The sequence below is a fragment of the Pinus tabuliformis genome, chromosome 2_1 (genome assembly GCF_031772625.1).
Source record: "Pinus tabuliformis cultivar Carrire ecotype Pingquan chromosome 2_1, CPIR1, whole genome shotgun sequence".
Lineage (NCBI taxonomy): Eukaryota > Viridiplantae > Streptophyta > Pinopsida > Pinales > Pinaceae > Pinus > Pinus tabuliformis.
The window spans coordinates 774139932-774428289 of record NC_142299.1 but is presented as its reverse complement, the minus strand read 5'-3'; the positions used below and the strand labels follow the sequence as shown (position 1 = coordinate 774428289).

Below are 288358 nucleotides of genomic sequence, written 5' to 3'. Positions count from 1 at the left end.
CATCCTAGTGTGGGTGTTCATTGGTTTATTATGGCTAAGGAAAATGGCAAAGGCAAAGGCTAAGGAATTTGGAAAGGCAAAGTGGCATTAATTTTCATTTTATTTATGAAAATACTGGAAATTAGGAGAAAAGGAAGGTGAAATTTCACAGGTTGCATGTGAGGAGGAAAATAAAGGAAATAATGGAAAATGAAGAAAATAAGGGCATAATTGACAAAAAGGCTTCTAAGGATCAGTTGGTACCTTTTGAAAGTTTAGTTTTGGAGGCTCTCTTATTATTTCTCTCTCTCACACACACTCTTGGACACTTAGAGATTTGTTGGAGCACTTTGGCATTAGATCAAGAAAGTCAAAGGAGGCAAGAGGAAGGAAGGAGTAGGCAAGGAAGAGCAGGATCAAGAAGCTACAACAAGATTCTTTGTAGGTATCGATTTGCATGTGTGTTTTTCTTGCTATATTTGGCATACATGGTATTGCATGTGGTTCTTTGTTGTTATGGCATGGGTTTTTCCAGGTGTGACAATGTTTTCATCTTAGCCTTGCCATTTTCGGATAGCCATGATCTGATGGGGTTCTCATGTTTTGGTTGAGTTGGATTGCTGAATGGATTCAAAGCTTAGTGAGGTGGATCTATGAATAAAACAGCATGTCCTACTAACCCCTAAACCAGACTGTAGATTGTAGTAAAGCCGGATTTTGTGTTGCCTCAGTGGGCTTAAGAATCCTCGACCGATGAATGAAGAGATATACGGTAAAGCCTAGAGGTGGGTGCTCTCCATCAAGCCTAGTAATTCTAGGGATGGGATATACGGTAAAGACTAAAGAGTGGAGTCTTGGTTTAGGGCCTAGTGATCCGGTGTGGATTGCTGTAAAGCCTGAGAGACTAGGAAACAAGAAAATTCCTCATGGTGTTGGTGGAGATATCCGGTGGAATCCATGCTTGTTTTGGCCTAGTGATCTTGTGGATATCATGGTAAATCTTGTTAATACATGTTTATTGTGTTGGGCTAGTGATCTTGTGTGGATTGTGGTAAAGCCTGGTTTCTATTGATGAGGGTGAGGTGGTTTAGCCTTGGGATGTCCTGGTTGGTTCTTTTGGTTTGGGTCCCACATTCATGCTTGGAATATGGCACGGGGGTGATTAGTTGAAGAGATATTTGGCTCAGCAATCTATGGCCGGGTGGAACATGGTAGTCCCATACTAGGTTGGCTTTTTCATTCATTAATAAGAGGTTATTTCCTTGACATCTTATTTGTAAATGTACTTGTTTATATGTGGATTCTATGGTTGATGTATCCTTGATATTTTTATTGTTATTATGTTTGTTATAGGCATGTATTGTGACAGTAATGATATATGTCTCTCCTCATGTTTTGATTCGTAAATGAATGAACAATGTATCTATGACCTAATAGATGATAATGCAGCTAATGATATAAGGGAGCAATGCTTCTTAGCGATTCTCAGATAAATATGAAACCCCTATTCTCAGATCTATTGTTTAAACCTATAGATTACATATTTGTGACATGTTTGATGTAATACTTGTTATGGCTAGTAGGGGTCCAGTCAAGTCCTTGTTCAAGAAATTGCATTTGTATCATTATTCTGTAGTTATCTTTCAGTTCTGAAAGTGTCATTGAGTTATGGGTAGTGACCTAGGCTCTGGGCCTGAAAAAGTGGCACAAATCTCGGAGTCCCAGGCACAGGTCTGAGGAGAAAATCCCCAGAAACATGTATACCCATGCTGTGCGAGTTTTCGGAGCCTCCCAGATGCACCCTTGCCCATATCAAGGGAGCATCCAGGGGTTTAATGGTCTAAAAACTCAGTGGGACCCAGGGGTTGGTTACCTGAGGGGTTGGAATGGCTCCTATGAGTTCTGTTGTTGATGAAGAAGGTCTGTGTGATGTGTTTTCATCGATTCCACTTCCTTAAGGTCACATAGGAGGTTGAATCCCATCATAGTGGACTCTCCTCACATGTTTATCCTGGTTGATTGGTTACTTGGGTAGATGTGGCATGAGTGTGTTACAGAATTTTCCATCTTTATTTTTGTTGCAATTGATCATGGTTTTCTATATATCCATAAGCGTCCTTGAGATTAAAGATCCCAACCAATTTTTTCCCCCATTACAACTTGTCTTCCCCTTGGTCAACCTGAATTTTCCACTCCTAGAGGAGTTGATCTTCCCAAAAGAGCGCATTTTCCCCATTGCGAGTTTCCCAGGAGATGTGTTCTTGAATTATTATTTTTATTTTTCCATGTTTGGTTCCATATCATTGAACCCTAGGTTTGACCTAAAAGTCTAATGAGGTCCCCATTGGAGTGATTGGGAGCATACTTTGCTCCCCAGAGCTGGCCCCAAGGTGCATCTGGGTTGTCCAAGCATCTCCACTAGGTTTTAGCCCCTAGGGTTTTTCCAATAAGGTTTGGATCCATGAGGCCACACCCTCCAGTGTTCTTAGGCTTGCAGAGTTGATCCCATCCCACTAGGGCCCATTTATTTTTTGTGTCTATGCCCCTCTAGAGGAAACTTATGTGGATAATGTGAATGGAATTTGTGACTTGTTTTGGAGTGGCTAGAGTAGAGAAAAGATAAAGGGGCATGGCTTGAAGGACGGATTTGACAAGGATGAGCCTTCCAACTAGGTTGAGGGCTCAAAAGGTCCAATTGGAAATTTTATTGTGTAATTTGTTCAAAAGGTCCTCCCAGTTTTATTTTCTATATGATTTTTCAGTGAGGAGAACCCCCAGGTATTTGGAAGGAAGACAGTAGATCTAAAAACCTATAATTCTAATGATGTTTCTATGAATGGCCAGGGAGGTGTGGAAGAAGAAAATTTTAGATTTTTTAAGGTTAATTGAGGTTCCAAATGCATCAGAGAAAGGGTGAGGATACGTTTAAAGGATGCAACGTCATCAATGGTTGGGATATCCACCAATAGGGTGTCATCAACAAATTACTAGTGAGTAGAGGTTGCGGCCGAGTCATGAAACTTGAGAGTGGTGAGACTGTTATTGATACTAGAAACTTGGAGAGATCTTCTTAATCCTTCGGCCGCGATGACAAAGAGGAAGGGGGACAGTGGGTCTCCCTACCTGATACCTCTTTAGGGGGAAAAGGGCTGGGAGAGGGAGCCATTGACCAGAATGGAGAAGAAGGCGCTTGAGACCAAGGCCATGATTTAGTCAATACAATCCTTGTGGAATCCATAGGCCTTGAGGACTTCACACATGTACTCCAAGATAATTTTGTCGAAGACTTTTGACATGTCCAATTGTGTCATCATTCCCAGCTTTTTATAGGTCTTGAGTGAATGAATGGTTTCATGAGAGAGGATAATATTGTCTAGAATTTGTCTCCCTTCCACATACCCTTCTTGGTTGGCTGAAATTAGAAGGGGTAAAATAACCTTAAGCATGTTTGCTTACACTTTCGAGATGATCTTGTAGACAAGATTACAGAGGGTTATTGGACAGAACCGGTCTGGCAAATCAGCCCCTTCCTCCTTGGGGATTAAATTAAGGAACGTGGAATTCAAAGCCCCAAGAGCTATTTTGTGGATTCGAGAGTCCTCCACCAGGGTATGGACCTCTTCTTTGATGAAGGACCAACTAGTTTTAAATAAATAAATGGTGAATCCGTCAAGTCCTAGATCATTGACAGAGGGCATGGCCATCACTTTTTCTTTCACCTCTTGCAGGGAAACGTCTTTGAGAAGCATTTTGTTGTGATCCTAGTTGAGGATGGTGGGGATATTACTGGTGATTTCTCTAATGGCCTAGGTTCGATCTACATCAAGCTCTTCAAGGAGATTGTTGTAGTAGTTGTTCAATTCCTCCAATATATCCTCATGAGTGTTGATTGTTCTCAGGTTTATAATTTTATTGGTTTCCCTATGTTGGATCATGGAGCGATGGAAGAAGGTGGTATTCCTTTCGCCACATTTGAGCCAGTGAATCCTGGATTTTTACTGCCAAAATTTTTCCTCTTGCTTATCCCTTTTTTCCCACCTTTTTTGAAGATATTTTTCCTCCTCCCTCATATGATCTGTGATACCTTGTTGGATGATTCTTTTTTGGAGCTCTTCCATGAACTGTTCCAATTCCTTTTTGTTCGTGAAGATGTTGTTGAAGACCTCGTTGTTCTACTATTTGATTTTTATTTTTTTATATACTTTAACTTTTGTTGGAATTGGTACATTTGTGTAACATTTTGTTGTGGAGAGTTGGGCCACCATTTTTTTAGGTTACTTAAGAAGTTTGGTTGCTCCAACCAAAAAGCCTCAAATCTGAAGGGGCAATTTTTGGGGGTTGTTGAAATGTGATTTTTCAGAGCAACTGGTCAATGGTCGCATACTTGTTGTGGGAGTATTTTTCATTTAGTCTCCCACGCGACCATATAGATTGCTTTCGATATGAGGAGTCTATAGAGCTTGGAGGTGATCTTCCTATCTCCTCCCCTTCAATTATTCCATGTATAGATGCCATTGGAAGTCTGCATATCCCCCAATTTCACTATGTCCGTGGTTTCTTGGAAGGTTTCAACATACCTGTCTAGTTTTCTGAGACCACCTTTCTTTTTTGACAGATTGAGAATCATGTTATACTACCCTCCTACTATTTTATGTGGATGGGGTATGCTTTCTTGGATTTTCATGACTGAAGATAACATTTGAATCCGTTCTTCCACCCTATGAGGTCCATATATATTGGTTACACTAATGGTTTCGATGGTGCCTGTAATTTTTAGGATAACATTGATAGAATTCCTAGTTGCTATTGAGGAGGTTAATTCATATGTCAACCTCTTCCACATAATCAACTGCCCTATAGTTTTCCCCCATGTTGAATTGTCAAGGCAATTGTATCCTTTGAAACATTCCTTTTGCAGGGATGGTAGGTTATCCATAGCAAGCTTTGTCTCTTGGAGGAGCACTATCTCTGGTTTAATGTTCATTATTCTCAGTTTTAAGAGTCTTTTTTTCCCAGGTTCGTTTAAGCCTCTGATGTTCCATGAGATGCAATTCATTGAGAAAGATGGTGAGTTAGGGTGAGAGCTCTTACTTTTCCCTCATTAATTATTCTTGTGCCTAGTTCCTGGAGGAGTTGGCTTGTCGTATTTCATCCTCGCATTTGACTTGGATCTTTAGGGTTGTATTGATCTGTTGGGATGTTGGAAAGGATCCCTCTATGGGTGTAATCCTTCGCATGTTTCCTTGTTGTAATTTTTTTTAGTTCCTCTTGTATTAGGTATTCCCCTTCTATTTTTTTGGAGGTATTCCTCAAGTATTGCAGCCATACCTTTTATTCCCAAACTTCTGTTATCTAGTTGAGATCAAATCCTATGAGAGATTCTTCTATGACTTGGTCCTCTTCTTAGTTTTCTCTAGGCTCAAGATCCATGTCTATGTCTTCGGATGGCTAGATGTTCTTAGTGTGGGTTTTTTTTGGGGTATCTCCCCTATTCTCCTCCTGTAGCATAGGTATTTGATTTGACATTTCCCCTACCTCCTCAACACTTCCTTCTGAGGTTTTCTCGTCTAGTTCCTCTTGCAAGGCTTCAGATTTGTTTTTATTGGATAGATGTTGCTGACCCGACTTTCCTTGAGTTTTCTTGTTGTTCCTACTCCTGGGGGTTGCTTTGGAGAAGACTTGTTCATCTGCATTCCTTTGTGTTTGGGTGTTGGTGTGCCGAGGGACATTTTGTGGGTAGTCTCTGAAGAGATGTTTGTGCTCGTGACATTTTCTACATCTGAAAAGTATGTTCTCATAATCTATGTTTTGGATCCATACCTTGTCTCTAAAGATATGTTTGATGGCCTATGCGAGCCCCCCTAAGACATCCATATGGACACAAATTTTGGTGTATGAGATATAGTAGTCATTCCTAGTACCCTCTGACATTTTGATGTATTCTCTTAACTCGTCGCCTATTTCTTTCAACACTGAGGGTGACCAATAGTCTATGGAGAGTGAATACAGTCTCACCCAGATAAGGACCCTAGTGAAGTCTTCCTTTTCTAGCATGAATTTTTCCTTCTAGTACTGCATGTATAACCCCACAGAGTTAAAGAAATATGGCCCACCTTCAAATATGTGGTTGCGGTCCTCCAAGAGATTAAAAAAAAAAACAGTAAAGAAGCCTTTGGAGCCGGGTTGCAATCTTATTTCTCCTTTTGGGTGCCATCTGGTTTGAATCCACCAATTTAGGGAATTTTTTAAAGGCCATAGGCCCATGAATTTATAGATGGTGGCGTGTTCCTGCATAAATTCTTTGTATGCAGCCACGTCATGGTCTTGAATCTCTAGAACTGGATTTTTTTTCGCCTTTGGTTTGCAGTTGTTGCTCGTCTATGTCTGAGGTCAAGACTTTTTTTTTGCCCCTGCCTGTCTCGAGCTTCTCGCATTATTCGACTGCGAGGTTGTGAGTTTGCTAGCACCCTTCTCCATTCCTCTTTCCCTTGAGTGACCATCGCTTGTTTTCTTGCATGAGTTGAACGCATTGTAAGACATTGTTTTGTGAAGAATGAAGCTTCGAGCCACTTACCCTTTCCCGAAACAACATCCCTAAAGGAGGGGGGCTCTGAGCACCCCCCCTGGATCTCTCATGGCGGCGATCAAAGCAGCGCGAACTAGGAAACCCTAAGGAACCAGTCGTTCCCCTGAATTCATTTACATCCAAATTTCATAGAGCTTTCTCACAAGTATGTTAATTCATAAATATAATTTGTTGCAACACTATATCATGGGCCAATATCATGACTTAACAATACCACATACCAGAAAAACCATGACTCTTGTTCATATGACATTTTTTTAATTAAAGGAAAGAAAAGACATAAAAGCTTTTGAGATAAATCTTAAACTTTAATTTATATGACTACTATTAAGAATATTCTACAATATTTTGTGGAGGTTAAATTCCTACCATCCATCTAATAATTATTTATAATTAGATTATAATTATAAAAACCTTATTGCAAAATAAGCATACCTATTAACATAATTAAACTACATTACCAACCTAGATACATCTTAACTTCAAATCTACCAAGCATTGAGAGGGATCAAATCTCTTGAGGTGCAAACCTTGTTTTGGAGTGAAAAGATATTTGATCTTTCTTTACATTTTGTAGATCTGGAGCTAAGATGGATCTAGATTGGTATTATATAAATTTCACATCTCTATATATAAAAATATCCTCATTTTCCATTCTATTAAAACTTGATTTAATCTCTGTGGAATATCCACAAAATATTTTTAGTAATAGTGAGGGTAGATGGTTTAGATATATATCAAAAGTATAACATTTTTTCTTTTAGATTTAATTAAAAAAATGTTCTAAAATTAAATATTTATAAAATATTTTGATTGTGAAATGAGTTATGGTTTTTGGGCATGTGGTATTGATAAGTCATGGTATTGGCTCATGGTATTGTAACAAAGCATGTTTACAAGTTATAAATGTCCATGATAACGTAGAGGTGAATATGCATGGTTGAGAATCTTGTTATATTGCAATTTTATTATAAGTATTAAGTTTTGGCATAGTCTAACTTATAGACAAAATATATTTTTTCACCAGAATTCGAGGATACAATTTCAAGGAAGAATGTGATTTTTTTATTAGAATACATTTTTGAATGCATAAATAGATTTAGCACACTAAAAACCCTTGGAACACTTGAATTCTACACATTAAACAACAAGAATGTGATTTTTTTTTATTAGAATACGTTTTTGAATGCATAAAGAGATTTAGCACCCTAAAAAGCCCTTGGTACACTTGAATTCTACACATAAAACAACTTAAACTCAAGCTTTTAAAAACCTTTGTCAAATTTTGGTTAAAATTAACGAGAAAAAATGTTGTGAAAATGGTCATTTCGTCTATAAGTTAGACTACACGTTAAATTTGTATATGCTTATTAATTAATTTTAAATATTGTTACAAAATCATTATTAGTCCCTGTTAAGAAATGGCTCTAGCAATCAATTTGCTCATTGACCATTATTAGTTTAGCATTAACCAACATAGCTTATAATCTTTAATTTTGAAAATTAAATATTTTTTCCAATATTATTAAAAAAAAATTCAAACATTTGAGTGGACCAAGGTCCTATTATAGCCTTTGCATAATATAATGCCATGTGGATAACTGCATCACATATTGTATGCCATAATTTATTGATATGATTCTAAGATTCATGCATGATTTTTAGATATTTGTATACTTATTTTCGAGTAGTCTTTAAGTGTGACTTTTTGGAAAGTTTTTCGATATATTTTCATGTCTAATTTGTCTAGAATCCGGTAGGGATTCACTGAAGTCACAAGTTTGACAGGTGAACTCTTTACAATTGAAGTGCCCAGGGGGTTTTTGATGGTGTTGAATCCATATATGCAGTCAAAAAACATGTTTAAACAATATGAATCAAGATTTGACCACATTTTTTCTCATTGTATTTCGACCAGAAATCCGCTAGGAAGTTAAAAAAGGCGCACTTAAAGACTACTCCCTTTTTTTAGTCCAAAAATAAAATTCTTGAAAATAACTCATATTCATGTAGATATCATATTTACCAATAGTTACTTCCAACCATAATTTAAGTCTTTACATAATAAATGGATAGAAATAGCATGTAAATAAATATAAATTCAACATATTGAGTGGACATTTAAAAAATGTTGACATACTTTCTTTCTTACATTGCACCTAATGTCTACACATTTCACCTATATTGTATTGTAGTGTGCCTCTCAACGTAATAAAAACCTATGACCCACCTTTGTGTTTTCAATTCTCGTGAGTGAAATTGCCCTCCCCTCCATGAGGAAGGTGGGTTCATACTATTCTTTTCCAAACTTTTCTCTCTTTTGTCCATTTTTGTTCCATTGAGAACGACTCAATATCTCATTTGACATATTTCCCCAAAAGGAAACCATGTGTATGGCCATGGACGATCAACACTAGGAAGCTTATGTCTAATGTTTCATGGCATTTACAAACATTTATGCCCACATTTAAACCTTGTTTTCTCATATGTTACAATACTATGTATGGCCATGGACGATCAACACTAGGAAGCTTATGTCTAATGTTTCGTGGCATTTACAAACATTTATGCCCACATTTAAACCTTGTTTTCTCATATGTTACAATATTATGTACTGTAATCAGATTATCTTATATTTTGAATTTTAGAGTTTTTTTATCGTAATTAGATTATTTTATATTTTTTTTTTATATTTCTATACCTGTCAAAGGCAGGTTATTTTATTTTTTAATTTGGTAAAAAAGATTTGACATTAGTTTTGAAATTTTTAAACAAATGCTATGAAGTTTATTAAAATTTTGAAAAAAATAAATATTACACTGAATATTTTAAAAAATAATAATAATAATAAAAATAAAATGTAAATGTAAATTGCTTGGTTGGTGGTTATTTCTATTTGGTTTTAAATTGAATTTATCACATATATAAATTATATTAAAAACAAAAAAATCCAAAAAAAATGTTTCTAGTCGCCAAGTGTCATAATTATTTAGGCTTTGTTGCAATAACATGGCTTATCAACACCACATGCCTGATTTTAATTTAAACTTGTAACATTGTTTAAATTAAAACTTAGTATTTACAACATAATCATGGAAATTTAGCCCCATTTTATCATGGATATTATTAACTTGTAAATACGCTTTGTTACAATACCATGAGTCAGTGCCATGGCCTATCAATATCAACATAAAGGGATCACATCAAGGATAATTGAACCTATGACCTCTAATAGAAAAATACTTTAACTACAAAACCTCAACTTCAACCGGTTAAACTAACTCTAAAAAATAAACAATAAACTTTATCTATATTTAATAATTACAAATTTATCTTTATATTTTTATATATTTAAAAAAGAAATCGCAGTACCTTGCCGACGCAATTGGCGAGCGTTTACCATGCAAAAACAAAAGCATCCCTCCTCAATTCTGGATTTAATATTCAATTGATAAGCATTTATATTTTTCCAAGTTCTTGATATCATTCCATTGTCGATTTAATATTTCGCTCAAAAATATTTATATTTATATAAGTTCTTAATGTTTATTAGAGAAAACAAGTTAGGATGGTTTCATCACAATGTTGAATTGGATTTTTTTGCAAATTGCATGCAACGTTTCACTCCATGAAACCCAATATCAATTTACTTGTTTTTTAAATTTGTTTGTCATATGTATGGATATGTACTATTATAATTACATTGATATTGATAAAGGTGGTTAATATATTTTGATTCATCAATTTTAAAAGGTGGAAAATAGTGTTATTTTTTGTAAATCAATTATTTCTATTAATATGTTAATGTTAGTTGATAACCAATAATCAATATGTGTGGGACAACAATTAATATGTGTAGAGATAATTAGTAGATTTGTGAATTAAAATATTAATATAATTAATTACGAAATATGTATAAATGGATGGCTATGGTTAACTAATCATTGACCACAAAAATCATAGTTGATCATGCTCTCAACACCATTTTGTCCATAATTGACCATGACCATATCAACATAACTAATATTGAAATATATATGATTTGGTTGACCATGTATAACCACATTAAACAATGGTTTTCCATGGATGAGTATGGTTGACTATGGATGGTTATGTTTCACCATAGTTGAATTTTGTTAGCTATGGTTAAGTGTGTGTGACTATGTTTAACTATGATAGATTTTGGAAAACTGCAATCTTCAAAGATTGAATTTAGTTGACTATGTTTGATTGTAATTTATTATTAATTATTGGTCACGGTTGAAGTATGTTGATCTCATTTAACTTTAGTTGACTATGGTTGACCATGGATGAACACACTCACTATAGATAACGATGTTGATTGTGGTTAACTATGGTTGACTTGGTTGACCACGTTTTACCATGGTAGCCTTTGGTTGACCATATTTCACCATGAAAACCTTTAGCTGACCATGGAGATATATGGTTGAACATGGTAGACCACATTTGAGAATGATGAACTTTGGTTGACCTTTGTTGACTATGGTTGAGCATATTTAAGCAAGACTATATCCATGGTCAACCATGACACGCTTAGAAACAAGACCATGGTTGATCTAGTTCACTATGACCACGGTTGATTGACTGTGAGCATGATAGACTATGACCAAGGTTGTCCATGATTTTTTGTGGTTGACCATGGTTGTATATGGATGAGCATGGTTGAACATGAACATGGTTGAGTATGGTTGAGCATGTTAAACTATAGTTTGCCATGGTTGAGTATGGTTGACCATGTATGCTTATGTATGACCATAGTTGAAGTTTGTTAGCCATGGTTGATTATGTTTGATTTTACTTGATTTTAGCAAATCACATTTGTCAAAGGTTAAATTTGGTGGACCATGGTTGACTTTTAATTATTAGCCATGGATGAAGTTTGTTACTTCATTCGACTTTGATAAAATATGGTGGATAACAGAACTTAACTTGATTGTATATTTTGGGAATATTCTAAAATTTAATGGACAAGAGTGAAATCGACCGATTGACCTTGCTCTTGTCTATTAGATTCTAGAATATTCCTGAAATCTACAATTAAGATAAGGATGGCCATGGTGGACCATGGGTGAACATATCGATTATAGGTGACCATGTTGATAGTGATTAACCATGGTTGAATATGGTTGACCATGTTTTACCATGACAACTTTTTGTTGACCATGGAAATTTATAGTTGAACATGGTAGACTACATTTGACCATGACGAACTTTCATTGACATTTATTAACTATAGTTTACTTTGGTTGAGCATGTTTGAACATGACCATGACCATGGTTGACCATGCCTATGACCATGGTTGACTATGGTTGATAATAGTTAATCGAGACCATGACCATAAACAAGATCTTTGTTGATTGTAGTTGACCATGATTGTAAGCATGGGTAGAGTATGGTTGACCATGGTTGTATATGAATGAGCATGGGTGAACATGAACATGGTTGACTATGCTTAATATTGATTAAGCATGGTTTGAATACAATTGACATTGGTGAACGTGACCATGATTGATGTTGACCGTGTAGTTGAATATCCTTGAAAATTTCTATGGATGAATGTGGTTGACCATGACCATATTTGAATGTTGTTGACCATGGTTTCTTACAGTAGAATAGATTTGACTATGGTTGTTAATAGTTTACTATAATTGACCAAGGATGATGATGACCTTGTTTAATTATGGTAGACCATAGCCATGGTTGACTGTGTTTGGCCATAGATGACTATGGTTGAAGAAAAATATGTCAATGGTTGACCATGATCATGACCATGGTTGATTATGATTAATCATGGTTGTCTTTGACCTTAGTTTAACCTTCATTGACTATTTTGAGCTACCTATGGTTTAGCATGTTGATTATGTATAACCATGGTAAAGTCACATTGTGATTTTCATCATGGTTAACATGTGTTGAATTGATGCATTCTCAAGTATTGACCATGAGCATGATTGACTATGTTTTACCATGGTTGACTATGGTCAACCATGACCATGACCATGATGATGGTTAACCATGTACATGGTCGATTATGATTTACCATGGTTGTCCTTGCCCATTGTCCAACCTTGGTTAACTATCATGTCAGGTTGGGTATTGTTAAATATAATGTTTCAGTGGTTATTTCACATATCAATGTTTATATTGGTTGACTTATGTAAATCATGGTTGCCTCTAAATGGCTATGGTTTTATGTGTACATAGTTTACTATAGTTGTTTATGGTTGAATTTTGTCACATTATGTCATTCAACAAGTGTTTTATTGGATAATGACATTAGCTTATATTCATCGTAGTGTGACACCATTTTATGTTCATCACACTATGATATTGGGATATATTTATGACATTATGATGTTGATACATATTTGTTACATTATAACATTTATGTTTGCCCGAGATATGTTTTTCATATTGTAATATTAAAATATGACATAATATCTTTGTAACATTATAATGTTCGGCTATCACCTTCATATTGTTGACCTAGGTTGTCATTGATGTCAATATGGAAATATTCTAGATACTAGATGATGATATGAAGCCAAGGGGAGGCAAAACAGATCCATGAAAAGATAGGAGCAAGGCCATCAAGATAGCCAAGCCATAAGCAAGAGTCTGTTAACGGAGGAGTCAAAAAGAGAGGCATATTGCAGAATATCAGAGCAAGAGAGGCATATCGGAAAAGGCAGAAACCATCAAGGTATGAAGGTATCAGAGGAGGACTTTGAAAGACATTGCCAAGCCAGAGGAGCCACATTGGAGCAAGAGGAGCCATATCGGAGGAGCATTGCATGTAATACATGCCCAAGAAGAACTAAGAGGAGCTACAGAACGAGCCATATATATATATATATATGTGTGTGTGTGTGTGTGTGTGTGTGTGTGTGTGCCAAAACAGAACTATCAGAGCTACAGGAGGAGCCATATATATATATATATATATATATATATATATATATAGATATATGCCAAAACAGAACTATCAGAGCTACAGAGGAGCCATATATATATGCCAAAGAAGAACAGAGCAAACAGAGGAGCAAACAGAGCAAATAGAGGAGCAAACAGAGCAAACAGAGCTATCAAAGGAAGCAAAGAGCAAAACAGAGCTATTGGGAGCTAATTAGTGTATATGCATGCAAATGCACTATCAGAGGCACAGACTCATATATATATATATATATATATATATATATATATATATATAGATATATATATATATATATATATATATATAGATATGTGTGTGTGTGCATTTACACTATCGGAGGCGTATATATATATATATGTGTGTGTGCATTTACACTATCGGAGGCGCAGACTCATATATATATATATATATATATGCATTTACAATATCGTATAGGATATATACACTATCGGTGGCAAAAACCATACATATATGCAAATACACTATCGGAGGCGAAACTCACATATATATTGCAAAGACACTATCAGACGCAGAAGACTAAGTTGCATTGGAATACACTATCAGAGCAGGTATATATATATATATATATATATATATATATATATCGGCGACAGCGAAATCAGTGGTTCGGCTATGTGCCATCACCCAATACCCTCGATTGCGATACATATATGTGGACCCGATGACATATATGTCCGGAGATATAAACAGGTGAAGTCCGGGTAGTATTCCATATATATCGTAATGTATGCGGGCCTTAAGCCTCGCCACGTCAAACACTTGAAAATTACAACATATATATATATATATATATATATATATATATATATATATATATATATATATTATGTAACGGACCCGCTACACATTATAAAACTTTTTATGATATATCGCATCCGCCCATCGCAATGATACACAAAGAGTTGTCCTCCCGCAAGCGCCGATTTTGATTGCAAAACCGGACCCGATGAAACATTGCAATTTGGCTTAATGTCATATCGCATCCATCAGCCATCGACCATCGGCATTGGAAATTAGCGATCAACCATTGGCAACTGCCGATTGCGATTAAAAGGTGGACCTGAAGCAGTTATAGATGCGAGAATAATACTTTTGAAGTCCGCCTTTAGCGCTTTGCTCATGGTTTTTTCTCATATTTCTTGTGTATTTGAATATTGGTCTTGCGCACGGTTTGTAGGAAAAAATGCTTTAAGAAATGCTCCCGATAGTTCAGGAGGCTGAACTAAAGTCGATTGCGATTGCGATTGGGACGTGGCATGTCCGCTGAACAAAACTGTCTATGTGTATGCCTATTATAATTGAAAAACAGGGCTCTGTTACAATTTGAATAGGCAGCAGTTTTGCTCTATGTATTTGGTCCTCTCTTATGAATGAACGTCTCGTGTGAGCACGAAGAGACAGAGGAAGCTACAACGACCGAGAAGCCAGGAAGCCGAAGGGTAAGCCAGCGCAGAGGGAGCTGAAGCGAGCATTGAGGAAGCCAAAGAGCTAGTGAAAAGAGGAAACCGACAGTCGGAGGTATCAGGAGCGCATACAACAATAAAAACTGAGAACGGGGTGTAAAAAGTGTTGTTGTTGTGGGGTTGAACGTTGTTGATACAGTTGGAAGAAACAGAGGCAGTGAAAGGGTCTCGTAAAACAAAAAAAGGGTCGAAGCACCAACAAGACAGGAGATAGTCGAAGGGCAGAAGTAGCCAGTAGAGAAGCAGTCATGCTGAAGCATTCACTGTGACATTAGAACAGATGTTTGAACAGAAAGTTGTTATTTATGTAGAGCTTAGTGAAACTAACAATATACTGACTAAAGCTGTGTGAAGACATTATCAGAGAGCACAAAGGCTATTGTAGACTCTGTATGGACAGTATGAAGAGTTGTAAAGACTCCTTCATAAGAAGATTGGTTGTCATTGATGTTGTAGCATGGAGACTACAGTGAAGCTGTAAACAGACAGAACTCAGTAATGAAGAGTTCTGAGAGCAGAACATTACTATCAAATGTGCCTTGACAAGATTGGGTCGAAACCCTTGGGGCTAGTGCCTCAGAAGTAAGAAGGATTGGAGTCCTTGGGGTTGATGCCTCAAAAGTAAGAAGGATTGAAGTTGTTAGGCCCCTATACTACTAGTGTAACCCCTTATTTTTATTAGTATAACCCACTTATTATATTGATGTACCCATGTAGTGCCCATATTGTTACTATTGTGCCCCATAGAAGCCCACTATTGTTATTATTGTGCCCTTACATTATTATTGTTATGTCGGCTCTGATTATGTTATAACCCCTTAGACTCATATATATAGAAAGGAGATCTTTTCATTTGTATCATCCAAAAATTGTTCATTTATGTAATGTAAAGGAGGTTGCCCCCTCGAAGAGGCTGAATTCTAAGGCGTTGATCTATCTTTTCTATCTTTTCTTGAGCTGGTTTCATAACATTTGGTATCAGAGCTTTGGATTCTAGGGTTTCTCTGCTCCAAACAGGTCATCGTGGCATTTTCGCTATAACTTTTTTTCTGTGACGTTTCAGAAGTCACAAAAAAAACCCATTTGAGAAGAATTGGCGCTGAACCTTAGGTCCAAATTTCAGAGCCTTTCGCGCGATATTTTCAGAGATATGATCTGAGGAAGTTGGTCTTTTTGCAGACTCCTGAATTACATTAAAAACAGGTGACCTAGGGAAAATCGTCATAACTTTCTCTCTGAAGATCGGATTGAAATTTCGTAAAAAGTTACAGAAAGAGGACGGACTTTAGTTTCTTGTATGCATTTTTTCAGATCCACAGGTTGAAACAGTGACTCGTGGCACGTAGTACAAGTTCGCTCTACTGAACTAGTCTATAATAAGGTCATTTTGGAAGATTGTGCATAACTCTTTCTTGGAGAATCCAATTTGGATCAGACTGGTGGCATTGGAAAGAGGACACAGAGGGCTACTACAGGTCATAATTTCAGAACTTAAAGATCTGAAAGTACAGAGTTACAGTCGTTTCAAGGTAGAGCTCCTAAAATCAAGAAAAAGCAAGATGAGGAAGTTTGATGGCAAGGATCCGGTAAATTGGATACTTCAGATGGAGCAATATTTTGATATACATGGTGTACAACTGTTACAAAAGGTATGTATTGCATCTTCATATTTAGAACCAGATCAATTTTTATGGTACAAAGGGCTTTGTTCGCGTAAAAAACTTGTTACGTGGTCAATTTTCACGAAGGAAATGATAGCACATTATGAGGATACAAAGAGCAACACCTTCTTTAGAGCAACACCACAACAATTGGAAAGAGTAAATGGGCTTTGTGACATAGTGGAAAGAAAAATTATGGAAACCAGGAAGTGTACCCCTCACAACTATAAAGATGGAAGTGTTGTTTCTCCTAGCCTTCCACAACCTACAAGGGTTACACCACAACAATTGGAAGAAAAAAGAGAAAAAGGGCTTTGTTACAATTGTGATAGTAAATGCACTAAAGGTCATAAGTGTGCTAAGAAGAAATTATTTTACATAGAATATGAAGAGGAGGAAGAAAAGGATCAAGAAACAACAAAAGAAGAAGATATATGCCAGGACCCCACCCCAGAGAAAGAAGAAATGAATCAGACCATATCTTGTAAAACATTGGCAAGAATTACCACTCCTCAAACTCTCAAGATAGAAGGACATATCAAGAAGAAAAAGGTGCAAGAAGTGAAAGATCACATCGAGAAAGAAGAAATGAATCCAACCATATCTTGTAATTCATTATTCGAAATTACCACTCCTCAAACTATCAAGATAGAAGGACATATAAAGAAGAAAAATGTTCAAGAAGTGAAAGATCACATCGAGCATCAAGAAATAAATCCGACCATATCTTGTAAAGGATTGAAAGAAATTACCACTCCTCAAACTCTAGAGATAGAAGGACATATCAAGAAGAAAAAGGTTCAAGCAGTGAAAGATCACATCGAGCATCAACAACAACTTCTCCAACTTTTAAAGGATAACGCCACTTCGGTGCAAAATCAAACGAAACAACAGGCACTTAAAAAATGGCGACCTTACCAAATGGGAAGACTCTTCAAGGATGAGGATGTGGAAGCATTGTTTTGTGCTATTTATATTATCCAACCAAATTGGATAAACGAAGCAAGGGATGAATGGAAGAAGGACGAAGAAGTATGGCCACTTATTCAAATGTTGCAAAAGATCCCAATTCAAACAATATTGCCAGAAATTAAAGAGGAAGGAAAAATCATATTGGAACCTGGAGCAGTCACAAAAACAAGAACCCGACAGCTACGAAATCGATCAATTTCAGAGTATCTCATCAAGTGGAAGAACTTACCCGCTGAATATTCCACATGGGAGGACAAGAATTTTATACAGAAGCATCAAGAACTACTCAAGCGTTGAGGACAACGCTTTTTTAAGGAGAGGGGCATGTTAGGCCCCTATACTACTAGTGTAACCCCTTATTTTTATTAGTATAACCCACTTATTATATTGATGTACCCATGTAGTGCCCATATTGTTACTATTGTGCCCCATCGAAGCCCACTATTATTATTATTGTGCCCTTACATTATTATTGTTATGTCGGCTCTGATTATGTTATAACCCCTTAGACTCCTATATATAGAAATGAGGTATTTTCATTTGTATCATCCAAGAATTGTTCATTTATGTAATGTAAAGGAGGTTGCCCCCTCGAAGAGGCTGAATTCTAAGGCGTTGATCTATCTTTTCTATCTTTTCTTGAGCTGGTTTCATAACAGAAGTCCTCAGGGTTGATGCCTCAGAAGTAAGAAGGACTGGAGTCCTTTGGATTGGTGCCTTACAAGTAAGAAGGATTAGTGTCCTTGGGACTGGTGTCTCAAGAACTGGAAGGATTGAAGTCCTTGGGAGTTGGCGCTCCTAAGTCCAAGATTGTTTCCTTGGTGAAATAGAGTTGGAGCTCTGGAGGTTGGAGCCTCACAAAAGTCCAAGTTGGTGCTTGGCAACTGATTGCAACCACTTATATATTGTATCTATTTTACTGCAAAGATTATATTAATAAAAGCATTTATTCTTGTTGTTCATCTTGTGTTCTAAATATAAATGTTTTAACTGGTAAAACACTAGTCGAAAAAAGAAATACTGATTCACCCCCCCTCTCAGTATTTCCAACAATTGGTATCAGAGTCAGTACCTTCATTCAAAGCCTAACAGCTTGAAGGTTGATCTTTAGAACACAAATGGCGAAGCTACTGCTAAAATAGAAGACAATCAATTTGAGGAGGCTCCAAGGCTCAATGGGAACTTTAATATATGGGAAGCAAGAATGAGGAATTTCTTACAGACTCAGGGCATTGAAATCTGGAAATCAGTGATTGTTGATAGCAGGATGGATGAAGAATCCAAGGAGTACAATGCAAAAGCAATAAAGGAAATCTTGAATGGGCTACCTGATTCTGTAAAGAACAATCTAGGAAAATATTCATCAGCAAAGGGTATATGGGACAAACTTCATGACCTACACTAAAAATGAGCATTGACCATGACCATCAGTCACGAAGATGATGGAAATCTAGAAGGAAATCCAGAACCCATCATAGAAGCTGAAAATAAGAATGATAACATCAAGGCTAAAGTAGACCTAGAAGATGAAGAGAATGAAAAAGATTTTGTAGAAGAACTCCTCGCTCAACTTATGACTGCCATGGAAGAGATTAACAATTTGAAAAAGGAAAATGAGGAACTTAAGAAGATAGCATTGGTTGGTGACCAAGATCAAACAAGGAAGAAAGTTGATCTCATCAAGCTTCAAGTACAAGAAAGGGATGAAGAGCTTGCCAAGCTTAAGAAGGAATTTCATCAAAGCAAAAGAAAGCATCATGAAGAAGTCATATCCATGACAAATCAGTTGAATAAAGCAAAGAATCAAGAAGATACCTTGTCAAGTCAACTTGAACAAAGGCACAAGAGCTTGAACAAACTTGAAGAAGAGATTGGTCAGTACAAGGTAGAGGCCTCCTCTCTCAAGTCTCAACTACAAGAAGCGAGGAAACAAGCACAAGGAGCTGAAAAGACCATGGAAGCATTGGAAGTCACAGAAGGATAGGTTGATGAAGCAGGAAAGGAAAGAAACACCATGATTTGTCAACTGAAAGCAAAGAATGAGGAAATCTTCAAAATGAAGTCAGATATCATCTCCCTTAAACTAGAAGTAGATGAAGCTACTCGTATCAAGGAAGAAACTAAGAAACAACTTGCTAAGAAGAATAATGAGTGTGAAAGATTGGAAGAAGATATTGTCTCCCTCCGAACAAAGGTTGAAGGGATGAACAAAATCTTAAAGAGCTCTCAAGCCTTGGATGACATGCTCAGCTATCACAGATGTCCATTTGATAAATCAGGTCTCGGGTATGCAGGTGAATCCTAAAACAAGAATGAAAATGCCTTAAACAAAAGGGATGTGAAGAAGCCAGAAAGAAATGGTGATTCTCCCAGTTCCAGCAAAGGCAAGGAGAAAAATTAAGGCTACAATAGAAGAAATCCTGCTCTAAGAAGAAATCTTGCTCCAAGAAGAAATGCAGATGATGTCAAAGATGCAAGAGGCAATGGTTATCATCAAAGGATCCCAAGGCAAAAAGGCTTCAGAAGTACATCAAGGAAATATCCATCTCCTAGGTACCAAAGTTCATTTTTTGGTTATTGTTATTCTTGTACAAACTTTGGTCACATGGAAAAAGACTATAAAGCATATCATAAAGATAAATGTTATGGTCCCCAACCATCTCATAGAGATAGATATTATAGTCCCCAACAACCTCCAAGAAACAATTTTGCAAGAAGAAATCATGAATTCTTATTCATGAACAATGTAGAATGCTTCAACTGTCATAACATTGGTCGTATGGCACGTGACTGTAACCTAACTTGGGCTCTTACACAAGCTAGAACCATGCAAAAGAAGAAAGTTACAAAAGTATGGAGAAGAAAGCAAATACAATCCGAAAGTCCCTTGAGCTCTCCAGCCAATAGCATATGTCATTGGCCTGAATTTTGACAATCTAAGCATTTGATGGGAAGACTCTGCCAAAAGAGATGATGCATACAATTAGGGGGAGCCTATGATTCTTGATCATTATTGCAGAAGCTGTTAGTGAAAAGGGTCCTGATGAAATCCTTGTTGAGCTATATTAACAATCATTCTTTGATGAAGATCATTTCTCAGGAGTACTCCACTGAAGAACATGATCATGTAACCATTATCTGGACTGTTGTTAAAGATGTTTTCCACTTAATCTCTAAGTAGTATTTGGAACAACAGAGAATGACATCTAATACTAAAGAAATAGAGCAAACAACTATGGTGTTGATATTACAGATGCTAAATGTCTTGACTCAGGGATTTGATGTGAGAACAAAAATTATGGACACTAATAGAGGCAATCTTCAAACAAACAGATACATCTGGAATGGAGTCTGAAGTAAGAGTAGTTGGCAGCATATAAAAAACTAAATCATTGCAAAAAGATGCAAATCAACAGAATGATTTTGAAAAGACAGTCACAGATTGGATATCTAAATTTGCTAGGGAAATAGCTTCCTGAGATATGTACAAGAACACAAGGAAAAGATGGCTCATAGAAAGGAGAATGTGGTGCAGTCAAATATAACTTATGCTAAGACTGGTCACTGAGAAAATATAGCAACAGTAAGGCACAACCTCTCACCATTTCATCCAAATGCAGTGATGTTGAATACTGGATGGCAGTGACTCAAGGAGAAGCACAGAGACACAAAGGAACTCGGATCTGAAGAAAGATAACAAGAAAGAAAATTTTAGTGGAATTTTCTCTTGATTCAGACCATGAAGGCCTCTCAATTCTGACTATGGAGATAACAACATGGATTGAAGCATAAAAACCTGGACTTGGACACTTGGTGTATGGCTATTTGCAATCTGATTGAAAGCATTGAAGTAGAGCATCTTTAAGCATTGTTGAAGCCATGATAAAGTAGTTCTGAGACATGAAGAGGGAATAATGTGCTAATTGATGATAAAGCATCAATCCTTCTATCTTGAGTAAAAATAAGAAGAGCACTATGACAGGGGGAGTCACAGACCCATGAAGATCTACCATTCATGAAGAACAGAAGCAGTTTGATAGGGGGAGTCCCAGAGCACTCCTTTTCCATTGATGTCAAAGGGGGAGAGAAGAAGAATATTGCCATCAATAACAAAGGGGGAGATTGTTGACCTAGGTTGTCATTGATGTCAATATGGCAATATTCTAGATACGAGATGATGGTATGAAGCCAAGGGGAGGTAGAGCAGATCCATGAAAAGACAGGAGCAAGGCCATCATGATAGCCAAGCCATAAGCAAGAGTTTGTTAACGGAGGAGTCAACAAGAGAGTCATACTGCAGAGTATCAGAGCAATAGAGACATATCGGAAAAGGAAAAAGCCATCAAGGTATGAAGGTATCAAAGGAGGACTTTGAAAGACATTGCCAAGCCAGAGGAGCCACATTGTAGCAAGAGGAGCCATATCGGAGGAGCATTGCATGTAATACATGCCCAAGAAGAACCAAGAGGAGCTACAAGAGGAGCCATATATATATATATATATATCATATATATATGCCAAAATAGAGCTATCGGAGCTACAGGAGGAGCCATATATATATGCCAAAGAAGAATAGAGCAAACAGAGGAGAAAACAGAGCAAATAGAGGAGCAAACGGAGCAAATAGAGCTATCGAAGGAAGCAGAGAGCAAAATAGAGCTATCGGGAGCTATATAGTGTATATGCATGCAAATGCACTATCGGAGGCCCAGACTCATATATATATATATATATATATATATATATATATATATATATATATAGATATATATATATCTGTGTGTGTGTGTGCATTTACACTATCGGAGGCGCAGACTCATATATATATATATATATATATATATAGATATATATATATATATATATGCATTTACACTATCGTATAGGCTATATACACTATCGGCGGAAAAAACCATACATATATGCAAATACACTATCGGAGCGGAAAAGGCAGAGTTTATATAAGTATGCGCAGAATACACTATCGAAGGTGAAACTCACATATATATTGCAAAGACACTATCGGAGGCGGAAGACTGAGTTGCATTGGAATACACTATCAGAGCACGCATATATATATATATATATATATATATATATATATATATATATATATATATATATATATATATATATATATATATATATATATATATATAATCGGCGGTTCGGCTATGTGCCATCACCCCAAACCCCCGATTGCGATACATATATGCGGACCCGACGACATATATGTCCGGAGATATAAACAGGTGAAGTCTGGGTAGTATTCCATATATATCGTTATGTATGCGGGCCTTAAGCCTCGCCACGTTAAACACTTGCAAATTACAACATATATATATATATATATTATGTAACGGACCCGCTACACATTATGAAACGTTTTATGATATATCGCATCCACCCATCGCAATGATACACAAAGGGTTGTCCTCCCGCAAGCACCGATTGCGATTGCAAGACAAGACCCGATGCAACATTGCAATTTGGCTTAATGTCATATCACATCCAACGGCCATCGACCATTGGCGGCTGCCGATTGCGATTACAAGGTGGACCCAAAGCAGTTATAGATACGAGAATAATACTTTTGAAGTCCGCCCTTAGCACTTCGCTCGTGGTTTTTTCTCATATTTCCTGTGTATTTGAATATTGGCCTTGTGCATGGTTTGTAGGCAAAAATGCTTTAAGAAATGCTCCCAATAGTTCAGGAGGCTAAACTAAAGCTGATTGCGATTGCGATTGGAACGTGGCATGTGCGTTGAACAAAACTGTCTCTGTGTATTCCTATTATCATTGAAAAACGGGGCTCTGTTACAATTTGAACAGGCAGCAGTTTTGCTCTGTGTATTTGGTCCTCTCTTATGAATGAACGTGTCCTGTGAGCACGAAGAGACAGAGAAAGCTACAACGACTAAGAAGCCAGGAATCCGAAGGGTAAGCCAGCGCAGAGGGAGCTGAAGCGAGTGTTGAGGAAGCCAAAGAGCCAGTGAAAAGAGGAAACCGATAATCGAAGGTATCAGGGGCGCATACAACAATAAAAACTGAGAACAAGGTGTAAAAAGTGTTGTTGTTGTGGGGTTGAATGTTGTTGATACAGTTGGAAGAAACAGAGGCAGCGAGAGGGTCCAACAGAACAAAAAAAGGGCCGAAGGACCAACAGGACAAGAGATAGTCGAAGGGCAGAAGTAGCCAGCAGAGAAGCAGTCATGCTGAAGCATTCACTGTGACATCAGAACAGATGTTTGAACAGAAAGTTGTTCTTTATGCAGAGCTTAGTGCAGCTAACAGTAGACTGACTAAAACTATGTGAAGTCATTATCAGAGAGCACAAAGGCTATTGGAGACTCTGTATGGACAGTATGAAGAGTTGTAAAGACTCCTTCATAAGAAGATTGGTTGTCATTGATGTTGTAGCATGGAGACTACAGTGAAGTTGTAAACAGACAGAACTCAGTAATGAAGAGTTCTGAGAGCATAACATTACTATCAAATGTGCCTTGACAAGATTGGGTCAAAACCCTTGGGGTTGGTGCCTCAAAAGTAAGAAGGATTGGAGTCCTTGGGGTTGATGCCTCAGAAGTAAGAAGGATTGGAGTCCTTGGGATTGGTGCCTCAGAAGTAAGAAGGATTGGAGTCCTTTGGATTGGTGCCTTAGAAGTAAGAAGGATTGGTGTCCTTGGGACTAGTGTTTCAGGAACTGGAAGGATTGAAGTCCTTGGGAGTTGATGCTCCTAAATCCAAGATTGTTGCCTTGGCGAAATAGAGATGGAGCTCTGGAGGTTGGAGCCTCACAAAAGTCCAAGTTGGTGCTTGGCAATTGATTGTAGCCACTTATATATTGTATCTATTTTACTGCAAAGATTATATTAATAAAAGCATTTATTCTTGTTGTTCATCTTGTGTTCTGAATATAAATGTTTTAACTGGTAAAACACTAGTCGAAAAAAGAAACATTGATTCACCCCCTCAGTATTTCCAACACATATAGCTATATTCATGTAAAAATATGTTGAATTTAATCACATTACAACCTAACATCACACAATGATGTTAAAAAAAATTACTTTAAATGTTATGTTTATGTGAAAAGCTCCTGTATGATTATATTACATTTTCATGTAATTTGAGTTATAAAGAAATGTTACATTTCTCAATGATTATGTTAAAGTTATTGAAAGTCAAAGTTAAACCGGCATGGTATTGCATTTCTGCTTAAAACAAATATAGAGTGGTGAGGTGTGGATGGCTACTAGCGGGTTAAAGTAAACTCTAATACTTTAATCGAACTTGGTATGAGGACTAGGCCTGTATTGGTTGTTGCGTCCTATGGGAAACTGTGACTAGATCCTGACACGTTTCAGTGATTTTTCGGCAGTTCTCTCTTGTCCTATAGCATACCTGCTCCATTGACACAGTGAATGTCCCCTATGATTTCTTAGCCATTCCTTTCCACCACCGCCTTTATTGATGCTCTGTAAGACAGTTCAGATGTCAGTTTCACACACAAATTAGAGTTGCAGGGAGAGTGAGTTGAGGCGTATGGATCATATTTGTTTACACATTCTGCCAAACATATAGAGATCGGGGGTATGAAGGCGATGGCCCATATGGTTGAAAAGGGATCGGGATTTCAATGTCGTTTATGAAACAATGTTTTCAATTTCACTTTTAAATCAATGTGGGTGATAAGGTTCATATCAGAGTCAAAGTTTAAATGAATTTATCTTTATTTTCTAGGCTCTTCGGATAAATTTAGATAGATTCGAAAAGTTGGAAATGTGACAGAAAAGTTTACCCCACCTCGTCATGGGGACGAAAAGTTCATCAAAAACCCCACGGCAGCATACAGTTCCCACTCACACCCTTTTCTTCACCCGATCTGTGGACCGCCTCCCCGTTTCTTCATTCATGGCTCAGATTTCGTTGGGAGTCAACGTTTTTATTTAGTCTACACCAGCTGTCAGGAAATGATTAAAATTGACTAGCGCAAAAGAATCACGATGACACAGAATGTTTTGACAGCTCCCACCTGATTGTGTTGTGGGACATGAGCAGGTTCGTCAAAAGGTGACACGTAAAAGAAGGTTTAAAACGTAGATTTGAAATGTGGAGATTTAAGTTAACCGGCCCAAATTTTAATAGTTAATTGTAAATATGTAAATTCAATGGTTGATTTTGGATCAAATAATTTTTTCTAGCTAGTGTTTTGTTTTTTTTTTCTAACAGGGTGGGACAACCTCTCATAACTGAGTTGTCAAACAAGCACGACAACCATCTTTGGCTGCTATTCGCAAATGCAGGCTTACTCATAACCCTTATTCAAGGAAAACCACGCCACCTGGAATAACCTGTTGGTGGTCCGTAAGGGGGCATGCTTTCACTCGTGCCAGATACCTCTGTGTCTTGGGCCTTAACGTGTTTCAGTCGGAGAAAAACTAATTCTTAACCAAGCAGAAGCAGTTTTAGGGCATACTCAAGGCCCAACTAGTGTTTAAAAGGATTTTTTGTTTTAAATTAAAAATAATTTTTTATTTTTTATTTTTAAATTTCTAATTGTTGGACACTTAACTATATTGAATTACTTGTATATGCTCTCATAGTTTGAAGATTTCTTGAGCATGAAACCCGCTTGAATATAAAGTTTTCTTTCTCTTCATTTTGTTTTTTATATAAAATATATTTTGATACAATTATGAAGACTGAGCTTCGCTACATTCTCCAACACTCCCTCTTAACTAGTGAGGTATTCATAATTGTACACCTAGTACATCGATACTCTCAAACTAAAATATGCTTATAAGAAGAGTCAAATCGATAAGTTATTTTTTAAGCGTCAATATCATAACAGCGTTGTCAACATAGTAAGGCCTTATCTGGCAAGCTCTACTTATATCAGAGTATAATGTTGGGAGGCTTTATGTGAGACACCACACCACCTCTTAAAGCACATACCCCATTCGTATGTTCACTAGGTATGGCCTTCTAGGATTATTCTTGTCTTGGACTAACACATCCTCAAAGAATATCCTCTTCGACCACTCTTATCTTGGATACCCTGTCCAATCTAGTGTCGGTCCATGAGACTACTACCTATCTTGGATTCCCAATCCTCAAGGAGTACCAATCCCATATGCTTATCCAATCCTCCATTCTCCCTCTTAGTGCCTTCACTAGACTTACGGTTGTTAGTCTTTGCCTAGTGCATTACACATGGCGAATATGGTGTCCATCATCACTCCCTCTCAACCAGGGAGGAGATCCATACTCCTTCTCGAACATAGAGGATATTTCTTTCTCCCTCTCAATCAGGGAAACATCATCACAATCCATAGTTGGTCTCATACATCAACAAAACATCAACTACTTGTCCTTCTGTGGAGATGTAGTTGTAGCTACATTATGTTATATTAGGGCTTCGACCTTTCTGGGTGCCAAACATTTTATGAACCCAAAATATTTCATATTCTATAGTCATGATAGGGATTTGCGACTCCTCAAAGCAACATAACATATTAGACTTTAATCTTTTCTAGATCTAGTCATCATTAATCAATTTTATCATCATCTAGTATGTTTGTCCTCTTCAAGGAGCCAAACCTTCCCCATAGTTGCTAGCATGACTTATATAGATTTTTGCCTCATATTCTTCAAAGAATCATATCAGCTTTCCAATAACAAGCCATCAAAAGTGGTATCCACACAATCCATGTGTTCCATGATCAAACCACGCAGTTGTAGGTACAACATGATCCAACAAACTCTCCTTCCGGCCTCTTCACATGTTTTTTCAATATGTCATACCAAGGAGCCAAGTCATATCTCAAGCAAATCATCATTATCAGATTTTCCAAGTTATAACATCATCTAGTCAGAGTGTCATGTCAAATTTTTGGTACTTTATCCCTCTGAAGTTGGCATTCTTTTACATGTTTTATGTTCATATTAAACAAGGTTCTACTTCAGCTTTCAATCATCAATGTGTTCCTAGAATGAACTCATCAACTGGAAGCTTCAATATCATCAGGGTCCTTACAGCTCCCTCTTTCCATCATGCTCATCATTATCAAGGAGTCATCATCAAGCACAAGTCTTGCCTTTTCCATACTTATCATCTTGCTTTCATAATTTTGAGAACCTTCATTATGTGTCCGGTATTTAAATCAACATGACGTAGTTCCTGCCATGCTTAAGAACTAGGTCATTTTTCCTTTCACAATGGAAACAATCAGTTAGTGTTTCCATCTCTAGGGTTTGTCCTTTTATTCCACACTTTGCTAGGGTTTTCAAACCCTAGATGCCAAGACTTATCACTTACAAATTGTAAAGTTCTACAACCACACACAAGAAGGTTAGTTGCAAAACCATAAATTTTAAGGTCTTCAAGATATGTCACACATCCTATACAAGCCCTAAAAACCCTATTGATATCATTAGATTACAAGACCTAGCATATCATTAGAATCTTTTTTGTCATTGTCTCTAATATTTATGCAAATCCTTTATCATGAAATGCATGCAACAATTATACAAACCTCTACAATTTTTACCTTATCTCCTTCTTTATCAGTGTCCAAACATCCTTTAGCAAATGCATATCTTTCAACACAAGTACCTTAGTTCATCGTCCTTCAAGCTGAGATATTTTTGCAGAGCCCTTTATAGCTTTTCACGACCTCAGCTTTCAGGTCCCTTCTTCAAACAAGTTATTTGTAATCAAATGAAACCACACACATCCTCCATTGTGAGTCAAAATCATATATGAGTTCTGTAGACTATCCATCATAAACATTATTGTAGCCAAAAGGTGTTTTTCATGATCTAGTTGTCATGGCCAAATAATTTGATGCAATAGAACAATGCTCCAGACCATATAACAATGTCATCATTTTGAGTGTTACCACTATTCATTCTGATCCCACATAGAAATAAATTCGAGTCTTAGAACTGTGAATGAATTGATGCTACGATGCCACTGTAGTTACAAGCCTTTGAAACTAAATGATCTTTCAAGGAAATCCAAGATCATTTCTTTACGTCAACTTTGTTTACACATACTATCATATATTTGTAACTATAGAGTGTCACTTTATCTCAACGATCACAACCATACAGTTGCAACAGTGCCACTATATCGAATTGCTGTGTTGTCATTGTATCTATGCCATGCGAGACAGAGCATAATTTTCTCAAAGCGCGTGTATCATGAATTAATATATATAATTCATCATTAACTAATGTGTGGCACAGAACTGAAATACAAGTTATTATAACAATTGTAATGCTTATGGGATACAACCTGAGCCATATAATAAGAGTGATGTCACTTTGCAAACCACTGAGAGGAGTCGAATCACTATAATGTGATTTCGAACCATAGACCATATGAATAATTGTTAAATCATTGAGTCAACATCGTGTCACTAAAACGAGTCATGTAAAATATGATCCTTTGAGCTATGAACTTCTGAACGAGCCGAACAGATCGAACCATCGTAATGTGTATAACAATGCTACCACAAGTGAGCCTCAGAACACATTGTAACGACTGAATCGAAGTCATTGCACACGATGCTTAAGTGCAAGAGATGGTTTCTATATCACATAATGATCCACAACGAGTCACAAATATGCATCTAGCCACAAACTATAGAAACGAAAATATTTGTTACCAAGCATAGATCATGTCACTTCAACATTTTGTTTTTTTAGATGTGGGTCCCAAATTTACACTAAGTCGAACTGATGTGTTATCATAGAAGATCATAGATGTCATTCTAATGATCTCATAGTAGTGAGATATATATGTGAGTTCATCTATTCTCTATATTCCTATGATCTCATATGTGAATCATGAACTGAGCCAAAACTTACTATAATGTGAGTCATTGCCATAAATGTGAGCCTAGGAAAATAGAGAATAGATGAATTTTCTTAGAAACCTGAGATCCATCATTATTTGAATGCCAACAGAGTGATCTTCGGGCCTCCTTCCAACCTCGCTCTGATACCATGTTGGAGAAATGGGAGGCTTGCAAGTTAAAATTGAATTTTCCGTCTTTGATAATTACTCGTGAAGTTTGTTGGCATTTCATTAATCTTTATTATATTCTTTCATGAAACAATTACCAAAATGTAAACATGGAGATCACAAGAAAACAGAGAACACAAGATATAGGCTCCAAGCCCGGGTAAAACCCCTCCAAGGGGAAAACCCAGAAAATTCTCTTCTTATAGAATTAGATCAAATGAGATATCCAAGACCCCTAACCAGCCCTCTAGATGCCAATTCAAACCTTCCTTCTCTACAACAAATCTATCAAAAAGAGACCAACAAAATATCTTCAACAAGAGCTATAATAAGGCATGACTTCCATACACTTCACTTCAAGAGAAAAACTCTTTTTCATCTTCAAACTTTGGCTCTTTACTTCTATGAAATTTCGGATCATATCCAGTGAAATTGTGTGCAAATGAGGTCTAGCTTGCCTCTATTTATACTTGTCCATAGGGGTCTAAACAGACTGGCCCTTTGGGGTAGGGCCGACTTGATAGGTAGGCTAACTTGGCATTTAGAGGCATCGTTTACCAAAATTACATATTAAAAATTCATTTTTCCTTTTACCTTTTCAAGAGGTCCAAATAGGACTTTGACTCTTTGACTCAACAAATCCTAAAAGCATGAAGAACATGCTTAACTAATAAAATAATAATTTCTTGAGCATGAAAGCCATGCTTGAACATAAATTTTTATTTTTCTTCTTTTTATGTTTTACATCAAATACATTTTGATACAATTATGAAGACCGAACTTAGTCACATTCTCCAACACTTAGAGCCATTGGAGATACTATTGATGATTCAGAACTTGTTACAGTGACTCTAAATGGTTTTCCATCCTCATGGGAGCCATTTATTCAAGGAATTTGTGCACGAGAAAATTTTCCCAAGTTTGATAAGTTATGGAATGATTGTGTCCAAGAGGAGGCAAGATTATTGTCCAAGAAAAACTTGCAAAGTCCACAAGTTGAAGAAACTCAAGCCCTTGCAGCACATACAAGGGAAGGAAAAGGAAGGAACTTTGGAAATTTTGATAAGAAGAATACGAGTAGAAGAATTGCTCCAGTTCCAGATCAGCGAAAGAAGAATATGTCAAAAATCAAGTTCTTCAATTAAAATGATTTTCGACATTATGCATCCTAGTGTCCTCATAGGAAAAAGAAGGGAAAGTAGCATGCATCAAAAGTCGATGTTGATGATGATGATGAACATCAACCTCAAAAGCAGACAAAGGAATATAAGCTTGATAAGATTATATATGGACTTAGAAAGATTACTTCTTTTGACACTCATTAATGATTTTTTTCATGAAGGCCATGGATGAGGTCTTCAATAGGATCTAGAAATTCATGGATTAGGTAGAAATATGGACAGGGAAGATGATCAAGTTTTTGAGGTCAAATAATGGAGGAGAGTATATTTCCATGGACTTCAATTATTTTCTGCTAGGAGGAAAGGATCAAGATGGAGTTGATAGTTCCTTATAACCCTCAACAATTTCTTCCTTGATCAAGAGATAAATACTTCCAATCATATTTTTTCACCTTTTCGATTTTTTGGTCAACCTCTTATCCTTCTATTTTGTATGTTTTGGATATCAAAAAATGATTGATTAGTTATGATTTTTTCCTTTTCCCATGGCCTCTTGAATGGGGTTTGCAAAAAGGAAGAATAGGTCCATTGTGGAGGCTTCCAAAGTGATCATTCATGCAACAAATGACAGCATCAAGAAGTACCAAGCAAGGTTTGTGGCAAGTGGGTTCTCCCAGAAAGCGGGAGTGTACTACGAGGAGATTTTTTCTCTAGCCACTGGATGGTCAGCGTCTTGTATGGCATAAGGGCTCGAGCATAGACTCAATAGGAGTGATTGGGGTTTGAGAGGAAGGATTGTACAGATTGTTAGGGCATCCTGGACTGTGCCAAGTGACTGGAAGAGCTTCCAGTTCAGAGAGAGAAGATAGTTAGGCAGAGTGGAATGGGCAGCCTTCCAAGAGGATGTCATGGGTTGAGATTGTTAGACTATATGCTTAGAGACGAGAGGTCTGTATGAGGGGACTATGCGAGACAATTGGGTATGCTTCAGCGATAGAGGGAGCGGCAGTGACAGGAGGATTTGCTTCTATCACAAAGGGAGCAAACAGGATTTCCAAAGGAGGATCTGCTTCAGTGTCAGAGGGAGCACCTAGTCAGGGTGACCAAAAAAGAGTTGTGGTAATGGATTCAGTGAAGGACGCTAGCCAGTTTATGGTTAAGTCGAGGCATGTGGCAAAGCATGTGTTGAGGTACTTACGTGATACAATTGGATATGGTCAGAGACATGGTGGAGCAGTGAAGCTCAAGTACATATCCTCAAACAAGCAGATTGCAAACATTCTCACCAAGCCTCTATCTAGAGCAAAGTTTGTATACTTCAGGGACAAGCTTGCCATGATGCAGAATGTCTCCCACATTGAAAGGGAGTGTTGATGTTTATGCACCTTGCAGAATAGGGCAAACATTCTCCCACGAGGTCATGCTAATTTGACTAGGAGAGAATGATACATTCACCCATTGGGCCATGCTGATTTGGCTAAGGTCATGTTGATTTAACTAGGGTAGATTGATACATTTACCCTTGAATCCATGTTGATTTGGCTAGGGGTGGATAACCCAGGGCAACTGCAGCATATGGCATACATTCTTCCATTAGAGCCATGTTGATTTTGCATCCATAGGGTCATGCTAATTTGTTAAAATTGGCAACTAAGGCAAAACTTCATGTGAGTCATCTTATTCATGGCTGATAATATTTTTATTAGATTCCTCTCATCGAGAGATATAGGAATGATATAAAGATCATCCGATTCCGATAAGTATTCATGGAGATATGAATTTATTTTGATTATGGAATTATTATCAAGCCGACCTACAACTCATGTAGGCTCAGAAGCCCAACAGTCGCATCTATTCAAACACCAACATTGTGTATAAATACAGGAGGACTTTTCCTCATTTGGACTCACTCATATCATCACATCTCTCTCTCTCTACTGCACAGAAAAGAGTCTCTTCTCTACTGCGCAAAAAAGGGTCTCTCCCTCACACATGTGAAGCCAGAAGCTGCTGAAACTGAAGCTGCAACTGCAAAAGTAAAGATTGACCTGCGTGGACTAGAAGATCTCCTCATCTAAACTGCGTTGTAGGTTCATCTGAACCTCCTCTAAAAGCCGCAACTTTTGGTGGTGGAATCAAGTCAATCCGACGGACGGTTTGCAAGATATTGACTGCCCTAGTTTGAAGCTGCTGAAACTAAAGCTGCAACTACAGAAGTAAATTTTGACCTGCGTGGACTAGAATATCTCCTCATCTGAACCTCCTCTAAAAGCCGCAACTTTTGGTGGTGGAATCAAGTCAATCTGACGGACGATTTGCAAGATATCGACTACCCTAGTTTGGAGCCGAAAGCTGTTGAAACTAAAGCTGCAACTGCAGAAGTAAAGTTTGACCTGCGTGGACTAGAAGATATCCTCATCTGAACTGCGTTGTAGGTTCATCTAAACCTCCTCTGGAAGCCGCAACTTTTGGTGGTGGAATCAAGCCGATCCAACAGTCGGTTTGTAAGATATCGTCTGCCCTAGTTTGATGATGAAGCCGCTAATGCTGATGCTGCTGATCTAGGGTTTGCCACTGCTGATATGAATCAGATTTATCGTACTATTTCTCTCTGCTGAATTATTGAAGATAAAAGAAGATTTGATCAAAGGGTTTCCCCACACATTGTGGGGTCTGTCCCTGGCTAGCTGCCACATCTTGTGTCTCTTGTCTTGGCTTGTTTTCTGTCAATCGTTTAATGTTCTATTTACACTTTACTTTATGTACATCTGATTGCTGATCTGTGGAATATAATAAGGAAAAGAAATAAATTGTTATAAGCATAGAACATACCATAACTTAACATGGTATTAGAGCTGAGGTGAAGACAAAGCCCGAGCAAGAGCAAGAGCAATCACCGAAGAGAAGATTGGCAAGGCTATCCTAAAAGAACGATGGGGTCCTCAACACTCTTTCCTGTCGAAGACAAGCTCCGTGAGAAAGCTGACTATCACGGATGGAAGATGTCTATCGATCTAACCCTTGAGGATCAAGGAGTGTTGGATCATGTGAGAGGCAATATTATTGAGCCTCCATCAAATGCATCCACTGCTGCCTAGAACAAATGGAAAAACAAAGAAGTCAAAACAAAGAAGATCATTCGGGACTCTATCGACAAGCACTTGGTGGCCTACATCTCTAAACTGGACACCTCCAAGTAAATCTACGATAGACTGGTGAGTTTATTTAAAGTTAATGATGCAAATCAAGTTTTGTTTCTTAGAAATAAGCCGAGGGAAATCAAGAAGGGTAAAGATGAGAGTATGCAAGCATACTTCTTAAGAATCACCGAGATCAAGAATGATCTCCTATCTATTGGGGAGACTATTACTGACAGAGAAATGGCACTCACGACTCTTGGAGGATTACCATCCGAATGGTACGTGTTCAAGACTACTCTTCTGAACAATAATGTAATTCCTAGTTTCGAAGAAATAATGGCTAGATGCATTCAAGAAGAAACAAGGGTAGAAGAGCAAGAAATGTCGTTGCCTAAAGGTCCTCCTGTTGCCTTTTCTTCTCATGCTAAGAAAAGAAATAATTCTGGGACTACATCAAAAGGATAGGTTGGACCTAAGGGTGGAAGAAAAGGACGATGTTACATTTGCAATAAAGCAGGTCACTATGCAAGGGAGTGCCCTGATAGAAAGGACTCACACTGGGACGATGATCAAAATCCCTTTGATGGCAATCAAAGGAATGACAAATTCAATAGCAAAGGTAAGAGGAGAGCTGGGAATCAAGGAAGAGGACAACCATTCAAGAAGGCTAGAAATTCCAGCATGTATTAAATGCACCTGACCTCAAAAAGAACCTGGTGTCCATCTCGACAATGGAAGACAAAGGCTACAAGGTAACCTTCAGCGATGGCAAGGTACGTATATGGAAAAATAATGTTAAAGATGCCTTTACTCTTGGGTTTCGTGTTGATTCATTATATCAGGTCGATGGAAGTCCGCTAGGTGTCATATCTTATGACACATCTCTTCAGTCCGAACTTTTGCATTAGAGGTTTGCCCACCTTCATTATAAAGCTCTACCCGGTGTAAGACAAATGGTGACAAGGATGCCCGAATTCCAAGTAGAGAAAGAAGGTGTATGTCCAGGATGTGCCAAAGGAAAGCTCAAAAGGGGACCATTCCCCTCAAGCCAAAGCAAGACCTCTGATATATTACAGTTGGTTCACACAGGCATATCTGAGGCTGGAACTAAGAGGGATACTACCACACCACATACTCCTTAGCAAAATGGTGTGGCGGAAAGGAATAACCGTACGATTGTGGAAGATGTTTCTATGTGTAGATGATGTAACAATGCCTGATGTGGAGGAACCCATGGATCTTATTTATCCACCTGAGCCTCCCTCTTCTAGGAAGAGGCCTTCATGGCTTAGGGGGATACTTGATGATGCTGAAGGACATGCTGCACCCCGAGGAACCTTCCGTGAAAGTAAGAAACCTAACAGGTATCAGGGATACCTGACCATCATGAGCACGATCATACAAAATGAGCCTCCATCATTCTCAGATGTCGTCAAGCATCAAGTATGGAAGGATGCTATGACCAAAGAATATGAGTCTATTATGGAGAATGATGTCTGGGAAGTAGTTCCCAGACCCTAGGACAAGACAATTGTCACTTCTAAATGGCTTTACAAGATAAAGCATGCAACAGATGAAAGTACGGAAAAGTATAAGGCTCGTTTTGTTGCTCGTGGTTTCTCCCAGAAGGAAGGTATAAACTATGATGTGATATTTTCACCTGTTGCCAGATATACGACCATCCACTTGATCATAGCCCTTGTAGCTTCACAAGGATGGAACCTACATCAAATGGATGTCAAGACCGCGTTCTTGCACGGTTCGATCAAAGAAGAGGTCTACGTGGAGCAACCCAAAGGATTTGAGATTTATGATCGAAAATCTCATGTATGCAAGCTGAAGAAGGCTCTCTATGGGCTGAAGCAAGCACCCTGAGCATGGTATGAGAGGATCGATAGCTACTTGATGAAGCTGGGATTCACTAGGAGTGAAGCCAATCCTAACCTTTACTTTAAGGTTGAAGATGACAAGCCTCTCATACTGGTGCTATATGTGGATGATCTCTTTCTAACAAGTGCAGACCCTCTCATTCACAGATGTAAGAGGGAGTTGGCTTCTGAATTTGAAATGAAGGACCAAGGACTTGAAGTGTGGCAGAAGCCAAGGGAAATTTTCCTATCTCAAGGAAAATATGTGGTAAATATATTGGAAAGATTCGGTATGATGGACTGCAAGCCTATGACTACCTCGAGGATCTTAACTTTTAGAAGTTATATGGTAGTGATGTCGAACCAGATTTGGGAAATGCCTCTGAGTTTCATAAACTCATTCGCATTGATGTTCTTGGTGAACCTCCTTCCCAACATATGTTTTGCAGTTAGCATTGTGAGCTCATATTTGGTTGAGCCTCACTAGATTGGTGCCAAGAATCTTTTGAGATGTCTTCAGGACACAATCTCTCATGGATTGAGATACGATGCCGGAAATATGACCGCATGATTATTCGAATGCTGATTAGGCAGGTAGTGTGGAGAATCACTGGAGCACTTTTAGTGTTGTTTCTCTTTGGATTGTACTTCGATATAATGGATGAGCAGGAAGCAAAAGTCGGTTGCCATAAGCACCACCGAGATCGGATACATATCTACGAGTATGATCTCGTATGAAGCTGCCTGGTTGGGGAAGCTCTTCAATGAGCTGTTTGATCACATACCACTATGATTCTCTGTAACAACCAGAGGTGGGATTTGATTATTGAGAAATCCCATATTCGTCGATTGCTCCAGCAGATAGACATCATCTGGGATATGGTAAGTCGATGAGCAAGGAGGCTCCATCGCATTAAGATGATGTACAGGTCGATACACCTTGTCAAAGCCCGAGGAAAGATCTAATCTGTGATTTTCCCAAACGACTTGGAGTCGTCAAGAAACCCTTGTACAAGGGTCTTGCATGTTGCATACATTGAGCTCTGGGAGCTTTGAGGGCTTGCAGTTCTTATTGGAGCAACATACGACCACAAGGTGACTCACCCTCCCCTAGTGGTGCGCACTGAAACAAGATGATTTACTCTCTTGTGGGACAAGATGATTCGCTCTCTTGTGGAACAGGATGATTCGCTCTCCTATGTATCAAGATGATTAGTTCTCCTGTGAGGCCTAGATTTATGTGTTCTCCATGGCGATTGTAACAGGATTGATGTGTACTCCTGTGAGGCCTGGATTGATGTGTTCTCCATGGCAATTGTAGCAGGATTGATGTGTTCTCCTGTGAGGCCTGGATTGATGTGTTCTCCATGGCAATTGTAGCAGGATTGATGTGTTCTCCTGTGAGTCCTGGATTGATTTGTTCTCCATGGCGATTGTAGCAGGATTGATGTGTTCTCCTGTGAGGACAAGATTGATTAGTTCTCCTGTTGAGGCATCCTACCCATGTAGTCTGGGACTCATGGGAAGTACCTCTCATCTGATCAATGAGTAGGGAAATGAAGTTAGGGACCATAGTAGTACCGATGGACGCATTGTTGTATCTACCGTACTCCCTACGCTAGGATGACCTCCATTGATCTGGGATCAATGATACTGGTCTAGGACCAGTGGTAGGAGTTGTAACATACTATGACGCTAACTTCGGGTCGGTTGTGACTGGTCTGGGACCAGTGGTACATACTTCGATACTGACTTTGTGTCAGTGCAGTACTAGTCTGGGACCAGTGAGAGTGGTACATTTTATGACGCTAACTTCGGGTTGGTTGAGACTGGTCTGGGACCAGTGGTACACTCTTTAAGACTGCAATATTGGTTTGGGACCAGTGGTAGGAGTGGTACTTACTATGAAACTGACTTCGGGTCAGTTGAGACTGGTCTGGGACCAGTAGTACGCACTCTGAGATTGAGATCTGGGACCAGTGGAGTTGTACTCACTATGACGCTGACTTCAAGTTGGTTGAGACTGGCCTAGGACCAGTGGTACATACACTGAGACTAACTTTGAGTCAGTATGATACATCCTCGATCATTTCTTCTTCTTCATAATTTGGACAAAAGCAGAGCAGAACAGAACAAAGCAGAGCAACGCATAACAGAGCAGAGCCGTACAGATCAGTACAGGGCAGAACAAGACAAAGCAGAATAGGCAGAATAGAGCAGAGTAGGGCAAGGGTCAGGCTGTACAAGGCAGTGCATTTGATGGATGAATAGTAACGACTGATAGACAGATTGCAGATGAAGTTCTCCCTAGTTGAGAGGGAGTGTTAAAATTGGCAACTAGGGAAAAACTTCATGTGGGTCATCTTATTCATGGCTGATAATATTTTTATTAGATTCCTCTCATTGAGAGGTGTAGGATTGATATAAAGATCATCTGATTCCGATAAGTATTCATGGAGATATGAATTTATTTTGATTATGGAATTATTATCAAGCCGACCTACAACTCATGTAGGCTCAGAAGCCCAACAGTCGCATCTATTCAAACACCAACATTGTGTATAAATACAGGAGGACTTTTCCTCATTTGGACTCACTCATCTCATCACATCTCTCTCTCTCTACTGCGCAGAAAAGAGTCTCTTCTCTACTGTGCAGAAAAGGGTCTCTCCCTCACACATGTGAAGCCGAAAGTTGTTGAAACTGAAGCTGCAACTGCAGAAGTAAAGATTGACCTGCGTGGACTAGAAGATCTCCTCATCTGAATTGTGCTATAGGTTCATCTGAACCTCCTCTGAAAGCTGCAACTTTTGGTGGTGGAATCAAGTCAATCCGACGGACGGTTTGCAAGATATCGACTGCCCTAGTTTGAAGTCGGAAGCTGCCGAAACTGAAGCTGCAACTGCAGAAGTAAAGTTTGACCTGCGTGGACTAGAAGATCTCCTCATATGAACTGCGTTGTAGGTTCATCTGAACCTCCTCTGAAAGCCACAACTTTTGGTGGTGGAATCAAGTCAATCCGACGGACGGTTTGCAAGATATCGGTTGCCCTAGTTTGAAGCTGGATGCTGCTGAAACTAAAGTTGCAACTGCAGAAGTAAAGTTTGACCTGCGTGGACTAGAAGATCTTCTCATCTGAACTGCGATGTAGATTCATCTGAACCTCCTCTGGAAGCTACAACTATTGGTGGTGGAATCAAGCCGATCCGACGATCGATTTGTGAGATATCCTCTGCCCTAGTTTGATGATAACGCCGCTAATGTTGATGTTGTTGATCTAGGGTTTGCTACTGCTGATATGAATCAGATTTATTGTATTATTTCTCTCTGCTGAATTATTGAAGATAAAAGAAGCTTTGATCAAAGGGTTTCCCCACACATTGTGGGGTTCGTCCCTGGCTAGCTGCCACATCTTGTGTCTCTTGTCTTGGCTTGTTTTCTGTCAATCGTTTAATGTTCTATCTACACTTTACTTTATGTACATGTGATTGCTAATATGTGGAATATAATAAGGAAAAGAAGTAAACTGTTATAAGCATAGAACATACCATAACTTAACATAATTTGACCAAAGAAGAATGATGCATTCACCTAAGAAGCCATGTTGATTTGGCTAGGTCATGTTGATTTGGTTAGGGGTGAATGGCCCAAGGGAAGACCTCCTAAGAAGCCATGTTGATTTGGCTAGGCAATGTTGATTTGGCCATGGATAAATGGCTTGTGCTACTCACATTGTCTGCTCCAAGATGGAGTGATCTATATCTATAGACATAGATGTGAGGAGATAATACATCAACATAGAAAGCTCATGAACTCAACTAAGGGGAAATATGATTTAAGCTAAGGAGAATACCTTCCTCGCTAAGAGGGATTGTTGATTTTTGTATAGCAAAGAGGGTTCGTTCTTCATAATGACATATGTAATCGTGATTTTATGTATTTAATGAAAATAGAAAAATAAATTTATTATTTGTGTTCATGAAGCATGGGTTTCATGCTCAAGAGAAATTTATTTTTAGGTTAAGCACCCATTGAGTGCTTCGAGGTTTGTCATAAAGTCAATTGAATCATTGTCATGTATTGAAGACACATTTGGGCATGTTACATATTGTAAAGAAAAAATTGTTAAGTCAAAATAGAGTCAAAAGACCCTCAAATACCTTGTCATGTCACAAAGATCAAGTCGGCCTACATGAAGGGACAAGTTGGCCTCAAGATAGCAATTTGTACTCCTCACAAGCCTATAAATAAGAAGGAATTCGACCTCATTTGGACACTTGCTCAAGTAAGTTCAATCTCCACAAGATAGAAGTTGGAAAAGGACGAAGAAGGAAAACAAGAACAAGTTCAAAGTTTTGGGCCTCTCTCTCTCTATTTTGTAAGGGTTTCTATAATTACTCGGTAAGACAAAATTTAGAGGTTGCATCGAAGTTGTGAAGCTGCAAGGTCAAAGTTGTGAAGTTACATCGAAGCTGTGAAGTTGCATCGAAGTTGTGACACTCCAAGGTCGAAGTTGTGACATTGCAAGTTCAAAGCTATGAAGTTGCCTCTAGACCGAAGTTGTGAAGTTGCTCCTAGGTCAAAGTTGTGAAGCTTCTAGGTTGAAGCTATTGACGCTACATCAAGGTCAAAGTTGTAGAAATTGTTGTTGGGATCAAAGTTGTTGGAGAAGTTGTTGGTTGGAAGGCCGAAGTTTGCTGTTGGAAGTCGTTCAAGAAGGAAAAAATTGACTTGGTCTTGGAGGGTCTTGGTCAAGGGTTATAAGTCTTGGAATTCGTCAATTGAAGTTCTATAGGAAGAGAAAAATTCTGATGGGTTTTCCTCTCAGTTGGAGAGGTTTTGGCTCTGGTTGATCGCCTGCATCTTGTGTCCTATTGTCTCACTATTATTTATGATATGGTAGTTGTTTGATGATAAAGAACATTAATAATAATAAAAGAAATAAGAAGTTAACCAAGTAAAGTAAAAATACATCACAAGCAGTTATCAAAGTAAGAGAAATCAGCTAATCTAGTTGCCCTAGATTTCTCAATATGGTATCGGAGCTAAGGTGACTTCATCAAGGAAGAGCAGCACAAAGAAGGATACTCAAGGGATGAAGTATGAAGAAATCATCTTCGAAACATCAAGAGCATCAATCATCAAGAAGAGTTCGATCAAAGGAGAAAGGAATCTAATACCTAGCAAAGGAAGAATAAAGAAGAGCGAAGCATTTTCTGATCTGTTTTGGGCTAATTCTCCTCCACTCGTGTGAAGGTTAGGGCATCATTTGCAGCAGTGAAAGTCGAAAATTGCAGTCACTCAAAGGAGCCAAAGTTTGGGTCAAAGAACTATTTAGCAAGTCGAATTGTCAAGAGGAGTCAAGGTCAAGCGAAGTCAAAAGGAGGCAAATCTATCCATATTCCAGCCACACGTGTGACCTAGGGTTTCTGCAAAAAAGGCTGAAATTGCAAACCTCCTACAACAAGTTGAAATTCTGAAGAAGGGTCGAAAATTTGAGGTTGTGAAACAAGTTTGACTAGCATTGACTTGAAGGAAGAAAAATAGGAAAAAGCATTGTCATCATCAAGGAATCAATGTGATCTCCCTTTAAGCCAAGGATCACTTTTGAAGAAAGACATCTTCACCAAGAAGACATCTTCTATTATCTATATCATCATCAAAATCAACAAGGCATCAAGTTGAAGATTTCATCATCCAGGAGTATCTTCACTTGACGAGTAAGTATTTTTATATCTATATTTGAATATGTCAAAATGACTTCATATTGCAAGAAGAGCAACAAATTGGTTGGGTCGTCATTCTTACATGGAAGAAGAGAAAAGATTTGATCCTCATAGAGAATGAAGTCGTTGGTCATGTTAAGGGTTTAATTGTTGAACCGCCAAAAGAAGAAGTTCAAGCTCTACAAGATGAAGATATCAAAAGAAAAAGGAATAGCCTCATACTTTATGAGGGTGTCATAAATAAGAGACCAACTCCAAGAGTTGGGAGAAATAATGTTTGACAAGGAAATGACTACCATAGTGCTCAATGCACTACTAGAGGAATGGGGCATCTTCAAATGAAGCACCTATGAAAAGAAGGAAGCTACTCCATTCAATGAACTATGGTCATTGTGCAAAATCAAAGAAACCAGGTTGAAGGCAAAAATCAATGTAGGATCAAGCGAGCAAGCTCAATCTTTTTCTACCATGGCTAGAAGAAAAAGGGAAGTTTGGGAAGCTTGGTCCTTAGAAAAAATAAGAAGAACATGTCGAAGGTTCAATGTTATGGCTATCATGAATATGGGCACTACAAGAGAGATTGTCCAAAGCTCAATAAGGACAACAACAAAAGAGGAAGGGAAGAATCCCATATCACTAAAGAAGTGGAAGAAGCTGAAAAGAAGAAATCCAAGGAGGAGGTAAAAGGTCTCTACTATGATTGAGATAGTCTTCCTCACCTAGTTCTTTTCAAGTTTTTGTTTCAGGTTTTTTGTTGTAAAGTATAACTATCATGAGAAGCATGATAGGATGCATCATGTTAGGAGATGGCATCATAGAAGCATATGATTGAAAGCAAGAGCTCGTGACATCATCATAATCAAGCATGAAAGATTGTTGAAATAGAAGTCCATGGTTATCACCTGTAGAAGGTTGTAGCTCTTGGTAACCTCATTATAAGCATAAGTAGTACTTATGGGAAAAATAAATTCATCTAGTATAGATCTCATCATTCAAAAGAAGCATCTGCAGGATGAGGATGATTAAGATCCTCCGTAATCTTCATTGAAAGGTTCATCTATTGGAAGAAGCAAGTGTCTCGCCAGGAATTCCAACTTGTATGGGATTCATGGGGGATGGTATGATGTCAAAAGAAGTGAAGTGGGTCAAGGGATTCAAGTTCTTTCAATCAAGGAAGTTGTTGAAGGATGTCTGGATCACCAAAAGAAAGAGATGAGGTACGTATGTTTGTACTTGATAAAATAGAGTCATGTCATATGGTTTCAGATATCATAAATGAGTGCTCTACCTCAAGAGCATGATCAAAAGAAAGGATATCCTCCTGTGAAAGGATGCATGAAGGCATGGTTCACACATTGACTAGATGAAATCAACATAATATGTCCCCATATGAAATATGAGGTGGTTGACAAAGTTGAAGGAACTATGATTAAAAGTTCCTTGGAGGAAATATGTGAATAAACAAAGGAAGAGATCATGAAAATTGTAACTATGGAGAAGGCAATCAACATCCAAGGACTAGAATATTTGACTATGATATCTCCATGGGAAAGATATGAAGATCTTGATAAAGTCTGAAAAAGAAAGAGACCCTTGACGTTGTATATCTTTTTGGAGATGTGTCAATATGTATGCAGGATGTTGATGTGACAACAAGTAAATGTCATGATGAAAAGACCATCACAAAGGTAAGTTTGATTTAATGTTCATTCTTGATTTTTGAACAATATTTAGATGGGCTAATGCAAGCCTACCAAAGGAAGAATTGTAGATGTCATCTACAATTGAGACTCATGTGGTAGGATAAAAGATATTGAAGGAATTATGATGTGAAGAAGGTAGAAAGGTATGAAGGAAAGGCCAAATATGGACTAATGGATCACTTTCTGATGAAAGAAAGGATGACATGACTGACATGATTCATGAATGAAAGTGATGGATGGTTGATGCCCTACGAAGAAGTCCCAAAATATGTAGGCTCCATAACAAAGAAGAAACTCATGACATCGAAAGAGGGAGTCCTACAAGCAGTTGGTTGTCCCATGATCTCCACCTAGAGAGCTGCTGGAAGCAAGTCCCTGATTAAGAGGGAGCTTGGGTACATTCCTTTTATGGAATGGGTTGGTCATCCCTGGATAAGAGGGAGTGACAGATATGGTTCTATACTTCATGTGTCATGCACTAGACCAGGACTAACAACCGTAAGTCTTAGTGAAGGCCATGAGGAGAGATGGACACATCATTCTTGTCTTCACTTGGGAAGATAGAATGGAGGATTGGGTAAGCATCTGGCATTCAATGTGGTAGGGAATCCAAGATAAGAGTAGTCATAGAGGACCAATATTCTTTGAGGATTGGGAATCCAAGATAAGAATAGTCCTGGTCAAGCATACTTTGAGAGAACCCGAGTGGGGTATGTTCCAAGAGAGATAATGATGAGAGTGTCTATAAATAATTGGTCTCGCCAGCACTGTGCTTTGATCTTGTGGAGAGATAGAGATGTTAGTCAAGGCTTTGCTATGTGAAAATGTTTGATGTTATGATGCTATACAGATGGGTTACCAATCTGACTCTTCTTATGAGAATTCTTCAGATTGAGAATGTCCAAGTACCTTGTATGAATTATGAATACCTCCCTAGTTAAGAGGGAGTGCTGAAATATGTTGAAAAATGTGTAACTAGGTTCGGTCTTCATAAGTATGAAATGTATTTTTTATTCTTGTAAATTATGAAATAAAAGAAAATTATTATTATTGTTTTTGGAGCATGGGTTTCATGCTCAAAGTCTTTTATTTTATAGGTCAAGCACCCATTGAGTGCTTCTAGGGTTTTTCCTAGGCCAAGAAGTCAAAAGAGTCATTACCATAAGTTGAAGACTCCACTAGGCACATTGTAACTTGTAAAGAAAAATATTTGTGTCTTTAAAAGTGTCAGAATACCCTCCAAGGCCAAGTCGGCCTAGAAGATGGCAAGTCAGCCTAAAGAAAGAGCCACGTCCACCCTTGAAGAAGCCTATATATAGAAGAGGACTCATCCTCCTTGAAGACACTCACTCATCTCTCATTCTAGCAAAGGAAGAAGAAGGAAAAGGCAGCGAAGGAGAAGAAGGACAAAGAAGTTTTTGTTTGGGCTATCTTTCTCTCTCACACGTGCTAGAGAAGACTAGGGTTTCTACATTGACCTAGGGCATCCTTCCACAAGTTCGATCTTGGAGGAAAGGAGGCAAGGAGGTCAAGCGAAGGCTACAAAGGGTCTCTCTCAAGCTCCACAAGTCAGGGAAAGGCAAGCAAAGGTCAAAGGAGGGATTTATAAGAAGATCGAAGTTCCCACGTGTGGCAACAGCAGTTACTGGGCGCTGAAATTTCATATATGCAATAGGAGGCCGAAAATCTTGCAGTAGAAGGTCAAGAAGGTGCCACTGGAAGAGATTTGACTGGGTTTGACTAGATCGAAGTTGGAACATCACTCAAAGAGGTTGGTCTTGGTCTTGGAGGGTATTGGTCTCAGTCTTAAGGTCTTGGAATTCGTCAATTGAAGAATCTATAAGGAAGAGAAGAGATTTAAGGGTTTTCCTCTCAAGAGGAGAGGTTTTTCCCTAGCTTGCAGCCTATATATTGTGTCACTGTTCTTTTTGTTTTGGTATTTGTTTGATGCTTCACACATATAATAATAAGGAACAAAGTTAATAAGTAAACAAGGAATCACAAGAATTTATCAAGTAAAGAGAATTAATCATATGCATTGCCCTATTATATTCTCAACATGGTTTTAGAGCTAAGGTTGGTTAAGGGCATCATGAAGATCTCCAATACGTTGATGAAATTCATCAAGGAGTGTTCAAATGTAGCAAGTTATCTCAAGAAAAACATCAAGGAAGCATGGAGTGTCTTATTCTCTACAAATAAGGAAGTAATCGAAGAAAAAGATGAAGGTCTCTTCTCGGCATCCACTGGCACATTCCAAGACGAGAGCATTTGGGTAAGACTTTAAGCTCCTGTGGTTGTTATTTTGTGTAGTATTTATCGAATTATCCACAGTATCATATTCATAATGTCGATGTTTCGAACCCCAAAGGGGATCCATCATTGGGACCAAAAAATGGTAGATATTGTTCTTTTTTGGTCCTAATGATGGATCCCCTTTGGGGTTTGAAACGTCAACATGATGAATATGATACTATGGATAATCCAGTAAATACTACACAAAAAAAAGCATTTGGGTAATTGATAGTGGTGCATCTAGGCACCTGACAGTTCATCACAAACAATTGAAGACCTTATCAAAAGGAAAGTCCTCTTATTCAGTGGAACTTGGGGATAACAAAAGCTATCCCATGAGAGGCATTGGATCAACCTTTATAGAGCTGGAGAATGGAAGCAGCGTTTATCTCAACAGCATCCTATTTGTTCCAGGTTTGCGTAAGAACTTACTTTCTATTTCAAGTCTAGAATACAAGGGTGATAGAGTAGCTTTCATTGATGAGAAAGTTGTTGTATGGAGTAAAAACTCAAGCATAGAAAATGCTAGAGTAATTGGTATTCGAGAAGGAAGAACCATGACAACGCAGAACCATCGACTTTTAAGAAGTTGACAGCCATAAGGAATGGAAGGATGCCATGAATGAAGAGTATCAAACTATAATGAAGAATGGAGTTTGGGAAATTGTGCCTAGGCCCAAAGACAAATTTGTGGTAACTTCCAAGTGGATCTACAAGATCAAACATGCAGCAGATGGAAGTAGAGATAAGTATAAGGTAAGATTTGTGACTAGGGGCTTCTCCCAACAAGAAGGCATCGACTATAAAGAGATGTTTGCTCTGACAGCAAGGTATACGACGATTTGTTCATTGGTCTCTCTAGCAGCATTGATGGGATGGAACATCCATCAAATGGATGTAAGACTGCATTTCTAAATGGCACAATTGATGAGGAATTCTATATAGAGCAACCCTCAAGATTTGAAGTTAAGGACATAAAAAACATATGTTTGCACATTGCAGAAAGCATTATATGGCCTCAAGCAAGCACCAAGGGCATGGTATGCTAGAATGGATGCATATCTTCAAAGAATAGGCTTCACAAAAAGTTATGTTGATCTGAACCTTTACATCAAGGTTATAGGAACATGTAATTGTTCTTTTGTATGTAGATGATCTTCTCTTGATAGATGTAGAAGGCTGATTGAAGAATGTAAGAAGCAACTAGCAGCAAAATTGACATGAAGGATCTAGGGTTGATGCATTACTATTTGGGACTAAAAATATGGCAAGGACCTAATGAAGTTTATTTGGGTCAAGGAAAGTATGTGATCAATATGTTGAAGAGGTTTGACATGATGGATTGCAAACCTATGACCACTGATGATCACAAACTTGAAAAGACTAAGGAGTTCTTAATCAAGCCCTGTGGATCCTTCCAAGTATAGGCAACTGGTTGGCTCACTGATGTACTTGGTGAACACTCGACCTGACATATGTTTTGCAGTAAACATTCTCAGTCAATTCCAAGTGGAGCCAAAGCATGATCATTGGATAGCAGCAAAACATATACTGAGATATTTGCGAAGGAACTATCCACTACTGCCTAAAATATGATAAAGGAATGATGTCCACTTGATTGGATATACAAATTCCGATTGGGGAGGCAGTGAACGGGACGAAAGAAGCACCATGGGAGGATGTTCAGTTTGGGATCCTCTATGATCTCATGGATGAGAAGAAAGCAAGACACAGTTGCTTTGAGTATGTTGTAGCGTGTGAAGTAAGTAGAGAAGCGGTATGGTTGAGGAAGTTGTTATCTGACCTATTCAAAGGACTGATGGACCCTACAGTGATACATTGTGATAACACCAGTTGTATACGTTTGTCTGAGGACCCAGTATTTCATGGAAAGACAAAGCATATAAACAACAAGTATCACTATATTCGAGAGCTAGTACAAAATGGTGTGTTGCAGCTACAATATATCTCCACTGATGAGCAGGTAGCTGACATATTGATGAAATCTCTTCCTAACAAGAAGCTTGTGTACTTGAGAGACAAGCTTGGCTTGGTTGATATATCCTCCCTAATTGAGAGGGAGAGATAGGCACGTCATTCTTGTCTTCACTTGGGAAGACAGAATGGAGGATTGGGTAACCATTTGGCATTTGATACTCTTTGAGGATGTGGTAGGGCATCCAAAATAAGAGTAGTCATGGACCAATATTCTTTGAGGACTAGTTATCCAAGACAAGAATAGTCCAAAGAAGGTCATACTCGGTGAACACTCGAGTGGAGTATGTACCTTGAGAGACAATGATGATGGTGTCTATAAATCATTTGTCTCGCCAACATTGTGCTCTAATCTTGTGGAGAGATAGATTTGTTATTCAAGGCCTTGCTATGTGACAATGCTGGTTGATATGATGCTAGACAAGGTTACCAATCTGACTCTTCTTATGAGATCTCTTCAAATTGAGAATGTCCATGTACCTCTTATGAATACCTCCCTAGTTAAGAGGGAGTGTTGAAAAATGTGTAACTAGGTTCAGTCTTCATAAGTATGAAATGTATTTTTTATTCTTATAAATTATGAAATAAAAGAAAATTATTATTATTGTTTTTGGAACATGGGTTTCATGCTCAAAGTCTTTTATTTTATAGATCAAGCACCCATTAAGTGCTTCTAGGGTTTTTCCTGGGTCAAAAAGTCAAAAGAGTCATTGTCATAAGTTGAAGACCCCGTTAGGCACATTGTAACTTGTAAAGAAAAATATTTTTGTCTTTAAAAGTGTCGGAATACCCTCCAAGACCAAGTCGGTCTAGCAGTTGGCAAGTCGGCCTAAAGAAAGAGTCATGTCCACCCTTGAAGAAGCCTATATATAGAAGAGGACTCGTCCTCCTTAAAGACAGTCACTCATCTCTCATTCTAGCGAAGGAAGAAGAAGGAAGAGGCAGTGAAGGAGAAGAAGGACGAAGAAGTTTTTGTTTGGGCTATCTTTATCTCACACACATGCTAGAGAAGACTAGGGTTTCTACATTGACCTACAGCATCCTTCCATAAGTTCGATCTTGGAGGAAAGGAGGCAAAGAGGTCAAGCGAAGGCTACCAAGGGTCTCTCTCAAGCTCCAAAGGTCAGGGAAAGGAAAGTATAGGTCAAAGAAGGGATCTACAAGAAGATTGAAGTTCCCACATGTGGCAGCAGCAGTTACTCGAGGCCAAAATTTTAGATTTGTAGTATAAGGCAGAAAATTTTGCAACAAAAGGTTGAGAAGGTGTTACTGGAAGAGATTTGACTCAGTTTAACTAGATCAAAGTTGGCACATCACTCAAAGAGGTTGGTCTTGGTCTTGGAGGGTATTGGTCTCAGTCTTAAGGTCTTGGAATTCGTCAATTGAAGAATCTGTAAGGAAGAGAAGAGATTTAAGGGTTTTCCTCTCAACAGGAGAGCTTTTGCCCTAGCTTACAGCATATATACTGTGTCACTATGCTTTTTGTTTTAATAGTTGTTTGATGCTTCACACATATAATAGTAAGGAACAAAGTTAATAAGTAAAAAAACAACCACAAGCAATTATCAAGTACAGAGAATTAATCATAATCATCGCCCTATTAAATTCTTAACAAAATATGTAACTAGGCTTGGTCTTCCTAATGACATATGTAATCATGATTTTATGTAGTTAATGAAAAGAGAAAAATAAATTTATTGTTTATGTTCTTGGGGCATGGGTTTCATGCTCAATAGAAATTTATTTTTAGGTCAAGCACCCATTGAGTGCTTCTAGGTTTGTCATAAAATCAATTGAGTCATTGTCATGTATTAAAGACCCATTTGGGCATGTTACATATTGTAAAGAAAAAATTATTGAGTCAAAATAAAGTCAAAAGACCCTCCAAGACCTCGTCATGGCACAAATATCAAGTCGACCTCATGAAGGGACAAGTCAGCCTCAAGATAGCAATGCGTACTCCTCACAAGCCTATAAATAAGAACGAATTTGACCTCATTTGGATACTCACCCAAGAAAGTTTGATCTCCACAAGATAGAAGTTGGAAAAGGACGAAGAAGGAAAAGAAGAACAAGTTCGATGTTTTGGGCCTCTCTCTCTCTCTCTCTCTCTCTCTCTTGTTAGGGCTTCTACAATTACTGGGCAAGACAAAATTTTGAAGTTGCATCTAAGTTGTGAAGTTGCAAGGTCGAGGTTGTGAAGTTGCAAGGTCGAAGCTATGAAGCTGCCTCTAGGTCGCAGTTGTGAAGTTGCTTCTAGGTCGAAGTTGTGAAGTTGTTAGGTCAAAGCTACATCAAGGTTGAAGTTACAGAGATTGTTGCTAGGCTCGAAGTTATTGGAGAAGTTGTTGGAAGGTCGAAGTTTATCGCTGGAAGTCGTTCAAGAAGGAAAAAGTCGACTTGGTCTTGGAGGGTCTTGGTCAAGGGTTATGTGTCTTGGAATTCGTCAATTGAAGTTCTATAAGAAGAGAAAAATTATGATGGATTTTTCTCTCAGTTGGAGAGGTTTTGGCCCTGGCTGGTCGCCTACATCTTGTGTCCTATCATTTCATTGTTCTTTATGATTTGGTAGTTGTTTGATGATAAAAAACACTAATAATAATAAAGAAAAGAAGAAGTTAATCAAGTAAAGTAAAAATACATCACAAGCAGTTAACAAAGTAAGAGAAATCACCTAATGTAGTTGCCCTAGATTTCTCAACAAGAGACACTACATCAACATAGAAAGCTCATGAACTTTTATTGGGGAGGAGAAATTTCAAATAAGGGGAAATATGATTTTAGCTAAGGAGAATACCTCCCTCGCTAAGAGGGATTGTTGATTTTTTCATAGCATCGAGAGGATTTACTGTATGGTTAAATGTTTTTCAAGTCGGCCTAAAAGAATTTTGAAAATTTTAATTTTTGAAGTGACAAGTTAGCGCAAAAAATTCAGGTCAGCCAAGCCTATCAAGTGGTGTGTCCCTTGGGTTATTTCGCCTCACTCAACAAGTATAAATAGAGGTGTGATGTCTCATTTTTCTCCATCAAGCAAGAGCAAGTTTCTTCACTCTATTCATTAGTTCACGTATCCCTCTTGGACAACTTCACGTGTGGAGCAGGAAGGTCGCATGAGCTATAGGTAGGCCACAGGCGCTGCAAGAAGGCTACAGGAGCCGCAGAATGGTCGTAAGAGCCACAGGAAGGCCACTAGTTGTAGGTAAAAAGGGGCTAAAGGGGTTGACCTCAAAGGACAACAAGTTGGCCAAGTTTGACTAGCATTTTGACTTGGATATTGACATAGATTTCTAGACAAATCTCTGATTTGTAAACCTTGCGGAAGATAATTTCTCAAAAACAAAAGTTGGCAAGTTCTCTCCCAAGGTTGGGTTTCCCAACATTAAATTATTGTCTCTATTTTGCATGGTTTTATTTCTATGATCTTTATTCTTTCCACTGCATTTATTGTTGAGGTTTTCTTAAGTGTATTATTCAATGATAGTAGTGGCATAAAATATTGGTTGAAGATCATTATGAAATAATTATATGGCAAAATATTGTATCTACTGCACTCTTACATCAAAAATTCAACAATTTTGCCACTATGAATTATGTAGCTTATTGTGTCACTACAAAATTGATTTTATAGCTCCAAGAGACAAACAGGATTCAATTTCATGATGGTAAAGCCTGAATCAAGTTTTCGCCTTTACAATTTGAATGACATCATTTTTCAAAATTCGAACCTCTTTCGCTTAGTTTGCATTCTAACTGTTTTACAAGCTCGTTGGACTTTTCCTATAGCGATAAAAAGAATCATGTAGCAACCTTTAAATAGTCCCCTTTTCTTGCCCAACTTAGCAATAAACATTTGGTTTAACCTCCTTAATGCATTACAACACCTCTAGGATGTTGGTGGTGGAATGTAGAAGTATAGAGAGACCTCATAAAGTTGCTCTTAGATGTCTTTATCAATTACTTTCTGGGTATTGTTTTATGCATCCTAGGGTTTAGATTTTCAATCATTTATTTTCACAAAGTGTGCTTTTTCATTCATTGGCATTAGCACAGATGTGTGTTCCATTTCATTTTTTGCAATTCATTTATGCAAATATACTTTCCTGTAGTTCAGCAACTTAACATGGTCTATGCTCATCTAACCCTCACTCCAATGTCTCCCACCTATAATTGAAACAAGAAGATAGTGCATGTTGCACATACAGTGCCAACCCCTCTTATGTTTGCACGAACCCTGAGTAGATAATTAAATCTGAGACCCCTGGAAGTTGCACATTATTGTGGCAATACTAAGAGCCATCAACTTGTGATCTTTTAACCAAGTTAATATTAATAAAATTATGCTTGCAACTAGGGTTAATAAGAAAAGTGATCTTTTTTAGTTGAATACACATGTAAACCTGTAACATGGAGTTGCCATGTGAAAATAAACTCCTAGTGCTCTTTTTATCCTTCTTCACAACTTGACACCACTAGTCTAGAAATATTTTTTCATATGCATTGTGTGAAAGTGTCATCATCTTATCATGGTTAAGCAAACTCCACCACATGGTTGCATCATCTTTTAAATACATATAAAGGCACCCTCTCCAAAGATGTGTCTTTGTGAACTTTGTCTCTTTTATATATTCTTTAAGTCTAGATCATCATCTTTTCTTTTGAAATGCATCTTACTTGGAATAATCCAAAAATAAAAATAGGGTTTACATAAATAACTTACTTTGCAAAGGAGCTCCTTGTGACAAGTAAATTAAAGTTATCATAACATCCACTACACTTCTCCAACTTGCTACTATGACCACAATTATGAAATTCCATGGCTAATCTATACATTTAATGGCATTGATTACATCTAAGCACTCTATCAAAAGACATATGAACTGCAAATTGAGTAGCCATCCCTAGGAAAAGGCCCTAAAATAGCAGATTTTAAATCAATGATATCGCCACTTACTGGACTCTATTTCATACGACATTTCTAATAGTTCTTTTATCAAGAGGAACTCAAATATCCAACTAACTTCTTCAAATTATATTCAGAAATTTTTAGAAATTAATCTAAAGTCCGCCACCTTGTTTGTTTCCCTTGAAGAATTTAAAATTAAAACCTTAAAAGAAAAAGAAAAAATCATCCATTTTTTTGGTTTGAAGAAAGAGCACTACTACCAAATGTTATGTGATATATATATATATATATATATATATATATATATATATATATATATATATATATATAAGGTGACAATAAATAACAAAAGGAATAAACACTCAAGAATTAGAGAAACCCTTTGAGGTATAGTAACACCATATATTATTATTTAAAGAAAACATTCCACAAGCAATGTTTGCTTGCTACAATTACAATAACTCATGACACCTCATTATCTTGTTTATACTTTTTTATATAATACTATCTACCTCCTAGAAAGATTCTAGAGAAAGAAATTTTCTAATAGAAGGAACTTTCTAGTAACCCTTCTTGCATTTATTGTTTTCACATTACCACATGGACCTCATCTACTAGAAATTGCCTCCATATGTAACAATACATAAGCACCTAACTATTATTATTCCCCATGGGTACCTCCCTAGATATCCTATATTAACCTTCTAGATACATTATGATTTCAACTAGCAATATAAGAACAATTGAGGTTGGTATCTAGCTGAGCTTCAAATCGTCCCTCAAAGAGAATCCTTGACAATTCCATGTCACAATCCTAAGTTTTCTTCGTCCTTGTTTGTTAGTTTTGAAATAATCCTTTACTACCCTTATGTTCCTTACTATTGCCCATTTGCCTTATTTCTTAGCATTTTGACAAGTTCTTAAATTTGATTTTGGTCTTGTTGGATAAGGCCTTCATTCATTTTTGTACCCTCTTTTTTTAAGTTTGGAATTTTTTTTTACAATGTTTAATCTTTGTGATTGATTCTACGCTTATTCATATAATATAAGCTTGTTTAATGTGCTTGAGTTCAAGAAGATTGTACATTTTGCCTCCAATTCGTGAGATATCAATGTATGGCTTCAAAACTGGTTGGGTACAAATTATATCCTCAATTTCCTTAAGTTTGAGGCCTATAGCGCCTTCTGTGATGGTGGTATGATTGGGCTAGAACATTGATTTTTTGCTTCTTCCAAGTCTTGCTCTAATTTTCGTACCCTATTTTTAATTTATTCTTGTTTATCAATTTGTTGGTTTAATTTTATTTCTACTTTTACAAATTTGAATTGAAGTTTTGATTCTACAGTGTCCATGCAAATTTGGATGTTAAATATTCAACTCAACACATCCGTTTGAAATCTATTATGCTTCCTCTATAATTTTGTGTTTACGATTGTGTAAATATTTGAATCTAAATAGTCACAAAGAAATTCAATGGTTAGTATGGAACGTCTCCCTTTAAGTTCTAGTCCCAACTTCTTGTGAGTTCTCTCCATTTCCTTGAAAACTTGAAAAAAAAAAAAAAAGGTCTAGCAAGACAAAGATATATATAGATGCATTGTGCACCTAGGTGATGGAATCATTGCAAGGACTCTGAAGTCCAATGGCACCTAAAACCATAAGGTGGAGAATGTTCAAGCATTGATAGTTCCAATTAGTGTCTCAATTTCAAGTAAAATAAAGCCATTGAAATATGAAGAATCCTTTTTGGAATATTTTGTGTCTCAACTAATTCGATTTAATGCACGAGGTTGGGAGGCTATTAAATTTCCATGTCGTTTGGTACGTGTTTATGTATCCGAAACGTCGAACGACATTTCACTTTTTCTAGAAAATTTAGATACGTTTCCAAAAAAAATGGATGCATTTCTAGTAAATATGGATAGGTTTCCAAGTTTTCAAGTTTCCAATTTTCCAGGTTTCCAATGTTCTAGGTGCTTTATTGCAAGAATATATTCCAATTTTTTTTGTCCAGAGCATGTCAATGCAGCGGAATTCTTTGCAGACCTAACATCCACTGATTACAACTCATCTGAAAGCAAACATTTATCTTGAAAACAAGATTCATGACATGATAGAGGTATCTACAAACAATTTTTCAATAATGCCATATCTAAATGATGGAAACCTGAAATTTGGAATGGAAACTCATAAGGTATCTATGAAATCAAGAAGGAAAGTTGTTACCCACAAAGTTGGCTGGTGGAAGCAGTTTCTTTGCAATAGGCTAAATTTCTCACCATTTCTTTACTAATATCATACTTCACACTACTTTATTGCATAAATTGTGGCAACTTGGTTCTTGGTCATATGATCTTAGGTTGTGAATAAATAAGTCCTGCTTACTTCTTTCTATGAATTTCATAGCATCTCCTATTGATGCTACTGGAATACAATCCAATTTATAATGTTAGACATTGTTATTTACAATTATAAAATTTACATGATATTCGGTGATACTAAACAATATTTCTATGTCATGACTCCTTTAGAGTCTAGACAAAGATACTGTGCAACATACTATTTACAAAGTCAAATTCACTATGTTGCCTCTGTGTTAGTGTTGTCAAATTCATTAGAAAAATATATAATTCATGAAGTATGATGTGACTCTGAAAACAATCTCATATTCCTTTAAACTATGAGTGGATATTGACATTTTAATCAAAGGTGCTAACTTGAATGTTATAATAATCATTGATGATGATGATGATTTGTTTATGTTGAATTCATGATGATGATTATGTATTTTTGAATATAGAATCTAGATTCTAAAGACTAAAAGATGAATGATAATATGAATTTTTTATTTTATCTCATATATATATATATGTTGTTTCATTGTCGTATCGTATCCAGATTTTTTTTAAATTTGCCATATTCGTTTCAGTGCAACTTAGCTTTCTGGGAGATCATTGTGGCACAACCCAATAGGAATTTGACTCATGAATCATAACCTCAAAGTTTCTAAATGAAAAGCCCATAAGGAGCAATTTGACATTCCCATAGCCTTAGCTGATGTGATCGATCAGCAACTAAAAGGGTACCTTGTTTTGGGGAACAAATCCATTTTAAGATCATATAAGTGCAACAGTTATAACCTCATATTCTCCTTTCACAAGCAAGACAAATGGATAATGATCTGTGAGGATTTTTGGAAGGTCTCAAGGGAGATGTATAAATCATTACATTGACCAAGGTGTCATTGATCCAAAGAACTTTAATTTTTCTGAATATACAAGAATTTCTTCAAATAACCTGAAGATCTCTTTACACTATATTCCTATTGCTTATTGTTCAGCCCAATAGAAAGCTTATTTCCACCGCTAGTAGTTGATTGTTGTTTGAGAGAATTCAAGACAGGGGATGAAGGTGAAGGTAATCTGCAGTCAGGCCAATACCCAGGAATTGTAGAAGAGGTGGACGATGACCACGCTTACCATGTTCTTGTCCCTTAGAGGATCTTTCCAATATTGATATTATCAAGAACAATGTCGATGATGCCTAGTGTAAGGTGACTGATTTGTAACAGTAGTTGCTCCATACACAGTTAAATTGTTGTGAAATTAGGAAGGATGCCTTGGTCTTCTCACACAACTTGGTACCAGACAACAAATACTAAAGCCAATGTTATAGTCAACAATCGCAATGTTGGAAGCAAATATATTGTTTTTTTCTCATATTTGCCACATGAAAACCAAGCCATATCATCTATGTATTGTTGGAGGATTCTTTGAGAATAAATGTCATGGAGTCTCATTTGGATGCTAGCACCAACATCAATGACTTAACTGTTATCTAACATCAATGACGGAACAATATCTTCATGTCAGTTCTCATCATTTTCTAACGCAAAAATTCTGGGTCCTTAGCACTCTTGCCACCGTGCCCTGAGAATTTATGATGAGAATCACCTGGAGGAAAATTCTCATCTTCTAAAAGTTTTTGAAAATAATGACTATGGCGGAACTCAAGGCCTCGAGGCTTTTCAAAGAGCCTGTAAAGAATCAAGGGTGCAGCTTCCGTTCAAAAACTCAAGGCCTGCTCATGATGATCATATCTCTAAGGGACCACTGACAATATTATTCATATTCTTAAAAAGAATAGAGTTTTTGTTTTGTTCAAACCCCTTAATACCATTAGAAATTGGTGGCAATCCCGAGGAGGGACACGTAGCAACAACTGTTTAACTCTTGTCGATTTTTCGAATAAACAATAGCAGGGTTTTGGTGTGAGGTTTTAATGCACTTTATGTTTCGGCTTGCCCTTTGTACTGGCCTTGGTTTTGCAAACACGGTCATTTCACACCTGTCGAGGGAAATTTGGAGTTCATTCTTGTATTCGTCGTGGTCTGGTTCGGCTTTGTGGGTGCGTTGTGCCTTCGCTTGTTTCTTGTGGTGGTTTGTTAGCGTTGTGCCTTCGCTTGTTCCGTGTGGTGGTTTGTTAGTGTTGTGCCTTCGTTTGTTCCTTGTGGTGGTTTACTTTGTTGGTTCTCGGAGGTTTCAAGTCGACTTTCAACCTGCAAGTTGTTTCATCTCTGTTACCCAGCTCATGCTTTGTCTCTACTCTGCTCGTGATGATTTTTTTTCTTGGTGTTGGTTCTGGTGATGATCTGGCTCTGTGTAACCACAGGTTCTTTCCTTGCTACTGCGGTGGACAGCTCAGCGAACTCTACTTCAGGTAATTTCTTGTTCCAATTTCATTTCCGCATTTCGTTTTTATGTCTCTAACCCTCTGGCTCCTTGGTGAGCAGGTAAATTTCTCCTATGGCATTCCTGTTGGGAGAAACCCTCTGGTGAGAGACTCGGTTCTCGTCCTCTGGTGCGGAGTCAGGCCTTTTCCAGGTAAATTCCCGCTCCTTTCTTCGTTTGTCTGCTCACTGTCCTTTTGTTTTGTTGGCCCTACTGTTTTCTTGACTGCCACCTTGTTTTTGTGGTGGTGTGCAGGTCATTCCTGGGGAACACTGCTCCATGACCTCGTCCTTGGGAGTCTTCGCAAGCTTAGGGAAAAACTGGGTAGGATCTCTCCGTGGCTGTATCTTTTCTTTACTTGCGTTGTCTTTGGTTGGGTATTTCCCTTGGGGTTTCGCTTTCTCCGTGTGTTTGTATGGTTTCGTGGGTTTTCATACCCTCGTTGTTTGACTAGTCTGGGCCTGCAAATCGTTGTTTTCGGTGTTCGTGGGTTTCGAAACCCTCTACTATTTTTGGGTTATATAAATGTATAATGAACTGTTAAATTTGGAAATGTAACGAATGCACAGGTGTGCTTGAATATTGAATGTAAATGTACCTAGTTTTTTTGTTGAGAAAAGTTGTATTGTCTTTGCTAGCTTTGCCTTGTCTGGTTCCTGGTCTGAGATGCCTTCAGTCACAAGATTTTGTCGATGTCATTCAGCTTCTTAATGAATTATTTCACTATTTTGCTTTTAACACAATGTCTGAAACATTAATGCACAGGAAAAGAAAAATTGTCTTGCTTCCTTAATGACAGGTTCTAGATTCATTTGCTTTCATAGATATTTCAAGAAAAATTGTAATTTCAAACTCTATGTCCTTTCTTCTCTCTAGATGGCAGCCCCTTCCATGAGGCTCTGGTTTTTCTTTTTCAATGCCTTACTAGCAGTTTCTTACAGTTGAGGAATTGTTCCTCAGTTACCTTTCAATTATCTAATAGTTTCTTTAAACATGCTCTTAGCTAATCCTATTTTTACTTGCTTAATTTTTAAAGAACAATGCCTATGTCAGCCTTAATTTAAATAAAACAAAAACAAAACAGAATTCGAAATGTTTTTCTTTCTTTCCAGCGAAAATAAAAAACCATTTCCCACCTGTCGCCTTTTCAGTCGGATGCTCCTACATCAGAAATTCTCCTAGATCTGTTAAGGACCCTATAGACCCTAAAGACATGAAAGGGGTCTACTCGATCCCTTGTTCTTATGGGATCTCCTACATTGAAGAAATTGGTCGCTCCATTAACCAGAGAATCCAAAAGCATGCAACAAACATTAGGCACAATCATTCCCACTCATCAGCTCTAATTGAACATACGGAGAAATCCAAGCACCATGTGTGCATTGAGGATTCTAGAGTCATTTCTAGGGTTGATCACTTCCACCATAGGAAGCTAAGAGAGGCTATTGATATAGAGAAGCATGCAATCAATCTCAAAAGGGATGATGGTTGGAAATTAAGTAAGAGTTGGATTTCGGCCATCTCTTCTTGATTTCACCCCTTGTTCCCCCTCTTTTTTTTTGCATCATTAAATAGTATTAATTAAAAACTACATAAATTCTTAATATAATTTTAAATTTTAATTAATTGTTTTATTTTATTTTAATTCAATTTACTAAGAATATTAAGCTTATTTTAATCAATTTTCTCATTCTAAATACTTAAAATTCTTAATCTAATTTTTAAAATTATAATTTATTTATTTATTTATTTTAATATTAATATGAATATTAAACTTATTCTAATGAATATTCTTTTTCTGATTCCTTAATTCTAATACTTTAAATACAATTTAACCCCTTACAATATTATTAATTTTATTTAATTAATTCTTATAATATTATTATAAATTGATTATATATATATAACATGGCTAATTCCTAACGACTAATTTATAACTAAATATTAATTTAATAATTAATTCCTAACTACTAACTTTGGACCCTGATGCATCCTTGTTATTTATTGTTTAGGATTGATCGATTTTTTCACCTTTGTCCAGAGGATGAACCAGATTAGTTGGTTCAAAACGTTGACCAAATCCTAATGATGTGATTAATCCGAAAGACATTCTCATTTAAAATACAATACAGCAAAACATATATAACACAGCTAATTTATAACTAAATATTATTTTAATTAATTTAATAACTAATTCCTAACGGCTAACTCTGGACCCTAATGCATCCTTGTTATTTATTCTTTAGGATTGATTGACTTTTTCACCTTTGTCCTGAGTATAAACCAGATTAGTTGGTTCGAAACGTCGACCAAATCCTAATGATGTGATTAATCCGAAAGACATTCTCATTTAAAATACAATACAGCAAAATATGTGCTCTACAGCGCAACTCTAGCTTGAACAGTCGACTGCATTATAATTTATGTATTACCATTCAAATATAAATTTGCAAATTCATCAGCTCGACTCGCTTCGGCATGTGCCACATTTCATAAAACCTCCATGCCTTCTGCACTTACCCTTTAAGGCTTCAAGAGACCCTAGCAAATGGAGAGCTTCAATTTGCTCCATTTCCAAAACCGTACAAGTAACATTGGCCACAGGGTTATGTTCCCACTGATTGACAAAGGGTTAGAAGGTTTCTCCAAGCATCTGCAAAATGATATCCACGTGTGTTGAAGAGATTACAATTCAAAATAGAAAATAAGCAAAGAAACCAGAATAAGCATTAGCCTATTGAAATTTGATTTTGTGAAAATAATTCAAACATACTAAACGTTGACAGTGGCTCAGAATTCCATAAACTTATCAGAAAGCATACAGCTTTATGAAGCAAGATCATTAAGTAATGTCAGATAAATTTCATTCATTGTTGTTCCAGATTTGCACCTTCAACAGTTGAAACCAAAGCTCCGAGACGTACAGGCTGTAAGATGGTTGTCTCAACTGAAAATAAAGGAACGTTGCATGTGTCTAATGGTAAAGGATGCTTCCCTCCAGCAATTCCAAGCAAATCAATGTCATTCGCATCCCTTCCAGGAAGATAAAAACATACACATTACCCCGACGTAACATCTAGCAGAAATCAAAGGCATGATGATAAATTCCATGGCAAAAAAATGCATAGATGCACAATGAATCTTATCATCTAGAACAAAAGGTGAAACAACAGTATTGATATAAAGTTCCAGAAAATTAATTTTACATCGTGCTGTAAAAATGGCAGTTGTAGCTGAGGACGTTGCTGCTGTAGTATGAGTACTACTCCACCTTTCCTGTTGCCTGAACCTGGCTCTGCTGAGCCTGCACAGAGAGGAAGATAGGGATTTGGAAGAGATGCACTCACAGACATAACAGGGAATAAGTGTTGCTTATAAGCAAACCCAACAGCCTATGATGAAGGAAAAAGAAAAACCAAGATAGTGGCTGAAATAAAGTTTGAAGGCTGAATTTACTTACAAGATATCCAAATGAGACCATGTAATTTTCCTCTCTAAACATAATTTTGCCATATTGTACCGACTGGAAACACAAACCATCAGACAGAACCTTCTAAATTATTGAAAAGTGTAACTAGGTTCAGTCTTCACAATTTTTGTTGCACTTGTATCATTATGTATTTTATGTAAAAAGAAAAAAGAAGAAAAAGAGAAAAAAGGTTTTTTTATTATTATTAGATAAGCATGTTCTTCATGCTTCTAGGATTTGTTGAGTCAAAGACTCAAAAGTCATATTTGGGTTTCTTGTAAAGAAAAAAAGAAGGAAAAAGAAATTTTGAAAATATAATTTGGGATGACAAGTCGGCTCACCCAACAGTTGTCTTTTCGCATATGAGAACAGCTATATATAGGCGTGCGTCCTCCTCCAATTGGGCAAGTATTTTCGGGATTTCTGTGATGTGTTCTGAGACAGATATACAAAGTTCTGAAGTTATATCTTGAAGAAAAAGTGTGAGTTTCCTGGGCTACTGAAGATCTGAAATAAGTGCAAATTTTCTGGGCTATAGAAGATCTGGAACTTACGCGAGTTTCGTGTGGCTTATGAGTTTCTGTGGCTAAAATTGGTGTTGATGGATTCTATCATGATGAAACAGAATTTGGAGGGCTTGACTTGGCTTCTTGGAGGTCTTGGTCTTGGATTTTGATCTTGGATTTCTCATTTTGATCTAATTCTATAAGAAGAGAAGAGTTGACTGGGTTTTCCCCTTGGAAGGGTTTTTGCCCTGGCTTGGAGTCTATACCTTGTGTTCATTGTCTTATTGTGATCTTCATGTCTATGTTTTGGCAATTGTTTGATGAAAAAACACGATAAATGTAATAAGAATCTAACATATATTCACAAGAAATTATCAAGTAAGAAAAATCAAACCCTAATTGGTTGCCCTTGTGATTTCTCAACATGGTATCAGAGCTAAGGTTAATGGATGGCAGTTCCAAAGATCACTCTTGTTAGAGTTCGTTGTTCCTTTTGTGATGATTTCTAAGTAATGCGAGCTCCCTATGGTATTCTCAATTAATACAAATTTCTGGGGAGTCTATGATCTGAGTTAATTCACAAGTTTCTGTGGTTTCCTATTGATGAAGTCTGAACTATCCATCTGAGGTTATGAAACAGTCTGAATTGCCTCTTTATGTCTTCTACTATGAAGATCTGTTGACTTACAGTATGGTGTGGCTGTGGTATGGCTCACTACTCTTCTAAGGTGCCTCGGTTTTGTCCTTTTTATAGCCCGCACTCCTCTACAATGACTCGCACAACAATTTGTGGCTCGCATGCTCTGAACAATGGATCGTATTCTCTGTGCTCTCCTTCTCGCTATAACTCATCTCTGTGGCTCCGTATAACAAACAACTTCCTCTAAGAAACTCGCTCTCTTGGCTCATTTGAGATATAGAAGCATCAGATTACAGTGATATGTTCTGTGGCACAAATCACATTTGTGTTCTCAGTGGCTTGTATTAATGGTCTATGGCCTTTCAACATTACAGTGGTCTCACTCTGTCTACGGCATCAGCTCTAAATGACTCATATGACATTGCTCCGTGACCCATTATTTTCAATGGTTCACATTTGTAATGGCTCATTGACTTACCTCTGTGGCTCATTAGCTTGCATTCTGAAAATACTCATTGACAAATCTTTGTGGTTCACTCTATTCACCATGGCTTGTTATTCTCTGAAATTTGCATTCTACAACAAGTGTCCGAAGTTCGATTACTGAGGCTCATACCATCTTTCTATGGCTCATATCATGATGTTAGACATAACATGACTGTTGGTTGGCAAGTCAAGTATGACAAAGACTTTTATGATAATCAAGTTATATAGCTATGAGTGGTACCTATTACAGTATAACAGTGAGATTGTGACCTACATGACAGTGAGACAGTGAACTATGGCAGTTGTATGGTTGCGATCATAACAAGTGACCCGTAATACAGCAATATTTATGGAAGTAACACTGTACAGGACTTTTCACAGAAATATAGATATATGATCGAATGTCCTCATACCCTATATGACAGTGACCAGATGTGGTAGTGACCTTCATGTGATAATGTTGTGTGATTTGACAGTATTGCAAACAGTGATGCATGACTTGACAACATCTGATAATAATGTATGGCTCATCTCTATATACTTCTAAACAAAGCATCTTCCAAACCTATAACTATATGCAAAAACTTGAAGTTCAAGATCTCCTTTATATACCTAAGGGTCGATGGAAAGAAGTGTGGAGCATCTCTAAGTAGACGAGAAATCTAAGTATGATGACCTCGTTCATATCTTAGCTTGAAGATCGAAGCATTGAATCTCTATGGATGGATTAGCTTATCTCTGTAACATTAGTACTTGAGGTAGTCATGATATTCAGATCTCCTACCTATATATAATAGAAGAAAGAATGACATCAATGAAGCTGACCTAAAGTCTAGAAGAAATCATGTTGTCTCTTTTGAATGAAGTTGATAAATGTCAACTCAAGGAACAAGACCAGATCTCTCCAAAGGACAGGTAAAATTCAAAGAGGTACCTATAATTTTTGTACGTTCCATGACCTATATCAATGTCTTATGATGTTAAGTCCTTTAGGTCATGATGATGATCGTGAAAAGGGTCTGCATAAATATAGATTAGAGACAGTGAGTTTGATGTTATGTTGCTTATGAAGACTAGGTTTTGTAATCAAATGAAATAGATAAAAAGGCATGTCAAACAGTTCCATTAGGGTTTTTCAGCTTTTTGAATGCTTGGATGACAAGTCTTGATGACTATGAAGGATCTAGGGTTTGCATAGAATTTGCAATTTCTAATGTAACAAGATCTTGAAGACCTTAAAGTATCTAGGGTTTTGCAACTAACTCTCTAGTGTGGTTGTAGAACTTTACAGTTTGTAAGTGACAGGTCTTGGCATCTAGGGTTTGTAAACCCTAGCAAAGTATGGAATAAAAGGAGAAACCCTAGAAATAGAAACCCTAACTAATTGTTTCCATTGTGAAAGGAAAAGGAACCTAGTTCTTAAGAATGACAAGTATTATATCATGATGTGAAGACAATCTTTGATGGAAAAGGGTCCAAGATTAAGAGGGAGTCAACCTTCCTCCAGAGATAAGTATTTAACATCTTCTTGATTATTACTAATGTTATTGTCTTTATATTTTGTCTCCTTGTTCTTTCATAAGTCTTCTAACCAAGGTTACAAGTCAAGGCAAGTTCTATCTAAAGCTTGACTAAGCAAATGAAAGATTTGAAGGAACATGGCATAGCATGAAGACTGTGAAGGAAGGAGCAGTTTGATGTATGCATCAAAGAAGACTATTAGATGGATGGAAAGAGGGAGCTATAAAGACCTTGATGGATATTGAAGCTTGTTGATTGGTTCGTTCACATTGATTGATGATTGAAAGTTGAAGAACATGGAGCATAACTCTGTTGCAAAATGAAGATAGACCTGTTGAGAAATCCATTAGGGCAACATTTATTCTTAATTTCTCTTACTTGACATTTACTTGTGATATTATATTTGTCTTATGTTGATTATATTAGTGTTCTCATCATCAAATAAATGCCAAAAACATGAAGATCATACACAATGAACACCAGATGTAGGCACTCAGCCAGGGCAAAACCCCTATGTAGGGGAAAACCCAGTCAAACTCTTCCACTAGTAGAATCAGATCAAATTGAGACAACCAGGACGCAAGACAAATAACTTTCTTCACTCCACCAAGTTAGCCTTCCATAAATAAGTCAAACAACATCATTCCAATTAGGGTTTCGGTCCCTTTCTTCTTACTTCTGCAATTTCAGTCTCCTAACACAGTTCAACATTTTTGGTCTTGCAATACTTCAGTAAGCTCACACGAGTGATAGAGAATCACAATTTTAGACTTTCACTAGACTTATTTTCTTCTTGTCATAAGATAGACTTCTCCTTCTAGTATCTCACACTTCTTGTCCACTGCTTAGTTATAGATCGAATGCCTTGTCTCCATGCTTCAATAGGTCAAATACACTTGTATATATAGTAGTTTGATTCTCCATATTTAGGCCAACTTGTCAACTACTTTGAGTCTGACTTGGAGGATTAGGAAGTCGACTTGGTGGAGAATATACATAGAAAATATTTTTTCTTTCTTGACATAAAGATCCCAAGAAGGGTCTAGAATAAAATAATGATGACAATGACTCAAGACATAATCCTAGAAGCCTACAATGGAGGCTTGACCTATTGACCATTGACCCAAGCATGAAACTCATGCTTTAATAAGTCAATTTCTTTTAATAATATTTTTTTTTCTTTCTTTTGACAAATACAATTATGAAGACCAACACTAGTTACATTCTTGAACAAGACCATGCAAAGGAATGTTGACCTCAGAGGGAGCAAGTTACTAAGATCTGGCAACTCTGATAATGATGGAATATGGTTTGGCTTCCCAGAAAGACATTGCAGAAATTTGTAAAGAGGTTGGAAAGATAACAGTTGATATATCTTGTTTGATGACATTGGACTGACAGTTGTTTGTTTTGATTTGAAAGCACATGGATTGAGTGGATGGCACTGGTGATGACTTGGAAGAGCATGAAGACCAAATATTGTTATGAAAGGATGGAAGGCATCTGCTAGTAGCTGACGAAAGTTTGGTTCCTTGAAGATGACAAATGAATTAATTGATGACAAAATTGCATGAAGATTGTCAAAGATCCAGGAAGCTTGAATTTTGATCTGATGAGATGTTGTTAGGAGCCAAGAAACCCTATCTGGAAGTTAGAGTGTGAAAGAATTTGGCTCCATAAAATGTTTGACAACTAGAAAGGTTGAAGTTCAAGTATGATATGATTTGATGATGTGAGACAGGATCCCTACAGCTACAAGTATATATACACGGAAGAACAAGTAGATGATGTATTGATGAAGTATGAGACCAGCTAAGGATTGTGGTTACATCTCCCTGGTTGAGAGGGAGTAATGATGGGCACTATATTCTCCATGTGTCATGCACTAGGCCAGGACTAACAGTCGTATGTCTAGTGAAGGCACTAGTAGGGAGAATGGAGGATTGGATAAGCATCTGGGACCAATACTTCTTGAGGATTGGGAATCCAAGATAGAAGTAGTCCCATGGACCGACACTCTTTGAGGATTGGACAGGGTATCCAAGATAAGAGTGGTCGAAGAGGACTGATATTCTTTGAGGATTGGGAATCCAAGATAAGAATAGTCTTGTAAGGACATACCTGGTGAACATCCGAATGGGGTATGTGCCTTGAGAGGTTGTGGTGTTGGTGTCCATATGTATGCCTCCCAGCATTGTGCTCTAATCTAGTGGAGAGTTAGAGCTTGTTAGTCAAGGCCTTGCTATATTGCAATTTGACAATGTTGGTTATGATGTTGATGTTTGAAAATGGCTTATCAATCTGACTCTTCTTATAAGAATATTTCAATTTGAAAGTATCCTTGTACCTTGTTGTGTAATTATGAATACCTCCCTAGTTAAGACGGAGTGTTGAAAAGTGTAACTAGGTTCGGTCTTCATAATTTTCACTATACTTGTATCATTATGTATTTTATGTAAAAAGCAAGAAGAAGAAAAAAAGAAAAAGGAATTTTATTATTATTAGATAAGCATGTTCTTCATGCTTCTAGGATTTGTTGAGTCAAAGAGTCAAAATTCCTATTTGGACTTCTTGTAAAGAAAAAAAAAGGAAAAAGAATTTTTGAAAATATAATTTGGGTAAATTCACCTCAAGAAGCCAAGTGGGCTCACCCAACAATTGTGTCTTTTCGCATATGAGAACAACTATATATATGCATGCATCCCCCTCCAATTGGGCAAGTATTTTCGGGCTTTCTGTGATGTGTTCTGAGACAGATATATGAAGTTCTGAATTTATATCTTGAAGAAAAAGTGTGAGTTTCCTGGGCTATTGAAGATCTGAAATAAGTGTGAATTTTCTGGGCTATAGAAGATCTGAAACTTATGTTTGTTTCCTGTGGCTTATGAGTTTGTATGTCTAAGATTGGTGTTGATGGATTCTATCATGATGAAACAGAATTTGGAGGGCTTGACTTGGCTTCTTGGAGGTCTTGGTCTTGGATTTCTCACTTTGATCTGATTCTATAAGAAGAGAAGAGTTGACAGAGTTTTCCCCTTGGAATGGGTTTTGCCTTGGCTTGGAGCCTATATCTTGTGTTCATAACTTCATTGTCTTTTTGTGATCTTATTGTTTATGTTTTGATAATTGTTTGATGAAGAAAAGACAATAAATGTAATACGAATCTAACATATATTATCAAGTAAGAGAAATCAAACCCTAATTGGCTGTCCTAGTGATTTCTCAACATAAATTATTCCAAAAAGATTTGAGTATAGTAATTATTCCATTGTAAGCCACCATTGAAATGGTGATGAATGACCTTCCAAATAAAACCAAAGAAGTTCATAGCGCTATTTTTTATATAGCTGAGAACAGTAACATAATCCCCCAAAATAAATACCTAAAAGATTTAAGGAACATTAAGCTCATCGCATGTTAGAACATACTTTAATGTGAATCAAGCACTTTCATGCAGAAACATATAAAAATGATCAAACCTGTAGCTTGCATTTCCATAATCCAATGTATCCAAGTATTTGGAATAGTCCTTACAGACCATACAAGATAGTTTAGTAGAATACTAAAAGTGATATCACGGTTCTTTCTTATCTATAATCACAAAGAATATACAAGTCAGTTAGACAAAACAACAAACAAAAACAATATCTTTTACCTATTAGAGCATTTTACTCCTACAGATGCAGTACAAAGCCTATGCAAATAATTCCATGATGATATCGAGGGGAGGAAAGAGGTGGTAGTGGGTGAAGTGTAGACAAACAATAATTTGGTTTCCATGAGGAATGCGGGGACACATCATTTGCTGGTAGCAGAGATGGATCAGGATTAGCTAGACTTGGGTGCATTGAGGAAACAGACGTGAATTGTTTGGCATTAGATGGTCAAGTTCAGTTAGAAACTCTAAAATTCAAGGGAACCATACATGTCTGTATGTGTACAGACTGAGAGGGAAATATTCCAGGATGACTTAGCAGTATGAGACCATATCCTCTTTTGTTTCATATTTGTACATATGAAAGGAGAAAATTTATCATTAACTAAGAACGGAACATATTGTATGCAAATCTCCCATAGAATAAAATATCTAAAATATCAACCAATTATATAAAATGGAGAAGGTAAACTACTTTCATTAATGTCAGCAGGATCACTAGGTAAATCGTTGAATTGAGTTTAACAGCATAAACTCGATAGACATCAAAATATATCAATGCCAAACTGGATAAGGTAATTTACATTCATTCATGTCACAGGGAAAAACATTTGAACCAAGATTAGCGAGATTAAACTTAGTGCATTAAATTCAGTTAGACAATCTCAAAAGAAGACTCCCATGAAAGAGTCAACTTAGAATCAAACCTTCCTAAAAGTTTATCTATTTACTTGATGTGAGTTGAATGCAGGTGTCCATTGGCCATAAAATATCTGTGGGCTTAGTCCATGACCCCCAAGATGTTGGAATTTCTAAGTCTAACTGTTAGAAATCCTTCCTGTACTTTCTGATTTATTTCTTCCTACTTGTTATGTTAATTAACAAGTTATTTACCATGTAAATACTGAAAATAAATACAAGTACAGTCTCAACACATACAGATCATCAACTGAAGGAAAAAAACAAGCACACAAGTGACACCGTTATTTTTGGACTAATGTCCCCGGAAAAACCCAATGCGGGAAAACCGGTGCAGCTATCTGAGGGTTTTATTATTAAGCAGTTTCAGAATACAATCTGGGTGCCAGAAATGGCTCACCCAACAAAGAATGCCCTCAGCAGTAGTACCTCTCAGTCGGAGACAGATATCAGCCCCAATCTGCCCCACGAAATCTCCTAGCATCAACCTCTAGGGTCTGCGTCAGCCTCTCTGGCCCAACATCTGCCCAGTGTCAACCTCTCTGGCCTAGCGTCAGCCTCTCTGGGCTCTGCGTCAGCCTCTGGAGCCTTTGCGTCTCCCACGCTAGCCCTCAAGCTCTACGTAACTCCTAGCTGCCTCTGCGTGGCCTCTGGCTGCTTCTGCGTGGCCTCTAGCTAGCTCTGCGTCAACCCTCTCCCGGCATCTATGTTGATGCTCCTAGTACTATCTTTGCCTCTCTGCTACTGCATTCACTACCCCTTAGCTGCAACTCTGATCACTCCTTCGATTTCCTCAGCAAGCCCTGCCCCAAAAAATCGAATTCTTGATCAACTCGATGTGTTCTCCAAGTGACCCTCAAGCCTCCTCTTATACTTTTCTCGTTGACATTTCAACAGCCGAGATTAAGTCCCTAATCAACAGCTAAGATTAGATCTGGCTTGCTCCATGACTTTTGGACCATTCTAACTTAGTTTTATATTAATTCACATTAATATTTTATTTTCCCTAAGTTTAGACTTAGGGACTCCATTAAAAATATTAATTATTTTAATATCTCCCAAACTGGTTAGATTCTGCCCAAACTATTTCTGGGTATTGGAGATCTCATGTGCTTTAGCCTCTCCACCAATTTTCATGGCTAGAGCACATCCGATGCTACCCCAAATCAACACAAGATGATACATAGAAACTCAGGCAAAAATATTTTGTGCCATGCCAATTGCAATCTGCATCTGTAAGAACTGAGCCTGACTAAAGTCATTAACTTATAATTAATAATGAAAAAAAACAGCAGTTTCCATGCTATACTCAACATCAAACAAGAAAATCAATCATGGACCATGGCCTGTGGCCCTCCAAATCAGACTCTGACAACTACCCCAATTGACGTTTGTAGTGGTTCCAGCTAGGGTACTAGACTAGACTCTATATTTAATATCGACCGAGGTGCGTAAGCATAGAGGCGTGGTCTAAAATATATAGACATAAAGAATCTCTGGCCAAGTGATTATGATGTAGGTTACAAGGCTTCTTTACGGAAGACCGAAATATGTAGCCTATCATTCACACACCTAGATTACCCTACTGATATGCTTGATTACAGTGCTTGTTATGAGATGCATCTATCAAATCAAACCGTGAACCTAAGTACTCTGTATGACTGTAACAATGATTTTAACCTCCTTACAGAGATATCACCCAGAAAACCCTTGTTTGGTAAACACACACAGCATGCAAAGATATTTACACTATCAAACTATATAAAGAGAACATAAATGAACTGTGAAACAAAACAGAGTTTATGATAATGTCTCTATAAGTCACACAGGGATCGAATCCCTTACAAGACTCCCTTCCAGATCCTAGTGCTGACCATTCAACATAACCATAAACCATTCATAAGCGCACACCATATACATGCAATGAAAATCAAAGGCTATGGAAATCGAAAGCTATGTAACTGCTATGCAAACCATAGGCTGTGTAAATCGAAAGCTATGTAATCGTAACTGTGATGCAAACCATATGCTATATAAATCGAATCCAATATAAATACTGTGCGAACATGTGATAACCGAAATGTAACAAAACAAATGAACAGTATACCAATCAAAGAACGCAGGGCCCGTCCGCGTCCTAAGGGTACACTGGCTATAACCGATCAGCTATCAAATCAATGCAAGAGGTATACACACGTCGTGACTGTGAATAGGTCTTTGTATTAACTTAAAACTCTGTTCTGAGAAAACGATTCAACGATTAACCCTTCAAACATTAACCTGACTGTATTTACATATGCGTACGCACAGCCATGTCATCGATACAATGAATGTACATTCGGCTGTTGCCGCTTTTATTACATAAGCCTTTTCAAAATGTTTCCATGCTAAGTGTTTCAAAAAGAACAAAAACTAAAATGAAAATGGAACGATGTTGTTGCTGCTTTTATCTGCCAGAGTGCCCTGCTTTGACTTGAGTTGACCGCATACATAGGAGGTTCGATTTGGCTGGGAGATAGGTGTTTGTCCATGTTTGGACATTCTGCTTTTTGCCCATGCGTTTCGTTCTAGCTCATCTGCTGCGCCACATGTCAAACGATAAGCTCATTACAGGATGTGGGTACTTCCTGTAACCATGTCATCAAAAACTTCCAATTCTTGAACATAAAACCCCTAAATTAATTTCTATGCAATTTAATAACTATAAAACGATTAATAATCAATATTCAAGGATTTTGAGGGATATATGATGAAAATGTATGGATAAATGATATGTTTTTGGGAAGGAAAAAGGGTCTTGGGATAATACCAACATCTCTCCCCGACTTAAGGACTTAGCATGTCCTCATGCTACCCCAGAAGTACTCCCCTTGAACTCTGTCCCTGCATGGATCTCTGCTGCCTTGAGCAAGGTATCTACATTCTTCTTCACCTGGTGATCTTTCTGTCCCTTGAGCTCCTGCTTTAACTTTTTATATTTTTCTTTAAGAGCCTTCTTCTGATTGTACCACTTAGTGGCCCAGTTGGAAATCTCAGTTTGCTCAGTCTCCAACTCACTGATTCTTTCATTTAGCTTTTCATTTGTTTTCTGTGTTTCTTTGCTTTGCGCCCTGAGCATTTCATTTTCCCTTTTAATAACTTTTTCCAACATGTTAGCTTCCATGAGCTCTTCCTTCAATTCTTCAATTTGTTTTTCTAATTTCTTCTGTCTTTTGGTGGGAGGTGGTGAACATTTTTCCTGTTTGTTACGGCTCTCTACCTCCATGTCAACTTCTGGTGCTAGTAGTGAATGGTCACCACTCTCAACATCCATTTGTGCAGGTGCATGAGATTCAAACTGGTCTTCTTGCAACTGAGTTTTTGGTGTCCTCCTTGTTCTTCGTGAGTAGGTGGTAAAAATTTTGTCTTTCTCAGCCCTCTTGGCATCCTCTTTTTGCATGTTCCTGGCAATGTTTTACAACTCGGACTCGGACTCGGACTCGGCCGAGGATCGACTCCGACTCGGACTCCGACTCGGTAATGACTCGGCCGGCTCGATTTCAATGACTCGGTCGTTGTAAAAAATACATTAAATATTTATTTTTTTTATAAAAAAACATAATTTTAAATATTTTAAACATAATTTTAAAGATTTTCATTCAAGTTTCCAAACACACAACATTATAATATACATGGAAGACAACATATGATCAAAGTAGGCTCATGAACCAATCCATTAGATCAAAACTTGCCAAGTGTTGTTTCAGCCTATGAATCCCCCCAGGACCTGACTTAATTTTCCTATGGCAAAACTTGCAACACATCTCACTATCAACCATTTCAACATATGCCCAAGCAGGATCTTTTGCTCTAGGTGCCATTTTTTGACTAGGAAAACAATCTGAAAATGAAAAAAAAAAAAAAAATTGATTCAATGTTCATTTATTTGACTAAAAACACTCTCTAAGCTATCTTGATATGCACCTAAAATTTACTAAGTAAAAACAGATTTATAGAGGTGGAAAAAAATACCTCCAGGCACAAACTGCCTCCTCAAGCTTGCTCCAAGAATCAGCTCCTCAATGTTGCTCCAAATGGCTGCCCAAGAAGCTCCTCACTCCAGCTACAATGCTCCTCCAAGACTCCTCACTGCTGCTCCAAAACAAGCTCAAGAACTGCTCACTAACTCTCAAAGAAGACTCTCACTCAAATGCATAAGACTGCTGTGAGTGAAATGAGAGCATTTGGCTGTCTTAAATAGAGTTTGGGAGGGGGAAATGGACCCCAAAAGCATTTAACAATATTCCATTACCCTTTGGAATCCACAAACCCTACTTAACTTTACCAAATATCAGCAAAAAAATGATTTTTTTTATAAAAACCGCTGCCCAGCCGTCCTTTCCATGACTCGGCCGAGTCAATACGGACCCGGCCGGGTTGACCGAGTCAGCTATGACTCGGCCGAGTCATTGGATGACTCGGCCGAGTCATAGCTGACTCGGTCAGCCGAGCCGGGTCATGGGCCGGGTCATTGAGCTGGCTATTGAAACGGTCCGAAACGGCCGTTTCGGTTTCAACTCGGCCGTTTCGTAAAACAGTGGTTCCTGGTCCTTATGCTGCCCACAGGTAGAGGTGCTCTGCTGGCTTTGGACACTGGAATTTCCTCATCAATGTCCTTCATAAACCCTGAATCTTCTTGCACTTCCTCTTTTTCCTCCTCATCTCTGATTTGATTGACAGCTAAGAATTCTTTCCATGGCTTCCCTCGCTTCTGCAACTCATGTTCAATGAGGATTTTAATTAGGCCAAAATGGTACAGGCTTTTGTCTTCATTCCCCTTTTGCTTCTGGATAGTTTTGGCCATCTTTGTTAAACTTTGCAGCAGAAAATATGGCACACTGATTACACATTGTTTCTTTAAATGGAGGAGCAGCTTGATGTGGTATAGATAAACAATACTATACCTACCTTCACAGGTTATGAACTTTTGAAGAATGTAAACCATTTCATCCCAAGGATGAACTAACCAGCTTCTTGGAACACCCTTCTTCCAGTTTACTGAGGAAACTCTAGATCTGGACATGAACTGTGTCCATGATTTCTCCTTAAATTGTTTGGTTTTAAAGTACTTCTCTCCTTCAGGACTAATTCCAATTGCCTGAGCTATAGTATCCTCTGAGATTCTGAAGGAGAAGTTGCCTATTAGGGCCTTTTCTCCATTAAAGGTGAAGGCAAATTGCTTGGTGATTTCCTCATTACTCCCATGGAATTTTTCCAGAAAAGGTAACCACTGTGTTTCTCTAAGAATCTCAATGCAATCCTCATGGTATTGTGAGCTGTCGAATATACTGGGTTCGACCCTATTAGTCATGGTGATGGCAGAGGGTTAGAGGGAAATTGAAGTTGTGGTACATTTATTTGTGGAGGAGCAGGCAGTGTTTGTTGAGCAGGTTGGGGCTGATAAACAACTTGCTGAGGGTGCTGCTGATATGGCTGTGAATGTGATGGATATGGCTGTTGGTACTGCTGATATGACTGTGAGTAAGGTGGGTATGATTGAGGATATGGATGGTAGGATTGGGAATACTGTTGAGACGGTCTCCATTGATTTTGTTGTTGGTTTCCATGCTGCCATGGCATAGGTATATTCCATGAGTTTTGTGCATACATCTGATCATTCATAGGAAATTGCATATTTTGATTAGGAAACATACCTTGGGGTGCTTGCCTTGGCTGCCATGGTCGCTTTGCACCCATGTAGTACACGTTCTCCATCTCTGTGCTGGCTGCCATGTTACAGTTCTGCAAAATTTTAACTTTAGGACAGTTAAACATATCATGATGCTCAATACAGAAAGCACATACTTGGATATTCTCTAGAGGGCAGTCTTTTAATGCATGTTTCTTGCGACACTTGGGGCAGAAAATAGCCATGATATTGTCTTCTTCCTCCTGTTTCTTTTTGGCTTTTAAGGTATCAATTTGGTTTCCTAGAGTGCTCAACAAATCTGTTTTGAACTCTTCTAAAAGATTACCAATTTCAGCCCGGGTGACACTAGCAGAGGCAGTTTTTGTGACCCTAGATGACAAGGTTCTCTTTCCCATTTTGGCTTTACTTCCTGAATATTTTTCACACAGTTCAGCTATTTCTTCAAAGGGTAAGGCAGAGATGTCACCTTTGCCCATTAAGTTGAGATCATCCATGTATTCTTCCCGGATACCTTTCAAGAATATTGTGCGGACTAGATCAGGAGGCATTGTTCGGTGTTTAGATTTTTGCAAGTTATAGACAAACCGTTCTAGATATTCTTCTAAGGTTTCATCCTCCTGCTGACTCATTCTAAAGATGTCATCTTTAGAGTCTTTGGATCTGCAATAAGGCTGATATTTCCTCAGAAATATTCTCCTCATGCCATCCCAATCTACTATGGCACGCTCACCTAGCCCCATAAACCATTTCAAGGCTGCTGCCTTTAATGTGGCTGGAAACAATCTGAGTCTATGAGCATCATCCGTATAGCCATAAGTTCGACATACAATGTCAAACTCGAATAAGAATGAGTCCGGATCCTCTGAAGCCATACCATAGAAATTGGGTAGCACGGATGGGGGTATATTTTTCATTTTGATCTCCTCATCCTCCTGTGGTTCTTGTATAGGGAATTTAAAAGTTGATTCCTCCTCCTCTTAATGGGGAACTGATCCAGATCCCTCCTCAGCCATTCTAATTGGTCTCTTGGTGTCTCTTGGTGGAAAAGAGAGAAAGGAAGATTGCTTGGTAATGGTACTACTTTTCCCTTGTGTAGAAGATTTAGGAAAGGGTTGCTGCTGTGATTTATGTGCAAATAGAGTTTCCCTCTCAGCAAGAGTAATGTGCTGTCCTGAATAAAATCTTTCTGCCAATGTTTGAATATCCTCCTCAGATGGTGTTGTATTCCTTGGAGAGTCTGCTCCTGATGATGATGGGTTAGTTTTGAGATGGTGGGGGGTTCTTACAAATCTCCCTTGATTGTCCCTAAGTCTAGGCATAAATGAACATGATTTCTAACTGTGTTTTTGTTTGTTTTTGTGTATTGAAATTTTTTTCTTTTTGTTTGAATCCTTTACGTACGCCTCCCCGGCAACGGCGCCAAAATGTAGTGGTTCCAGCTAGGGTACTAGACTAGACTCTATATTTAATATCGACCGAGGTGCGTAAGCTTAGAGGCGTGGTCTAAAATATATAGACATAAAGAATCTCTAGCCAAGTGATTATGATGTAGGTTACAAGGCTTCTTTACGGAAGACCGGAATATGTAGCCTATCATTCACACACCTAGATTACCCTACTGATATGCTTGATTACAGTGCTTGTTATGAGATGCATCTATCAAATCAAACCGTGAACCTAAGTACTCTGTATGACTGTAACAATGATTTTAACCTCCTTACAGAGATATCACCCAGAAAACCCTTGTTTGGTAAACACACACAGCATGCAAAGATATTTACACTATCAAACTATATAAAGAGAACATAAATGAACTGTGAAACAAAACAGAGTTTATGATAATGTCTCTATAAGTCACACAGGGATCGAATCCCTTACAAGACTCCCTTCCAGATCCTAGTGCTGACCATTCAACATAACCATAAACCATTCATAAGCGCACACCATATACATGCAATGAAAATCAAAGGCTATGGAAATCGAAAGCTATGTAACTGCTATGCAAACCATAGGCTGTGTAAATCGAAAGCTATGTAATCGTAACTGTGATGCAAACCATATGCTATATAAATCGAATCCAATATAAATACTGTGCGAACATGTGATAACCGAAATGTAACAAAACAAATGAACAGTATACCAATCGAAGAACGCAGGGCCCGTCCGCGTCCTAAGGGTACACTGGCTATAACCGATCAGCTATCAAATCAATGCAAGAGGTATACACACATTGTGACTGTGAATAGGTCTTTGTATTAACTTAAAACTCTGTTCTGAGAAAACGATTCAACGATTAACCCTTCAAACATTAACCTAACTGTATTTACATATGCGTACGCACAGCCATGTCATTGATACAATGAATGTACATTCGGCTGTTGCCGCTTTTATTACATAAGCCTTTTCAAAATGTTTCCATGCTAAGTGTTTCAAAAAGAACAAAAACTAAAATGAAAATGGAACGATGCTGTTGCTGCTTTTATCTGCCAGAGTGCCCTGCTTTGACTTGAGTTGACCGCATACATAGGAGGTTCGATTTGGCTGGGAGATAGGTGTTTGTCCATGCTTGGACATTCTGCTTTTCGCCCATGCCTTTCGTTCTAGCTCATCTGCTGTGCCACATGTCAAATGATAAGCTCATTACAGGATGTGGGTACTTCCTGTAACCATGTCATCAAAAACTTCCAATTCTTGAACATAAAACCCCTAAATTAATTTCTATGCAATTTAATAACTATAAAACGATTAATAATCAATATTCAAGGATTTTGAGGGATATATGATGAAAATGTATGGATAAATGATATGTTTTTGGGAAGAAAAAAGGGTCTTGGGATGATACCAACAACGTTGTCAAGATGTGTTCAAGGATTTAAGAAAACAAGTAAATTTATAAATTTATTGTATTTAAGGGGTGGTATGTACATCTATTGTATTTAACGGGTAAACGAGATTTTAAGGAAACAAGAAAAACATAAAGAGGCTTGGTGACAACAATTTTCCCATTTGTTTCTCCAATCTCGAGTGTCACATAAACCTTCATAATAGTGCAGAAGGTAAATGAATCCATATTCATGTCTGTCCATTGCATTTCTTTGAAAATCTGAACAGCCTCTTCAGCATGCCTATTATGTGCATATCATGCAACCATTGCTATCCATGAAAATACATTTCTGAGTCATTATGTTGAAACATGCCATGCACCACATAGCTTTCTGCACTTGGAATACATATTAATTAATATAGATCCATCTTAACCCCAGATCTATTAAGCACTAGGAGGGATCAAAAATAACCCAAGTGCAAACCTCTTGGTACTTAAAAGATCAGGGTTAAGATGGATTTATAGTAGTTTATTTTTATTATTGATTTTCACATTAGATTAAACAAAATGTATTTGGATTTCAAATTTGTTTCATTTTATGTTATTAGCATTACAAGCGTACATGAGACATTTCTCCCACACAAGCTGTAAGAGCACCTCATTTCTTTCAGTCCAACGAGGTTTTTGCTATATATCTGCATACTTCAAGCCCACTTCTAATAATGAGAGAACGAATAGCAATCAGATCAAATTATAGTACACAATATAAATATATATATGCCCAATCTTGTTTCTTACAATTCCTTTGACAAGAAAACTCACAGAGCTCCTGCACCAGGGATAGTAGCCTTTTACAATCCCAGAAACATGCCAAATATACAAGTCTGTCCTTTGACTAAATACCTAGGGCTGAAGCCAATTCCCTTAGGTCCTCTTCTGCCCAAAATAAAACACCTCACTTAAATAACTTGTTGTAACAACCTTAGGCATTACCAGCCCACTTTAGATTACTCAAACACAAATCAGCTAAGCTGGGCATGATCCTTTAGCCCATAGTCCCCTTCTTGTATCTTTCTTGGGCCCTCTGCCAGCTTCTTTTAACCCTGTGGTCTGTCTCGGCCCTTCATTTACCTCTGCTGCCTTGTGGGCTGCTACAGCAGCATTAAAACACCCTTGTTTCAGCCCCAGCCTGCTGTTCAATCCTGTGGCACTGCTCATAGACCTGTGGCTGCCTAACCAGGCCTGCGGCCAGCTTCCTAGGTCTGCGGCCTCCTTCCTAGGTCTGCGGCCTCCTTTCTGATCTCCAAAACAGACCTTGGCTGCTCCTTTAGCCTATCAAAACCATAGAAAACTTGGGCTTTTAGCTGTCCTTTGCTGCCTTCTTTTAGACCCGCAGCTAGATCACTTTTAGCCTTCCATACAAGAAGAAAATCCTTTATCTCCCTGTATTTATACTTTTCCAAGGGGTGTGAAACCCCAGCGGTTGTGTCTCTTGGCCTTGCTGGCCAACCTGAGCCGACTTGACCCTTAAGCCGACTTATGTTAAAATTACAATTATAAATGTTTTCCTTGGCTTCATAGCCCACTCACCTTGGGTCCAAAACCCCAAACGTGAGCACAAATCCCATTAACCAAACCAAAAAGTCCCAAGGGCTTTTCCAACTGGAAATACCTTCTGAATTACCAAATTTTAACACTCCCTCTTAGTGAGGAAGGTACTTCCACCACCACCTGGAAGTGGCCCTACCTCTGAATCTGATCCACAACCAAATCCTTCTAGAAGACTTGGATCTTTGAAGACACCATGCTCCTAGAAGCCTCCTGCGTCAGAGCATCCTGCATGGCCATCCAAACCATGAATTTTCCTTGTTCCTACAAATCTACAGCTCCATGACTTTTCGTTGCATAGCCATGACATCCTTGCATGGCCATGACTTTCCTTGCATGATCATTGTTAAATTGAGTAGCTTCAGGATGAATTTCCCCAAAGGGGAAACCCTAACCCCCAAAAGCAGCCCATCTATCTCTAAGAGAATTCAATTTGGGCAAAGGAAAATATTATTATAATGTAAGTGAAAACCCTTCGGCAAGCAATTATTAAAAGGGAAATATATTCAAATATTTTTGGTGAACAAATTTTGAAATTAATTTAAATTTGAGAATCCCTCCATGAGATTTCATGTCGGCTCCTCAATCAAAGCTACCCATACGATTCACTTAAATGTAGATAAATAGTCAATCATTGTATGGCTCAGGAAGCACATGCTTTTGCGTTATTCGCATCTATTATTTTCTGAGGTTCGAATTTTCTCCTAAGGCCCACATCTGTGGACAATGATTCGCATAATATCTAAGCTCGGACTTCAGTGTGGTTCGAATCTCTCAATGATCCACAATTGCTCAATTATGTGACATCACATCATTGAAAATGTTGGTTTTCTGTTGTTCGTTATTTTATATTGGTTTGTTAACTTTGTTGCGGCTTCTGTATGGTTACTTAAGGCTCGGAGTGAATTGCATGTTGTAGTGGCTCGTGTGCTCAATTCTTATTTTTGTGGTACACATGCTTCAACCTGAGGCTAGCTCCATATTACTGTGGCTTGATCTGTCCATCGGTAGCACGCACTTATTCATATGGCCTCGTACTCATCATCTTGATGATCGCACATTCATCTAGCCCACATTGCTTGGCAGTGGCATGTATTATATTATCTCAGTGGCTCGTATATAGCTCACTGCAGCGGCTTTGTTTATATGTTGGCAGTAGTATCATTACAGTGGCATCGTTCTTACAAAACCATGACATTACTCTATGACAGTGACATGTGGCTATGTTGTTATGTTAGCATTATTCTAGGCAATGACTCATTCTTTTTTTTCACTTGCTTTGTGGTAGGGTTCGATATAATACAGTTGCATAAGCAGTGAATTTGATATTGCAATAATCCTAATGTGACAGTGACCCTGATATTGATATGACCCCTATATGGCAGACATGGCAACACTTGATATGACAAATGCTACAATGCTTAATGATGATATCCGTTCTTGCAACAGTGATATGGCAGAAGCTTTCTTGGACTCACTTGGTTATAGGAAGTCAATTCACAAGACGAAGTTGTGAAGTGACTTAGATTGACTCTAAAAGGCCTAATGTAATGGTGTATCTTAGTATAGATGTGCTTTGTATCTCAGTTGAACAAATGATGAATATCTAATAGAAGAAGAAGAATTGAATTCCGGGTTTTGCCCTGGTCTCCGACCAAATCCCGGTGTCTCTATTTGTGCATGTTTTTCTTTTGTTGTTCCCTTATGTTCTGTTGCAATGTGGATGCTATTATTCTTTCTACATAATTGCTAATGATGTAATGGGGTGAATGCATATGTAAATGATGAAAAGTTTAAAAATGCAATTATCAACAACAAAGAACAATATAGCCCTAAGAAAACTAACACTGTATCAGAGTTGGGCTGAAGGAAACATCATTGAGATCACCCTTGTGAAGACACCCGCATGGATTTCTGAATCAAGCAAAGAGATGTTGGAGACCTAAAGGAAAGTTAGGGTTTGAAGGAAACCCTAGGCAACCCTGTTCCAGCAAGAGAAGTTAGGATTTGGTGGATGACATGAGGTTAGAGTTTGAAGGAAACCCTTAAAATGTGTTTGAAAGAAGGGCCTAGATATGATAAAGGTTTGAGTTCTACAGTCTTGAAACTCTAGCATGATTAATGAGAAGTTATTTCAGCACCTATGAAAGATTCAGTGTAACCCTAGATGGGCTAGTTTCACTATAGGAGATGATTTGTTGCAATAATCATCTTATTGACAATTAGACCTGGTTGTTGATGTAGACGATTGAAAATATTGGGGTGTCTCCTCTTTTATTGATAGATGATTAATAACCTCATGGTAGGGATTCTACTGATGTTCAAAAGATTGCATTTCTTTTAAAGGCAACATTAAAATGTGGATGATGGACAGTAATGACTCTTGGAGGTTGGATCAAGAGGGAGTTGATCACTTCCTTCAATCCTTGTTAAAGATAAGTACCTTCTAGACTTATATTATTTCTTTATGGCATTGTCCTTATTTAGAGTTATCACTTCGATTATTGTCCTTCCTGCATGAATATTTGAGTATTTCTAACTTCCTAATGAAGGTGTAATTAGCAAATGCTTCTTGAGGATCATCTGGATGCTAAATGGTGCAGGAAAAGAAAAGTTGGTGCAAGAAGAGGAAAGCTAGAGTAGGAAGAGGAAACTAGAGCAAGAAAAGGAACCTCATCATTAGAGAAATTTTGAGGTCTAAAATGGACCTCAAAACAAAAATGTACAACCAAAATCAACCTTATAAGAACTAATAGGATTCAAGATGATGATGTGTTAAAATTGGCAACTAGGGCAAAACTCCACATGGGTCATCTTATTTATGACAGCTGGTATTTTTCTTCGATTCCTCTCTCTGAGAGGTGTAGGATTGATCTAACGATCATCTGATTCCGACATGTACAAATGAAGTTATGAATTAATTTTGATTATGGACAAATTGTCAAGGTTGGCCAGCAAACTTATGTATGCTCAGAAGCCCAACAGTCACGTCTATTCATCCTCAACATTTGCTATAAATAAATGATGTCTTAGTCTCTCTCTCTCTCCTCATTGATTGGGTATGGCTTTCTGGGCCTGTCTCTCTCCACATGTCCAAAATTTCAGGAGAGTGAAATTTCAAGAGAACAAAATTTCAGGAGGCCGAAATTTCAGGAGACCGAATTTCTAGACAGTTTGACCAAGCGTTGACTAGCATGCATTGACTTCCTTTGACTGTGTTTTTGTGAGGGCTATCTCTGTTTGGGTAGGCCGCATTTTTGGGCACAAAAATCGAGGCTAAACGGTGATTTTTGACTAGCATTGACAGCAGCTAGGGCTGACCGCTAGTGGGTTGTTTGTCCAAACTTTGACTAGGCTGAATTTGACTGTTTTGAGGGTTGTTTTATCTTGTTGTTTGGAGGCCGAAGTTGACTGAAGTTGATCGATTCACTGAGGGTCAAATCTGCCCTGTTGACCAACGTTGACTTTTCTGGTTAGGGCTCTTTTGTTGCTGTTATAAATTATCAGATTTGTAAATTGTACTATCTCTCTCTGCTAAACTATTGAAGACTATAAGAAGAATTGATCAAGGGTTTCCCCACATTGGGGTTTGTCCCTAGCTGGTGCCACATCTTGTGTCCTCTTGTCTTGGCTTGTCTTTCACTATTTATGTTTATGCTCTATCTGCATTTTACTATCATGTTGATGTGATTGCTAAACTAGATATTGATATTGGGCTAATAAAGAAATTGAAGTAAACTTGCTCTAACGCATAGAACATACCATTGTTGCCTAAAATTAGCAACGGTGGATGACATGAGGTTAGAGTTTGAAGGAAACCCTTAAAGTGTGTTTGAAAGAAGGGCCCAGATATGATAAAGGTTTGAGTTCTACAGTCTTGAAACCCTAGCATGATTAATGAGAAGTTATTTGAGCACCTATGAAAGATTTAGTGTAACCAGTGTTACTTGGGAGCAGGAGCGGGAGCGAGAGGCGGGAGCGAAAACGGGAGCGGGAGCGACCATTTTCAAAAGCTCCCGGTTTGGGAGCGAATCCAGGAGCGATTTTTTAAATATATATATATATATATATATATATATATTTTATATTTTTTAATTTTTGATACATATATGTCAACAAAAACATGTAGAATGATGAATTAGATATAAAAAACATAAAAAAAACATAGATTGATCATTGAACCATATCACATCAATCATCTAGATTCTAGAAATTATAATTTTCATCAACCATGTCCACAAGTTAGTAAAATACATATTACAACTGCAACATAATGAGTCTCGTGAATCATGATTCATCAAATTCAATCTTAAAGTTTCAACTTCAAGCTTTCAAAATTGAAAATTCAATATATAACATTTATCATCATTGATCACCAAAGTTGTACTTGTAAGCTAAGTTTAATGGTTAACCATTACAAGAAGTAATATCTTAGATATTTCTGAGTCCTAACTTCTAACTGTTAACATGAAATGAAATGTTATAAAATGAAACATCAATAATGAAATGAAATGAAACAACTTTAGTCTTCCACGAAGCATCATATTCATAATTCACAATCATTACCAATGAGTTATAATTGCCAACTTCAAACTTCAAATTTTCATTGTCACAGTCATATATTGTTTACAAATAATATCATTATCATATGAAAGAGTCAAGAGTCAAGAGTCAAGGACTCAAAACTCAACAGTTATGAAAACTAAAGTCTAATAGAAACTAGAAAAGACAAGTAAATTGTAAATCTACATGTGGCCCTTGCCACGAGAATCTCCAGGAGTATAAGCAGGTCGTGGTGGTCTTCTAGGAGTCTCCCGCACAAACCGACGACCAGAACTAGAACCTCCACGTGAGGGTGTAGATGGAGGTGGCGACAGCAAAGGAACAAGACTCGGACCTCGAGCACTGCTACTGGATGGTGGAGGTGGAGGTGGCATGGCTGCTGCAGCTGCTTCATCTTCATCCCTTATAAGTTCCTCTTCCAGTTCTTCAAGATGCACTATACCATCCTCCAAATTGTCATCCTCTGGGTGATTGTCCCAAATTCTATATGTGGGATCCTCATAAGCCCGATCACAATAATGACTCAACAACCTCAAGTTGTAGTGCACATAAACCAAGCTTTCTGCTCGGTTTTCATTAAGTCTGTTTCTTTTCACATTGTGTATGAAGCTGTAGGTGCTCCAACACCTCTCTGCAGAAGAAGTATTCACAACCTGTGATAGAACCTTTTTTGCCAATTTTGGCAAAAGTCCATGGCCGCCATATGTTTCCCACCATGTGAGAGCATCAAATCTGTCTCTGTCTTCCATTGCATGGAAGGTACCAAACAAACCAGTGCCACTGAAGTATCTGCCTATTTCAAGGCGCACAGCTGCACATTCCTCCCTGTCAGGTATCAACTTTTCCAATGCTTGCAAATATCCACTAGTTACCTCTGCATCTAAATGGGGTTTGGTCCTAATCCCACCCCCTGGTGCAGGTTGGCCCAACCAAGATGTAGAGTAGTATTTTGGCATAAGGATATACGCCAAGCAATGTAGTGGAAGATTAAGTTTATTCCACCGTACACACACAAAATCGTGAATCATTTTGTACAAGTCGGGATCTCTATTATGAACAATATCTTTTATTTTCCCCAACATGATATTCATCTGCTCATACACCTCGCCAATCACTGGTTTGTCTGTATCTGCAAACCGAATCATGTGATAAATGGGCTTGGTGAAATCCAACACTTGCCTCACACTTGTCCAAAACTGACCATCAAGAGCGGCCTCCTCCACCAGTTCAAAACCTTGCCTGTCAGCTGCATTTGTAGCCCTTTCCTTTAATACTTGCCAATGTGGACTTGATACCATGCTAGCCAATGACTCTCTTACCTTCAAAAGGCACCTGAAGGTGAGGTAATAGCTACCAAATCTGGTCTTTCCAATCTTCAACAACTCCAATCTCGAGTGACTGCGGAAAAGGCCATGTGTATTGCTATGATTTGTAATAAATTTTATCATTTGTTTGCCTTTCTTGTACAAATCACCAATCCATTGGTATTGTGCATTTTTGTTCTTGACAACATCATGCATCAGAAGGTTCAATGTGTGAACCAAACATCCAGACCAAAATATGTTGGGGTATTTATCCTCAATAATTGCTCCCGCTGCCTTACAATTAGGAGCATTATCAGTGATGACTTGGATGACATTGTATGGCCCAATACGGTCAATTGTTTCAAGTAATGCTTCTGCAATGTTGATGCCGGTCCTGAACTTGTCTGAGTAATCATGTGCAGTTAGAAAGATGGCACCACTAACAAACACAGCAAGAACACTTATCAATGGCTTGCCTTTTACATTTGTCCATCCATCAGATACAATGGACACCCCATGGTCAGTCCAAGAACTTGTCATTCTATTCAAAGAATGTGATATTTTTGCTTTTTCATTATCAAGTCCAACGGTTCTTGCCTTGTCATACCCAGGGCTCTTGTATCCTTTAGGGGCATCATTTATGGCAGAAATGATTTCGTGCCAATAAGGTGAGAGAAGAACATTGAATGGTATCCCGCATGCATAGAGAAACCTATAAACCTTAGAATCCACATCATTCCTACACCCCTCATCAAGGAAATCTGATATGGTTCTACGCCTTAAACCTGATGACCCTGTGCCTCCATATCCACTGCCTTGGGAGGATGCTGAAGGAGTTCTTTTTGCTTGTGATTGTGAGCTTGGTTCAAAGAAACCCCTTGATTTTTTTGATTTGTATTGGGCTTCCTCCTCTTCCCTTATGTATTTGGCTCTATCCACTGCTGACACCACTGGACAAGTTTTGATTCCTATTTGTTTGTCTCCATCCCATGGCCTTTTCCCGCAGAGGTGTTTTCTGGCACGGGTGTATGAACCTATGTAATCATTGTTGCAATGGGGGCAAAGAAATTTAGTGGTTCCACCCCCTTTCCCTGCTTCAGGCCTGTTAACATATTTCCACAATGGGATTTGGTCTTGTTTACTTTTTTGAGAGTCATGTTCACCCTCCTCCAGCTCCTCCTCACCGGGGTTTTCATCAAATCCACTTTCTCCAGCTTCTTCATCCCCCTCTTCATTTTGGCCCCTCCGTTTCCTACTCTCCAGCACCATAATAACCATAAAAGGGACCAAGAAGAGGAAAATCCCAAGAAATATAGCCAGGTCCATGATGTTTGATATTTGTAGGGTTTTGAATCTGCAAATTAATTTAATTTATTTAGATTAATTAATTTAATAATTTTAATCTATTAATTTAATTTAGATTCATAATTTTTTTACTAAATATAGTTAATAAACTAAATTAAACTACCTAAATTACTACCTAACTAAATTAAACTAACTAAATTACTAAGTTACTTACCTCTCTGCAGGCTTGCTCCTCGCTCCTCGGCACTTGCTCCTCGCTTCTCCTCGCTCCTTTGCTCTTGCTCTCCTTGCTCTGGCTCTCATACAAGTGATAATGAAATGTTTGTTTGCCCCATTGGGCTTTTAAAACAATTTTTTTTTTAAATTGGAAAAAAATTTCGCGTCCGCGGCTTTTTTTCCGCCCGGATCGCTCCCGGCGTCGGGCGATTCGCTCCCGGAGCGAATTTTTAACGCTCGGGAGCGATCGGGAGCATTCGCTCCCCGATCGCTCCCGAGCATTAAAATTCGCTCCGGGAGCGAACGCTCCCAATGTCGCTCCCTAAATTGGCAGGGAGCGCAAATTTTTTTATCGGGAGCCCGCTCCCACCCAGAGCGCGGATTGGGAGCGGGAGCGAGGGGGGGGGAGAGCTCCCCTGCAACACTGAGTGTAACCCTAGATGGGCTAGTTTCACTATAGGAGATGATATGTTGCAGTAATAATCTTATTGATAGTTGGGTTTGGTTGTTGATGTAGACGATTGAAAATATTGGGGCATCTCCTCTTTTGTTGATATATGATTAATAACCTCCTGGTAGGGAGTCTATTGATGTTCAAAAGATTGCATTTCTTCTAAAGGCAACATTAAAATGTGGATGATGGACAGTAATGACTCTTGGAGGTTGGATCAAGAGGGAGTTGATCACTTCCTTCAATCCTTGTTAAAGATAAGTACCTTCTAGACTTATATTATTTCTTTATGACACTATTCTTATTTAGATTTATCATTTAGATTATTGTCCTTCCTACATGAATATTTGAGTATTTCTAACTTCCTAATGAAGGTGTGATTATAAATGTTTCTTGAGGATCATTTGGATGCTAAATGGTGTAGGGAAAGAAAAGTTGGTGCAGGAAGAGGAAAGCTAGAGTAGGAAGAGGAAGCTAGATCAAGAAAAGGAACCTGATCATTAGAGAAATTTTGAGGTCTAAAATGGACCTCGAAACAAAAATGTACAACCAAAATCAGCTTTATAAGAACCAATAGGATTCAAGATGATGATGTGTTAAAATTGGCAACTAGGACCAAACTCCACATGGGTCATCTTATTTATGACAACTGATATTTTTCTTGGATTCCTCTCTCCGAGAGGTGTAGGATTGATCTAAAGATCATCTGATTCCGACATGTATAAATGAAGTTACGAATTTATTTTGATTATGGACAAATTGTCAAGGTCAGCCAGCAAACTTATGTAGACTCAGAAGCCCAAGAGTCACGTCTATTCATCCTCGACATTTGCTATAAATACATGATGCCTTAGCCTCATTTGGACACACTCATCTTCACACTTCTCTCTCTCTCTCCTCATTGATTGGGTATGGATTTCTAGGCCAATCTCTCTCCACACGTCCGAAATTTTAGGCGAGCGAAATTTGAAGAGGCCGAAATTTCAAGAGAACGAAATTTTAGGAGACTAAATTTCTAGATAGTTTGACCAGGGGTTGACCAGCATGCCTTGACCTCCTTTGACTGTGTTTTTGTGAGGGATATCTCTGTTTGGGCATACCGCATTTCTGGGCACAAAAATCGAGGCTAAACGTTGATTGTTGACCAACGTTGACTGCAGCTAAGGCTGACCGCAGGTGGGTTATTTGACCAAACTTTAACTGGGCTGAATTTCACTGTTTTTAGGGTTGTTATATCTTGTTGTTTGGAGGCCGAAGTTGACTGAAGTTGACTGATTCGCTGAGGGTCAAATCTACCATGTTGACCAGCGTTGACTTTTCTGGTTAGGGCTCTTTTGTTGTTGTTATAAATTATCAAATTTGTAAATTGTACTCTCTCTTTTCTAAACTATTAAAGACTATAAGAAGAATTGATTAAGGGTTTCCCCACATTGGGCTTTGTGCCTGGCTAGTACCACATCTTGTGTCCTCTTGTCTTGGCTTGTCTTTTACTGTTTATGTTTATGTTCTATCTGCATTTTACTATCATATTGATGTGATTACTAAACTGGATATTGATATTGGACTAATAAAGAAATTGAAGTAAACTTGCTCTAACGCATAGAACATACCATTGTTGCCTAAAATTAACAATGGTAGATGACATGAGGTTAGAGTTTGAAGGAAACCCTTAAACTGTGTTTGAAAGAAGGGTCTGGATATGATAAAGGTTTGAGTTCTACAATATTGAAACCCTAGCATGATTAATGAGAAGTTATTTCAACACCTATGAACGATTCAGTGTAACCCTATATGGGCTAGTTTCACTATAGGAGATGATATGTTGCAGTAATCATCTTATTGATAGTTGGGCCTGGTTGTTGATGTAGACGATTGAAAATATTGGGGCATCTCCTCTTTTGTTGATATATGATTAATAACCTCATGGTAGGGAGTCTATTGATGTTCAAAAGATTGCATTTCTTCTAAAGGCAGCATTAAAACGTGGATGATGGACAGTAATGACTCTTGGAGATTGGATCAAGAGGGAGTTGATCACTTCCTTCAATCTTTGTTAAAGATAAGTACCTTCTAGACTTATATTATTTCTTTATGACACTATCCTTATTTAGATTTATCATTTAGATTATTGTCCTTCCTGCATGAATATTTGAGTATTTCTAACTTCCTAATGAATGTGTGATTAGCAAATGCTTCTTGAGGACCATCTGGATGCTAAATGGTGCAAGAAAAGAAAAGTTGTTGGTGCAAGAAGAGGAAAGCTAGAGTAGGAAGAGGAAGCTAGAGCAAGAAAAGGAACCTAATCATTAGAGAAATTTTGAGGTCTAAAATGGGCCTCAAAACAAAAATGTACAACCAAAATCAACTTTATAAGAACCAATAGGATTCAAGATGATGATGTCAACCATGGGGGATGATTAACCATTTTTGGAGTAAAAAAGTTAAAAGATTTAAAAAAAAAAAAAAAACTACTTTTTCAACTTATCTCCCTACGGTTTTACTCAAATTTCGAGCAGGAGCACTCACTAGATGCATAATTTAGTTCCTCATCCAAAAGAGTACCCATGTTGCATACTTGTGATGGACCCTGCTACACGAAAAATGAGAAATACATGAAAAAACATGATTGCAATCATGTTTTTCATGTATTTCTCATTTTTCATGTAACATGGTCCATCAAAAGTATGCAACATGGGTACTCCTTGGATGACGAATTAAATTATGCATCTAATGAGTGCTCCCGCTCGAAATTTGAGTAAAACCATAGGGAGATGAGTTGAAAATACAAGTTGAAAAAGCAGTTTTTTTTCCCTCTAAAATTTGATTATGTAATCTACTTTTTATTTTATTATTTCTACTATTATTTTATTATATTCCCTAGGAGGCCCATTTTAGACCTCAAAATTTCTCTAATGTGCATGTAATCTAGGCATGTAACCTCAGACATGCAAATTCGCAAAGTAGCATAAAATCTGGAAGTTACAGTGTGTGAGTTCTACAACTGCCAATGACAGTGTATATGCTAACCAAGTGCTACATGTTGCTAAGGTATCTGAATATTACAAGGTATGTATAGTATAGCATAATTGTTACAATGTTATGTTTCGATTTAGCTGCAATATTTGGATGGAAAGTTAAGCCCTGAGGTATAACAATAATATCACCCTCAGAGAAGTCTTGATTCATACAGTACTCTTGAGTGATGTGTGTCAGCGACTTACATATGTGAATGAACTGGATTCTTGGTACATGTGATAAACTCGTGCACTTTATAGTAATAGTTAATATGACCTAAATCTCTTTGATATTTGGCAAGCATCTTATGTTGGAATACCAGTGATATTCTAGACAATACCAATCATGTGACCATGATGGATATCCTGATTTTGTCTAAAGATAAAACAAGGCCGAAAGCATTGACTTTGATGTATGATAACTTGATATTGTTGACAGTGCTTGTGACGAGTATGGTAACCCTTGATGAATGATTGATGACATTCACATATATGACACGTAATAGTTGATGATGACTTGTCATGACAATGATATATATATGAGAACTTGACATAGTTTGACCCCATGATCTGAAATATGACAGTCTTGTGTGAACAAATATGACTATGCCCTGAAGAAACAATGATCTTAATGCATAATGACCAGGTTGAAGTCTCCTTGATTGATAATGACTGAAGAGGCTTCCCATTTAGAGGGAGAGACCCTTGATGAGATCCCATCATATATTATTATTTGCGTAATGATTGTAAAATTGGGGCTACCTCAGGGGTTTAATAGAAGACCCATGATTGCAGATTGAAACAAGTCTTTGGGACTTGGATTGATGAATATCTAATGTTGTTAAAGGTATGTCTTTGTTAATAAATTTTATGTGCCAATAATTCATTGCTAACGGAACTGGTTTAACCCCAAGCAGTTTTAGAATCCACTTCTCATATAGAAATGTAGTAGAGGAATTCCTTACTAGAGGAAGTGTATTGTTAGAAACATGACTACCAGATTTGGTGGATCCCGTAATGAGCAATCAACCTGATGGATCCTTGTAATGCAAGAATGCACCCCAAGTTAGATAAAGTTTAGACATATATAGCTAGCTCAAAGACATCTTCATGGATTGAGATAATGTTGTTGTCTGAGACAAGCTTAGGCTTGTGGTTGTTGCCTCCGTGTGTGAAAGGGAGAAAGGATTAATAGGGTATTCTTTTCTTTATGTCATGCATTTGCTCCAACATAATATTTGATTTGATGTATTGTATGAACAAAAAACTGAGAATTGTTGCTCTAAAGTACTGCATAAGGCAGTGTGATTAAACTTTTCAGTGATTCGTTTGAGCCAGTGTCAGATATTAGCACTTTGATATGTTGCAGAGAGATGCAGTGATGTGCTCCATCATATTTTTGATCTTCAGAGAGTGGCTTGGATTGATGGATGTGACCCTCCAAGGTAAGGGTCCTAGTTGATCGAGAACACTGAACATAGCTCTTCCCCCTTTGTTTGAGCTCCCAAGGAGGGAATGGAGCATTAAGGGCTCTTGGGGTTGAGGTATCTCTAGATAATAGGATGGTTGTGATCATTACCCTTTATGGTAAGTAGTATCTCGCCTATTGTCACCACAGGGTGTGTGTGATCCTTGTCATTTATGACAAGTTGGGTATCTCCCCCTATCATGATTGGACTAGACAGAATATACCCCAGTATGCATCCTACCCACAAGTTGGGCTTGTTGGGATGGTTCCTCCTCATTTGGCCAATGGGTTGAGATAACTTGAGATGGTTGTGATCCTTACATGACAAGTGGTATCTCGCTCAAGTGATTAGGATGCAGGTGTTCTACCACTTGACTCTTGAGGGTCAACGTGGGAAGATCAGCAAACATTGGGATGGATGTGATCACTACCTTCTATGGCAAGTTGTATCTTGCCTGTTGATTAGACAACAAGATGGATGTGATCCTTGCTTGGTAGATGGATCTCGCCCATTGTCATTGGACAATAGGATGGATGTGATCATTACCTTCTATGCTAAGTTGTATCTCGCCTGTTGATCAGACAACAGGATGGATGTGATCCTTCCTTGGTAAATGGATCTTGCCTATTGTCATTAGAAAGGGTGGTAGCTTGAGAATCCCTATGATGATTCTTCTTTAGATTGAGACATCATTGTTCAGTTGATGATCAGAAGAAACAAGCTAGGATGAGAAGTGATGAGATGGATATCTTGTTGATATAGTTGAGATGAAAGTCATGAAATTTGACTTGGAGACTAGTAGGGTTTGAGGAGTGATTTCCCCTAACTTTGATTGAGCATTATTCTTCTTCTATGAGACAAGATGAGATGTAATGACGATACAGCTACTTGCCTTCTTATATTGAGATGAAACTTTTGATGTGAATGGAAATTCCTCCCTAGCTAAGAGGGAGTGTTAAAATTGGGCAACGTCATGATGAATTTCCTCAAAGGCAAAACACTAAGCCCCAATGAAGCCCATCTTCCTCTAAGAGAATTCAATTTGGGCAAAGGAAAAACTTGTTATAATGTAAGTCAAAACCTTTATGCAAGCAATTATTAAAAGGGAAAATTATACAAATATTTTTGATGAACAAATTTTGAAATTAGAATTTAAATTTCTGAATCCCTCCATGAGATTTCATGTTGGCTCCTTAATCAAAGCTACCCATATGATTCACTTAAATGTATATAAATAGCTAATCATTGTATGGCTCGGGACACACACACTTTTGTGTTATTCGCATCTATTATTTTATGAGGTTCAAATTTTCTCCTGAGGTCTGCATCCATAGACAATGATTCGCATAATATCTAAGGCTCGAACTTTTGTGTGGTTTGGATCTCTCAAGATTATGTGACATCGCGTCATTCAAAAAGGTGGTTTTCTGTGGTTCATTATTTTACATTGGTTCGTTGACTTTGTTGCGGCTTGTGTATGTTTATTTAAGGCTCGCAGTGAATCGCATGTTGTAGTATCTCGTGTGCTCAATCATTATTTTTGTGCTACGTATGATTCTTCCTATGCCTAGCTCCATATTACTATGGCTCAATCTGTCCATCTGTAGCACGCACTTATTCCCATGGCCTCGTACTCATCATCTCGCTAATCGCACATTCATCTGGCCCACATTGCTTGGCAATGGCACATATTATATTGTTTAAGTGGCTCGTATATGGCTCACTACAGCAGCTTTGTTTATATGTTGGCAGTAGTATCATTACAGTGGCATCATTCTTACTAAATTGTGACATTGCATTATGACAGTGACATCAATCTATGGCCATGGTTTTATGTTATACAATGGCATCTCTCTGTGGCTATAGCGTTATACTAGGCCGTGACTCGTTCTTTCTTTTTCACTTGCTCTGTGGTAGGGTTCGATATAATACAGTGGCTCAATTATGATTATGGCATCGCTCCTATGTTCTACAGCTATACTCCTATACAGTGGCATCGTTTATAAATTGCCTATGGCATCAGTTATATATATGTATTGGTAGTGTCTTCGTTTATGTATTGGCATGGGCATCCTCTCTCTCTCTCTCTCTCTCTCTCTCTCTCTCTCTATATATATATATATATATATATATATATATATAGTGGTCGCAACATTACTTATAGTGGCATCGCTTGATTCTTTTATGACATCATATATGATGACCATATGACTGAGAACACATAACAAAGTAACCTTTGATGAGGCATGATCTTATTGCATAGACAATGACTTTGATATTGTAGTAATCTTAATGTGATAGTGACCCTGATATTGATATGGCACCTATATGGCAGACATGGCAGTAATCTCGATATGGCAGCTCTTGATATGATAGAAGTTACAATGCTTAATGATGATATTGGTTTTTGCAATAGTGATATGGCAAAAGCTTTCTTAGACTCACTTGGTTATAGGAAGTCAATTCACAAGACGAAGTTGTGAACTGACTTGGATTGACTCTAGAAGTCTTGATGTAATGGTGTATCGCAGTATGTATGTACTTTGTATCTCAGCTCAACAATTGATGGATATCTTGGCCTTGGTCTCTGACTAAATCTTGGTGTCTCTATTTGTGCATGTTTTTCTTCTGTTGTTCCCTTATGTTCCGCTGCAATGTTGATGTTATTGTTCTTTCTACACGATTGCTAATGATGTTATGATGTAATGGGGTGAATGCATATGTAAATGATGAAAAGTTTAAAAATGTAATTATCAATAGCAAAGAACAATATAGTCCTAAGAAAATTAACAATCATGACTTTCCTTGCAAGGTCCATCACTTCCTTGCATGTACCATGACTTTCTTTGCATGCGCCATGACTTCCTTGCATGGTCTACGACTTTCCTTGCACGCACCACAACTTTCCTTGCACGTAACACAACTTTCCTTGCATGGTCCATGACTTTCCTTGCATGGCCTGGAAGACTCCACTCTCTCACTTGAACCTGAAGGTTAGACTTCCACTGGGTGACTAATTCTCCCTCTGAGCCCGTAATCTCCCTCTAAGGCCAGACTCCCTATGGGCCTACAAAACCTTCCCTTGGCTCATGTTGCTTCCCTTCCTAGGAAGTATCCTCAACCAATTGTATCCTGCAACATATCACCCAATGTATCCTCCTCAAGTAAGCATCCCACTCACCCAAGGTCACAATCATCCAATGATCATCCTGTAACTGAGCTTGTGTCTATTCAAGAACAGTCTCAAGTTGTGGTTGAACACTTGGCCTAGTCCACTCTAGACCACCACAACTCAACTTTGCAAGTGTCCTCATCCTCCTAGGTCAAACACCTCATATGCACATCGCTCCAATGCAAGATGTGCAACTCTGCAACCTGATGAATACTCCATCTTGCAATCAACCTGCCATCCACATGAAGCTACCTCGTCCATGCCAAGGCACCTAAGCTCTCGCAACTTACTATGACGAGTCAATGGAAGTCCATCGACATTATCGGCAACCTGACACTCAACATAATGTTGTGCACCGAGTTCTCCGCCAATCCACCAAAACTCCCATTCTGCCACCCTAAGGTGCAATAATCCACAACTCCTTGTCTGAGCATTCTACTCCATGTCTCACAAGGAATACCTAGCCAACTCTCTTGGCAACACTGCTACTTTTTGCAACATTCCTGCTACTCCCTCCCAAAGTTGCCACCTATGCACAAATCTGACCCAACTGCTCTTCAAAGTTGCTTTAATACAATGTTATAATTCCATGCACCACAGCTTTAGTCTATGCTCTTAGCTAGAAAACATAAACAAACTAGCAGTGCCTACCTTTAAAAAAATTGCACAACAAAAATTACACCAACAATCAGATCAAAGTATAGTACACAATATAATATATGCCCAATCTTGTTTCTTATAGTTCCTTTAATAAGAAAACTCATAGGGCTCCCATACCAAGGATAGTGGCCCTTTACAATCCTAGTACCATGCCAAATATGCAAGTCTTTCCTTTGACTAAATACCTAGGGCTGAGGCCTCTTTTGCCCAAAATACAACACATGCAGCTCACTTAAATAACTTGTTGTAAGTTGTAACAACCTAAGGAATTAACAACCCACTTTATATTACTCAAACACAAATCAGCGTACTTGGGCATGATCCTCTAGCCCATGGTCCTCTTGTTGTAGCTTTCATGGGCCCTCTGCCAACTCCTTTAGGACTCTGACCCCTTTACTAGCATGTTAGCTGCTCCTTTACCCTTCAACTAGCTTCTTTTACCCTTGCGATCTGTCTCGGTGCTTTTCTTACCTCTGTTGCCTTGCAAGTTGCTACAGCAACCCTAAACCACCTGTGTTTCAGCCTCATGCTATCGTTCACTTCTGCGGCTAGCCACCTATCAGTCTTGGCCCTCCTATTTAGATCTGTGACCCTGCTCCTAGACCTGCAGCTACCTAACCAGGTTGGTCGTCTGCGGGCTCCTTTCTGATCTCTAAAACAGACCTTGGTTGCTCCTTTAGCCTATCAAATGCACAAAAAACTTGGCCTTTAGATATCTTCTTTTAGACTTGTGGCTAGATCACTTTTAGCATTCCACACAAGAAGAAAATCCTTTATCTCCTTGTATTTATACTTTTCCATGGGGTTGTTGAAATTCTATGGCAAATGCAGTAGAATACAATTTTTTGCCTAATAATTACTTTCTAATGATGTTCAAACGGTAATTTTTATGCCATTGCTATCATTGAATAATTATACTCAGAAAATCTCAACAATAAATGCAGCATAAATAATAAAGATCATAGAAAGATAGCCATGCACAGTAGACACAAAAAAAATTCACCAAGAAAGCCCAACAATCTTTTCTTGAGTAGAAATCTTTTTAGTAAGGTTTCAAATCAGAAATTTTGTCTAGAAATTTGTGCCAATAATCCAAGTCAAGATACCAATCAAACTTGGTCAAAATAGTTGTTGGTCAAACCAATCAAACATCAAAAGTCAATGCTAGTCAACGACCTGTGGTCAAACTTCGACCCTACAGTCAACTCGGCCTACGGCTAGTCAAAGTCTGCAGTTAGCTTGCATTCAAATCTGGGTGTGCAGCAGTGGTCAAACTGGCATGTGCGGCCTCTAGAAATTCAATCAAACATATCAATTAACACTTGGTCAAACTGTCAATGCGGCCTCGTCAGACTCAATTATACAGCTGGTCAAATAGTGCTCACATTGTGGCCAAAACAAGAGATAGAAATAATGAAGATGATCTCCAGCAATAGTTTTCTCCTTGGACAAATTTCTCCTCCGCTAGAAAAGATTCAAGGAGCTTGCTACATTGATGATTTTGCCTCTCACATGTTTGTATATTTATGTAGAGCTCTAATGTTGAGTGGAGACCCATATGGGAGCATCTCATCACAAGAAAGCCCCTCACTTATGAAGCTTACATGTCAACTCAACATTAGACTAGAAACATTTACCCCACTGTTGGGTAAAAAACCCTAATCAATAAACAATTCAAACTCGCTCCATAAAAAATAGATCACTCCATCTTGGAGCACCATGTGAGCATCATGGGCCAATCTCCCTTAGCCAAATCAGCATGGCTATATGGGAGAAACACTACCCTTGTGCCATTCACCCCTAACCAAAACAGCATGGCCCTGCCAAATTAGCATGGTTGTATGGGTGAATGTATCATTCCCCAACTATTTAAATTAGCATGACACCATGGAAGAATGTTTGCTCGATGCTACAAAAAAAAACATCAACACTCTTAGCGAGGAGACATTCTGCATCACAACAAGCTTGTCTCAAAAGTATACAAACTTCCCCTTAGATAGAGGCTTGGTGAGAATGTTCGCAATCTGCTCATCTATGGATATGTACTGGAGATTCACTACTCCCTTCTGCACCATGTGTCAGATGAAGTGATAATTGATCTCAATATGCTTCAGCATGTCATGAAATACTAGATTCTTTGAAAGCCTAACACGGCTTTAGTTATCACAATATATCAAGGAAGTCTTTGCAGCACTAGCTACGATATACTCCGCCTCTTTTGTACTGAGTGCGACAAAGTTTGCTTCCTCCTAAGCCAGGATATCATATTTGATCCCAAACTGAAGCAGCACCTTGAGGTGCTCTTTATGTCCTCTGCACTCCCAGCCCAATTAGAATCAGTATATCCCTATAGCCTAACTTCACCACCTGAGACATATCTTAAAACATATCCAACTGTACCATGCAGGTACCTCAACACATGCTTCGCTGCAACCCAATGTACATGCCTCAGCTCGACGATAAACTAGCTCAGGATGTTCACTACAAACAAAATATTTTCCCTGGTGTTAACCAACTACATAAAGGATCCAATCAACTGTTTGTACATAATGGATACACCAAATCTGAATTTGAAGTGGAATCACTTAGCTTCTTCAAATTGGTCACCATAGGTGTAGCCATGGACTTGCAGTCCATCATACCAAATCTCCTCAAGATCTGAACTGTGTACTTCCCCTGTCTAAGGAAGATCTCACCTAATCTTTGCCACACCTCCAATCCCAAGAAATAATGCATCAAGCCAAGATCCTTCATCTCGAACTCTGAAGCCAACTCCCTCTTGCACCTAACAATGAGCCTCTCTACCCCAGTAAGGAACAAATCATCAACATACAGCACCAAGATCAAAGGATCACCATCAACAACCATGAAGTAAAGGTCAGGATCTGCATCACTCTTGGTGAAGCCCAAACTCATCAAGTATCCATTAATCCTGGAATACGATACCTTGGCTCCCTGCTTGAGTCCGTACAAAATTTTCTTCAACCTACAATTATGGGACTCCTTCCCATGTACCACAAAGACCTGAGGTTGCTCTATGTACACTTCCTCAGTCACACCATTGAGGAACGCAGTATTTACATCCATCTGATGTAACCTCCAACGCATAATTGAAGCAATAAAACAATAGTCCTAATAGAAGTGTACCTAACGACTAGAGCAAATGTCTCCTCATAGTCCACTCCCTCTTTCTGAGAGAACCCTCTCGCCACAAACCTCACTTTATACTTCTTGATGTTGCCATCTGCTGCATGCTTGATCTTATAGATCCACTTGGAAGTCACTACTGACTTCCCTTTTGGTCTCTCGATTATCTCCCACACATCATTCTTCATGATCAATAGATACTCCTCCATCATGGCATCCATCCAAACCTACCTTCTACCATTAGACTGGGCACCATCTTGACAAGAGAACTGAGACTTGTACAAGCTGCCTGAATACTGAATTTGAGGCTATTAAATGGTTGATCTTTCAACAATGCTTTGGTACCATGTTGAAATTCTATGGCAAATGCAATAGAATACAATTTTCTTCCTAATGATTTTCAAACAATAATTTTTATGTCACTACTATAATTGAATAATTACACTCAGGAAATATCAAAAGCAAATGCAGTGGAAATAGTAAAGATCATAGAAATATAGCCATGCACAGTAGACAAAAAAATTTCACCTAGGAAACCCAACCTAGGGAGAAAACCCAACAATCATTTCTTGATAAGAAACTATCTTTTTAGCAAGGTTACAAAACAAAAATTGTCAAGAAATTTGTGCCAATAATACAAGTCAAAATACCAATCAAACTTGGTCAAAACAGCGATTGGTCAAACCAATCAAACATCAAAAGTCAACACTGGTCAACAACCTAGTCAAATTGGCATGCAGTCAAACTTTGGCCCTACAGTTTGTTGAAGAATGTAACTAGGTTCGGTCTTCATAAATTGTATTTGAGTCACAATGAAATGTATTTATCAAAAGAATGAAAAAGAAATTATTATTATTATTATGACTTATTAAAACATGGGTTTCTTGCTTGGGTAATCATGTTTTAGATCAAAGTCCCCATTGAGGACTTTTAGGATTTATTCTAGGCCATTAGAATCATTGTCCATTAAAAGAGACCCTTCTTGGGCTTTTGAATCATGTAAAAAGATTTATTATTGAGTCAAATAAGTCATTTGTCACCTCCACACCAAGTCAACCTCAAGGAGATCAAGTCGGCCTCAAACAGGGTAATTCGACCTCACCAAAAGGGTATATATACAAGCAGTTCGAATTCATTTGGAACACTCACTCACACAAGTTCAATATCCAAGAAGAAGAGCAGAAAAAGTGTGAAATTCCAAGAGGAGGAGAATTGCTGGAAAGGACAAGATCGAAGTTTTCGGGTCATCTCTCTCTCACGCATGTGGATTTTCTAGTCTACTACTGGAAGGTCGAAGTTGTTGTTGGGCTAACTGTTGGGTCGAAGTTGTTGCTGGGCTAACTGTTGGGTCGAAGTTGTTGTTGGGCTAATTGTTGGGTCGAAGTTGTTGTTGCGCAAACTGTTGGGTCGAAGTTGTTGTTAGGCTAACTACTGGGTCGAAGTTGTTGTTAGGCTACTGCTATGTCAAAGTTCTACTAGATCGAAGTTTTGTTGCTACTACAAGTTATTGCTACCAGGTCCAAGTTATTATTGAAAGGGTTATCATCTACAAAAGGAAGAAAGGGTCGACTCATTGTGGAGGAAGTTTGCGTCTAGGCCAAGAGTCTTGGATCATCTTGTGAAATTATTAAGGAAGAGTTGTTGACTGGGTTTTCCCCTAGATAGGGGTTTTTCCCTGGCTGTCTGCCTACATCTGGTGTCTGTGATCTTTGTGCTATTGTTTTGGTAATTGCTTGATGAACTAAAAGATAAAAGAGGAACATAAGAAAACCATAAGAATATCACAAGTAATTATCTATATAAAGAAAATCTTTCTGCCTTTCTAATTTTCTAACATGGTATCAGAGCTAAGGTGAAGAAGGAGGAAAAAGGTAGCTCAAAGATCTATTAAAAGGAGAATAAGAAGTTTGAATAAGGGTCATCGAAAGGATCATATAAGAAGTCAAGTCTACCATCTTCAAGGACAATGTCTAACTCAATGAAGGGAGAAAACAAATTAGAAGGAGCATCCAACTACAGGGCATGGAAGAAGAGGATAGACCTCATCCTCGAGAAGAATAAAGTATTGGATTTAGTCAAAGGAAAAGTAAAGAAGCCTACTAATGAGTCAAGTGATGCAGAAAAGGCAAAGTTCAAGGAAATAGAAATATTGTCCATGACACTAATGGTGGATGGAATAAAGGATAACCTCATTCCATATATATCCAACATAGATTCTGCTCAAGAGATGTATGAGGCATTATCCAAATTATTCACTATCAAGAATCTTGGTCAAATAGCAAGTCTTAAGAATGAACTAAGATCTATAAAGATGACAAAGGAAGACATTGTGGCATCCTTCTTTGTGAGAATAGCTAGATTAAGAGATGAACTCCAAGCAATTGATGAGATAGTACCGGAAAAGGAGCTTGTAATCACTGCACTTCTAGGATTACCAACATCATGGAGTGCCTTCTCATCAAGTCTCAACAGTTGGAAGGAAACTCCTACATTCGAACAACTATGGAATGCATGCAGTCAGGAAGAAGTCAGAATTTCTCTAGTAAGCAACAAGAGAATGAAGAGGAGAAAGTTTCAAATGCCTACTCCGCTCATCACAAGAACAAAGGATCATTCAAGAAGTCTAAAGGGCCTAGAAGGAAGATAGACCTATCCAAAATCGAATGCTACAATTGTCACAAGATGGGTCACTATAAAAGCGATTGTCTTGAGAATCCGAGAAATAGAAAGAGAAATAGGGATCATGCAAATGTTGTCAAAGAAGGATCTCCAAAGAAGCACAAGACCGAAGAATTAGAAATAAAGGACTTATACTACTAAGTCCTTCTACTCTAAGTTTTTGAATTGTTTTGTATTTTGATTTCTAGCACTTATAGGTTTAACATTCTTTGGAAAGACATTGTTGAATTGTTTTGTTAAAGTTATAGGTATCCCTCGAGATTGGATTAAGAGGGAGCCCTCACCATTTTCCAAAGATAAGTATCTTACTCCTTGTATTATCTTTTATATTTGGTTTTCCTTTTCCTATCTGGATGTGGTTATACTAGATGCTAATAACATTTCTTTTTATATTTTCCTTGTTTAGGAAAAGCTTGCTGATATGCTCAAGGGCTATGAAGAAGACCTCACAAGACAAAGCATAGAAGCTCTATTGGAATTAATGTCCTATAAGGTTTGTCTAAACTCAAAGGTATGTCTTAGACTATAAGTTTTGTTTCTCTTTGTTATAAAGGTATACTCATTCATTTTAAGGAATCTGCTTTACATTACTAACAAGTGTTATGTCTAGGACCTTTGAATCATAAAGATTCTTGTCTAGGAGATTAATCATTAGATTGAATCTACCCTCATTAAAATCATTATGTTTGTAGAACCCTAAAAGGTTCTCTATAAAACCCTAACCTAAGGGTATGTCAATGCTAATGTGAAAAACCCTAGTCTACCTAGGGTTACTGAATGCTAATGCTTTTGAATGGAGTCAAATATAATATTCTTAGCTTTGACCTCACATTTTCTATACTTCGTTCTCGCAACAGCAGGTGCATTTAAAGGAGGCTCCACCACTTTTCCCTACACATAGTCCAATACTTCATGCTCCTCCAAAGTCAAGTCCAAAGTCATCTTCCATGCATGATAGTCAGATTTTTCATTGAGCTTGTCCTCAGTCTTGAAGTAAGATGTAGAGGCCATGGAGACTTGTCAAATATTCTTTGTCCAATAGATATCTTAGTGATTGATTTTCTCTCTTGCTTGGGCTTGTCCTCACTTGGGCTCTGATACCATTCTAATTTTAGATAACAATGGTATGTTCTATGCTTGCAACAATTACTTCAATGTCCTTTTTATAAGCCCAATGTCAATTCCAATTTAGTTTCTAATAGCAATCACATAAACCATTAATTCACATTGACAATAACTGTAGATAGAACATAAATAGTAAAATGCAGAAGACAAGCCAAGACAAGGGAACACAACAATTTGGCTCAAGCCAAGGGAAAAACCCCAAGATGGGGAAAACCTGTGATCAATTCTTCTTATTATAAATATCAAATGTTCAGCAGAGAGAGAGAGAGTACAATAGTACAAAGTCAAAGTCAAATTTGATGATCCAATATCACTGTAAAAACAACCCTGTCAAATCTGAAAATTTTGTTCCTAGTCAACAGCAGTCAAACAACCCTAACCAGTCAGCAGTCATTGGTCAAAGAACCTCTTCTTGAGCTCGGTCAAAGGCAGTCAAACTCGGCCTTCCTTGCTGGTCAAAGTCAGCCCAAAACAGTCCTCCAAAGTCCCAGTCAAATTCAATCAAAAGAGAGAGAAAGTCTGTCATACTTTTCTGCGGTCATAACAGCAGCCAACCCTGAAGTTAATGCTGGTCAAAGTGCCCAGATTTCTTCGATTTCTATGCCCAGCAATTCGACCTTCCAAAATCGAACTTTTGATGGTCAAATGAAATCAAACCAATGAAGGAAACTCGGTCAAACAAGGTCAAATGGTCCTGCTACAGAAAGTCAACCCAAACAGTCAAAGAAGCCTCCAAAAATCTCGCACGTGTGAAGAAGAAAGGCTGCCCTACAATCTATACAACCCAATCAATGAAGGAGAGAGAAGAATATGATGTGTGATGAATGTGCCAAATGAGGATGGAGGTCTCTTCTATTTATATGCGTTGGAGGAGGGTCAATTTGTCCAACTTGACCCCAATCCAACCATGACAAACTGCACATGTGAGGGCTTTACTTCAAAAACATATTTCTCCTTGTCCGATTTTAGTGAACCGTAGATCAATTTTGGTCCTCTCGAAAAGAGGAATTCAATGTTAATTATCTCCATCAAATGAGCTGTCCAAAGTGGAATTTGGCCCTAGTTGCACAATTTAACATATCTTTCTCAGAATGCTAGTCCTATAGCTTCTGAACCAGGGTGAAAAATGTTGAGAAATCAAGGGCAGCTAGATTAGGTGATTTCTCTTTGATAACTGCCTGTGATGTTCTTTTACTTGATGTACTTGTTAGTAGCTTCTTCTTTCACTTGATTATTATTGTGTTCTTATCAATAAATAGCTGCCAAACTATAAAGATCAAAAGAACAAGAGGACACAAAATATACGCTGCTAGCCAGGGCCAAAACCTCTCCTCTTGAAAGGAAAACCCACAAGAATTCTTCTCTTATAGATTCTTCAAATGACGAATTCCAAGACCTAAGACTCTTGTCAAAAACCCCTCCAAGACCAAGTCAAACTTCTTCTTTTGATGAGCTTGTCTTCCACAAAGTCAACGCCAATCAAACTTGCTTCAAATACTTCAGATTTCGGCCTCTCTTCAAAATTTTGGCTTCTATTACAGGTCTGCAATTTTCGGCCTGCCTGCAATCTCAGCAGTTTTGCACGTGTGAGTAGTTTAGAGCAGAAGTACGAGTCTTCTCTCCTTCGCTAGGGTTGATCCTTTTTCCTTGGTAACTCGGCTTGCAATCTGATCTATTTGACACCTTATTTCGGCCCCTTGATGTGACTGCAATTCTCGATCTTGCTGCAACAGAAAATTTCCCTAGATTCCTCGCACATGTGAGATGAGTAGCCCAAAAACAATCTTATAAAAAACCTTGATCTATCTTCCCTTCTTTCTCCTCTTCTTCGTTCTTCTTCTTGGTCTCTTTCTTGTTCTCTAATAAGCTGCTTGGATGCCCTTCCAATGAGGTCGACTACCTTGTATATATAGGCTTCATGTGGATGTAGAATAGCACTTGTGAGGCCGACTTGTTTCTCCTGTAGGCCGACTAGTTTGACTGCTAGGCCGACTTGTCTTGGAGGGGTCTTATGACACTTTTTGACTTGCAATATTTTTCTTGACATGATACAATATGCCCAATAAGGTCTTTCATAATTTTCTTGACATGATACAATATACCCAATAAGGTCTTTCATATATGACAATGATTTAATTGACTTCTTGACTCTATGACAAACCCTAGAAGCACTCAATGGGTGCTTGACCTATAAATAAAATTGACCTTGAGCATGAAACCCATGCGACAAAAATAATAATAACATTTTTTTCTTTCATTTTACAATATACAAGAATCAGGAGTACATTTCATATTTATGAAGACCGAACCTAGCTACCTATTTCAACAAAGAAATCGGCATCTAGCTTTCCTATCTCACACATTCTGCTATGCAGTCTCTTGTAATGAACATAGGGGCATTTCACTTACAGCTGCTAAGGAGTCTCCGTGGAGGTAGACATCATGTTTGGAGCAGCCAGAAAATTTACAACGATATTAAAGCACTGGAATTCAAATTGTCACCTTCGTGGTTGCCTCAGGCAGTGTGGTAAAATAGTCAGTCGACAGCAGGAAAAACTGGAGAAAAGCCCGTGGCTCACGTCTGACCTTCAAAATTCGGATCATGAAGAATAACAAGGGCCCAGGCCCCAAACACACAATTTGCAGCAAGAAATTAACAAAACCACAAATTGCTTTGCTTCCAAAAGTTCAGATACCAATAAAAACAGATGCTCACACCCAAAAAATCGAGGGGAAAATGCCCATGAACAGTTATTCCGCCACCATGATTTGAGATGCCAATGAAAACAGCTTCCCATACCAAGGAAATTGAGGGTAAAATGTCCACGAATTCTTGTTTTCACTCCACAAATTTAGATGCCCATGCCCATGAAACAGAGGGCAAAACACCCATAAATGGTTACTTTGCCTCCACAAGTTCAGACGCCCAGAAAAATGATGATTGAAACATGCCTGATAACTTGGTTGCTCCACAAATTAAGAAAATAATTGTTTTCTCATTTCTTCTTTTCATGTTCTTGATGTCTTGCAATCTAATTCAAGGATCCCTGTTGTGAATGTCTGTTGTAGTGAAATGCAGCAGAAAATTCCAGAACAGAATTGAAAAACACAGACTATAGCTTGTATGCATAAAGGTCTTGCAGAGAATCGTAACTTGTAGATTTTTTAAAAAATAATGAAGATATCTTCGAGCTTCAAAAACCATAAGTTCCATCCATTGATGCCACCATCCTTGATGTGATGCAAATGACAAATTCAAAGAACACATGAAAACAAACCTTAGTACACTCACAAAACCAAGTTAAGAAAATGATGAATAAGCAAAGGAAGAGTGCTTACAAGTAGCTTAGTAACCTCAGAACCTCCTGACAGGAGCAGCTCACCTTTAACAACAAATAGAAACCTGAAAAGATAAGTATTCATTAGATGAAGGATAAAACAACAAGTGTCACAAAATTTAGAGTTAAAATGATTAATATACACCACATCAATGAGCTGAAATGGGTAAACGTAGATATATAAATTTTCCAGAAAATGAAATAACAAACTAGATTTTCAAGAAAGGCACCACAAATATAATAGTTAAGGAAGGGTAAGGCCATTGAAAGGGATGCATACAAGAAGGAATTGAAGAGGGTTGTATGGAAAATAACAAGGGGAAGAGAGAAGCTGAATCTGTTCAGCAACTAAAGGGGAAAGCATTTGAAAAGGTAGAAGAAATGCAAAATAGTGGTAAGGCCATGAGAATCCTGTGACTGCAAAAGACAGATAGTTAAGGAGGGAAATCATGGCTTGAAAACCTAAAACTTCCAAATGCTTTTGGGATCACAAATAGCCTAACTTCCGAGAATGAAGTTTTGGGAAGCAAAGACTTTTTGCCAGCAAGTTAAAATATATTTTATTTAAATCTATATAAAATGTCCAACCTCCCATACAAACCAAATACTTGTGACTAGAATATAAAAGATTTATTTAAAAAAATGAACCTGACCTTTCAACATCCCGTGGAGGAAAGGCTGATGTTGAGTTCTCTGGTGAAAAAAATAAAGCGAATTGAGAGCTCAGCCAACACAAAAAACTATAACATGAATAAAATGTGGCCATTGAAGGGCTCGCAACCAAAGGAAGTGAGAAAAAGAAGGAATAAAATGTTAGAGACGGCCAAAATTAACGTTGTCCAAAATGTGTACATGTCTAACAATGTAGTAGGTCGGGTGAAAAATTGGCTAGAAAAAAGTTTCAGGTCACACTAATTCATGTGGCAAACTTGTCAGTAAGCAGAAGACTATTTCATAATCTGCACGAAAGATAAGGTGCTGGTATCATTGTGAAACATAAGGATGTACATGGTTCCAGATTCCCAGACCTTCCATCTGTGCCAGGTACATGAAAAAATGGGATCCCATAGCCGGAGTAATCAGATATGCTCCAATAGTCTTAGTCCTGCAGGATCAAGGGAAACAACAACAATCAGATAACCCTAAGACTTGGAGATGTTCTGTCCCAAAAAGAGAGAACCAATTGTAGTTTAGAAGAAAGTATGAGAGTACCAGTCAGGAATGGCACTAAAAACATGACTCTCAGGTGCGATGAGAGCATAATCCCTCTTATACACACTTCATGTAAAACCAGGTAAATCTGCAAGAAGAAAAGTAATGAGTAGATTGTCCCTATAGTTTTACAACTTATCACTTGAAACAACCTAATTCAGGTTTGACTTCAATCTTGTTAGGTAATTTCATGCTGAGAAGCTTTCGTGTGCCTATTTACATGTTACAGCAAACCTGAATAAAATATTGTTCCAACAAAATCTAGCAACCACAATGTGTAAAGTCCAAGAAAAGCATGAGGATCTCACCAAGCTTAAGGAGGAATTGCATCAGCTTGAGAAAAGGCATAATGAAGAAGTCATCTCCATGACAAGTCAATTGGAAGAAGCAAAGAGAAGGGAAGATAATTTGTCAAATCATCTTGGACAAAGTCTTGAGGACTTGAGCGAACTTGGAGCAGAAATTGGTCAATATAAGAAAGAAGTCTCCTCCCTTAAAGCTCAACTAGAAGAAGCAAAGAAACAAGCACAAGGAGTTGCAAATGTAATGGAAGGTTTAGTCCTCCTGGAAGGACAAATTGATGAAGCAGAAAAGGAAAGAAATGTCATGACATGCTGACTAGAAGAAAAAGATGAAGAGATCTTCAAATTGAAATTAGATGTCATCTCTCTTAAGGACCAATCATGTGAAGCAATAAGGACGAGGGAAGAAATGGAGAACCAGCTAGCAAAGAAAGATGAAGAAAGTGAAAAGATGAAAGAAGAGATTGCTTCTCTAAGGAAAGAAGTTGATCAGCACAACAAGAATCTAAAGAGTTCTCAAACCTTGGATGATATCTTAAGTCGTCAAAGGTCTCCTCTTGATAAATCTGGTCTTGGTTATGCAGGTGAGTCTTCTAGCAAAAATGATGCAAATCCTAATGCATCAAAAGACAATAACATGGAGAAGCTTCAAAGTTGTGCTAGTACCCCTAGCTCCAGCAGAAGCAAGGAAAAGAGTCAAAATGACATTGGAAAGACCTATGCTCCAAGAAGAAATGTTCATGTTGCAGGTAGCAATAAATATTATCAAGGAACTTCAAGGCAGAACAGTTCAAATATGCACAACGGCAATCCTCAGTTTCCAGGGATCATACTATATTGTTTGGTCATCGTCACACTTTTACAAATTTTGGGCATATGGCAAAGGATTGCAGGGCATATAACAAAGACATCTATAAGGACTCCAATCAGTTCCCCAGAAGTCAAGGTGCAAGGAAATACCCCAATGCACATACCAACAGAGATTATGCTCCTCCATTCATGTACAAAACTGAATGTTTCAAATGCCATGATGTTGGACATTTAGCTAGAGATTGCAAATTAAAATGGGTCCCTAGACAATCTAAAGAATCATCAATCAAATGTTGAAGAATGCAACTAGGTTCGGTCTTCATAAATGTATTTCAGTCATTATGTAATGTACATGTCAAAAGAATAAAGAGAAAAAAAATTATTATTATCAATGACTTATTAAAGCATGGGTTTCATGCTTAGGTCATCATTATATTAGTCAAAGTCCCCATTGTCTCCTAGGATTGATATTGAGTCAATAGAGTCACTATACAATTAAAGAGACCTTTCTTGGGCTTTGGAATCATGTAAAAAGGTTTATTATTGAGTAAAATATAATTTATGTAACCTCTACACCAAGTCGGCCAAATGGAGATCAAGTCGGCCTAAAGGACACCTATTCGACCTCACCTGGAGCCTATAAAAGGAAGGAGATCAAATTCATTTGGAGCATCTCATCTTAAGCTAGTTTGATATCTCTCTAGAAGCCAGAAAAAGTGTGAAGTGGATCAAGGAAGCCAAAAGGAGTGTGAGTTGGGTCAAGGTCAAAGAGAAGGAAGAAATCGAAGTTTTGGTGCTACTCTCTCTCTCTTTCGTGCCCTAGTTTGGGGGATCGAAGTCTTCCAAGTGTTTTTGCTGCGAGTTGCTGCCTAATACCGTTAGTTGTTGCATAGTCGAAGTAGCTGGGGTGGAAGGGCTGCAAAGAGGTCAAAGATCTAGAAGGGCTGACTTGGTGTGGAGGGAAGGTTTGGTCTATGTCTAGGTTAAAGAGTCTCAAAGAAAAACTATTTAAGGAAGAGAATTTTTTACTGGGTTTTCCCCTCGAGGGGGGTTTTGCCCTAGCATAGTGCCTACATCTTGTGTCGTGTTTTTTTGTGATCTTCACTCACACATAATATGGTAACTGCTTGATGAAAGATAACATAATAAAGAAGTAAAAGAAACCAACATAACTCACAAGTAATTATCAAGAAAGAGGAATCAAACCCTAATCTACTTGCATTGATTTCTCAACATGGTATCAGAGCTAAGGTCAAGAAAGGTTGAAGATCACTTTGTTGGCTCAAAAGGAATGGACATGGATTCTCCCTCTTTGATAAACTATATGAGAATGGGTATCAACACTACTGGAAGCTAGATCAAGAAGGTCATCTACTACTTATTCAACAAGGTCAAAAGTCAAGGGTTCTTGGCTGCTCTTACAGGTTCTCTTAGTGATGACAATGCATGGATCATTGATAGTGGAGCATCAAGGCACATGACAGGAGAAAGTAAACAACTTCATACACTATCAAAGGAGCCATCTTCTCATGCAGTGGAATTGGGTGACAACAAAAGCTATGTTGTTAGAGGCCTGGGATCAACATCGTTGAAGCTAGAAAATGGATCGAAGTCTGTCCTATAGGAACTCAAGCCTTGAGGATCTGAATTGATAGTCCGAGGTACCAGCTCAAGGAAATCAAGTAAGTATTGTCTATCAAATCAGAGGTATGTAAACACAAGGTATGTATGCTCATAAGCTTTTAGATTTTCAATATATCTAATCTTAAATGGTTCATACAATCCTTGTTTATAGCTAGTCTAGGGTAAAGATTGTAATCCCTAGATAACATACGAAAGTCTCATATTAGAACCTTAATCCTTATCTTCTAGGGTTCACAAGTAATCTAGGATGTCAAGTAAAAGTCCTAATATTAATTGAAGGAATAACTTGAGTTTCAATATCATAGGATTCCATCTTCCATGATTACGTAGAAGATCTAACTTGAGAAATTGAATCATGTTCTTGGTATCACATGTTTTGCTTGAAAGTATGTATTATAGGTATAAAAGATCATGGCTTAATACAAAGAGAACACTTCAAGGAATCCTTACAAGGTTTGTCAAGGAACAACTCCAGGTATGTCTTAGACTATACACATTATAAAATTCTCTTAATACAAAAATTATGTTCATCTTATTTTTGAAATTTGTATTACTAACATCATTTTGTCTAGCTTCATTGAATCTTAAAGATTCTTGATTGGGTGATTCATCATTAGATAAATCTACCCTCCTCACATCCTTAATTGTTCTCATAAAACCCTAGAAAGGTTCTCTGGAAAACCCTAACTTAAGGGTATGCTAATGATAATGTGTGAAACCCTAATCTACTTAGGGTTATTGAACAAAATGTATGATGTTTTGAAGAAGTCTAAAATAACTGTTTGATGCTTTGATGATTTCTTATTTGTGATTTTGGTATGGTTATGGAAACCCTAACTTGTTAGGGTTGAATGACAATGTCTAAAATCTCGAACCTTTGAAGTATTGGTAATTTAGGGTTTGCTATGTTCTTATATTAAAACCCTAGATCATTAGGGTTTGATGGAATATGTAAGAAAGACCCTTATAATGTCTTAGAAATGATTTCCTTGGGATGTGTGTTTGTCTGATCAAACCCTAGTCTAATCAAGTTTTTATATGTCTAACTCTTATTGATGTTTGTGAAGTTGGGTTTGACTAACACATGATATGAAATGCCTATGCATGATGATGAAGTCCTAGATGTATGAGTTGACCTGTTTGTCGGTGGTCATGAATCCTAGGGTTTGGAACTAAGCCCTAGTCGAAGTTTGTTTCTCTAGGATGATAGTATTTGTGCATTCTAGGGTTTTGGAGTTAAACCTTAGTAGAAGTAAAATCTTTGATATATGATGACAATGTGATTATTTGAGATTTGTGTAAGTTTGTTGAAATTTGAGTTTTAGTTGTGATTTGTTAAAATTGGCAACTAGGGCCAAACTCCACATGGGTCATCTTATTTATGACAACTGATATTTTTCTTGGATTCCTCTCTCCAAGAGGTGTAGGATTGATCTAAAGATCATTTGATTCTGACATGTACAAATGAAGTTATGAATTTATTTTGATTATGGTCAAATTGTCAAGGTCGGCCAACAAACTTATGTAGGCTCAAAAGCCCAACAATCACGTCTATTCATCCTCAACATTGCATATAAATAGAAGGTGACTTAGCCTCATTTGGACACACTCATCTTCACACTTCTCTCTCTCTCTCTCCTCATTGATTGGGTACAGATTTTTGGGCCTCTCTCTCTCCACACGTCCGAAATTTCAGGAGAGCGAAATTTCAGGAGGCCAAAATTTCAAGAGAGCGAAATTTCAGGAGGTCGAAATTTCAAGAGAGCGAAATTTCAGGAGGCCGAAATTTCAAGAGACCAAATTTCTGGACAGTTTGACCAAGTGTTGACCAGCATGCATTGACCTCCTTTGACTGTGTTTTTGTGAGGGCTATCTCTATTTGGGCAGGCCACATTTTTGGGCACAGAAATCGAGGCTAAATGTTGACTGTTGACCAGCATTGACTGTAGCTAGGGTTGACCGTAGGTGGGCTATTTGACCAGACTTTGACTGGGCTGAATTTGACTGTTTTGAGGGTTGTTTTATCTTGCTGTTTGGAGGCTGAAGTTGATTAAAGTTGACCGATTTGTTGAGGGTCAAATCTACCCTGTTGACCAGCATTGACTTTTCTAGTTAGGGCTCTTTTGTTGCTGTTATAAATTATCAGATTTGTAAATTGTACTATCTCTCTCTGTTGAACTATTGAAGACTAAAAGAAGATTTGATCAAGGGTTTCCCCACATTGGGGTTTGTCCCTGGTTGGTGCCACATCTTGTGTCCTCTTGTCTTGGCTTGTCTTCTATTGTTTATGTTTATGTTCTATCTGCATTTTACTATCATGTTGATGTGATTGCTAATTTGAATATTGATACTAGGCTAATAAAGAAATTGAATTAAAATTGCTCTAAAGCATAAAACATACCATTGTTGCCTAAAATTAACATGATTGATGTTTGATTAAGAAAATCTACAGTTTGCAACAAATCCTAGTGGAAGCTAGTCATGTTGTTGACTAAGTTGTGATTGGTTTTGATTGTTAAATCTCATGTATGAAATCTAGGGTTTGTATGAAACCCTAGTGGGAAGTCTAACATATGAATTCTAAAAGTTGTTAGATACTTTGTAGATCTATATTTGTTTGAATTGTTTCTAGGGTTTGCTATATGTTGTAGTAGGGTATGTCATACCTTTGGAAGAAACATTGAAACCCTAGATGTAATGAAAGTTGTTATGATGAAGTAGTCTAGGGTTTATGATAAAGTCCCTAGCAAGATGTTGAAGAATATGTGTCTCTTGTTTGTAAGTTTGGGCATCTGATATATATAAAGTTGAATGCTTTCGTGATTTTGATATGGTTAACTTCATGCTTCTATAGATTTGGTTGTACTTGCTATCTAAGTTTTGCAGGTATGTGATCTTCAAGATAGTGAATATGTTCGTAAAGAAAAGTTGATGTGATAAGCATGATATGAATGGTGATGGTAACGATAACTCTGATGAGATGGAAGCCACAAAAGATTCTTCGATGTCGTAAAGAAGAAGTAGAAATCCCTAAGTTAAGAGGGAACTTTAATGAAAGAAATCTCCCTAGATTGAGAAGGAGCACAGATGAAAGAAATCTCCTTAGGATAAGAGGATAGTCGAGAATATTCCTCTCTAATTAAGAGGGAGTGACAGATATGGTTCTCTACTTCATGTATCATACACTAGACCAGGACTAACAACGGTAAGTTTTAGTGAAGGTTGTAAGAGAAGAAAAATTGGAGAATGTATTTTGAAGGGTTGCTGAGATAAGAAAAGCCTAATCCATTTGTGAAATTTGTTGTTGCATGGGAAGTAGGAAAGGAAGTTGCATGGTTGAGGAATCTTCTGTCAAAGATTCATTGGAAAAGCTCTAAGTCCTACTGTGGAAAGTTGAGAAGCAACATCAAGTTGTCTAGAAGACCCCAGAGGTTTGTATATGTTTATGTACATTTGAAAGTTTGTTACTGATTAGGGTTGTGTTTGTACAGGTAAATCTCTCAAAAGTTTGATAGCATGTTTTACATGTTTAGAGTTGTTGATCAGTTTGATTGGAGAGATTTGTTGTTGATTTGTTCGATCGGGAAGGATTTATTACTGATCGAGAAGTTGAGGCTTTGTGAGTAAGACATTGCCTGGGAGGACATCTAGCCGACACTTTGTGTTGATGTCTAGTTTCCCGAAGTAGGGAGGGTGGTGTTGGTCATGGAGCTCTAACCTTGGATACGCACCTAGATCCCTAGGTTGATGGTTAGTAAGTAAGCCTAATGGTACCTAGAGAGGCTGAAAGCTTTAGTCCATCTTAGTCCCACCTGGATAGATATCCATGGTTAGGAATCTAATCCATGGCATTGTAGTGCCTAAACTACTGGAGGACCTTGGATAGATTCCCCTGGTCAGGAATCTAGTCCATGGCATTGCAATGCCTAAACTTCTTCATAGATTATGTGTTTTGAGATCTTCCACTATATTTGTATATTATGAATACCTCCCTAGTTAAGAGGAGGTGTTGAAGAATGTAACTAGGTTCAATCTTCATAAATGGATTTGAGTTGTTATGTGATGTACTTGTCAAAAGAATAAAGAGAAAAAAAATTATTATTATCAATGACTTTTTAAAGCATGGGTTTCATGCTTGCATTATCATTATATTAGTCAAAGTCCCCATTGTGGACTCCTAAGATTAATATTGAGTCAATAGAGTCACTATACAATTAAAGAGACCCTTCTTGGGCTTTGGAATCATGTAGAAAGGTTTATTATTGAGTAAAATATGATTTATGTAACATCCACACCAAGTTGGCCTAATGTAGACCAAGTCAGCCTAAAGGACACCTATTCGACTTCAGCTGAAGCCTATAAAAGGAAGGAGATCAAATTCATTTGGAGCATCTCATCTTAAGCTAGTTTGATATCTCTCTAGAAGCCATAAAAAGTGTGAAGTGGATCAAGGAAGCCAAAAGGAGTGCGAGTTGGGTCAAGGTCAAAGAGAAGGAAGAAATCGAAGTTTTGGTGCTACTCTCTCTCTCTTTCGTGCCCTAGTTTGGGAGATCGAAGTCTTCCAAGTGTCGTTGCTACCAGTTGCTACATGATGCCATTAGTTGTTGCATAGTCAAAGTTGCTGGGGTGGAAGTGTTGTTGCAAAGAGGTCGAAGATCTGGAAGGGTTGACTTGGTGTGGAGTGAAGGTTTGGTCTATGTCTAGGTTGATGAGTCTCAAATAAAAGCTATTTAAGGAAGAGAACTTTTTTACTAGGTTTTCCCCTCGAGGGGGGTTTTGCCCTGGCATAATGCCTACATCTTGTGTCTTGTGTTTTTGTGATCTTTATTCACACATAATATGGTAATTGCTTGATGAAATATAAGACAATAAAGAAGTAAAAGAAACCAACATAACTCACAAGTAATTATTAAGAAAGAGGAATCAAACCCTAATCTACCTGCATTGATTTCTCAACATCAAGAAAGGAAAGAGAGTCACAAAGGTATGGAGAAGAAAGCAGGTTGCACCAGAAGATAATGTTGAATGCACTTTGAATGCTCAACATCAATACTTGTTGTTGATCAATTTAAGGGCATCATAAGAAGATCATGCATACTATTACGAGGAACTTATGACATTGCCAGCATGATATTGTCATGGGGAGCAACCTAATGACAAAAAGAGAAGCTAGATGATAGGGGGAGCAGCAGGATGTCTAGAGAAAGCAGCACGATGACAGGGAAAGTACTTGCAGGAAATATTTGTCATGCAAAGCACCACATTTGCCATTGATGTCAAAGGGGGGGGAATGCTAAAAAGGGAGAAAGTATTGCCATCAATGACAAAGGTGGAGATCATTGGAAGTTGTCATTGATGTCAATTAGATGGCAACTTGGGTGCTTTGTTGAAGAAGACAAAACCCTAGCCTTTTGGCAAACCCTTTACTTGTTAAAGAACCTCAAGTTGAAACCCCAACATTGTGATGGAAACCCTAGAAACCCTAAACCCTAGTTTATAACCTAAACCTAGCATTGTTGGTTGAGAACCCTACTCATGATGCAAACTATCTTTGTACTATCTAAACCCTAAATGAATAGGTGCATAACTTATGTGATAATGTCCTAGCTTGAATAGTGATAAATCCCTAGGTGCATAACCTATTAAAGAATGAGCAAGAAAGAAAGTGAATCAACAAAGAAGGTGTCATTTTTATTTCTAGTGATAGGGGATAAGTATATGCCCTAGGAATATGAAAGATAAGTATATGCAGAAAACCCAAGCATGATAACCAGAACTAGCACTGAATGCCATGATACAAAAAGGTTGAAATAATAATATGTTTGACAAGGGATGAGGTTATTGAGAAAATGCTTGTTGGAGAAAAAAAATTGCAGTTGTTGCCCTCTAAAAGATCAAGTGATAGTGACTGATTCCATAGTTCTGTTGCATATTGCAATTGATGGAAATAGATAAATTCCTATTTGCATTTTTGGACAACAAACAAAGGGGAGCTATGTGGAAGCACTTTTAACAAACAACAAAAGAACAAATGCAGAAGATTATGCACAATATAAATTTAGTGTGTTTACATGACTGGCACTCTCACAACATGTACAAGCCTTACAAAAAGCTTATCTTTGCAATTCTTAAAATTATAATAAATTAAGAACAAGTCGGCTCCAACCTACCTAAGTCGGCCCATACAACCTTTCAATAGTTGTGTCTCTTTAGTTGGAAAATCAATATAAATATATTATGAACTCGTCCATTTCAGTGAAAAGAAATTTGGACAAGAAGATATGATCTAAGGCAAAAAAACAAAGGGAAGGTAGAAGAATTTAGGACATCTTTTTAAAACGGTTTTGGTGCAGAATACTTTGCTAACAAGGACACAGATTTGAGAGAAGAAGGTGGGTTGTTCTGTGGAAACCTACGGCCTATCACAAGCCTGCAATTTCGGCCAGCCACCACAGACCTATAAATTCGGCCTCTTTAGCACTATAATTCGGCCAACAATTTGGCCTGTAAACTTGGCTTCTATGACACCTGCAACTCGGCCCTGTAGCTAGGCCTTGTGGATATTACCTACAACTTCAAGGACAAACTAAGGCTTGTGGAGATTACCCCTCTCAACGAGAGGGAGTGTTGATGAGATAGCACCATGGACAAACATTCTCCCTATGTCAAGTATGACCAAACTAGGGAGAATGGTCCAGCAGAGGATAGTCATTCTTCCTGTGTCACAGTTGTTGACCAGATGAGGAAGAATGGTCCTAGAGGCCCATGATCACTCAGTTGAGTGGGTGCCTTTCAGCATCAAGCTCAGATTGCTCGCCAGTTGGGTGAGAGAGCTCATTTAGCATCATGACCCAGGTTACTCAAGAAGAGTGTGGGCTTTGGATTGGGACCATATTACTCACATGGATTAAGTGTGTCCCTAGGGTTTTCCCGTGAGTCATTTGTTGACCAAATGATGGTGATCCAGGACTAGTCTGTATACCATGAGGCAGCTACTAAAATCATGGTGACTAGTTGATGCTAAAGATGTACCATGTGTTACATTTGGTGACCAAATTATGGTAACTTGTTGATCTTGTTGTTCTACCATGTGTCAATGATTGTTGACCAAATTATGGTAGTTGATTGGTTTACCATGTGTCATAGTTGGTGACCAGATTATGGTAATGATTTTGTTATAACCTTCTTATAAAGAAATTTGTCGACTTGAGAACACGTGACAGTTATTATGAATACCTCCCTTAATTAAGAGGGAGTGTTGAATTTTGTAACTATGGTCGATCTTCATAATGTATATTTGGCCCTTAATGTATTTGTATTGAATATTGTAAAGCATATTTTAAATGCTAGAGTCAAAAGAAAAATATATTTTGAGTCAACGTCCCATTGCAACTTTTAAAAGAATAAAATTTGAATGTTTGAAATTGAAATTTTGGCTCCATGTTTGTCAAGTCAGCCTTGGGCAAAGTCCTATCCATTCAACCTAGCAGATCACTATATAAAGGCAACTCGACCTCATTCTTCCTCCAGCAATTTGCATCTCTCTCTCAAGAAAGTTTTTGGGCAAGCAAGCGAAGGACAAGGACTAAGAGGACGAAAAGAAGGACAAAATCATCTTCTCTCTCTCCCTCCTAGCTCGCACATTTGGAAGGTCTATATCTCTCTGTAGTTCGCATTTTGCTGGGGAGTTCTATTGTTGGGGGTCAAAATTTTGGGCAGTTGCAAGGGCTGAAGTTATTGGGATTCTGGCAGTTACAAGAGGGCTGAAATTATGGGTCAGATCAGTAGAGTGAAGTGTTGGATCATATCGGGAAGACTGACTTGGAGGGTTTGACCAGGTTTGACCATAGGTCTAGGTGTATCTCTTGTTGAACATAAGAATTTCTTTATTGAAGAAGGTTACTAGGGTTTTTCCCCTTTGTAGGTTTTCCCAGGGTAAATCTTGTCTCTCTTTGTGTATTGTGATCTCTATTGTTCTATTATTCTTGTATCGTTTAATTTCTGAAGTGTAATTGCTTAATGATATACTAGAAAAATTAAAAGAAGATCAACACCATTAGAAGTATTTATCAGTTTTTCAGAAATACTATAAAAATCAACAGGATGGAGGTCTATGAATTCACCAAGAAAGTAGCAAAAATGTAGGTAGAGAACATTTCTATGTAGACACAACTAAATAAAAGCAAGGCCCAAGATACACCCTACCACCACTCTAGTGAAGCATTACATGCAGGACTTCTCGACCTTAAAAACAAACAAGAGGAGACCAAATCTCAGTAGGCTAAATTTCAACATGAAACAGAAACTCATATCCACTCATGGGCACACGTAGTTAAAGGAGAGGATAAAGCCCCCCTTCCTTTGAAGTACTTGAGGAGGTAGTATAGACTAAGCTAGTGGAGAAACGTGCTAGGAAAGCACCAGGATTAAACCTCAAGGTGAGGGGCTCCCTCTACCTCTCTCGTCCTTGAACCCCATGGTGGTTGGGACCTTGCTTCTTAGGGATAATCTGGACCTCCCTAACAATCCCTTGGATAGAGCTTGGCTTAGTTCACACTCCACTCTCTTTCTCTAATTCAAGTATATAGTTGATCGACTTCAAGTGCTCGGAGCCAAACATAAGCTATTCTCTCTTCCCAATAAGATATTCCTTGACGAAGATCTCATTAGATCACAAGTTAACGGGCTCAAACTCTCCAAAGAGCTAGTTGTGGTAGGCATGCAAGGCAAGGAATTAGGCAATCATCTGAAACCTCAAAGAATTTATTTAAGTCTATTTTCCACCCACATGGGAATCCTGATATAGGGTTTCCAAATAAAGGCTTGACAAAAGAGATGATAGAACGCAGACATTTCCATCAATTGTTGAAGTGGTAATGGAACTTTTCGGTCATCACTGAGCCTCATGTATGAGGCTTTGAGGTCATCAAACATCCTACCATCAGTTCACAACATGCAAACAAGAGATGCGAAGCTCTAGTGGTATTCAAGGTTTAGGCAAAATTGCTTATTTCGTTAGAGACTCCCTCCAAAGCAGCATATCTTTGGTGACCGCAAATGAGTTTGCTAGGTTTATGTGGATTCAAGTTAGAGGTGTTTCCCCTCTCCCTAAGGACATTTACATTATAATCCATTACTTCCCTCCTGCTTCTTTGACATTTAATATTCATGGACATGAGGAGGATCCCTTTATAGATTTCTATGCCAATATCATCCAGTGTTTCGTAGTTGGGGAAGTTATCCTCCTAGGTGACTTCAATGCCTACACCAAAGCCCTCCCAATTCCTCTCCATGACCAGTGGAAGGATGTGTTCTGATCTAGGAGATAGATCCAACATCAATGGCTATTCATCAGATGTCAAATGATGAGTTGGGGTCTTTCACAGCCTATGGCCCACACCTTGTACAACTAGGAGAATCTCATGAGTTTTTTATGCTAAATGGGCTCCCCTGTTTCCCAAACTCTTGCTTTTTCACATGTCTCCCTCATGGTGAAGGGGCAATCATTATCGATTATGTCCATTATAGCCCAATCTTACTCCCCTTTATTCATCACTTAACTATCTCCCCATCAGACTAGCAAACCATAGTCTTATTTCTCTCTCTCCAAGCTAACACCCTGCCCTCTCCTACCACAACCCCCCCAAGGCCCACCTCATACTATTTTCCATTTCAATGGGACACAGACACCTTTAATACCCACCTTCGCCAAATGCTCCCCCCTTGAGACCCAATTCTCCTCACTAAACTTCGCTTCTACCAAGTATTGTTGCCTCTCATCCATGATTTAGGACGTAGCCCTCAAGTCCTACCCTCACTCCCCCTGGCCCACTTCCACCTCCTCAAAAACCAAATCCTATCCTATGAATTGTTGATATGACGAAGAATGCAATGCCATCCACCACCAGCATTGGTACACACTCACCCATGCTCACCCCTCTTATCCCAACATCAAAGCCTCTTACCTTTTTCTTCTCTGCCACAAGAAATACCTCTTTGTTTCTTAGAGGAGATGGGACTTGTGTACCTCCTTTATTCTCTCCCCTAAACATTTATGGGACATCATCTTCCCTCGCCATTCCCCTCCTAGCCGACTTTAACCCCAAATCCATGTTCTCGCATGTCTCCACTATCTATGATATTCCTGGGCAACCTTAAATTTAGGTTACATCTCCGCCCTCTTCATGCCTCTTATTCTTACATAAGGACATTAGAGAGGTCGTTTAGGTGATGAACATCAACAAAGCAACAAACAACAATGGTTTCCAGACATAGTTATTTAAACATGTCCTTCGCTCTCTAGTTCCTTACCTGGGTGATCTCTTTAATCATGTGGTCCATATAGGTTTTCCATTGGCATGGTCATATCACATCATTCACTTGATACACAAATCATGCCCTAGCTTTGATCCCAATAACTAAAGAATGATCAAGGTGGGCCACACATTCTCGAAGCCTTATGCTATAATTCTCCATTTGAAACTCTCTAGAGAGCTTGAGCGTCGACATCCGAGAGCTAGAGGACAGGATGGATTTCAATCTGAGCACCAAACTATTGATCACATTCTCACACTCAAAGCCATCATTAAGGAAGCACACCGTCACTCTTTAAAAGTTTAATGTTGTTTTTTAGGCTTTTGAAAAGCTTTTGATTACGTTCCTAGGGAAGCCTTATTCTAGAGACTCAAAGACAATGGCATCTCAGAGACCCTATTGTTAACCATCATGCATCTATACACGTCAATCTTTGGTCACCTACGTACAGCACACGACTTATCAAATTCCATCCGAAGTAATATTTGGGTTAAACAAGGTTTCCCCTTGTCCCCCACATTATTTGGGATCTACATTGACGAGATGGAGTCCTTGACTAAACACATCTAAGATGATGATGGTTTCCTTCTAGACCATGTCCTAATTTCTATCGTTTTGTTTGCAGATGATGTGGTCCTTCTAGCCTCATCCTTGGATAGATTACAGCAATAACCAAAAGCTCTAGCTATTTTTTGTGATCTTTGTCAATTGACAATCAACCTAGGTAAAACCAAGGTCATGATCTTCACTGCATTGAAGAAGATTCTCTCTTATCACCACTTCTTTTTCAAAGGTGAGGAGATTGATATCACCAACACATATACTTATTTGGGGTTTCTATTCACAGGTCCTCACTTCAATTACAAGTTGAATCAACAAGGGCTATGGGTCCTTGACCCTTCTTGACAAACAGTGTTTTCAAAACCACTTTCAAGACATATCATCCAAGATGTTGCTAATGGACATTCTTGTCCAACCCACAACACTATGTGAATCCAAGGTTTGGGGACCTAGCTTACTAGAGCTTGTTTGGTCCTTAGTTGGGAGAGTAGAGACCGTCCTTTTCCACTTAATTCAGTGCAAACAAATAGTTCCTTAGCCCATCATTCTCACAAAGTTTGGTGCTCATCCCTTCCAACTTGAGGCAATGTTTAATCTTGTCTCACTTCTACATTGTGCTCAAATTTTTGCCAACATAGTGTAGAAGCATGACAGATATCCATACTTGGCCTATTGTTCATTACAATTCATCGCAACAACTAGTCCTTCAACTCAATCTCAATGTTGGTATATCAGAGTCTCGAATCTCCTTACTTCAATTGGTATTACAATGGACCAGCTTCGTCCATTTAGATATTCCTTGTGTGCACCCAACGACCTTTTACCAACCAAGCAAGAGATGAATATAATCATTCGTGAGGATATCTACAAGAAATATATATAGATCACTTGGATAAATCCTCAAAATGGATTACATCCAGAGATGACCTTCTACGTTAACCACTTTATGATGATGAGGGATGGACTCATTGTTCGTCCCCGTTACATGATTCACTATTGGATGCATGCCCTTCACATCTCCTTAGGACAGTGCAAAGTTGGCTCTCATCGACTATGAATTGAGACAGACCACCAAATAGATCGTTTAGATAGGATCTACCAACTATGTCATCTATGAGAAATTGAGACGAAGGAGCACTTTATCTTCCATTGCCTCATTTATTAGGAAATTCATCAGAGATTTCATTACTTAATCAAGGGGGTCCAAACCCTTTCCAGTTTCTTCCACAAGTCAAACTAGAGATGTTTAGCCCTTTACATGTAGAAGGCCCTCAAACTTCATGCCCACATTGTCCAGCCTCCTCCTACCAAATCTCGTTCAACGGATCATCCCCTCCTTTATGATGCTCCCATCAACTAGGGGCACCAAAGGATAGGCTAATGACAACATCATTCCTAGATCTAGATAGGTGTAGACTTGAGGGACCGTTCCCCATCCCTAGATGTCTTAGTGGTGTCACTAGAACAAATCCCTTATCAACAAGAAAATGAGACCAACTACACATTAGCAGCAAGTTACAATGACCAGACAATAGCGTAGTAGAGGATCTAGATCTTCCCCCATCTCTTCCTCGAGGCACCATTCTATATGGAGTTTTCTTCTTGTGACCACAAATGTTAGAACTTAGAAGAGGTAGATCTAATGGACCATGACCCAGTCCCTAGATCCTTTCCCTCTGTACATCTCCCTACCATTATGACCACTTGCACTTGGATTCAAAGGTTTTCCCATGTTTTTGCATATAAACTTCATGTTTTTACTTTACTTCTTGTTCTTTATATAGGAGACTTTTTAGTATTGCTATTTTGTATTGACATCAATGTACTCATCAATCCCATTGACCTACTTTTGTGGTCATTTGTTGTGTATTAATATAATATCTTATCTTATCTTATCCATAGAATGTATAAAGGGGCAAAGAGGTGAAGAGCAAAATTAAATCCAAAAAAAATGAAGCTTGAGTAAATGCCACCTCATTATATGGCTCTCCCCTTGTCCTTAGCTTGTCTAAAGAACATCGAAATAAAAGGGACGTGTTCAATGAGCTAAACATTTAATAAATGAATAAGGGGAATGGTAGCTCAATGTTCTAAGCTCCCTCTTGAAAGAATATTAAAAAAAAGCATTATAGCCCTATAGGTAAAAATTGGAAATAATGATAAAGGACCTATATATCAATTGACCTTGAGGGTCATGCCATGAAGGATTCACCTCTCCCTTCCTATCCATAGATGTCTACAAGTTTAGCCTGCCTTGCTTGTTTTCCTAGCAAGAAAGAGTTGTTGACACATATGTACAGGTTTGTTGTTATCCTCCATAGTATACTTAGGCAAATAAGTAAACTAATCTTATTTATGTTGTGTTGGGAGGGTCTACTGGGTTTGTATTACCTAACTACTCATGAAGAGGTCCATGACACCATTCCAAATGAAGAAAAAACCTCTCCATTGCAATGAAGACTTCCATATCAGCCATCTATTGGTGGACCCCTCAGCTTAGCTCAGTAAGTAGTGTAGAAGATGGTCAAAGACATGTTATAGAATTCAGGATTTGTCCCAACTTCTTTTTGCACATATGGTTGGTGATTCCATGACGTAGGGAAGGGAGCACTTTGAGGCCCCATTGATCCCATCCCATCCACATATGCCTACAAGTTTAGCATGCCTGATCTGATATTCACCCTATGAATGACATCAGTTAAAGATTTATTAAACTAAGGTATTACGGACTCATGTGCTGGTGTGTGTTCTGTGTTATTGAAGCAACGGATCGATCAAATTGCCAATACACAGACAATAAAATGGAAAGACAGCAGAGAAATACAGTAAGCAAACACAAAGACACAAACAATTTTAATAAGGAGTTCACCCTATGCTCCAGGGCTACGTCTCCGATCCAGCTTCAGTGGTGGCCTTGTTTTATTGTGCCTTTGGGCAGAGAATTTTACAATACAGGGACTCAATGTGAGTTCTCTTGAAGTAGATTTGCTTGGCAGGGTGGTCTTGGATTCCCCAAGCCACTAGAGTACACAGACTCTTCTTCTTCCTACCAGCTCTATGACCTTCTGGTCTACAATGGCAAGAGCCCAATGTGGTGCTCAGCCCGAACAGATCCTCTATGGGATGGCTTGAATCTTCAAGCTCTTTGGTGCTCGATGCTGCTGCTGATCAACTCGGCCCTTTGTCTCCTCTGCTCTGCTTTACTGTTCTCTGTGTTCAGTCCTCCTCTCAGGGTTCACTATTCCACTTCTTCGTCTCTCGACTTCTGTCTCTCTGTGTCTAACTCCACTGACTGATTTGACTGCCTCTGTTCATGGCTTTAGCCATTCGATCCCTATGCTTGTTCGGTTCCTCTTCCGCCTCTATCGATTCACCTTCTGCAGCTGCGTTGGGAGTTCCCTGTTCAGCGTCATCATTAGCGCTCAGGGAGTTGCCACTTGTCTTCCTCTAAATGGTGCTAGCATGCTTCGTTGGTTCGTTTCTTCAATTACGTCGTGGATACGTTCTTCCTCCACTGTGGCGATCAAAAGGATTTCAAATCCCCTCTAAAATGCGACTTAATTCCCTGTCAATTCCGCTTCTTCCATTGGGCGTCATCTCAGCCGTCCGATCTGGGCCCTCCAAATCCGACGCCATATGCACGTTTAGCGCGGTTGACTTGCTCGACCGATAGCACGCGATCAACGGCGGTTTTCTCTCACCTCCGCCTGCCACGCGTCGATCGTTGTGTGGAATCGCTCCGCTTTCATCCAAAACCTCTTACCGTTTAAGGGCGCCCCAATCAAAACCACCGATTTCCAAAGCGCAGGTCCCGCCTTGTATGATTAATGCTTTTTCCCTTTTCCGCCCGCGGTCCTCTGGTTCCCCCACGCGACCGAGTGCTCGGGCTTTCCCATTTTGGCCCTGTTCGCCCAGCGATGGCGCTAATCGCGCATCAAAAATCACCTCTATTTCCCGATCCGGGGCTCCCAAGGGCTAATTCGGCCTCTCATGCAGTCTCCATGGGCCTCGGTCAGCGCGCTTTGACCGAGGTCCTCGTCGTTCCACATTGGATGCCATTGCCACTAGTTCAAGGTGTTTTTGATCGTTGTTCTGAAATTCTTTAGAGATTTGTTCGACCTGATACAGTCATGGTTCTTTGACAGTCTTCTATGGATCCAATTCGGATCATGGCCTTCCCACTAAAAAAGCTTTTGGACCACCAAAAGTTGGTTTTTAAGCATCAACTAAGTGAGGATACTATTTCTTCACTTGTCCAATCTCAATCCACTTTGCGTTGCTCGGCTTTGAACCTTTGAGCCCAATCCTGAGGTACTCAACATCTCCCCTGCGCGTTGTCCTCACCTTCCTGTCCAACACTATGTCTTCCTGCAACTCATTAAGATACTCAGGTAGCAGGTCATCAATAGAAGACAATTGACTTTGCTCTTCAGGGTCCTCAATCATTGAAGGTTCAAACAATCTCAAGCAGTCTGCATTTACGACTGAGTAGATGTGCATGTAAGCTGATAAATCAAGGCAAAAAGCATTTTCAACAATCTTTTCAAGTATCCTAAAAGGTCCATTCCTGATAGGCTTTAGCTTTTTACCTTTACCTTGCATCCTGTCCTTGCTGATATACAACCAGACTTGGTCTCCAACTTGAAAACTATGCTCCATCTAATGCTTGTCATGCCTAGCCTTGTACTTGGCCTGGCTCCTTTCCAGGTGTTCCTGTACTGCCCGGTGGATCTCCTGCATCTGTTCAATGAACCTAGTTGCCTTGTCCACATCACTGTGTCCTTCAACCATGGTGTCTTTGCCAAAGACAAAATCCAAAGGATACCTTGGTATGAAACCAAAACAGGTCTCAAAAGGAGATCTCTGTGTAGAAGAGTGTTTGGCTCTGTTGTAAGCATGTTGCACATAACACAAGTGTTCATCCCAAAGCGTAGGATGTTTATTGCAATATCCTCTCAGTAACTGGATCATTATCCTATTTACTACTTCTGTCTAGCCATCTGTTTGTGGATGAAACGCTGTGCTTTTCTTCAGTTTGGTGTCCATCAGTTCCCACAGACTCGACCAAAACTTCCCCACAGATCGGGTGTCTTGATCAGATACAATGGAAGTGGGTAATCCAAAATAAACCCATACATGTTCAAAGAACAATTTTGCAGTCTGTTCAGCGGTGATCTGTTTAATACAAGGTATCAAAATACACATTTTGTTGAACCTATCCACAACAACATATAGATAATCATGACCTTTCCTAGATTTAGGCAGTCCTCCAACAAAATCCATGGAAACACTTTTCCAAGGGTGAGAAGGAACTGGCAATGGAGTGTACAAGCCTAATTTTCTATTGCTGGGGTTGCTTTTAGCACACATGGCACACCCTCTTACATACCTAAAAACTGTCTCTTTCATTTTCGGCCAATAACAGAATCTTTGCAGCTGTGCCACTGTTTTACTTACTCCAAAGTGACCTGATATCAGAGAAGTGTGTGCTTCCCTAATTATCTTTACTCTTTTGATTTGTGGAATGCAGAGTTTCCCACAATGGTATAAGAGTCGGTCCTTAATATGATAGTCCAATTCTTCTACTCTTTTGCCTTGACTCAAAGTTACATATACATCTTTAAAGTCCATATCCTGAGCATATTGTTCTATGTAGCTTTCATGTAGCACAGAATTATGCTTAAGTATGGTAGATGCATTTATAATAGGTCTAGATAACATGTCTGCAACCTTGTTATGTATGCCCTTTTTATATTTGATGACTAAATGAAACTGTTGTAGAAAACCCATCCACCTGTAATGTCTTGATTACTGCAACTTAGTTTGGGAGTGTAGATATTGAAGTGGTTGATGATCAGTATGTATTACTGTCTCTTTTCCCATTAAGTAATGTTTCCACTTTTTCACACTCTGAACTAATGCATACAATTCTTTATCATATGTAGGATAGTTAACTACTGCAGGATTAAAAGTCTCAGAATGATAACATATGGGTTTACTATGTTGTGTCAGCACTGCTCCCATGGCATAATCACTGGCATCAGTTTGGATCTCAAATGGTCTTTGTAAATCAGGCAGTGCTAGTACAAGTGTTGTACTAATTTTCTCTTTCAAGGTGTCGAAGGCTTTTTGATGTTTGCCTCCCCACTGAAACACCTTATTCAATCCTGTTAAAGCATGCAAGGGAGCTGCAATCAAGGAGAAGTTAGAAATAAACTTCCTCCAATATTGTGTTGCTCCTAAGAAGCTTCTTACTTCTGTAGCAGACCTGGGTTTAGGCCAGTTCACAATGACTGCCACTTTAGAGGGATCTATTTTCAATTCACCTCCCCCTACTATATGACCCAAGTAGTTTAGAGATGTTTTGCCAAATTCACATTTTGAGAGTTTAACATAAAAATTTTCTCTTTTCAAAACATCTAATGTCTACTTAACATGCTTTAAATGTTTTTCCCACGTTTTACTAAAAATCAGAATGTCATCCAGATACACAATAACAAAATCATCAAGAAAAGGTTTGAGTACATCATTCATTAATCTCATGAAAGTAGCAAGAGCATTGGGCAAGCCAAAAGGCATAATCAGCCATTCATACAATCCCTGCTTTGTTTTGAAAGCAGTCTTCCATGCATCTTGCTCTGCAACTCTGACCTGATGGTATCCACTGTGCAAATCCAACTTGGTGAAATAAACAGCTTCCTTCAATTAATCTAAAAGATCATCTATGCGAGGAAGGGGATAACGATTTTTTATTGTTATCTTATTCAGCGCTCGATAATCTATGCACATTCTCTAAGAGCCATCTTTCTTTCTCACCAAAACGATTGGTGACCCACATGGTGATGTGCTAGGCCTGATGAAGCCCTTCTCGAGCAACTCCTACACCTGCTTCTTGATTTCAGCATTCTCTAAAGCAGACAACCTGTACATCCCAATGTTAGGCAATGGAACATCTTGCTGCAAAATAATATCATGTACTATTCCCTTTTTGGGTGGCAGACCTTTAGGTTCTTGAAACAAGACATCATACTCTAAAACAACCTTTTCTATATCAGCTTGTTGTTCAGCATTACAGCCCTCAAATACATTGGTTTTATCAGGTTTCTTTTCCTTTACAACCATCAGTAAGAATTGTTTGCATGAGTTAATCATTCTTTTCATCTGTCCCGAGTTTATGAGAGTATAATTATTCTTGAGCTTATGAGCTCTTACAAAGTATTTGATTCCATCTTTGACAAGTAGATACTTGTTCTCAGCTCTGTAGAAAATAGCCTTTCTATCATACAAGTAAGGACTTCCTAAAACAATTTCACATATATCCAAAGGAATTATGTCTACCTCAACCTCATCTACAAATGTTGACCCAAAAGAAAACTGGAGTTTGCACTGTCTAGTCACTTGTAGTTGTGCTTTATCATTCAACCATCCTAATGGGTATGGTTTCTTGTGAGGTGTAGTTGCTAATCTCAATTTCTTTACAATTGCTTCAGAAATTAAATTTACTTGTGAGCCACTATCAAACAAAGTATCAATCTTTTTATTTTTGGAAATAACTCGAATATGGAAAAGCTTATGCCTTTTTCTCTCATTTTCTTCATCAATAACAGATTGAGCAAAATTACTATTAGATGCTTCAGAATTCTTACCTTTTATACCCGTGGTTGCTATAGTTGTTTCATCTCCCGAGTCCGACTCCAAATCTTTCTGAATAGCTGCAGCTGTCTTCTTCTTCTTGCCCTTGGACTTCTTAGGTCTCAGCTCTGGATGCAGAATCCAACAATGCTCATCATCATGCCCCTCCTTTTTACAGTGAGTGCATGAAGCTTTAGCTTTCTGTGCAGTGTTAGCCTTCCTTGCCTTCCACTTCTGTTTTCTTTTCTCCTTGCTCTTGCTTACAGTGGGTTGGGATGGTCCCCCAACTTCTGGATTTCCATTCTTTCCTCTAGCTTCTAGATGAGTAGCTTGTACAGATACCTCATCTATACTAGTGGGATTAAACATGAGGATGGTATGCCTCATGTAGCTATGTAGACCACCAATGTACTTCAAAAGAGTCTCTGGTGAGTCTAATGAGATACCCAATATCAATGCTCTCTTTCTGAACTCTTGAGTATACCCTTGCACACTTTGCCCTTTCAACTGCCGAAGAGTTTGCCAACTCATCATGGCTTGTTGCATGTAGGCCAATGGATAGAACTGCTTTTTGATTGCAGAAACAAAGTCACTCCAGACAGAGATGGTCTTACCATGTCTTTTCATATCAGCTTGGGTTCTGCCTTCCCACCAAACCAAGGCAGTGCCTCCTAGGCGTAGGCTTGCCAGCTGAATCTTACTCTTGTCTGAGTTTATGTTTTGTACCCTGCAATACACATCAATTTGTCTAATCCAATTGTCCAACTTTTCAGCATTCATCTCTCCATCATATATAGGCAAATCAAATTTAACATCTAGCTTAATCAAAGATGATTTCTTATTATGCATAGGGCTATTAGGAGGTGTGAGAAAGCTTTCCTCTTTCCCCTTTCCTTTGGAGTTGTCATGGAAGTGAGACTCATCTTCTCCTTTATCTTGTTTAGAGCCTGATGCATCTTCCACCTTTTGCTTTCTAAAGTCTTTGTACATTTCTTCAACCATAGACTTTATAGCTAGGAAACTCTCTATGAATTGAGGGTCTGGCCCTACAGAACCTTCTTCTGACATTGTCTTTCGAGAATAGACTCTCCCAATTTCAGGATTAGTTTCCACCAACTCTCCTTCTCCTAATTTGAGCTTTGATCTTGTGAGCATTCACAGCTAAACCAACACAAGCTTGTCTAACCTTACAGCCTAGAGCTCTGATACCACTTGATCTGATATTCACCCTATGAATGACATCAGTTAAAGATTTATTAAACTAAGGTATTACAGACTCATGTGCTGGTGTGTGTTCTGTGTTATTGAAGCAACGGATCGATCAGATTGCCAATACACAGACAATAAAATGGAAAGACAGCAGAGAAATACAGTAAGCAAACACAAAGACACAAACAATTTTAATAAGGAGTTCACCCTATGCTCCAGGGCTACATCTTCGGTCCAGCTTCAGTGGTGGCCTTGTTTTATTGTGCCTTTGGGTAGAGAATTTTACAATACAGGCACTCAATGTGAGTTCTCCTCAAATAGATTTGCTTGGTAGGGTGGTCTTGGATTCCCCAAGCCACTGGAGTACACAGACTCTTCTTCTGCCGACTAGCGCTGTGACCTTCTGGTCTACAATGGCAAAAGCCCAATGTGGTGCTCATCCCAGACGGATCCTCTATGGGATGGCTTGAATCTTCAAGCTCCATGGTGCTCGATGCTGCTGCTGATCAGCTCGGCCCTCTGTCTCCTCTGCTCTGCTTTACTGTTCTCTGTGTTCAGTCCTCCTCTCAGGGTTCACTGTTCCACTTCTTCGTCTCTCGACTTTTGTCTCTCTGTGTCTAACTCCACTGACTGATTTGACTACCTCTGTTCATGGCTTTAGCCATTCGATCCTTATCCCTGTTCAGTTCCTCTTCTGCCTCTGTCGATTCACCTTCTGCGGCTGCGCTAGGAGTTCCTTGTTCGACATCATCATCAACGCTCAGGGAGTTGCCACTTGTCTTCCTCTAAACAGCGCCAGCATGCTTCGTCAGTTCGTTTCTTCAGTTATGTCGTGGATGCGTTCTTCCTCCACCGTGGCGGTCAAACGGATTTCAAATCCCCTCTAAAACGCGGCTTAATTCCCTGTTGATTCCGCTTCTTCCATCGGGCGCGATCTCAGCCGTCCGATCTGGGCCCTCCAGATTCGACTCCATACACACATTTCACGCGGTTGACTTGCTCGACTGATAGCGCGCAATCAACGGCGGTTTTCTCTCACCTCCGCCTGCCACGCATCGATCGTTGTGTGGAATCGCTCCGCTTTCGTCCAAAACCTCTTACCGTTTAAGGGCACCCCAATCAAAATTGCCAGTTTCCAGAGCGCGGGTCTCGCCTTGTATGATTAGCGCTTTTTCCCTTTTCCGCCCGCGGTCCTCCAATTCCCCCACGCGACCGAGTGCTCGAGCTTTCCCATTTTGGCCCTGTTCGCCCAGCGAGGCTCTAATCGCGCATCATAAATCACCTCTGTTTCCCGATCCGAGGCTCCAAGGGGCTAATTCGGCCTCCCGCACAGTCTCCATGGGCCTCAGTCAGCGTGCTTTGACCGAGGTCCTCGTCGTTCCACATTGGATGCCATTGCCACTGGTTCAGGGTGTTTTTGATCGTTGTTCTGAAATTCTTTAGAGATTTGTTCGACCTGATACAGTCATGGTTCTTTGACAGTCTTCTATGGATCCAATTCGGATCAATGCCTTGCCTATTTTCCTAGAAAGCAAGAGTTGTTGACACATATGTACAAGTTTGTTGTTATACTCCATAATATACTTAGGCAAATAAGTAAACGAATCTTATTTATGATGTGTTGGGAGGGTCTATTGGGTTTGTATTACCTAACTACTCTTGAAGAGATCCATGACACCATTCCAAATGAAGAAAAAACCTCTCCATTGCAATGAAGACTTCCACATCAACCATCTATTCGTGGACACCTCAGCTCAACTTAGTAAGCAATGTAGAAGATGGTCAAAGACATGTTATAGAATTCGAGATCTGTCCCAACTTCTATTTGCACATATGGTTGTTGATTCCATGATGTAGGGAAGGGATCGTTTTGAGGCTCCATTGATTTTGTAATGTAAACCAGTTGCAATTGATTATTTTATTGTAACAACTCCCCTCGTTGAGCATTCCAAGGGTGAATTTATTCTTATTGTAATATTGCAACTGGTTTGAGCACATGGTTGAGCACTCATTGTTTTGAGCTAACCTCTTGTAATTCATTGTAAAGGGACAAGGAGCTCCATTCTATATAAGGAGGGAACCTCCTTTATTCCAATTCATCGGAGAATAATGAGAAATCTATCTAACATTGTTTAGCGCATTATTTGGTAATTCTTAGAATTTGTCAAGGGTTAGATTAGAGTCTTTCTTACAAGTTTGCTAGAGGATAGAGTTGTAACTAGGGGCAAAGAAGGGCTCCATGCTCCACTAGAAGAGGAGGACACTTCAAGGTGAGGTCTTTGTCGAGTTTCCTTTGATCATTAAAGGGTGAGTAGTATTGTGTTGAGGTCAGATGTTCAGTGACTCTTCCCTCTTATTGTGCACACCCTTTGAGTTCACCCTATTGCACTTGGATGTGATCAGGGTTATATTAGATCTTTCTTACAGGTTTGTTGGAGGACAAAATTGCAACTAGGGCCGAAGAAGGGCACCATGCTCCACCAAAAGAGGACATTTCAAGGTGAGGTCTTTGCCTAGTTTCCTTTGATCATTAAAGGGTAAGTAGTATTGTATTAAGGTCGAACATTTACAGACTCATCCCTCTTGCTATGCACACCCTTTGAGTTCACCCTATTGCACTTGGATGTGATCCTAAATAAGACCATTCCCTCAACCAAACCCTAAGAACCCTAGTCCCCCTAAATAATGCTTGAACATCAATCCTTCGAGTGCCATCAACAATATTGCATCTTAAACTTTTAGAGTTCTACCGAACCCAGCACCCGATATTTGGTTCCTAGCAATTATTAACTGAATAAATACATAGCCAGATTCCTAACACAAAATATATAGCAGAAGCAAAAACTCGATTTTAAACGCATACACAAACGGATTTCTTCCCAATCAACAGTTCTTCATTAATAAATTAATCACAGAACTTACTTGGGCTCCCGTCCTGGGATAATGGCCCAACTGAGAAAATACAAAACTCATCACCAACCTCTCTGCATTCTCTTGGACCCAGCATGCTCACTAAGAAGCCTCTCTCAATCTTGTGTTGTGTTGTATCTTAGCCTCAACACTTGAGCTCAATTTATAACTTTCCTAAGCTAAGATTGACGACCAAAATTAGCTCATCAATTTAACTAAATATAAGTGACTTAACTTTAGTTAACTTTCCTATCTTTAGCTTTCTTTACTTTAACTCAAGTACAAGTCATAAATTTAGCTTGTTTTACATGCACATCTCATGCATGTCACATGCAACACATCCACATGTGTGCAACTCACCTGCACACTCTACATGTCACATGCAAGCTCCTAAAGAGGCAAAACAAGGTTCTTCTAGTCAAGACGCATGGCTAGAAGACCTTCAGTAGGTACAGAAGTACCTACCTAAGCTACAAACTTGAATACTTCCTCTTAGAGAGGGAGGTACTTCTGGAGAAACCTCCTCCACTTGGATATGTCTCCAAGCCCATCTCAATATTTGTATCTACTCCCTTTGACTCTGAACCCTGTCCTGCTACCTAGCCTGAAACCTGAGCTGAGCACCGATCACATCTAGCCATGCTCCAAATATCCTACTCCTCAACATCCATCAATGTCATACCACACCAACAGTGTCTCTTGGCAATACCTAAAGAATCACTCTTCCTAGTCAGTTGCCCCCTCTCAGTCACTGACATTGATCCTGTATCCAAGATCCTCTCGAATACACCCACAGGTTGTCCCAGCAACTTGTATGATTGCCCCTTCCTAATGCCAAGCACTATTGATGCATCAAAGGTCGCTCCCTCTTAATATAGAAGCACCTGTCCATCCCAGAACAAAATTCTATACCTACATCCTCCAAGGCAGTTACTAAGAGCACGTGTACCATCAACCCTCAAACAAACAACATCCTTGTTAACCTCTAGAGATCCTCTTGACTCTAGCTGGAATATGACACATCCAACCCCCTTCATTGCATGTGTGGTGCTAGCTCCACACACTTCCAAAAATACTCCCAACTCTAGATGGAATCTGACACATCTAACCCCCTTCACTACATGTGTGGTGCTAGCTCCACAACTCAAATGGCAGTTTGAGTTTGTCTCTGATACACTTCAGAACACTGACCTCATCCCCCTCATGTGACTCGATGCTCTACTATCCACTAGCCATAACCCCTTGTCCTCATACACAACAGTACTATTGTTAGAAACACAAGCAACTAGAAAAAATTATTTTTCAAATTTCTCCATAAAATCATCAATCTCAGTGGATGTTGATGCAACCACCTGCTCCTTTTTCTTCCTGTACAGACACTGGCTCGCATAGTGACCAATCTTGTGACACACAAAGCACTTCACTTTTCTCATGTCCTCCACAGAATTAGATCCCCCACTTCCCTTTACTTTATTCTTTCCCTTTGCAGCAAAAGCAAAATTCTCTTCATTATCCCCACCATCATGTTGGCTTGTAGTTTTAGAACGTCTCCTTGCCTTTTCTTGTATGAAATCATCCCACAATCTATCCCAACTGGGCATATTTTCCCATGCGACGACAAAGACATCCCATTTTGGAGGAATGCCACTCAAGGTTGATCTGACCAACTCCTCGCTATTAATAGATTCCCCCATTGTTGCCAAATCATCTCTAATCTAAGTGATCCTGGTTAGATATGATGCAACTGTGCCAGCTTCAAACATCTTGGTGTTTTTCAGTTTCTCTTTCAACACCATCTTTTTGTTTTGGTTTGTATTATGGTATAACTTGGTTAAGGATACCCAAATCTCAAAGGCATTCTTCTTCCCCATCACATGAGGTATAATATGGTCTTTCATGGAATCCAAGATTATTCTCTTCGCCTTCGCGCTCTTCTTATTAAACTCATCGAACTGAGTAGGATCTACAGGAATTGGAACAGCCTTCTCCATGATGTCCCACAACTCCTGCTCCTCAAATAATAAAACAATCAGCTCCTTCCATGGGCTGAAATTTCCTTCCCCGTCCAACTGATATTCTTAACGTAACCCAATAGTCATCTCAAACCCAATTGACCAACAGTAATTTTCACCCTTTCTTATTAATTATTTGGCTGACCTGCTACCTCACTCGACCCCGCACCCTACTGCCTGAATGGACCCCTTGCACTACAGTCTCCTTCCCAATCTATTGTTGATTTTCTAGTGCTAAATAGACAAGCACAATTTTCTGCAACTGATAACTACTTCCAATGATATATGATATTATTTTAACACAGTCCAAAACATTATTAAGCAATCACACGGAAAATTAAACAGTAAATACGATAAAACAATAAAGATCACAGTAGAAAAGCCACGCATAGTAGACACCAAAATTTTTGCCCTGGGAAACCCAAACTTGGGAGAAAACCCAGCAATCTTTTCTAGGAGAAATTTTTCGGTCTAGCAAAAGTACAATCTAATATTTTCAAGTCAAAGTTGGTCAACCAAGACCAAAATCACAACACTGGTCAAACAGGGCAAAATTCAGCCTTCTACAACTACCCAAAAATTCGGTAAACCTCAATCAAACGAGCCGAAATTTGGCCTCCTCCAACTACCCATAAAACTCGGTCAACCTTAGTTAAATAGGTTGAAATTTGACCTCTTGCAATTGCCCATAAAACTCAGTCAACCTTAGTCAAACAAGCCGAAATTCGACCTCCTACAACTGCTCAAAAAACTCAATCAACCTACACAAAAACTCAGCCAAACTCTGCCCAAAATCTTAGTGAAAGTTGGTCAATGTTGGTCAAACTTCAACAATCTTCTCTATCTCACATGTGTGAACAGAAGATCAATAGATATGTTGATGATCTAAATTGTCCAATTGTGGGAGGTCGAATTGGTATATATAGTGTTCATGGGTGCCCAAGGGGCATGTCTCCTTGTGCTAGGTCGACCTGTACTTTGGTGTTGACTTGAGCAGATTTAATTTAAATTTAAACTTCTTTTTTTCCTCTTTTGATTGAGCAGACTTGTGTAGCTGGGGAATACCTCCTGCAAATACCTAAAAATCAACGCTCCCTCTTAGCTAGGGAGGTATTCCCCTTAACTTCCTCAAATGTCCACTTTTCTGAACAAATTCTCCATCCCAAGAAAAGATTGAATGAGCTTGTTATTTTAATGTATCCATCCACTTCATGTTCTATTCTAGAACCATGTGGAAAGCATCATGCAAAGGATCTAGTTACCCACTAGCCAAATACCCTTTGCAAAGGATCTAGTCACCCACTAGCTAAATACCCTTTGGCGATATAGTTAAGTACCCCCAGATCGGTGTAAAAGCAAAACTAGTCCTAGGTCACCAACTATCCAAGTCGTCACTTGGAACCAGGTCAATTCTCCTTGACCAATGGTGAAACCTTGGGCCAATTTACCATTCCCCCCTTGTCGTCACATGGCACTTGAATGGTAAAAATACTTGCCTAATGCTTTGAGGCACTCACTCTACCCACTAGCCAAGTAACCCTTGGCAATATGGTCAAAACCTTCTGATAAGAGGAGCACTCTGGGCGTTGATTCTCTCTAGGCCATTCTCCCTAGCTACATTACATGGCACCCGATTAATACAGTTGACCTAGGAAGAATGTTTTCTTGATGCTACAACATCAACACTCCCTCTCATCAAGGGAGGCATTCTCAACCACTCTAAGCTTGTCCCTGAAGTAGGCAAACTTCATCTGGGACAAAGGCTTTGTGAGAATGTCAGCAACTTGCTCATCCGTAGAAATGTATTGGAGCCTTACTGCTCCCTTATGTACCATGTCTCAAATGTAGTGGTACTTGATCTCAATGTGCTTCGACCTATCATGGAAAATTGGATTTTCCGAAAGCTTCACATAGATTTGATTGTCACAATGTATCATGGTCGTCTGTTGCACCTGATCAAACAATCCTGCAAGCAGCTACCAAAGTCGCATTGCTTCACAACTCGCCAAACTAGCTGCAATATACTCAGCCTTTGTATTGTTGAGTGCGACAGATGGCTACTTCCTGCTCATCCAGGATATCATAGTAGAACACAATTTTCAGCAACATCCTAATGTGCTCTTCCCATCTTCCGCACCCCTTGCCCAATCGGAATTTGTATATCACTACATTTGTACTTCACCATTAGAGACATCTCAACCCATAGTTGATTGTACCGCGCCGATATCTCAACACATGCTTTGCCGCAATCCAATGTACATGCCTCAATTCCACCATGAACTGGCTCAGAGTGTTCACTGCAAAGCAAATATCAAGTCTGGTATTAACCAGATACATCAATGATCCGATCAACCGTCGATACATAGAGGGATCCAACAAATCTGAATCAGAGTCTCTCAGCTTCTTCAGATTGGTCATTATGGGAGTGGCCATGGACTTGCAATCCATCATCCCAAATCTCTGAAGGATCGTAATGATATACTTCCCTTGACCAAGGAAGATCTCATCCGACTTCTGCCATACTTCTAATCCCAAGTAGTAATGCATCAAACCTAGATCCTTCATCTCGAACTCAAAGGTCAACTCCCTCTTACATTAATCAATGAGATTTTCTACTCCTGTCAAAAATAAGTCATCAACATATAATAACAAGATCACAGGTTCACCTTTAACAACCTTGTAGTAAAGGTTGGGATCGGCATCACTCTTGGTGAAACCAAGACTCATCAGATATCCATCAATTCAAGAATACCAACCACAAGGTGCATGCTTGAGTCCGTATAAAGCTTTCTTCAATCTACAAACATGTGATTCCCTTTCATGTACCTCAAATGCTTAAGGTTGTTCTATGTACACTTCTTCCTCAATCACTCCATTGAGGAAAGCAATCTTCACATCCATCTAATGCAATTTCCAACCCATAATAGAAGCAATAGAAATAATAGTTCTAATAGAAGTGTACCTGGCAACTGGAGCAAATGTCTCTTCATAGTCCTCTCCCTCTTTCTGGGAGAACCCTCTTGCCACGAATCTCACTTTGTACTTCTCTATGTTGCCATCTACCGCATGCTTGATCTTGTAGATCCACTTGGAAGTCACCACTAACTTCCCCTCAAGTCTCGACACAATTTCCCACACATCATTCTTCATGATGGACTGATATTCCTCCATCATGGCATCCTCCAAACTTGCTGGTTTGTTGCCTCCTCGTAGTTGGATGACTCGGAGTCAATGATATGACTCATCAGTGTCGCATACCCTGAGTAGTTATTAGGACGTTTTCTTTCCCTGAAAGTGCCACGGGGAGCTACATGTCCCTTTGCTTCCTGCAATGTTATTCAAAGCCATGCTGTTATCTTCTTAGATTCTGGAACAATGACCCTAAGTGGGTCCACTAACTCAATGGGCCCTTCTGGCTCTTCCTGATGATCTAAAGGATGTTCCACAGGTACAGAAGGACCTAAACCCACATCCTTGGGAGCCTCTTGCTCCTCATCATCAATATCCATGTGAGATCCTTTGGATCTCCAATAGGCTGCATCCTCATCAAAGGTAACGTCCCAATTGATCTCAATCTGTCGTTGTCCTAGAACATAGATCCTGTAAGCCTTTGATGTCTCACTGTATCCAACAAATGTTCCCTTCTTCCCAGAAGGCTCCAACTTTGTCCTCTTCTCCTTGGGTACATGAATGTAGACTAGACAACCAAAGATCCTCAAATGCCCAACCTCTAGTTTCTCACCTGTGAAAGCTTCTTCAGGAGTCTTATTCCCCAAAATCCGGTGAGGACTTCTGTTCTAAACATAAATTGTCATTTTGGATGCCTCTCCCCATAAGAACTTGGGTAAATCCTGATCATGAATCATTGCCTTAGTAGCCTCCACAATGGGCTCTTCCTTTCGGCAACCCCATTCTGTTGAGGGTTGTAAGGGACTATCAACTCCCTCTTAATCCTTGCTTCCTTGCAGAAGGAAATGAGGTCCTTGGAAGTATACTCTCCTCCATTATCTGACCTTAGAACCTTGATCTTCTTCCCTGTCAAGTTCTCTACCTGAGCCTTGAACTCTTGGAACTTGTTGAAGACCTCATCCTTGGTCTTCATGAAGTAGATCCATGTTTTCCGAGAGAAATCATCAACAAATGTTACATAGTACCAAAAACCACCCAACGATGATATTGTCATCGGTCCACATATCTTTAAATGTATTAGATCCAAGATCTCCTTGGACCCACTGCCACTGCTTGGAAAAGATCCCTTAACATTCTTGCCAAGTGCACAACCCCTGCAAACTCCTCCATGCTCTACCTGGAGCTTTGGAGACCTGTAACCATATTCCTGAATGCTAACAAAGATTTGTAGTGTATGTGAGCAAATCTTCTATGCCATAACTCACGTAGATTGGTGTTCCCATGTACCAATGCTTGAGTTGTCCCAGGAGTTTGTACAAGCCTCCCTCTTGAACATCAATCACCTTTGCAGAATCTATGCTTGAGCCCTTATTCCATACAAGGACTTGTCCATCAACAAATGCAACTTTATCATTTTCCTTCCAAGGATGAAGTAGAGATCAGGTTCATTTTCAAACCTGGTACATACACAACATCATTTACTTGAATATTTCCTCCTAACTCCAACTGGAAAGATGTTGACCCAACACCTTTGACTTTCTATGTTGACTTCCTTTCTACCAATTATGTGAGACTGTCACAATTACATGTCATATGTTTGTAACTGTGATCTGCAATAGTGCCTGTAAGAGCAGAAAAGAAAAAGTAATATGTATCATCTGTACTTTCATTCCTATCTTCAGGCTTGATAGAGGGAGCCATATGGTCAAAGATCTTATCACATATTAGATTGCAGAAAGGTGTCTTTAAGGAGTGATCTTACTGGCCTTTCTTCACCAAAACTCTAATACCATGTTGATTTTCTAGTGCTAAATAGACAAGCACAATTTTCTAGCAACTGATAATTACTTCCAATGATATATGATATTATTTTAGCACAGTCCAGAATATCATTAAGTAATTACACTCAGAAAATTCAATAGTAAATGCAATGGAAAAGTAAAGATCACAGTAGAAAAGCCATGGACAGTAGACACCAAAATTTTTGCCCTGGGAAACCCAAACTTAAGAGAAAACCCAGTGATATTTTCTAGGAGAAATTGTTCATTTCAACAAAAGTACAAACTGATATTTTCAAGTCAGTCTTGGTCAACCCAGACCAAAATCACAGCATTGGTCAAACCTGGTAAAACAAGTTGAAATTCGGCCTTCTACAGCTGCACAGAAATTCAGTCAACCTCAGTCAAACAGGTCGAAATTCGTCCTCTGCAGCTGCCCATAAAACTCAGTCAATCTCAGCCAAATAGGTTGAAATTCGTCCTCTGCAATTGCCCATAAAACTGGCCAAAATTCAGCCTTCTGCAGCTGCCCAGAAAACTCGATCAACCTGCCCAGAAACTCTGTCAAACTCTGCCCAAAAACTTTGGTCAACCTACCCAGAAAAATCTCAGTCAAAGATGGTCAACATTAGTCAAACTTCAGTAGTCTTCTTCTCTATCTCCCACGTGTGAACAGAAGATCAGAAGATGTGTTGATGATTCGAATTGTCCAATTGTGGGAGGTCAAATTGGTATATATAGTGTTCATGAGGTGCCCAAGGGGCACGTCTCTTTTTGTTGGGTCGACCTGTACTTTAGGGCCAACTTCAGCAGATTTAATTTAAATTTAAATTTATTTTTTTCCTCTTTTGATTGAGCCGACTTGTGTAGTTAGGGAATACCTCCCGCAACTACGTAAAAATCAACATTTGTCAGCCTGGTCCCTACGATCCGTAGCCCTGCTCAGCAACTGCACTAGCGATTGCGTCTCCTTGGTCGACTTCTCTACAGTGTGGATGGATTTTCTAATAGCAGGTCAATCGTCTCTCAACTGCTCTGCATGCCTACAACTGCATGTCGGCTCCTTCTGTTACTATGGTTTGGTTGGCGGCTGGGCGCATTGGTTACCGACCACAGAGCACTCTTGACCTTATCTGTTAACTATGTTTATAAATTATGCCAGCAGTGGAGCCCAATCCTTCGCCTGTTATACTCGGTTTGATTGTCGGATTTGCCCGCTCCTTTTCTTTTCCTTGCTTCGAAACTAGTTGGTCTTGTGCCCATCTTCTCTTATCTCCTGTCAGCCACTCAACAACTGCGATTCTAGCTCGATCTGTCTGTTGATACTCTGCCACGACCAAAAAAAATTGTTTTGGTGTCGTCACTGCAGCTAGTCAGTTGGCCTAGTGGCTGTTGGCTGCTAGTGGCTCGAGCCGACAACTGGCTGGCTCGATTGTCTAGTGGTTCAACCCTCCTTATTTTATTATTTTTTTTCTTTAAAAAAAGGGGGCCCCTTTTTCCCCTTTTTTTTGAATCATCCCTTTTTTTCTAAACTCAAAAAACAAAGAGAATTCCTCTCGGCCCCTAAAAAAAAAAAAAAACTGGTTTGTATGATCCCAGCCACCTTAGCTGCAACGATCTGATACAAACCCGACACTTGCAATTTCGAGATCGTTTCAGAGTTGGGGCTCTGATACCATGTTAGAATTTTACAGAACCCAACACTCGGTATTTGGTTCCCAGCAATTGTTCACTGAACAAATACACAGCGAGATTCCGAACATAAAAAACATTAGATATCATCTTTTTGGGATTCAACTACGTTAAGAAATTCATAGATGAATGACCTTCTTAACGCAGTTGAATCCCAAAAAGATTATATCTAATATAATGCACTGTGAAAGACCCTCAATACTTAAATACAAAAGAGTGAAGGGAGCTCTACTTGAATGGTTCATGAGGCACAATACTTGCTAAGGTTTTGCAAATGGGGTAGCACGCTAAGTGGGCTTGAATGTGGGGAAAACTCCACAGTTAAGTGCACTTGAGCCAAAGGCGATCTGAGATGGGTGACCTTCCGGGAAATCCTGGTTACCGAGTACAAGCCCCGGAAGTGATGATTGACGTTGTGTGATTCATTTCACTAGTTTCAATCCCACTTCTTCACCCCTGTGAGCATCACCCGATGCAATGAGTGCTAAGTGGACTATTCAAAAATCATGAGAAATTAGTCAGTGACGACTACATCTCATGGAAATGGTCATAGATGAATGACTTTCTTAACACAGTTGAATCCCAAAAAGATGATATCTAATATAATGCACTGCGAAAGACCCTCAATACTTAAATAAAAAACATTGCAGAAGGAAAGCTCGATCTGAATCGCATACACATAAACAGAATTCTGCCCAATCATAAGTTCTTCATTAATACATTAATCACAGAACTTACTTGGGCTCCTGTTCTAGGATAATGGCCCAACTAAGAAAATATAACACTGATCACCAGCCTCTCTAGACTCTCTTGGACCAAACACACACTCACTGAGAAGCCTCTCTCAATCTTGTGTTGTTGTTGTATCTTGGCCTCAACACTTAGGCTCAATTTATAACTTTCCTAAGCTAATATTGACGGCCAAAATTAGCTCGTCAAGTTAACTGAAGATAACTGACTTAATTTTAGTTAACTTTCCTATCTTTAGCTTTCTTTACTTTACCTCAAGTACCAGCCATAAAGTTAGCTTGTTATACATGCACATCTCACACATGTCACGTGCAACTCACTTGCACACTCTGCATGTCGCATGCAAGCTCCTAAAGAGGCAAAACAAGTCTCTTTTATCCATGACATATGGCCAGAAGACCTTCAACAGGTACAAAAGAACCTATCCGAGCTACAAACTTCAACATAAACCCTAGTATCACTTCGAAGTATTTGTGTGATCCCATAAACCTCAAGCACTAGTCTATCTTGCCTCCGACCAACAAAAAAAAATATCAATATAAACTTCAACATAAACCCTAGCATCACTTTGAAGTACTTGTGTGATCACATAAACCTCAAGCACTAGTCTATCTTGTCTCTGACCAACAAAAAAATAAAACAAAATATAAATCCTCTTCTTTTAAATTTCTTTCCCTTCCCATTGTTTAATTTGTGATCTAGAGTTTAACTCTTTTGATCAGTACATGTAGATCACCATATCCAAAGTCCTATGTTAACTATTACAATCATTTGTGATTCGGATTCATTTTACTTGCTAACCTGGTTTTATTGGAGTATCTTTGTGGTTATTGTCTTTTTAGGGTTAGATTTCTAGTGTTTATTTATTTTAAGCCTAACCCTGCTTAAATAACCTAGGGATTAACAGTGAAATGTTTTATTTGGTTTGTTGATCTATGTCCCCTTAATAGAGATGATGTAACTATTGATTGGCCTTTTCATGATAGATCTTAGATTCAAAACCATCGTGATGGATCATGCTTGAATGGTTTATTTGCAGTGTTCCATGAGGTCGCGTCCCCCCACCTAGAGGTCGAGTTTCTTAGCTCCTTCACGCCCCGAGTTCTTGGGGACGACTGGGGGTCGTTTCCCCACGTTCCCCAAAAGTAGGGTTCGCGAGGAAGGGGTCGTTTCCTCTAATTTCGGGGTCGAATCCTCAAAAAGGGGTCGTTTGGGGTCGTTTCCTTGGACAGAATTCAAAAATTTTTTGATAAAACATTTTTTTTTAAAGACACCTGTGCATCCAGAGGATGATGCACAGGTAGATATGGAGGAGAGACTTGATGAGACACAAATGGGATTGGTTGGTGTACCACTTAGCATGTTTGAGAATGCAAGTGATTCTGATTCAGATGGTGACCCTGATTTATTCATGCAGCAGTTGGATGCAGAGACTAGCGTGGCATTACCTTGAGCAATTATGCTCATTTATCTTTTGATATGTTCTTATGTTATTAACTTATTTTCTTTTCTGTTTCAGACTTCAGTTGTAGACTTCAGTTTATTTTGAATCTTGATATATGAATCATGATATATTAGACTTGAGTCTTGACTCTATAAAATTTTGACTCTTGATGTATCAAACTTGACTTTTATAATTTTATTTCAATATTCAGTATTCAATGTTCATAGTTGGAACATCAATATGGTTTAAACTTTAAACATTTATAATTTTATTTTCATTGTACATTGTTAGTAACTTAGTAGTTACACTGTACAGTTACAAACTTACATGTATGATGTATGATTATATGATATCATGCTTTTCGTTTTAAATTTGTTTCAGTTATATGATTCATCGATTTATCATTTATCCTTCATGATGTAAGTGTTATATTATATATATCATATAATGATAAAGACAATTACATTATAAATATTAAAATTTCATTGCTATATATTTTATATTATAAGTTTTTAAGACCCCAATGTCCCCCCACGTTTCCTAAAAATTGGTGGGGAGCTTTTGCATAGGTTGCTCCTGCATATCCCCGCTCCCTCACCTCCTCGTCCCGGAAACTTGGTGGAACATTGTTTATTTGTATATCTAATCATAATAACAACAGAAGCTCTTGAATACCTAGTTTCATTTACATCATTAGAGTCTTTTGTTGGAGTCTTTTGCCATTCTAAATGTTATTTCCAATTACCATTTCACTTTTTCATCATTGATCTAGCTCAGTTGGGCTTGGCAAGATTTCTAAGGCACAACGTAGTTCAACGAATAATTCTTTGCCTCTGCCTCCCTTATCACTGATCTATATCTTGTCCATTAAGCACTATAGTCAATGCATTGTTTTAATGCCATGTTATCATGGTTATAACTCTATCTTGTCAACATTCATTTGTGTCACATTTGATGGCCTCTATTGCTACTTGTTATCACCACATTATACAATTACAATATCACAAACCCCTAGCTTGGATCTTGTATCCTACATTTATATTCTTGTGTTTCCTACAAGTATAATGCTTATACTATCGGTTCTAAGTTTGTTGTAGTGTTTGCAGCACTTCAATGGGATATGTTTAATCCGCTGAGAAATCTAGGGGCAGCTAGAGTAGATGATTTTTCTTAACTTGATAACTGCTTGTGATGTATTTTTACTTAACTTTATTAGCTTTCTTCTTTCGCTTGATTTTATTAGTATTCTCTTCATCAAACAGCGACCAAACCACAAAGGACACAAGATATAGGCGAACAGCCAGGGCCAAAGCCTCTCCAATTGAGAGTAAAACCCACAAGAATTCTTCTCTTCTTATAAACCTTCAATTGATGAATTCCAAGACCTATGACCCTTGACCAAGACCCTCCAAGACCAAGTCAATGCTTTCCAGCAACTTCTGCAATTTCGACTTCCCAGCAGATTCTTCTGCAATTTCGACTTGCCCAACAAATTCTTCTACAACTTCGACCTGCCCAGCAAATTCTTCTGCAACTTCGACCTGCAAGCGAATTCTTCTACAACTTCGACCTGCCCAACAAATTCTTTTGCAACTTTGATCTACCCAGCAAATTCTTTTGAAATTTCAACCCAGCAGTTTTTCAGCACTTCGACTTGCCCAGCAAATGTAGAAACCCTAACATGAGAGAGAGAGAGAGGCCCAAAACTTCGATCTTGCTTTTTCTTTTGCTTATTCGTCCTTTTCCATCTTCTATCTTGAGGAGATCGAACTTGCTTTTGAGTGTGTCCAAATGAGGTCGAGTTCCTTCTTATTTATAGGCTTTTGAGGGGTACGAATTGCTATCTTTAGGCCAACTTGATCTTTGCACCATGACGAGGTCTTGGAGGGTCTTTTGACTCAACTTTGACTCAATAAATTTCTTGACAATATGTAACATGCCCAAATGGGTCTTCAATACATGACAATGACTCAATTGATTTTCTAACAAACCTAGAAGCAGTCAATGGGTGCTTGACCTAAAAATAAATTTCTCTTGAGCATGAAAACCATGCCTCAAGAATAACAATAATAAATTTATTTCTCTTTTCATTAAACACATTAAATCATGATTACATATGTCATTATGAAGACCGAACCTAGTTACATATTTCAACACTCCCTCTTAACTAGGGCAGTATTCATAATCCATACAAGGTAATTGGACATTCTCAATCTGAAGAATTCTCATAAGAAGAGTCGGATTGGTAACCTATATGTTTAGCATCATATTAACCGGCACTGTCACATGGCAAGGCCTTGACTAACAGCTCTATCTCTCCACAATATTAGAGCACAATGCTGGCGAGACCAATGACTAATAGACACCATCATCATTTTCTCTCAAGGCACATACCCCACCCGGGTGTTCACAGGGTATGTCCTCCCAGGACTATTCTTATCTTGGATTCCCAGTCCTCAAAGAATATCGGTCCTCTACGACTACTCTTATCTTGGATGCCCTACCTCATCCTCAAAGAGTATCGGATGCCAAATGTTTACCCAATCCTCCATTCTAAGAATGATGTGTCTATCTCTCCTCATGGCCTTCACTAAGACTTACGGCTGTTAGTCCTGGTCTAGTGCATGACACATGAAGTAGAGAACCATATTTGTCACTCCCTCTTAACCAGGGATGACCAACCCATTCCTATAAAAGGAATGTACCCAAGCTCCCTCTTAACCAGGGACTTGTCCAAGCTCCCTCTTAACTAGGGACTTGTTTTTAGCAACTCACTTGTTCTTTGGTGGAGATCATGGTACCTTCAGCTGCTTGAAGAGCTCCTCCTTTCGATGTCATGAATTTCATCTTTATCATTATGGAGCCTTCATCTTTTGGGACTTCTTCGTAGGGAATCAGCCATCCATCACTTTCCTTCATGAACTATGTCAATCATGTCATCCTTTTCTTCATCGGAAAGTGGTCTTCTAATCCACATTTGACTTTTCTTCATATAGCTACCTCTTCCAAGTCATGTTTCCTTTAGGATCTTTCATCCAACCATATGAGTGCTAGTTGTAGGTGACATCTACAACTTTCTTTAGGTAGCCCTGTATCAACCCATCCAGCGGTTGTTCAAAAGTCGAAAACGAACATCAAATCAAAGTTACCTTTTGTGATGGTCCTTCATCATGACATCTGCTTGTAGCAACATCAACATCTTGCATACATATTGACACATCTCCAAGATATTCAATGTCAAGGGTCTTCTTTCTTTCCAAACTTCATCAGAGTCTTCATACCATTTCCATGAAGATGGCATGGCCAATTCTCCTAGTCATCTAATGTTGATTTCCTTTTCTACGTGCTCATAGTTGCATCTTTCATGATCTCTTCTTTCTTTCTTCACATATTGCTCCCCAGGAACTTTCATCCATAGTTCCTTCATATTTGTCAACCACCTCATATTCCATATGAGGACATATTATGTTGATTTCATATAGTCAATATGTGAACCATGCCCTCATGCATCTTTCCAAAGGAGGAGATCCCATTTCCTTGATCATGCTCATGAGATAGAACATTTACCCATGTAACCATATGACGACATGACTTAACTAAATACATGCATACATACCTCTTTCCTTCTTTTAGTCATCTAGGCTTCCTTCAATGGCTTCCTTTCCTTGATTAAGAGTACTTCAACCATCTTGACATGTTGCATTCCTTTGTCATCATACCATCATTCTTCCAAACAATGAATCCCATACAAGGTGGAATTCTCAGTGAGGCACTTGCTTCTTCCAAGAGGTGAACCTTCAAATGAAGATTCCAATAGAGGATCTTGATTATCCTCATCCTACAAATGCTTCTTCCTAATGATGTATGATGAGCTCTACACTAGATGACTTTCTTCTAACCATAAGTACTACTTATGCTTTCAATGAGGTTACCAAGAGCTACTTCCTTCTATGATGACTGCTACAACTATGTAGACTTCTACTTCAGCTATCTTTCAAGCTTTTATAAGGATTTCTCGAGCTCTTGCTTTAATCGTATGCTTCTAATATGATGTCATCTTCTACTAAGATGCATCTCGTCATAATGCTTCTCATCTTGACTACCATGGTGGAGGTCTTTTCACCTTCCACTTCTCCTTGCTATGTATTGGAGAAACCCTAATCTGATAGAGAAGGAGACAAACTTGGAGATTATTCTTGGAGATAATTCCACCTATCCCGTAAAGGGAGTAGGGAATGTTACTCTTCAATTAAATCAGGGTAACACGATCCATTTGCAAGAAGTCTTATATGTACCTGATCTCAAGAAGAACCCAGTGTCCATTTCGGCAATGGAAGACAAAGGCTACAAGGTGGCCTTCATCGATGGCAAGGTACGTGTGTGGAAAAAGAATTTTAAAGATGCTTTCACTCTTGGGTTTCGAGTTGACTCTTTATATCAAGTTGGAGGAAGTCCATTGGGAGTCATGTCTTGCGACACATCTCTTCAGTCTGAACTATGGCACCGGAGGTTTGCCCACCTTCATTATAAGGCTCTACCCGATGTGAGACAAATGGTGACAGGGATGCCCGAGTTCAAAATAGAGCATGAAGGTGTATGTCCAGGATGTGCCAAAGGAAAGCTCAAAAGGGGACCATTCCCCTCTAGCCATAGCAAGACCTCTAACATTTTGCAGTTGGTTCACTCTGACATATCCAGTATGATGCCTGTGAACTCTTTGGGAGGATATCTATATTATCTCACTTTTACAGATGATTATTCTCGCAAGACTTGGATATACTTCTTGAAAAAGAAGGATGAAGTGTTCTCCTGGTTCCATCACTTCAAAGCCTTGATCGAGAATCAAACCAAGAAGAGGATCAAGATCTTAAGAACTGATAATGGGACCGAGTATGAATCCAATGAGTTCCATGACTTTTGCAAAGAAGCTGGCATTAAGAGGGAGACCACAATACCATACACTCCTGAGCAGAATGTTGTGGCAGGAAGGAAGAATTGTACGATTGTGGAAGTTGTTCATGCCATGCTCCATGATCAAAGGCTTCCAAAGTTTCTATGGGCCGAAGCTGCGAACACCACCATATATGTTCAAAACCGATGCCCTCATCAAGCGTTGGATTCCAAGACTCCCGAAGAAATGTTCATTGGTAAGAAACCTGATGTCTCTCATTTTAGAATTTTTGGAAGTCTCGTATATTTTCATGTGCCGAAAGAGAAGAGAAGCAAATTGGGTGCATCTGGAAAGAAAAGAATCTTCATGGGCTATAGCGAAAATTCTAAAGGCTATAGAATCTATGTGGTTAGTCAAAGGGAAGTCGAGATAAGTCATGATGTCACCTTTGATAAAGATATGGCTCTTAGCAGGTTGACAATCTTCCTATTCTAAGGAAAGATAAAGAAGTTGACACCAGGAAGCCGGATGAGAAGGAAGATGAGACAATGCCCGATGTGGAAGAACCTATGGATCCTATTGATCCCCCTCCGCAAGAGCCTTCCTCTTCTAGGAAGAGGCCCTCATGGCTTAGGGGGACACTTGATGATGCCAAAGGACATATTACACCAGAGGTACTTTCCGTGAAAGTAAGAATCCGACCAGGTATCAAGGATACTTGACCATTATGAACACCACCATTCAAATTGAGCCTTCATCGTTCGAAGAAGTCGTGAAGCATCAAGTATGGAAGGATGCTATGAATGAGGAATACAAGTCCATCATGAAGAATGATGTCTGGGATGTGGTCCCCAGACCCCAGGACAAAACAGTTGTCACCTCGAAGTGGCTTTACAAAATCAAGCATGGAGTTGATGGAAGTGTTGAAAAGTACAAGGCTCGCTTTGTTGCTCGAGGTTTCTCTCAAAAGGAAGGTGTAGATTATGATGAGATATTTGCTCCAGTTGCCTGATACACCACCATCCACTCAATCATAGCCCTTGTCACTTCGCAAGGATGGAACCTACATCAGATGGATGTCAAGACCGCGTTCTTGCATGGTTCGATTAAAGAAGAAGTCTATGTGGAACAACCCGAGGGGTTTGAGATTCATAATCGAGAATCTCACATATGCAGGTTGAAGAAAGCCCTCTATGGGCTGAAGCAAGCACCCCGAGCTTGGTATGAGAGGATCAATAGCTACTTGATGAAGCTGGGATTCACTAGGAGTGAAGTCGATCCAAACCTTTACTTTAAGGTTGAGGATGATAAGCCTCTCATACTGGTGTTGTATGTTGACGACCTCTTTCTGACAGGTGCAGACCCTCTCATTCACAAATGTAAGAGGGAGTTGGCTTTCGAATTTGAGATGAAGGACCTAGGACTAATGCACTATTTCCTAGGGTTGGAGGTCTGGCAAAAGCCAAGAGAAATTTTCCTATCTCAAAGAAAATACGTGGTGAAGATATTAGAGAGATTTGGTATGGTGGACTGCAAGCCCATGACTACCCCGATGGAGCTTAACTTCAAGAAGTTATGCGGTAGTGCTGCTAGACTTGTATTGGGTAATGCTTCTGAGTATCGTCAACTCATAGGAGCATTGATGTTCTTGGTGAACTCTCATCCGGATATATGTTTTGCAGTCAACACGTTGAGCCAATATATGGTTGAGCCTCATCACTCACATTGGATTGGTGCCAAGAATCTTCTGAGATATCTTCGGGGCACAATCACTCATGGGTTGAGATACATTGCCGGAGATGTGAGGCTACATGGATATGTGGTGGACTGAAAGAGCACTTCCGGGTGTTGTTTCTCTTTGGGTTCTGCCTCGATATCCTGGATGAGCAGGAAGCAGGAGTCGGTGGCTTTGAGCACCGTTGAGGCAAAGTACAATGCTGCAAATATGGCCTCCTATGAGGTTGTCTGGTTGAGGAAGCTCATTAGTGAGTTGTTTGGACATACGCTGGATACTACCGTGATCCTCTGCGACAACAAGAGTGCAATTTGTTTATCAGAGAATCACGTATTTCATGATCACTCAAAGCACATCAATATCGGGTACCACTTTATCCGGGGTATGGTACAACGAGGAGCAATAAGGCTCCATCATATTGGGACAGATGAGCAGGTCACCGACATTTTGACGAAGCCCCTGGGAAAGGTCAAATTCTTGACTTTCCGAGAACGACTAAGAGTCATTGAGAGACCCTCTTATGAGGGTCCTATATGATGCATACATTGAGCTCTAGGAGCTCTGAGGGGCTTGGGGTACTTCTTGGAGCGACGAGCGACCATAGGGTGACTCACCCTCCCCTAGTGGTGCGCTATGTACAAGGTGAATGATTCAGCCTTCCCCTGTGATACCCCATGGCGACATGTAGGCAGGATGAGTGGTTCATCCTTCTCTTGTCGAGACATCCTACCCATGCAGTCTAGGACTCATGGGAAGTACCTCTCATCTGGCCAATGAGTAGGGAAATGAGGATAGGGACCATAGTAGTACCGATGGACGCATCGTGTATCTACCATACTCCCTATGCTAGGATGACATTGATCTGGGATCAATTGGAACTGACTTCGGGTCAGTAAGAGTGATATAACTCACTCTCTTTTGGAACTGACTTCAGGTCAGTAAGAGTGGTATGACACACTCTCTTCATTGGGACTGACTTCGAGTCAGTAAGAGTGCTATTGGACACTCTCTTTTATCTAGGACTGACTTTAGGTCAGTAGAGGATGGTATGATACATTCTCGATCATTTCTTCTTCTTCATAGTTCAGCAGAGCAGAGCTGAGCAGTGCAGGGCAGTGCATTTGATGGCAGAGATAGTATCGACACACAGATGGATTAATTGATGGAGTTATCGCTAGTTAAGAGGGAGTGTTAAAATTGGCAACTAGGGCCAAACTCCATGTGGGTCATCTTATTTATGGCAGCGAATATTTTTCTTGGATTCCTTTCGTCGAGAGGTGTAGGATTAATCTAATGATCATCCGATTCCGACATGTATTCATGGAGATATGAATTTATTTGTATTTCTTGACAATTTGTCAAGGTCGGCTAGCAAGTAAAATTGTGTTGCACACCCCCAGCTAAACCTCAACGTGGCATATAAATAGAGGAGACCTTGAGGCATTAGCACACTCATCTCATCTCCACATCTCTTCTCTCTCCTTGTCTCTTGGGTATGCGTAGGAGGAAGAAGACTCTCTCACATGGGAAGAAGAAGGAAGACGCAGTTAGGGCAGCAGTTGTGACGTGGGTGCAGGAAGACGCAGGAAGGTGCAGCAGCATTGTTTTGGGTGCTAGAGGACTGCGTTGACCAGCGTGTAGCCACCCTTGACTGCAGATTTGTGTGGGGAGTCTCTCTCTTGCTAGCCGCAGTTCAGATCAACCTTGTTGACCTCTGTTTGACCACTGTTTTGGGACAACGTTGACTGGTTAGGGCTGACTGCAGGGGCTGATATATTGACTGTTGTTTTGACCATGTTTTGAGGATTGTTTTGGGCTGCTATCTATTGTTGTTGGAGGCCGAGTTCTCCTAGGTTGTCTTGAGGACATTTGGAGCTGATTGATCAGCCTTGTCATTGTTGTTCAAGGGTTTCATTATTGCTGTTGTAAATCACAGATTTGTGATATTGTACTATCTCTCTCTCTCTGCTAAATTATTGAAGAATATGTAAGAATTGATCAAAGGGTTTCCCCACATTGGGGTTTGTCCCTGGCTGGTGCCACATCTTGTGTCTCTTGTCTTGGCTTGTCTTCTGTTGTTTACATTTATGTTCTATCTGCATTTGACTATCATGTTGATGTGATTGCATACTGGAAATTGATATTGGGCTAATAAGAAGAATTGAACTAAATTGCTCTTAAGCATAGAACATACCATAATTTAACAAACACATTGCAACAAGAGGGACATTTCGCGAAAGTAAGAAGCCAAATAGGTATCAAGGGTACTTAGCTGCTATGAGTACTATGGTTCAAACTGAGCCATGTACATTCGAAGAAGCAATAAAGCACCAAGTTTGGAAGGATGCGATGAATGAGGAATACGAATTTATCATGAAAAATGATGTTTGGGATGTGATGCCTAGACCAAAGGACAAGTCCATAGTCACCTCAAAATGGCTATACAAAATTAAACATGGAGCTGATAGGAGTGCTAAAAAAACATAAGGCCAGGTTCGTTGCTCGAGGCTTCTCTCGAAAGGAAGGAGTGGACTATGACGAGATATTTGCACCGTTTGCCCGATGTACCACTATCTAATCTATTATTGCTCTCCCTGCCTCTCAAGGATGAAGCCTACATCAAATGGGCGTTAAGACTGCTTTCTTGCATGGCTCACTTAAGGAAGAAGTCTACTTGGAACAACCTCCGGGTTTTAAAGTACAAGATCGAAGGACAAACATATGCAAGTTGAAGAAAGCCCTTTATGAGTTGAAGCAAGCCCCTAGGGCTTGGTATGAGAGGATTGATAGCTATCTTATGAAGCTAGGATTTACAAGGAGCAATGTTGATCATAACCTATACTTCAAGGTTGAAAAGGACATGCCTCTCATTTTGGTCCTTTATGTAGATGATCTCTTTCTAATAGGTGCAGACCCTCTCATATATCAATGCAAGAGGGAGTTGGCTTCTAAGTTCGAGATGAAATACCTAGGATTGATACACTACTTCCTAGGCCTGGAAGTCTGGCAAAAGCCAGGTGAGATTTTCCTTTCTCAAGGAAAATACATTGTGAAGCTACTCGAAGATGTGGGATGGTGCATTGCAATTCCATGTCTACTCTAATGGAACTCAACTTCAAGAAGCTATGTGGAAGTGTTACTGAGCCTGAATTGGCAAATCCTTCTGAATATAGACAACTTGTGGGGGCCCTAATGTTCTTGGTAAACTCTCGTCCCGACATATGCCTCGTTGTAAATACATTGAGTCAATTTATGGTCGAGCCTCATCACATACATTGGATTGTTGCTAAGAATCTCATGAGATATCTTCGTGGTACATTCAACTATGGATTGAGATACACTACCAGGAATTTGAAGCTACATGGATATACTAATGTTGACTAGGCTAGCAATGTGGTGGATCGTAAAAGCACATATGGATGTTGCTTCTCATTGGGGTTTGCTTCAATTTCTTGGATGAGCAGGAAGCAGAAATCAGTTGCTCTAAGCACCGCCAAGGTCGAATACATTACAGCTAGTATGGCATGTTGTGAGGTTGTTTGGTTGAGGAAGCTCTTTAGTGAGCTATTTGAGCATGTGTTGGATACCACTGTGATCTTTTGCGACAACCAAAGTGGGATTCGCCTTTCAGAGAATCTCGTGTTCCACAACTGCTCCAAGCACATTGATATCAAGTACCACTTTATCCGAGATATGGTACAACGGGGAGCAATAAGGCTCCAACACATCAGGACTGATAAGCAAGTCACAGACATCCTCACGAAGCCCTTAGGGAAGGTCAAATTCTTAACCTTCAAGGGGAGACTTGGAGTCGTGGAAAGACCCTCCCATGGGGGTCTCGCTTGAGTTGGACATTGAGCTATGAGAGCTCCTAGGGGCTTGGGATACTTCCTGGAGCTATGAGCGACCATAAGGTGAGTGGTTCACCTTCCCCTATTCGTGCGCTGTGTACAGGGTGAGTGGTTCACCTTACCCTATGATACCACACAATGGTTGACATGTGTGTAGGGTGAGTGGTTCACCTCCCCCTACGATTGATGACATGCGTGTAGGGTGAGTGGTTCACCTTCCCCTACAATTGACATATGCATAGGATGAGTGGATATGCATAGGATGAGTGGTCCACCTTCTCCTATGGCATATGAGCAGGATGAGTGGTTCATCTTCTCCTGTTGATGCCCCAGCATACATCCTACCCATGTAGTCTGGGACTCATGGGAAGTACCTCTCATCTGGCCAATGAGTTGGGAAAAGTGGATAGGGACCTTAGCACTACTGATGGTGTTAATTTTAAGTATGTTCTATGCTTAGAGCAATTTATTTCAATTTTCACAGTTAGCTCAATATCTTTTCCAGATTAGCAATCACATCAGCATTAAAGTAAACTGCAGATAGAACATAAACATAAATCGCAAAAGACAAGCCAAGACAAGAGGACACAAGATGTGGCGCTAGCCAGGGACAAACCCCAATGTGGGGAAACCCTTGATCAATTCTTCGTATATGTTCTTCAATAGTTCAGCACACACAGAGAGAGATAATACATTTACAACAGAAGTCAACACTTTGACTTATCTAGATAAGAGCATAGATCATCTCTAAGAAGATGATACATGAGATCAGTTGAAGACATGCTGCTTCAATTGATTCCAAGGTGACTCCTTCACCTATCGTTGTGTTGCATTTCGTCATCATGCTGCACCTCACCGTGTTGCACCCATCATCATTATGCTGCATCTCATCATGCTTCATTAATCATGACTGTACCCATCACTGTACTACATTATGTGCCATTGCTGCACCATGTTGCCATACTGACCTATGTGTTGGCTGCATCTTGTTTGCTTGTTGTCCCTAGCTTGTTTGTTGTCCCTAGCATGCTTGTTGTCCTTTGCATGCTTGTTGTTGCATGCTAGCTGTAACATTGCATGCTTGGTGTATTTACTGCTAAGTACCATACAACTGTCCCAATGTTAGTTAGTTGTCCCTTGCATGTTGCTCTCCTTCGGAGATAGATACTCTGACAGTTCCAGTTCCGACTATTCCCGGCAGTTCCTGCAGTTCTCGGCAGTTCCGGCTGTTCCCAGCAATTCCGACAGTTCCCCGCAGTTCCGACAGTTCCCAGCAGTTCTCCACAGTTCCAGCAGTTTCGGCTATTCCGACAGTTCCAGCAATTCCGGTTGTTCCCAGCAGTTCCGGCTTCTGCCCTTTGCGTCAGCTTTCCCGGCAGTTCCGACTTCTGCCCTCTGCGTCAGCTTTCCCGGCTGTTCCAACAATTTCGGCTTCTGCCCTCAGGATTAGGGCAGCGTTATCCCTTAGGATCTCTCCTCCTACTAAAACCCAAAGACAATTAGAGAGGAAGAGATCCCAAGTGTGTTGAAAATGACTTGAAAGCCACCTCTATTTATACTAAAACGTTGAGCACAAGTGGGGTTTATTTGGTTGTTGGCTGACCTTGACGAATTGTCCCATAACACAAATAAATTCATATCTCCATGAATACTTATCAGAATCGGATTATATTTAGATCAATCCTACACCTCCCGATGAGAGGGATCCAAGAAAAATATCAGCTTCCATTAATAAGATGACCCACATGGAGTTTGGCCCTAGTTGCCAATTTTAACACTCCCTCTCAACTAGGGAGAACTCCATCCATTGATCCATATGTCCGACTATACTATCTCTGCCATCAGTGCCATGCACTGCTCTGCTGAACCATGAATAAGAAGAATTGATCGAGAATGTCTCATACCATTATCTACTGACCCGAAGTCAGTTTTATTGATCCCAGATCAATATCACAAGAGAGTGTCTCAAACCACTCATACTGATCCCAGATCAATGGAGGTCATCCTAGCATAGGGAGTACGGTAGATACAACGATGCGTCCATCGATAGTACTACTATGGTCCCTAACCCCATTTCCCTGCTCATTGATCAGATGAGAGGTACTTCCCATGAGTCCCAGACTGCATGGGTAGGATGCCTCGACAGGAGAACTAATCATCCTGTCCACAGGAGAACGAATCATCCTGCCCCACAGTCACCACGGGAGAACTAATCATCCCGGCCCACAGGAGAACTAATCATCCTGTTTCACAGTTGCCACGGGAGAACTAATCATCCCGGCCCACAGGAGAACTAATCATCCTGTTCCACAATTGCCATAGGAGAACTAATCATCCCGACCCACAGGAGAACTAATCATCATGTTCCATAGTTGCCACTGGAGAACTAATTATCCCGGCCCACAGGAGAACTAATCATCTTGTTCCACAGTTGCCACGGGAGAACTAATCATCTCGGCCACAGGAGAACTAATCATCCTGTTCCACAGTTGCCACGGGAGAACTAATCATCCCGGCCCACAAGAGAACTAATCATCCTGTTCCACAGTTGCCACGAGAGAACTAATCATCCCGGCCCACAGGAAAACTAATCATCCTGTTCCACAGTCGCCACGACTCACGAGTATCACAAGGGAAGGTTGAACCTGTCATCTTGTACATAACGCACCACCAGGGGAGGGTGAGTCGCCCTGTGGTCGTATGTTGCTCCAATAAGTACCCCAAGCCCCCTAGAGCTCCCAGAGCTCAATGCATGCAACATGCAAGACCCTTATAAGAAGGTCTCTCAACGACTCCAAGTCGTTCGGGAAGTCACAGATTTGAAATTTCCCTGAGGCTTTGACAAAATGTCTGCGACCTGTACATCAATCTCAATGCGATGGAGCCTCCTCGCTCATCGACTTACCATATCCCAGATAAGGCAATATCTGATGTCTATTTGTTGGAGCAATTATCGAATACGGGATTCCTCAATAATCGAATCCCCTCTCTGGTTATCACAGAGAATCACAATGGTATTCATCATGTGTACAAACAGCTCACTTAAGAGCTTCTGCAACCATGCAACTTCACATGAGATCATACTCGTAGCTATGTATTTGGTCTCGGCAGTGCTTATAGCAACCGACTTCTGCTTCCTGCTCATCCATGATATCAAAGCAAAATCCAAAGAGAACCAACACTGAGAAAGTGCTCTAGTGATCCTCCACACTACCTGCCCAATCAGCGTTCGAATAATCATGCAGTTTCATATTTCCGATAGTGTATCTCAATCCATGAGAGATTGTGCCTTGAAGATATCTCAGAAGATTCTTGGCACCAATCCAGTGAGGCTCAACCAAATATGAGCTCACCATGCTAACTGCAAAACCTATGTCCGGACGAAAGTTCACCAAGAACATCAACGCGAATGAGTTTATGAAACTCAGAGGCATTTCCCAAATCTGGCCCGACATCGCTACCATATAACTTCTGAAAGTTAAGATCCTCGAGGTAGTCACAAGCTTGCAGTTTATCATTCCACATCCGGAATCCAACTCCCTCTTACTTCTGCAAATGAGAGGGTCTGCACCTGTCAGAAATAGGTCGTCCTCATAAGGTGCTGGTGTGAGAGATCTATCATCCACAACCTTCAGGTAATGGTTTGGATCAGTTTCACTCCTAGTGAATCTCAGCGTCATCAGACAGCTATCAATCCTCTCATACTACGCCCGGGGAGTTTTGCTTCAAGCCATAGAGGGCTTTCTTCCACCTGCATACATGAGATTCTTGATCATCAATCTCAAAACCCTCGGGTTGTTCCAAACCTGTGGACCTACTACATGAGGGGAATGGTCCCCTTATAAGATTTTCCTTCGGTACATCTCAGACATGTACTTTCATGCTCTTTTTGAATTCAGGCATCCCTGTCACCATCTGACTCACAGACCTCCGGTGCTATGTGTCAATGGACATGGTCCCCAGTGGACTTCCTGCAACTTGATACAACCCTGAACTCAAAAACATCTTTGGAAATTCTATTTTCCAACATGTACCTTTCCATCGATGAGTGCCACCTCGTAACCTTTGATTTCCATTGCTGAAATGGACACTAGGTTCTTCTTGCAATCAGGTACATAAAAGAGATTCTGTAAATGAATCGAGTTACCCTCATTCAATTGAGGGGTAACATTCCCTACACCCTTTCCGGGATAGGTGGCATCAGCTCCAAGTATAATCCCACGATTGTTTCCATCTCTACCAAATTAGAGAGTGCACCCTTCTATCCGATGAAGTGCCTTGAAGCACTACAATCAATAAGCCAGATTCCCAAAGAATCTGAAGGAGAGGGCCAATACAATATAACGCTTCTTTATCTTATCAAAAACAACATTTGATTCTTCATACCTGGGTTCCTTGCTTTCTTTGAAGAGTCGGCCATTTCCTTGATGACTTGCATTACCTATCATTCCTTTGATCATTGAAGATGTCCCTGGAATGATTGTTATCTTCATCAAGAGATGTGTCTCTACCATTCGGACACTCCTTCGCATAATGGCCGAACTTATTACAACCAAGGCATCTGCCTTTCCTTCCACCCTTAGATCCGGACTTCCCATTGAAGTGATCTTTAGATAGGCCATCAGAAACTTCTGCTGCACCATTATGATAATATTCTCTGCTTCGACTTCACCCTTGGTGAATTTGAAGAGGGATGAGGAATTGATTGAGCCTTTTGTCCTTTCCCAACTGTCTTCGATGATTGCTCTTTCGCTCTTGCTTGGGCTTTGTCTTCACCTCAGCTCCGATACCATGTTAATTTTAGATATGTTCTATGCTTAGAGCAATTTATTTCAATTTTCACAATGAGCTCAATATATTTTCCAGATTAGCAATCACATCAGCATTGAAGTAAACTGCAGATAGAACATAAACATAAATCGCAAAAGACAAGCCAAGACAAGAGGACACGAGATGTGGCACTAGCCAGGGACAAACCCCAATGTGGGGAAACCCTTGATCAATTCTTCTTATATGTTCTTCAATAGTTCAGAAGAGAGAGAGAGAAAGATAGTATGTTTTCAACAGAAGTCGACACTTTGACTTATCTAGATAAAAGCATAGATCATCTCTAAGAAGATGATACATGAGATCAGTTGAAGACATGTTGCTTCAACTGATTCTCCAAGGTGACTCCTTCACTTATCGTTGTGCTGCATTTCGTCATCATGTTGCACCTCACCGTGCTGCACCATGCTGCACCCATCATCACTATGCTACATCTCATCATGCTTCATTAATCATGACTATACCCATCACTGTACTGCATTATGTGCCATTGTTGCACCATGTTGCCATACTGACCTATGTGTTGGTTGCATCTTGCTTGCTTGTTGTCCCTAGCTTGTTTGTTGTCCCTAGCATGCTTGTTGTCCTTTGCATGCTTGTTGTTGCATGCTAGCTGTCCCTTGCATGCTCGCTATAACATTGCATGCTTGGTGTATTTGCTACTAAGTACCATACAATTGTCCCAATGGTAGTTAGTTGTTCCTTGCATGCTGCTCTCCTTCGGAGATAGATGCTCTGACAGTTCCCGGCAGTTCCGGCAGTTCCGGCAGTTCCCGACAATTCCGACAGTTCCGGCAGTTCCCAGCAGTTCTGGTAGTTCCCGGCAGTTCCAGCAGTTCCAGCGTTTTCGGCAGTTCCAACTATTCCCGGCAATTCCCGACGATTCGGGCAGTTTCGGCTGTTCCAGTTGTTTCGACAGTTCCCAGCAATTCCGGTTGTTCCCGGCAGTTCCGGCTTCTGCCCTTTGCGTCAGCTTTCCTGGCAATTCCCGGCAATTCCGGCTTCTGCCCTCTGCGTCAGCTTTCCCAGCTGTTCCGGCAATTCCGGCTTCTGCCCTCTGGATTAGGGCAACATTATCCCTTAGGATCTCTCCTCCTACTAAAACCCAAAGACAAGTAGAGAGGAAGAGATCCCAAGTGTGTTGAAAATGACTTGAAGGCCACCTCTATTTATACTAAAACGTTGAGCACAAGTGGGGTTTATTTGGTTGTTGGCCGACCTTGACGAATTGTCCCATAACACAAATAAATTCATATCTCCATGAATACTTATCGGAATCAGATGATCTTTAGATCAATCCTACACCTCTCGATGAGAGGGATCCAAGAAAAATATCAGCTTCCATTAATAAGATGACCCACATGGAGTTTGGCCCTAGTTGCCAATTTTAACAGATGGACGCATCGTGTACAACCGTACTCCCTATGTCTAGGATGCATGGTGTTCAACAACTTGATCTGGGATCAAATCTAATTGAAGTTCTACCTCTGGACTGACTTTTGTCAATGGAGAGTGGTAAGCTCTTGTGAATCACTCTCGATCAATTCTTCTTCATTATTCATATCAATGTTCAACAGAGCAGAGATGAGATAAGATACAGAGATGGTACATGATGACAGGATGGCATGATGATCGATGATGATGGATGGATTGGCAGGGGGAATTCTTCCTAGTTGAGAGGAAGTGTCAAAATTGGCAACTAGGGCCAAATTCCACTTTGAACAGCTCATTTGATGGAAATGATTAGTGCATTAAATTCCTCTTTTTGAGAGGACCAAAATTGATCTAAAGGTCATCTAACTTGGATAAGCAGAAGTGGTTTTGAATTTATGCCCACACATGTAAATTGTTCAGGTCGACCACATCATCATGTAGGCTCATGAAGCCCAAGAGACGTCACTTCACCCTCAACGACTTGTATACATACAAGTGACCTCTCACCTCATTTGGCATCATCACTCACATTCTTCTCTCTCCTCTCATTGGTTCGTACAACTATTGGGCATTCTCTCTCTCCACACGTGTGGCAAGGACGAATTTCATACTAAAGTACAGGACCGAAATTTTCAAGAGTTGACTAAAGTTTGACCAATGTTGACCAAGGACTGTTTGACCAAGTTTCACAGTGATTTTGGAGGGTTTGACTCTGTTTGACCAGGTCGCATTGATTGGCACAGAAACCGAGATTTTATGGATTGTTTGACCTGCGTTAACCACAGGCCTGTTTAACCGCAGGGTTGACTTCAAGTTGACGAAGTTTGACCACAAATTTTATAAATATTTTGGGCTGACTTTGACCACTGCTAGAAGTTGAGTTTGACTGCCTTTAACCGAGCTTCAAAGGGGAAAGTTTTGTTGCTGCATTGACCATCTTTGACTTTCTGGTTAGGGTTGAATTATACTACAGTTGACTGCAGATTTGACAGAGTTGTTTTGACTTTCATTTGGCAAGTCAACTTTGACTTTTTGTACTCTCTCTCTCTTTGTTGAACATTTGATATAATAATAAGAAGAATTGATCAAAGGGTTTTCCCCACATTAGGGTTTTTCCCTAGCATCCACCAAATCTGGTTTCCTCTTGTCTTAACTTGTCTTATGCATTTTATTTTATGTCCTATCTACAATTATTGTCAATGTGATTTAGGGTTAATGTGATTGCTATTGGAAAGCTAAATTGGAAATTGTCGTTGGGTTGCTAAAGGAACATTGAAGTAATTGTGCTAAGCATATAACATACCATTGTTAACTAAAATTAACATCGTGTCCATGTTGACCCTAGGGTTTCCGCCATCTAGTACCCACCAATTACATGTTGATGATCTAAACCCTAATACCAATGCAATTAATCCAGTGTGGTTGAGGGTTCAAATGTTTCCTATTTGCATTTGTTTCTAGTTCGTTTTGTTGAAGATTGATGCATTCTATATTCATAAAGATCAATGCATGGTAGCATTCAACTATGATGGAATATCCTTTAATGCTAAGTGACCTAAGATGAATCCATTAGTTGTGCTTACTGGATTGATACATTTTTTGACATCTTCTAAGCTCACAGTTGAGATACATTCAGGTTGTAATAAAATCACATTCTCACAAGCTTCATACACCTCCCATAGTTTATAATTATTAAGCAATACATTGTACAATCATTATATAGATAGTGAATTTTCCATATCATGGCAAGAAGCCATTTGCATCAACTCCTTTGTGCATTATCATAATGTTCTGAAAGTATTAGGTTTTGATTGAACCTGGAACCATTAGTTGTTGTTGTCTTCTCACTTATGAATTCATTCAATTGTTGATCTCTTTCAGACAATCAGATTAATGACCAAACGCCTCACTATCTCTTAGGCTATGATTGATTTTGGTGGTTGCAGTGTTTCAATCGATTTGTGTTACAAGTTAAGCCAGTGATTGAAACAAGATTATATTAAGCTGCAGTGTTTAAATCGATTTGTGTTACAGGTTAAGCCAGTGATTGAAGCAAGCATTGTATTAAGCATAATGCACACATCCACCCTCTCTCTCTCTTATCATTGCCATGTGAGTGGGTGAGATAATGTGCTGGTGTGGAATGTTGAATTTCCACGATCTTGGGTCTAAGATAGAATCTTAGAATCTCTGACGCTACCAAACCAAGAATCTCAACATAACTACTTTGCACAGCAGAACAATATAAACACAAGCACAAGTATAGACAACTTTTTACAAAATATTGTACAAATATGTACAACAACCCAATCTTCGTTATATTAAACCAACTAAGTAATACAACAATCTAGGGCTCCCATACAAGGGATACAAGATACAATGACAATCTCGCTATAGTCTCTATGTCGTATCTCGTCATGTCGGTCCTTCGCTTCCGTTTTGCTCTCTCGCTGCCCCTTAGTCCATCAAAGGACGACACATAGAGTCTCCAAAAGGGTTGCCACCTATCACTGTTGCAAGTCGCTTCTACTTCAATGAACACGGGTTGATCCAATCTGCTCTTCTAGGCTGGCCAACACCTGAGCTCCAATCTAGTAGCTTCTTTCATCCATCAAAGAGCTACACATTAGGCTCAATCCTTCACCCAACCTTTAGTTGTCAAGCTCTCGTTATGACTACTTTTCAAGGGCTACTTTGGGCTATCAACACGTTGCCCTCCACCAGTCCAATGATGCCCAATACAATCACTATGAGATCTGCTCCTAAGAAAGGCTTATAACCCTCCAAGTCGGCCTTTCTAATTGGCTCCCACAAGCTACTCATAAAATTGATCCAAAACTGGTCTAAACCTAGACCCAATACAAGTCAAATCTTGCTGCAAACATAACCCAAGTCTGATGTATAAACTGTTGTTTGACTGTGACCTGATTAGGGCATAACAATGACCTATGTTATCCATACAACTCACCTTCACAGCCCCTTCTCAGTTGCAGCTTCCCTTTATGAGACTCCTCTACCTCCACGTTAATGATTTGGGCACTTATTAGCCCTCAAACAGCCCCACGCATGCTCTGTTTTGAGGTGTTAACCCCTGCAGCCTACCCAAACCATCCTCCTATGCTTACGGCCTACATAAAACAGAGGAATCCATACTTATTTGATGCCACACAGACCTGCGATTTTCCCTCCTTATCCTCGGCCCTGTTGTAGGATGAAACAAGCCTTCAAACAGTCACAAAAGGCTCCCAAACTGCCTTCCCTCCTTCGTTGAAGTGCCTTCCTTCCTGCGGCCCAAACAGAAGTATCCTTACTCTCTTAGCTGAGTTCCTTCTTCACTCTTGTTGCCCTTGTATTGCACCTTTTGGATGTGCTCTCAAATGAATCAATTCACCTCTTATTTATACCAAACAAGAGGGCTCAACGACTTAGTGAAGTGACATGTCTTTTGGACATTTCCACTCCAAGCCTACATGACTTGGATGCCCAAAAATTCATTTGTCAACTTCAAAAATTCATAACTCACTAAGGACAACTTGGATTTTGACGATTCTCAAAGCGTTGGATTCTCCTCGTTGTCCTCTATCATCTCCATCCATCACATGTCCAAAATGCCTCATGGTTTTGGCCCAAATCTCGATGGGTGCAAAACCCCAACCTTGGGTTCCAAGCCCACAAGTGACTCTTGTGGCGCTTCACCCTCCAAACCCCGAACCCTAGGGCTTGGAGTACCTCCCAAGCTACTCAAAAATCAACATGGAACCAAGCATTGTGTCATTTCTCTACTTTCCCAATGACCCAAACTTAGTTTGGCATTTAGGGATTCCCCCTTAGGTTTTACAATCCTTCTTTGAAGACCATAAAGTGAGAGGCATGGCCATTGAGGTGATAATGGGTGGCTTGCCTAACAGTTGCCCCTCATCTCTCACCTGTATGACTGGACTTTTCCTTCATTGAGAGTTTGAGCAACAACAGATTGACTACATCATAAAAGTTTCTTAGAATAACACTGCAATTCACAGATGAATACAAGTTTTACTTGAGTATGACTAAAAATGTGCTACAAACATCATAAAAAAATTATATTATGCAAGCATCGAAAAAGGATCTAAAGCAAATACAAAATCTAAACATGCTAGCATCTTATAATATCACAATGCTATGTAAGACACATTGATATTTTTCTTATCTGCACAGTTTTTACTTGCATGTTCACCTACTACCAGTTGGAGAATGTAACTAGTTTCAGTCTTCATAATTTGTACCATTTTGTATTTTATGTAAAAAGCAAACGAACAAGAAAAAGAAAAGTATTATTATTTTCTAGATAAGCATGTTCTTTGTGCTTTTAGGTTTTTGAGTCAAAGTCCTATTTTTGGACCTGTTGTAAAAGAAAATGAAAAGAAATGTAATTTTTGGACAGAAACCCCTTTAGATACCAAGTCGGCCTACATGACAGGTCAGCCTTCCCCCAATGGACATGTCTATTCACACCCCTCCAATCTATATAAATAGAGGGAAGATGGAGCTCAATTGGACACACACTTGGATGGATTTTTGTCTTAAATATCGCAAAGAAGGGCAGAGAAGAAGTGGAGGACGAAAATTTGGAAGAGAGAAGCTAGGGTTTGAGGAAGATCTGTCTTGGTTTGCCTCTTGTTGTTGGTCTCTTGCTGATGCATCTATTGGAAGGAAGGAAGCTTTGGCTTGGCATCTAGAGGTGGGAATTTTTATGATCATGGGTCTTGGATATCTCATTTGATCTAATTCTATAAGAAGAGATTTTTTGGGTTTTTCCCCTTTGAGAGGTTTTGCCCTGGCTTGGAGCCTATATCTTGTGTTCTATTGTCTTTTGTGATCTTCATGTTTATGGTAATTGCTTGATGATAGAAGAAAACATAATAACAAAACTACTAACAGTCTCACAAGAAATTATCATGTAACGAAAATCTAATAATAAATTGAAAACCTCCTGATTTCCAACATGGTATCAGAACAAAGGTCTGAAAATGGAGGCTTGAAGATCACACTTTGTTGGCATTTGATCAAACTCTGGTGCACTCCTAAAGTTTTTCGGATCCCTCTCCCTGTGTGAAATTGAAAAAGATTCTGAAACGTAACAACTATGGTTCGGTGGTCTCTAAGGGTTCATGGCTCATGATATCAAGTTACTTCTAGCTCGCTATTTTGGCTCGGATCTTCCTCTCTAAAGTGTCTCACTTAAGATGGTTCAAATCTGAGACAACTTGTATCGAATTTGTGAAGTTTTGTAAAGGCTCGTTGTGTTATACAATGATGTCATGAAACCTAAATAGATTTATATCCATCAAGTGGCTTGATTTATTATAAAGATTCGATCAAATGTTTAAATGCATTTCACCTCAAACAAAGCTTTTGTGGATAAGATGATGGCTCGCTATAAATGTATCTGAGTGGAAAATTGTAATCACTGTACACAATGGTTTGCGCATATTACAATGATATGGCTCGTGAATTATCTTCAAACTCTGGTGGCTCCTCAGATGCTCTTTGTCTCCCCTTGATGCAGGGCCTTGTCATGCATTTTCTATCGAGAGCTTAAACGCACAAAGGTTCCTCATGTTGATCACCACTATTGTCTCCTTCTGCGTGGAGAAGAAGGTCATATCTTTGGATAACTGGAAGATTGGCTACGAAATCCTCGATTTCTAGACTTCTACTTGGGAATGATAAACGCTCCTCATTGCTCACAGAGCTTGTATCTGTCTGTTGCTCACTCTAGTGCCACATCAATGAGATTTATTTCTCAGCAACGACGACCTTTGTGATTTGTCAATTTCCTCTGATATGCTACGAATGCATGGGTTCGGACCTGTTGGAAAATTCAAAGTGGTGACCAATTATATCAATTTTCCTTAACATTAATATTTGTTTAGGAACTTAGTTAATCTTCTTATGTTCTTTATTTAGATCTTTCCTTCAAACAAATATCAAGAACAAAAATAGTAACAGCGAAGGACACGAAAATTAGGCTCTTAGCCATGGTAGAACCCCTTCAAGGGGAAAACCCAAAAAACTCTTCTCTTCTTATAGAATCTTCTTTTAGTGAGACAACAAAGACCCAAACCCTAGACCAACTCCTTCTCCAAGTACCAAGTCAGCCCTTCAAACAAGTCCTTCCTTGATCTAGCACCAAAACTGTAGCTTCGTCCTACCAGCTTCAATACTGCTACTTCGATTTGCAACTTCGGCCCTGTAGCAGCTGCAGAAACCCTAAACCAGCTTCCTCTTGAGACCTTCCTTAAGAAAGACAACTCCTCATAAGGTCAACGAGGTCAAGACATAGTATTCTTCCTTCCAGCAACAAGAAATAGCACTTCGTCCTACTGCAACTTGGATCTGCAATTTCAACCTCCTTTGTAGCTGCAAAAACCCTAGACTTCCGCACTTGTGAGAGAGAGATAGCCCAAAAACAAGTTTTTCATCCTTCCTCTCTTCTTCTAGACCTTCGTAGTCTTCTTTTGTTTCCCAGCTATAGATCAAACTTTTTCCTTGAGATCGAACTGCTCTTTTATATAGCCTTTCCAAGCGGTTGAATTCCCTCCCTTAGGCCAACTTGATGCTACCAGAGCCGACTTGTACTTTTGGAGTTTCCAAGACTTTCTAGACTCAAAAATAATTCTTTTTCCAATTACAATTTGCCCAGAAGGGTCTTATAAACATGATGTTGACACATGACAATAAATCCTATGACCTAACGAACCCTATAAGCATGAAGAACATGCTTTTACCTAGAAGACCATCAATAATGAGCATGAAACCCAAGCTTTATAGAAATAACTTTTTCTTTTCTTCGCTTGTTTGTTACATAAGATACATATTGAAATGAGCACAAAAATAATTATGAACACTGAAACTAGAGGATCGCAAAAATGTAAAATGTAATTTGTGGCTCTCACAAAGACTACACTGACTCACTGTTGAAGTTAGCACAATGGTGATATTATGATGACACACGATCTTACAATGGCTCAAGGATTTCTCGGTGGCATTACAAATCGAAATTTATGGCTTGTACCAATTACAAATGTTCTTCAAATGTCACGATGACAATGATATGACTCCTAGTGAATATTTGGCAATATGACAAAGTCTTGATGGATTATGAAACAGTATCATCGTAATAAGTACGAGGCTTTGATAAACTTCCACATGAAAAAGTCGACCTGAAGTTTGAATCATGGCCTTTAACTTGTAAGAATATTTGTGTAGAAAATCGAGACTGTGCTCTACTCTCTAGAGACAAAAAGCAGTATTGAATGAGAGGAACTATGTAAGAACAACATTTGACTTGAAGTACGAAAAAGAATGATGTTGCTGTTCAGAACTAGTTCTATGCTAAGAAGAGGTATAATAAATTCACAAAGGTATGGACATTTTATATGCATTTCATGTTTGTTGAGAAATCTAGGGCATCAAGATTAAGTGATTTCTCTTCTATTGATAACTGCTTGTGAATGCTTTTTACTTCTTAGATTCGGATCTTCTTTTATCTTATGTTAGTATAGTGTTATTCTTCATCAAACAGCTACCAATGCATAAACCATAAAGAGATAAGAGACACAGAATATAGGGTATCAGCCAAGGCCAAAACCTCTCCCACTTGAGAGGAAAACCCAAACAAATTCTTCTTCTTATAGAGACTTCAATTGACGAATACCAAGACCAAGACCCTTGACCTATTTGCCACTCCAAGACCAAGACACAAAGCTTCTTTGATGAGATCCTTAGTCAACGATAGTCAACCTTCTGCTCCTTCCTCCTTCTCGGCTTCTCTTCAACTTCAGCTTCCTTCTGCTTCAAACCTTCACTTATTTCGGCCTCCTTGAATTAGGTCTGCAATCTTTGACCCTAATTCAAAAACCCTAGTTTCTCCTTCTAGAAAATGTCCTTGATACCTTCACTTAGGATAGAGTCTCCTTCTAGCTTGTCTCAGCTTCTCCTTTGACTTGTCCCTCTTCCAATTCGGCTACCTAGGAGGACTGCAATTCCTCTCAACTTCTACTGCAACAACTAACCTCTTTCTTCCTTGCATGTGTGGAGAAGATCAACCCATAACATATCATAAAAGACCTCGGTTTATATTCTCCCTTCCTTCACTTGATTATAGGCCTCCTTGATGAACTTCGCACCTCCTATTGCAGACTTGATGATGACCGAAATTCTTGCTCTGAAATGAGGTCAAGCTGCCCTATTTATAGTTGTTGGAGCCTTCATAATAAGTTGACTTTAGCAATGGATGAGCCAACATGACTATTGGAGCAACTTCATTATTTCTTTTAAGGTCGACTTGAAGTAGTTGCTTGAGCTTGGTCTTGGACGGCTATTTCACACTTTCATTGACTCACATACAAATGTAACATGCCCAAGAAGGGTCCTTCATTGACTCTTTTTTACTTTATGACCAATCCTAAGGGCTCACAATGGGAGCCATTACTAAAATAAAATTCCTTGCTCATGAAACCCATGAGACAAACATTACAGAGATAATTTTATTTTTCTTTTTTACATCAATTACATAAAATCACAATTACACAAGTCATTATGAAGATCGAACTTAGTTACACTTTTCAACACTCCCTCTTAACTAGGGAGGTATTTATAATGGTACTTGGTCATTCTCAATCTGAATCACAAGAAGAGTCGGATTGGTAACCCATCTGTTTAGCATCATATCAACCAGCATTGTCACATAGCAAGGCCTTGACTAACAACTCTATCTCTCCACGAGATATGACCACAATGTTGGCGAGACCAATGATATAGAGACACCCTCATCATTGTCTCTCTTGGAACATATCCCACCCAGGTTCTCAGAGCATGTTCCACTATGACTATTCTTATCTTGGATTCCCAGTCCTCAAAGAAAATCAATGCTCTATGACTACTCTTATCTTGGATGCCCTAACTCATCCTCAAAGAGCATCGGATGCCAGATGTTTACCCAATCCTCCATTCTATCTTCCCAAGTGAAGACAAGAATAATGTGTCTATCTTTCCCTCTTAATTAGGGAGGACATATCTATTCCAATAAAGGAATGTACTTAATCTCCCTCTTGGCTTAGGAATTTTGCTTCCAAGTTTCTTCCAAGTAAGAAACTTGTTTCTAGGCTCCCTCTTAATTAGGGACCTACAGCAGCTCCTTAGGTGGAGATGATGGGACAACCAGTTGCTTGAAGAACTCCTCCTCACGATGTCATGAACTTCTTTTCGTTATTTAGGAGTCTTCATGTTTGGGACTTCTTCATAGGGCATAGACCATCCATCACTTTCATCCATGAGTTAGTCATGTCATCATCAAAAAGTGATCCATCAGTTCATATTTGGCCTTCCTTCATGCCATGTTGCCTTCTTCATGCCATGTTTCCTTAAGGATCTTTCATCCTACTACATGGGCATCGGTGGTGGAAGATATCCATAGATCTTCCCTTGGCAGCCTTGCATAAGCCCATCCAGATATTTGTTCAAAAATAAGAAATGAAAACTTAAATCAAAATTATCTTTGTGATGGTCTTTCATCATGACATCTTCTAGTTTGTATCAACATCCTGCATACATATCGACACATCTCCAAAGATATATATTGTCAAGGGTCTCTTTCTTTTTCATACTTCATCTTTCATGGAGATATCCTAGTCAAATCTTCTTGGTCTTTGGATGTTGATTGCCTTTTTTTTTCGTGGTTGCATATCCACAATCTCTTCCTTCCTTTCTTCACACATTTCATTCCCAGGAATTTCCAATCAGAATTCCTTCAATTGTTGTCAACCACCTCATATTACATATGAGGACATATTATGTTGATTTCATCTAGACAATGTGTGACTCATGCCTTCTTGCATCCTTTCAGAGGAGGAGATCCTTTTTCTTTTGATCATGCTCTCAAGATAGAGCATTGATCCATGTTACCTGCAACCATATGACATGACTCTTCAATATTGAATATAAGCATACATACCTCATTTTCTTTTGGGTCATCCAGACTTCCTACAGTAGCTTCCTTGAAAGAGCTTCAATCCCTTGATCTGCTTCACCTTTTATGTCATCATACCATCATCCCATGAATTCCACAAGTTTGGAATTCTTGATGAAACACTTGCTTCCTCTCTTGATCGGTGAACCTTTCGATGAAGATTCCATCAAAGAATCTTGAGGATCTAGAGTATCCCCATCCAGCAGATGTTTCCTTTTGATAGATGTATGATGAGCCTTGTACTAGATGACCTTTTTCTTTTTATAAGTACCACCTATGTTACTAATGAGGTTTCCAAGAGCTATATCTTTCCATGGGTGACTGCCATAGATTCTAACCATCTTTCATGCTTCTCTATGATGAAGTCACAAGCTCTTGCTTTCAATGCTTCTATGATGCCTTGATGCATCCCATTATTTTTCTTAGTGAATCATGATAGCCATATCTTACAACAGAAGACTTAGGAACTTGAAAAGAACTTATGTGAGGAAGACTATCTCAGTCATAATAGAGATCTCTTACTTCCTCTTTCTTGGACTTCTTCTTTTTAGCTTCCTCCACTTCTTCGGTGATATGGGCTTCTTCTCTTCCTCTTTTGTTATTGTCCTTCTTGATCTTCAAACAATCTCTTTTGTAGTGCCCATATTCTTGACACCCATAGCATTGAATCTTAGCCATGTCCCTTTTCTTTTTTCGAGAACTAGACTTCCCAAATTTTCCCTTTCTTCTTGTCATTGTAGCATAAGCTTGATTTTGCTCACCTACTCCCACATCAGATTTGGCCTTTATTCTAGATTCTTCAATCTTGCATAGTGACCATAGATCCTGGAATGGAGTAGCTTCTTTCTTTCCAAAAATACTTGAAGTAAAGTTACCCCGCTCCTCTAGTAGTGCATTTAGTACAACTGTAGTCATTTCTCTATCAGACATGAGTTCTCCCAGATCTTGAAGTTGATCCCTACTTTCAAATATACTCATAAAGTAGGAGGCTATTCCATCTTCTCTTGACATCTTCAGCTTGTAGAGTTCTTGCCTTAATGAGATGACTTCTCCAGCAGTGCTTACGGAATACAACTCTGCCAGTTTGTTATAGATGTCTTTTGAAGTTTCGAGTTTTGATACATATGGGATGAGGGGATCCTTGATGGATACTATGAGAATCCTTTGAGCCCTAACTTCCCCTTTCATATACTTTGCAAGAGCTTGAGCATCTTCCTTTCCTGGTTTAGTGATTGATCCTTTGACATGTTCCATAACCTCATTTTCAATGAGATTCAAATATGTCATTTTCTTCCATGCAAGATAGTTTGAAGCCCTAACCAATTTGTTGCTTTCCTTGCAAAAAGACATTTTGACAGATTCAAATGTGGACATAAATATACTTACTTGAAAGGATGTTCCTTCTTCTTGTCGCTTCCGTGATGTTGATGATGATATAGAGGATAGAAAACTTCCCCTTGATAAAGTTAGGTTTCTTCAAAAATGACTCTTGATCCCAGAGAGAGTGAGATCTCTTTGGATCCTTTGATGGCGATGTCTTTGTTGATGAAGATCAATGATGACTTCTTGGTGATGTCCTCAATGGTAAGGACCTTGCTTCAACAAGAGAGATCACCTTAGAATCTTGATGAGAACGCCTTTTGATCTAGCTTCCTTTGGATGAATAGTCTTCAAGACACTTCAACTTCAAATTGATTAAGAGCGGATCCCAGGAATGCTTCTTTGATTGATCTAGGGTTTTTTCTTTCTTCAAGATGATGATATGATCTTGATCTTGAAGTGCTTCTCTTGGATGAACAAACTTCAAGCTTACCTTGATTCGTAGATCTCTTCAACTTGAGTAGATGTAGGGTCTTGGCCTTCTTTTCTTGATGATGATCCCAAGACTTCTTTTGGTGTAGATTACTTCTTCGATCTAGGGTTTTGATGCTTCCTTTGTAGATTTTAATTTCAAGATGATCTTCGCTTTGATGCTTTCCTCGAGATTTGATCCTTGAGTGTCCCTTGATAAGATGCCCTTCCTTGACTTAGTCACCTTAGCTCTGATACCATGTTGAGAAATCTAGGGCATCAAGATTAAGTGATTTCTCTTCTATTGATAACTACTTGTGAATGTTTTTTACTTCTTAGATTAGGATCTTCTTTTATCTCATGTTAGTATAGTGCTATTCTTCATCAAACAACTACCAATGCATAAACCATAAAGAGATAAGAGACACAGAATATAGGCTATCAGCCAGGGCCAAAACCTCTCCCACTTAAGAGGAAAAACTTGAACAAATTCCTCTTCTTATAGAGACTTCAATTGATGAATACCAAGACCAAGACCAAGACCAATGACCTATTTGCCACTCCAAGACCAAGACAAAGCTTCTTTGATGAGATCCTTGGTCAACAATAATCAACCTTCTTCTCCTTCCTCCTTCTCGGCATCTCTTCAACCTCAGCATCCTTCTACTTCAGACCTTCACTTATTTCGGCCTCCTTGAATTAAGTTTGCAATCTTTGACCCTAATTCAAAAACCCTAGTTTCACTTTCTAGAAAATGTCCTTGATACCTTCACTTAGGATAGAGCATCCTCTTAGCTTGTCTCGGCTTCTCCTTTGACTTGTCCCTCTTCCAATTCGGCTACCTAGGAGAACTGCAATTCCTCTCAGCCTCTACTGCAACAACTGACCTCTTTCTTCCTCACACGTGTGGAGAAGATCAACCCAAAACAGATCAGAAAAGACCTCGGTTTATACTCTTCCTTCCTTCAGTTGATTATAGGCCTCCTTGATGAACTTCGCACCTCCTATTACAAACTTGATGATGACCGAAATTCTTGCTCTAAAATGAGGCCACGCTGCCCTATTTATAGTTGTTGGAGCCTTCATAATAAGCCGACATTAGCAATGGGTGAGCCGACATGACTGTTGGAGCAAATTCATTATTTCTTTTAAGGCTGACTTGGCGTAGTTGCTTGAGCTTGGTCTTGGAGGTCTATTTGACACTTTCATTAACTCATATACAAATGCAACATGCCCAAGAAGGGTCCTTCATACATGACATTGACTCTTTTTTACTTTATGACCAATCCTAAGGGCTCACAAAGACAAGCATTACAAAAATAATTTTATTTTTCTTCTTTACATCAATTACATAAAATCACAATTACACATGTCAATATGAAGACCGAAATTAGTTACACTTTTCAACAATGTTGTGAGTCAAAATTTTGCTAGGTTTCTGCAATTGTTCTTTTGCATGAGAATCTAGGATTTGTAGGCTTTGAAATCAAGAAGACTCTTAAAATTTAGGGTTTCTAAATCCTAAGTCAAATTGAATTAACCCTAGAAAAGATGAAGAACCCTAACCCTATTTTGGTTGTTCCCTCTATAGAAAAACCCTAGCTCTTGACATCTAAGGTTTGTAGAGAATCTGGGGTATATGGTAAACCATAGCGATGGTGGATATTGGATAAAATCTAGGATTTGACATCAAAACCCTAGGGTTGATGTTTCTGCTAAAATTTTATCAAGGGTAATATCAAAGAATTTTAAGGTTTCTGTTTTAAGAACCCTAGGAGTACACCCTCAAAGATACCATAGAAACCCTAGATTGATAAAATTGACATCATGTTCTTGTTTTTGTGTATTTTTCTTGGTTGTACTTGTCGATGAATATTGTAGGTACATAATGAAGAAAGCAAGATAGAAAGGATGGCTAATCAAAAAATAGTTCTTGTGCTTGTTAATGCCTTCTTGAAAATGATGAGCATGATGAAGAGAGGGAACTATAAGGACCCTGAAGGAACTGATGCTAACAAATTCATTGGTGATTAAAAGATTAAGCATACATTGTTGCATTTTCTAAAAGAAAGCATGACATCATAGATAAAAGCACATGATAGTAGAAAAATTAGAATCTACTTATTTGATTTGCTTTGGGAAAGATCATCTAGTTTAAAGAGAAATAGAAAATTGGAACCATATTGCATATTGTTGTTCATCTAAGCATTTTCTAACATCATGTTAGAGGGAGTCATGTTGCAAAGAGGGATCATAAAGATCCTATAAGAATCATCATTTTGGAAGATCCCTGGTAGCAGCAATATGACTGGTATATATTCCATCTAGTATGTGTTGAAGAAAATGTAATTAGGTCCGGTCTTCATAAATGTAATTTTGATCTTTATATTTATAAAAGAAAAGAAATATTATTTTGGTTATTTATATCAATGAGTTTCTTGCTCATTGTATAGGTCTAGCACATGTCAAAGTGCTATAGGGAAGTCAAAGAGTCAAAAGAAATGTTGAAGACCCTTAAGGGCATGTTACACCATGTATATATATGTATTAGAGTCCAAGAAATACCTCCAAGCAAAGTCACAAGTCTCCTCCATGCAATGACATCACTAAAAGAAGCAATCTGAAGTATAAATGACAAGTCGGCCTAAAGAAGGGACAAACCTCTATATATAAGAGGTTGTCCACTCCTCCAATGACAATGAAGATCACCTCTGAAATCAACGAGAAGAAGGGACAAGTTAAGGGTGAGAAAGGGACGAAGAAAGGAGCCTCTAGTGCAACGAAGGAGGAAGAAAAAGTACCGAGCCTTAGAGGATTGTTCTAAGGTCAACTGCAGTCACACGTGCGAAGAAAAAGAGGGTCTCTCTATTGTCATAGCAGCCCTCCACCACAGTCATACATATCTCATTGTTTGGGCTAGAAAAGTAGGCCTATAAGGCCTCTCACTCAAGCGAAGAAGGAAAGAGGACTTTCACATAAGGTTCTAGAAGGAATCCCCTCACACATGCGAAGAAATAGGGCCACACTGCTGTCATATCAAACCTGCAACTATATCTCAAGAAAGAGTTTGGTTGGAGAAGGGATAAAGTACTCTTCATATGTGAAGGAATCTACTAAGGATCAAAGAGGAATATCTCTTGTAGAAGAAGCATAACAAGGACTACTATCAGTTGCCGGAAGAAGGACGAAGTGCCGGAAGAAGAAGAATAAAGACTTGACTTGTGCTTGGAGGATATTCTTGTCAAGGGTCTAGGGTTTGGCATTTATCAATAGAAGCTTCAATAAGAGAAATTTGAGAAAGGGTTTTCCTCTCTAAGAGAGAGAGGTTTTGCCCTGGCAGAGAGCCAACATCTTGTGTTCTTGTCTTTTGTATTTTGATAGCAGTTTGATGAAGTAAAAGAACATACACTAATAATAAGAAGAAGATCAAGCTAACAAGAAAAGTAAAAGTGTTTCACAAATTGTTATCATTGCTAGAAGAATCCTATCATAACTAATTGCCCTATATTCTTCAACAATATGGAATCAATACTCTTGAAGAATGAAGGAATGCAAATGGTCAAAGTTCCAGGTACAAGAAGCAAGCTCATTCCGAAGGGATGGCTAGATGATTGTATGAAAAGCAAAGGTATGCATAGGAAAAGGTTCATATCTATAAGAATCTTGCAAAAAGAGTTGAATATAAAAAGTACTCGATAAGCTTTCCATATGGATGCATGTTGTCCAAAGAAATGTGACATGCTTTGGTATAGAAAGAGATCAAGAATCTCTCACAAAATTGCATGGCATAAATATAACAATGTTGATCAACATCAAGTATAGTCTCTGGAAGAAAGAAAGGGAGTTAACAATGATAACTCCAAGGAAGATATTACAGCTTGGTAATCAAGCTCGATCCATGGGCACTCTAATTAAAATGAATGCATGAAGAAAGATTCATGTGGAGATGGATCATGCGAAAGGATGTTGATCTCAAAGAACTCAAGAAAGTTGATGCTTTGATAAGAAGGTCATCATGAAGATAAGGTAAGCCTAGTATGTTTGTTATTGGTTATCTAGTTAACATTTTGTTTTGCTACCTAGAAGGATATTGCAGGAATATGTGAAGGATGTTGAGACAAGCTCAACATATGATATTTGACAATTATGAAGTTGAGATGGTTTCATCTTGGGATTGAAAGGTAGCAATGTGAGAAGATAACCTGAAGTTCAAGTTCGTACAATGAAGATCACTTTCAGAGGGAGCTATGATTGGCTTGAAGTTTGATAAGGCTCAATATAATGCCTTCATTGATGATAAAGAAAGGAAAATGATATGCAAGGTCAATGGCCCGAACCCTGTCACTAGATTGAAGGAAGAGATACCAAGGAAAGAAGGAATCATGCAGCTATCTCCATGAAGAACAAGTAGCTGATGTTGGACACATCTCCCTAGTTGAGAGGGAGATTGGATATATTCCCTTTGTGTGAAGGGAAAGAGTATATCCTCCCTAGTTGAGAGGTAGTGATGATGGACATGATTCTCTACTTCATGTGTCATGCACTAGGCCAGGACTAACAGTCATACGTCTAGTGAAGGCCATGGAGAGAGAATGGGGTCTGGAGGATTGGGTAAGCATCTAAGACTAGTACTCCTTGAGGATTTGGAATCCAAGATAGGGAAGTGGTCTCATGGACCGACACTCTTTGAGGATTGGACAGGGTATCCAAGACAAGAGTGATCGAAGAGGACCAATATTCTTTGAGGATTGGGAATCCAAGATAAGAATAGTCCTAGAAGGACATGCCTTGTGAACATCTGGATGGGGTATGTGCCTTGAGAGGTAGTGTGGTGTCCCACGTAAAGCCTCCCAGCATTGTGCTCTAACCTTATGAAGAACTAGAGCTTGTTAGTCAAGATCTCGCTATGTTGACAATGTTGGTTATGATGATATGATGTTGATGCTTACAGATGGCTTACTAATCCGACTCTTCTTAGGAGAATATTTCAGTTTGAGAATATCCTTGTACCATGTGTACAATTATGAATACCTCCCTAGTTAAGAGGGAATCCAGGAGAATGTAACTAGTTTCGGTCTTCATAATTTGTACCATTTTGTATTTTATGTAAAAAGCTAAGTTGCACGAAACGGGGAAACAAGTACGAGTTTTCGAAACGGGCATGGGTACAAAACGTGACCCCCCCCCCAAATTTTGGAAACGGGGAAACATATATATATATAGGACATTTAAGAAATGTTATGTGCAATCATAAAGCATACATGATACATTATAATTTATTACATTTAAAGTTTAAACATTATGATTAAATTTACATCACATTTACTCATGAATGATCACATAATAAAAATAGCAATATCAGAATATCCAAAATCAACCTTTATTATATATCCAAATCTCAAAATCAACCTTTATGATATATGAGGCTGCAAGTACAATAAAGACTATGAGGCTGCAAGAACTATAAAGACAAAAGACTAATCCTCATCAAAAATAAAAGCAAAAGCATGCTCAACAGTGGATGGTGGTGCTGAAGAAGATGATGGGCCAATTCCACTTCCAGGCTGGATCCACATCCCATTCTTTAGAAGGACCACTGTTGTATTATGGACCCCTACGAGATGCAAGGCGAAGGTTGGAGTGGACATAAACAAGATCCTCTGCCTTCTGCGAGCCCAACCTATTGCACTTCACAGAATGAATAAAACGATAGGTGCTCCAATTCCTTTCTGCTGATGAAGAGCTTGCCACTTGTGAAAGAACACGAATGGCAAGGTTTTGCAAATGTACACCATTTGCTCCATGACAAATCCACCACCTAACTAGATTCATGGTGCTTCTCTCCTCCAAAGCTGATATATCTGCATAATCATCTAATCCTACAGCAAAACTGGCAAATTCTTCCTTTACCTCCCTGTGTAGATGAGATGGAAATATTCTCATAAGGACTTTTTTCACCCCATTAGCCACCTCTCTATCCTTATGGGGTGCCTTCCTTTTCCCATTGCTTTGAGCAATAAGCTCCTCATCATAAAATTTGGGGTTCAAGGCATGTGCTAAAGTGTGCAATGGAGTGTTGAAATTGTTCCACCTATCAACAATGATTTTCTTGACTAAATCAACAAAATGATCATCAACAAACAAAAGTTGTGGAGACTCTTGTGAAATGATTTCCATAGTTTTCTCAACCATGGAATCCATGCCATCATATACCTCTCCTAAGAAAGGTTGGTCAGTGTCAGCGTTCCGAAGAAGCTCAAATGCAGGGGTTGTGAACTTTAGCAAGAAATCTATCTTGCTCCACCAATCCTCATCAAGGCACAATCTACGCACCATATATCCCTGCTCTGAATCTACTTGTCTCCACTCAACCCAAAGTTGACTCACCACCATAGAAACTAATGCATGCTTAACCTCAACAAGGCGGCGCAACATCAGAAAGTTTGAGGCATAACTTGTCTCAGCAACTTCTAACAACTCCAATTTGGAGTACTCTCAAAATATTGCTTGAGATTGGTGGTGGTTGGTGATGAATTTAACAATCTCCCTTGCTTCCCCTGTGATTTCCTTTATCCATGAAACTTTGTTGTCGATCTCCTCTAAGATCAGATTCAGATTATGGACAAGGCAGGGTGTCCAGAAGATGTGGTCATACCTCCCCTCAATAATTAAACCTAAAGTTTTGCAAACTGGTGCATTATCCGTGATAACTTGCACCACCTTGTTAGGCCCTATTTGTTCAATAGATTTTATAATAACATCAGCAATGAACTGTGCATCTTTTACCTCTCCTTGGCAGTTTTCCGCCTTTATAAACATTGTTCCTTTCCGGAAAGTGGCAATGATATTTATCAATGGTCTGCGCCTTGTATCCCAATCCATCTGAGACTATGGTAACCCCAGAGCTGCTCCAGGAAGAACGAATTGGTGATTAGATATCCTCCACAAGCTCCTCATTTTTTAGAAGTTGAGTTCTAACTTTCTCATAGTTGGGCCCCTTGTACCCTTGAGGAGCTTTGTTAATTGCCCTTATCATATCTTGCCAGTAAGAAGAGCGAACAACATTGAATGGGATACCAAATGCATAGATGCACCTAGCCACTCTGGAATCAGTTTCTTCTCTCGCTTGCACATTCACCAATTTAGCAATTATTCTATCCTGAACTGAAGGGGATGTCCCTTTGGTATTTTTGGATGTTGGTTGTTTATGTTGTTGAGTGGCACTGGCTATCCTCTTCCTTGCTTCAACTACAATCCTTGGCTCAATGTTAGATGGAGCTTGAGGAGTAGCTTGACTAAGCTCATCGTGCCTTCTCTTAATTCCATCTGCCTCATCTTGCTCTCTTTGATATGCCCTCCTTGTTAATGGGTCTGTTGTTTTTGTGCAACCTACAATCCCCTATCCTCCTCCATGCAAAAGATGTGCCTTCACTCTTGGGTAGGAGCCCTTGTACGAATTACTGCAAAGATTACATCGCCATTCCCATGAGCCACCACCTCCACATTTTTTAAGCTTCTGAACATGCCTCCAAAGAGGATAATATTCAGCCCTTGGGTTGGCCCTAGGGCTTGAACTTGCAGTTGCACCTTGGTTGGAAGCCATTGCTGCAAAAAACAAAAAAAAAAACAAATCTGTAAAGAAAAAACGTTTTTCATATATTTGGAAGCATAAACCCTCGAAAAATTGAAGAAATAGTAGGAAAAAACTAAGAAAATGAATGCTTCTTACCCAAATTAATTTTCTGTAGTTGAAGCTACCCCAAAATGCCAGAAAAGACAAGAGAAATATGGTTGTAGCTGAGCCAAAAGCCAAGAATGTCGTAGCCGGAAACTCTGCACTCCAAATCTGTTGCTGAAATCTCTTTCTCTTGCTGCTGAAATCTCCTTTGCTCACTGTTGAAAACACCCTAGCTGAAACCATTGCTCTCTTCCTCTTTTCTCCTTTGCTAAAATCGCCCGTCTCCAAGAGAAACGACTTGCTCAATTGTGTGATGAGAGAATGAGGCAAGAGTCTTTTTTATAACTTGAGAGAGGCATCTAGAAGCATCCAAAAGATATTTTAGTCGCCCAATAAAAAATTAGAAGTGAAAAAATAAAAAATAAAAATAAAAGAAAACAACAATTGTTAAGTGGAAACTCCGTTGTACGGCCTGGAAACTCCACTGTAAGGTCGTACTAGCCACGTTTCCCTAGCGTGAAACGTGCCAGTACGGCCAGAAACGAGTTTCCAGGCCATATGGTATGAGTTTCTTCATTTCCGTTTCGTTTTCGGCCGGAAACAAGTTTCCAGGCCATACGGTATGAGTTTCCTCATTTCTGTTTCGTTTCCAGCCGAAAACTGACCCCTAGGCAATGTTTCCTGCAACATAGGTAGAAAGCAAAAGAAAAAGAAAAAGAAAATTATTATTATTTTTTAGATAAGCATGTTCTTCGTGCTTTTAGGTTTTTGAGTCAAAGAGTCAAATACCTATTTTTGGACCTATTGTAAAAGAAAATGAAAAGAAATGTAATTTTTGACACAGAAACCCCTCTAGATGCCAATTCGGCCTACAAGACAAGTCAGCCTTGCCCCAATGGACATGTATATTTATTATTTACACCCCTCCAATTTGTATAAATATAGGGAAGATGGAGCTCATTTGGACACACACTTGGATGGATTTTTGGTCTGAAATATCACAGAGAAGGGCAGAGAAGAAGTGGAGGATGAAAATCTGGAAGAGAGAAGCTAGGGTTTGAGGAAGATCCGTCTTGGTTTGCCTCTTGTTGCTGGTCTCTTGCGGAAGAATCTGCTGGAAGGAAGGTTTGGTTTGGCATGTAGAGGTGGGAATTTCTGCGATCGTGGGTATTGAATAACTCATTTGATCCGATTCTATAAGAAGAGATTTTCTGGGTTTTTCCCCTTTGAGGGGTTTTGCCCTGGCTTGGAGCCTATATCTTGTGTTCTATTGTCTTTTGTGATCTTCATGTTTATGGTAATTGCTTGATGATAGAAGAAAACATAATAACAAATTTGCTAACAGTCTCACAAGAAATTATCATGTAACGGGAATATAATAATAAGTTGAAAACCTCGTGATTTCCAACACTACCTATGCAACCTGCAACCCCATACGAATTACCAGACTTTAATAGGTTACATATATAAGCTACACTCCTAAATACGAAATTAGTGAAAGAAGAGGTTCACTTATGGCTTTCATACTGCTTATGCGATATTCTAAACCTTGTCCACTAAAATATCACTTAACCACTCCTAACTAATACTTAATTATTATAAAAATAACCAAAATACAAGTATAGATTTGACATTCCCATTTTACCATAACTTAAGAAGCATGTCACATACCATTTTCGTCAAAGGCATACATAGTAGTATCTCACTCTTATCAAATAGTCATGAAAACCTTCCAAATCTGGAAATAAAGGTAAAATATTTTTTGAAATTAAGAGACTGACCTGTAATCAATGCACTGAGAAAAATTAGACAGTGCACCAATAATGTTGTGCAGAAATGAACAACACATCGATGGTTTGATCAAGAAACTAGCTTTTTCCAAAATCAAAATCATCTTTGAATGCCTCCAAATTTTCCTTTGCATGATACCAAATTTTTGCTACAATTCACCTTCCTCTTTTATCTGAATAGCAAAGGTTTCACAGAAGATAAGAATTTTTCCATCAAAGCTTTACTGAAACTCATTACTATTAATAACTATCAGGCCTTCTGCCTACTTGTTGTAGCAGATCACACCGCATTATAATACATTTGGTTGATTCAGAGTTTGTGGCCTACTACCTACGAAATTTCCTTCCCTCTCCTACAAGGATTATTTTTCTTTAGCGCATTTTTCTCTTCAATTCATTTAGAACATATATTATGTGCATATATACACATCCACAAAGAATTAAGACTACATACGCATACATCATTGCCAGCATATTCAAGAATATGTTGTGAGTTTTTTGCCACCATGAGCTCTCCTACTACTTTGAAGGTTTCTCAGGAAGCAGAAAGAAAAATCACATAAAAAAGTCGGTTCTTTTTCTGATAAGAAAAAATAATAATGTGCATACCAAGAGTAATAACATGCATACCTTGTTCTTTTGCAGTCACCAATAATCCCCACAAGAACACGTCCCATCCTTAAAATGATGGAAGCGGTTGGCATCCCTTAAAACAATATATCGATGAGCAATCTTAGAGAGAACCTTAATGGCAGCATGGCAGTCACCACATACACGAAGGTTGTTGACAACACGGATAGGTGTTCCAGGGGGTGTGCTGATTATGCCGAACACAATGGCCAGTTTCTCACTATGGTAATAGAGAATGTTCTCTTTATTCTCTCCTTCTACATCATAAAAGACAAAGTTGGTATCAGGCACATAACCTGCCTCCTTCATCTGCCCTGCAAGTCTTTTCAATGCAGCATAGATCTCTTCTGTCTCTGGATGTGATCTGTCGTGTACCATAAATGTATGCATTCTATTCTTTACCTCAATCCAACTGTATCCTGGCATCTTTGTCACCCCCCTCTCTTTCATCATTTTTCTCACTTTTGATACATCATCCCATCTCCCAGCTGCAGCATAAATGTTGGACAAAAGTACATATGTTGTAGCATTTTCTGGCTCTAACTCAAAAAGCCACTCTGCTGCCTGCTTTGCTAGTTCTGTATTTCCATGAATTCTGCAGGCACTAAGCAATGCTCCCCAGCTAATGGTATCTGATTTAAATGGCATTTTATCAATTAAGTCCCTTGCCTCATTCAGGAGCCCAGCCCGGCCTACAAGATCTATCATGCATGCATAGTGCTTAGCTTTTGGGGCAATGCAATGATTTTGACTCATGGACTCAAAGTAGTCACGACCTTCATTAACTAAACCTGCATGGCTGCATGCAGATAGGACACCGATAAAAGTAATATCGTCTGGCTTCATTCCTGCCTGCAACATGCTCTCAAAAAGATGGATAGCCTCCTTTCCACACCCATTCAAAGCATACCCTACAATCATTGCATTCCATAAAATTCCATCTCGTCCAGGTACTTTGTTAAACACATGGCGTGCATCTTCTATACTCCCACATTTAGCATACATGTCTATGAGGGCACTTCCAACAAAGATATTTGAATCCAACTTAGTTCTGATGATATAACCATGGATCTGCTTGCCCTGTTTCAAAGATGCTAGGCTGGCAGCTGCACTTAGAATGCAGGCAAAGGTGAATTGATCCGGTTGCAGGCCCTCATGTCGCATCTGGCCAAAAAGTATCAAGGCTTTCAAATTATCCCCTTTCCTCACATAACCTGCAATCAATGCATTCCAGGATACTCCATCTGGTCTGGTCATTTCATTTAGCAGTTGGTGTGCATCTTCAATACTTCCACATTTTGCATACATGTCGAGAAGAGCACTTCCTACAAATGGGCTCATCTCAAACCCAATTTTGAAAATGTGTGTATGGACCTGCTTACCATAATCCAGAGCCGTTTGGCAGCTACATGCACTAAGAACGTTGGCAAGGGTGAAATGGTCCATTTTCACGACTGACTTCTGCATTTGATAGAAAAGCTTCAAAGCCTCCCCAGCCTGCCCATTCTCGGTGCATCCACCAATCATTGCAGTCCACGAGACAGCATCTTGCTTGGGCATTCCACGGAATATCTGCCTTGCATCCTCTATAATCGAGCATTTTGCATACATGTCAACAAGAGCACTCCCTACATAGACATTAGACTCAAATCCACTTCTAATTACATGGACATGAAGCTGTTTCCCCTGTTCCAAAGCCAACAAATTGGCACATGAACTGAGAACGCTTGCAAATATGAATTGGCTTGTCTTCATTCCTGCCTGATTCATCATCCGGAAAAGCTCAAACCCTTCTTTGCCATAACCGCATCTGGCATATCCTGAAATCATGGAAGTCCACAAGACCACATCTCGCTCTGGCATTTTGTCAAACACTTTGCGTGCATCCTCTATTTTTTCGCACTTTGCATACATGTCAATAAGTGTAGAGCCCACAACGACATCCAAATCAAATCCAGTTTTTATTGCATGCAAATGAACTTGCACCCCATCATCTAGTGCTTCCATGCAGGCACAAGCACTAAGAACACTACCGAAAGTGATGTGATTAACCTTCATATCTGCAAGTTTCATTTGACTGAAAAGTTTCAAGGCCTCCTTACCATAACCATGCCTTGCATAACAACCTATAATGGTATTCCACGAGACCTCATCTCTTTCAGGCATTCTTTCAAACAATTCACGAGCAAAGTCGACGACGCCAATCTTTGTATATCCTCCGATCAAAGTGTTCCAAGAAGATATATCTCGTTCAGCCATTTTGTCAAACACTTGGCGAGCATCCTCCACACTGCCATACTTCAAATGCAGGTCTATAAGGCGGTTTTCCAGAAATGTGCCAACTCTAAATATATTTTCGATCATATGGGTATGAATTCGTTTGGCTTCTGATATAGATTTCCTGGCAATGGAGTCCTGCAGAAGATGAGCATAATACCTGCTTTCGTCATTATTTGTACGTGTTTTTGCAGTAGCACAAGTAGTAATAAGCTTCCCAATATTGGTGTTGTTAAGCTGAGGCCAAATCAGATTTCCAATGAAACCAAAGGTATTCCGATGCTTCATGTTGTGAAATCTGAAGTGGCCATTTCACAGTTCCCTCACTGCTAAAATTCACAACAATGTCAACAATCGACAAATAACCGATATCGTTATTCAGCTTTGGAGCTGAAATGATCCTATAGACATACATAATGAGTAGCGATATCACAACTTTTTTCGTTGGTAGGATCTATGTTCATTGTTCGGTATGTCAAGAATTGTCGAAGAATTTCTTCCGTCCGCGATGATCATTTCAGTCATGACCAGTACAAAAGGACACAGCTGCCCGTATTCTAAGAGGGAGGGTTGATGACAAGTACAAAAGGACACAGCTGCCCGTATTCTAAGAGGGAGGGTTGATGGAGGTTGAGAAGATATTTAAAATTAATATTTTATAGGAATTTGATTTTAGAATAAGTTTTAAAATTGAATAAGTTTCTTAAACGTAGTGTTAAATTGAATTTAAAAGAAGTGCTACTTAGGAGGTAGTATGTGTAATTAGTTTAAATATAGCTAATAGAAGTATTAATTATTAATATGATGTGACATGATCAATTAAAGCTTTCATAAAAAAAATAGAAATGGAAGTGAAAATTTTGTTTTTTGGGAGCACCCTACTTTATTGGTCGGAATAAAGTTTTATAACTTTATTTCTTTGGTGGTGTTTAGTTCAAATTGATATGAAGAAACTTAGTTTCAATTCAATGAGGTGTCAATTCCAAGAAACTTGTTTTGCACAACCAATTGTCTCTTACAATGTCTGTGGGAATTGTACATGATTGATATAGAGTTGAATGCAATCGTGTTTGTGGCAGTGAAGGCATGGGAATATGGAACAAAACTTTAATGTTATCTCTCAAATGGTGTCATGTTTTAAACATGAGTTCTTTATTTTGAAGAGAAAAATGGAGTTGGGTTGATCTATTATTTGTGATTTAATATTAAATTATTTTTTAATTAAATTGTAAAGACAAGTTAATTAATATGTCAGGCCATGAGGTAACTCCTCAAATGTAATTGTATTATTCATTTAGGTTGTTCATTATTAGATACAAGAGGGAGTGATTGTTCAATTCATCTCCCGATGACTCTCCATTCCCTCTATTATTTATTTACACTAATTACAGTTGTTGACCCAATCCCTATGATTAGGTGTCAACATTCCCCCCCTTAATCTGAAGGGATGTTGGTGAGTCCAAGCATCGTTTTGAATCTTTCAAGCTTTTCTCTTCCAAGTGCTTTGTTGAAGATGTCGGCAATCTGCTCATTAGTGGAACAATGGCAAAGATGGATTGTTTTAGCCTCAACATGATGTCGAATCAGATGATATTTTGTATTGATGTGCTTTGTTCGATCATGGAACTTTGGGTTCTTGGCCAACTTTATTGCCAAGGTATTATCAATCATGAGTGGAGTCGATTGTACTTGTTTTACCTGCAAATCTTCCAGAATTTTCCTGATTTGCACAATTTCTTTTGTTGCCTCAGCTGCTACCACATATTTTACCTCTGTTGTCGAATCTACTGGAACTGATTGTTTGCGTGATCTCCAGGAGACAGCTCCTGATCCAAGACTCATAGCATAACCTGAAGTGGATACCCCAGTTTCTTTGTCTCCATCAAAGTCTGAATCAGAATATCCAATCAAGTTGAAGTCACCCACATGTGTATACTTGATTCCAAAGTCTTGAGTTCCCCTTCAAGTACTTTAGAACTCTTTTTGTAGCAGACCAATGTCCGTCACAAGGCTTTTGCATAAACCTGGAGAGGATTCCAACAGCAAACGAAATGTCTAGTATGGTAGTAGTCAGGTAGTTGAGACTTCCTACAAGCTGTCTATACTTTGTTGCATCCTCAAATTATTTTCCTTCAATGGATGTGAGCTTTAAGTTTTGTTCCATTGGAGTAGTCAAAGGATTGCATTCATTCATGCCAAACCTGTTCAACAGATCTCCAATGTACTTCTTTTGAGAAAGGAATATGGACTTCGGATGTTGAGTTACTTCAATACCAAGATAGTAATGAACATAGACCAAATCAGTCATTTCAAAACCTTTCCTCAATTCCTTCTTCATAGATGCAATGTAGCTCTCATTGTTCCTTGTCATCAAAAGATCATCTACATATACCATAAGATATACAACTGTTTTTCCAACCTTCTTGACAAACAAAGTTGCATCATCAAGATCATAATGTTTGAAACTGAGTTTCAGAAGATGATCAGTTAGTTTTTCATACCAGGCTCGCGGTGCTTGTTTGAGGCCATACAAGGATTTCACAAGTTTGCATACTTTATGTTCGTGTCCTTTTACAGCAAATCCTTCAAGCTAGGACATAAAAACATTCTCTTTTAGATCTCCATTCAAGAAAGCAATTTTTACATCCATTTGATGGAATTTCCAACCGTTCTGAGCTGCTAGGGCAAAGAGTGTCCGGATGGTAGCCCATTTTGTTGTGGGGGCAAAAGTCTCCTCATAATCGACCCCTTCCTTCTGTGCAAAACATTTTGCCACAAGCCTGGCTTTGTGCTTGTCAAGTGAGCCATCAGCTTTATACTTGTTCTTGTAGACCCACTTGCAGCCAATTGGTTTGGTTCCCAATGGAGGATCAACCAGCTTCCAAGTGCCATTCTTTATCAAGGCATCATACTCCTTTTGCATTGCTTCTTTCCATTCATCATGAGAAGCAACTTCTTTGAAGGAAGTTGGTTCAAAATCTGTAGACAAATTCAATTCACAATCATAAGAAACATCCATATCAATAGGTGAATCAGAGTCATCTACATCACCTCCATTTTGTCAGGTTGAATTTCTAGTTCTTGTCTTTCCAACCTCATCAGGATGAACACTTTCAAGTGTCTTTGTCAGCCACTTTGGGGGACCTTTCTGAGATGGTCCAGGCTGCTCCGTTGATTGAGTTGGGACTAAATCAAGATTGAGTCTCCCAATTTTGTCAATCACATCACTCAAAGTATCATCCGTTGTTGGAGTTTCATGCGTGGGAGAGAGTGCTTCAGAAGAAGATTCCACGAGTTGATCTAGTATAGGAATCCCCCCTTCAAGATGTGGAATCTGATTATCAAATTCTTGAAATGATTTTGCATTTGTGAATCTATCCAAGCAACCAAGTTGCCGCTCATCAACATTGTCAGTTTTGGATGACTCAAGAAAGATTACATCTCTAGATACAACAAACTTTTTATTGACTTCATCATAGAGACGGTATGCTTTAGAGGTGTTTGACTACCCCAGGAAGATACACTTACGACTTCTTGCACCAAGTTTGTTTCTATGTACCTTTGGTATCAAGGCATAACATGTGGAACCAAAGACCCTGAGATGCTTTACCGAAGGAATGTGCCCATACCACATTTCATAAGGAGTCTTGCTTCTAATAGCATTAGATGGACATCTATTCTTTACATATACAGCACATAGAACTGCATCAGCCCAAAACATCAATTTTACATTTTTGAAAAACATCATGGAGCGCACCATATTTAAGATTGTCCTATTCATTCTTTCAACTACTCCATTCTGTTGGGGATTATAAGGCATAGTCGTTTGATGTTTGATCCCATGTTGGCGAAGATAGTTTTCAAATTCATTTGAAGTGTATTCTTTTCTATTATCAGTGAGAATAGAGCCAATATGAGATTGTGCATCATTTTTAATCCATGTATGAAAGTTCTTGAATGTTTGAAAAGCATAAGATTTGTTTTTCAATAAATAAGCCCAACACATTCTGGTGTAGTCATCAATAAATGTCATCATATATTTATTTCCATTTGCAGAAGGAACAGGCATTGGACCACATAAATCTGAATGAATGAGTTTAAGTTTTCTATGTGCTCTGGAATGTGAATCATGAAAAGACTGTTTGTTATGCTTTCCTAGAATGCAAGCGTCACATTGCTTAAGTTTCCTAGGAATTGTAGGCAGACCAGTAACACCATATTTCTTCAACAAGCATAGGCTATCATAGTTCAAGTGTCCAAATCTAGCACGCCATAATAAACTTGATGGAAATTTACCTTCTTCATAATGAGAATTGTATGAGAAATTTAGTGCACGAGCAGAGGTACCCTGCAGCTTGAGAAACCTTTCTTCTTCTATCCCCGTCATGACAAGTGAGTGATCTGATGCTTTTCTCACCTCAAGCTTACCATCAAACATATGAATGGAGTGTCCTCACTGGCGTGATGTTTCTTATGATTGATATGGATGTTTCATGTATATGTTGTCCCAACGCTCCTCCATAATCATTTCATGTATACGTTGTTCCAATGCTCTTCCATAATCATTTCATGTATGCAATGTCCCATATACCAGGTTGTTTGGCCCAGCTTGGTTGCAATCGCCTGGAATTTCCCGTGACCCGAATTGAAAGCCCACTTCACCCATTTTCTGGATGCTTCTGGATCGGCCAGCGATTCCTTAGAGCAGCGACTCACCATTGAAGAAGCTGGAGAAGACCTGGATAGTTGCAAACTTCACAGCAGACAATTATCCCACGAGGATGATGATAAATTACAATGTGCGATTTACATAATCGAAATTGCAGCGACCCTACGACATCCCTTGATGGTATGATGATGATGTCCATGCAAGAAATAATATAATAACATTCCATATAGCGGAATAATGCAGCGCTGAAAGATTTGGCCTATTTTATATATTACTGTGTGGAATGGGTACTATTATGTACCACTTATTGGGTTTTGTGAGCATGTCCATACCTCTGTTATATACATTAAAATTGTAGTTTTTTTTAACAACAGAAGTGCAATTTCTTATAGCGTATTGGTCGCAGAAGTATATATTTTTATTTTTTAAATGCACTCATTAATATCTATTGTGGGAGTGGTCCTCAATGGGAAGGAAAATTATCTTGAGTGGTCTCGGAAAATCAAACACACTCTCATTTTTAATGAGCTGTGGAAAGGAGTGTGTGTTGGAAACGGAGATAAAGAGCCAGAACAGCCTACCTCAGACAAGGAATTCGTCATTTGGGAAAATAAGAACAGCAAGGCTTATGCATTGATTGCAGCATCAGTAAATGAAGAGGTGAGTCGCCATATTTCGCCATTTTCAAATGCTTTCGAAGCCTTACAAAAACTGAAGGAACTCTATGACTCACACTCTACACTTGAAGTTGTTCAACTCATGATTAAATTGTTCACCCTTGAATTACAAAATGATGATCCTCTTGCTCTTGCATCAGAAGTAAAATCTACTATGCATGATACCAAAGTCACTGATGTTGAACTAGACATTCCTCTGATAGCTTTTCTCAAGGCACTTTATCCCACTTACTCAAATTATCTTGAGTCATTGCAAGCAAATGGAAACCTCAAAGATATTACCTTTGACTCCCTTGTGAAAAAATTTGCTGAAAGAGAGAGCTTTTGGAAAGAAGACAGCTCTTCAGTCTTTTGAAGAGGCTATGTGCCTTACACATAGAGAGAAGAATCTTGCTCAAGATTCTTCCAGAGGAAGAGGTGGTCGAAGAGGAAGAGGAAGAAATTTCAGAGGCAGGGGGGGCAGACACTCTCAAGGAGAAAAGTCAGATTTTCATTGCATATGCTGCAAAAGAGATGGATCACATGATGCATCCACATGCAAGTTGCCTTGGGACAGAATTGAGCAGGAAAGAAACCAACCCAAAGGTAAAACTAATGACAAAGAGAAAGGTAAAGCACCTAAATCCGCTCACTATGTTGTGGCACACTATAATATTGGAGTAAATGAAGACTTATTTAATGCTTCACTTGCTTCTTGGAAAAATGATTGGTTGCTTGATTCAAAAGCAACTTGCCATATGACTTTTAGAAAAGATTTTTTTGAAGAATTCACTGACAATGTTGATGAAGCAGTATACTTTGTAGACAAATCAAAACTCAAGCCATCAGGGCTTGGCACAATCAGGCTTAAATTGCTTGGTCTTCCAGACTTTCTTCTGCATCATGTTTTATATCTCCCACAGCTGAGGAGAAACTTGTTGTCCTTGGTCCACATCCACCAGTAAGGACACTCCATTCATGTGCTTGATGGCAAGCTTGAGGTGAGAAAAGCATCAGACCACTCACTTGTCATGACGGGGATAGAAGAAGAAAGGCTTCTCAAGCTCTGATACCATGTCAGGCTAGCGTATATATGGAAGAGGGAATATTTAGGGAAGACGGAGGCCAATTGCCAACTTATAGCCAGCGGAGTAGAATAATGGCAGATATGACAGATTGGGAGTTACAAGGCAGAGAGGGAAGCCAAAAATGGGGCTGGCTCTGGTACCATGTCAGGCTAGGAGGTAACTCCTCAAATATAATTGTATTATTCATTTAGGTTGTTCATTATTATATACAAGAGGAGTGACTGTTCAGTTCATCTCTCAATGACTGTCCATTTGCTCTATTATTTATTTACACTAATTACAGTTGTTCACCCAATCCCTATGATTAGGTGTCAACATAATATTTATAAATAATTCATAATAACAAGTGTTTTATTATTAATTTAACTAAATTATGACTAGCTAAGTTTAAATCACTAGTAACTATAGATGGATATCAAAACACTAGTTTCTAATCAAAATATTTAGTTCCTAAACATTTAATTTTTTTTTATTAAAACAAATCAAATATATCATTAGCCATTTTCAAATATTTTCTAAATATTATAATTTTGTCTATGATTTGTGATTTAGTATTAAAATGGGTGAATTTCACACAACCGCTTGGAATAAAACTAGGAATAAAATTGCAGTAGATTAAATCGCTTTAACAAAATTCACACGTTAACTTTTTGCATGGTAACTGAGACCAATCTTCTATGTTTAGTTTGAGGAAAGAAGATAAAACAATTTTAACAAATCAGTTGAAACATATGAGAAATTGAAGGCTAATCTTCCAATAAATGTTGAGCGATCTCTTGTGACTTGAAGTAGTATGGAATACCTGGCTAGGATTTCAAATCCTTTGACCTGCAAGAACACCAGATGTTCACAAACACATGAAAGGATAAAAAAACACTTCTTCTTGAATTCAAGAAAATCAATTTCTTGTTATAACATCAACTTCTTGAATTCTTGATATATTCGAAGGCAGAAATTATAAAAACTATGCATAAATAAAGAAAATTCAACAAAGTTAGAAAAAAAAATGCTCACAATATCTTAAAAATTAGTAACCATACATCAATAAAATTTTCTTAATAAAATTAGGAAAGAAATGCTCACACAATTCTAATAACTAATAACTAATTATCATAATAGTGATTAATTATAAAAGTTGTGTAAACAAGAAAAAAAAATATGGTTAATGTAATTGGAATTGAAAAAAAAAGATATAAGTCAAATTAAAAAGTAATAAAACTTAAAATATATATATATTGGAAAAATATTTTTTTAATTATTTTTTCTTCTTTAAAATTAGTCATCTTAAAATACGATTTTTTTTTGCTGCGATGAGAGCTCCTGAGGTCGCCCACGCGCAACCCTAGCTATTGCTGCAGCACTTAGAGATGCAGCCCTGCTTCTCCTCAGCGGCCTCCAGCTGCTGAGGTTCGACTTCTTCTGGATCAGAGAGATTGTGCACCTCCCTGCAACAAGCAATTCACAGCTGCCCTCAATGACCTCCTGCTGCTGAGGCTCAAGAAAAATGGATCCGCCAGAGAACGAAGATCATCATTCAGCCCACCATCAGGAATCGGAAGAATCTGCCAAAGCATTTGCCTCCCTCATTTCGACAATGGGACCGGCTAAGAACAGACCAACAGTCTCAAAATTTGTTAAAAGAATGGAAGAAATACCAAAGATATCTATCCCTCCGGCTCACCCATGAAAAGCAGCTCTCTCCCTCGCAGAACGAGGATTAGTAAGGCAGTTCACGGGGTCACCGAGGACTATCCAAAAGTGGGTAGAAAGAAACTGGTCGACTTCAATAAATGGGAAGATCTCGATTAGGTTTTGCGGCCGAGGATATTATACATTTCATTTTGAGACCACGAAGGATTGAGACTTGATTTTCAGGAATGGTCTGTATTTCATGGATACAAGGGGACTGTATCTGAATAGATGGACCCTAGACTTTGATTCAGAAATGGATGTTCCAAGCGTTGTACCTGTCTGGGTTAGATTGTCGTATCTCCCTCTCCACTGTTGGGGAGACGACTCAATTAAAGCCATAGGAAATGTAGTGGGGAAGTACATCGATCGATGCGAGCCAAAGGAAAATATGCATGCATGTGCCCGAATATGTGTCGAAGTGGATCTAGGGAGAGGACTCCCAGAAGCTATCAAAATCAAAGTGGACCAGTGGATGCACATATAGCAGCTGGACTACGAGCAGATCCCCTTCAAATGCAAGGTATGTCATGAATATGATCATTTCGCAAATAGATGTACAAAAAGAAAAGAAAATGAAAGCGAAAAAACAGAGGATCTGGAAAATAAATGGAAACAGGTCAAGAAGAAAAAATTGTAAACAAGCAACCAATCCAATCTTCTTCGCAGCCCTCAACATCCACCGAAGCCCAGCCTCTCTTGCCAAATGCAGACCTTACCACTACAAACCCATTCAACCCATTGGATCTCTCTGCTCCCCCATCGCCCCGACCCAAATCTAGATCTAGATCTAGAACCCCTAACCCTTCTCCCCACTCCCCTAGAATTTGAAACCCCCACCCCTCTCCGCCCCCCTCAGTAGAAAAAATCTTAACCAGAAAGCAAGCAAAGGAAGCATTCCCAAATACTGAAAATAAAAAATAAAAAAAAAGTGGGAAGGAAGACAAACAAGGAACTAAGGGACGAAGCATCAGCAAAAGAAATGGCTCTAGGAATGCAGCAACCTATGGATACTTTCCTAGGGAAGAGCATAGGGAACAATGAGAGAAGCCAACCCAAGGGGAAGGGCACCGTGTACCACCAAGCAAGTAAATAATGATAATAGTCTCCTGGAATTGCAGAGGAATGGGGTCAACTATAAAGGAAAATGCAACAAGAGATATATTAATAAATGAAAACCCAGATATTCTAATGATCCAGGAGACAAAGGCGGGCAATCAAGACACCGAAAATCTCAAAAAAAAGTTTAGAAAGTATGAAGGGGAAGCCATGTATGCAATAGGAGCATCAGGAGGTATATGCACAATATGGAAAAAAGGAATATGGGAATTGATTCAAAAGAAAACAGATCAGCATTGGATAATAACGGACCTCAAGAAAATCAGTACAAGAGAGAGGTACAGGGTCATAAACATCTATGCCCCCAACCACTATAAGGACAAAGAACAGTGTTGGGCTACTTTGAAGGAAATCTTACAGGAAAATCAAGCAGGGAAGGTGATTTTAGGAGGAGATTTAAATCTGGTAAGAAGTATTGAGGAAAAATTTGGAGGAAATTATCAAACGGACCCCTCCAAGAACTCTCTAGAAGAAATTATGGAGCAGCACAACCTTCTGGACATCCCCCCAAATAACGGGAAATACACCTGGAACAATAAAAGAGTAGGTAAAAGTAATATCAAAGAAAGGCTGGACAGGATATTAATTCAGGAAAGTATAGCAGCAGAATACAGCTCTATAAATTCAAAAATCATCCACACCACTGCATCAGATCATAAACCAGTTTTAATAGCTTTGGGTAAACTGGAGAACCAAGGCCCTCTCCCCTTCAGATATAGCTCAACTTGGGACAGCAACATAGAAATCAGCAAGTTAGTAAAAACAGTATGGGAACCAAGAGTAGTAGGTTCACCTCATTACATATGGGAGACAAAAATTAAAAATTTAAGAGCCAAGTTAAAAGAATGGGCAAGAACAGAGGAACAAAAAAAAAAGAAAAGAAAAAAGAGCTCCAATAGAAAATGGACAACATGCAAATGGAGAAAGAGGGCAAAGAGGAAAGCAGGTAGGACTATTTAAAAGAGAGAGAAATCTTTTGGGAAATTTACAGGGAAAACAGGAAAGAAGAAGAAGAGGCCAGATTGAAGTCCAGGAGTTTATGGCTCAAGGCAGGTGACAGGAACACGTCCTTTTTCCATAATTCTATGAAGATTAGAAGAGCTAGAAACCAGATAGAAAAGATCCAAGTGGAAAATCAAGAAATTAAAGGAGCGGAAGAAATAAAAAAAGCAGCCTACATGCATTTCAAAGATCTATTGTCAGCCACAGAAGAAACGGCTGAGTATGAAGAAATTTTGCAACACACAAAAAAGAAAATAAAAAGAGAACAAAACGCAGATTTGTGCAAAGATCCAACAGAGGAAGAGATAGTGGAGGCCATATGGAGTCTACATCCGGATAAAGCACCAGGGCTAGACGGTTTCACCATAGCTTTCTTCAAAAATCACTGGTATACAATCAGAAAGGACTTCATAAGAATGGTGAAAAACATTTTCAAAAAAAAAATATGGGAGGCAACACAAAATCCTCCTATCTGGCACTTGTCCCAAAAGAGGCAAATCCCATCACTTTCAATAGATTCAGGCCCATCTCTCTATGTAATTCCTCTTATAAGATAATAACCAAATTAGTGGCAAACAGAATCAAGAAAGTGCTGCCCCAAATCATATCTGAAAATCAAGGAGGGTTTGTGCCAAACCGGCAAATCATTGACAATGTCATAATTGTCCAGGAAGTTGTCCATTCTAGTATCCAGAAGCAAGAGAAAGGCATGATAGTCAAACTAGACATGGCAAATGCCTTTGATAGGGTCAACCACCCTTATCTCATGGCTGTCCTCCAGAAACTTGGCTTCTCAGAAGAAATTACAAGTGTGATTCAGGCATGCATCTCCACTCCATGGATAGCCCCTCTCATAAATGGAAGACCCAGTGATTTCTTCCAAAGCACTAGAGGTCTTAGGCAAGGCTGCCCTCTTTCCCCTTTTCTTTACATAATAATGGCAGAGACTTTAAGCAGAGCTCTGGAAGCCCAGAGGAAAGAAAGAGCTATAACAGGGCTAAGAATAGCAAAAGGAATAAAAACCATAAATCACTCTTTGTTTGCGGACGATACTCTGCTGCTGGGAGGAGCATCAACAATAATAGCCAGAAGATTCAAAAAAACATTGGATAAATTCCTATAGGTGTCGGGTGGGCTATTAAACAACACTAAATGCAGGATTTATGGCTGGAATGTTTCGTGTAAAATAATGCAAAGGATATCCCAAATCATGGAAATCCCAGCACAAGAAAGATGGAGCCATTTCCTCTATCTGGGACTCCCAATCTCCAAAGAGAGCATGAAAGCATAAATATGGACAAAACAGATCGAAAAAATGCAAGCTAAGATAAAGAATTGGGGAATGATGTGGTTAAATATGGCTGGAAGGGTGATCCTAATTAAAGCTCTCCTTGCAGCACTACCGATTTATCAATATGCTATAATCATGGCACCAGCAAGCGCCCACAAACAGATGGAGTTAATTATAAGAAGCTTTCTATGGCAAGGTGGGAAGCAGGAAAACAAGAAGTTCAGCCTGGTCAAGTGGGATCAAGTAGTGTTACCATATGAAAAAGGAGGGCTATCTATTCGACTACCTGGACTAATGAATGCAACTCTTGGTATGAAAATAGTGTGGAGACTCATAACAGGTAAAGAGAGCTGGTGGAAAAAAATCCTAATTAACAAATACATGGATGGATCCAAGGAAAAGTTGTTGAAAGGAATCATCCCAATCAGACAAAGCTCTCAAGTATGGAAGCTAGCCAAAAAAGTAATTCCATTAATGAGAAGCCACATCTCAAAAACTCCAAGTAATGGGAAAACCATTTCGATATGGGAGGACAGGGTCATGGGGAAAGGTCAAATCCAAAATCTCCCAGAAGTTGAAGGCATTCAAGAATGGCTAAAAGGAAATGGATTCAACACTCTTCATTCAATCTCACTATGGAACCAGAAGGATTGGTAGGAGTGGAAAATTCCAGCCATACCAGTAAGCCTAGAAGGACAATGGACAAAAATCAAACAACATTTAAAAGGGGCAACTCTTATCCACTATGATGAGGAAGAAAACTACCTATGGGATCCAAGCAATGGGCAGTACATAGTTAAATCTGGATATAATATCCTCCAAGAGCAGATTGATCACCAGGAATGGGACTCCTGGAAACTAGCCTGGAAAACAGAAAGCCTGCCAAAAATAAAAATTTTCATATGGACCTTGTTAAAAGGGAAGATTTTGACTGCAGAAAATTTAAAAAAAAGGGGCATCCAAGGGCCATCAAGATGCCCTTTATGCCGACAAGCGGAAGAAAACATACAACATCTATTCCAAGAGTGTGAATTCTCAAAGGAATGTTGGAAGCAGCTAATACAGCCATTGGAAATTAACTTAAGCTTCGAAAAACCATTGCCGGAATTTCTCGGAACCCTTGAGAAAGCTTACCCTTATGTAACAAAGAAGAAAGCCACGATTATAAGAATATGGAAATGTATACCAACAGTGCTATGTTGGCAAATCTAGTTGGCTCGAAACAAGAGCATCTTCAAAAATCAAAGCCCAAGAATTGGGAAAACACTATCCAAAACTTGGGGAATGACTTCCGAAATTCTCAATGCAAAAGGAACTGCACCAACGGATTATAGCATTCTCCAACAAGAGGAAAGGGATTGGCTCAGCAAGGCCATAATAGACAACAATGGGCAGAAAGGTCAGAGAAAAGAAAATACAAAAAAAAAAAATGGAAATTAAGAATGACAGAAGAGGAGTTGGAAAGCTGGAAGAAAACTCAGAATAGACACTGTATGTATTTTGATGGAGCCTCAAAGAACAATCCGGGAAAAGCAGGAGCTGGTGGAATAATTTATGATCCAAATGGGGAAAAAATAACCACTTACGAGTGGGGATTGGGACAAATGTCAAATAATCAAGCGGAAGCATACAGTTTACTGATGGGAACAAGGCTGATTAAAAAAAAAGGAATTCAAAATCCTATAATCATAGGAGACTCAGCCATCATAGTTGAGATAATGGCTCGAAACAGGAACCCAAACAACAAGTTTATGAGCCGAATCATCCAAAGAACTAGAAGGAATTTAGCAGGATCCGGAAATGCAATCTTCAAACATGTCTTGAGGATGCATAATAAGCAAGCGGATCATCATGCAAATCAGGCTGTGGAGAAGGAAGAAGGAATTGTTAGAGAGAATTAGGAGGAATACTATCTCAGCGTGCCATAACTCCCATCGAAAAATGACAAGAATGAAGTTTTGGTATACAACAGGACAACGTAGAAGGAGTAAAGAGAAACATCAAGGAATAGAATGTACAGCGCAACAAGGAATCCACAGCCATCGGGAAATCCAAAAAAACTCAGACAGTCAAAGGAAAAATCATGACAGCGATGAACAACACATGAAAGATGTCAGTGATGGTAGCCCGGATCACAAGTTTCATGAGAAAAGCAGAGGCACTGGGAAAAATCGAGGCAGAAAATCTAGGGAGGACGATTGCAATCAAGTAGAATCCTCCAATTGCAGGCTCAGCGAAGGCGGAACGGGCTATAAAATAAGTGGACATCGCCAATCAAGGAAGGATCGCACAGGCTCAAGGGTCAGCAAGCAGCAACAGAAGGAAAGCTACAGCAGAAAAAATAAGAATCAGGGAGATAAGTATAGCAAGAGGAAAGAGCAGTATAATCAAGAAGAGATCATGGCTCTGAAATCAAAGTGCAAGCATTTAGAGGAAGCAGTGGACCATTATAAAAGCAAAGCCACCTGTAGATCGAAGGAACAACAAAAGAAGGAACAACAAGAGGATGAAGGAACAACAGTAGAACGAGTAGCAACCAGAAGGAACAACAGCAAAAGGAACAACGCCAGAAGGAACAGCAACAGAAGGAACAACAACCGAAGGAACAATAGGCCGAAGGAACAGTAGGCCAAAGGAACAGTAGGCCAAAGGAACAACAGCAAGGAACAACAAGTAGAACGAACACCAGAAGAAGGAACAACAACATAAGGAGCAACAGAAGAAAGAAGAACAGGCCAAAGGAACAGTAGGTCGATGGAACAACAGCAAGGAACAACAAGCAGAATGAACAACAATAGAAGGAACAACAAACTTACATAGCAACAAAATGCAAAACACAAGGAAATGGCCATAGAATTTGCTCTCCTAGTTTACAAACCATAAACTTCTGTGAAATATGCTATGTAAATTTGTTTTCTTAGTTGGTCAATATGTTAAACAATACTCTAGAATAGCTAAAAAAACTTTTGAAGTTTTGATACCAAGCATAGGAGAAAGGTCTGCGTGTCTATCTTACTGCTTAGTCTATCATATCAGAACAACGGAATGTAAAAGGAGCTTGCTCCAAAACCTCTTTTTGCTAATATAACAACTATCCGAACTTGTTATAAAAATAAATAAATAAATAATTAGTCATCTTAAAAAAACCATAAAAGATAAAATAAAAAGAGTAATATAACTAAAAAAAATTATTGGAAAAAGTTTTTTTTAATTATTTTTTCCTCTTTAAAATTTGTCACCTTAAATTAAAAATATGGAGAAAAAACTATATTTCATGAAAATAGAAATAATAGAAAAAGGTAAAAAAAAGATCATAAGGTTAAATAAAAAAGATATAAAACTAAAAACAAAAAATTAGTAACCAATAGAAATGGAAGTTACTAAAGAGTCCATAACAAGACCTCAACCAATCACTTTACAAATAAATCAATTTAAATAATAATAATAAAATAACAAAAAATGAATTCTCAAGGTTAAACTATGGATAAGCGACATAATTTTTTGGTCAAAGACAAATTAATAGGCAATCAAAGGGGAAAGATCAAAAAATATTACACGTTCTATTTTGGAAATCTCTTCAGAAATATTACACATCTTCAACAACAATATGAATAATTGTGGAAGTCTCTAATCACTTAGATTATTATTTATTCATAATTAAAATAAAAAGATATTTAAATTTTATGAAAAATAAGTTTATGTGAATAGTTATTAGTTGTAAATTAGGTATTAACATTATTATAATAATTGAATTTATTTCCCTTGATCGGGATATGATGGGAAAGGAGATCCATCGGCGGATCGAAGACATGTGTGAGGGGCAAGTGGCCAAGGTTGGTGGGTGGCCCACCCAAGTACCCCACATGCGTGCATCAGGAAGAATTGGGAGAGAAAGGCAACAAGTGTCAGTTGCCTTGGGAAGACAAATGGGAAGGCTAGTTGTTAAATGAGGGAGAAAGGTGGTGAGGGATGCTAGAGCATGCATGCAAGGTTTGAGGTGGAATTCGGTCGCAGGAGACAAGATTGGAAGCTAGGGGGAGGAACTTGCTTGTGGGAGAAGGGATTGTCACCACCAGTAGGAAGACGCCACCAATGCTTCGGAAGGAAACTAGTATGTAATTCAGGCCTGTCTTAGTCTTGATATGGAGTCAATTCTGCAAGAATAGAGATTGAGCTGGTAGCGAATGGTGGTACTTTTGCATGTTTCTGAAGGAATTTGGTTCAGTTCTCTATTGTTGATGTCTGGTATTTTAATTTCTGCATTATATGGTAACCTGTTGGGGAAAAGGGGGATACATGGAGGGTTAGGGGCGGCTCTTGGCACTTGGGTTGTGAACTTTGACCCTGCTTTTGTTAATACCAGGTGTCTGGGACAAGAAGGGGTTGAGGCTCCCTTGAGGGCCTGCGGTTGCCTGATAATTCTTTGAGCCGGAGAGGAAATAAAGGGGGTTCTCGGATCCAAACTGCTTACATGTCTATCTAGTCTGGTTTTGTCTGGTTCTCAGGTGATTTTCCGGCCGAGTGGGCTATGAACGGGGTGTCGAGGCATCACAAAGTTGGAAACCCTGACATACCGGTTGTAGTTCGGCTTCTTGGTAAACCTTTGGAGTAGAGGGGAAATAACGGGGAATTAGGGGACTCAAACCCTGGTGCGGTTGTCAATTATGCACTAGCATGGTTAATTCTGTGGAACTAGAGACATGGCAGAGTAGAGGGTCGAATGACAGACCGAAGGGAGGGAATGTTGTCTATCCTGGGTATGTCCTTTACCAATCTCTCAGCCAATTCAGTCAAAGTCGGGTTACATGGTAGTTTCAATGTCCAGAGGGGTAGGAATGATGAAACGGGGTCTCCAAACCTCGGCGGGCCTGTCATTTCAGTTAGAACTTGGTCAGCCACTTGCATCCTTTTTCTTGTGCATCCCAAAACCTGCGAGTCCGTCAAACTAGTTGTCGTAGGGCCTAAACCAGGAAGCTAGTGGGTTGGTTGCACCAAGGGGAGAACTGAGAGGCAGAGGGATGAAAATCACTTAAAACTGGGCACAGTAAGGATGAAGGCAAGCCGTGAAGGGATTGGGGGGAATTCAGGTTACACCCCTCAAACCCGAAATCGAGACTCTATAATGGTGCTTCACATGGAATGGTTGGATGCCAACACTGACATATGGTTTGGTTTTAATGTTTCTTCTTACGCTACTCTTACAGGTCTATTTAATTTTCCTCCCCTTATGACTCTGACGGTCCTACTTTTGGACAAGGAAAGAATTCGAGAGTGGTCGTGGCTGGAAGGAACTCTGATTGAAAGAAAAATGGTGAAGGCTGAAGCGGTGTCAGGAAAAAGAGGGGGTCATCATGCCTACAAACAGACAAATAGCAAAAAGAAAATGTCGGTGGCCTCGACTAGCAAGACCCAGCGGAAGAGTGGCAAAAAAACTAGAGAAGAAAATATGTAGAACGTCATGGATGCATACCATGGGGGAACTCCAGCATAGGTTAAGGCCATAATTTCAACATGGGAGGCAGATCTAAATGCCAAGGTAGCGACAGAGCCACTTCCAACAGAGGAATGGGATCCCTTGGTCATTGACCCGGGATATACCTGAGGCAGGAAAACTCTATTTAGACAAACAATCCAGCTTTACTGGGTTATGAAGAACCTACTGGAAAGGGCCATGAAAGCAAATAGGAACCTAGAGGAACCACAACAAACACAGCAAGAGGGGCCAAGCTTAAAGAATATTCGAAGGGAGATTCAGGCGGTACAGGTGCAACAGTATCATCAGAATGTTCTCTTAGGCCGAATGGATAAAAAAATTCAAAGCCTGCTGCAGAATGAAATGCCTAGGTCAAGTGCTAAGGACCTGACTCCCATTGAATCATCAAATGACTAAATGAAGATAAGATAGGAAGTAATGCAATTTTGTTGTTACTACAATGATCTGGTCAGATAACATTTACTTTGATAGTAGAATGGTTAAATATATAATAGATACTGTAGCTTATTTAGCATGGATGGATATTCTCAAACTGTTTAAATTTTGGACAACATATGATGTTGATTAGTGGCCAATAGACCTGGTTTCCCTTGAGCAAGTTGAGGCCACCAGACATATTTTTTGTTACTTTCCTATATATGATTAATAGAAAAGGAAAGTACTACCAAGCTTACATAAAAAAAAAAAAAAAATGAAAAAAAAAAAATTGAATTTATTTGTACATTTTTCCTTCATTAGTCAAAATCAGGCGCTTGAAGGGGTGGTAAGAGGGGGAGGGATATTAATAAATCCTAAAGGAAATATTGTGGAAAAATACTCTTGGAGTCTTGGGAAAAAGTCCAACAATCAGGCTGAAATGTATAGGTTACTCATGGGTATCTCTCTTGCTTGTGATTATGGCATCAAAGATATAATTGTTATGGGAGACTCCTTCTTAATAATTCGTTATTTACGAACTGGCTCTCCCCCTAAAGACAATACCCTCAACCTCTTATTTCATTGAACCAATCAAATCCTCCTCTCATTCTTTAATTCTTCCTTTTTCATATTCTTTGAAGTCTTAACTCAAAGGCTGGTACTCAAGCCAACAAAGCATGCATTATGCTCGAGGGGCAAACTGAAATTAATGGAGTGATTAGCAAGGTCCTAATTCCCTAATGCTTACTATGTTTACCCCCCCTATGGCACCCCCTTTCTATGCTTTTCCCCCTTGAGCCCATGTATTCTTATCTCCATTCTACTTCCCCCTATAGCTTTGATTGTGCCTATCATATAACTTTGGATATCCCCCTATTTCTGCAATGATTATCCTATGGCAGTCTTGTGTGGCCCTCCCTGGCAACTCGCTCCATACAAGTGTGTTAAATTTTATTTCACCTACACCAAAGAGTCCCCTGAGTCGTCTTGATTATCAAATCAATTATGGTTTCTCCTCCTTGGATCATTTCATAATGATTTCTCTAACCAGGCATACAAGGACCAACTATGTTGAGATGATGGCTTGGTTACAGTCTCAATGGGGCGAGGAGAATAAATCTAGCTATGGGCACCCTGGCTCAATTGCATTTTATGTGTGGCGTTGGTTTAGTCCTGAGAATTCTTGGTGGAATTTGGTGTGGTTCTCCCCTATCATCAGGGTGGCGTCTGGTTATTAGCATCTCTGGAAACTCTGCGATAAGCTTCACGCCTAGCTAAAGGCTCTCCTAGGTTAAACAATTCTAGTTGGAACACAACACCATTACAGCTGGGTTATGTGACACTTTGGCCTCTCAGGTTCGAAGGTAAGCCTCTTAATTATCTGTCCATTATTGTTAATTTTCAGTGAAAGAAAGCTTGGGTCCTTCATTGCCAACCTTGTCCTCATCCTAGCAGTATTTCGGGTAGTGGGTTGCAACACCTTCTTGTGTATTGAGTTTATAAGTTATAATTTCCATGTTAGTCGCTTATGGGTGGTGTTGTGTGGGGTCTCCCATGGTGAAAATCTCTCCCTTGAAAGATCTTCGCAAGCTTTCCTCTACAACATAGATTCGGTAGCCCCTCCTGTTTGGTGTCTTAATTCTCTCATCTTTGTAATGGACTTAGACTCCTTTGAATCTCTCTCTTTGGCCTCCACTATATGTGATCACTTCCAGAAGGAACATGAAGTGATAAATGTGGAAATTTATGATCTAAATGTGAAGATGTACGAACCGCAGATGGTTGAGTGCAACCGTATTAATGCAGTTATGGATCTGCAACAAAAAGTATCTAGACTAGAAGATGAGATTGATGCTCTTAAAAGAATTATCATGGGCCTCCATCTATAGGTGACTCCTTCGGTCAGAGCTTCTCTAGAGCCATCTCGAGCCATAGACGTCAACAAGCCCCCAAACCAGGAGGAATAAACTATTTTTTTGTGTCATCTATGACTGGTTTTAAATGCATATGTCTTTTGTATCAATTTTGCAAATTTACACAACTCAACAAATAAGAGTATTGGTAGGATGGGGATTTTCTGGTGATATCTGGGATTGGGTTATTAGAAGCAATTGTCATTCCATTTTTTTTTGAACAAGATGCTCAAGTAATTCCCCCGGGTATTCATCGTGATTAGGCATAGATTTAATGAAATCTAGTACTCATTCTTGTTATAAAAAAAACAGGCTCTTGAGTTGACCATTGCATTGATATTGAGAATGTGGAGCTTTGCAGTATCTCGCTTTTGGTGGCTAGGATTTCCCTGGCGGCTCCGGGGCAAATGATTTGTACCCATATTGAAGCTTTCATTGCAGATCTGGTGAATAAGGCTCCCTTTTTGTGTATTGTTGGTCGACTTTTTGACAATGTGAGGTGGTCATTGCCTTGTCTCAGTCGATCGAGATCCCACGGAAGTCGTCACAGATGATTTAGAGGTATGAGGAGTTTCTTCGCTCTAGTTTATTTTTAAGCAGGTGTGATCTCTGGTTTGAAATGGCTACTTTGGAGGGGGATGTTCCCTCGTTAGTGTGAACCTAGATCTAAGGTGCATGCAAAACTTGTGAAGAAGGCAAATATTATTCCCTCGATAACCCTTCCCATGGGGTTTCAAAGAACTTTCTTGGCATATTCAAAACAAGATTTAGTGGGGAAGTTCATAGGAATGTGGCCGTCTCCAAGATCCATGGAGCTATGGTTGGAGAAAACTTGGAAGCCATTAATGAAAGGTAATATTAGAATGTATGCATGTGGAAATGGGTTTTTGCCTTCCTGTTTGAATTTAAGGAAGATAAAGATGTAATTTTTCAAAATGGACCTTACTTTTTTAGGGCCAGAGGTATGTATTTGAACAAATGGTCACTAGACTTTGATCCAAATGAAGATATCCCAAATGTAGTTCTTGTTTGGGTCAAGCTCCCTCGACTCTCACTTTCATGTTGGAGTGATGATTGTTTGCGAGCAATCAAAAATGGGTTGGGGAAATATCTAGATAAGGCTTAACCCAAATAATTCTAGTTTGATTGTGAAAAAAATTATGTTGAAGTAGATCTGGAGAAAATGTTGCCCTCATAAATAAATCTCACATGGGGAGAATGGTCCCATTGTCAGACTCTTGACTACAAGCAATTACCTTTCAAATGCAAATATTGCCATGAATATGGCCATTTTGCAAGGAATTACAAGCAGTCTCAATCTGGTAAAGGGGTGGATATGACATTAGGTCAAGAAGAGCAATGACAAACTCAAAAAAAGGACAAGAACAAAGGAAAACTGACAGCATCTAAATCTCAATCCACACAGGGCATAAATGTGGTTTCAACCTCGGAAAACCATTTTGAGGGCTTGCGGTCTCAAGAAGAAAATGACAAGATGCAAGAAGAAATCATATTAAATGCATCGCATAACAATAAGCGAAAAGAGGTTCCAAAGGAGGAAGAAGTAGCTCCATAAGCGGAGAAGGAGGAAAATCATGAAAAAGAACCTATAAAAGAAATGATTTCAACGACAAAGGAACAACCTCTATCCAGTCTTAGATTAACAATCAAAACTCTCTGGTTTTAGAACAAGTTGACAACTTCGTAGGGAATAAGGGGCATAAAATGGGAAGCACGCTTACAATACCAAAGGAATTAGAGGAAGGCATCAAGAAAGTATTGACTAGACAAGCAAAAAAAGAAATGGGGAGATGAAAAAAGCAGCCAAGAAACGGGAAGTTCCAAAAGAGGACAAGGGAGATACTCTAAGAAGGAATTCAAATAGGTAAAAATAGAATTAAATAAAAAACTTGGAAGTCAACCTCAAATCAATGAGGTCTTCCAATTAGTGCAACACAATCCTCTCTGGTTAATAAACCAAATTAGTGATGGAATGTAAATGCATTTGGATCTTGGGAGTATTCTGGAAAATTTATAGTTGGAATGGAACTGAAATTGATAGCTCTAGGGTTAATATGGATCTATGCTACTTTATATATATGCTATGTGTCAAATCCATGCTAAGCATGGAAGAAATTACACACCTCCTTTGTCTTACCAATAGCAATAAAATGTTATATCTATATCTATATATATATATATATATATATATATTTTTTTTTTTCATATGCTTTATATAATGTATAAAGTCTCGCTCTCTCACACATAGAGATAGATATTCACATTGATTTTATTTTTTTTGTTATTAATATATGTTTTAAATATTACATGTTGTCCACTAAGAGTAGATAAGATGGTGACATGATGTTTTGTTAAGGCACTCCATGGTGTAAAGGTCACCAGTTTGAAACTTTGTGGATAAAAATCCAGTGATTCGAAGGGTTGGTGTGGCCCAGATCGGGTGTGATACCCGAGTTATTTTGACAACTTAGATGCCCCTGAGTCGCATTTACTCAAGCCATAGGTTTGTCATTCCAGTCATCTTAGGACTCACATAAAATAATAAACAATAATATAAAAATTATTCCATGTCAATTCCATATTAAGCATTGAAGGACTTACAAATCTCTCTTATATCCTAAATTAGAAAGCATCTATCAATGAAAGGAATTCCACATCTCCTTTATCTCGAGCAACACACTAACCATAAGAAAAAAAAATATTTTCATTTATTTATATAATATATAGTCTCTCTCTCTCTCTCTCTCTCTCTCTCTCTCACAGACACATCTCCTTCATCTTGAGAAGCGCACTTAACCATAAGAAATGCATTGAGCTTAGAGGGTCATTGAACCGAAAGGCTTATTCAATAACCCAGTATGAGGGAGATGTATAATTATGTATGTGCTCAACCTAGAGTTGACATGTGTCCATCTATTGAGCTGAGGGGCTCATTCTATAATGCAATATGAGGGAGATGTGTAATTATGTCCCTGTTCAACCTCCACTTGACATGTGTCCTTTTAAAAATATATATATTCTTTAAATTTAAAAAAATGGCGAGTATAATAAGAAAACAAAAATGAATATACATGCTTTACCTTCACTCTCAACCATAAATAAAACATTTAGATGTCCATTTGAAATATCATAATTTTATACCAACTTTATAAAGAAATAAAGTAACTAAAAAAAACACTAAACTTTTATTGCAGTACATGACTTAAATAAGCTTTTTAAAAATATTTCAATACATAACTCAAATAATGTTTTGAAATCTGCATGTTGACTAATTTATTTCAATCTCAACTTCATGCATATGTATATGGAGAGAAAGTAAATGAAAAATTATTTTAGTGTTGATCATAATAAAATATTTCGATATTTAAAGGGAATGAGTAATTAAAAAAAAATCAATGAAATATGTAATTCATTTAATTCCTAATATCAAATTAATATGTAATATTTTAAAAATATTATTAGTAATAAAAAATTCATTGTGACTTTTAAATAAATATTTCAAGAAACATATTTAAATGTGTATATATTATATATGATGAAAAGATTATATATACATTATAAAGAAAAATTGAAAAAAAAAAATTATAGCTAAAACATTTTAATTAGTCTCATTGTAGCCCTTTTTGACTCTGACCATTCAAGGGGACTCAGCATAAACTCAGCATAAATAGAAATATAGAGACTGATTATAAATGATGAAGCTTTATGGCATGTAAGACTTACTTCTGATTAAAATCGTCGCTTCCCAAACAACAAGATCTGAAAACAAATATCCAATCCTCAGGCGACCATGCGCGAGTCTCCACACGACCTCTCTCCACGGGTCTTCACTCAAGCGCCTTACAGCTCAAACCTCTTTCGGATTACAGGAACTGTCCTCAGACAGGCGGCCTAGTAGGCTTCGATATTAATAAAAGCAGAATACAAATACACAAAGCTTATTACAACAGAGTGTCTCAGACTAAACGATCACAATAGAGCAAATGACTCGAATGATCAGAATGATCGTAATGGTCTGCAAACTCTTTCTTATATAGACTCTATCTAGGCTAAAGCTATCTAAATACTGACGTCAAAAGGAAATTATTGAGGGTCCTGTCGGTATCTTTTTCCACCGACGGTGTCTACTCAATCCTTTCCTGTACAAGGGAATCTTGTCACAACATGTGAACAACATTATCACATTGCTGACAAAGATTCTACCAGGGTCCCATTGGACTTCTTGTCTCCCACAAATCTTCTTCTGACGGTCCTGGAGAGGGTTCGTACTCATCCATAATTTGGCGTTGGTATCTGTTCATCAGTCGGTCATACTGTTCCTCGATTCCTTCATTTGGATCTTGTGCATCTGTCATTTCACCTTTTTCTTTCGGCTGCATTATTGTTGTCCGGTGAGATGCTGCTGACGATGATTCTCCTTTGCTGATATTCGTTTTGATCTTATGGAGGCCCGGTTGTTGTGAGGTATGCATCAATTCTTGCTTTTCCCATTTATTCAAAAAAGGAAGAGCACTGACTTCAATATCAAGAAACGAATCTTTAAAGGCGTTCCGGGTTGCAGGTGCTCTCTGTACTGCCAGCTCGATGCCATCTAAATATTCCCACTTAAAAATATGGAACATGTTAGTGGAGCTTTCAATAGCGTGTTGAATCCATAATCGACAATTTTCGTTCAAAATATCTCTATGTTGCCATCCAAGTTCAAAAATTATTGATGTACATATCCTTTTTGAAATCATTAAACTGACAAGGTGGATGACATTATTATTCCAATTTGGAGATAAGACTGAAATGGTTACTAGTGCCTTCTGATTAATTGTGAACTTCAGGGCTTTAGGCTGTCCTTGTAATCCATCTAATTTATTTAGAATTTGTAATTTTTCTGTCAGTCTTAGATTCCCAAATTCATGGAACCATTCAGCATGCTGTTTAATTAATTCTTGGTTGTTACCAGTTTCAAAACTGCCAATCCTTTCATGACAAAAAACTTGAGCAAATGGATTTGGCTCTATATTATCTTTGATCCTTAAACTGTGAAAATCCCAGGGATAGGCAAATGTCTTTAAATATTGTGTCGTTCTTTGTATACACTGGGATACTCTGGTAACCTGAATCTTTCTGCATTCTCCTCCTTTGATTTCCCAATCTGCAAAATTTTCAAAAATTTCATACTAAGGGAAAGTATCAGTAAGATGATAATTCTCATCAATTCTCTGGAGGAAAGAAGTTTCGAGCTCCTCAAAAATATCTGAAATGTTTAATGTCACCAAATATTTTATCATTTCTTCTGTCATGGGAATTTCTTCTAAATCTAAAATCTTAGCACCTGTAAAAAGACTGAGGGCAAAATCAACACCTCCTATGATCTGGTAATAATTCAAAATTCTGAGTGTCCAGATCATTTCTTTTGTATAAACACTAGACCATAAATCACATAAACTCCTAAAGAAGAGTTTTACCTTCATATTTGGTAGAGGAAAGATTTTTACCAAATTTTCATCTAGGCCTAGTGAGATGCCCACATTCTTTGATTGCCATGCCTGACACTTTCTGATCCACATATTTCTTCTGATCGGTTTTAGACTCAGAAGAAATATGTGGATCAGAAAGTGTCAGGCATAGCAATCAAAGAATGTGGGCATCTCACTAGGCCTAGATGAAAAGTTGGTAAAAATCTTTCCTCTACCGAATATGAAGGTAAAACTCTTCTTTAAGAGTTTATGTGATTTATGGTCTAGTGTTTATACAAAAGAAATGATTTGGACACTCAGAATTTTGAATTATTACCAGATCATAGGAGGTGTTGATTTTGCCCTCAGTCTTTTTACAGGTGCGAAGATTTTAGATTTAGAAGAAATTCCCATGACAGAAGAAATGATAAAATATTTGGTGACATTAAAAATCCCAGATATTTTTGAGGAGCTCGAAGCTTCTTTCCTCCAAAGAATTGATGAGAATTATCATCTTACTGATACTTTCCCTCAGTATGAAATTTTTGAAAATTTTGCAGATTGGGAAATCAAAGGAGGAGAATGCAGAAAGATTCAGGTTACCAGAGTATCCCAGTGTATACAAAGAACGACACAATATTTAAAGACATTTGCTTATCCCTGGGATTTTCACAGTTTAAGGATCAGAGATAATATAGAGCCAAATCCATTTGCTCAAGTTTTTAGTCATGAAAGGATTGGCAGTTTTGAAACTGGTAACAACCAAGAATTAATTAAACAGCATGCTGAATGGTTCCATGAATTTGGGAATCTAAGACTGACAGAAAAATTACAAATTCTAAATAAACTAGATGGATTACAAGGACAGCCTAAAGCCCTGAAGTTCACAATTAATCAGAAGGCACTAGTAACCATTTCAGTCTTATCTCCAAATTGGAATAATAATGTCATCCACCTTGTCAGTTTAATGATTTCAAAAAGGATATGTACATCAATAATTTTTGAACTTGGATGGCAGCATAGAGATATTTTGAACGAAAATTGTCGATTATGGATTCAGCACGCTATTGAAAGCTCCACTAACATGTTCTAGATTTTTAAGTGGGAATATTTAGATGGCATCGAGCTGGCAGTACAGAGAGCGCCTGCAACCCGGAACGCCTTTAAAGATTCATTTCTTGATATTGAAGTAAGTGCTCTTCATTTTTTGAATAAATGGGAAAAGCAAGAATTGATGCATACCTCACAACAACCGGGCCTCCATAAGATCAAAACGAATATCAGCAAAGGAGAATCATCATCAGCAGCATCTCGCCGGACAACAATAATGTAGCCGAAAGAAAAAGGTGAAATGACAGATGCGCAAGATCCAAATGAAGGAATCGAGGAACAGTATGACCGACTGATGAACAGATACCACCGCCAAATTATAGATGAGTACGAACCCTCTCCAGGATCGTCAGAAGAAGACATGTGGGAGACTAGGAGTCCGATGGGACCCTGGTAGAATCTTTGTCAGCAATGTGATAATGTTGTTCACATGTTGTGACAAGATTCCCTTGTACAGGAAAGGATTGAGTAGACACCGTCGGTGGAAAAAGATACCCTCAATAATTTCCTGATCATTCGAGTCATTTGCTCTATTGTGATCGTTCAGTCTGAGACACTCTGTTGTAATAAGCTTTGTGTATTTGTATTCTGCTTTTATTAATATCGAAGCCTACTAGGCCGCCTGTCTGAGGACAATTCCTGTAATCCGAAAGAGGTTTGAGCTGTAAGGCGCTTGAGTGAAGACCTGTGGAGAGAGGTCGTGTGGAGACTCGCGCATCGTCGCTTGAGGATTGGATATTTGTTTTCAGATCTTGTTGTTTGGGAAGCAACGATTTTAATCAGAAGTAAGTCTTATATGCCATAAAGCTTCATCATTTATAATCAGTCTCTGTATTTCTGTTTATGCTGAGTCCGCTTGAATGCTCAGACTCATTTTTGGTATATTTTTGGTCAATTTTGTTTGAAATCAAGCAAAGAAGTGTTTGATTTACAAGTTTAAGTTGTGCAGTCTACACAGTGCAAGTTCCCAAGTAAATTTTGAAGACATTGAATCCATTTTATACATTCAAAAATGTAATTTAAACAACCAAAAAAGTATATATATATATATATATATATATATATCTATCTTAATTTAGTCTTTTAGAGAAATCAAACCTCTCGTGTGCAATTTTTTTTGTCAAAATTTTCACTGTAAAAGAGGTTTGCACCTTAAAAAATTAGATCTATACTAATCCTACAACTCATATGAGGGAGACATGTAATTTTGTCCATGCTCAAACTTGAGTTTACATGTGTCCTTTCAAATATATATATATATATATATATATTCTTTAAATGATTTTTTTTGGTATAATGAAAAAACAAGAATGAATATACATGTTTTACTCACTCTCAATCATAAATAAAATATTTAGATGTCCATATGAAATACCATAATCTTATTACCAATTTTATAGAGGAATAAAGTAACTAAAAAATAAACACTTTTATTTGAGTACATCACTTAAATAAATTTTTTAAAATTATTTCAATGCATACCTCAAATAATGTTTATACATGTTGACTAATTTATTTCAATCTCAACTTCAAATTATTTCATTACATACCTCAAATAATGTTTATGCATGTTGACTAATTTATTTCAATCTCAACTTCATGCATATGTATATCAAGATAAATTAATTGAAAAATGATTTTAAAGTCGATCATAATAAAATATTTCAATGCTTAAACAGAAGGAGTAATTTAAAGTAAAAAATATCAAGGAGATATGTAATTTATTTAATTCTTACTATCAGAAAGTAGCATTTAAAAAATATTGTTAATAATAAAAAATTCAACATGATAAATATTTCAAGAAAAATATTTAACAATATAAAGAGAGATTGAAATAAAATAAAATTTTATAGCTAAAACGTTTTAAGTAGTCTCATTGTGGCCCTTTTTAAAGTATATATTTTTAGTCAATTTTGTTTGAAATCAAGCAAATAAGTGTTCTAATTGCAAGTTTAAGCTATATATATATATATATATATATATATAGAGAGAGAGAGAGAGAGAGAGAGAGAGAGATTTTGTAAAAAAATTCACTCTAAAAGAAGTTTGCACCTTAACGAATTTGATCCCTCTCTGTTCTTGCTAGATCCATGGTTAAGATCTTGCTAGTTCTACAACCCAGTATGAGGGAGATGTGTAACTCTCTATGTGCTCAACCTCGAATTGACATTTGTCCTTCTATAAAATATATATATTCTTTAAATATAAAAAAATGACACGTATAAAAAAATAAAAATGAATATACATGTTTTACTCTCACTCTCAACCATAAATTAAATATTTAGATGTCCATATGAAAGTCTTATACCAACTTTATAGGGAAATAAAGTGACAAAAAAAAACACTTTTATTTATGTACATGACATAAATAAACTTTTTAAAAATATTTTAATACATAACTCAAATAATGTTTTTAAATATGCATGTTGACTAATTTATTTCAATCTCAACTTCATGCATATGTATATGGAGAGAAAGCAAATGAAAAATTATTTTAGTGTTGATCATAATAAAATATTTCAATACTCAAAGAGAAGTACTAATTAAAAGTAAAAAAATTCTAGGACATATGGAATTCATTTCATTATTACTATCCAAGTAATCATAACATTTAAAAAAATTATTATTAATAGTAAATCCAATGTGACTTGTAAATAAATATTTCAAGAAAAATATTTAAATGTGTATATATTATATATGATTACAAAATGATATATACATTATAAAGATTTTTTATTTTTATTTTTATTTATTTTTAAGCTAAAATTTTTTAAGTAGTCTCATTGTGGTCTTTTTTTAAGTATATTTTTTGGTCAATTTTGTTTGAAATCAAGCAAAGAAGTTTAAGCCATGCGACCTACACAATCCAAGTTCCCAAGTAAATTTTGAAGACAAAATCTATTTTATACATTCAAAAATGTAATTTAAACAATGAAAAAGTACAAGTGGTGTGTGTGTATAGGTTCTGGTTTTCTTTCCTATTTGTGTGGTCCTCGGTTATTCCTTTTGTGCTCATGTCCTATGTTGGTGTGTTTATGCTCCTGCCCGTCTGTTGGTGTTTTTAGCCCCGTTAGTTTTATTAGTGAAGGTCAAATTCAATGTTGAGGTGGTTTTGGTTTCATCGTGTCAACTCCTTGTTGGTGTTTTCTCCTTTCCACAAACTCTAAATGGCGTACCACTAGCTTTATCCCGATAGCCAAAGAAATCAAATCTTTCGTGTGTGATTTTTTGTCATATTTTTCACTCTAAAAGAGGTTTGCACCTTAACAAATTTGATCCTTCTCGACTCTTGCTAGATCTGTGGTTAAGATGGATATATATTGGTTATTTTCATTTACTTTATACTAGCAATTGCAACAGATGTTGCAAAGGAAACGCCGTAAGGCATAACTTTGAGAAGAATTGTAACAATTAAAGTTTTCCTTTATTCCGCATGATATTTTGAGAGATTGACTATGTATTTGACAGAGCACGGACTTATAAATAAATGCAAAAAGGCTTTTAATGCTTAAAAAAAGACATTATTTAGAAAAAATGGAAAAATGTTGCTAAGTAGATTTGGATTGGCTATGTATTTAACTAGACGCCTATAAATAAATGCAAAAGACTTTTAATGCCTCACAAAGAAAACTTTATTCAAGAAACGTGAAAAAAGTTGCTAAGTGAAAACTCTAAATAAAGACACAAAAGAAACTAACTTGCTTGGAAATTTGAAGGTCACACAATTCATTTTATGTAGTTAGAAAATATGTGGTGATCGTTCCAACCACGAGAATCAAGAATTATAGCTTGAATTTTAACTTGGATTATAGTTAATTCTTCCTGCAAGATAGAGAAATAAGTTTCTTATAATTTTTATTAAATTATTCAATGTGAAAAAAAATTACCCAACTGCAAGATAATTTTTTCTTGCGATTGAATCTCATTCATAATTATAGGTGGAATGGCATTCATTGTTAGAGCTGGAATTTCTATGAGAGTTAATATTTCTTCAAAGATAGCAGTTTCTATTGATTGAATCTCATTCATAATTATAGATGGAATGGCATTCATTGTTAGAGCTGGAATTTATATGACAGTTAATATTTCTTCAAAGATAACAGTAAATCTCTTCTAATCTTTCAGTGGCAAAAGAAATAAGTTTCTTATCATTTTTATTAAATTATTCAACGTGAAAAGAAATTACCCAACTGCAAGATAATTTTTTCTATCTGTTAAATCTAATTCATAATTATAGATGGAATGGCATTCATTTTTAGAGCTGGAATCATAATTATAGATGGAATGGCATTCATTGTTAGAACTGGAATTTCTATGACAGTTAATATTTCTTCAAAGATAGCAATAAATCTCCAGGGAAAATTGCTCCTATATTTCTTTAAGATAGAGTCATAGCAAATTTCTCTCATAATTATAGATGGAATGGCATTCATTGTTAAAGCTGGAATCATAATTATAGATGAAATGGCATTCATTGTTAGAACTAGAATTTCTATGACAGTTAATATTTCTTCAAAGATAGCAGTAAATCTCTTCTAATCTTTCGGCAAAATTCAATCTGCTCCCCGGCAATTTGCTCCTATATTTCTTTAATATAGATCCGTAGCAAATTGCTCCTATATTTCTTTAAGATAGAGTTGCTCCTATATTTCTTTAATATAGATCCATAGCAAATTTCTCCTATATTTCTTTAAGATAGAGCCATAACTCTTCTGATCTTTCAGTGGAAAAAATTATTTATAATTATTGAATGCCATTTAGAGTTATATATGGAATTTGGGTTACAATTAATATTTCTTTAAGGATGAAGGTAGATTTCGTTGTAGTCTTTATTTTTTTGTTTTTTTGTTAGTCAGTTAGATTGAGTTTTATATGTGATTTAGAATGAAATGGCATTCATTGTTAGAACTAGAATTTCTATGACAGTTAATATTTCTTCAAAGATAGCAATAAATCTCTTCTAATCTTTCGAAAAAATTCAATCTGTTCCCCGGCAATTTGCTCCTATATTTCTTTAATATAGATCCGTAGCAAATTGCTCTTATATTTCTTTAAGATAGAGTTGCTCCTATATTTCTTTAATATAGATCCGTAAAAAATTGCTCCTATATTTCTTTAAGATAGAGCCGTAACTCTTCTGATCTTTCAGTGGAAAAAATTATTTATAATTATTGAATGCCATTTAGAGTTATATATGGAATTTGGGTTACAATTAATATTTCTTTAAGGATGAAGGTAGATTTCGTTGTAGTCTTTATTTTTTTTTTTTTGTTAGTCAGTTAGATTGAGTTTTATGTGTGATTTAGAAAGTACAAAGGAACAAAAGGTAAAGGATAGGAAAGGATTGGCTCAATAAAAAAGATTTTTCATTTAGAAATATAAAAAACTTTAAATTAAGTTTTGATAAAAAATATTATGGCATTGGAACAGCTTGAGGCAATCGGTCACTCCAGATCTTATTGGAATCTTTAGAGCTCTCAAGTATGAAGCAACACTCGATTTCCATTTAACAAATGTTGTGTTATCACCATTTAACAAATTCTCTGTTTCTAGACACAACTGCTCTGTTTCTGGACAAATGATCAGTTTATTATTACGATTCTAGATGGATTCAGAATGGATCTGGTTATTCAAACCAGGATGCTGACAATTTTATTTAAATAAAACAAAAATCCTGAGTATAAGATTGTGAGAGCAACCTTTACCACTCAAATTAGGATCCTCTTTCTCTGCTCAACCAGGCGCAGGCAGAGGTCTCCAGTTGGACTGCCGACTGCTATCTACCCAGGGATATCGGCCCCAATTTGCAAGATATTCGATTGACTGCAAAGTTTTTAGTCGCTGCAACCAACCCGGCAAGCTTTTCAAACGATGGTGGAAGGCCATCTGGAACGAATTGTAACCGATTGTAGAGTAACTAACTGATATCTGTTCCGATTTGCAAGATATCGCTGCAACCAACCCTGCAAGCTTTTCAAACTATGGAGGAAGGCCATCCGGAACGAATTGTAACCTATTGTAGTGTAACTAACTGATATCTGTTCCGATTGGCAAGATATTCCATTGATAGTAAAGTTTTTAATCGTTGCAACCAACTTGCAAGCTTTTCAAACGATCCAGAACGAATTGTAACCGATTGTAGTGTAACTAATTGATATATGTTTCCAATCCGATGGCTTACCTTATTTGAATCGTCTAGCATTAAAACCAATGATCCAAAATCTCACAAGTGGCATGGGAGGGGAGTTGTTTTCAGAGGGAATGCCTTACGGCGTAATAAAATATACATAGTCTCTCTCAAGCCTCTCCCCTCTCTCTAGATGGATAGATATTTACATTGAAAATTGTTTTGTTATCAATATTTTCTTTAAATGTTACATGCCAACTCCATATGAAGCATTTAAGGAATTATGAATCTCCCTCACACACCTTAATTAGAAAAACCCTATAAATGGAATAAGAAAACACACACACACTCTCTATCTACCATATATCAACTCCATATTAAGCATCCCCCTCCTAATGAAAAATAAAAAATGAAAAAAATACAATCACTTTATATCATTCTACTTATAATATGGACATTGAAATATTTTATTTATGGATGACACTAAAATATTTAGCTTGTTATTGTTATAATTTTTTTAAATAACACATGTCACCTGAACACACAATGAATTATACATCTCTCTCATACTAGAAATATAAAGTAATTAAAGACGAAACTAGAATTTTTTTTGTTTTCAATTACATCTCTATATAAAGTCTATGCAAAACAAAGGTTGAAATTGAAGTATTTTACATTTTTATTATTATTATTATTTTTAAATGTGATGTTATGGGACAACATATCCTAACATCTCCCACATATTGGTTGTAGAGCACCCCTCCATGCAATTAGTTAATTAGTATTATTAGAATTAATATTATAATATATAATGATCTTTTATATCTTAATATTAGATAATTATTTGATTATATATTAAAGATATATATTAATAGCCAGAATATTTTTACTAATATATTATAATTTCTTATAAATATATATTATTAGCAGAGATCCATCTTAACTTCAAATCCACGAAGAGGGATCAAATCTCTCAAGATGCAAGCATTTTTTTTAAGTGCAAAGTTTGATCTACCAAACATGGAAAGAGATCACATCTCTCAAGATGCAATACTTTTTTGAGTGCAAAACTTGAGTGTAGGTTTGTACTTAGAGATATTCCATTCCCCTAGGTTCTTACTAGATCCCCAATTAAGATGGATCTATGTTGGTTAAAAAACAATTTTGAAATCTAATTTAAGATGATTCTATGGGAGTTTTGAACAAAACATGTATAAAATGTTTTAAAATTCATTACTTCACTCTTTTTATATAATATATACATAGTTGACATCTGCTTGGGGTAGCTCAATTAGAAATGGCCGTGGAAATGAAGTCTCACCGAACTAGAAGTCTTGGGTTCAAATCTTGTGTTATCCCCTGATATGGGTAAGAAGTTGGACATAATGAAGATGTAGCCGTACCAAGCTTATATATATACATATATATCTACACACACACACACACACACACACACACACATAGTTAACATTGAAATATTTTATTTATTCATGATTCACATTCTCCATGTTAAAATGTTAATACATTCCCCTCATATTCAATCAGAGGTAGCAAACATATACACATAGGATCTCTCTCTCTCTCTCTCTCTCTATATATATATATATATATATATATTCATGTTAAAATGTTATTACATGCCCTTTATATTTGGTGAAAATTAGAAAATATATATACATAGGATAAAATCTCTATATAGATACAAATTGAATTATTTGTGTTATTAATACTTTTTAAAATGTTATATGTCAACTCCATATTAAATATTGAAGAAGTTTACAAATCTCCTTCATACCTTGAATTAGAAAAAATATGTGACTAGAATAAGAACTCTCTCATTCTTTCCCTCAATATTTAAATTTTTTACTCAACATACTTATTGAAATAATTAAGCTCTTTTTATTTATTTATGATTGACGCTATTTTTTTGTTATTAATATATTTGTGTTTTAAATATTGCATGCCAAACCAACATTAGATGAATTACACAACATATAATATCAATAATATTATCTATATTAAGTATTGAATTACATATCTCACTCATCTAAAAACATAATTTTTTTTACTTTTAATTATTTTATTTCTCTATATAAAATCGATGTAAAATTAAGATGGAAATTGAAGTATTTTATTTATGGTCTACATTGATTTTTTTGTTATTATTATTTTATTATTTTTTAATGTAAGTATTATTTTATTATTTTTAAATGTAGCTCTACATGATAACATCTCTCTTGTACTAGTTGTGGCCCAATCAATCTAAGTTAATTAGGTCTAATTATACTAAATGTTGTTGTAATAAACTGAATGTTATTATGGATATTTCTGTTAAAAAATGAGTTAATCAACAAAAGCTCAACAAAAATTGGAGTCTTTTATCCACCAATAGCATAGTAGATAAATGAAATCCAATAATTTGAAGTACGCAAATTTTCACAATTGGAATTCATGTTTTGTCAATTAATCTTCTAGAGAAAATTGTGTATATTGTATGAAATAACGTGAGTCAAGAGTGCCAAACTATGTTAAATAAAGTGATAGGGGAAGGGTTAATGGAATCACAACGTTAGGAGAGGGAAGTTTTTTTTTTAACCATGGTGAATTTGTAACTCGTTGGAGTAATATGGGTGAGGCCCAAGATCAATCCTAATGGCTGCCACTATAACACCAAGAGTATATACTAAGGCAAATATACCAAGAATTTCTAGGGTAAGGGTTAATGGAATCGTGACATTAGGAAGGATAAGATTTTTATTTTTTATACCATGATGAATCTGTAACTTGTTGGAGTAATCTTGGCGAGGCCTAAGATCAAGCCTAGTGACCACTATAACACCAGAATATATCCAGGAGCCCATACACTAGATATGTTAGGAATTTATGACTTAACAAGAGCCGAGAAATCTTGGTGAGGCCCGAGATCAAACCTAGTGACCACTATAACACCTAGAGTATATCCAAGAGCTCATAAGCTAGATATACTAGGAATTTATGACTTAGCGAGAATCCACGAGGGTAGGGGAGCCTACTAACCTGAAATTAAAAACTTGAAGGTTTCTTGAAAAAGTTTGCAAGCTAGTTTATGTCTTGTGGGCAATGTATCAAATTGTAAAAGCACATAAACTTATTGATTTTAGTTCAGTTTTTCAAATTAAAATAGAGAAAAATAGACCATAAGCAACATCACACAAACAACAATTTGATGACGAAGTTCACCCCTCTTGGGCTACGTCTCTGGGTCCAGCTTCCAATGTTGGCCCTTTCTATTATATGCTCAAAATGTAAATTAAGTCAACATACAATGCTCAAATCACAAAAGTAATACTGCCATTATGTCGAGAACACCGAAAAACCACTCTACAGGCTCTTCTTTGGTTCAAAAAGGCTGAAAAATGACCAAGTTAGGTCTCTTTCTCCATTTCTCTGTTATCTGTCCTACAAAATGACAAACTTGGCTAGCCAAGCAATGAACTTGTCCTTTCACAGGTCTATTGAGTGATATTTTTCGCATGTTTTCGGCGCAAATTGTCAGACGATTAGTTGGGTGCCACAAGTCCAACTATCGCCCCTTTTTTACGGTCATATGGTTGGCAATGTGGCTAGGAACATGGGCTAGAGGCCATGCGCCCGCCGACACTCTGCACCTGGTCACGTTGTGTGCCATGTGGCCCGAGGTTAGGCGACGTGCCCACCCCAGCCTCTCAGCCCTCTGCCAATGGTTCTGGTAATGTATATGGGACCTAAGGCCAAGGCTAATTGCCCAACCCCTCCACTTCAACACTCGGTCAGGCTGCCCACCATATGATTCGGGGTTGGGACCATGTGCCTTGCCCCCTCTGCCAACACCAAAATCATTAAACCTTAAATATTAATTCGCCCCATTGATATAATGAGCACATCCAATGGTTTGTTGGTTCGACGGTCAATTGTTAATTGACACGTTGTGGGTTCGAATTCAGCGGGGTCGATCGATCAACCCAACAAACTTGTAGCACAAATCCTAATGGTCACATGTCGCTCTCCCATTGGGCTTCGTGGTGCCTCCTAATTGGGCCACCCAAAACCAAACGACCAATAAAAATCCACCAACACATCTTGTATCTGCCACGTGTCAGCATGTGATTGGTCCACTTGTCCATTGTACATGCACAGTCACCTGCTGACATTAGCACCATGTCACATATAGGAACTACCCAGTTAACAACCCAGTCAACCCGCAAGTTGACTTTTTAGTTGTTTGCCAAAAAAATAGAACGTGATAACTTTCATATACGGTGTCGGATTGAGGCGATTCAAGCGTCATTAGAATCAGACCGACAAGATCTACGATTTGGCACTAGTTTTGAGCGATTTCGAGCACTTTTATTTTTGAGCATATTTTTATCCCTTAGATAATTCCTCCCCACTAGAAGCTTTTGGACCACCAAAAGTCTATTTTTACTCAGCAAGTAAGTGAGGGTACAACTCCCTCACTTTCCTGATCTCAATCCACCTTGCTTTACTTGGATTGGTACCTTTGAGCCCCACTCAAAGATACTCCACATTGCCTCTGCATGAAGTCCTGATTCTCCTATCAAGAATTATATCTTCTTGCAACTCATCTAAGTATTCAGGAGAAAAAATTCAATAGATGGAATCTAAACATTCTCTTCATGATCATCAATCATTGGAGGCTCATACAATCTCAATTTTTCCACATTCACAACAAAATAAATTTGCATATAAGGTGGCAAATCTAATTGGAAAGCATTGTTACCAATCTTCTCCAAAATTTTGAAAGGACCATATCTGATTGGCTTGAGATTTTTACCTTCACCTTGAAGTCTTTCCTTGCTGATATACAACCAAACTTGATCTCCCACTTGGAAATCATGATCAACTTGATGTTTGCCATGCCTTGTTTTGTACTTTGCTTTTCTTTTCTCAAGTTGCTCTTGTACTCTTTGATGCACTAGTTGAATTTGTTCAATGAAATTCTTGGCCTTGTCCACATCACTATGTCCATCTACTGCAATATCTTTACCAAAGATGAAATCCAAAGGAGACTTTGGCAAATAACCCAAACAAGCTTCAAATGGAGATACTTTCGTAGATGAGTGTTTGGCATGATTGTAGGCATGTTGGATGTAATGCAAATGCTCATCCCAAAGTTTAGGATGCTTACCACAATATCCACAAAGGATATGCACTATTGTTTTGTTTACCACTTCTATTTGGCCATCGATTTGTGGATGAAATGTTGTGCTCTTCTTCAACTTGGTGTCCATGAGTTCCCATAAACTTGACCAAAAATTCCCGAAAAATCGAGAATCTCAATAAAAAATAATAGAAGTGGGTAACCCAAAGTGAACCCATGCATTTTGGAAGAACATCTTTTTGGTTTGCTCAGTTGTAAGATGTTTCTTACATGGCATCAACACACATTTTGCTGAAATCCACAACAACATATAGATAATCATGACCTTTCTTAGACATTGGTAATCCTCCTACAAAATCCATAGAAATACTTTCCCAAGGATGAGAAGGAATAGGAAGTGGAGTGTAAAAACCCAATTTCCTATTGCTAGGCTTGCTAGTAGCACACATGGAACATCCTCTTATATATCTTGAAACACTTTCATTTGTGCGAGGGCAATAACAATACCTTTGAATTTGTGCAATTGTTTTGCCTACACAAAAGTGACCAACAATAAGATAAGTGTGGGATTCCCTTATGACATTGACTCTTTCACCTTGTGGAACACATAACTTGCCAAGATGATACAACTAGTTATGAACATGATAATCCAACTCTTCAACATGATTGCCTTGAATCAAAGTTGCATAAACATCTTTAAAATTGTAATCTCGAGCATATTGTTTAGTATACCTTTCATGCATGATTGAGTTATGCTTAAGAATGACAGATGCATTAACAATAGGCCTTGATAACATATCAACAAATTTGTTGTATATACCTTTCTTGTACCTGATTACCAAATGAAATTGTTGTAGGAATCCCATCCACCTGAAATATCGAGCTTGTTGTATCTTGGTTTGTGATTGTAAACATTGCAAAGGTTGATGATTAGTATGAATAATCATGTATTCACCCATCAAATAGTGCTTCCATTTCTTTGCAATTTGTACCAAAGCATAAAACTCTTTATCATAAGTTGGATAGTTAATTATTGCATTGGTAAATGTTTCAGAATGATAACAAATAGGCTTACCATGCTGCATCAAAACTGCTCCCATGGAATAATCACTAACATCGGTTTGAATCTCAAATGACTGCTTAAGACCTGGAAGTTCTAGAACTGGTGTTGAACTAATTTTATCTTTCAATGTATCAAAGGCTTTATGTTTTTTTCCTCCCCACTGAATGACTTGTTTCACACTTGTCAAAACATGTAGTGGTGTTGCAATGAGTGAGAAGTTAGCTATAAATTTGCCTCAATATTGGGTTGCTCCCAAAAAGCTACTAACTTTTGTTACATTGTTGGGTTTAGGCCAATTCACAATGACTTCAACTTTTGAGGTATCACTCTTCAATTCACCCCCTCCTACAATATGACCCAAATAAACCAAAGAGGTTTTCCCAAATTCACACTTAGGCATCTTCAAATGCAATTTATATTTCTTCAAGACATCTAAAACTTGTTTCACATGCTTAACATGCTCTTCACAAGTCTTACTGAAAACAAGAATATCATCTAAGTAGACTAAGACAAAATCATCAAGGAATGGTCTCAACACATCATTCATAACTCTCATGAATGTTGTAGGTGCATTGCAAAGCCTAAACAGAATAACTAACCATTCAAACAAACCATGTTTTTCCTTGAAAGCAGTTTTCCAAATATCATCTTAAGAAATCCTTATCTGATGATAATTGCTTCTCAAATATAACTTAGTGAAATAAACAACATCCTTTAACTAATCTATAAAATCATCAATGTGAGGAAGAGGATAACAATTCTTTACTGTGATCTTGTTCAAAGCTCTAAAATCCACACACATGTGCCATGTACCATCCTTCTTTGGAACCAAGACAATAAGAGACCCACAAGGAGATGTGTTAGGCCTAATGACCCCTTTTTCAAGCAGCTCTTGAATTTTCTTCTTGATTTCTGCATTCTCCAAAACTGACATTTTGTTCATGCCAATATTTGGAAGAGGTGCATCCTGTTGCAAATGAATCTCATGTTGGATTCCTCTTTTACGAGGCAACCCTTCATGTTCCTGAAACATCTTGTCATAAGTGTTATCAACTTCAACCAAATCATGCTTGAGTTTATAATCACATCCTTTGAAAGCTTCATATTCAACAATATCTTTAGCTTTAATCATCAACAATGCAAAATTCTTACTAGCATTAACAAGCCTTTTCATTTGACCAACACTTACAAGAGATAAGTTCATCTTTTTACGATGTGCTCTAAAATATACTCAACTCCATCTTCAAAGAGATGATATTTTTTCTCATGAAGATAGAATATGGCTTTTCGGCCATACAAGTATGGACTCCCTAAAACAATTCCACATATGTCAAGTGGTACAACATCAAGTTCTACCTCATCAATGAAGTTTACAGTGATGGCAAATTTGAGTTTACACTTTCTTGTCACTTACAATTTGGCATATTCACATACCCAAACCAAAGGGTAAGGTTTAGTATGAGGTGTAGTTTCTAAGCTTAGTTTATTGACAATAACTTCTGAATTAAGGTTAACATGGGATCCACTACCAAATAAAGTATCAACTTTGGTATGTTTTGTAATGACCCTGATATGAAAAAGCTCACTTATTTCTTTATCATCTTAAGACTCAATAGGTTTACTAGAAGAACTAGTGCTTGCATTACAAGCTTTACCTTGAATTCCCATGGCTTTAATTTTGGTCTCATCACCTTAGATCCTAGATGTTGTTGAGTTGTTGCAGTAATCTTTTGTTTCCCCTTATCATTGAACTTCTTTGGTTTCATTTTATGGATGTAGTTTCCAACAATGGTCTTCATCATGGTCTTCTTTTGAACAAAGTTTATAGGTAAGTTTCTCTCCCTTTTTCTTGACTGTAGCATTCTTTTTTCATTTGCCTTTAAACTTCCCCTTTCCTTTGTCTCTAGATTTGGATGGCTTCTTACTAGTCTCTTGAGGAACATTCTTGCCTCTTGCTTCTAAATGAGTTGCCTAAACACATACTTCATTTAGATTGGTGGGATTAAAAATAACTATAGTATGCCTCAAATAACTATGTAATCAACCTACATATTTAAGGAGAGTGTTTCGTGAAGACAAATCAACACCCAAGATTAAAGCTCTTCTTCTAAATTCTTGTGTGCAAATTTGAATACTCTGACCTTTAGCTTGTCTAAAATTTTTCCAATCCATAATTGTTTTTTGAATATAAGATAATGGATAAAATTGCCTTCTTAATGCAATTTCAAAATCATTCCAAGAAGAGATAAGTTTACTACTTTTCTTCATATCTTCTTGAGTTCTGGCCTCCCACCAGATGAGGGTTGCACTTTCCAAATGAAGAGAAGTAAGCTAGATCTTTGTAAACTCATCATTAATCCTTTGAATCCTACAATAGACTTCAATTTGATGAACTCAATTATCATACTTTTCAACATTTGCTTCCCCATTATACATAGGTAATTCAAACTTGAAATCAAGCTTAAGAAAAGTAGACTTAGCATGTCCTTTTGGAGATCTAGGAGGAGTATGTGTAGGTGTTGAAGGAGGTGAAGAAGGAGGTGAGGATGGAGATGAAGATGGAGGTGAAGGAGGAGGTGGTGGGTGGAGGATTTCTGTCGTCACCACCGTTACCTTTTGGATGGGTTGAACTTGGTCCTTGAAACCTTCTTTTCCTTTCATTGTACAACACTTTTACCATATCTGACATATCATAGAAATCCTTTCTAAAAGCTCTCTCATCCTCATACATCAATTCTTGTCCTTCTTCATGTGCCATGATTGGTGGATTTTTTGGAGTTTGTGACCTCCTTGAACCAATTTGAGGATTTGGTTCTTCAAGCACTCCTTCTCCTCTCTTCAACTTAGACCTTGTAATCATTAAAAAACACTTGCAAAAATAGTCAAACCTTCAAAAAAACCATGCTTTGATACCAAATTGATCTGAAATTAAAAACTTGAAGGTTTATTGAAAAATTTTGCAATCTAGTTTATGTCTTGTGGGAAATGGATCAATTTGCAAAAGCACATAAACTTATTGATTTTAGTTCAGTTTTGCATATTAAAATGGAGAAAAATAGACCATAAGCAGCATCACACAAACAACAATTTGATGACAAAGTTCACCCCTCCTGGGCTACGTCTCCAGGTCCAACTTCCAATGTTGGCCCTTTCTATTATATGCTCAAAATGTAAATTACATCAACATACAATGCTCAAATCACAAAAATAATGCTGTCATTGTGTCCAGAAAACCCAAAACCCCTGTGTAGGCTCTTCTTGGGCTCAAAAAGGCTGAAAAATGACCAAGTTAGGTCTCTTTCTCCATTTCTCAGTTATCTGTCTTAGAAAATGAAAAAATTGGCTAACCAGGAAATGAACTTGTCCTTTGGCAAGACCGCTAAGGGACATTTTCACTTGTTTTCAACGCAATTTCTGCCGCAACAGGTGCAAATTGTCAGATGGTTAGTTGGGCGTCGCGGGCTCAACTACCGTCCCCTTTTTACAGTCGTATGGATGGAAATGTGGGCATGAGCACAAGCTAGAGGCCATGCGCCCACCGGCACTCCGCCCCTGGTCGTGTTGTTTGCCATGTGACCCGGGGCTGGGCCACACACCTGCCTAGGCCTCCGAGCCCTTTGTCGATGGTTTTGGTAACATATATGGGACCTGGTGCCAGGGCTAACCGCCCAACCCCTCCACTTCGGTGCTCAGTCATGCCGTCCACCATATGATCTGAGGTTAGGACCATGTGCTCCGCCCCCTCTGCCAACACCAAAACCATTAAACCTTAAATATTAATTCACCCCATTGATATAATGAGCACGTCCAATGGTTTGTTGGTTCGACGACCAATTTTTAATTGGCAGGTCGTGGGTTCGAATCCGACGGGGTTAGCCAGTCGACCCTACAAAATTTTGGCACAAATCTCGAGGTCCACGTGGCGCCTCCTAATTGGACCACCCAAAACCAAACAACCAATAAAATTTTGCCAACATAGCCTGTATGACCTACCACGTGTCAACACATGATTGGTCCACCTGTTTGTCGTACACGCACAATCACTTGCTAACGTTAGCGCCACATCACTTGTACGACTTGCCCAGTCAGTAGCCTAGTCAACCTTGCAAGTTGACTTTTTAGTTGTTTACCAAAAACTTCATAGCATGATAACTTTCACATATGGTGCAAGATTGAGGCGATTCAAGCGTTGTTGGAATCAGAATGATGAGATCTATGATTTGGCACTAGTTTTGAGCGATTTCAAGCACTTTGATTTTTGAGCATATTTTTTATCCCCTAGATCACCTACTCCTTGAGCCTTATCACAACAGGCCAAAGATGCCCCCCCATGGGATTTGAAATCGGGTAGAGGGATAATATCCCATTGTACCAACCACTCGGTCATCCCAAAAGGAGACTTTTACTATAAAAGAAAAGGAAAGGGACTAGGTTAAATAGAGTGATAAGGTAAGGGTTAATGGAATCATAACATTACGAAAGGGAAGAATTACTCTTATAATAAAAATAATTTTTCTTCCAAATTAAAGATTAAAATTAAAAATGGAAAAAGGGGATTATGAAAAAGAGGGAGGGGGGAACAAAATTTAATCTTATTATTATTCATTAGAATTTATATTTAAATGGTTAGTCCAACGCAGGGAAATTCTTAGTATTAACCTTGGTTAATTAATTAGTTAATAATAATTATTAATTAATATTATACTGGTTGATATTAATAAAAATATTAATATTAAAAAGTTGGTATTGTTATGTGTTAAAATTCAAATTATTAATTTCAAATATTAATATTAAATAATATTATTAAAATAATTCTAATACTTTTATTAATACTATAAATTAATGTAATTATTAATGGAAGTGGAAATTAATTAATATTATTAGTTTTAATTAATAGGGATATTATTGATATTATAATAAAATTAATACTATTAAGAAGGAAATTCACATAGGTTTAAAAAAATGAGTTATTATTAGTTACTAAATTAATTAATATTTTTTCCCCCGAGGAAAATTTGGGTCGATTAGCCTGAAGGGATCACATCCCACTAGGGAAAATAGCAAGAGCCTAACCAAGGGTGTCAAGGAGAATTACACCCGTGACCTCCCACTAGCAAGGTACTTTAGCAAAAAGACTTCCGGCAATTGAGCTAACCCTTCAAGCTACTAAATTAATTAATATTAAATTATAAAAATTAAAATTAAAGTAAATGATATTGATTTTATAAAATTATTAATAATAATATCATTAATATAAAATAACTATTGATATTATTTAAATAATATAATTTATGACATTATTATTTTGTTCATAATAGTATTTAGCCAATTTGCTCTACAATTTTAGGGTTTTTTTCATAGTCATCCATGATCAGCTCCACGAGAGGGGGCTTTGGCCCCTCCTTTAGTCAGATTGTTTCAAGCGCTTGTAATGATTCTTTTTCAATCTCCTCATCTTTGACATCCTTTTCATACATCAATTAGGAAAAATGGGGTTTCTAATTTCTTAGAGAAACCTCCACTAAGGTGCATCTTGGCAAGTTAGAAATCTAGGGTGTTTCCTTCCAATTGCAATACAAGATCCAAAATATGAGGTTAAATCCAACTAGATCAAATAATATACCCAATATATGTAGGATTGTGCTATGATGTGCAAGTTCATCGAATTATGGCCCTCTGAAAAGTCTTTGATTGGGTGGATCCAAAATAAATGGAACCTTTAGGGTTAAATAGAATTGGAGCTAGGGGCAAAAGGATTCTTCACAGTCATTTTCTCTAGCTTGGAAGACATATTGGGATTTTTTGAAGGAGGGCCCTATTTTTTTAATAATGTAGGCCTCTTCATGTAATTTTTTAAGGAGTAGTATAATCTAGAGAAGGGAGGCTTCCTTGTTGCTCTGATGTGTGTTTGACTTTTTTCTCTTCCAAAGGAATATTGGGAGGAGGAAACCCTTGGAGGCATACGCAATGACATTGGCAACTTTGTCAAGTTCTCAAAGGCTACAAGGAGAGGGAGGTATACATCACATTCTCGAATATGTGTTTATATGAATATCTCTCAGCCTCTTCCAACTTCAATAGATATTCATTATCAGGATAGTTTTTGGAAGGAACCTTTACATTATGAACATGTACCTTTTAGATGTAAACATTGTCATGAGTATGGGCCTCTTATTAGGGATTTTTTGATGAATTCAAAGTTATTTCCCGAAGAACACCCCTCTCAAAAAGAGCAAGATGATTTAGGAAAAGTCCCCAACGAAGAAGAAATTTGAGTCCTTAAGGGTCCTCAAATCTTAACCAAATCTCTAAATCTGGAAATAAGTTTGAGTCTCTCTCCTATATAAAGGAGTCTCCACAACAATATAATATTCAATGAAGCTTGCAAATAGTAGAAGAAAAAACCCATAAGCCCTTTCTAAAGCCTCCATAGGTTGTGTGAAAGTTTCTAGAATAGTACCAACTAAATCCATTACTATAGGAAATGGCTACCTCCCTACCAAAAGAAGTTAAAGTGCAAGCCCTAATAGAAGATATGGATCTGGATGATCCACGACTGATGACCCTTGCAGAAGAATGACATGGAAAAGATATGAAGGACATGTCAGTTCATCATGCTAGGATTCTTTACAAAGCCTATCTCTAGTGCAAGGAAGAAGACCAATCAAGCTCGAGTTCTTCAAAGTCCTATCTTGGAGTTCACACGAAGGATTTCAAGGTGGACTCCAAGCAAGATAAGGAAGCCAAAAAATGAGGTTGCAAGAGAAATAACACATTGATCCAAGTAGGTGTTGAGAAATTAATCAACTCATGCAAAACACTGCCAATGTCCAAGTCACTTCCTTGAATTCTTGAATCTTAAGGGACTTTTATCTATAGTAATGATTGTCATAGTTAGTTTTTTTCTTTTCTCTTATTTGTAGGTAGCTTGCAACTCTTAGCTAAGTTTGATATAGAAAATCTCTTAGATTTGGGTCCTCTTTTGGAAATCCAAGCTATATGTAACTTTTTTTTCCTGACTAACAGAAGGATCCACTGGCCTTGAAAACATAATAGAATTAATAATATTAATTTCAATATTAATATAAGTATTAGTAACACAATTGAATTAATGTTTTTGTTCAAAATTGGGCTTTCCATTATCTGTGAGACATTACAAAGAAGAGCATTTTGTGCCATTGGTCTATCCAGTGGGAAACCATATCAGTAGCACAAGTTTAGTATCTTGAGATTACATCGTTTTTGCCAAATTTGCGCATTAGAGAGACAAAAAATCTTCCTAAAATTATCAACTAGCCTTGGAAATATAAAGACAAAAAGGCCATGTTTTGGCTATTTGACATAACGAAACCAAAAGTCTACCATATTAAGAAAGACAAAAGACTATTCTAAAGCAGTGCTTGGATGATGAAATCCTTGGGGACCAAGAATTACCCGATCCAAGAAACTCTTAGAGCCGCACCATGTTTTGTAACCATAGACATGAGTTGAAGACCACTTGTAAACCACCAACCAAAGCCACGACTGTCTATCAACACTAAACAACTGACCACAGATTTGGAGATAATGCACTAATGACCACAATGTTGAGAGGCGGCTAGTGAGGACCCTGATACCATCAGTGCGAGCTACCAAACACTCCCTTGGGCCCAATTTCTTTGAGAGTCCCCAACCCATCTCCGCATGAACTGACAGTTCAAAAGAGGCTCCAATTTCCTGATTGGAAACTGAATAAGACCTACACACATCTCAAAGCTCCTAAAACTTCCAGACCCGACCACCGAAAATGTAAGCTTGTGCTGAATGCCTTCCTGCTGGAGAATTAAACCAACCGATGGATGGATAAGAAGCAAATTATATGACGTGAGAGTGGAGCCATTTTAAGGAATTGAATTGACCACTTGAAGCCCCAAAGAGACCTTGCAATTGAATTAATGTTATTATTAGGGTTGAGGATTAATATTTAATTAAACAAAAAGAATAATATAAAAATTATTACAATTACTTTAAATATTATTACGAAAGCACTAATATTCTACTAATGTTTAGTTAGTAAACAAAAATTGTTAAATAATTAGAATAATATTATTAACATAATGTTACTATATATATATATATATATATATATATATATTTGAGGAAAATTTGGGTTGGTCCACCAGTAGGGATCACATCCCACCGGACAAACTAATCAAAGCCTAACCCTGTAGACGTCAAGGAGAATTGACCTCGTGACCTCCCAGTGGCAAGATGCTTTAGCAATAGGTACTTGACTAATTGAGCTAACCCTCAAGGCTTGATATTAATTTTAGTTTTAATATTAGTATTAGTGTAGATAATCAATATTTAATTGGTTAGTAAGGATTATTGCTAGTAAATGATTACTTAGTATTATTAAAGAAATAAAAATAATTGATAATAAAGGAATGTTAAAAGATTAATAATATTAATATTAATTATAAGGGGGTCCACGGGGTCTTGGATATATGGTGATCGGGTGCGATGTTAAGGCACTCCTAGATGTTAAGCCACCGGTTCAATTCCCCACCCTATTCGGGTGTTATTCTTGGACATGACCATGTTGTAGCATCACCAATGACAATATTACAGGAAAAATAAATAAAATAAAATAAAAATATTAACTATAAGGGGAAAGGAATAAGGTTTAATTCTTCTATCTCAGTGTAATACAAGATTATAAATAAAGGGGATATTAAAAAGAGAAACAATAAAAGTGAATTGAAAGAAAAAGCTAGAAATTTTAATATAACAAAGGAGAAGTAATAAGGAATGGGAAAGAATCAAGGAGGAATGGGTCTAAAGGGTTAGAAAGTGGGAAACAAAAATATATAAGGAGTGTGCTAATGATGAAAAAGAAAGGAACATCAATAAGATGACGAGGAGAGGGGTTGGAGAGGACGAGGTAGAATAGGAATAAAGCGAAGAGGGGAAACAACATTATGGGCTAGAAGGAGGCATCAAGGAAAGGGGTTTAGGAAGGAAGATGTTAGAGAGACGTGTTAGAATACTGGGTATATTTGGTGAGAGAATGGATAGCAAGTTTCCAGGAGTGACTACATTTATAACCATTTTCACAATTGAAGTTGTTGGGATGTCTTTCTATTTTAAGGGCTTCTTTGATGATGTGCATTCCCTATGAGAATATCCTTTGCGCCATTGAATCCATGATTTCCCTTCTCACATCACACCACATAGAAGAAATCCGTTAAAAATTTGGCCAAATTCTTCATTGGTCTCATCTACCTAAACCTAACATCACAAAGCAAGAAACCATCTAAACCCTTAACAATAACCTAGACATTATTATTTTAAAATACGACAAGGAAAATGTTATTGTTATCGTGAATACCTCCAACTTTAATTCTAAAATTCTTAGCCTCCTTTCGACTTCCTCTTACAAACCCTTCTAAGAAAACGCCCTTACCTTTTTAACTAATCTTGTTATGAAATCTATTAATTCCTCCTCCTTAGATCCCTCCATTAAAAAACAACTACTTCCCTACCCGCAAAACCCCATAATCTATGGTCAACCTAAAATTCATAAAAAAATATACCCCCTTGAGACTCATTGTCAACACCATTGGTGCACCTACCCATGCCCTCTCTCATTTTCTTGTGCATAAACTCGGACCCTTGACAAGGCATAACCCGTCCTTTATTAAAAAAAATCCTATGACTTTATTCAAAAAAACTAGAATTTTACACCTTTATGAACATGACATCATGGTTGGCTTTGATGTGCTATCCTTATTCACCAAAATACCGGTACCTTAAGTCATTAATCTTATGTTTGAAATGGTTGACCCTGAGATCCTCAATCTTATCCATGTTTTCCTTTCTTCCACCTTCTTTACCTAAAAAGGTGTCAGATTATGAGAAAATGGAGGGTATTGTTGTGGGATCATATATTTTTCTTGTTGTTGCCAATATCTACATGGAACATTTCGAGACCACAACATTGAATAACTTTCATTTAAATCCCAAAACCTTGTTTCGCTTTTTTGATGACACTTTTGTAATTTTGCCTCATAGTGTTCTTGCTATAGATTACTTTTTAACCCATACCAATAGTATCTCCTCGCACATCCAATTCACCATGGAAATTGAGGAATCTAACTCGCTTCATTTCCTTCATGTCCTTGTTTCCTTCCAACCCGATGGTTCCATCTCCCACCAAGCCTATAGGAAAAACACCGATACCGATCAATATCTCCATGCCAACTTTCACCATCACCTTGTTGAACCTCAGAATTACCCTCTCCTTGACATTTTTTCTCACCTTTTTCCCTCACTTTCTCATAATATTACAGACCCAATCAATTATAAATGCTAGGTTTTATCTTAAGGAAAGCATTAAAATGATCGCCATATTATATTTTCATGTTCTTGCTATTTGAATAGATTTTTGCAAATTAGCTACAGAACGCAGCCTATTCTGCAGCTAACTATGGATTCCGTAGCTACTCTCATGGTTTGGCAGGTTCCAGGTGTCAAATGAAGAATTGGGCCACATGGGCATTTCTAGAATCATCTCTACATGGATTCTATCCTATTCACTCGGTCTAGATCGACGAAAAAGCAAGCCTATGATCATGGTCAAATATGGAGTCAAAGTAAGTTATCCGAAAGCAGTAGGACTCTTGATTTGCTCTTTCGTAGCTAATCAAGAGTCTAACAGTTTTGTTGCAAATTTAATTCGAATTAGCCACCTGTAGCTGATCAAAAGTTTAAACATTCCTATTGCAATTCAAATTAGCCACATGTAGCAAGTTTTTCTCATAAACAGTCATGTTAGATTTAATTCGAATTAGCCACCCGTAGCAAGTTTATCTCATAAACAGTTATGTTATTTTCCTATAAATATCGATTGCATGGATCCGAGAAGAGTTAGAGAAGTTAGAAGGAATTACGTTAAGTTCGAGCTTTTACTGATACTCTGTATTCAGACTTCATTTTGTTTATAATACAAACTTCGTGTTGCCAATGATTGTTTAAAGTGCATCCTTAACTAGCTAGCATTCCAACCACGTCAGTTGCAGAGGGCCCCTACACTGAAGGAGGTTTTTCATTTGTTGTTTTTAGTTCAAGTTCCATTACTCTGTTTTCAGCAAGTATGTTTTCTAAATTAGGATGATATTTCATTTCAGTTTTTAATCAATAACATAATGATAAATCACAACTGTGCAACCTTGTTCTTCTAAGATATTTCATGGAGAAAAACGACTCTGTTTCCAAACTGAATTAAGATTGAAGTAATAAGAATACACAGTTGCTTAGTTTTCTTACTGTTTTTTCATTCATTTTCTTAGAATAGAATTGTCAATTAGCTGTGTTAATGGATGTTTTCAAAAGCCATTTCAAGATGATGATGACCCTAAACTAAATGGTTAAATGTCTAATTCATACATTGATCGAATTTACTCAGTACATTGTTATTTTCATAGGAACTTAGGAACTAAGGTATAATTGATTTCTTGCACAACACTTCAAGAGGGTAATGCTTCGCATTTGAATGTTGGAGAAAGTAAAAAATACATTAGTTGTTTACAATTAGTTTTACATGCTTTTACCTTTTTTCTTTTACATCCTCACTTAATTGCATCACTATTATTCCCAATAATCATTTCAAGGAGATTGATTTAATCATATTCCAAAATTGAATGGTTGAATGTTTAATGAATGCAATTACTGAGTTACCTTCTGCATCAATTTCATTCTTGGCTTTAAGAATTAGATTCATGGATTAGGACTAATGGTAAGATAAGATAGATGCTCTGTTTTTATTAGGTTCTAACTACCCAACAGTTCTTGGTCCATTTTTAGGAAATTAGATTAACTTAGGAACATTTCCTTTCCTTTAAAATCATTAGATTCACTTAATTTTCTCATAGTTTCAGGGTGTACATTCTTAGACATCAAAGAATAGAAACTCCCCAAAAACAACATAAAATACAAAACAACAAAGTAAAAAAAAGGTTAACTAAGCATATATAGTGCACCACACTTCATCAGCTTACAAACCTTGGTTGATAATTAATGAAAGCAATTTAGGACACTAAATTGACTAAACATTTTGGCGTCGTTGTCGGGGAAGTGTAATTAGGTAACCTCATCTCTTACATAAAAAAAAATGAAAAAGAGACTCTAGGGGTAGATTCATAGCTAGAGGCAGGAGTTTAATTCCTTCAACACCACTTACTCCACCAAGACTAAGAAGAGATACACCTCCATCTCAAACTCATATTCCACATTTCACTAGCCATAGACTTCCTGAAGTTCTAAGGTCAGAAATCCAATTAAGAGGATCTCCTACTTCATCTACTGAGGCAGTCCTAGAGGAAGAAAATCTTGGATCTCCAATAGAAGGAGTAACCTTTTTCACCTCTACATGGGAACATAGTTTAGCTGAAGAATTAGAAATTCCTGGAGGAGAGGGAGAAGTAGAACCTTTCTTCCACATACCATTGATAGAGGAACCATAGGAAGAGCAATTAACCTTGTAGGTTGAATCTTATATTAACCCTGAAGAATCTATAATGGCAGGAAGAGAAGAAGAAGGAGAGGGAGTTCTGAATGGAGAATTTACACTATTTGGAGGAGGAAGAGGTAGAGGAAATAATGGAGAAGGTAGAGGAAATAGGGAAGTTGATAATTCTTTTGGATTCCCTATAGTTGATGAAGAAACAGATGCCACAATGAAAAATATCTCACTGTTGGGTCCCTATAATACTAGTGATTACCCCATTACTATTGTAGTTATACCCCTTATTTATATTGTTGTGCCCCTATTACCCCCATGTTGTTATTTCTGTGCCCCATAGAATCCCTCTATTGTTATTTTTGTGGCTTTATATTATTATTGTTAGGTCGGCTGGATTATATTGTGACTCCTTAGACTCCTATATATAGAAAGGAGGTTTTGTCATTTGTATCATCCAAGAATTGTTCATTTATGTAATGTAAAGGAGGTTGCCCCCTCGAAGAGGCTGAATTCTAAGGCGTGGATCTCTCTTTTCTATCTTTTTGTGAGCTTGTTTCATAACATTTGGTATCAGAGCTTTGGATTCTAGGGTTTCGCTGCTCCAAACAGGTCATCGTGGCATTTTCGCTATAACTTTTTTTCTGTGATGTTTCAGAAGTCGCAAAAAAAACCCATTTGAGAAGAAATTGCGCTGAACCTTGGGTCCGAATTTCAGAGCTTTTGCGTGATATTTACGGAGATATGATCTGAGGAAGTTGGTCCTTTTGCAGACTCCTGAATTACATTCAAAACAGGTGACCTGGGGAAAATCGTCATAACTTTCTCTCTGGGGATCAGATTGAAATTTCGTAAGAAGGTACAGAAAGAGGACGGACTGTAGTTTCTTGTATGCATGTTTTAGATTCAAAGGTTGAAACAGTGACTCGTGGCACGTCGTACAAGTTCGCTCTACTGAACTAGTCTAAAAGCAAGTCACTGTGGGAGATTTCACATAACTCTTCCTTGGAGAATCCAATTTGGGTCAGACTTGTGGCATTGGAAAGAGGACACAGAAGGCTACTACAGGTCGCAATTTCAGAAATGGATGATCCGAAATTACAGAGATACATCAGATTCAATATCAGGCTTCTATAAAGTGAAAAAAGGTGTGTAGTTTTTTTTTAAATTTTTGTGTAAGCTTGGTTTAACGGAATTCAAAGGGCATAGTAAAGCATTATTATCGGTAACTGATGCCCCGAGGAAAGAAAATGCAAACACCTAGTAAGGAACCTGAAAGCTCTAGCATGACTCATGAAGAAGAGGAAGAAATGCTACATGATATATCAAAATTACAAGAACAAGTGCAACAAATGTCACGCTCACAAAAGCTAACAGAAGCTAAGATAAGTGGCGTGGAATCTAAGATAAATGGCGTGGAATCTAAGATAAATGGTGTGGAAGCTAAGATGGATGATTTGAAGATAGATTTGAAGACAGATTTGAAGAAAGACATGGCAAATTTGAAGACAGATTTGAAGACAGACATGGCAGATTTGAAGACAGATTTGACAAATTTTCTACAAGAAATACTTACTAATGGTGAAAAGGTTGTAAAGGAAACTCATGATGTGAACAAAAGTAATGTTAATCATGATTCCATAGACTCTAATGTTGGATCGAAGACCCACCATATTCCAAAAATCGATATGAGGAAGTTTGATGGCAAGGATCCCGCCACATGGATATTACAGATGGAGCAGTTCTTCGATCTCAATAATGTGCAAAACACACAAAAGGTACGTATGGCAACTGTATATTTGGAACCAAATCAGTTTGTATGGTATCAATGGCTTTGCTCTCGTAAAAATTTATCACTTGGGCAATTTTTACGGAAGAATTGATAGCACATTATGAAGATACAAAAAGCAACACTTTTTTTAGCCAATTGATAAGTCTCAAACAAAAGGGTTCAATAATGGAGCACATTGAGGAGTTCCAAAAATTGAACATAAGGGTAAAAGATATTCCAGAGGAGCATAGGATTGATGTGTTCATAGGGTCTTTAAAGGATAATATCCAACATGATGTTCGCCTTTGGGAACCTGATTCATTAGAGAAGGCATTCAGGTTAGCAAGAAAAATGGAAAGCAAAATTATGGCAACCAGGAAGCATACCACTCACAACTATAAAGACGGAAGTGTTGTTGCCCCTAGTCTTCCACAACCTATAAGGTTGACACCACAACAATTGGAAGAAAAAAGAGCAAAAGGGCTTTGTTACAGTTGTGATAGCAAATACACTAAAGGTCATAAGTGTGCTGAGAAGAAATTATTCTACATAGATTGTGAAGAGGAAGAAGAAAAGGAGCAAGAAAGGTCAAAAGAAGAAGATATACTCCAGGAACAAAGCCTAGATGAAGAACAAATAAATCCGACCATATCTTGTAATGCATTGGCGGGAATTACCACTCCTCAAACCATCAAGATAGAAGGACAAATCAAGAAGAAAAAGGTAATAGTGTTGATTGATTCAGGAAGCACCCACAATTTTATTCATTGTAGGGTAGCAAAAGAATTGAATTGCTTCCTATATCCAGCACCAGAGTGTCAAGTGATGATTGCAAATGGAGGAACAATAAATTGCTCTGGAAAGTGCCATAATATCAAGCTATCCATGGGAGAATATGTATTGACTAGCCCAATGCTTTCCATTCCAATGGGAGGTGCTGATGTTGTACTAGGAGTCCAATGGCTACAATCCTTGGGTACAATAGCTTTTAATTTTCAAGAACTTTTCATCAAATTTTCTACGGAAGGAAAGGAAGTTGAATTAAGGGGTATTGCAGGGAAACCAGGAAAGATAATCAGCTCTAATGGTATGACAAAGCTTCTAAAAAAGGAGCAAAGAGGTGTAATTGCACAATTATGTTCGCTAGATGTTTCCACATTGGAATCATCTATTTCTCCAGATCTCCAAAAAGTCCTGGACAATCATTCCAAGGTATTTGAGACTCCCAAAGGTCTCCCACCTATGCGTGATCATGATCATGCTATTCATCTGATTCCAGGAAGTGTTCCTCCAAACATCAGGCCGTACAGATATCCCTATGTCCAAAAAAGTGAAATTGAACGTATGGTTGCAGAAATGCTAGAGGCTGGTATAATTCAACCGAGTCAAAGTTCTTTCTCTGCTCCAGTAGTATTGGTGCACAAGAAGGATGGATCATGGCGCATGTGTCCAGATTATAGGGAGCTCAACAAGCTCACTATTAAAGATAAGTTCCCCATTCCTGTCATTGATGAATTACTGGATGAATTGCATGGATCAATTTACTTCACCAAGTTGGATCTTCGTTCGGGATATCATCAAATCAGAATGAAGATTGAAGACATTCCGAAAACGGCATTTAGAACTCATGAGGGTCATTATGAATTTTTGGTCATGCCTTTTGGCCTTACCAATGCACCTTCAACATTTCAAGGTTTGATGAATTCAATTTTCAAACCATTCCTTAGAAAATTTGTGTTAGTATTTTTTGATGATATACTAATCTACAGCAAGTCTTGGAAGGATCATGTTGAACATGTTGACAGGGTGCTACAACTATTGGAGGAGAAACAATTATATGCAAAAAGATCCAAATGTTTCTTTGGAGTCCAGGAGGTGGAATATTTGGGTCATATTGTATCTCATGAAGGAGTTAAGGTAGACCCTAGCAAAATTAAAGCCATTAAGGAATGGAAAATCCCCACATCCATAAAGCATCTGCGAGGATTTCTTGGGTTGACAGGGTATTATCGCAAGTTTGTTAAGAATTATGGGAGAATAGCAGCACCTCTAACAACATTATTGAAGAAAGATGCATTTTCATGGACTCCGGAAGCAACAAAGGCCTTTGAACATCTTAAAGAGGCAATGTGCCAAGCACCGGTCTTAGCTACACCGGACTTCACAAAAACCTTTATTGTGGAATGTGATGCTTCAGGAAATGGAATTGGTGCTGTTCTAATGCAAGATGAAAGACCCATTGCTTTTGAAAGTCGTCCAATCAAGGGAAAGTTTTTAAGCAAAGCTATTTATGAGAAGGAAATGTTGGCAATACTCCATGCACTTAAGAAATGGCGACCCTACCTAATGGGAAGACACTTCAAGGTAAAAACGGATCATGATAGCCTTAAATACTTTTTAGAACAAAGATTATCCTCTGAAGAGCAACAAAAGTGGGTCACAAAGATGTTGGGTTATGACTTTGAAATCATCTACAAAAAAGGGAAGCAAAATGTGGTGGCAGATGCACTCTCAAGAAAGGATGAGGATGTGGAAGCATTGTTGTGCGCCATTTCTATTATCCAACCAGATTGGATAAACGAAGCAAGGGAGGAATGGAAGAATGACGAAGAAGTGTGGGCACTTATTCGAAAGCTACAACAAGATTCCAGTACGTCTGATACATTTAGCTGGCAAAATGATTCGTTATGGTACAAAGATCGCTTATACCTCTGTAAGAATTCCCAGCTAAAACAAAAGATTCTTATGGAATTGCACACTTCTCCCTTAGGAGGGCACTCAGGATTTTTAAAAACTTACCACAGGGTTAAGAAGGAATTTTTTTGGGATGGCCTTAAATCAGATATTCAAAAGTTTGTGGCGGAATGTTTGGTTTGCCAACAAAATAAAGTTGAAACAATTAAGACACCGGGTCTATTACAACCTTTATCCATTCCAAGCCAACGTTGGGAGGAGGTTTCAATGGATTTTATCACAGGTTTACCCAAGTCTGAGGGAAAGAGTGTCATCATGGTGGTAGTTGACAGACTTACCAAGTATGCACACTTTTGTGCATTATCACATCCATTTAAAGCCAGTACAGTTTCTACTGCATTTATGGAAACAATTCAAAAGCTACATGGAAACCCAAAGATTATTGTAAGTGACAGAGATCCCATTTTCACTGGAAATTTTTGGACAGAATTATTTTCTTGTCTTGGTACTCAGTTAGCTCATAGCTCATCTTATCATCCTCAATCTGATGGGCAAACTGAGATAGTAAACAAATGTTTGGAAGGATATCTTCGTTGCTTTGTATCTGATAAACAGACACAATGGGTCAAATGGTTGCCTCTGGCTGAATGGTGGTATAACACTTCCTTCCATACAGCAACAAAAATGACCCCATTTATGGCACTTTATGGGTATCAACCACCATCCATCACATCATATTTAAGAGAAAATTCTAAGGTTCAGGCAGTGGAACATCACATCGAACATCAACAACAAGTCCTCCAACTCTTAAAGGATAACCTCGTGTTGGCACAAAATAGAATGAAACAACAGGCAGATCAACATCGCAGTGAAAGAAGTTTTGATGTAGGTGATTGGGTATTCCTACGGCTACAACCATATAAGCAAATGTCCCTAAAGCAAGCTAAGAAGGATAATAAATTATCACCAAAGTATTATGGTCCGTACAAGGTGTTGCAAAAGATTGGTACTATGGCATACAAATTGGAGCTTCCTGCAGCTTCTCGATTGCACCCAGTTTTCCATGTTTCATGTTTAAAGAAGGTTATAGGCGACAAGCTCCCAGTTCAAACAATATTGCCAGAACTTGACGAGGAAGGAAAAATTATATTGGAACCGGAAGCAGTCACAGAAACAAGAACTCGACAGCTACGAAATCGATCAATTTCAGAGTATCTTATCAAGTGGAAGAACTTATCCGCTGAAGATTCCACATGGGAGGATGAGAATTTTATGCAGAAGTATCCAGAACTACTCAAGCGTTGAGGACAACACTTTTTTGAAGGAGAGGGGCATGTTGGGTCCCTATAATACTAGTGATTACCCCATTACTATTGTAGTTATACCCCTTATTTATATTGTTGTGCCCCTATTACCCCCATATTGTTATTTCTGTGCCCCATAGAATCCCTCTATTGTTATTTTTGTGGCTTTATATTATTATTGTTAGGTCGGCTGGATTATATTGTGACTCCTTAGACTCCTATATATAGAAAGGAGGTTTTGTCATTTGTATCATCCAAGAATTGTTCATTTATGTAATGTAAAGGAGGTTGCCCCCTCGAAGAGGCTGAATTCTAAGGCGTGGATCTCTCTTTTCTATTTTTTTGTGAGCTTGTTTCATAACACTCACCTTCCGTCCTCCCAAATTTTCATGGATTAAAAAGTGAAGATCCTGAAACCTTTTTATTTGAATTTGAAGTCTTGTGCAGAACTTATGATTATTTATAAGACTCTCAAAAACTCAATTTTTTTCCTTCAAAATTGAAAGGAGCTGCTTTAAAATGGTTCATGGGATTGGTCACTCAGTCTATCAGAACATGGAATGACATGAAGAAAGCATTTTTGGACAGGGATTTGGATTATTGCATGCCTATCAATCACAAAGATGAAGTGTTTAAAATGATGCAAATAGAGGATGAAAATTTGGAGGATTTAATTGAAAGATTCAACTATAACATAAAAAGAGCAAAAATGGAAAACTCAGATCAAGATACTTTAAAAGCTCTTTTATTAAAAGCCATTAGAGATGAGTGGATAGACATCCTTAACATGATGGAGAAGGGAGATATCTCTCAACTCCCATTAAGTGACATTGGAGAATTATGTGTTCATCTCTCAAGAGGAAAATCTAAAACTGGGAAAGGTCCAAGAGATCCTTCTCTTGCTAGAGTGAATAAATCTGCAACTGGATTAGTGAGTAGGGTAGAAATTGGAAACATGCTTGATGAATTTAAAACAGATATTCTAGGGAGCCTTAGTGAATAGATAGACACCCTTAAGTTACAAAACAAGCAGAAATCTGAGACTGATGCTTTAGCTATTTTCTGTCCCAAATGCAGAAAGAAGCATGCTTTAAGAGAATGCCCTTTGGATGCAAAAATCATAGAGACTTGTGTGACTTGTTCGGAAAACCATGAGACCAAGAGTTGTCCTTCAATTCCTGGTCTTAAGGCTGTTTTTCAAGAGGAAACAATTTCAAATCCAACATAATATCTTTGCTTTGTCTCTAGAAGACCTTGGCAGGGGCCACAAAACCAGGGTTTTAACAACCAAATGTATATTCAACCCCCACCAAATTGGAATTCTTGGCAGCAACCTTGGCCTCAATCTCAATCTCAATCTCAACCTTGGGCTCAAGGAGTGCAAAATCCCTATGGAAGATTCTCTCAATACTATCAATATCCTCCATCATATCCAAACTATCCTTCCCAACAAATTCCTCAACAAAATCAACAGCCCCAACTTCAAAACCAAAATCCTCAACTTTCACTGCCATTCCCACAGAGACCAAATCAGTTACCTACCCAACCATTACCAAACCCCAACAATAAAAATCCTTAGAATACCTATATGGTGGAAGGACAACAATTTCCAACTTATATGATCACTCCTCTAGATCTCAATGATGTCCAACTGAGATCTGGTGGGGTATTAGAAAAGAAAAAGCCTTCTGTAGTTTTTCAAGAATAAGACAATTCCGAGGAAGATTCTCTACAACCAAATAAAAGTTTTGAAGGAACATATCTTCAACACCAGAATACTGAAAATGAAAAACAGAAAGAACTAATAAACTCAAATCCTATCATAGAGCAACCACCATTATCTACTTCTACACCTCCTTTTCCTAAATAGAGGGGTAGAAAAGCATATTATGTTGCCTAATTATGATTTTCTAGATGAATTGAAAAATGTCTGTATCAAAATCCCTTTGTTACAAGTCATTAAGGAGATTCCAATTCTAGCTAAAACAATAAAGGAGTTGAGCATGAAGAAACGAGGAAGAAAAACAAAAGAAATAAAAAAAATTCAGCTGGGAGGAAAAATAACAGACATAATGATGGGAAAAATTGCCATACAAAAATATGTAGATCCAGGAAGTTCAGTTGTAAAAACACATATCAATGGAGTTGAAATTCCGAATACATTGATTGATTTAGGAGCAACAATGAACATCATGAGCAAACAAACCATGGAACAAATCAAGATTCCTAATCTTCTTTATACACCTACATTACTGCAATTGGCAGATAGATCTGTAATCAAACCAGATGGTGTGTTAGAAGATATTTTAGTGTCCTTAGACTCTTGGGAGTACCCTGTTGATTTTATGATCTTAACCCCTAAGAACAATCTAGGAGGACATCCACTTATATTAGGAAGACCTTGGTTGGCTACAACTGATGCTTTCATTAGCTGTAGATCTGGTGATATGTATATCTCTGATGGTAACTCAACTAAGAAATTCACTCTATATCCTCCAACAAGAACAATCACAGAGATAGATGACAAAGAATGGATTGATGATGAAAATGATATTCAACCTCTCTTTACTATTTCAACCATTAGTGAAGATAGTCAAATCTTAAATACAATGGAAAATTTTGAATCATCTCTAGAATATGAACATGATCAATTTCAAGAAAAATCCAACATTGAATATTTGTCATCTAGGCAGATGTCTCTTTATTTTATGGAAGAATTTGGTAGCTCTACAGTTGAAATCCTTCCAGGGAAAACATTGAACATAAACAATAAATTGGAAAAATTACAACAGGAAAAGCTAATAAAAACATTACAACAATATTCTTCTGTATATGCATGGGAATACACTGACATGAAAGGAATTATTCCTAAGACTTGTATACATCACATTTACATTGAGGAAATTTTTAAACCTATCAGACAACTTCAAAGAAGGATGTATCCAAATCTTAAGGAAATTGTGAAAGAGGAGTTGCAAAAATTGCTGACTGTGAACTTCATTTACCCAATTTCAGACAGCTAGTGGGTTTCTCCTCTAGTGATTATGCGTAAAAAGAATGGTAAATGGAGGGTATGTATTGATTATCGAGAATTGAATAAAGCTACCCTAAAATATCATTTTCCTTTGCCCTTTATAGATCAAGTGTTAGATACATTAGCAGGTAAGAAGTATTTCTCATTTTTGGATGGTTTTAGTGGTTACAATCAAATTCAGGCAGCACTTAAAGATCAAGACAAAACCACATTCACCTGTCCATGGGGAAATTATGCCTACCGAGTACTTCCTTTTGGATTCTGCAATGCACCTGCAACATTCCAAAGAGCAGTACTAGGAATTTTTTCTAATCTAATACATGATTGTGTAAAGGTGTATATGGATGACTTTATAGTTTATGGGAATACATTTGAAGAAGCTTTAGAAAATTTGGAAGAAGTTCTTAAAATATGTAAGGAAGCAAACCTTTCACTAAGCCATGAAAAATGTTTTATGATATTTACAGAAGGGATTGTTTTAGGACATCACATTTTAGGAGATGTTATTAAAGTTGATAAATCTAAAGTTGAAGTCATCTCTAAACTATCAATTCCAAGTTGTCAAAAGGATGTTAAAAGTTTTCTAGGATTCACAGGATACTATAGAAGGTTTATAGAAAATTTCACTAAACTAACATCCCCACTCTTCAAATTACTCACCAAAGATTGTGAATTCAGTTGGAATCCTGATTGCCAGTTGGCATTTGAGACTTCAAAAGCAAAAATTTCTGAAGCACGCATTTTAAGAGGTCCAAATTGGAAACTACCTTTTCATATTTCAACAGATGCTTCAGATACAGCTCTAGGAGCTATATTAGGACAAAAAGATTTGATCCCCTATGCCATCTATTACACAAGCAAGAATTTGACTCCCACTGAGTTAAATTACATTGTAACTGAAAAGGAATTCTTAGCTGTTGTTCATGCTATCAACAAGTTCAAACATTACATAACAGGCTATGTAACCTTTGTTCATATAGATCGCTCTACAATTAGGTACTTAATGAATAAACCCATTACTAATGGCAGAGTTACAAGATGGTTATTACTCCTGCAAGAATTCAACATCACTGTCCTAGATAGACCTGGAAAACAAAACACAGTTGTTGATTTCTTGTTTAGAATTCAAAATATCAAAGATGACACTCCAGTTGAAGACAAATTTCCTGATGAATATCTTTTTGCAGTAACTACTCAAACCCCTTGGTTTGCAAATATTGCCAATTACTTAGTCACATGAAAATTACCTTCACATTTGTTTCTTAAGGAGAAAAGAAAAATCATTCAAACAAGTGCAAGTTACTCATGGATTACTAATGAATTGTATAAAACAGGTCCAGATCTCATGATTAGAAGATGTGTTCGAGAAGATGAAATGCCTGAAATTCTTAAGGCATGTCATGATGAACCTTGTGGTGGACACTTTGTTGACAAGAGGACAGCCTATAAAATACTTCATTTAGGATATTATTGGCCCTCCATCTTCAGAGATGCCAAAGAATATGTCAAAAGGTGTGATAGCTGCCAAAGGGTAGGAAAACCTGCTCATTCAGATGAAATGCCACTACAAACTCAGGTACTCATTGAACCTTTTGAAAAATGGGCCTTGGATTTTTTTTTTTTAACAGAATCGGATACTTGTGTATTATAAAAACCAACAGAAACAGAGTTCTAGTACATAAGTATAGTAGATCTGAGAGCTGAGGATCAAAAACGGGTTCGCAGACCCAGTTTCCTCATTGCTACTATTAGTATAACTGAAAGCAAAGTAGAAACGGCTATATTGCCGTACAAAAGAGCCACCAATCCAACAAAATTTACATTCCATAGCCTCTATGGGAGTTTCTGAGTGACCGAATCATCAGGAAGAGGATCTTTCCTGATGCTGGCTTTAGTTGAAGCCTCCGCTTGAAAGCTCTGAGTGAGGGAGCGGATGTGCTCGATGGCTTCCTCCAGATGGCTGCACCTCTCCTTCAGCGCCTCTATCTCTGCCTTTCTTTTCTCCAACTTCTTCCGTTTCGATCTACTGTCAGCCTGGTAGTCATCCTTCAGTTCATTGAAATGTTTAACAAATCGATTGATCATGAAAGTATGAGTTTTGCACATGGTGCACTCATTGTTGTTGAAGATCTTGTCTAAAGGATTGCTGGCCTGCTCCTGGGCATTTGGCTGGTCCTGCTGATCCGCCATCCAAGCTACCTGAAGATGAGGGTCTTGTAATTGAGGAAGCGGGCCAATATCAGGGAGGGGGAAATTACCAGGGAGGGAAGCGATATGAGGGAGGGGATAAGTCAGAGAAGAAGGGGGCGAAGCAGCACAGGGAGGGACGAGAAGGGAGGGGATCAGAGGGACACGAAGGTCTCTGCTGCAACCAGAAATCCACCAGTTAGAAAACTTTAAAACAACAGTGAGAAAATCTGAGATTACCACGTTCAGGGAGCGCGGATCAAGCTCCCGATGATTGCCTTCGGGAGGGAGTCTACGCCTGAATAGAGCGCACTGAGGATTCCATGCAACGCTGAATAGTGAAGGATCGCTTTGGCCCGAGCTACTATAAATAGGATGATGAGAGTTCCTCCGGTGCTTGGACCAATTCTGAGGAGATCGGCTCTTGATATGACTGAGATCCTCAGAGAAGATCTTGCTGCGTGCGGAATGGATACAAAGGTGATGAACCAGAGAGTCAAGGCAAAGAATATCTGCAGAGGGTGTCTGAGACTCGTGAGAGTGGCTGATTGATGTGGTGTGGATCGAAGTTGGGGGGCGGATCTGATTTATGTAGTACCGATTTGTGCAGTCGAGGGGATAGTGCAGGGGATATGAGGATTCGATAAGATACCAGTTTCGAGGAGTGCGAGGTCTGAGATGACTCGGATGGAGGAGCTTACGGGATGGCTTTGTCATAGACATCATCGTTTTCCCTGACCTGACCTGTCTGCCTACTGATTGCTTTGTTGGCCTGTTCATCGGCCTCCACATTGTTTCCCCTTAGAACATGCTTGAAGACGACCCCGCTGATTTCCTTGATATTTTCCATCACCCTGTATTTGATGCTGTTTAATGCCATTTGATTGAAGTCCTTTCCCGATACCATGGCCGCTATGACTATAGCTGAATCCCCCATAATTAACAGGTTTTGGAGGCCTAGTTTCCTTGCGATTGAGGTCCCCAGGAGGAGGCTATAGGCCTCTGCCTTGTTATTCGACATTGCTCCCAATCCCCATTCATAGGTTGCTATTGTTTTGCCTTGGGGGTCTTTAATGATTCCTCCAGCTCCAGCTTGGCCCGGATTATTTTTTGAGGCCCCGTCAAAGTGTAATGAGGGCCTCCTTTGCTTTTGAATCCAATCTCTAATTTCTTCTTTGGTCCCTCTCAACTTCCAATCAGAATTTCCTTTACCTGCACCAACTGTTTTTTGGGTTCGAGCTTCACAACTGAATTTGCTCATCCACTCTGCTTCTCTTGGGTCTCCCGGATTCGAATCCACCTGGGCTATTCCATTCGCCTCAATGGTTTCTGAGATGAGCGCTATTGTTTTTGCTATTGTGTTGGGGATGCTGGGAGCCTTATTATTGAAAATGCTCTTATTTCTGGCGTTCCAAATCTGCCAGCATAGATTTGAGGGAATACTGTTCCACAGCCTTTTAGCCAGGGTCTTGCCTTTTTTGGGAAGGGGATAGCTCTTGCCCCAGTTTTTCTGTAGGAGAGTCAGCTGAGTGGGGAGGCCGTCTGTGCTCAACGGGCTAGTGATGAGCTTCCAGCAAGTCCTCGCAAAGGAGCATTCTAGAAAAAGATGGTTACAGCTTTCTTCCGCTGCCCTACACAGGCAGCATATTGAGGGACCATGGATACCCTTTTTCCTTAGATTTTCCGCTGTAAGTATTTTACTGTTGAGGAGGGTCCAGTTGAAAAATTTTACCTTTGGAAGGCATTCAATTTTCCAAGCCACCTTGTGGAGAGGCCAGTTATTTATTGATGAGGCGCTTAGAAGGACTTTGTAACCCTCTTTGACTGTGTAGTTTCCACCGTTGGAGTCCCAAACATATTTGTCTTCTGTCATTCTATTCAGGGGAGCTGATCCTATGAGTGAAAGCTTGAGATCACACCACAGTTTCTTGAGATCATTAGGAGGGGAGATAGATTTCCAGCCTGCCCAACTGTTTTGATCCCAGGAGGAGATATCATAGAGGGTCTTTAGGTTTCTCTCTGTCATCCACCTTTGCAGGGGCCTGAAGTTTGTGAAGGCAATCCTAGCTTCTGTGCCCATTATTCTGTCCTCCCATATATTAATGTTTCTACCATTGCCCGGGACTCTTGAGATACATGCTTTGAAATGGGGGAGGGATTTTTTAATAAGCTTCCAAACCGGGGTACATTGTCTATCAATGATGGATTCGGAGAGGATGTTGGAATTTGCCCCATTCATGTATTTCTTTTTGATGACCTCTGCCCACCAAGCTCCGTTTTCATTGAGAATTCTCCATATCAATTTGAATCCCATGGCCAAGTTTGCTAATCTTGGGATTCTAATTCCTAGCCCTCCTTTCTCGAAGGGTAAGATGACCTGGTCCCACTTTACTAAGCTGAACTTTTTTGATTCCTGCCTACCTCCTTGCCACAAGAAGCTTCGGATGATAAGTTCCATATGTTTATGAATGCTGGCCGGGGCAAGAATGGTTGCAAACTGGTAGATTGGGAGGGCTGTAAGGATGGCTTTGATGAGAATTGTCCTTCCTGCTAGGTTGAGCCAAGACACCCCCCAGCTCTGAAGCTTCCCTCTCAGCTTCTCAATTAACTTGACCCAGATTTCAGTTTTGACCTTTTCCTTGGCTAGGGGTAACCCCAAATAAGTGAAATGTGTCCAGTTCCTTTGAGCCGGGATTTCCAAGATTGTGGAGATTCTTTGGATGATATGCCTGGGTACATTCCAAGTGTAGATCATGCACTTGTTATTGTTTAGCTTGCCTCCAGAAGCTTGAAGAAAGAGATCCAACGCATTCTTGAATCTCCTAGCCATGAGGCTGGAAGCTCCTCCAATTAGAAGAGTATCATCAGCAAAGAGGGAGTGGTTTATTCCCTTGGTTCCCCGAACTATGGTGACCCCTGTTATTTCTTTTAGCCTGCGCAAATTCTCCAGGTGTATGCTTAGAGTTTCAGCCATGATGATGTAGAGGAAGGGGGAGAGCGGGCATCCTTGCCTCAAACCCCTTGAACTTTTAAAAGCATTACAGGGCCTGCCATTAATGAGGGGGGCTGTCCAGGTAAATGAGATGCATTCCATGACCCTGCTGATGAAGATCTCGGAAATGCCAAATTTCTTTAGGACCGCCTGAAGGAATTGGTGGTTAACCCGGTCAAAGGCATTCGCCATATCTAGCTTGATGATCATGCCCCTTTCCTTCCTGTTTATGCTGCTGTGTATTGCCTCCTGGATAATAAGAACATTGTCCGTTATTTGTCTTCCAGGAACAAATCCTCCTTGATTCTCAGAGATAAGGGAAGGGAGAATCTTTTTTAACCTGTTAGCTAGGATTTTGGTGATGATTTTGTAGGAGACATTGCACAAGGATATAGGCCGGAATCTATCAAAAGATTGGGGATTAGGGTCTTTGGGAATGAGGGCTATATGGGAGGATTTGATGCTGCTGCCCATTTTGCATTTCGAGAAGAAATTCTTAGCCATTCTGATATAGTCCTTTTTGATAACTTCCCAATGATTTCTGTAGAAGGCCACAGTGAACCCATCCGGGCCCGGAGCCTTGTCCATAGCCATGCTAAATATAGACCACTCGATTTCCTCTACTGTGATTTCTTTCTCCAACTCGACATTTTGGGCTTCTGAAATTTTGTTTTCAATTATGCTAAGGAAATCAGAGTTTTCAAAAACCTGAGGATCAGTTGTTAGAAGGTCACAGAAATGCCGGGACGCTGCCTCCTTTATCTCCTCTTGTTCTCTGAGTTCCCTTCCTTCCATCGTAATTTTCTCTATTTGATTCCCTGCCCGCCTGAGCTTAAGGCAGTTATGAAAAAAAGAGGTATTTTTATCTCCCGCCTTGAGCCAAAGACAGCGAGATTTCTGCCTTTGCTCTTCTTCCTCTTTTCTGTTCTGTTTATACAGCTCTTTATACATTTCGTTTTCTTTGTTTTGATCTTCTTCGGTGTCCTGACTTCTTTCTTTTTGTTTGCTCCACTGTTCCAGCTTTGCCTGAAGTTCCATTCTTTTTTTCCCTTCCTCTGTTGCGTGATTTTTTGCCCAATGCTTAATGGTGTTCCTGAGAGACTTGAGCTTAGTTTCCCAGATGTAATGAGGGGAGCCCACAACTTCTTTTACCCATTGTTCCTTGATCAGATCCCTGAATTCATCGCTGCTGTCCCAGGCCTTATTATATTTAAATGGAATCGGTCCCATGTTCTTTCCTTTGTCAAGAATCAAAGCCACTGGTTTGTGATCTGAAATATAGCCTTGAATTATTTTGCTTTGGATATTTGGGAATCTTGCCACTATTCTCTCTTGGACGAGAATTCGATCTAACCTCTCTTTTATGTTATTGCTGCCTGTTCTTTTATTTGACCAAGTAAAACGCCCATTTTGCGGTGGAATGTCCACTAAGTTATGAGTTTGAATGATTTCTTCTAAAGAATCTCTTGAGGGATCCGCGAAGAAGTTTCCTCCTAGCTTCTCGTCAGCATTCCTTATGAGATTTAAATCTCCACCCAGGAAAAAATTCCTTCCCTGATCAATCAAAAGATCGGAGGTGATTGAGTCCCAACAAGAGGCTTTGTCTCTGTAATGATTGGGGGCGTAGATGTTGTAAATTGAGAATACCTCTTTCGAGGCTATGTTTTGTAAGTCTGATCTTATCCACCATCTGTTCTGCATTTGGTCTTTGAGTTTCCATTTATTTTTGTCCCAGATTGTCCCTATTCCCCCTGAGGCGCCTACTGCACTCAGTGCTATCCCTTCATAACTTCTGTTTCTTTTTATGCTATTTTGAAATTCCTGGTCAATGATTTTGGTCTCCTGAAGGAGGAGAATGTCTGGATGTTCAGCTTTGAGAAGATCTCGGACTGCATTTGATTTTAGGGAGGAGCCCATCCCCCTACAATTCCAGGAGACCAATATCATCATTTACCTTGTTTGCTGTGAGCCCCGCTTTTCTCTTTCATTTTTTCCCCACTTCCTTTAGTTTTATCTAGAAATGTATCCATTGGTTGTTGAGTCCCTGTGGCCATTTCTTTTGCAGCGTTTTCATCCCTTATCTCTTTGTTTGACTTCCTTCCAACTTTTCTGGGAGGGTCGGTGGAGAGGTTGTTTTCCTTCGTCTTGTTCCTAGTTAAGATTCTTTCCACTGTCGGGGGAGGGGAGGGTTGGGGGGGAGAGATATTGGAGGGGGTTACCGAGGGGCCTCGCGGGGATGGAGGAGGGGATGGGGGTTCCTCTGCAGACAAGGATTCAAAAGGGTTGGAGGAGGAGGGGAAGGAAGGGCCCGATCCGGAGGGTTGAGAGGGGGGGAGGGGATCTTCAAGGAGGGGCTTAGAGGATGGGCCAGGAGGGGGATTCGATTTTTTCTTTTTAACAATTTCCCAAGCTTCTTCAGGGGCTTCTACATTGCCTTCAGATACATTTGATTTAGATTTGCTACATCTATTGGCGAAATGCCCATATTCGTGACATACCTTGCACTTGAATGGCAGCTGCTCGTAGTCCACTTGCTGTATGTGCGTCCACTGATCCACTTTGAGCTTGATTGCTTCCGGCAGTCCCTTACCAAGATCTACTTCTACGCATATCCGCGCACAGGCATGCATGTTCTCCTTTGGTTCAGACCTGTCAATATATTTTCCGACGGCATTCCCTATGGCTTTCACTGATTCATCCCCCCAGCAATGTAGCGGCAAATGGGGCAGGCGAACCCAGACGGGGACAGCGCTGGGAACGTCCATCTCTGGGTCGAAATCAGGGGTCCATCTATTCAGATAAAGGCCCCGAGAGTCCATGAAATAGGGGCCATTTCTGAAGATGAGGTTGCGATCCTCCATTGTTTCAAAAAGGAAGGTGAAAAACCCCCTTCCACAGAACCTGATTGCTATTTTCCCTTGCACTATCGAGTTCCAGTTTCTCTCGACCCATTTTTGGACTGATCGAGGAGAAGGCCACAATCCCGTGAACTGGCCAACCAGGCCTCTTTCTGCTAAGGCAACTGCTGCTCTCCTCGGAAGGGAAGGAGGGAGCGAGACTTCCGGAATTTCGTCTAACTTCTTGATGAACTTAGAAGCTGTGGGGCGGATTTTGTCTGCTGCATTCTCAGGGATGAGAGCAGCGAAAGATTTCTCCAGATCGAGCGGATCCTGAGACGAAGGATCCATTTCAGGCATTCGAAGGGGGTCGAGGGGTTCAGAAGGGGAACCGGGGGAGGCCCCGGTGGAGGGAGAGATCAGAGACCCGATGGCAGGTCAGAGGGGCAGGAGGCCCCAGGCAAAGAACGGGTCAGAAGGGCAGGAGGCCCCAGGCAAAGAGAGGATCAGCAGAGGAAGAGCACGGGCCCAGCAGCAGCGCTGCCAGGCGCGGACGCGCTGGGGGAAGCAGGTCAGATGAGCATGGAGCAGGAAATCGCCAGAGCCGCCATTCTTTCCTCTCTTATATCAACATTATTGATGGGTGCTTTGCGTACCATGAAATGCGCCTTGGATTTTGTTGGACCAATTAATCCTCCATTTAAACAGAAGAAGTATATTTTGGTATGCACTGATTATGTCACTAAACGGGTAGAGGCTAAGCATTACCTTTTGCTAATGAAAAATCTATAGTTAATTTTCTTTTTGAGGACATCTTCACTCACTTTGGTGTTCCAAGAGAAATTGTGACAGATCAGGGATCTCAATTTACATCTAAAATGGTGGAAAGGCTTGTGGAAGATTACAAGATCAAACACAGAAAGTCTACTCCTTATCATCCACAAGCAAATGGTCAAGTTGAATCTACCAATAAGGTGATTGAAGGAATTCTCACTAAGACTGTACATCTACATAGAAGAGATTGGGAAGAAAGGCTTCCTGAAGCCTTATGGGCCTATAGAACTACATGGAGGAACACAACAGGACATACTCCCTATGAGCTTGTTTATGGGAAGCAAGTCATGTTCCCTATAGAGTTTCAAATCAGAACCTTCAAGATGGCAGTCCAATTGGGACTGGATTTATCAGAAGCATAGAAACATAGATTAAAGCAACTCAATGAGCTTGATGAAATTAGGCAAGATGCAGTTCAAAGAACCAATTTAGTACAGTAGCAAAGGGTTAAATGGCATGATAAGTATATCAAGGAGAAGAAGTTTCAAGCAGGGGATTTGGCACTTTTGTTCAATTCAAAATTCAAATATTTTCAAGGAAAGTTTTAGACTCATTGGCTTGGGCCATATGAGATTGAAGAAGTCTTTAATAATGGAGCAGTGAGAATAAGGACAATAGATTAAAGAAAGGTACCTCTTCTTGTGAATGGTCATCGGTTGAAGATATATCATAAGCCAATTTCAAGAGAGGATTTTCTCAAGATTTTCCAAGATAACACTAAAATGAAGTTGGTGAAGAAAAATTCTTCTTCTCCACTAACTTAGCTTTTATTTTTCCTGTAAAAAAAATAAAAAAATTAATAATAATAATAAGAATAATAAAAATGTATAAGTATTGTTAGTGTCAGTATCTTCATCCCTCCATCGGTGATCAAAATTCTCTTGTTGCATTGCATTTTAGGTGTCTCATCCGATCATCTGCATTCCAATAGGATCATAGATCATTTGATAGCAGTGGCATATTATAAATTTTCCCTCATGGTCTTTACCTACTGGCCTATTTTCATACATTTAGGTCATTTGCAGTCATTTTTTGTCTTTACAACTGCGAAAGCTCTTTTTAGGGTTTTAGGTCTCATTAGGTCTAGGGTTTTGTCAATAAAGTCTTGTAAGAGCTCAATAATGGTCAGCAAGCACATGAGGAGGTCAAATAAAGTCTCAGCAACAAAAATTTCAATAATCACATGCTCAGTGATTGATTTTTCCTCAAAACCTGTTTTGAGGAAAAACAGAGTTTTTTTTTTTTTTTTTAATGTTTTATGTACAAAATTTCATTTTTCCTATATGTAATAATTTTGAGATGTAGCCCTGGTCACCTTGCCAAGCTCCTGCACTCCAGCTCCTGCAAAAGAGTCAAAAATTTCAAAGCATTTAGTCCATCAAAGGCAAAAAGCAAGTCAAACTGCCAAAACAAAGTTTTAAAAGACAAGTGAAAGGCAAACATTAGAAAGTGGGTTTTTATAAGTGAAAAATTAAAATCCTTTGTATATAAAGTCTTTTTCATGTTGAAGAAGCTCATTTGTGTCCAAAGAGTGAAAGAGAACAAGAGCCAAGTCGTTTTTGAGCCGAAGGAGCGAAATTGCAGCAAAAAATTGTGAAGGTTCCTGGCGCGGCACACCTGGTCGTCACGGCGCATGCAGCGCAAGAAATACATTGAGATTGTAACGGGTGCGACGCACCAAAGAGGTGTGGCGCACCTGTTAGTGGGCACAGCGCACCTACCTCCAAAGCCCGAAACTCATCCAAATCGCCTCCTCCAAGCTCCAAACTTGCAAACTTCCTCCTTCCAAGTAAGTCAAGCATCTCATATTGCCATTGCAAGGGTTTTCATCAGTTTTTATGATGTTTCAATAGGAGAAAAATAAAACCCTAGTTCCTTGCACAGTCATATTGAAAATTTGCCTAGGGTTTGCAAAGTTGCAATTTTTGCTGTCTTAGTCCCCTTTTCCATTTTCACACCCCCTTCACTACACTCCCCTCATTTCATTTTCCCTCCCCTCTCTCATTCACACTCACCCATTCCCTTATCCCCAAAACTAAAAACCCTAATACCTAATCCCACTACTCCCAAACCCTGCCATTCCCAAAAACCCTACAAGCAACATCACAATCCCTCATTCACTGTCCCCCATCATCAAATCCCTGTCATTTAACAACAAATACCTATTGTTCCTATAAAATCTCTTCATACTCATCAAAGAAACATCAAATAATGGCAAACATGGAGACAGATTCATCTTATGACAGAGATGAGGAAACAGTAAGTGATTCCTCCAAAGAAATTCATGCACCAAGGAAATCTCACAAGGGAGGAAAACACATCCGGGAGGAGCCCACTACACTTACTGAGCTATTGGCCTGCCCTCTTATTGTAACATGCTTCAAACACCAGTCTTGCTACCAATTTTGTGAGATGGTGGAAAGAGTCAAATACCACCATGAGCTTGCCAGACTTTTTGTGCTCCATCTTCACAATAGCCAGGTCAATTTGGCAGGTGTGACATTCACTTTGACACTCGAGACTATAGCTGAAGCAACATGTATTCTGAATGTGGGTGAACAGTGGAACAAGGGACAACTGGTGGAAAAAGATCATTATGAGCCTTATATCAAGGTTGGCTTTTAGATGCATATCGGTAGGGTCTTCCCTTTCAGATACCTACATGACACATATGCTCCCCTTATGAAACTCATAATCAAATATTTCAGCTGTGAAGGTAGATTTTCTCGCCTATACACCTATCATGTCAGATTATTGATGCATTTTACTAGAGTGAGGATGATGAACATCCCCTATTTCATATGCCGAAATATTGAGAAAATGACCACATTGGTGTAAAGGAAACCTCCTCATCAGCAGTATAACAACATCTATCATTTTGCATTGATCAAGATTGTGGTTTTGCATCAGCTTAGTTTACTGAATGTTTCATGGGATGATTTCATTTCACATGAGGTCTTCACAAGCCCTCAAGTGCCCCCATCAGTTTTTCATGAGGCAAGAGAGCCTTCACATCAGAAAGAGGTGCATGAGACTCAAACCACCAGTGTGCCAGTGTTTGTCACTTATCAAAAGGGCACAAGGAGATTGTTTGCAGCAAAAAAATGAGTATTATCTCCACCCGGGGTGGAAGGGGTCTCATTTCCTTCAACAAAAAAGTAGGTACAGGACAAGGGTAAGCAACCATTACATGACGAGGGGCCTTCAGAAGGTCAAGAGAGAGATTTCATTCTCATTCAGGATGATGGCACTGATTTGGGCTCCCAAAGCTCAAAGCTCAAAGCTCAAGGAGATCATCCAAGAACAACAAGCTGACATTCATGACTTATCTCTCAACCTGGAAAGAGCCAAGTGGGTAATCAATTATCTTGAGCAAAGGAACAAACATTTAGAGGACCAACAAAATATCATGGAGCTGCAAAACGTAAGAGAAAACCGCCAAGCAGCCAAGAGGAGGAAAGTCAAGTTGACACCACTTGAGCAAGAAATTGAAGCTGATCGTGAATCTTGGCTTGAAAGGTCAAACATGCACTTGGAGAAGATGTTGGAGAAGGCGAACAAAGAGAAAAAGATGTTGAGACACATGGCCTATCACTATTTGGCAAGAAACAAAGTTTGCAAAGCAAGAATAAGGACTTTGAAGGCCAAGTTGAGGAAAGATTTGAGGAAGAGGAAAGAGCAAGATAAGCTCAAAATTTTGGATGAGGCTTCCTTAGCTCAACATAGCACTTGATGCAGGTCACTCAGCCCAAATTTCAAGAAATTTGGGATATTTTTGTCAATTCTGAATTTTTGGAGCAAAACATAGATTTTTCTGCCTGGTGTGTAGCGCCACCTGGTGCTCGATTTTGCTAGGGACCTCCTTTGGAGGAAAACTCAGCATTTTTGAATTCCTCGTGCAAAATTATGAATACCCAAAAATGGCCAAGAAATTTTATCAAGTTTTGAGCTTCCAAAAGGGTCAAAAACATTTCAAAAATGCCCTTTCTGCCCCTTTTTTGCCACACATGAAGCAGTGTTGGGAGAACTCACTTTTGGATGGGAAAATGGACACCAAATTCAGAAATTCCACCTGTTCTGGAAATTAGACAGATAGACCTTTCCAACAAGCTCACTTGGAGAAAATTTGGTGCACGGGAAGGCTTCCAAAATCAGCTTCAAAAGGGCGATATGCACAGGGACAGTGGCGCGGTGCATAGGATGGAAAATTGACTTTTTGCCAAAAAAACTCTGTTTTTTGCCTAGTTTTTTCTCAGTTTGACTTTTCTCTCTCTCATGGTCAAACTCATGATGTAATTTGATGTAAAAATGTTAAAAATTCACTCATGGAGGTAGATACATCATGAAAAGGTAGTTTTGAACTGAATGAATAAGTTTCCTAGGTTTTAGAGGCAAGCTGTTCCACTGCCTACTTTTCAGTTCTTAGTTTAGATCTTGTTGAAATAGCTCCTAAACTCATGAATTCGACCCCTAAAGCCTAGCATGAGTTGTTTGTTGCCTATATCTAGTAGTTTTTCAATCATTTGTAAAGGTTGGACTCTTGTGAATGCTTTGAGCATTATTGTACATTCATCTCTGCAGTTTGGCAAAGGAATAGACCAGGGTTTGCAGCACTTTGTGGGATTCTTGTGGCAACTTGATTTGGTATTGTTTTTCCTTCTGTAATGCAAGTTTACATGTGTTATGTGTGCCATCATCTCTTTCTGTTCAGCTTAACTAAATGAATCAAGGATAAAGGTATAATTCATTGATGTTGCAGTGCTCTACCTGTTGGAAATAATACTGAGAGGGGGGGTGAATCAGTATTATCAAGTTCTTTTAATAAATCTTCCTTATTTATACTTTGAATTATTTTTGCATGTCAGTACCATAAATTAATGAGCATGAACAAAGAAAACAGATAGTCACACCAAAGAACACCAGATGTAAGGTGGAAACCCAATGTGGGTGAAAACCACCTGCTGCAATATGTCTCTATCTTCTTTCAAATTAGAAACTCCTTTTACAATGGTTTTGTACTGGTGCAGTCCTTTACTAGTACGCAGGCTGCAACCTGCAGAGAGCTACAACTCTCTCTCGTTTTCCAGTCTCTCCTGGAAGGGAGCTACAACCCCCTACTTCTTTTCTTTCAAGGACCACTTTTCATAAATTTTCAAACTGGATTCATAAACATCAATAGATCATCAAGTACAAGTAAATCACCCAGTCAACTGCAGTAATCAGATCAACAATAACAGTAAACTAAACCCAGAACACCTTATCAATAGAAAATTTCAGCCAACAAAAGGTCTTAAGACAGATCCACAGTTTTTATTTATCTGGCCTGCATGGCTCCGCACATCACCTTCTGCTCCCCTGCGTATACCCGCAGAGAGCCTTCTGCTGCACCGCGTACCCACGCACTGTTTCTTCAATCACGCCGCGTATTGTTACTGTAGGCACGCACCCACAGATGCTATCGCACCGCGTACTGCTACTGTAGCCACGCACCCACAGATGTTATCGCGCTGCGTACCTACGCACCTGCGGCTTCTGAAGCGCCGCGTACTTTCACTGTGCCTACGCACCTGAACCTCTGTCGCGCTGTGTACCCACGCACTGCGCCTTCTTCTGCTCTGCGTACCCATGCACTGCTCCTTCTTCTGCTCTGCGTACCCACGCACTTGCACCGTTAATCACCTGCGTACCTCTGATTAGGGCCGAATTGGCAGTCCCCCAGTGTGCCACAGATAGTCAGATGCTCAGATCTGATCATGCGCTCGAGAGATCACCCTTCATAGATTCGATTTCAACTTCACTTTTATATAGATCAAGTTTTTAAAACAATAACCCAATATTTCAGATCTTAAGATATTCAATTTTGCAAAAGATACTTTAGCCAAGAGATCTCCTTCCCTATTTATAGTCAAGCCCTTATTCACACCATGGGGCAAAACCATCAATAACCAATACAAGGGATCCAAACCGGGGCTAAAATAGATCCTATACCACGGGCCAAAACCATAGAATCAAGAACGGCGGGCTAAATACCACGGGCCAAACATAGGAAACCCCACGTGAACGCGCTTCTCTGCCTTGAAGTAAGTGAACTGGGGGTACGCACCTTCTGAACGGGTGACCTGCGTGTATGGCCGCAGTCCCTTCACGGCGTACCTGCGGGTACGCACCCTTTGAACTATTCTCCTGCGTACCTCTTAATTTTCAACATTTTGAGAGCCTGATCAGAGCATTGCCACCTGTATGAGTTGCCATCAAGTACAACACATGAATCATAGAGCCATACCAGAAACATAATGCCAACAATCTCCCCCTTTGGACTTGATGGCAACCTCAAAATCTTCAACGTCATTCTCCCCCTTTGACATCAAGGGCAAAGGGTTATGCTCCCCCTAAGAACATGCTCCCCCTGAATATAAACCAGATCTGCAAAGAAGAACCATAATCCACCAAACACCATAAATGACCATGAAAGAGATATAGACATATTGCAGCAATATTCAGACTAGCATCCATGATGTACTTCCTCCATAATGCCAACAATGCATTATATGCTCCCCCTGAACCTGTGCCATTCGATCTTCGACCAATCCGCAACCCAGCAAGTGTACGCATATGCCCCAAATGAACCTTGCGTACAACCGTCAATCAAAAGAGATTCAACAACATGGTGATGCATCAACAACCCCCAGCTTTTGCCTGAGGTATTCAAAGGTCTCCCTGGCAATGGTTTGGTGAGTATATCAGCAACTTGTTCCTTAGAAGGAACATACTCCAACTTGACCTTTTGTTCAAGTACTTGTTCCCAGAGAAAATGATACTTGATCGGTATGTGCTTGGTCTTTGAATGCATGACTGGGTTCTTTGAAATGCTGATTGCACTTGTATTATCACATAAGATGGAGATGGGTGGTATACAAGTGATTTGAAAATCTTGCAAGGTCTGCATCATCCAAAGGAGTTGAGTGCAGCAAGATGCAGCAGCAACATATTCCGCTTCAGCTGTAGACAAGGCAATCGAACTCTGTTTCTTGCTGAACCAAGATACTAATCTGGAACCCATAAAGAATGCACCACCACTTGTGCTCTTCCTGTCATCCACGCTTTCGGCCCAATCTGCATCTGTATAAGCATGAAGTGTGAGATCTGTATCTCTAGGATACCATAAGCCATAGTTTTGAGTTCCTTGAAGATATTTGAAGATTCTCTTTACTGCCTGAAGATGAGTTTCTTTGGATTTGCCTGAAATCTTCCAACTATTCCTACTGCATGCATTATGTCTGGTCAGATACCTATCAAATAAAGTAGACTTCCAATCATAGATCTGTAGGTTGGTTGATGCACTGCTGCTGATTCATCATTTTCACTGAGGCTACATCCTGTGACCATGGGTGTACATACTGGTTTTGCATCTTCCATGCCATATTTCTTCAAAATCTGCTTGAGATACTTGGTTTGAGACAAAAAGATCCCTCCTCCTTTTTGTTGGATTTGCAAACCAAGAAAATATGTCAGTTCTCCCAGCAAGGACATTTCGAATTCTTTCTGCATTACCAAAGCAAAGCTTTGACTCATAGCTTCTTCATTGCTCCCAAAGATAATGTCATTTACATACACAACAAGTATTAGCAATTTGTCATTTTCAACTTTTATATAAAGATTGCTATCTGCTGATCCTTTTGAAAAACCTTGTTGATGAAGATATTTGTCCAAGCGATAGTACCAAGCCCTTGGATCTTGTTTGAGACCATAGAGAGCCTTTTTCAATCTGCATACAAGATTTGGATCATTTCCAAGAATGAAACCATCTGGCTGCTCAATGTATACTTCTTCTTCCAAGTCTCCATTCAGAAAGGCTGATTTCATGTCCATTTGAAATACTTTGAAGTTTTGAAAGCTTGAGAGAGCAAGGAACATTCGGATGGCCTCAAGTCTTGCAACAGGAGCAAAGGTTTCTTCAAAATCTATTCCTTCTTGCTGCGCATACCCTTTACAAACAAGTCTGGCCTTGTTTCTAATTACTTCTCCATTTTCATTCAATTTATTTTTGAAGACCCATTTTGTCCCTATAACATTCTTATCCTTTGGTCTAGGAACCAGCTCCCAAGTGTTGTTCTTTTCGATCTGCTCAAGTTCTTCATCCATTGCTTTGACCCAACATTCATCTTTGCATGCCTCTTTCACATTTTGTGGTTCAGTGGAAGAGAGTAATGCCAAATAGCTTGAAGCTTCTGCAACTGTTCTTCTTGTTTGTACACCTGCTTCTTTCTGACCCAAAATCTGAGATTCAGGATGATTCTTCTGAACATATCTGGATGGAGTCTTCTCTTCTATCCTTATCTGCTCCTCTGGTTCTTCTTGAGGTTCTTCTTCTTCATCATTCTGTCTTTGAGGGTAGTCTTCATCTTCTTCGACATCTTCATGATTTACTTGCCTAGGAATGTATCCCTTCTCATCAACCACTACATCAATGCTGTCAACAATTCTTCCAAGTCTTTTATTGTAGCACTTGTATGCTTTGCTGTGTGGAGAATAACCAAGAAGAATGCCTTCATCTGCTCTAGGTTCAAGTTTGCCAAGTTGCTCATCAGTATTCTTAATATAGCATTTGCTCCCAAAGATTTTGAAGTGCTTTACCGAAGGAGTCTCACCATACCAGAGCTCATGAGGAGTTTGAGTGCTGTTCACCCGGACATTTATTTTGTTGAGAATAACAACCGCAACATATGCAGCTTCACCCCAGAAAGTTGTGGGAGTTCCAGACTCATCAAGCATAGCACGAGCCATTTGTTGGACTGTTCTGTTCATTCTTTCCACTACTCCATTTTGCTGAGGAGTTCTAGCTGTAGATAATTCTCTTCTTATCCCATGTTCTTCACAGAAATCGAAAAATTCATTTGAGGTAAACTCCCCACCTCTATCAGATCCGAGGCACTTAATTTTGTATCCTGATTCATTTTCAACCAAGGCTTTAAAGGATTTGAATTTTTCGAATGCTTCATCTTTGTGCTTCATAAGTCCTAACCAGACAAACCTGGAGAAATTGTCAATGAATAATATCAAGTATTCTTCTCCTCGAGGTGTCCTTTTCCTGAATGGTCCACATACATCTGTATGTACAAGCTCAAGAGGCATGCTAGCTGATCCTTCCTTCTCTGGAAAGTTAGTTCTGGTTTGCTTTCCAAACTGACATGATTTGCATATGGTGTTGTCTGGAATTTTGATATCTGGAAGACCGCGAACTGCCTGATATTTGCATGCTTTCCTTATTTGTGAAAAGCTTAGATGCCCCAACCTCCGGTGCCATAACCAGTGTTCATCATCCTTGCTTAGATAGCATTGTTGTTGTCCTTCTTCAAATATGTATAGATTATTTGGAGTTCTTTTACCTTTAATCACCGTTTTACCTGTATCAAGATCACGAACAAGACAACCATTTGATCTAAATATCACCTCGGTTCCTTGATCACACATTTGGCTGACACTCAGAAGATTATGCTTCAATCCATCAACATACAAAACATTTCCAGCTTTGACCTTTTCTTTTAACTGAGCAATGCCTTTCCCTTTTATAGCTGCAGGAGTATCATTTCCAAAAGAAACTTTCTTTCCCTTTTCTAAAGCAGAATATGATTCAAGTTTTTCTTTATCACCTGTCATATGCTTCGAACATCCACTGTCAATGTACCATAGATGTTCCTGTCCCTCTGCATAAAATGCTATCCCACATCTTTCTGTTTGTGGTTCCTTTATTCTCCATGTTTTGGTGCTTGAGGCTTGTTCCTTTGTCTACTGAAACCTGCTCCTGCATTCAGAATCTTCATGACCAAAGTTATTGCAAATAGAACATTCAACTTCATTTTCAAGAACCAAAAAGTTGTTATAGGTCCTTTTTGTAATCCCGGTCATACTTCTTTGTTTTTGAGCTTCTCTAGTCATGATCGTTTTATATGCAACACATTGAGCTGCTTTGTGACCAAAGTTATGGCAAGAGAAGCATTGTCCATTGAAGAAACTTCTGCAGTTATCAAATCTTCCGGCCAAACGATTGTAATTTCTATTGTCATTCATTCTTGAAGCAAATTGAGAGGATTTTACCTGTGGCTGGTTGTAGCTTTTGTTCATCCTTAAGATGGATTGCCCCTGGTTTACCTGATAGTCTTTGTTTGTAATTGCTCCCTGCTTTACCTGGTGATCTCCATTGTGCTTTTGCTCATTCCTTCTTGCTGCATCAAGATAACTCTTTGAGGTGGATGCTTGAGAAGTTTCTCCATTATACCCCAGACCTGTCTTGTTTAGTGGAGAACGTTGTACATTGATGATCTCATCCAGAGTTTCAGATCCTTTGACAAACTTAAGATTAATAGCCTTTGTTTTCTCAATCTCTTTTCTAAGACCAACAATTTCACCTTCTAACTTTTCAAGATATTTTTCTTTTTCATCAATCTGAAATTGTAGAGTATCAATGATCATATTCTTTTCTTCTATACATGTCTTGAGTCTAGAAGTTTCTTCATGAAAGCTATCCACATCTATAGCATCCATGTAATCATCATCTTCAAATGCCATTAAAAGTTTATAGTCATTACCTCATTCATCTTCATCACTATTTGATAGACCATCACTATCTTCATGAGTGTAGTAGCTTTTCTTATTTGCATTCTGTTTCTTGCTCCATCTAGCAGGTTCCTTTCCTTTGTCAATCTTATCCTTATGAGGACATTTCGCAGCATAATGACCTACTCTTCCACAAGCAAAACATTTAAAAGGTAACTTACCTCTGAACCTTCCAGTACCCCGTTGAAGATTTCTGACAAAATTTGATTCTTCTTCTTCTTCTGGCACGTGACTTACTTCATAGTAGTCTCCTTTGCCTGAAGCCTTGAAAGCAGCTTCTCTCCTGTCTGATGGACCTCCCTTTCTCATTTCATAAGCAGTTAGAATTCCGTGTAGCTGAGACATAGTAAGAATTCGTAGATTTTCCTTTTCTTCTATTGCAGGCACTTTAGATTCAAACTTGGGGGACAATGATCTTAAAACTTTTTCAACCACAATAGCCTCTTTTATTTCTTCACCCAAGTTTTTCATGCAATTAACAATCTCGTCTACCCGAAGAAAATAGTTAGTCTCACTTTCATCATTATACATTCTGAGATTCTCATACTGAATCCTGAGGGTTTGAAGTTTAGCACGCTTTACCTGTTCATCTCCTTCGTAGCTCAAGACAATCTTGTCCCATATTTCCTTTGCGGATTTATATTGCATAACCTTTACGAATTCTGTTTGAGATAAGCATCCTAGCAGAGTATTGACTGCTTTAGCATTTGTTTCATATTTCTTCTTCTCGGCCGAATCTGTAGGAGTAGCTGAAGGAAAAGTGTAGCCTGTATCTATGATATCCCAAACTTCTGTACCAAGAGATTGAAGATAGGCAGTGACTCTTACCTTCCAATAATTGAAGTTTGTCCCATCAAAGATTGGTGGCCTGATTGATGCTTCCCTCTCGTAGTTGCTCATGATGAATGATCTTCCTTCAAGCAATCAAGCTTCTCTGAAGGACCTGCTCTGATACCAATTGTTGGAAATAATACTGAGAGGGGGGGTGAATCAGTATTATCAAGTTCTTTTAATAAATCTTCCTTATTTATACTTTGAATTATTTTTGCATGTCAGTACCATAAAATAATGAGCATGAACAAAGAAAACAGATAGTCACACCAAAGAACACCAGATGTAAGGTGGAAACCCAATGTGGGTGAAAACCACCTGCTGCAATATGTCTCTATCTTCTTTCAAATTAGAAACTCCTTTTATAATGGTTTTGTACTGGTGCAGTCCTTTACCAGTACGCAGGCTGCAACCTGCAGAGAGCTACAACTCTCTCTCGTTTTCCAGTCTCTCCTGGAAGGGAGCTACAACCCCCTACTTCTTTTCTTTCAAGGACCACTTTTCATAAATTTTCAAACTGGATCCATAAACATCAATAGATCATCAAGTACAAGTAAATCACCCAGTCAACTGCAGTAACCAGATCAACAATAATAGTAAACTAAACCCAGAACACCTTATCAACAGAAAAATTCAGCCAACAAAAGGTCTTAAGATAGATCCGCAGTTTTTATTTATCTGGCCTGCGTGGCTCCGCACTTCACCTTCTGCTCCCCTGCGTATACCCGCAGAGAGCCCTCTGCTGCACCGCGTACCCACGCACTGTTTCTTCAATCACGCCGCGTACTGTTACTGTAGGCATGCACCCACAGATGCTATCGCGCCGCGTACTGCTACTGTAGCCACGCACCCACAGATGCTATCGCGCTGCGTACCTACGCACCTGCGGCTTCTGAAGCGCCGCGTACTTTCACTGTGCCTACGCACCTGAACCTCTGTCGCGCTGCGTACCCACGCACTGCGCCTTCTTCTGCTCTGCGTACCCACGCACTGCTCCTTCTTCTGCTCTGCGTACCCACGCACTTGCACCGTTAATCACCTGCGTACCTCTGATTAGGGCCGAATTGGCAGTCCCCCAGTGTGCCACAGATAGTCAGATGCTCAGATCTGATCATGCGCTCGAGAGATCACCCTTCATAGATTCGCTTTCAACTTCACTTTTATATAGATCAAGCTTTTAAAACAATAACCCAATATTTCAGATCTTAAGATATTCAATTTTGCAAAAGATACTTTAGCCAAGAGATCTCCTTCCCTATTTATAGTCAAGCCCTTATTCACACCATGGGGCAAAACCATCAATAACCAATACAAGGGATCCAAACTGGGGCTAAAATAGATCCTATACCACGGGCCAAAACCATAGAATCAAGAACGGCGGGCTAAATACCACGGGCCAAACATAGGAAACCCCACGTGAACGCGCTTCTCTGCCTTGAAGTAAGTGAACTGGGGGTACGCACCTTCTGAATGGGTGACCTGCGTGTATGGCCGCAGTCCCTTCACGGCGTACTTGTGGGTATGCACCCTTTGAACTATTCTCCTGCATACCTCTTAATTTTCAACATTTTGAGAGCCTGATCAGAGCATTGCCACCTGTATGAGTTTCCATCAAGTACAACACATGAATCATAGAGCCATACCAGAAACATAATGCCAACACTACCTAGGGTTTGTTTAGTTATTTATGTTTTCAACTGTTTGAAGAGGATCCCTGAGACTTTCATGCCCTCTCCAACTCCTCACCAGACTTAAGACTCTCCATCTTACTTATTTCAAAGTACTAAACCATTTGCCTACCTCGCCCCACAGAAACCTCTGCAAGACCGTGTCCATTCCCTGGACCCAAATCTGCCTTTCACATTAGAGCCAGAAAACCAAAATTAAATTCAATCAAACTCCTTTGAGCATATACCTAGCCTAAAATTAGAATTTATATCAGTCATCTCAAGCTTTATTGGCGATATTCTTCTGAGATTGACAAGGAGAGAGCCCTCTCCCGACTTGGTAGGGCTAGCTACCAGGTTAAGCGTGGTTTAATGTTACCCTAGACCTGCCTTTCTCAGCCTGAGGTAGATTTAGGCCATAACAAGTATGAAAACCAAACATTAGTTGGCATACTTATACAAAAAATACGGGGTGAAAATCAGAGATTTCTGACGTCCTATATTTTCCATTTCCTTTCTGTAATAAGTAGTGACATAAAGCTACATTCGTTTGCAGTTCATAATCTGCAAATTCATTTCATTTTACAGTCCCATTCCATCTCACCCCATTTTCATTTTATTTTACAGTTTCATTCCATCTCACTCCACTTTCATTCCATTTCACTGTCATATTCCATTTCCACTTCATTTCACATTCATGCTCCATAGCCATACTTCATTTTTATCATGTTACACAACTGATTCCATTCTATAGCTAATTTGATTCTGCAACCATATCTCATTCAATAGCTTTGGCATAATTGTACAACTTACAAACAAATGATGATTGCAGGAAATTGAAGAATCTTGTTCTGAAGACCAATATCCTAAAAGGGTACCTACGGATCAACACCAAAGAAAACAACAAACGAAAAGGTTAAGTTCTAAAAGGTAAAGTGCAAAAATTTATTTTAAATAGTAAGGTTAAAACATAAAGTATATATAATATGGATATTCATATGTGTCCTTGATGAATCATCATTTGATTTGATTGCAATCTCCATCATACTACATATCTGCCACATCCTCCATATTTTGTCAGATAACGGTCCATAATTAACTCCCACGTTGATTATTAACGGTCATGACTACGACATGAAATACTTTTCTATGTGTCTCCAGAACCCCTACCATCTATTCATTTCATACAAACCCGCAGTTCCTTTCACCATATTCGCAACCAATTCATTTCGTAAAACTAGGGAGGGTAATTAGGAAGGTTGAGAACTCTGCGTAGTAAAAGGCATGGGGTTAATTGTCAAAACAGAACCGGTAGGAGCAAAGTACATGGAAGGATACCCACAGCTCAAAGAAATGTTGCAAAAAGTTGGATGGCTCAAATTCATTGAGAAATTTGACGGTTTTCATAAGGAGATTACAAAATCTTTTGCTCGATCTTTCGATGGCACAGAGGTAGAAATTGGAGATATCAAGTTTACAGTGACTGAGTCATTCATGACCGAGGCTATAGAACTTCCAAGGCATGGTGAAAGATGGTTCAAGAATAAGGAGTTCCACAATGAATCATGGAAAGTAATACTCAAAAACCCAAGTATGGATGTCTCTGTTTTTAGAAAAGGAATTCCCATTTCAACTCTTAAAAGTAAGTGGAGGAACATGCTCTTGGTATTACAGAAATTTATGACTTGTGAGGAGAGGTTTGGTTGCATGTATGTCTACCATATCCGTTTACTGATGAATTTCTTAGAAAGTGGAGAAATAAATCTTCCTTTCTTCCTGCTAAATAGTTTAAGAAGGATGGCCTCAAATGTGCAAAAGAGGATACAATTCACAGATACAACCTTGTATCATCATGGGCCGATAAAGACATTGATTGAGTTTGATTTAAAAAGCATAGGAGATACCTGGGAGAATTTCCTTATTAGAAACCATTTCCAAGAAGCACCAGAGTCACCTAAAGAAGATAATGTTAGAAGAAATAGAAGAAAGAAGACTCGTATAGCTATTGAAAACAAACCTGAGTCTTCATTGCAGAAAGATGATGAAAAGTTAATCTCTGAAGAACTGATAGAAATCAGGAAGCAAATCAAGGCAAGAGGGAAGATAAGAAAGGAGAAAAAGGTCACAAATGAGGAGAATGTAAGTCCTCCACAACTTAGAAGAAGCTCTAAGCTCTGATGTTTGGTAAAGAAAACATCATCAAAAGGGACAAAGTTTATAAATTTAGACAAGGAAACCCCAGAACCATCTCCTGTTAACATCTCTTCTACACACAATCCTCAAAATTCTCCTATTCATCATTTTGAAGGTAGCCCAAACAGAATATCTCCAGGCATAGACCCAGTGCAACAACAAATATATGATTATATAGATTCACTGGAGAAGAGAAGTGCCTCAAAGAACCCAAAACCTTTTGTCAATCCACAAGAACCTCTAATTGATGCTCTCAAATAGGAAATTTATAAATTAGAGATATTGAACAGACATATCAAACAGGAAAATGAAACCTTGAAGGAACAAAATAAATTGGACAAGGCAGTTCATGATAACACCATTCTGCATCTAGGATTGTGGTGTAAGAAAAACAGGAAATTGAAAAGAAAGAATAAGATTTTGAACAGAGAAGTAATTAACCTTAAGTACAAGCTTCTTATGAGAAAGCCCAGAATGAAAGTCACTTCAAAGAAGAGAAAAAGAAGGAAATTGGATGTACTAGTAGAGGTGTCTGAGCAAATGCATTATGGAGGAATAACTCACATTTTTGGCAAATTGCATGAGGACATGCAATGATTTTGCAGTGGGGATATGTTGAACCTCAGAACGACCCTCTCCTTGACACTTTTTCTCACCTTTTTCCCTCACTTTCTCATAAGATTACAGACCTAATCAATGATAAATGCTAGGTTTTGTCTTAAGGAAAGATTAAAATGATCGCCATATTATATTTTCATGTTCTTGCTATCTGAACAGATTTTTTCAAATTAGCTACAAAACACAGCCTATTCTGCAGCTTAACTGTAGATTCCATAGCTACTCTCATGGTTTGGCAGGTTCTAGTTGTCAAATGAAGAATTGGGCCACATGGGCATTTCTAGAATCATCTCTACATGGATTCTATCCTATTCACTTGATCTAGATCGACGGAAAAGCAAGCCTACGGTCATCGTCAAAGATGGAGTCAAAGTATGTTATTCGAAAGCAGTAGGACTCTTGATTTTCTCTTTCATAGCTAATCAAGAGTCTAACAGTTTTGTTGTAAATTTAATTCGAATTAGCCACCTGTAGCTGATCAAAAGTTTAAACAGTCCTATTGCAATTCGAATTAGCCACCTGTAGCAAGTTTTTCTCATAAACAGTCATGTTAGATTTAATTCGAATTAGCCACTTGTAGCAAGTTTATATCATAAACAGTTATGTTATTTTCCTATAAATATCGGTTGCATGGAACCGAGAAGAGTTAGAGAAGTTAGAAGGAATTACGTTAAGTTCAGGCTTTTACGGATACTTTGTATTCAGACTTCGTTTTGTTTATAATACAAACTTCGTGTTGCCAATGATCGTTTAAAGTGCATCCTTAACTAGCTAGCATTCCAACCACGTCAGTTGCAGAGGGCCCTTGCACTGAAGGAGGTTTTTCATTTGTTGTTTTTAGTTCAAGTTCCATTACTCTATTTTCAGCAAGTCTGTTTTCTAAATTAGGATGATATTTCATTTCAGTTTTTAATCAATAGCATAATGATAAATCACAACTGTGCAACCTTGTTCTTCTAAGATATTTCATGGAGAAAAACGACTTTGTTTCCAAACTAAATTAAGATTGAAGTAATAAGAATACACAGTTGCTTAGTTTTCTTACTGTTTTGTCATTCATTTTCTTAGAACAAAATTGTCAATTAACCGTGTTAATGGATGTTTTCAAAAGCCATTTCAAGATGATGATGACCCTAAACTAAATGGTTAAATGTCTAATTCATACAGTGATTGAATTTACTCAGTACATTGTTATTTTCCTAGGAACTTAGGAGCTAAATTATAATTGATTTCTTGCACAACACTTCAAGAGGGTAATGCTTCACATTTGAATGTTGGAGAAAATCAAAAATAAATTAGTTGTTTAGAGTTAGGTTTACATGCTTTTACCTTTTTTCTTCCAGATCCTCACTTAATTGCATCACTGATATTCCCAATAATCATTTCAAGGAGATTGATTTAATCATATTCCAAAATTGAATGGTTGAATGTTTAATGAATGCTATTACTGAGTTACCTTTTGCATCAATTTCATTCTTGATTTTAAGAATTAGATCCATGGATTAGGACTAATGGTAAGATAAGATAGATGCTCTGTTTTTATTAGGTTCTAACTAGCCAACAATTCTTGGTCCATTTTTAGGAAATTAGATTAACTTAGGAACATTTCCTTTCCTTTAAAATTCATTAGATTCACTTAAATTTTCTCATAGTTTTAGGTTGTACATTCTTAGACATCAAAGAACAGAAACTCCCAAAAAACAACATAAAATACAAAACAATGAAGTAACAAAGCACATATAGTGCACCACACTTCATTAGCTTACAAACCTCGGTCGATAATTTATGCAAGCAATTTAGGACAAAAAATTGACTAAACACACCCTACCCAAAAATCAATTATTCTCAAAACCTTAGCCACTCAGGCCTTTCGAAACTCAACCCCCCAATTTCTTTAGAAATAAATAGCCCACCTCACTGAGGCCTACTAGCTAACGGTCACACCCTTCTTCAAATCAAAATAGATCTCCACTTGTAACAACCACAGGTTAAAAGTTCATGTAATAAAAGTTAATAAAGGCAAAATAAGACCACGGTTAAGGGACACTTATTCCAAGATGAATGTTGGGCAAAGATATCCTAGCAGGCATCACTTGATGTGTTTATGGCTAAAGGAAATTTGGTAAAGGAAATGTGTAACAACCCTAGTTAAAAATCCATGTAAAAATATATAAGGCCACGGTGATGGGACACATAATCCAAGCGGAATGGTGGGGGAAAAATCCTAATGGGTGTTGATCTGGTTTATTATGGCTAAGGAAACTGGCAAAGGAAATGGCTAAGGCTTTGGAAAGGCATTTTGGCACATTTATTTATGAAAATAAAGGAAATTAGGATAAAAGGAAGGTGAAAGGTCACAGGTTGCATGTGAGGAGGAAAATAATGGAAAATGAAGAAAATAGAGGCCTGATTAATAAAAAGGCTTATGAGGGTCAGTTGGAAAGCTCTTGGCTTAGGCTTGGTCAATGTAACCTTTTGTCAGTGCAGTTTTGGAGCTCTCTCATTATTCTCTCTCTCTCTCATACTCTTGGAGACGTAGAGTTTTCTTGGAGCACTCTTGGTGTGTGTGGCATACTTGGATTCTTGGAGAAAGAAGGCAAAGGAAGAGTAGGAAAGCACATGGGGGCATCAGGATCAGCAACTACATCGGATTTGCTTGCAGGTCCTGAGTTGCATGTATGATTTATTCACTAGTTTTGGCATGCATGACATATGCATGTGGATTTTTGGTTGTGATCTATCATAAGCACAAAGGATGACCGAGATTGACAGTGGATTGCCTAGCCTTGCCATTTCCTGGATAGCCATGGTGATTGTGGGTTTACTTTCATTGTTTTTGGTTGGTTCTCATGTTTCCTAATCTTGGGTTGAGTTACTAGTCTTGGAAGCCTTGGTTGGACAAACACTCTGGAAGCCTTGGAAGGCTTGGATGGAGACCAATCTGATGCTGTTTTTGTGATGTTCGACTGTGAGGTAGAATCACTGTTTGATGGGTTGAGGTGGATGATCTCTGGAAGCCCTGGATGAGTTTTGATTGATGTGTTCTATGAGATCCCACATTCATGCTTGGAATATGGCACGAGGGTGAATGGCTGAAGAGAGATTTGGCTCAACCATTCTACGGTCGGGTGGAACGTGGAAGTCCCATCCCAGGTTTGGATTTTGCATCATTAATGAAAGGTTATTTCTCCTTGTATTTCTATGAGTATTATACTGGATTATATGTGGTTTATATGGCTGTGATTTCATGGGTATTTCTGTCCCTATTATGTTGGTTATGTATGTGTTTTATGACAACAACTATGTATGGCTCTCATCATATTTTTACTTGTATATGAATGAACAATGTATCTATGGTCTAATGGATGGAATGGAAGTTAATGTGTTGAGGCATCAATGCTTCATGGTGAATCTCAAATAAGTATGAGACCCCTATGCTCAAATTTGTTATTTACACATGTAGTTTACATATTCATGATATGTTTAACTAAATGCCTGTCATGGCTAGTAGGGGTCTAGTCGAGGTCTTAAACAAGTATTTTCTTTAGTACTGTCATTTCCATGTTATTTTACTGTTCTGAAGGTATCATGAAATTTTAGGCAGTGACTTGGGCTCTGGGCCTAAAAAGGTGGCTCAAATCCTGGGGATGTTGGCATAACACTGACTAAATGAGTCTTTGGACATTAGCAAGCAAGCCTGTGAGAGCGACTCTGGGTTTTTGGACACTGTCATGCCCATAGCATGAGAGTGACTGGGGGTTAAGTTGTTCAAAATCTCAGTGGGACCCAAGGGCAAGCTGCCTGAAGTGTTGGATTGGTTCCTAAGGGTCCTGATGCTGATGTTGAATGTCTATATGGTGGGTTTTTGTTGGTTCCACTTCCTTAACATGATTTAGGAGGTCGAATCATATCATAGTGGCCTATCATCACATGTTTACCCCGACTGGTCGATTGCTTAGGTAGATGTGGGAGGAGGGTGTTACAGAGTGGTATCAGAGCATGGTTCACCCCTCAGACTGGATGGGTTTTGTGTTGGTCATGCATTCATGTTGATTTCATGTGTGTTCCTTATGTTAGTAGTTCATGTGCTTGATGCATTTCCATGGTGTTGATCATGGTTGTAGTGATGCCACCATGTGAAGGTTGATGATGTTGTTGTTAGGATACATTGTCATGAGTGTATGGTTGTATATGCATTTGTTATGCATGTCAATGTTCACATGTTATTAAGTGCACTTGATGTGGTTGTTTTTGTCATGCATCAGGTCATGGTTTGTGAAGTTGATATGGTCATGCATTGAGGACTGGACTCTAGCTAGAATGAGGTGTATATGGTTTGGTACTCATATGATCTGAAAATGGAATGTACTTGTTTAAGGGTGCAAGGTATCCATTTCCAATAATTTCAACTGTGAGCTAGACACTCCAAATGACCTCTAAAAATGTATAAACTTCTTATTTCTTATACAGAGATAGACTATAGGGGCATTCACCGGACATGTCACCTCTAAAAAGAGGATGAGTTCCAGAGGCTACCTGGCCCTCTACAGGTTCTGCCTAAAGAAATAACAAAGTAAACACTTAAAAGTCTTTGACATACACATACTTGAAGTTTAAGGTCTTGCGGAAAAAGACAAGTAACTTTCTGCAGCTGAACAGGTGATTATGTGTGTATGCAAGTTATATTTATTTGCTGTTTAATACTTTATATCAGTTTTGTTTAGCATATCATCTTCAGCAAATAAATACATCAAAATGATAAAGTAGTTCACCCCCCCCCTCTGGGCTACATCTGCTGGACCAAACCTCTCCAACTAGGCTTGTCCTCTTGTATTAAAATTGCTACAAAGGCTAATACAAGAATATGGGTGTCTCAAAGGACAGATCTGACTGTAAATACAGAATCATAAGATAGGAATTAGCCAAACATGCTCTTTCCCAAACACTAAACAGTGAATTTTGTACCTTATACAGTACTTTCCCCAATTGGCCTTGGTGGCCCTTTAAACTTGCATGGAGAATTTCAAGGTGAAGATGACCTAAATTGGTTCTGAAACCTCTGCCATTAGACTCAAAAGGTCAAAAATAGCAGACATAGGCTTTTGAATCACCGAAAATGGATGAATATAGCCCCCAAACAGCTCCAACACTGAAATGGCCCTGGTGGCCCTAAAAGCTTCCCTGAAGCTAAACAGTGAAAAGAATGCCTCAAAATGAAAAACGAGTTACAAAAATGGATTCAAAAGGCTGGAAAAATTCAGGAATGACCTTCGTTCCACATTCACTGGCTACACAATTCCCAATGCAGCTCCCAAACTGATTTGGCCTTGGTGGCTCCTGGAACTTCCACGAAGCAAAAACAACTGCAAATGACCTCATATGGCTGTGAAACCTATGCCAATGGCTTTATAAGGTCGAAGAAACCCAAAATCAAAAAAAAATTCGTCCAAAACCGACTTTCCTAGCCAAAGTTATGGCCATTTAAAGTTTCTCCAGTTTGCCCCTAGAAAAACTCCAGCTAACTTTAGTTAACTCCAGATAGCTCCGCCAATTATGGCGGGTCCGCCAAATTTGGCGCTCTTGCCAAAATTCCGCCAACTTAACTGCAGTTACATTTAATGTTTGGTGTTTTCCTCGGATTTCGTGCCAGGCGGAATATTCCTTTTTTTTTTTTTTTTTTGAAAAATTAAAATTTCTAATGTTATGGACAAATTCTTCTTTTTGCCATAACTTCCTCATACGGCGACCGTTTTTCGAATCGTTTGCGGCGCCGGAATCGGGAAGACGAGAAATTTCTAGTCATTCAACTTTGAATCAGTTCTAAGCACTTTAAATTTTGAGCATTTTACGACACTTAGGACATGAGCACCTGATCACACCTCCTAAATGAGAAGGCTTTTGGTCCCCAAAAACTTACTGAATCTTTGAACTGAATTGTACCGCATTTGAGGAACAGAAATATCCTCTTCCATTCAGCCAAAAGAGCATACTGATGCCAAAATGTCCTGCTTTGCCAACTGTTGTCATGGCAACTTTTCGCTGCATAAGCCAAGTACTCGTCGAATCTCGACCAAGCTTGTTCGCCAGACAAATCTGAAAGTTTGCAGAAACTAGCAATGGAACTTTCTGATATATGAGCTGAAATATTCCCCTGAACATGTGGGCTTGCCAGCTGTCACGATGCCCATCCATGGCACCTGCTCCAGAAGAAGAGCTGCCTCCCAAATGAGAAGGCTTTTACAAAGATGAAACACCTCATCATTTCTCCTCTTTACAATCTTGGAGTTCAAATTAACTTCTTCCAAGTCAATATTACATTACATGCATGGTTAAAAACAAAGTAATCAACCCTTCAAGTTAATCACACATACATGTTTAAAATACAAGGAAATCATCATGATCCATGTGCTCATGCATATCATTCTCATGCATGCAGTTTATCCTTCAACTTTCTCTTAAATACAATCATAAGTACAAGATCCTCAATCACATGTACATGTACTTTCAAAGCTGAAATGAATATAACTTTCGTTGCAATAGAGTGAGTCTCATACTCAACTTTTCCATCCTGCAACTTGCATTCCCTTAACAAAGAAATGCATTCAATCAAAAGACATGCAACTTCAATTGGATAAGAATTCTAACCATTTCTTACCAATCCATTTCAAAGGCGCTTCCTTTAACTGCACATCAACATCAACATGTGTATCATCCTGACACATATCAATGATGGAAACTTCCTTCCCATTCTTGCCATACTCTTTCTCCAATTTCTTCAATTTTCGTGGAAGCATTGTTGGATTCAGAGTCCAACACCTTTCAGCAGTATGTCCATGCTTATGGCAGTAAGTGCAACACATGTTCACCTTCTTGATAGCAAGATTTGCATTGTTTAATGGAACTTTGGATTCTTGCCTCCTTTCCTTCAAAAGTTTCCTGCATGTTGCCATTCTTTTCCAACATCTAGAAACACTATGGTTAAACAGACCACAAAAAGAACATGCAATTCTTTTCCAATGCTTGTGTGGAAATTTTCCATGCTTTACATGATCAAAGGAAATATGATTGAAATCAGATTTATACCTTTCTCTTTCACCTTCATTACCTTCATGAGGAGGTGAATCAAATGAAGAAGAAGCTCCTTTTGGAACACCATCAATCCCTTCAATGGTTTTAGAGCTTTCACCACTCCCTTGTTCAAGTGCATGCTTATGCACACCTTCTTCTTGCAAGGTATGTTTCAAACTATTGCATTCATCAAGGATACAACCTTTACAACCTTGAGATAGAGAACCTGAAATGAAACTCCTTCTAGGAACTGTTTCAATTGCCTTCATGGCTGCTTTAGAACTTTCTCCACAAGATTGTCCATAGCCAAGACCCAAATTCTTAGGCCTTACCTCAACCATTATTGGCTCAACTATACCCTGTGCATGTTTTCCCAATCCTTTTCCTTCATATCCCATTTTGGACATCAACTTGGACCCTATGCCTCTGGTATGTTTCTCAAAAGAACCAACATAAACATTCTTATCAGAATTTGAAGACAAACTAGAATTGTTTACCTCTTCTTCAAGCTGATACTTGGCTAAGGCTTCTTTGGCAACAAGGAGTTGTGTCTCCAACTCATGCATCCTTTCCAGCTTCATGTTTGCAATATGAAGTTGGCCTTCCATTTCCTGCAATTGGTTAGAAAGCAATTGCTTCTCTTCCCTCATGGAATTCAACTGCTCTTGAAGTCTAGAGCTCTTTCTTTCATCCTCATACATTTATCTCACCATATTCATCATGATGAAAAATTCTTGCTTCAAGCATTCATCAAAGAATCTTGTGAAGGAGGACGATTTTGAGAACTCACTTATGGAAGTTGTCATTATAGAAATGAACAAAAGAGCTTCAGCAACTCAAACAACAAGTAGTTTGCAGAATAATGAAGCAATCAATCTTCAACACTGCTTAAGACACCTTTCAAGCTACACAATCAAGCTAGTGATGTCAGTCAAGGAAACCTGGCTCTGATACCATCTGATCTGAAAATGGAATGTACTTGTTTAAGGGTGCAAGGTATCCATTTCCAATAATTTCAACTGTGATCTAGACACTCCAAATGACCTCAGATGGCTGTGAAACCTATGCCAATGGCTTGATAAGGTCGAAGAGACCCAAAATAAAAAAAAGATTCGTCCAAAACCGACTTTCCTAGCCAAAGTTATGGCCATTTAAAGTTTCTCCAGTTTGCCCCTAGAAAAACTCCAGCTAACTTTAGTTAACTCCAGATAGCTCCGCCAATTATGGCGGGTCCGCCAAATTTGGCGCTCCTGCCAAAATTCCGCCAACTTAACTGCAGTTACAATTAATGTTTGGTGGTTGCCTCGGATTTCGTGCCAGGCGGAATATTCCTTTTTTAATTTTTTTTTGAAAAATTAAAATTTCTAATGTTATGGACAAATTCTTCTTTTTGCCATAACTTCCTCATACGGCGACCGTTTTTCGAACCGTTTGCGGCGCCGGAATCGGGAAGACGAGAACTTTCCAGTCATTCAACTTTGAATTAGTTTTAAGCACTTTAAATTTTGAGCATTTTACGACACTTAGGACATGAGCACCTGATCATCATATGTTATATGTCTATATGCAATTGTTATGCATGTATGGTATTGGTTATGGTTATGCATGAATAGTAGGTCAAACATGCCTTGTGAAGTCATAGTATGCAATTTAGGTCATCAAGGTGATATTGGTATGTTATGATGCTAATGTGCTGGCTGAGATAGAGAGGGAGATGCAGATCATCAAAGTGAAGTTGCAGCATTGGACCTTGATGCAAGAGCATGTCGTCATACAGGTTTGTATGTTGGGCATTCAGGTATGTAAGTTAAGGATTGTTATATGCATTAGGTTTATATACATTAGGTTTATGTACATGTCTTTTGATGTTATGGTTACATACATGATATATGATAGTTGGTCAGTATAGTCATATGCACATGTGTCAGATAGTCAAGAATGATAGTAACATGTGGTTGTATGCATTGCTATTGGTGTTTTATGTTAGATAAATTGATGATTATGTTATATGTTATTGGGGAGTATGTTATAGGTTAACTTGTTGTTGTTATTTGATAGTTAGATTGATGATTAGGGTTATTGCATTTAAGATCTTGATGTTGTATGTATCATACTAAGTTGGATTGGTCTATGCAAATGGTTAGGGTTATGACATTCATGTATGAGTTAATATGATGTGATATTATGTTGTGCTAATCTGGATTGATTGTGCAGACAAGATAACCTCCCCTGAGATACATTAAGGTATGAGTTTTCTTACATCATATAATTGGTGCTTGATTGTTTGATTATGTCATCTAATTGGTGTTTGAGTGTTTGGTGTCTAGTTGATTTATTTAACATTGTATGGTTGCAAGTTGGTGGAATGTTTGATGAATTGCATAATATGAGTATGTGTTCAAATGATCTTGTTTTAATATGATTGTACTAACACATATGTGTTGAGACAGTTGATATGTACTTGAATGTAGTTGACAATTGTAGCATTATGTCTAATGACTATGAGTTGACTATGGGTTATGACATGATTGTTTGTAAAAGTTGATTTCAAATTGATAGATATGATTGTCTTGATATTTGGAACATGTGGTTGACATGTGTGAGCAGTTGCAGGAAACATGCTTGGTATTAGCGTGACAAGGTAATAGTTGATGTGTTTATATAACTAACAGTTGGGTGATGTGACAGTACATAGTAAGCCTCGATTGCAGCAAGGTAAAAAGGTAAAGGAAAGGAACTAGGCAAGAATTCCTTTGGCTATGTTTGGAAACCCTAATTCCAAACAAATGAGTGCCTCGCATACATGAAGTCTTCTTAACCTTGATTTGTATGAAATTATGTGGATATGTGCTAGATTCATGAACATGTCTTTGACAGGTATATTAGTTAGTCTCTAGTTACAAGTGGATTTGTCAAGGGAATTGGCGTCCCTTGAGAGATGGCATGGATGTGTTCATTTGCAAGCAAAGTGGTTGGCACAACAAGGTAACTGGCGTATTGTCATATTTATTTATGCACTGACAGCTTGTGTTTATGGAAGTATGATGCAGCAGATTGCATGGCAAAGAGACTGCCATGAAATCTTGAAGAAGACTCTGGTTGAGCTTTCCTTTGGAAGCATTGGGAACCATTGGATTGAGTCATAGGTTTTGTTGTCAGCCTTGTGCTTTTGGTCTTTCTTTATTTGTTGTGATTGATTGGTGGATTTGTTTATGTCTAGTGTATGGCCATACCACTTTGTTTGTGGAGTCATGTTGTTATTAGTTTTCATGGTTTTCTTCTTGTTTGTTTCTTGTGCTTGCATTTTAAGTTTTGAGTCTTGGGAATTGGTTGAGAAAGATGAAATTTAATGGATCTCAGGGAGAGCTATGTGGTACCCGAAAGGTAATGTAAGACTCAAATGAATCTCTGTGCATGAGGAAGCGCAATGGAAGGTAAGAATATGATAGTCGGTTGAACTGGTTGGTCCACAATGGTAAACAAATGGTGTGAGTACATGCATGTGGAAGGTAACTAGAAAAGGTAAAGCAAATGGATTTGAGGTGTCAAGATGCCTTGGCTATGTTGGGAATGATTGTTATCAATATTGTGTATGTTGTGCATGAATAAAGGAAGCTCTATTAACATAGACCTTATGTTATTTGGTAATTATGTTATGATCATGATTATGCTGATGTTTATATATGTATACATGTATGTATGTATGTCGTTGTTTGACAAAATGATGATTGTTTTATGCTAATGATTATATATGTATGTATCTATGTCATTGTTTAACAGGGTCATCAGGAATTTTCCTTGTGGAGGAATGATTGCTTACACAAGCGAATGGCATGAACAAGTTCTCGGTCTTACGAGGAATCAAATGAGAAGAGTAGTCATGACAAATATACAAGGTTAGTATCATATGGTTATGAGTTGATATTATGTGATTATATTATGTCTATGTTATGGACAGGTTATACCGAGGGATACAACAGTGAAATGAAAGTAGTATGATCCGCGACATGCTAGGATAATCATGGATGGCAGAGAGACACTGGAAGAAAGGTTACTTGGTAGAGACAATGTGGTTTTGGATGTGTGTTACTATTGTTGCGCATATGTTGTATATGTTGTACATGTTGCATATGTGATGTTGTGCACATGCGGTATTGTGTATATATAGTGTGTGTACATATTGTTTATGCAATGTTATGTACAGGGTGGTACATATATTGTTGTGTGAATGTTGCATATGCAGTGCTGGGTATAGACGGTGTTATGTACATGATGGATATGCGGTGTTGTGTGCATATGGTGTTGTGCACATGTTGGATATGCAGTGTTGTGTATGGTTCTATGTACATGTTGTATATGCAATGCTATGTACATATGGCATTGTGTGCATGTTGTACATATGGTGCTATGTACATATAGCATTGTGTGCATGATTGTAAAAGTGGTGTTGTGAACATGTGGTGTCATGTACATGTGGCACAAGCAGCACTGTGTGCAAGTGGTGTTGTGTACATGTCGTGCATGTGGTATTGTGTACACATTGTACAGGTGGTACGATGTACATGTGGTGTTGTGTGCACGTTGTGCAGGTGGTGTTGTGTACATGTGATGCTGAGCACACGTTATGCAGGTGGTGCTTTGTACATGTGGTATTGTGTACGTGTTGTACATATGGTACTGGTGTACATGTGGTATTGTGTGCATGTCGTACATGTTGTGTTGTGTACATGCGGTACTATGTATGTGCATTGTGTAGTCGTGGTATCGTGACATGTGTATTCCTTGTGTTTTACTTTGTGTAGGTACATGTATTGTGTGGAGTTGTAAATCGAGTATAGATGTATGAGTTTTATTGTATATCAGGTGTATGTGTATGCATTTTGTGGTGTCGCATGTTGTGTGCAGATGTACATTGTGTATGTATACATGTTGAGTTGTGTCGTACACTGGACGTAGGAGTATGTATTGTGTTTTGTTATACACCGGGTGTAGGTGCATGTATTACATGATGTGGTATGTTGTGTGTGGTTGTATGTGTGGGATGTACACTATGTGTGTGTGTGCACGGTTGAAGAAAAGGCACTGGGTGTTTGTCGGGTGTGACAACCGATCCAGAGTGTGTATGGAATAAGGACAAAGGTAGAAGCTAAGAATTGCTTAAAGGCTAAGTATCAATATTTTATTCAGTTTTATGATGCATGTGATTTAGTCTATGATGATTACATATGATCTATGATTTTGGTTTATGATGGTTACATGTGATTCATGATGGTTGTGTTTGAGCTAACCTACTGTGATATGTTTATATATGATGATTTGGTCAAAGATGGTAGTTTGACTTGTTGTGACAGGAAGTAAACAAGATTGCAAGTATACCTTATTGACAAGCTACCAATGAGGTATGATTTGAAGTTCTTCAATTTATTTTGAATCTAATGGAAATTATGTGCTTGGTACAGGAAAACATGAACATTCTCGGTTGGGTGACTGAAATTGACTACAGGAATTAGTAGCGTCAGCAAAAGGAATTGGAATATGTAGCAATATGTTGGTAAAGAACTTCAGGAGCAGGGCCATTGTGGGACATTTGGTGCCCAATAGTGTCCATTGATTTCCATGAGCATTCTATGACCGATATGATGGTTTTAAGGCAGAGATATGCCTGGTTTTTGTATCTTCCGGTGCGAGGAAGCCCTGTAGAGGGATGGACTACCCAGAATGGGAGTGCCAACGGAACTTGGGGGTGAGTGACTACACGGAAGGGGTGACCGGATTTCTCGAGGGACTGTGTAGCAAAGAAGGGAAGGTTGCATATATGATTGTTTTGGTCATTAACATTGCAAGATGGAATCAGATGCACATTGGGAGTGCGTTGTGGAACAATGAGCCGGTAAGTGTTCACTGAGAGGACAAGTGACACTGGACATTGGATGCATATTTGAATTTACATTGGATTCTAGACTTCCTAGGAAGGAGGTGAATGTTGGTATTACTTTGAGGGTGCAGGTGTGAGCCTTTGGATTCTCTTATTGCAGATGCAGACATCGTATCCTTTTATTTGCTGGTTGAGCAAATTTTCATATGTGTATATATGTGTATTATTGTAAATATTATATAGAGCTAGATTTATAAAGCTCCATAGAAAGTATGGTTATTTGTTGGTTGAAGCAAATGTGTATGTGTATATGTGGATTGTAAATATCGTAATGAGTTGTGTTATAAAGCTCTAGTAAATGGTATGTTTATCATGTTTCAACAGTGGTCATTGTAAATACTGCAATGAGCTATGTTATAAAGTTCCATGGGTAGTATGTTTTATTTTTAGTCTTGTTGGTTATAGGTGTCATTGAACACCAAGGATGGTGTTCCCCCAAGGGGGAGGGTTCTGTAACAACCCTGGTTAAAAATCTATGTAAAAATATATAAGGCCACAGTGATGGGACATGTATTCCAAGCTGAATGGTGGGGGAAACATTCTAATGGGTGTTGATTCGGTTTATTATGGCTAAGGAAATTGGAAAAGGCAATGACTAAGGCTTTGGAAAGACATTTTGGCACATTTATTTATGAAAATAAAGGAAATTAGGAGAAAAGGAAGGTGGAAGGTCACAAGTTGCATGTGAGGAGGAAAATGAAGGAAAATAATGGAAAATTAAGAAAATAGAGGCCTCATTAATAAAAAGGCTTCTGAGGATCAGTTGGCAAGCTCTTGGCTCAGGCTTGGTTAGTGTAACCTTTTTTAAATTCAGTTTCTGAGCTCTCTTGTTATTCTCTCTCTCTCTCTCATACTCTTGGACACTTAAAGTATTCTTGGAGCACACTTGGTGGGTGTGGCATACTTGGATTCTTGGAGCAAGAAGGCAAAGAAAGAGTAGGAAAGCACAAGAGGGCATAGGGATCAACAAATACATCATATTTTCTTGCAGGTACCGAGTTGCATGTATGATTTCTTCACTAGTTTTGGCATATGCATGTGGATTTTTGGTTGTGATCTGTCATTGGCATGGAGGATGGTCGGGATTGACAGTGGATTGCATAGCCTTTCCATTTCCTGGATAACCATAGTGATTATGGGTTTACTTTCATTGTTTGTTTTTGATTGGTTCTCATGTTTCCTTAGCTTGGGCTGAGTTACTAGTCCTTGAAGCCTTGGTTGGACAAACACTCTGGAAGTCTTAGAAGGCTTGGATGGAGACCAATTTGATAATGGTTTTGTGATGTCCGACTGTGAGGTGGAATCATTTTTTGATGGGTTGAGGTGGATGGCCTTTGGAAGCCCTGGATGAGTTTTGATTGATGTGTTCTATGAGATCCCACATTCATGCTTGGAATATGGCTGAAGAGAGATTTGGCTCAGCCATTCTACGGACGAGTGGAACATGGAAGTCCCATCCCGAGTTTGGATTTTGCATCATTAATGAAAGGTTATTTCTCCTTGTATTTATATGAGTATTATACTGGATTATATGTGGTATATATGGCTTTGATTTCATGGGTATTTCTGTCTCCATTATACTTGTTATGTATGTGTGTTATGACAACAACTATGTATGGATCTCATCATATTTTTACTTGTATATGAATGAAAAATGTATTTATGGTCTAATGGATGGAATGGAAATTAATGTGTTGAGGCGTCAATGATTCATGGCGAATCTCAGATAAGTATGAGACTCCTATGCTTAGATCTGTTATTCACACCTGTAGTTTACATATACATATTCGTGATATGTTTGATGAAATGTTTGTAATGGCTAGTAGGGGTCCAGTCGAGGTCTTAAACAAGTATTTGCTTTAGTACTATCATTTCCATGTTATTTTACTATTCTAAAGGTATCATGAAATTCTAGGCAGTGACCTGGGCTCTGGGCCTGAGAAAGTGGCTCAAATCCCGGGGACGCTGGCATAACATTGACTAAATAAGTCTCTGGACGCTGGAAGACAGGCCTGTGAGAGAATCTCGGGGTTTCTGGATGCTGTCATGCCCATAACATTAGAGCGACTGGGGGTTAAGTTGTCCAAAATCTCAGTTGGACCCAAGGGCAAGCTGTGTGAAGTGTTGGATTATTTCCTGAGGGTCCTAATGCTAATGTTGAATGTCTGTATGGTGTGTTTCTATCGGTTCCAATTCCTTAATGTGACTTAGGACCTTGAATCATTTCATAGTTTCCTCTCATCGAATGTTTACCCTGGCTATCTGGTTGCTTGGGTAGATGTGGGAGGAGGGTGTTAGATAATGGCTAAGGCATTAAAAAGGAAAAAAAAGGTATTTTTGGCATTTTATTTATGAAAATAAAGGAAAATAGGAGAAAAGGGAGGTGAAAGATCATAGGTTGCATATGAGGTGGAATGAAGGAAAATAATGGAAAATTGAAGAAAATAGAGGCCTCATTAATAAAAAGGCTTATGAGCAACAGTTGGTAGCCTTTTGTCATCTTTTGTCATTTCATTTTCATTATTAGTGTCAGAGAGGAGAAAAGCACCAAGAGGAGAAGAAAACCAAGCAAGAAAAGGAAGGAAAGAAAGCAAAGAAAGGATAAGGAAAGGAAAGCAAAGCAAAGATCAAGCAAGGAAAGTTTGGCTCAAGTAGTTTCAGTAGGAATACTTGTAAGTAACATATTGCATGTATGATTTCCTAGCTGGTTTTGACATGCATGGTATCTTCATGTTGGTATTTTGTTCTTTTGTTGTCAATGGCATGGTTTTGCTGGGTTTTGACAGTGGTTTTCAACCTTTCCTTGCCATTTTTAGATAGCCATGGTGTGATGGGATTGTTCTCGGTTTTGAGCTTTGGAATTGCTGGATGGTTTCAGAATCCGGGGCAGAGGTGGTCTCAAGAAAATTCCCAAAGGCCTAGGAATCCCTTGACTGGTAATGGCAGGATACATGGTAAAGCCTAAGGGTGGAGACGAGAAAATTCCTCAAGGATGGTGAAGGAATCCAGAGGCATTCCAAGCTCGGTTTGGTTTTGTGATCTTGGGACCCGTTTATGCGAGATCACAATATGGTGAGGGTGGAGATGGTTTAAAATCTGGATTCCTTTGGTTGTTTTGGATTGGTTTATCCATGAGATCTTGTTAGTGTCGGTATCTTCATCCTTCCATTAGTGATCAAAATTTCTCTTTTTGCATGCATAATAGGTGTCCCATCTCATCAGCTGCATTCCATTAGGATCATGGATCATCTGATGGTAGTGGTTCATTATCAAAATTTCCCTCATGGTCTTTACCTGCTGGCCCATTTTAACAAGTTTAGGTCATTGACAATCATTTTTTTGTCATTACATTCAAAAAAAATCGTTTTTAGGGTTTTAGGTCTCATTAGGTCTAGGGTTTGTCACCATGGTCAGCAAAATGCTCAATAAACGGTCAACAGGCACATGAAGAGGTCCAATAAGTTCACAAAATCAAAATTTTCAATGATGTTATGATCGATAAGTGGTTTTTTACCTCAAAGCTCTGTGTTGAGGAAAAAAAAAAGAGTTTTTATTTCTATGTACAAAATTTTATGTAATTTCAATTTTCTCTATATGTAATAAATTCAAATATGTTGCCCTAGCTTACCTTGCCAACCCCAGCCACTACAGACAAAAAGCAAAGCATCAAATGCATCAGTTATCAAATGATTAAGAAAAGTCAATTTCAATGGAAAAACAGAGTTCAAAACCAAAAGTGACTTTGACATTAGAAAAGTGGGTTTGAGATGAGTAAAAATTTAAAGTCATTCATATTTAAAGTGAAGGAGGTCCTCTTTATCATTTCATTGTGCAAAAATACTCTTAGAGAGCAAAAATCGCAATTTGGGAGCCAAGGAGACAAAACCCTGTTTTTCAAGGCAACTTGGCCTGGCACTACGCATCAGAGGCAGTGCGCTGTGCATCAGAGGCAAACCTGCAGTGTTATTTTGAACCGGCGCTGCGCATCAGGAGGGCGCTGCGCATTGGGCTCAGCGGTCCAGATTTTTCTAAATCATTCCAAATCATGCCATAACCCTCAAATTTGCTATATTTGCATTCTACAAGTAAGTAAACAACATCCTACAGCTGAATTTGAGTTCACTCTTGTGTTCTTCATGAATCTTACAAGTCTAAAATGAAACCCTAGTTTCTCCTCACTGTTTTTCATTTTATTGTGCAAATTTCATTCCATCATTGCAAAAACATCGTTGAACCCCTTTTCACTCTTTTATTACCCTAAAACACTCCATTTATCCCATTTTCCCATATCTCACTCCCCTAAAGCAACTAATTCCCTCATCAAACCCTAAATCCCTCACTAAACCCTAATTTCCCAAAACTATTCCCTTCATTCCCTAAATTCACTTCCCAAGAGTAAAATCTCTTCATACTCATCACCATTGTCCTCTTTCATCCCTCTTTCATCATCTTTTTTCCACCATACCTTCATCTCATCATTTTCCTAAGACAAGCACAATGGCAAGAAACAGTGACTCAAGCTATGAAGAAGAAACACAAAGTGACAGTTCAATAGATAGGAATGTACAGCCTAGGAGACCTCACAAGGGTGGGAAAATAATCAGAGAGGAGCCTATTAGCATTGCTGAACTTCTTGCTTGTCCTCTTGCCACCACTTGTTTCAGATACCAATCTTGCTTTGAGTTTTGTGAGATGGTTGAGAGGGTTAAGTATCATCATGAATTAGCAAGGCAATTTGTCATCAACATGGAGGACAATATGGTACAGCTAGTTGGCATCAATTTTACTCTTTCACCAGCCATTATTGTAGAAGCAACTAGGATGCCAGATGTGGGGGAAAGGTGGAACAAAAGACAAAATATCAGCAAACAACACTATGAACCCTACATAAAAGCCAAATATCACAGTAAATTGGGCAGGGTGTTTCCTTTTAAGTTTTTGGAGGACCGGTATGTGCCACTAATGAAACTCATCATCAAATACTTCACATGTGAGGGAAGGTTCTCCAGACTCTATGCTTATCATATCAGATTGCTTATGCATTTTACCAGGGTTAGAATGATGAGTATACCATACTTCATTTGCAAAAACATAGAGAGGATGACTGTGCTTGCAAAGAGAAAACCGTACCCACAACAGCTTAATAGCATTTATCATTTTGCTGTCATCAAGATTATTGTTGTGCATCAGCTCACTCAGTTGGGAGTGCCATGGGAAATCTTCATTGCCCATGAGATCTTCAAAGGGCCTCAAATTTTTGCAGAACCTCAAGAGGAAGGTGGACCTTCCAGGCAACAAAGAGAGCATGAAAGCAGAACTGAAGAGGCTCATATGCCTGTGTTTATAACTTATGAAAAAGGCACAAGAAGACTTTTTGCAGCAGCCAAACGAGTATTATCTCCACCAGGGGTGGAAGGGGTCTCGTTCTCTTCACCAGACAACAGGCAAATGCTATCTTCACCTAGGGTGAAAGGGGCTTTGCCTTCTTCTTCAGCAGAGCAGGTACAGGACAAAGAAAAACAACCATTGCATGATGAAGGACCTTCTGAAGGTCAAGACAGAGATTTTGTTTTGATTCAGGAGGAGGACACTGATTTGAGTTCCCAAAACTCAAGACTCAAGGAGGTCATTAAAGAGAAAGAAGCTGACATCCATGCCTTATCACTTGACCTTGAGAGGGCTAAGTGGATTATTAATTTCCTTAAGCAACAGAACAAGCAATTGGAGGATAAATAAACAATCATGGAGCTGCAAACCATAAGGGAAAACAAGCAAGCAGTCAAAAGAAGGAAAGTCAAATTTACACCACTTGAGCAAGAAATCAATGCTGACCAGGAATCATGGCTAGAAAGGGCGAACATTCACTTGGAGAAGCTGCTTGAGAAGGCAAAAAAAGAAAAGAACATGATGCACCACATGGCTTATCACTACTTGGCTCGGAATAAGATTTGCAAAACAAGGGCAAGAAACTTAAAAGCCAAGCTAAAGAGAGCCTTAAAATCCAAGAAGGAGCAAGATAAACTTAGAATCTTGGTTGAAGCTTCCTTGGCTTAGCAAAGTAATTGATAAGCTTGCCTCCTGCCAATTTTGAAGCATTTTGGAGAAATTTTTGTCATTTTGTAAATTTTAATTACAAAACACATGAAATTTGCTCTGGTTGGGAAATTTGAGCTGGTTGGGAATTTTGAGGAATGGCTTGCTTTTTTGGATTCCACATCAAAAATATGAAAACCCATAAAATCTCATGAATTTTGGAGTAGGTTTGGGCCACCTAAAGAGAAGAAAACACCTCAAAAATGCCCTCTCTGCCACTTTTTGGACCCACAGGAAGCAGTCTTGGGAGAACTGATTTTTGAAGGGGCAAATGGACACCAAATCCAAAAATTCCACTTGTCCTAGAAAGTAGACAAATAGAGCTTTCCAACAAGCCATTTTGGAGCTAATTTGGTGAAGGGGAAGGCCTTCAAAATCAGCTTGGAAAAGGCGTTGCACATCAGGCAGATGGCGCTGCGCATCAGGCAAAATTTTGCCAATTTTGCTCAAAAACTCTGTTTTTCACCTAGTTTTCTTCTAGTTTGACTTTTTCTCTCTTATGGTCAAATTCATGATGTGAAATGATTTAAATTGATGTACTATGATGTAAAAATGATAAAAATTGACTTGATGAGGTAGATACATCAGTTGTAGGTGGTTTTGAGTTGAATGAATCAGTTTCCTAGGTTTTAGAGGCAAGCTGTTCCACTGCCTATTTTTGTGTTCCTAGTTTAGATATGGTTGAAACCACCCCTCTTCTCATGGATTCGACCCCTAATGGATAGCACAGGTGGTTTGGAGGTCTATATCATGTATTTTCTTAGTCATTTGTCAGGGTTGGACTCTTGTGAATGCTTTGAGCATTATTGTACATCATTTCTGCAGTTTGGCAAGGAAATAGACCAGGGTTTGCAGCATTTTGTGGGATTCTTGTGGCAAGGTGACTTAGTATTGTTTTTCCTTCTATGAATCAAGTTATCATATGTTTATGTGTGCCATTATCTTTCTCTTTTCTGCTTAACTAAATGAATCAAGTATAAAGGTGGAAATCATTGATGTTGCAGTGCTCTACCTTAGGGTTTATTTAGTTTTACATGTTTTCTACTGTCTGAAGAGGACTCATGACATTTCCATGCCCTCTCCAACTCCTCACCAGTCTTAAGACTCTCCATTTCACTTAATTCAAAGTACTAATGCACTTTCCTACCTCGCCCCACAGAACCCTCTGCAAAACTGAGCTCATTCCCCGGACCCAAAACTGCCTTTCACATCTGATCCAGCAAACCATTATTAAAATCAATCAAACTCTTCTGAGCATATACCTAGCCTAAAATTAGTTTTTATATCAGTCATCTCAAGCTTTATTTTCCATATTTTCCTGAGATTGACAAGGAGAGAGCCCTCTCCCGACCTGGTAGGGCTAGCTACCAGGTTAAGCGTGGTTTGATGTTACCCTAGACTTGCCTTTCTTAGCCTGAGGTAGATTTAGGAAATAACAGATCCCACATTCATGCTTGGAATATGGCACGGGGGTGACTAGCTGAAAGAAATATTTGGTTCATCCATGTCTATGGTTGGGTGGTATGTGGAAGTCTCGAACCTGGTTGGCTCTTGCTTCTATTTAATGAAAGCTAAGTTCTCATTCTTTTGTTTGGTAAATGTACTTGTTATTATGTGGATTTAATGGATGTTCTCTTATTGTTATTGATATGGTTATATGTTGGTTATAAGCATGGTTATGTGACAATTCTCAGTCATGTCTCTTTTCATGTTTTTACTTGTAACTGAAAGAATAATGGATGCAATACCTAATTGATGTTAAGACAACTAATGTGAGAAGGTGGTGACCCTTCTTGTTAAGTCTCAGATGAGTTTTCAGTCCCTTATATTCAAACTTGCATTCATGACCTGTAGGTTGCATATCTACCAAGTGTTTGACGAAATGTCAGTCTTGGTTGGGGATGGTCAGGTCTAGTCCTGGTGTCAGTTTTT

The 288358-nt window shown here is 38.6% G+C and overlaps 1 protein-coding gene and 1 pseudogene across 9 annotated transcripts; one reads left to right on the top strand and one right to left on the bottom strand.

The window, feature by feature from the left end:
* Positions 1-59440: 59440 nt before the first annotated feature.
* On the bottom strand, positions 59441-183569 carry LOC149202869 (putative pentatricopeptide repeat-containing protein At3g13770, mitochondrial pseudogene; annotated as a pseudogene). Of its 8 annotated transcripts, none has more exons than XR_016253921.1 (9): positions 180730-183569; positions 180091-180272; positions 105907-105994; positions 105723-105799; positions 105348-105387; positions 104711-104759; positions 60361-60458; positions 60045-60230; positions 59443-59807 (listed from the first exon to the last, which is right to left on the bottom strand). The product of XR_016253921.1 is annotated as a putative pentatricopeptide repeat-containing protein At3g13770, mitochondrial pseudogene, transcript variant X1 (transcript). The 8 variants fall into 8 exon arrangements; XR_016253924.1 differs by having other exon boundaries at positions 60045-60187; XR_016253922.1 differs by lacking the exon at positions 105348-105387 and having other exon boundaries at positions 59441-59807; positions 103766-104759.
* A 12393-nt stretch (positions 183570-195962) lies between these two features.
* LOC149202868 (uncharacterized) lies at positions 195963-196421 on the top strand. Its single transcript, XM_089401711.1, has one exon. It carries the CDS (start codon positions 195963-195965, stop codon positions 196419-196421), a length of 459 nt encoding a protein of 152 aa, XP_089257837.1.
* The last annotated feature ends 91937 nt before the right edge of the window (positions 196422-288358 follow it).

Bases quoted from the DNA above. Each gene is read 5' to 3' on its own strand.
- LOC149202868 (XM_089401711.1), top strand. From the start codon at position 195,963: ATGACAGAAGAGGAGTTGGAAAGCTGGAAGAAAACTCAGAATAGACAC.